The 288,358-nt window shown below is 32.6% G+C and overlaps 13 protein-coding genes, 3 long non-coding RNA genes and 2 other non-coding genes across 21 annotated transcripts in view; 2 read left to right on the top strand and 16 right to left on the bottom strand.

Moving 5' to 3' along the window:
- Positions 1–4,853, bottom strand: part of LOC134692174 (uncharacterized) — a 5,979-nt gene extending 1,126 nt beyond the window's left edge. Inside the window, exons 1-2 of the mRNA XM_063552624.1 lie at positions 4,717–4,853; positions 1–2,589 (exon numbers count right to left, since the gene is read on the bottom strand). The exon at positions 1–2,589 is cut by the window's left edge and continues 1,126 nt beyond it. Of these exons, the coding sequence (XP_063408694.1) occupies positions 602–2,589; positions 4,717–4,732 (2,004 nt within the window). The 5' untranslated portion in view covers positions 4,733–4,853 and the 3' untranslated portion in view covers positions 1–601. The remainder of the gene's footprint in view (positions 2,590–4,716) is intronic.
- A 5,443-nt stretch (positions 4,854–10,296) lies between these two features.
- LOC134692173 (cathepsin L-like) lies at positions 10,297–29,303 on the bottom strand. The gene is made up of 11 exons (XM_063552623.1): positions 29,206–29,303; positions 24,020–24,064; positions 22,937–23,050; positions 21,605–21,712; positions 19,087–19,172; positions 18,529–18,556; positions 17,990–18,094; positions 15,141–15,207; positions 13,840–14,061; positions 12,903–13,035; positions 10,297–11,220 (listed from the first exon to the last, which is right to left on the bottom strand). The coding sequence occupies exons 1-11, from the start codon at positions 29,259–29,261 to the stop codon at positions 11,045–11,047; spliced, it is 1,140 nt and encodes a 379-aa protein (XP_063408693.1). The 5' UTR covers positions 29,262–29,303; the 3' UTR covers positions 10,297–11,044.
- An 825-nt stretch (positions 29,304–30,128) lies between these two features.
- Positions 30,129–40,023, bottom strand: LOC134693472 (procathepsin L-like). Its single transcript, XM_063554306.1, has 11 exons — positions 39,922–40,023; positions 37,487–37,528; positions 36,374–36,487; positions 35,092–35,199; positions 34,350–34,435; positions 33,736–33,763; positions 32,861–32,965; positions 32,332–32,398; positions 31,733–31,957; positions 30,968–31,100; positions 30,129–30,394 (listed from the first exon to the last, which is right to left on the bottom strand). The coding sequence occupies exons 1-11, from the start codon at positions 39,972–39,974 to the stop codon at positions 30,210–30,212; spliced, it is 1,146 nt and encodes a 381-aa protein (XP_063410376.1). The 5' UTR covers positions 39,975–40,023; the 3' UTR covers positions 30,129–30,209.
- Positions 40,024–128,070: 88,047 nt separating this feature from the next.
- LOC134693663 (uncharacterized) lies at positions 128,071–132,003 on the bottom strand. The gene is made up of 5 exons (XR_010102430.1): positions 131,992–132,003; positions 131,446–131,550; positions 130,155–130,307; positions 129,349–129,450; positions 128,071–128,242 (listed from the first exon to the last, which is right to left on the bottom strand). It is a non-coding gene; the product is annotated as an uncharacterized LOC134693663 (long non-coding RNA).
- A 2,864-nt stretch (positions 132,004–134,867) lies between these two features.
- Positions 134,868–140,331, bottom strand: LOC134692006 (uncharacterized). The gene is made up of 3 exons (XR_010102201.1): positions 140,230–140,331; positions 136,691–136,795; positions 134,868–134,991 (listed from the first exon to the last, which is right to left on the bottom strand). It is a non-coding gene; the product is annotated as an uncharacterized LOC134692006 (long non-coding RNA).
- Positions 140,332–147,413: 7,082 nt separating this feature from the next.
- On the bottom strand, positions 147,414–153,965 carry LOC134692065 (uncharacterized). 2 transcript variants are annotated; one of them, XR_010102217.1, is made up of 4 exons: positions 153,854–153,965; positions 153,106–153,185; positions 148,405–148,419; positions 147,414–147,515 (listed from the first exon to the last, which is right to left on the bottom strand). It is a non-coding gene; the product is annotated as an uncharacterized LOC134692065 (long non-coding RNA). The 2 variants fall into 2 exon arrangements; XR_010102216.1 differs by lacking the exon at positions 147,414–147,515 and adding an exon at positions 150,995–151,012 and having other exon boundaries at positions 148,403–148,419.
- Positions 153,966–155,520: 1,555 nt separating this feature from the next.
- Positions 155,521–155,647, top strand: LOC134693903 (U11 spliceosomal RNA). The gene has a single exon (XR_010102513.1). It is a non-coding gene; the product is annotated as a U11 spliceosomal RNA (small nuclear RNA).
- A 9,401-nt stretch (positions 155,648–165,048) lies between these two features.
- LOC134692172 (uncharacterized) lies at positions 165,049–199,731 on the bottom strand. Of its 3 annotated transcripts, XM_063552621.1 has the most exons (5): positions 199,345–199,731; positions 183,365–183,496; positions 181,817–182,369; positions 171,156–171,311; positions 165,049–167,300 (listed from the first exon to the last, which is right to left on the bottom strand). In XM_063552621.1, exons 3-5 carry the CDS (start codon positions 182,106–182,108, stop codon positions 166,954–166,956), a joined length of 795 nt encoding a protein of 264 aa, XP_063408691.1. In that variant the 5' UTR covers positions 182,109–182,369; positions 183,365–183,496; positions 199,345–199,731; the 3' UTR covers positions 165,049–166,953. The 3 variants fall into 3 exon arrangements, with proteins under 3 accessions (XP_063408691.1, XP_063408690.1, XP_063408692.1); XM_063552620.1 differs by lacking the exon at positions 183,365–183,496; XM_063552622.1 differs by lacking the exons at positions 183,365–183,496; positions 199,345–199,731 and adding an exon at positions 197,315–197,336.
- Positions 185,736–189,354, top strand: LOC134692492 (uncharacterized). Its single transcript, XM_063552947.1, has 2 exons — positions 185,736–185,762; positions 188,797–189,354. The coding sequence occupies exons 1-2, from the start codon at positions 185,736–185,738 to the stop codon at positions 189,352–189,354; spliced, it is 585 nt and encodes a 194-aa protein (XP_063409017.1).
- A 2,743-nt stretch (positions 199,732–202,474) lies between the features above and the next one.
- Positions 202,475–202,608, bottom strand: LOC134693905 (U11 spliceosomal RNA). Its single transcript, XR_010102515.1, has one exon. It is a non-coding gene; the product is annotated as a U11 spliceosomal RNA (small nuclear RNA).
- A 10,233-nt stretch (positions 202,609–212,841) lies between these two features.
- LOC134692491 (major royal jelly protein 1-like) lies at positions 212,842–214,520 on the bottom strand. Its single transcript, XM_063552946.1, has 2 exons — positions 214,448–214,520; positions 212,842–214,010 (listed from the first exon to the last, which is right to left on the bottom strand). The coding sequence occupies exons 1-2, from the start codon at positions 214,518–214,520 to the stop codon at positions 212,842–212,844; spliced, it is 1,242 nt and encodes a 413-aa protein (XP_063409016.1).
- A 9,677-nt stretch (positions 214,521–224,197) lies between these two features.
- Positions 224,198–226,428, bottom strand: LOC134692490 (E3 ubiquitin-protein ligase Midline-1-like). Its single transcript, XM_063552945.1, has one exon. It carries the CDS (start codon positions 226,426–226,428, stop codon positions 224,500–224,502), a length of 1,929 nt encoding a protein of 642 aa, XP_063409015.1. The 3' UTR covers positions 224,198–224,499.
- Positions 226,429–231,735: 5,307 nt separating this feature from the next.
- Positions 231,736–232,802, bottom strand: LOC134692489 (protein yellow-like). The gene is made up of 2 exons (XM_063552943.1): positions 232,017–232,802; positions 231,736–231,921 (listed from the first exon to the last, which is right to left on the bottom strand). Exons 1-2 carry the CDS (start codon positions 232,800–232,802, stop codon positions 231,736–231,738), a joined length of 972 nt encoding a protein of 323 aa, XP_063409013.1.
- Positions 232,803–245,896: 13,094 nt separating this feature from the next.
- LOC134692488 (major royal jelly protein 1-like) lies at positions 245,897–247,643 on the bottom strand. The gene is made up of 2 exons (XM_063552942.1): positions 247,525–247,643; positions 245,897–247,074 (listed from the first exon to the last, which is right to left on the bottom strand). The coding sequence occupies exons 1-2, from the start codon at positions 247,616–247,618 to the stop codon at positions 245,897–245,899; spliced, it is 1,272 nt and encodes a 423-aa protein (XP_063409012.1). The 5' UTR covers positions 247,619–247,643.
- Positions 247,644–255,852: 8,209 nt separating this feature from the next.
- Positions 255,853–257,773, bottom strand: LOC134692487 (major royal jelly protein 1-like). Its single transcript, XM_063552941.1, has 2 exons — positions 257,614–257,773; positions 255,853–257,006 (listed from the first exon to the last, which is right to left on the bottom strand). Exons 1-2 carry the CDS (start codon positions 257,705–257,707, stop codon positions 255,853–255,855), a joined length of 1,248 nt encoding a protein of 415 aa, XP_063409011.1. The 5' UTR covers positions 257,708–257,773.
- A 7,079-nt stretch (positions 257,774–264,852) lies between these two features.
- LOC134692486 (L-dopachrome tautomerase yellow-f2-like) lies at positions 264,853–265,845 on the bottom strand. The gene has a single exon (XM_063552940.1). The coding sequence runs from the start codon at positions 265,843–265,845 to the stop codon at positions 264,853–264,855; it is 993 nt and encodes a 330-aa protein (XP_063409010.1).
- Positions 265,846–268,709: 2,864 nt separating this feature from the next.
- LOC134693469 (E3 ubiquitin-protein ligase TRIM45-like) lies at positions 268,710–270,658 on the bottom strand. The gene has a single exon (XM_063554301.1). The coding sequence runs from the start codon at positions 270,633–270,635 to the stop codon at positions 269,100–269,102; it is 1,536 nt and encodes a 511-aa protein (XP_063410371.1). The 5' UTR covers positions 270,636–270,658; the 3' UTR covers positions 268,710–269,099.
- A 5,942-nt stretch (positions 270,659–276,600) lies between these two features.
- Positions 276,601–277,587, bottom strand: LOC134692485 (E3 ubiquitin-protein ligase TRIM45-like). Its single transcript, XM_063552939.1, has one exon. The coding sequence runs from the start codon at positions 277,585–277,587 to the stop codon at positions 276,601–276,603; it is 987 nt and encodes a 328-aa protein (XP_063409009.1).
- Positions 277,588–288,358: the final 10,771 nt, after the last annotated feature.

Here is a 288,358-nt window from a genome sequence, read left to right as displayed (position 1 = left end):
TAATAGCAAGTGTGTTGTCCCTTCGCATACCAACTATTGCTCTCGGCTTTGCCTCGAGCAATAGTTGGTACCTCAGGGACAACAAACTTGCTATTACCCTCACACCCAGTCAATAGGTGTATATTATTGAACCTGAACATTACTGTGTAAAATGTCATATAAAAGTATTTGAAATATTGCACACGTGACAAAAGAGATAAATGATTTTCTTAAAATATACCAAAAAAAATAATTATGAGAACATTATACACACACACACACACACACACACACACACACAAACAAAACGTTTAAAAAGAACATAAACAAAATTAATGTGTAACATTGTACTTAAAATTTAATCCAGGAATCAGTTCAATCAAACATACCAGCACATGTACCTTTATAAATTGTTTATGGTCGTCTTTTCTTCACATTGAGTTATCATAAAGTATCTGAATCAAATGTAGCTCTGATTCATTTTACAAAAACTAGTCACGTAATAACGTTAAGTTTGTGATGTACATTTGCCATTCGTAACAACTCGACCGATTCCGTACCTCAAGGAGAGTACCAGAGTCATCCAGGGATGCCGATTGGTATATTTGCATGAGAAATAATTTCATAATTTGTATATGTTAATGAATTTGTGATCGTCATTTATGATCATAAGTTCTTGCGTTGATTTGTTGTAATCTAAATCATACGGTTGTATAATTCCATCATCTTCACGGAGTACAACATGATGGCTTTTGCCGTCTGGGCTAATTTTGACAACAGTGTTCGATTCGTATCCACATACATAAGCATTACCGATGCTGTCTACTGTTAAACCTTGTGCATTTCTTAAGTCAGAATGTTGGAATCTGTAAATAGTAGTTCCATCTAGGTCGTATGCCAACACATTGTCGCTTGTTTTACTAGTTTGAAATATGTTGCCTCGTGCATCACAGTCGAAATGTTCGGGTGGATCGGACACTGTTACTTTCTTGCACTGCAATATACCACAAGTTTCTCTACAATCTAAAATGTGTATTGCCTTTTTACCGATCCGAACTGCTAATTTATCGCCATAAGAAGCTATATCTGATACCTTGTTGTGTTCAAAATATTTACTGAAATGATATCCATCCGTTCCACAATCCAATTGTAAAATGCCTTTGTCTTTAATAGAAACAAATATAAAAGAATCCGATATTGACGAATTAGCCATGTCCTGTACTTTTATTGATTCGAAAGATTTTAAAAGTTTGCCTGACCGATCAGATATGATGATTCTTTGACTTCTTGAATCTCCAAGCACAAGTTTGTCCTTTCCGAAAAAACAACATAGATCGGGAAAAATAAAATCTTCCTTAAACATTAGCTTGATTTGTAAACTTTGTTTTAAATGAAAAAACTTCTTTCTTTTAGCGTTAGGATTGTCTACCATTTCGTTTTGATCTAAATGTGCAATATTTTCTAATGTTTGCCCATTTTGTATCCTTTTAGCGACAAAACGATTACTTGGTCCGGGTATATTGTCTGTATCTAGAACGGAGTCTATTGATTCCTCTAAGTATAGAACAGTTTCGTTACCATCTGACATGCAATCAGTATCTAAGCTATCATTAAAATCGCACATACCTGTTTCAACTGTAGTTTGACTATATGCAGTATCTGTCGTAAGTGTGATCCTAGAGTCCACTGGTATTATATTTGTTGCCAAATTGTCTTCACTTTGCAGCCTACGATCTGTATGTGCGACAAACCCAACACTACGAACTTGGTTTGAGGAAGAAGATGGAGATACAACCGTTGACAATATGGTACCAAGGTGTGTAATCAAATTAAGTACGTTTGACTTTTGGAAACGAAGCTGAATTCTGTCCTGGTCGGAAGGCAGACAAGAAAGGGCATTCGTCTTTTTTTGCAATTCATGTTCCAATGCGACTAGAATTACAAAATGTTGTTTCTTTGTTAAATGATCTCTGACATTTTTAATATCGTGTTCTATGGATTTCACACTTGATTGTATCTTCAGAAGTGTTTCAATATTATCGTCTACTGTTTGAATTCTTTTTGAATGATGATCTGATAAATCCTCTACTAGCCCAATCTGTAATTCATCAATCTTGATTTTAATTTCTTGACAGAAATGTCTTATCTCATCATGTATGCTATTATGTTCAGCTTGTATTAGGTTTTTGTTTTCAGTGCTCTCATCAATACGTTTATAAAGACTTTCCATGACTTGTTCTGCTTTGCTCTTGAAATGTCCAATAAAATTGTCACTATCTGTTTTATCTGTTATTTCCTCTAACTCCCTACATCTCTCGTGGTGTTCCTGTTTGCATAGATTGCAGAGAACAGATTTATGTCCAGGACAATAAAACAATAGAGACTGATTTGAATGCTTTTTGCAAGTAACTGGAATATTTAGAATTTGTGAGCTGACGATGTTTTTGATATAAAGAGGCAGCACATAATGTTCAGATGTTATTTTCAATTTTTGATGGACAACTACACATGGTGTGCACAAGTTTTCTGCGCATTCTCGACACCAAAATTCAGCACACTCTGTGCATTTGTCTCTTACGCATGCATCACACAATGGCGTCTCTATCTTTACTGAAGAAGAAAAACAACAATATCATATAAAGTTTACTTGTTTTTTGTAGTTTTTTAAGTGTATGTCAAAGGTATGTTTTGCATAATTGGACAAAAAAACTTATAAATTGTTTCTTTTTTTTTCGTGATAGTATGCAGAGCAATACACACTATATTTTGGCTATTTGATAAAAGAATCACAAAGCTGTGAACTATTTTGTCTCGTTACTCGATTGGCAAGTATTTTTAATCAAAGCTCTAGACAAATAAAAAAAAAAATCAGAAAAGCAAAAAAGTCATCATAACTAAACAAGAGTGCACGCGCAGAAATGTCCCACCTCCTTGACTTATCATATCAATTGAATTATTAACTTACATCGTAGTTCGCCTATTGCTTAAAGTATCTGAGAAACAAATATTATTTTGAAATTGAACATTGACTATAAAGAATTTTAATATGGACAAGGTGAGATGAATCATGCAAGTCAACAAAAACAATTAACAATTAAAAACCAATTGTTTAGAAAGTTTTTCCATCAACAATGTGTTTTAATATGAAAGTTTAAAATTAAGTTTAAAATGTCATTATGATTTTTTGTAAAATGATAGCTTATAGAACGCTGATTCCAAAAATATATGGTTTCTATACTTTTTTTTTTTAATAAGGGAGATGATTTGTTATTTCCAGTTTGAAAAATGTTACTTCCGATAATATTTAAATATTTATTTCACACTGATTCCAAAAATATATGGTTCTATATACTTTTATAAAAATAAAGTACCATAAATAGCTACTTTCGGTTTAAAAAAGGTCACTTCCGGTTGTTTTTTTCAAGGTTAAATGCTTTGATACCTTTTGTCAAAAGTCTCATGGCTTTATCATGTATACATGTGAGGTAAAAGTAAAGGTCAAAATCTAGAACGTCAAATTAAGCTATGACCTTGAGATCAATTTCAAGGTCATAAATCAAGGACCTCACATCAAAAGACCATAGGTATCAATTATATTTGGTTAATCAGTTATATCACCATACGCGTATTTTCAAATACAAGAGGGGTGAAAACTCTCTTTTACGTTCAACGTACTCTTGCAATCAAAATTTACGTGTTACGACATGTCGCAACTAACAATTTAGAAAATCATATTTGTTGAAATCTTATACGGTTTTTGGAGTGAGTGGAAATAAGACGAATTCGAAAATTAGAATATGACCTTGACCTTTGACCTTCATTTTTTTTTACCAAGGACCTCAAATCGAAAAATCCTAGGTCTCTATCACTTATGGTTTACAAGATAGAAATGCATATCACTTACATCAAATGCATAAGGGGAAATCAATTCCATATGGAACATTCATATTGCTTCGGTCAAAATAGGACAAATCATGCGAAGGCTATTGCGAGAAATTTTGTAAAATAGATTTGTCGTAATCTTTTACGGTTGCGAAAGAGTTGTGGACACAAGGAAAACAGTGTTTGGGGAGATAACTCCTACAAAGATAAGTATTCGGTTACGCAGGGTAAATTTCAAAAGCGCATATACTGTTCGATATCATATACCAAATATCTAAGAAAATAAACAATCAGAAGAAAAACAATAGGTCTTTCCACAGAAAAGTGAAAGTAAAATCAAGGACAAATGACAGATAGAAGCTATTTAAACTATTTTCTTATCAAATGTTAAAATTATATGAACCGGATTTATTTCGTTTTAGAATGAAGATAAGAGAGCAAATATGCGTCGCAAAATGGTGAAAGATAAGAAATTACCTAGATACGAATTGTTAACCAAAGCATTTATCATAAAATTATGTTAATGGTAAAGCGACACTACACAATTTATTTACTACTGTTTGTAAGGAAAGCTTAAATAATATACACGCATACATGGTATACTCTTATCATTAAGATCAACCTCTTGACATTGCTTTGTATCGTAAAATGTAGTTCATTTTCCAAACATAAATAGTTCATCAATTGTATCTAAAAACATCAATCAGGAAATGTAAAAATAATTGGCACTCTTATAGATCCTTATGCATTCATTAAAAGTATGCCCTATGACAGATCAGACGTATGTATTTTCTGAGACTTGAAGAATAATTCATTCTATTCAAACGATAACATGATTAACAAAACAAAACTCACATAAACAATCCGCCATGCCTCCTCTTGACTCATAACACCGGGTATTATTAATATGTTTTCCGAAAATAGAGTGACCTATATAAAATTATATTATACAAGATTTCAATAACAACATTACCGAGTCAATCTATTTATAACAACAAAGGTAAATATGAATAGGTTTATCCCCGACGAAGACTTAAACAATTTAAGTCTGATTCAAATTTAAATTTAATCTATGTTTAGATTCTTTAAACTCGAAATGTATTTAGATTTAAAAATATCTTTAAACTATTTTGAAACTTGGGAATTTATTTGCAATAGTAAAGTTAGTTTACATTTATATTAAATACGAAATTTTCCAGTGAAGTAGTTTTTAATTTATATTTTTTTTTTTTGGTAACTTGAAATTTAATTATATAATAGTTCTTGAATAACTGGTCATTATCGTTATATATGGACTGCCAACAGAACAGTGGTATTGACTAAGATAGTGATAATGACTGAGCCGAAGGCGAGGTCATTATTGCTGTCACAGTCAATACTACTATCCTACGGGCAGTTCATTTTTCACGATAATGACCAGTTATTCAGAAACTATTATGTTTATTTCATTGAGAAACCATGTTTCAGAAAATTCTCATAGATTTAAATGTCCAAAGCAAACTCAAAAGTTAAAACCAGTTGTAGCATTAATGACATTCATTTTAGTGCAATTTTTCAGTATATGAATACTAAATCAAATTCTCTATTTTATATTTTACCAAAACATACGGTAAACAATTCAACAACTTTCAATATAATATTGAAAACAGGAAAATATTTTATTGAAGGGACATCTCTCTAAACAGAGAATTAACGCCCCACCGATCATTAAAAGAGAAACCACGCCCCAGCGGTCATTAACAGATGGAAACCACGCCCAACGGTCATTAACAGACGGAAACCACGCCCCATCAGTCACAATCATGTGAAAATCCGGTAACGACCGGTTTTCTGGTCCGTTTCGTTCTATTAATGACCGATTGAATTTATTACTGAAGAATAATGAATGTCATGTGATCCCTTTTTATCCAATAAGAGAAGCTTATTCTCAACCGATATGAAATAATATGCATTACTGTACATCTGCATTTAGTTGATATCAAATGCATCATTTCATGCAGTGTTGAAGTATAATTTATCTTATTCACACGATAAGCTATATATTACAAAACAAAACTCATCTTAATCTTCCTCCATGCCTTCTCTTGACTCTTATAAGCGGTATTATTAAGATATTTTCAGAAAATATAAAATGACCTATATGTATAATACAAGATTTCAATAACAACAGTTCTCGAATCAACCGATGTAAATATGAATACAAAGTAAAAATGGTACGTTAACCTGACGGAGACTTAAATTAAGTGCTTGTCCAAAGTCAATTGCTTCTTATAATGTGGTTGTGTTTACGCTAGTTTAATTCTGATCAATTTTTCGTCAAATTCAACATGTTCAATTATAATTAAATTAGGCAATTTAAATTTTATGTTTCATTGGTCGCATGTTCTTGTCGGGGCTTTTTTTAGACGACTATGTGGTATGTTTTTTCTTTAATTGTGGATGTATGGTAACCTATAATTGTCTACTTCAACGTCCTATGAAATCTGTTGAAATGTGAATAGTTATCTCAACAGAAATCTTAGATGAACATGTACCAATTAAAAATTTTGTATATGTAAATTTTGTAAACGAACGGTGACATACAATGTATAGTTGCTTTTTATCCGCTTCATTTTGGACTAAGTCAAATATTTGTTTCATTTGAGACAGTACTAGTGTGATTATTAAAGTCCTTAAATTATGGATAATTTAATATGCAAACAAACAATGATACATCAATCTATTTTGCATATTGTAATGTGATTTCGGTTATTCAATTTGATTTTTTAAAGCTTTCAGTTTACTGTTTTCCTATGTACATATATTATAATTTAAAAAAAAATCAAATTAGTTTTGAATAGATGTTAGAAAATATAAAAAGAGATGGGGTGGGTGATTCAGAATGATATACTTAATGTGGAAAAACTGGTTCATTCGTATTATCTTAAACGCTCAGAGACAAATCCATGTTTTATCTTAAGTTAATCTATTATTCACATTGTAGTTCTAACAGTCATGGCCGTATTTTTGGAAAGTTACAGGTTTTAAAAACAAGACAGCCAGAAGCCCTATAAGTGTAAAAGCTATGATAGTTGAAATGTTTGACATAATTTGATAGCATTAAAAGAAGGGCAGTGGCTATTTGACCGGCACCGGAAAAATAGCAAATTTGCTATTTGACCGGCACCGGCAAAATAGCATATTTGCTATTTAGCCGGCACTGAATAAAACTGTTCATTGTGATTAGTAGTCTAAGAGAATAAAAAAAACTTGATAATAATTTAAAATCATTTTATCACATATTGAGCATTAAAAATACAGTAACGTTACAATCAAAATTAAATATTGAAGATGTTTATAAATAAATAATTTATAATTTTATAATATTAATTAAAAGCATGAAAACACATTTGTATATATACATTATTAAATATACTTTTTTCTAAAATATTTATAAAAAAGTTGATGTCCAAATCTGTGTAAAATCTATGGTTTAGATATCCAGCCATGGATTAAATAAACTCATCATAGATATTTAAAAATAGTGTTATGTAAAACTACGTACATCACAAAAAAGACGATATTAAAAGTTGTTTGCTACAAATGTCAAAAGGACACATGATTTAACGTTTGCAATTGTTAAAAAACAATTCTTTGCCTTTGAAAGTTGTTTTAATGTAGCACAAGATATATAAATGTTACAACTCCAAACTGGAACTACACATAATTTGACATTAATACACTGGCTTCTTTGAATCTGCATCATGTGCATGTGCATATGTTGCATATATGTAGATAGGGTTCTTTTTCTTTCCTTTATCATGTTTATATACGCTCTTAATAGCTTCCCATATGTATCTTTTTGACAATACTTTTTAATTAAATCAATGTTTGCAATTGAGTCCAAACAAGAGGCAGTTAAAAGTTGAGGTCTTGCTTCAACTTGTTCCTCGGTTATAAAAATGTTGTTAGCATTTCTTACCAAATCGCTTCCAACAAGCCTTTTTGGAAAAAAATTTGGTTGCCTATAACAAAAGTTTTTATATATAAAATTTTGATATTTAATCATTATTCTTACATTTAAATTCCAGTGATGTAGAATTTAATCAGAGCCGGCTAAATAGCAAATTTGCTATTTTGCCGGTGCCGGTCAAATAGCAAATTTGCTATTTAGCCGGTGCCAGTCAAATAGCCACTGCCTAAAAGAAGAATATGAACGTAAAATGCTATGTGAAGATCTATATGACATTTAAAAAAGAGAATAATGGACAACAATGGACAAGACTACCAAAAAAAGTATAAGAAAATTCGACAGTTAAAATATGAAGAGTTATAGGGAAACAGTGTTTAAAAGTCAGATAAATATTTATTATATCAAGTGATTAAAAATTTCAAATGTAACGTATGATAGTTGACCTCGGATATTTTTTCTTAATTATTTTAATGAAACTTTATCATTTCTATCTTAATGCAAGAGTAAATGCACTTTCTGCTAAACGAAATCAGTTTCACAAGACTTGTGCATGCAGTCGATTGCAAAATGTTGGATATCAATGATGTTCATTAATCTTTTTTCGTGGAATGCGTAAAACCTGCCTTTTCATGGATATGTGATTTCGTTAATTTGTTGAACATTTCAATTCGTGTTTCATATATGTTTCCACGAAAACCTGGGAAATTCGTATCTATCGAATAATAATGAGTCCATAGTACTTGAGGTCTACAAATAAACTCGGACTTCTGGACGGACGGTTTCCATGGAGATATTTAATCGATCAGCAAAGCTCTTTCTACTTCCATTGATTCTTCCTAGATACTTAAATTCCGGCAGCCGAAAACAAACTATTGGCGATGTTATAACTACTGGACGGATGAAAAATCTGTAAACATGTGGTTCATCAGGAAATCACTGACCAGATATTGGGTGAAGTCATTGGTGACCATGAAGTTACCCAAAAAAGTACCGAATGTTGGACGGATGTCACTTGTGACTAAGTCTGTAGCACAGAATACTTGTCAGATGATGCAAATGAAGACTTGAAATCAACCAACTAGGCATTTATTACTGGTCGGTTGAGGTTTAGTAGCTCTCATCACATCAATGGCTACTTCGTCAGTGATGTGGACAAGTTAAGTTCACCACAATAACACTGACTATTGAACGGAATAAGCCTTCTGAGAATACAATTCCATACTATTTTTGCACTGCCTATTTGACATGTTTGACATACATAAGGCCGTTAGTTTTCTCGTTTTAATTGTTTTACATTGTATTATCGGGGCCTTTTATAGCTGACTTTGGGGTATGGGCGTTGCTCATTGTTGAAGGCCGTACGGTGACCTATAGTTGTTAATGTCTGTGTCATTTTGGTCTTTTGTGGATAGTTGTCTCATTGGCAATCATACCGCATCTTCTTTTTGTATTGACATTTGTTACTCCTAAAGAGACTTACATTCACATGTAAAGATAGAATTGAGAATGCCAAAGTGGAATGTTTGAAAGAAATATCAAGCCAACCAAATCGCTGAAAACAGTCAAGTCCACCAATTGGTCCATAATGTAGCCAGAACAACTCTCAAGATGCGGACTTCAGTTGGCACATTAACAATTATGATCATTTAGTGAAATGGACGCTACACTAAACAGGTCATGAATATGACATTTGTTATCCATTCGATTGATGTGTTTGAACTTTTGATTTTAGCATTTGATTAGGGACTTTCTTATTGAATTTTTCTCTGAGTTCAGAATTTTTATGATTTTACCTTTCTCCGAAACATATACTAGTACATGAACTTAAACTATAAACATACAAGACTAACACAGACTGGATCGGAGGGTTTTAACTTTGCACAGGTGCATGAATGCGACATGTTTAACATTATTTGTGAGCTATCGACCTCCCCTTTACCTCAAGCCAATGTAAAAAGAAGATATATGTTGCTTAACTTATTTTCACTTTTTATATTATATTTTAAATCCATATGTCATTTTATTTCTTTCATGTTTGTAAAAAAAATAATCGATAAATATGATTCAGATATTTTAACTACGAAAAAACGAACACATAAACACACACAAAATTGTCGAAATAATTACAAAAAAGATCCAACAAAACAAATATTTTTAACTACAATGAAATTAACATTCGAATAGAAAACTACAAACTGGTTTTTAATTCATACTTTTTTTTTTTTTTTTTTTATCTTTTTAAGGTAAACCATAGCCTTGGCGTTAAAGCTGACCATTGTAATCACTATTAACAACAATGCAACTATCTAATACGAATATGTACATGTATGTGGAAGACATTGAAAATTTAAATTTCTTTCTACAGAAGTAATCTATACTAGTTACTTTTCATGTTATTTGAGATATTAATGAGAAACAGTTATAAAAATTATAACAAGTTATCGATGCATGTTATTGATGTTTCAAAACATTTTTTTTCTTCAAATTTATGTCTTGCATTTAAACTGAAAAGCATTTGTTTACTAAAAAAAAATAATGAGATTATAAAAGAAACTCCAAAGGACAAAAACAAACCGTGGATAACAAAAAATCCGGGGAATTGTCCTTGACAAAATTACATTAAGTGTGTTATAATGTTGGAGTTTTATATGAAATACAACTATAAACATATGAATAAAAAGAACTGAAATAAAGTGTTGTCTATAAGGACTAGAAAAAACAATGTGTCTATCCATTATAATCCTCAGAAATTAAGGCAGAGAACTAATCTGCCGTACGAACTAGTCTCAAACACGTTTGTTCAAACAATATCTTTATGATTCAAAAAACAATTGTAAAACTACAAATGATGACCCATTTGTCCTTTACAGATAGGTACACATATATATCATAACTCATATTTAAGGAACTCAAAGGTGAATTAAGGAGGTACCCAACACTTTCGCTAAAATTAACTTGGCTCGTTTAATTTTCATAAAAAAATTTCAAAGTATTTACTTTGACACTTAAACAAAAATATATAAAGTTAAAAAAAAAATTGAACCAACCGTTTTATCAGATGAATTACACTGGTTATATAGCAATTTGACAGCCATCAGTTTTGATGATTGAGAAGCTTAATATTCCTTTTACAACACAACGTAATTAAAACGTTTAACTGACTTTACAGAGTTATCTCCCTGTAGTGTTAGGTACCACCTTGAAAGAAAAACAACGATCTTTCTGCCCATATCACTTCATCAACATAGCAGTAGTCACCTGTGTGTTTATCCCACACGTGCCTGCATTTCGTTTAATCCTGAAATATCCTTTTTCACCCCATGATGACCCCCATGAGTTTTTCACTTTCCAATAAAGCGTTTCTCCAAACAGGGTCTTTTCTTTGCCAAAGCCAACTAACAACACAGCTGAAAATAAAAATTATAATCATGGTGTTTATATGCGTTTTGTTATTTGATTTTGCCATGTGATTATGGCAAATTGATTTTCCTCTAAGTTCGGTATTTTTGTGATTTTACCTTTTATCTATTACTAGATAGGAATAGAAAAGCTATTTTGGTTAAGGTATGTAATATTTTGTTAATATTATGTTCTAAAATTAAAATTACAATTATATAATACACTTTTCAACATTTTTAATTTTTTACTACTAGTAATTTATACAAAATGTTTTCAAGTGACTATATAATTGTTCTAAATGAGGGAGACCCTGGTTTAAACGAAAGAGAATGAGGTAGGTGTAATTTTTCATAATTTATTTTAATAAAGTGCCATTTCCAAACGATGTTTTAAAATGTGCCAAAAACATAGTAAAACAGCTTTTTGCGCTCTTCAAAATTCTAAAAATACATTTAAGTCTGTAACTAGGGATCATCAAATCGTAAACAGCTGAAGATATTCCGAGACTACAATTCAATTTTCAGTGCTTATCCAAAACTAATACATCAAGGAGACCGATTAATATTAGCAAAATTGTGTCGGAGAAAAGTTAAATTGTATGGCCTTTTGATTATAAATTCAGTCAATGTGATAAGAGTGGTATTTCGATACAAAATTTATACCAAAAAAAATAATTGTACTTTTGTAATTTTGAATTAAAATACCTAGGCCTTGATCAGCAACATGAATCAACGATTTATTTATCATTTGAGAAAATTATATTAATTTGTAGAAAAGTGTTTAATATTACATCTTTTATATTCAAATTATTGAGAGACATTTGAACGAACTTGACTTTAGAGTGAAACTAATATTGGGCATTCTTTTGTCAGCTTAGTATTTTGAAAAATCAGCTAAACTAACATGAACAATCAATATCAAGAAAAAAATAAAACAAATCTGGCAACATCAAACATGAGATTAAATGCAACTGTCAGATTTATGACTTGGAACAGGAATTTGTCGATTACACTTGATTTTATAGCTAGCAAAAACTTCAACTGAAGTGATTGGCAGTTGTTCATAATTCCGTTATAGACAAAAATGAGTGAGCGTCAAATTGAAAACAGACATAACTTGTTTATGTTACAATAACTGATATAATGCCGCCAAAACTGTGTAAACAATAAGCACATTCAGGAATAGATTCTTTTATATGAATCTGGCAAAACTTTTAGGAATGTTTGGTCCTCAATGCTTTTCAACCTCGTACTTTTTTGCCTTTTAAACAATTTCTATTCTGGAATCTATGATGATTTTATTCAAACATAAAACACATTAGAAATGTTCGTGAAGTACGATGTGGTATACATAAAAAAAAATGTGCTTTTTTACAACAATTCCTTCGATTTCGAAAATATGTAGTTTTCTGAACTGTTATGGTCAACAGTCGAGAGGCATAATAGTATTTTCTAAGTCAATCAAACTATTAATATTAACTGAAACAAAAGATAGTCCTTCATTTAGTTCATTATTGAGTTAGAATTATGACCTAGTTAGTAATACAGGAGCAACATGACGGGCGCAACCTGTGGAGCAGCAAAATCTGCTTTTTTTTAAATCCTATTCTAAAACCAGTGGACCAAACTTACATGTATTTCGTAAATTTTAGAAAACTTTTCCTGTTCATCATTTAAAAAAATAATCTTACCGTGATTAATACTCTTTGGGTTGCAGAAGTAAGGTGAAGATATTCCACTATGATAAAACATCAACCAATCAGCATTCATTGCAATGGATAGTGGTCCAATTTTCATCAACTGCTCAGCAATATTCGTCTCATTCTGAATAATGTAAAACAAGGTCAATTTTTTATGTACCATTTATCAAATCCAGGGGCCTCGGTGCCAAGTGGTCTACTGTAATCACTAGCCAGTCAACACTGAGGTTGTGAGTTTGAACCCAGCTTGTGTGGGTGCACTCAACTTCAATCTTAATTGACTTGGAATGTCGTTTTTCATATCAAAGGTCGGTGTTTTTCTCCGGGCAATCCGGCTTCTTTCGCCAGATAGCCTAAATGCGGTGCTTTAAAGTGGCGTTAAAACAAAAAAAAACGTCAAATCAAATCAATTAAACTCCAGTTGTGTTGATCATTTTAATAGATGGAAACAAACATATAGTTTATTTTACACAACCTAAGAATGAATTTTAATCAACGAAAATATAATGTAATAAATTTAAAAAAATACTTTTATGAAAATGGTAGAAAGTTCACAACATAATTTTCTTTAATTTAGTATGATACTTGCTTTTTTGTCAATTTCTTTTTACTTTGATGAGTCTTTTGTAGACCAAAATTTGAATTCAAATTTACAATCCTGTTATCAATGATGATATAAAAAGAAGATGTGGTATGATTGCCAATGAGACAACTTTCCACAAAAGACCAAAATGAAACAAACATTAACAATTATAGGTCACCGTACGGCCTTCAACAATGAGCAAAGCCCATACCGCATATAGTCAGCTATAAAAGGCCCCGATAAGACAATGTAAAACAATTCAAGCGAGAAAACTAACGGCCTCATTTATGTTAAAAAAATGAGTTTATTTATTACATTGTAAATATTTTATTTTTAGTACAATACCTTATCAATGGCTTTCCAATCCGTTATTTTCAAACCCTTCACAAATTTGGTTTTATCAAGTTTTGCCACACAGCTTTGAGACATGTTACAATATGGAACTGCTGGACCACACAATGTACTATTAAAACCAGGTGGTGGACATGGTAAACAATTGTTTTCTTGGTGTTTGGTGTCTGTATCACCACTACAGTAACCATAGTCACGTGACGACTCTATGCCTCCCTACAAAACAAATACAAATCCATGGAGATTCTTACATTTGACATGTTACTAATACTGTTTATGAGTTGTACCAACAAAACAATAGCTTTGTCGATGTAAAAAGGACAGTGCATGCATAGAAAGACAATTATATTCATAAATTTAATGGTTTTAAAACCAGATTTTGACAATTTATAGTCATATGAAACTTTAGTGTAAAATAAAAGTATGCATGTTTTTATAACTTATTGCCTAGTTTTTATTATAAAACTTATTGCACTTACATATTTTTCGGGAGAAAATTCTTTGATTTGTCCAAATTTAGAAGATATTTTACTTTTTCTGTAATTGTTCACAGATATGATGTCCGTATCCAGTTACCTCAACATGACATTTTTTGTAAAAATACGGTGATCACAATGCGCTAGTAAGAAACGGAAAACCAAATTGTCTGTGAGAGTCAATAAACGTTAACATCGCTCCTTTATTGAAATACATCATATGTTATGGTACATGTTATACATGCTTACCTGAATATTCATGCTTATTTGTTGAGTGTATACAAACAATTCGGCTTCGAAACACGGGCATTAATTACCTGCTATATTTTAACAGCAATACTGACCGAGTGAAATGATCTTTGACGATTTCACGAAACGGGTGCGTAAAATATGATAAAACCGTGTACATGAGACTAAGTTTTTGATATATTCATGCATTGGTGCAAGAATTTGATTAACATTATTTTTCACAAGTCATTGGTTCCATATGAATTAAGGTAAACCGAGTTCTTATACCTCAACACTGAGACAGAGGTCAGAAAATTTCGTTCAATCTTGTTATGGTTAAATCAATTTGAAATGTTTCATGTGTGAGTTGGAATTTTTACATAGATACCAAAAGGTGGAAAGAATGTATATGTATGTGTTGCTTTCTACAAATAAAAACAAGAATGCTCACTTTACCAAGTTGAGCAAATCCTCACTCGTAATTTCTCGTAAATGTTCATACAGATCCAAAAACATATGATAATCAGTCATCTGCTGGCAAGTATGAAGTCATACTATTGACAATTGGCCTTATATATATGAAATACATACTGTTTTCATAATATATTGATAAGCAAGATAAGGCCACCCACCAAACACTCCACAATCAGCATTCTTTCTACAATGCAATGAATTTAATAAGTTATAAGGATACGATTGGTTATTTGGAATAGGAATGATGTTGACATTGTCTTAAAGATCACTTTACCATAATTAAATTAAACCATTACAGTCAAAGTACCTGTGACATTTGCATAACCCTATCATTTGCAAATCAGATCAATTGATACGTTTTAAAAACCAGGTTAAACTCTCCATTTGTTCTCCTTAAATGTCCTGTATCAAGTCAGGAATATAGCCGTTGTTATCAAAAAGCCCGTTTCTATGCATGTTTGCATTTGTTATTGTAGCAGTGCAGTGTTTCTGTTGTTCCGTTTTCTTTTCATAGTTGATGTATTTCCCTCAGTTTTCATGTGTGACCCGGATAATTTTCTTGCTTAATCGATTCATGTTTTTTTTTACAGCTGTACACTAATGTTGCTAATGGGCAGTATTTTGACTATAGTAGGTGACCCCATCGGTGACGAAACTTTAAGTTGCAGATAAGGTATAGTTATTGAAATATACACTATCTAATAATTATAAATTACTTGTTCTATCTTAAATAATCAATAATAAAGGCGCAACTCTTGTTTTGATAGAAAACATGCAATGACTTTTATAAATTATTCATTATTTACCCAGAAATATCTTCAAAAACATGCAATGACTTTTATAAATTATTCATTATTTCCCTAGAAATATCTTCAAAAACATGCAATGACTTTTATAAATTATTCATTATTTCCCTAGAAATATCTTCAAAAACATGCAATGACTTTTATAAATTATTCATTATTTCCCTAGAAATATCTTCAAAAACATGCAATGACTTTTATAAATTATTCATTATTTCCCTGGAAATATCTTCAAAAACATGCAATGACTTTAATAAATTATTCATTATTTCCCTGGAAATATCTTCAAAAACATGCAATGACTTTTATAAATTATTCATTATTTCCCTAGAAATATCTTCAAAAACATGCAATGACTTTTATAAATTATTCATTATTTCCCTAGAAATATCTTCAAAAACATGCAATGACTTTTATAAATTATTCATTATTTCCCTAGAAATATCTTCAAAAACATGCAATGACTTTTATAAATTATTCATTATTTCCCTAGAAATATCTTCAAAAACATGCAATGACTTTTATAAATTATTCATTATTTCCCTAGAAATATCTTCAAAAACATGCAATGACTTTTATAAATTATTCATTATTTACCTGGAAATATCTTCAAAAACATGCAATGACTTTTATAAATTATTCATTATTTCCCTAGAAATATCTTCAAAAACATGCAATGACTTTTATAAATTATTCATTATTTCCCTAGAAATATCTTCAAAAACATGCAATGACTTTTATAAATTATTCATTATTTCCCTAGAAATATCTTCAAAAACATGCAATGACTTTTATAAATTATTCATTATTTCCCTAGAAATATCTTCAAAAACATGCAATGACTTTTATAAATTATTCATTATTTCCCTAGAAATATCTTCAAAAACATGCAATGACTTTTATAAATTATTCATTATTTCCCTAGAAATATCTTCAAAAACATGCAATGACTTTTATAAATTATTCATTATTTACCTGGAAATATCTTCAAAAACATGCAATGACTTTAATAAATTATTCATTATTTCCCTAGAAATATCTTCAAAAACATGCAATGACTTTAATAAATTATTCATTATTTCCCTAGAAATATCTTCAAAAACATGCAATGACTTTTATAAATTATTCATTATTTCCCTAGAAATATCTTCAAAAACATGCAATGACTTTTATAAATTATTCATTATTTCCCTAGAAATATCTTCAAAAACATGCAATGACTTTTATAAATTATTCATTATTTCCCTAGAAATATCTTCAAAAACATGCAATGACTTTTATAAATTATTCATTATTTCCCTAGAAATATCTTCAAAAACATGCAATGACTTTTATAAATTATTCATTATTTCCCTAGAAATATCTTCAAAAACATGCAATGACTTTTATAAATTATTCATTATTTACCTGGAAATATCTTCAAAAACATGCAATGACTTTTATAAATTATTCATTATTTCCCTAGAAATATCTTCAAAAACATGCAATGACTTTTATAAATTATTCATTATTTCCCTAGAAATATCTTCAAAAACATGCAATGACTTTTATAAATTATTCATTATTTCCCTAGAAATATCTTCAAAAACATGCAATGACTTTTATAAATTATTCATTATTTCCCTAGAAATATCTTCAAAAACATGCAATGACTTTTATAAATTATTCATTATTTACCTGGAAATATCTTCAAAAACATGCAATGACTTTTATAAATTATTCATTATTTACCTAGAAATATCTTCAAAATTATGCAATGACTTTTATAAATTATTCATTATTTACCTGGAAATATCTTCAAAAACATGCAATGACTTTTATAAATTATTCATTATTTACCTGGAAATATCTTCAAAAACATGCAATGACTTTTATAAATTATTCATTATTTCCCTAGAAATATCTTCAAAAACATGCAATGACTTTTATAAATTATTCATTATTTACCTGGAAATATCTTCAAAAACATGCAATGACTTTTATAAATTATTCATTATTTACCTGGAAATATCTTCAAAAACATGCAATGACTTTTATAAATTATTCATTATTTACCTGGAAATATCTTCAAAAACATGCAATGACTTTTATAAATTATTCATTATTTACCTGGAAATATCTTCAAAAACATGCAATGACTTTTATAAATTATTCATTATTTACCTGGAAATATCTTCAAATCCGTCACAATCAACCACTTGCTCGACAGATAAATTCAGTAGTGGCTGTCCTGACAAAGCCCACTGTCCCTCTACGTTTTCAATTGTGCTATAATTGAAATTTAAGCATACCAATATGATAAATACTGAAAGTTATGCTCCATTTTATAGACTGTTTATATATTACTTTACATATATATATGTCTAACTTTGTAAATGTAAATAATTATATATCTTCTGCACTTCTCATACATTAGATCAAAACTCATAACCAAACATTATGTTTGAAAGAATTCATTTTTATATGTTAACTATTAAGCTCTCTCATTTAAAGCTCGGATTCATTGTCCGACTTAGGCAAAACTATATTTTCGTCCTTTTTGTTGGATAACATTAAAACTATGCTTTTTTTAAGCTTTGGATTTTCATATACATGTATGTTGGCCTTGAGCATCACCGAAGAGACATATATTTTTGAAAGTCTCTTCTGATCTTGTAAAATTGGTATCATTGATGTAACTATGGTACATATAGCAAACGTACCTAAAAGCCCAACAGGAACCAGCTGCCCCTAAAATATATAGCAAAATATTTGTGTTTCATATAAAATTTTCTTCTGTAAAAAAGAGAATATATATTTTAGCTTGATTGATTAATTTGTGACAGGCTAAAATATGCATTTCCCTGCATGCTATATTTGCACTTTTAAAAGTTAAAAGCAATAATCATCAGTACTCATTTATTTTACATAGCATGTGCATGTAAACACAATACATAATATAGGAGATATGTATGTAATTATTGTACTCACAGGTGACAAAGAAGCTCAGAGTTAATTTGTATACTGGTCTTCGTACGAGTAAATTGTAAAATTGATTTTTTGTTTTAGTAGACAGAACGTGCGTCTGCTATACATAATATTAATTCTATTATCTATGACAAGTTTAACATCTTAACTTTCTGGCAAGTAACGAAAGATAGCCATTATCTTTTTGTTAAGATGAATGATCAACAAAAGCTTGCACCTTTTACAATAAGGATGACACACCAAATACTTGTTAGTTAGCAACATTATATTTAGCTTACTAAATATACTCTTACCTTGGTTCTTGACGGATGTTACCACATTTTTCGGAACCCAGTCAAATGAGTCAGGAAGATGAAATCCCTTTTCACCTTTGATATATCTAGATTAGGATTATAAAGTTGAATTATGACTATTAATGTTAAAAATTCGTAAGGGTTCCGCAGAATCCAGTGTCTAGCCTTCTTTTGCTGTAAATCGCAAGCCCTGCTTAAGAAAAATAAGAGGGAAAATCAATAAAAAATATTCCTATTGATACTATCTTTTGATTGTAAGGAGCTTCTGTCCAAGTTTGTTAAAAAATCCAGGATAGTTTATGAATAAAATAAATGTTTTAAAAACTTTAACAGCAAACTATATGAAATGTTTACTGGAAGAAAAACTCAGTTCATTTATAAGTAAAATACAGATACACAGGAACAAAATGTTAACAAAGTTTCCTTCTAGATACTAGCTTTTGATCATAAACAAGCTTCAGAATCTGTCCAAGTTTGGTACAAATAGAAAATAGTGTAGGAAAGTTAGCAAAATTCTAAAAGCTTTAATCACAGAGTGAATGTGTTGTTTCCTGGCAGAAAATCTAAGTCCATTTAAAGAAAAATACGGAAAAAATGAATTTATCTTTTAAAAAAAATTGCTTTTGGATACTATCTTCTGTTCATAAACAAGTTACTGTCCAAGTTTGGTAAAAACCCAAGATAGTTTAAGAAAGTTGTTAAAAAAATTTAAAACTTTAACCCCAAAGTGAATGTAATGTTTTCCGGCAGAAAAACTAATTCCATTTATAAAAAAAAATATGGAAAAAATGGATTGTATTTACAAAATTAAATTCTGGATACTATCTTATGATCATAAACAAGCTACTGTCCAAGTATAGTACAAACCCAGAATAGTTTAAGAAAGTTATTAAAATTTAAAAAAAAACTTTAACCACAAAGTGAATGTTATGTTTTCCGGCAGAATAAATAATTCCATTTATAAGTAAAATACGGAAAAAATGGATTTTTTTTACCAAATTAAATTCTGGATACTATCATATGATCATAAATAAGTTCCTGTCCACATTTGAGAGAAATCCAGGATAGTTTAAAAAAGTAATTAAAGTTTCAAAAACTTTAACCACAGAGTGAATATTTGTGGACATCGCCGACGACGACGACGGCGACGGGATGTAGGATCGCTATGTCTCGCTTTTTTTACTACAGCCGAAGGCTCGAATAAATGATACACAATATTTAGTGTATTTAAACATTTTTATGAAATGCGTTAAATTACCATTGTGTTAGCTAAAACAAAGTTCGAATCATTTCCTTTTCGTTGATTTGAATTAATAATTAAAAAAGCAGAAGATTCACCTTTAATACTAGTATTCTAGATGACTATTTCGTGCTTATAATATCTAAGAGCAGAAAATATCGGCCAATGTATAATTATAAAACATTTACAATTTATGTATCTCGTTTATATTGTTTATGTCCCATCTGTGCGTCCATTTGTTCGTCCGTTCGTCCGTCTGTTCCGCCCCTTGTTAAAGTTTTTGGTCAAGGTCGTTTTAATGAAGTTCAAGTTTAATCAACTTGAAACTTAATACACATGTTTCCTATTATTTGATCTTACTAATTTCAAAGCCAAATTAGAGTTCTGATCTAATTTCACGGTCCATTAAACATAGAAAATGATAGTGCATGTAGGGCATTCGTGTACTATGGACACATTCTTGTTTTATTCTATTTTAGATATGCATATACGACTTAGTCATTGCTTATATAGAATAACGGTGTGAGCGGTCGTTTTGAACTTACAGTGAGGATGCAGGTTTTTCTCCGTGTTTAATGCCTCACTATGATTGAGATAAAGAAAAGCAATACAAACTTTGGAGGTGTTGTTCCCTTGCATGTACTGTTTATATGTCAAATCCAGCCTTTTCAATTTTACAAAAGATATTGTCCATCCATGACAAGAAAATCACTACATGCACGGAAAAGACACAGCACAAGAGTCAAAGGAACAGCGCTTTATCGCTCTACTTCATCCAAAAGTCACAGTGAGGCTTTCATCACCAAGCCGGAAAATACTCTCACCTCACTGCAAGTTTAAGACGGCCGCTACCACCGGCTGTGCGGAATTCTTGGTAAAAATAATTTGGATAGACTTTGTTAGATGTAACACAACTTAATCGGACCTAGTCAGAAAAGACAAGAATGTGTCCCCAGTACACAGATGCCCCATCTGCATTTTCATTTTAATGTTCAATAGACCGTGAAAATGGAATGAAATCTCTTATTTAGCATTAAAATTAGAAAGATCATATCATAGGAAACATATTTACTAAGTTTCAAGTTAATTGGACTTCAACTTCACCAAAAACTACCTCGACCAAAAACTTTAACCTAAAGCGGGACGCACGGACGAACGGACGAACAGACGAACAAACAAACGGACGGACAAATGGACGCACAGACCAGAAAACATAATGTCCATAAATGGGGCATACAAAATTACTGTCTAAAAGTTTATTTATCTTCACGTGTTTACCTGTCGTTTTCAAACGTTGGAGGTTCACGGTCGGACATCAGGATTTTACTCTGAAAATCGGATGGCGACATGTCAGCAAACTTATTTAAGGCAAAAATTGTTTCTGGCCTACAAATGAATCAAATAGCTTAATTTTAGTAATAAAAATTTAAATATATGCAATTTTAATATTCCACGAAAGTAGTCTACATGTATAAATACTCTTTTAGAGAGTTCGATTCATTAAATCTAGTTTAAAATCACATATCATTAGATGTATATATTTTCAAAACATGTATACATTTGCAACATTGCCTCAACATCAATATGTGACACTGATAAGAAGTTTTAATATTATGGGAATAAGTGAATGCATTATGTTTATTATATTGATGATGATGATGGTGGGTGACTGCTTAACTTCCAGCGCCAAACTTTAATATACAATCATATTCAAGTAAAGACGAAAACATGTAATATGATTTTTTTATATACCCTCCTTTGTAGTAGACCGACACATGGAGCCGGATATTTAACGTGCTAGCTAACAAGGTAACTGTCCACAGAAAAACATATCACCTTATTAGGACACATTATTCTGAGTCAGTCAGACCAACCATTCTGCTCTTACTGCACATGATTAAAGCTGCGAGCTTGGTAGAGAGGCATCCAATTACCAATTTTAGAGTCTTTGGTTTAGATCCAGCCTTAGTTCGAACCCCCCGCACTCGAGACGAACACGCTTCCACAAGACCAGCGAGGCGGTTAGTTTATAAAATAGACTTATAAATAATCGATTTCAATAAGTTAAAAAAAAACAACGTTTACAGCTCTTCTATAAAAACATGCAAAGCAAACCGTTGGAAAACATGCTGGTTTTATTTGTTTCCATGTTTGTACAGGTAGGTAGTCTGTTTCAGTCTGTTTACTATATACTGGAATTTGATTTGACACTAACATTAACTTCATTTCAAGTCAATTTATATTGTCCAATCAAATCCCAGTATATAGTAAACAGACTTAAACTCCGCCCGCCTATTGTTTGCAAACATCCAAGCAAACATAGCAAGCAAGATGATCAAAAGTTTGTTTTGCATGCTTTTATAGAAGAGCTGTAATTCTGACCCTGCATTGTGTCACAATTACCAAGGCAAAAACAAATGTGTTGGCTCGATACTAACTCCCAGAATGGTTGACAACCATCAAAACGCAACAAAAGTATGGAGAAAATCATGAAAATGTCCCAGTTGTTTTGACACATTGAGTTCAAATTGAAACGAATACAAATCACTTTGTCTTCATATTTCTCAAAGCAAAAGGAGACTAATTATTAAAAATATTTAAAATACTTACTGGTACATTTTGTTATATTTATTGATGGTCTTTATGTTATCATAAAATACATCAAATCTCGTCTGCTCTTCGTCGACTCCATTATATTCTTTCCCGTTTTCCAGTTTCCATGTCCTTAAAAATCATCATTATTATTCATCTTCAAAAATTTATTTTCAATCATATTTATGTGTAGATTACTTACTCTACAATTGCTGGTGGAATTTTAATTCCCCTAGAGGTACATGTATCACCAGCCCAGACAGAACTATTGTGCTGACATGAATTATCATTGATATGGTCATATTTATAAATTAACTGTTTACAAATCTTTGAATTTGTTAAATAATAAGGCTTTCCTATCTCAGGAATAGATTACCTTAGTTGTATTTGGGAAACCTTTTAGGAATGTTGGTCCTCAATGCTCTTCAACTTCGTACTGTATTTGGCCTTTTAATTTTTTTTGTATCCGACCGTCACTGATGAGTGTTTTGTAGACGAAACGCGCGTCTGGCGTAAATACAAAATTTAATCCTGCCAGTGGTACATATATCTATGATGAGTTTATTTATATTTAACTGAAGCGGACTAAGGGTAGAAGAGGAATGCGGCTTATGTAGCTCCATATATTATATATATAAGAAGATGTGGTATGAGTGCCAATGAGACATCTCTCCATCTAAACCATAATGTTAACAAAGTTTGAAATCCAAAGCAAATGTAAATATTCTATAAGTGTAACTGTTCAGGGATGCTGAAGAAACTCGAAGGACAAGACAAGGCTCCATTTGCATCATTTAGGGTACTGTTGAATGTCCGATTGGTAGTCCCACCACATCTCTTTGTTCTATATTTAGTAGATATATGACGAAAACAGATTGAATTTGTTTCTTCAAACAAATTTGTGAAAATAGCTTGAACTACAGAATCGTTCCTAAGTCCCTCCCCAAAACAATAAGTTTGACGTAACCAATGGCGTATTATAAAGGCATTGATGGTATTGGACACTTACGTGTAAAACATTTTAATGAAAATACAAAGTCATGATACATTTCAGCGAAATTTCGTCGCCGGTGTCACTAAACTGTATAAAATTAAACTTACTGAAATAATTGCTTTGCTAAATCTGGGTCTGCGGTGTAAAGAAAGCTGGAAAAAAAATTAAAATCGTCACGAAAGGGAAAACAAAATAATGTCTTTTTTCTACATGATGTGTAAATACTTAATTTTATTTCATATGAATGTAACATACCTATAGTTTCTTAAAATCCAATGTCAATGTTCACAACTTTTGTTGGTTGCAAAAAAGTCAGATATTACACTGCGTATCAATACTAGTAAACGGAAATTATTTAACGTTTAATGAGATATGGTCACTGTAAGTAGCGTAGGCCGTGTGCTAATGCAATATATATTTGAAAAAAAGGTGATCAACAGGGTTGCATTGACTTGACTCATAAATTAGGCACTGACGATTTATTCACGTTACTTTTGTAGACCGCTGATCGAGGATGTAGACTCCAACTTTTTGTAAATGCGTCCATTTTATGCGTTCAATTATAACAATGTTAAAGAGGTAGGGCCAATTTGTCGTGATTTTTTTTTCACAGAAGGGCCAATTTCAAAAAGTGCCGACAGAATGAAATTTACTATTATACAAACAAAAAATAAAAATGTATTTTAATCAATATCTCGATTTACATATATTATGATATGTGTGATAAATATTTAATTTAACCCTAAAAAAGGAAGAAAGTCCAATATACGGGATTTAAGGTGTTTTTAGGGGGGAAAAACAGGGAATCCCCCAAGAAGGACATTTCAACCCCCCCCCCCCCCCCTCCACAAAAAAAAATATGTTTTTCGTGACTGTGGCAATCTATACTACCTCTTTCCTCTAAAATGAAATTGGTTTAGTGTGTCCTTATTATATAAAATAACATCGCTAAATTGTACCGATATAGCTCCTTAAAGTCATAAGAAACGAGTGACCAGTAAAAAATAGTGAAGGAAGGAAGCAATTAAAATAAAGTAAACTTCTTCTAACTATGAATAAATTAAAGAATTTTCTACAGAAAAAAGTATATGTAAACAAGTTATATAATGAAAACTATTCATTGAGTTATACTAATATGCATTACTATTAATAAGAACGTTGATGTCAAACATCGCCGTGGCTCAATCAGTCGAGCAATCAGTCGAGCATATGAAAGAATGTTTTCAAGATAGGGTTCGAATCTCGCCGAGTCTTTTTGCATTTTTGTGTTTTTATCTTAAATTTTAATGTGTCTATGCATATTTTTTTCGAATGTTTGCTTAATTCAGAGTCATTCTGGTTCATTTTGACTATATAGTAAAACTCATATGAAAAAAAATACTGTATCGCTAATTGTGTGCATTCCTATGACTGTACATTTGACTTAATTTCTATTCATGGGTTTACATTTATTACATATACAGTATGCAAGGAACAACTGCCGTCAAACTGAAGAAGGTGCCTGTACATAACCAATAACATGAGAATTGATTATATAGCAATAAATCCTAACTTATGCGTGTATTATATACACATAACATAAAATAAGGCCATTAAACTTTTTTTGAACATGATTTAATATGTAACAAATGCAGTCAGCAGCAATCAGATTTGTCGCCAATTCCGTGTAGATACTAGTACTGAATGTTTTACCACCGTCCCTGCACCGGTATCTAAGTCATCAGAAAATAAGACAACACCACAGAATAATTGAGTTACTGTTAACACTACAAATCGTGATTGTATGTAAAACATCAAGAAGCTGTTGTATCTGTATCACAACTAAGGGACGATTTGTTAAAATTCCAGAAAAGGCCATATAACATGACTGTGTTAGTAACACAAGGTGATCTATGACCAACTGATGCAAGATGTTCTCCGGTTAAAATATATATTATCTTATCATGGTTATCTTATCTTAAAGACGATAAAACCTTAAAAGACAAGGACAAATACAGATATACATGTTTTAGAATGAGAAAAGCAACATCCCATTTGAATTTGTTCGATATTGTTTTGCTTCTTGACAAGTTACGTGGTATGGTCCCTTATGCGCATAAAGGGTGTTAACAATTGAACAAAATCAATAGTCTTGGCCTTGTTTTTCGTAGGAATACCTGTTCAAGGTATGAAAATAGATAATGTGACGAATTTCCATGTACTATAATTAGAATCTATCGTGCTATTTAAAACATGATTAGCCTATCTTATCGAATTAAAAGAATCCAGGGGAAAATGGCCATGGCTCTTTTTTTAATAAAATTGAGAATGGAAAAGTAAAATGTGCCAAAGAGACAACAAACCGACTTAAGAGCAGAAACAAAGCCAAAGTCAACCAATATGTCTTCAACACAGCGAGAAATAATGCAATTCATGTCATTTTTTTTCATTTCATCATTCAGATCTTACTTTCTCAATATACGTTAAAACTTCATTTACAAGGTGTAAAAATTAACCGTCACTTTAAATCATATACCACCCTCTAGTAAAGAGCAGCTAATGTACTAGTTCTGCAAAGCGTTGAATAAAACACGGTTTATGAATTTATCTAATAGTAACCCATACATCCGTATATCCGTAAGCGTAAAAACAAATACCTATCAGCTGTTTTCCTCAATAGTATATAGTAGCTTACCATTGTGTGTCCTCTAAGGTGCCTATGTCTAATGTACTTATCATTTTCTGTCTAGTCGTATGGAGAATGGAGAGAAAACTAGCTTAAAGACCGTTGAATGAAGCTAAAATTGAGATTTCAAACTGGCTTAATTTGGACTGCTGGTAAAAGTATAATTCCTGAGGGTATCACCAATCCCATATAATCAGCTCCTTTTGAAGATATGATTATAGTGTATCGTAGCCATGTCAACCCTCGGGCAATGGGTTCGGCTTCTTAGGTGAATCATGTAGTGGACACCAATGGTCCTCATGACAACTGAGGATAAGCAGAGAGTTGCGCACTGGTAGCGCCCCCTTCGAATGGTCATCGTCTAACACAGAAATACAGAGGTAAAAAATGAACAGTCTCTACAACCCATCTACCCCATATCCTCCGTTTGAGGTAGGAGAACATTCAATTTTGGCTTTAGCACGAGACGAACATCAAATTAATCAAAATATTCCGAATTATATTTTTTTCTTTTCTTGTAACACTCATTGCCTACCCCATGCCTTCAAACTTCAGTACTATTTCTACAAACACGTGTCTAGCATAATTAAACATAATAAAATGCTGAGCGCAGCCTGATACGACAGCAGATGTCGAACCCTGAGTAGTTTGCGCAAATTTAGACGCAATATTTAAGATTGATACTGTTTGAATTTGACTTTTGATTCCATTTTTGACAAAATATAGGTTGCTGACACAACATAAATTTATGGTGCAACCGAAAAATTGAAAAAAAAATATGATTCCCTTAAAACAATAACAACAATTCCCGCATCCCCCAACTTATTGAAACCCCCATGGAGCAATCAACCCCAAAACTCAATCCAAGCGTCCCTTTGTAGTATGGAACCTTGTGGTACAATTTCAGAGAGATCCATACACTTACACACAAGTTTTTGTCTGGAAACTAGAAAAATGCTTTACTTGTGGTATCTATTTGTGGTACAATTTCAGAGCAATAGAAATATTTATACACAATTTATAATTATCCTAAAACTAGAAAAATGCTTGTTTTTGGCCCCTTTTGGACCCCTAATTCCTAAACGGTTTTGACCATCATCCCCCAAAACCCTAACTTTTCTTTTGTGGCATTAAACCTTTTGAGAAAAAAATCATAATGATCTAGTTACTTAAACTAAAGTCATTGTCCGGAAACCAATGTGTCTTCAGACAATGACTCAGACTACGAAGAAGACGACGACGACGACATCATAACATTATACGATACCTAAAATTTGTTTGTGGTCGTATAAACGGTACTTTAACTAATGATGAGTTTTTTTCTTCGGAAAATATCTGTCTCCATTTTTCCACGAAAAAAAAGTTTTCAAAACTATAAACCATAACCGATCATACATCGGAGGGGTCTACTGATGCGGATCCTCTAGATCTGCATTACAAACTTTATTTCCTTTTCTCGATCTATTCTTTCTCAGGTTGGGAACAAACCCTCTATATGGTTATTATACCTGTATAGAGGGATAATCCTTCTATATGGTTATTATACCTGTATAGAGGGATAATCCTTCTATAGAGGGGTAAAAGTATCCCTCTATAGAGGGGTAAAAGTATCCCTCTATAGAGGGGTATTTTTGTTTAGACTGGATTTAAATCAAAAGAGGGCAGAATGGCATTCTCTACTTATTATGGCAGTATCCTAGAACAGTTGATGCACCAATTGATGTACTTGATTTAATATGCACATGTCCAGTTTGATGCTTATCTGACTAAACATAAAATCTATTGTTCACCATGATTGAAAGCTGTGATGATCAGGTAAATTCTACTCACTTATGCCTCACTGAACAGAATTTTTATTGTTAGATTTAACATGAAATTTAAAGGTCAACTATTCCTTTTGTTGTTCATCAGGTGTTCAGATAGGTATACAATATATTGCAAGTTTTGTCACTTTAGCAGAAAACTGGTTATCCCAATGGTAAAGTGCATATGTTGATTCATATAATGCTAGAGATTATAGCCAATATAACTCGAAAATGCCATTCTGGCCTAATTTGCTTTAAATCCAGTACAAATAAAAATACCCTTCTATAGAGGGATAAACTTATCCCTCTAAAGAAGGATTATCCCTCTACTGATATAGGTAAAATCACCATACAGGGGGTTTGTTCCCAACCTGTTTATACCAATTAATGAAAGCACTCAGTTGATGTCTATTCGTCAATTATTTTCATGTTCTACATATTGTTAACCTATTATTCTACACTGTTTGCATTATTTAAACCCCATAGCCCCCCCCCTTTTTTTTTGTACATGTCACTGGCATCATGATACATGTTCTTGAAATGATAATTGATATCTTACAAATATCATCTTGAAAAACCCAAAACGGTTCCATTTTCTGATTTAAATTACACACTTTTTTTTAATTCATTAATTGAAAAAGAGATATAATTCGTGATGCTTATGGCCTGTCGTACATATCACCATTTCTTTGTTGACAAAGTTCACAAATCAAAACAAAGTCGACATTAGTCCATAACGAATGGATTTTGAAAATATAACATTTACATTGAAAACAAGTGATAACTTAGGAATATAAATTAATAAACTTAAAGCATATCTTACCCGACAGTTATATTTACAAGCCATAGCAGAATGAATATCTCATGTGATCTCTCCATTTCAAAACAATGTCGATAAAAATAGATGTCAAAATACGGAGGCCTTGGGGTGACAGAATATGTAAAGGTTGAATGATTTACATATTATGTATTTATCTGTAGCTGAATAAGAATGAATACATTTGCTACCAGTTGGTTTATATTTTCTAAAAAAAACCAGTAGCAATTAAAAAGTTTTATAGAATTAATGAACTCCACATGCTCCATAATAAATATTCCCGTGTGCATTTGTGTGTGTTACATTAATAAAACATTGATCCATGACTTTAACCATGCTATTGCTACATGTATCTATTGATTTACTCAAAAAGTATCATGGATATTGATGTGTTAAAAAAGAGGGGCGAAAGATACCAGAGGGACATTTAAACCCATAGATCGAAAATAAACTGACAACGCCATGTCTAAAAGGGAAAAAGACAAACAAATGATAGAAAACAAGACGAATCAGAAAAAAACAAAGACTAAGCTAAACGAACACAACCAAACACTGGATGGGATCTCAGGTGCTCCGGAAGGGTAAACAGATCTGATCCTGCACCACATGTGGCACCCATAATGTAACGTTGCTCATGTTATCAAAAACCCGGTAAATAGTCTTACTAGGTAGACCACCTTTGCGGAAAGGGAACGGGGTTTATAGTTACGACAAACGGAACATATCCGATAAAAAAAAACTTCAATATTATTTAATTTATTAATATTCATATTTTTTTTTAGCATACTTCGTTAGTTAAATACACACAGAAAGGAGACAGTTTTTAAATTATGTATCACTATTAGAATAGTGTCACACACATGTAATGGAAATTAAACCGTAAAAAACTTATATAAGTCTTTTTTTTTTTAATTATGCATAATTTGAAAATATATTAGTAAAGAACAGTGTAAAATAGATTTAATATTCATTGTTAGCAATTCATATATCCCAATAACCAGAACATTGTATTATTTGTTGGGCTGACTAAGAACAGCCGTCGTAACTTGTGTGTTTATTCCACACATGCCAACATCTCTTTTTATCTGGAAATATCCATTTAGTCCCCATTTTGGTCCCCATGAATTCTTTACTTTCCAAAATGATTTCTCTCCAAACAAAGTTTTTTCTTTGCCAAAGCCAACCAATAAAACGGCTGAAAATAAATAAATATATACATGTATAGACAGAACCATTATTTTTTTTCAATCGTAATTTTTTATACTAAATAGGTTTATTTTAAAAGGTTTTTTTTCACTTTTAATCATCTTCGCTAGCCAAGGGTTCCGATCCACTCCCGCTCTCTTCACGTGAAGAGAGCGGGAGTGGATCGTAACCCTTGGCTAGCGAAGATGACTTTTAATATAATTGCATTTGATGCGACTGTCACACAAGTGAGAGGGTTAGCTAGCTTTTTAACCAGGTGCAATCCACCATTTTCTATATAAGATTCAGGTCACTTACGTTTCAAAGAGAATAATATCCTTTGAGGGTCTGGCTTGGGTATACCGAAGAAAGAACCCATGGGGCAATACTACAGAAAAAACTACACAACAAAGAAGAAAGAAAACTGATGTGCTAAAATATAATAGCAATGTAGAATAGGAAAAATTTATAAAGAATAAAGCAAAATGGCGTAAAAAATTAAAGAATACAGAATTGAAGGACCCTCATCAAAACCCTCAAAAATTTGAAATTCTTAAACGTTTCAAACAGTTAAATAAATTACCATGATCAAGATTCTTTGGATCACAGTGGTGCGGTTCGAATACACCTTTGTGATATAATTGTAACAATTCAGCATTTATTGCAATAGACAGAGGCCCTATCTTCATTAGCTGTTCTGCTACAACTGTCTCATTCTAAAAAGTAAACACACACATATACATTTTATGCATTAAATATTGTATTATTTAACTAAAGAAGTGTTAACCCGTTACAGTATCTTAAAATAATAAACAAAAATCCACGATCAGCAGAATATATAAACTTGGCCTTTGGAATTATAGTCTTCAAGTTTTGGTTTTTCCTAATTTTAGTTTATGTATTTGTTTTGAGTTAACAATATTAATGTAGTATGACGTTAAATTTCGCTGAACTTGATTTAGTACACATTTTTGTTTAGGGACCAGCTGAGGCTATATTTTTTGCTGTGCTTAAGACTCATTTGTGGCTGTCGGATGCTATCTGCTCTTTGGTCGGGTTGTTGTCTCTTTGACAAATTCCCAATTTCCATTCTCTTTTTTAATACATGGATTAATTTAGAAAGAACGTGATCTTTATCTTTTTACAAGTCGATTTCAGTTTTTAATTTCAGCCATTTGATTTTTGTTGTATTGCCTGTTTTATTTTTTTCTAAATAAGTTACCGTGACGTAGTAGTTTCATTTTGTGTTTTTTCTAAATAAGTTACCGTGACGTAGTAGTTTCATTTTGTGATACACATATTTGAATGTGGCTTTTCATGCCATTTTGATAATGAAATAACATCACACCTGATCAATAGCATTCCAGGATGACAGCTGTAGTCCATTTACAAGTTTAGATTTGTCAAGTTTAGCTACACAACTCTGTGACATGTTACAGTATGGTACTGGAGGCCCACATAACGAGGCGTTAAATCCCGGTGCAGGGCATGGCATACAGTTATCTTCGGGGTGGTGTTTATCAGCTGTGTCACCACTGCAATATGGATAGTCGCTCCAGGTAGACAGACCACCCTTAAATTTTAAATTGTAATATAATGAGGAAATAAAAAAGAAGATTTAAATCAATGCTAATACTTCCAGCACACTTCCGAAAAATCAACAATCAAGCGAAAACTGTCGAGGTTTGCCGGTTTAAGAACAATATAGTAGCCCACCCGTTAAAGATGAATTGAGTAAATAGGAGTAAATAAGGAAAACAATAAATATGACAGTAACAATGCAAACAATAAAAGTTTATCCTGACTTTTTTCTTATACAAATTGTCACTTGCCTTTATTTTTTTTGAACTCAAAACTCCTGTCCTGCCTTTTTCAAATATCATTTTAGGCACACACCCCTATAAAAATCAAATGGAACCTCCCTAAAACCGATAAAACAATACTTACTGTCTTTATGATATACTGATAGGCTAGATATGGCCAACCACCAAATACACCACAATCTGCATTCTTTCTGAGAAAAGGAATGAATTCAAGATTCACAATTTGTTAAAAGCTTTCTCGATTTACATAATTATAAATAAGAAGATGTGGTATGAGTGTCAATTGGACAACTCTCCATTCAAGTCACATTTTGGAAAAGTAAACCATTAAAGGTCAAAGAAAGGCCTTCAAAATGGAGCATACACACAAATTTTCAATTTACACAGCTGACAAAGACCGTCTTTTACTGCATGTAGATGTGACCCTTTGTCTGATCGTTGTTGTTTTCGTCATGTTTGTGTACCTTTCATGTCTTATTTAATCTGACTATCTGTTATTCCATAATGAAGGATTGAACTATTGTCTAAATTTATTGCCATTGACTTTTTGTCCACTTTCTTTTTTTAATCATTCTATATTATCTTAAACATGTTCCCTTAGTATTCCTTTGACTAGCTTATAAATTTTCTTGCTCGTAGAATAATACACCTACCCCGGAATGTCTTCCATTCCATCACAGTCGACGACTTGTTCAACAGACAGGTTTGTCAATGGTTTTCCCGCCATAGCCCACTGACCTTCTATATTCTCCACAGTACTAAAATATTATTATTATACTTATATCAAAAGCCTTATATCTTTACAGTAGCTGTTTGACCAATTACTTCATAACACGAGAATACATGTATGTCACGTATATATGAATATATTTTGAAATGAGGTCATTAAAAGAGTAACGTCACCTAAAAATATACTTTGTCAATCTTGTGTGTGTTTTTTTCAAATTTTAGTTCATTTATACGTTTCAGGATTTAGTGTAGCGTTCATTTCGCCTAAGGCAGCAACCATTTGATTTTCGGAAGGGGGGGGGGGGGGGGGGGGGGGGGCGGGTATGGATTTTTTTGGAAAAAAAAGTTTGTTTCTAGTTTTTTGAGAAAAAATAATCAGCTGCCACTATATGTAACGCTAGAAAAAATTGTTAGGTATTCGCCAAAGGCGAAAAATAAGTCCAGAAAAAAAATCATAGGTCCCCCAGAAAATTAAATGGTTGCTGCCTAACTAGAATATATTGTTACTAAGGAGCTAACAGGTGTTTGAATCTGGGTGCGGGATTTTATCCCTACGTTGAAGACTAAATTGGTGGCCTTGGGAAGTTGTCTGTTCTTTAGTTGGTGTTAATGTGTCTTTGGTATATAATTCCACGTTTCTATTCGCAATCCTATCAAAGATGGGAATGTTGACGAAAAGATTAAAAAGAAAAGTAACTTCCCATTTGCATATGCTTTTTAATTACTCTTTATATCGAGTTCGTACAAAGTTATCTTGCAAAAAAAGAGAAGAAATAAATAAAATGAATTGTATGTCTACCTGAATGCCCAGCAAGAGCCGGCAGCTCCTGAAATACAATTTAAATAACATTCAGCTTGATTTTATTTGAAAAACAAAATGGCTGACTCTTCTTTTCTAAGTTGAAATGTCCTTTCCGATGTACAATGTATGTATTGGCTTTTTCCAAAATTAACACGTTCGCATTTAGAGTCTTAAATGCGGAAATCAGTTGAAATTGGATGAAAGTACGCATCAATTATGGTTATTGTCGAAGAAGTTAAGTATGAAAAGAGCGAATAATTATCGAAGAAACACATCTTCAAAGGGAAAGTGATATTAAATCTCAATGTGAAAATGCAAACGAGACGAAAGGAAAGAAATATATCTCTGAATCAATTAAAAATTTGTACAATGACAACTTATATTTTGTTAGACTATTCCAGGTGCATTTTATAGTTTCATAAGTTTTGTTTTGAGAGGAATGCGATATTAATCAATTGCGGTTTTCCATCTTCGAACGGAAATGAGTAGAGTGTCAAAGAGACAAAAACCCAAAGCAAACAAAATTCTGCACCTGGAATCGGGCTTCGGTTAGCCTCTGAACAAAAATGTTTACATGTAAATTTTAAAGTAAAAGTTTGATGATAAAATACCTTGATCCTTTACAGATGAGACCATATTTTTTGGAACCCAGTCAAATGAATCTGGAAGTGGATCGTTGACTGTTGATTTGATATATCTGCAAATATTATTAAAGACTTTGTGAGAAAGTATTCAGTTTTTTTTAAATGCATTGTGACTGTTAATTTGGATGTACTCCGAACTATTGCTTCTTTAGGACACTGAGTCTCCCGCTTATTGTTGGTTGATTTGTTTTTAAGTTCGACTGGCTACCTGTCTTTTATATGTTTGGCTCAACAAGGTTGTCATAGATACCCATTTGTTGTGAGGGAGAGAACCAGTCTATTTAGAAGTTGACAATATACGTTTTTGGCAAACAGGAATTATAACACCTATGGATCCAATAAAGTAAAACACGGCATGATGGCATAGTACACCATACATATAGAAGCTATATTTGTTTATACTTTGAAAATGAGACACACATGTATAACGGAGAGACGGACTGACAGCAAGTTAAATTAATAAGCAAACCCTTTCCTGCGAACTGTATATAATGATTAGTATAACCCCTCCCTTGTTTTAAAGTTTGATGTGTTTGAGCTTTTTTTTTTTTGCAATTTGATTACGGACTTTCCGTTTTGAAATATTCTCGGAGTTCGGTATTTTATCTTTTCCTATTGCTTTACCTCCCAGCAAGATAAATGCAACCGTAGAAACAATTATGTAAAGAACCAAACAGTTTCCACCTATATCAACAATTGTTTGTAGTACCTAGATGATTCAAATGTTGGTGCTCTTCGTTTTGGCATCAATATTTTACTTTGAAATTCTTTTGGATCCAAGTCTGCAAATTTGTTTGCAGCAAATTCCATCCTCCCTCTGAAATAAAGTTTAAATGCTATATTAGTTTATGTTGTAAAAATCATAAACTATTTGCTTCTTCTGGTTTTTTTTTTTTATCAATTTCTATCACATGCTGTGGCCCAAGAACACAGTCATTTCTTTTAGACAATAAAAATCGAAACAATCCCACTGCTCTTTCTCAATAATATTTTAAAAGTGTGGAGTACTACTTTTGGGACAAATTATAGAAAAAATCATCAGCTTTTACTCAAAATACGGACCTTTTCTTTGTTAAAGGGGTCTTGAATTCTTTTGACAGCTTTAACTTTCATTTTTCAACTTTTTATATGGTCCAAATCATTACTTCAGAAGTTTCGTCCCTTACTTGCCATTTGAGGCATAAACGATGAAGAAATTAATTTGGAAAGGGTATAAAAAACATGGCAAGTTACGCACTGTCCACACTAAAAACTATATAAGGTGTTCCCGCACCTAAATTGAATATTCAGACAGTGGGAGTAATTATAGGAGAGTGTCTGATATTTGGCTGGATACTTTGTGCCAAATTGAACATCTGAGCTGCCTTCAATTAAAATACTAGTATACTAATTATAATTCATAGATATATTTGAGATGTATGGTTTACTTCTATAAGACAGTATTATATTTTAATTTGTGTTTTGCTCTGATTGTGGTCGCAGTTGAGGCAACATATTAAGGTTAACAGGATTTTTTTTTTCATACAACCACTCAGTCTGCATGTTTTTGGTCCTAAAAACCAAAGGAAATTAGACTGTGTTATCGTATTTATCAGACAAATGAATATAAAAAATAAAAAACACGGATCGTGTATAAAATGTGAAAAAAAATACATTTAAAAAAAACAATAACAACTGTTGCAATACCTGCCGTAGAAAATTGTCATACTTCTAAACTTTCAGTTAAAATCATTAGATATAGGAAGATGTGGTGTGAGTGCCAATGAGACAACTCTCCATCCAAATAACAATTTAAAAATTAAACCATTATAGGTTAAAGTACGGCCTTCAACACGGAGCCTTGGCTCACACCGAACAACAAGCTATAAAGGGCCCCAAAATTACTAGTGTAAAACCATTCAAACGGGAAAACCAACGGTCTAATGTGTGAACTATGTAACACTCATAGTGTCTCGATAATAAAAAGGCACTTTTATCTGGCACTTGCTTACTTGTACATTCCATTTAATTTGTTGATTAGCTTTAAATTATCTTTGAATATCTGGAATCGTCCAAAGTCTTCACCCAACAATTTGTACTCTTTTCCGTGTTCCTGCTTCCAAGATCTAAATTATTTATCAATAAAGCGACTTAATTCATAAGAAACATTAATTATTAAACAACCAATATATACTGTTGAAATATTTTTCAAACCATTTAATTTGCCAACTCAATTTCATAAACAAATATTCTACAGAAAATCACGAACACGAAACAATGACATTTTGGTTTTTAAAACCGACTTCATCAGCAAGAATGTTAAGCAAGCCAGCAATCTATGTTTGATGTAAAGTCCGATATGATGAGGTCAGTATCAGGAAACGGATCAAATGACATAATGCTTTTTATAGAAAATTCGTCTTTAAAATTTGTTTTCACTAGAATATTATAAGAAATAACATGACAAAGTTGATGAAATTTGTTTAAGATTACACAATTCTACGATAGTTGTTCGGTTGTATGAATCAATTCACGTGCGTGTCATTGATAAATTGACACCGAGGTACTAAACTGGTCCACCATTCCATCTAAATCGCCGCACAGTGTAGCGATAACAGAACACACAAGGATTGATGAATGCGTGAACTGTTATTACATGAAGTCATTGCCTCGTATTTCTGAGTATCATGAATGTTCTGTCCTTGAATTAAACAATATCAAGCAATGATCAAAAGGAAAATATACAAATGGTATATAAATGCATATACTGGACTAAGGGCCATTTTCCGTAGTGTTTCAAAATGATAATGCGTTTCTTTTAATTATCACATAGACTGAGAACAAAACCTTGGCTTGCGTGTTGATTTATATATAATTAAATGTTGGATCCTTATTTTGTTTTCTCGTGTACCTGCATGTACTTTATTCTTTTCCAGTTTAATCTAAATCCTAACTGGAAGGCCTCTGACAGGCTGAGTGAGTGTAAAACCACTGTATTCGATAGCCGATGACACATAGGTTAAGGGTAACTAATTCAGTATTATTTATATTACCAAGTAAAGTATTGCGGTTGTCCATGCTGTTATGAAAATGATTCTATGCATTTAACTTTTATTTTTACTTACTGAAAGAGATTGTTTGAGCCTTCTTCATCTTCTGGGTATGAACTAAGAAAAATATGTACACATAATTAAAAATACATGCAGAAATATACATGGTAATTGTTGACAATAATTATAAGAACAGTTTTAGTAGATAATACACATGTGCGTATCAATGTGCCTGTCAGGAACCTGTTATATAACTTGGACTCGATGGCAGAAAAGTCTTAGTTAGAATAAAGTAGTCCATTTAACCTGTCAAAACTAAAGTTTTGTGTTCGAACTCTGCTCGTAGCATGTGCGCTTGACATCTATCTTAATTAAATAGAATTTTCCGTTTACCTGTTGGCGAACTGGTGGTGTTTAACGACCTTGACCAGCTGGTGGGCCCTCGATTAGTAAGAAAGTCTGTGTTATAACGGGTTTTCTAGTTTCTTCAACCGATGAAAACTGGCCGCCTTAATATATATATATATATGTAAAGAAGATGTGGTATGATTGCCAATGAGACAACTCTCCACAGGGGACCAAAATGACACAGATATTATCAATTATAGGTCACCGTACCGCCTTCAACAATGAGCAAAGCCCATACCGCACAGTCAGCTTTAAAAGACCCCGATAAGACAATGTAACATTCCAAACGAGAAAAGTATCGGCCTCATTTATGTACAAAAAATATATAGACGAGAAGGTCGAAAATTGTATTAAACGCCTACAATCTATCAATCGCAATATTCTGGAAATTTTGCTTTATTAAGTGTATTTTATATTTTCCTATAATTGTGATTAGCCACGACATATCCAGGCTTATGGAGTTAGAAAAACATTGTGAGAAAAACACCGTTAACTAAATTTGCCTAACCACTTCAAGGCTCAGGAGGGTGCATTGTCTAAAATTTGCTTTTAGTAGATCTAGTCATGTTATTATGACATAGTTGTTGCAAAAGCAACGAGTTATTTCGAATAGTTATACCGGTATGAAAATGAGACTGTTCTATGACGACTTTTCTTTATTAAAGGCACTAATTTATAAAACACAAAATTGATGTATTTATTGTCTCTAAATGATGTTCAATAGCGTACAGGTATTTTTTTTTCGTTCAAAGACTTCAATTTACTACAATACAAACAATTCATAACTCTATTTTAGAACATGTAATTGAAACTTTTTGAAATGAAGTTAGTTTAAAATTTGTCAAAGTAAACTTTAAGAATTCCTTTTTTTTAATTTAGATTTATTATGTCTCTAATATAAAAAAAAGAATATGTGGTACTATTGCCAATGAGAAAACTATCTACAAAAGACCAAAATGACACAATACTTAAAACTATTGGTAACCGTACGGCCTTCAACAATGAGCAAAACCCATACCGTATAGTCAGCTATAAAAGGCCCCGATAAGACAATGTAAAACAATTCAAACGAGAAAACTAACAGCCGTATTTATGAAAAAAAAATGAACGAAAAACCAATATGTAACACATAAACAAACGACAACCACAGAATTACAGGCTCCTGACTTGGTACAGGCACGCACATAAATAAAGTGGGGGGTAGGGGGTTAAACATGTTAGCGGGATCCCAACATAGTTTGCGTACTTTATGAGGTGTTCGCATATATGCATTTAATACGGTGAATTTATTATTGATTTATTTCAGACTTCATTTATGAAAGAAAATCTTTAGAGCAGAGCATTTTTGTTTTGTTTGTAGCTCTATTTTAGAACATGTAATTTAAACTTGTTGAAATATGTTTTAAGTTTGTCAAAGTAAGCTTTAAGAATTCCTTTTTTCAATTTAAATTTACTATGCAAGTCTTTTTACATAACAGTTAATAAGTAGGTGTTCTCTTATATGCATTTGATACGGTGCATTCATTATGGATATATTTGAGACTTCATTTATGACAGGAGATCTATGAAGCTGATTTTTTTTGTATCAATTCAAAATGTAGATTCAAATATTTTTTACTTCAAACGATAGACTAAAACTTCTTCAAAACTTATATACATGTGTATGATGTATAGTTCGGCTTCCGCAAAAAAGAAGCCAAGGAAAGTGTTTGTCTCTTCTTCACAAATACGTATTTCATTGAGTCTCGATATTTATCATGTTTATAATTTTTCTAACAATGACGTTCCACCTCCATAAGCCTGCAAATGTTATGGCTGGTCACAATTATTTGGAAGCGATATAGGTCATAATATTTTGTATGGACATACATGTACGTCGTTTGTTCAAGATCTTTAGTTGACCTCAAATGTCTTTTGTATAATATCATTGGGTTACTGTCTCTTTGACGTGAATCCCCTATATGTTCTTATTTCTTAGAAATAAAGTAATAAAACAGAAACAATAGCTCTTTTTATTTATTTTTTACTGCAGACATCACTAGAAAAACAGAAAGATGTTAAGTATATAATTATTTATAATTATTTGAAGAAAAAAAACATACCTTAGTACAGAATTAGCCAATACAAGGACTATTAATCCGCACAACGCCACCATGATAGCTATAACAGTTACACTACCGTAAATATTCTATGACGTATTATCTATGATATAATCAATTATTGTAATCAAATAGTGTGGACTTTGTTTAATTTGTTATCATAACACTTTTCGCGTCAGAACTAATGAAACTTATAATAAATTGTATATGTATATATGGAACGCCATCACTGCCTTATAATAAGAAAATACTATGACATGATGCAAATGTTGCTTACATGATGTGAATTCGTCTTTACATGATGTGAATTCTTCATTACATGATGTGAATTCTTCATTACATGATGTGAATTCTTCTTTACATGATGTGAATTCTTCTTTACATGATGTGAATTTTTCTTTACATGATGTGAAAACTTCTGTACATGATGTGAAAACTTCATTACATGATGTGAAAACTTCATTACATGATGTGAAATCTTCATTACATGATGTGAAAACTTCACTACGTGATGTAGTTGTTTCATTACCTAATCTGAAAGTTGTATTACATGATGGGAAAATTTCTTTACGTTATGTTAAAAAATCTTAATGTCGTATTTCTATTACATTATGCCAAAATATATACATCGTAATGTCAAATGGGTATTACGAGGTAAGAAACACATATGACGTTATGTGAACTCTTCATTATGTCAAAACGTCTTTATAAGAACACGGGACCTCTCGGACGTTATTATTATTATTCAGACTTCTTGGATTTTTTCCAAAGCTATAGGGTGAAATATTTTTCCCCATAACACTAATTTTTATTTTCATAAAAATCTTCAATAGCTAATTTGGAGATCCAATTAATACCAATGCAAATGCAAGGTAAAAGTTCAAGTCAGCCTTTTCTCGCCATTTTTTAAAACTGAAACATCTTAAAAAGGAGCTCCATGACCTATCAATATTTTTTTAGCTTATTTTGTTCCTTAGCTGATGCTCTTTCGACTTATAGTATCAATTTTAATTTCTGGATTTTTTAAAATTTCATCTTTAAATGCATTCAATGGGAGCTGAATATAAAATTTCTGTAAATTATGAGTGATGCTATACATTTAGAGCTTATTATAAGCATGGCCGTGACGGTGTCATATTTAAAATTTTCTTTTTAAGTATAAGTCATTTTTTTATATATATATTTATATATATTTAGGAACATAATTCATTTTTTTAGAGGCAATGTTGGCAAACCCCTTCCAAAAATATTCGAAAATACTTCTCCTATATCATGTATATCCAGAAGCTATACGGTACATGTACAATTGGCTCACTTACGTTACTTTGTTACATATCTCACTTATAAATTAATTGATCTATTAATTTATTTAAACTTCAAAAAATAAATCAATAAACAATGGCAAAGAAGTGATACACAAACATAAAAAGTGTGGACAGAGACCAGTATTGGTAGTACCCAGCATTCTGAAAGTATTGCATGACAATACATAGTCCCCTAACAGAAAATTTGAAATTGATGTGCAAATTGTAATGTTAAAAGTAGATATCAAATATCAAATCAATATAACGGTAGTAAGACAAGCATGACTTAAACATGTGCAGAACATTGTGTGATTTTTCTAAGTCTAAGGATTACATGAATTTTCAAAATATCATCAAATCAAAACTAAATTTAAACTAGATCTGTAACTTTTAATGGTCAAACTATAAACCAAATTTCAAATCTAGATCTGTAAGTTAATGACAAAAAAATAGTGGAAAATTCTTGCATTATTTTTCTAAGTTCGAGGACCATAACTTTGCAAACACAAATCGCACTTGATCTGTAACTTGTCATGGTTTTACAAATAATCTTTGTGTCAAATTTTAAGTCAAAATGTGGAAACCAATTATCTGAGTGAATTTTCTAAGTCCAAGGGCCATAACTCTGCAAAACCGTAACAAAATTAGAACTTGATCTGTAACTTTTCATGGTTATATTAAATATCAAATTAATATCTTCAAGCATGGCCAACAGCAGTGCCATATCTCTTGCACGTAAAAGACATCCTTGTAGATTTCGAAAACGAGTAGGCTAATGCCGCTACAAGGCAGCACTCCCATTCGCAAAGTGGAAAGGGATTTATATAAGTTGCAAAACGTGTTACCGAATCCACTATAGATAAATATGTTTAAAACTGAAAAATGCGGAAATCTAATTTTCTTGACGGACATTCTGACCGACCGACAAATTGCAAACCTAAAGTCCCCTTCAACTTCGTTGGTAAGTGACTCATAAACGTTTAGTATATAATACTGAGGTTTCCTAAGATATAAACCTTATAATAGTGTAATAAATGTGCCTAGTTAATTCCCCTTACTTTTGGATATATTAATTATTTGTTGATTAAATGTTTATTTTAAGTTTAATTTGATTTAAACTCCATAGTGAGATAAAAGTAAGGATTGTTAATTTAACTGTTTTAATGTTTAAATTTTGATGTTTCTGTAATGTTTTATGAATATTAGTTTATTCAATTTGTATTCAGTACCTTTAATGTAAAAGTTATCCGGTTTAATGACAATATAAGGATTTTAATTGTTTTTCAGTCGGAGTCGGCCTTGTACAGTCCTCCAAATACTCGCCGGACTGTATCAGTCCACTTGTGTTTAGAGTTATAGTCACTACTTCGGTGCAGTTCGCAAGAGTTAGTCACCTCTTCTTGGTGCAATTTTACTACATAAAACACAACGCGAAGCCAATTTTCTTTACTAAAGACTAACTCTTGGAACACTTTATTTTTCATTTTACATTTTAATTACTCTATTTTTGAACTTCATTTAAGAAAGTTTTTTTTACTCTCGTTTGTCTGCAATTATTGTACATTTGTGACTTAACATAGTTTCATTTGATTAATTGTCTGTTGTTTAGCCATAATCTGACATCAGGTGGTCGAATAGGAACAAAACACTGGCAACTACACGTCCCGGGAGGTGTCGTCACCGACCCCCTCCGTTACAATAACACTACCATGAAAATACACCACCAAGAACGTTTCTATAAAGTTTTGAACCCTTGAATGGCTTTAAATCCTATATATCCTTAACAAGCCTATGGACTGTACAACAACACGTTTATAGTGAATATAGGGCACATATTTGGATTAAGGAGTTATGGAGCTCAAGAATACCGAAAATGGCCAAACCTTATAATAAAAAAACACAAAGCACGCTTCTATCAAGTTTTGAACCCTTAAATGGTCTCGTTAAACAATTTACATGACGTATAATTATAAGGTGACGTTCTGTAATGTAATGAAGTTTTCACATAATGTAATGAAGTTTTCACATAATGTAATGAAGTTTTCACATAATGTAATGAAGTTTTCACATCATGTAATGTAATGAAGTTTTCACATAATGTAATGAAGTTTTCACATCATGTAATGAAGAGTTCACATTATGTAATGAAGAATTCACATCATTTTATGAAGAGTTCGCATCATGTAATGAAGAATTCACATCATGTAATGAAGAGTTCACATCATGTAATGAAGAATTCACATCATGTAATAAAGAATTCACATCATGTAATGAAAAGTTCACATCATGTAAAGAAGAGTTCACATCATGTAAAGAAGAATTCACATTATGTAACGAAGAATTCACATCATATAAAGGAGAATTCACTTCATGTAAGCAACATTTGCATCATGTCATAGTAGTTTCTTCTTATAAGGCAGTGATGGCGTTCCATATGTATATAACAGTTAATATGACAAAAGCCTTAAATACACTACACAAACATCATCATGTGTGTAATATATAGGTGATTGATGTGTGCATGAACAAACAAAAATATTGCAGTTTAATAATATTATTGCATTCAAACCAATAAGGAAACTGATGATAAGGGAGCTACCATTTGATTTTTATGGGGGGGGGGGGGGGGTGGGGGGGGGGGGGGGTGGGGGCTAGGATGAAAATTTTTTTTCAGTTGTAATCTCTATCCTGCCTTTTTATTTTTCACTCTATCCGGTCCTGCTTTTTTTTTTTAGTTGATCCTGACTTTTTTTTACCTAAATTGACGTCCTGACTTTTTTTTTTTGCAAGAGTCTCATCCTGCCTTTTTTTTTTACTCAAAACTCCTGTCCTGCCTATTTTTTTCAAATTTCATCCTAGCCTAGTTGAATATGGCCCCAAGCACCGACCGCAGCAGTATTCTTTGCAAAAAAAATTCGGATAGACTTTGCTTGATGTAACACCACCAAATAAGGCCCGGTTAAACATATTGTAATGGTACATCAAAATATAGATTACTTCTAGATGTAAACGGTAAACGTTATTTTGTGAGGACATAGACCTTGATAACCACACGTTTAATATTTACTCTATTAATGATAATGCACGTGATCACTTTTATCCAAAAATATAAAGTGTAATATTTGATACATATTTAGATCATAGATAATAAGAATATAAACAGTATCCTAAATGTATATTCAATAGCATAACATTGGTTTGAAAATTCAAAAACGTGAATTTCTATTGAATTTATTATCTCTATACATGTATATACATAAGTCACAAAATTTACAAAACACATAATGATGATCGCATGTTTATTTGAGATTAGTCTTAGAACTTTACAAAAACTTTAACAGATTTTTTATCATTCAGTGTTTGAAGTTTGCATAATTTGATTTATACTGCAACTTGTGGCGTTTATTTCCTAAGTATAGTAATACAGCTATATTTGTCATCATGGATCACTTTTCCTACATTCAGAGGTTCATTAAGGGATGAAAATAAGTTTAAAATTGTGTCTTCATGTATAATAAATTTAAGTTGCAGTATAAAAACAAAAATAGGTCAAATATCGGAAAAATATAAACTTTTTTGAACTCGGCTCAAAACTTAGTAAGTGCTCGGTAGAACCTCTCCCTTCCCCAGTTTCTCAGCCATATTTAAAAAAGTTTATACTTTTCTGACATTGACCTATTTTTTTTTATATATTTCCATCACTTCATATATTATTGGCGTTCAAATGAAATAGAGAATGGAAATGGGGAATGTGCACGTGTCAAAGAGACAAAGACCTGACTAAACAAAAAAACACCAGCCGAAGGCCACCAATATAGGTCTTGTTAATGACTTCAAGGCTAGGTGTTATTACTATTTTGTTGATGTTCATGCCCATTCTTTAATTTGTTGTGTAACTAGACTCATCATAGATACCAGGACTAAATTTTGTATATACGCCAGACGCGCGTTTCGTCTACAAAAGACTCATCAGTGACGCTCCAATTCAAAAAAGTTAAAAAGGCCAAATAAAATACAAAGGTAAAGAGCATTGAGGGCCAAAATTCTTAAAAGTTTGTCAAATTCAGCTTAGGTAATCTATGCATGAGGTAGGCAAGCCTTATTATTTCAAAAATAAAATTTGTTGTGACAAGTAAATTTATAAATATAACCATATCAATGATTATTCAAGTTATCTAAAAAGAGCTGACTGCTGGGCTAGTGATACCCTCAGAGAAATCCCCACCAGCAGTGGCATCGACCCAGTGGTAGTAAATAAAATCATAGATACATGTACCAGGACTAAATTTTGTATATACGCCAGACGCGCGTAACGTCTACAAAAGACTCATCAGTGACGCTCCAATCCAAAAAAGTTAAAAAGGCCAAATAAAGTACGAAGTTGAAGAGCATTGAGGACCAAAATGCGTAAAAAAATTGCCAAATTCAGCTTAGGTAATCTATGCCTGAGGTAGACAGGCCTTTAAGATTTTTTGGACAGTTCGTCTTTTTGTTATTTTCAGCGCATTGACTTCTCCTTCTCTTTCCGACTGATCATTTTTCCTCGTGTGATAATATCTTCTTAGTACTTTATAAGGACCATAGTGGCCGAGAGCTTAAAATAGTTTTCTGCTGTATCACTAGCCTGAGGATGTCAGTTTAAACACTACACATGGCACTGTGCTCGGCTCCTCTCAAATTGACTAGGGTTCTCTTGCGATTCTCTCTTGGCACCAAAGCTGCTTGTGCCGATACAAACTATTCTTAAAAAAAAAAGAATATTGGGTATCGAGGATCCATGACACAATTAGTTCATAAACAACAATAACATACAAATTCACAGTAAGGACTTCAAAACGGAGCAAAACACTTTCAACTCACTGCAAGTTTATGACGGCCCAAGCACCGGCAAAAGTAATTCGGATCGACTTTAACATGTAACACCGCAAACATTAGGTCCTGTGTGACATATTGCATTAACTCTGTACGCAACAATCAACAATATAGGTAACTTGAAGGTAAATACGGTAAAGTTTAACATAGATTATTTGTTCAGGACATAGACCTTGATAACCACTCATATAATATTTAATTTAATGATAATGCACATGATCCTTTTATCCAAAAATATAAAGTGTAATATTTGATACATATTTAGATTACAGATATTTAATATATTAACAATATCCTAAATGTACATTCAATAGCATAACATTGTTTTGAAAACTCAAAAACGTGAATTTTTATTAAATTTATTATCTATATACATAAATCACAAAATTAACAAAACACATAATGATGATCGCATGTTTATTTTAGATCAATCCGAGATCTTTGCAAAAAACTTAAAAGATTTTTGAACATTCAATGTTTGAAGTCTGCATAATTTGATGTTGTGTTTATTTCCTAAATATAGTAACACAGCTATATTTTGTGCGATGTCAATGTCATCATGGATCACTTTTCCTACATTCAGAGGTTCATTAAGGGATGATAATAAGTTTGAAATTGAATTAACAATTTAAATAGCTGTCAATTTATCAATTTAAGTTACAGTATAAAAACAAAAATAGGTCAAATGTCAGAAAAGTATAAACTTTTTTGAACTCGGCACACAACTGATGAAGTGCTCGGTAGAACCTCGCCCTTCTCCAATTTCTCAAGCTCACACAAAAAAGTATTTTTCTGACATTGACCTAATATTGTTTATATTGTTAATAACTTCACGTGGTTGTATCATACGTTATTGACGCTCAAATGAAATGGAGAATGGAAATGGGAAATGTGGACGTGTCAAAGAGACAACAACCTGACTAAACAAAATAAAAACAGTCGAATGCCATCAATATAGGTATTGTTTATGACTGCAAGGCTAGGTGTTCTTACTATTTTGTTGAGGCTCATGCCCATTTTCTGTGTAAGGTTTTGTGGACAGTTCGTCTTTTTGTCAATTTCGGCGCATTGACCTCTCCTCGACTCTAAGATGCCACCAAAATTAGGCACTGTGTGACATATTGCTTTAATTGTGTACGCAACAATCAACAGTATAGGTAACTTGAAGGTACATACGGTAGAGTTTAACATATTATATTATTTTATATTTAGATTGCATATAATATGTATTTTAACAATATCCTCAATGTATTTTTATAGTATTAGTAATACGTTTGAAAACTTAAAAATCACAAAATTAACAATACACATAATGTTAATCGCACGATTATTTTAGATCAGTCTGAGAACTTTACAAAAACCTCAAAAGATTATTGAACTTTCTATGTTTGAAGTTTGCATACTTTTATTTATACTGCAACTTTTTGTGTTTATTTCCTAATTATAGTAACATAGCTATATTTTGTGCGATGTCAATGTCATCATGGATCACTTTTCCTACATTCAGAGGTTCATTAAGGGATGATAATAAGTTTGAAATTGAATTAACAATTTAAATAGCTGTCAATTTATCAATTTAAGTTACAGTATAAAAACAAAAACAGGTCAAATGTCAGAAAAGTATAAACTTTTTTGAACTCGGCACAAAACAGGGGAAGTGCTCGGTAGAACCTATCCCTTCCCTAGTTTCTCAGCCTCATACATCAAATTTATATTTTTCTGACATTGACCTAATATTGTTTGTATCTTGTTCCTCACTTTACGTGGTGGTATCATGCGTTAATGGCGCTCAAATGAAACAGAGAATGGAAATGGGGAATGTGCACGTGCCAAAGAGACAAAAACCTGGCCAAAAAAAACCACACAACAGCCGAAGGCCACCAATATAGGCCTTGTTTATGACTGCAAGGCTAGGTGCTATTACTATTTTGTTGATGTTCATGCCCATTCTTTAATTTTCTGTGTAAATAAACTCATCATAGATACAAGGACTACTAAATTTTGTATATATGCCAGACACGCGTTTTGTCTACAAAAGACTCATCAGTGACGCTCCAATCCAAAAAAGTTAAAAAGACCAAATTAAGTACGAAGTTGAAAAGCATTGAGAACCAAAATTCCTAAAAGTTTTGCCAAATTCAGCTAAGGTAATCTGTGCCTGAGGTAGACAAGCCTTTAAGGTTTTGTGGACAATTCGTCTTTTTGTTATTTTCAGCGCATTGACTTCTCCTTCTCTTTCCGACTTATCATTTTTCCTTGTGTGATAATATCTTCTTAGTACTTTATAAGGACCACAGCGGCCGAGAGATTTAAATAGTTCTCTACTGTATCACTAGCCTGAGGATGTCAGTTCGAACACTACACGTGGCACTGCGCACGGCTCCTCTCAAATTGACTAGGGTTCTCTTGCAATTCTCTCTTGGCACTCAAGCTGCATGTGCCGATACAAACAGTTCGTCAAAACAAAGGAAATTAGGTATCCATGATCCATGACACACAATTAGTTCATAAACAACAATAGCATACAAAATCAAAAGAACAGCACTTTTATTGTTGTTTTTTTTTTTATCTCAAATTCACAGTAAGGACTTCAAAACGGAGCAAAACACTCTCAACTCACTGCAAGTTTATGACGGCCCAAGCACCGGCAAAAGTAATTCGGATCGACTTTAAGATGTAACACCGCCAACATTAGGTCCTGTGTGACATATTGCATTAAATCTGTACGCAACAATCAACAATATAGGTAACTTGAAGGTAAATACGGTAAGTTAAACATAGATTATTTGTTCAGGACATAGACCTTGATAACCACTCATATAATATTTAATTTAATGATAATGCACATGATCCTTTTATCCATAAATATAAAATGTAATATTTGATACATATTTAGATTACAGATATTTAATATATTAACAATATCCTAAATGTACATTCAATAGCATAACATTGTTTTGAAAACTCAAAAACGTGAATTTTTATTAAATTTATTATCTATATACATAAATCACAAAATTAACAAAACACATAATGATGATCGCATGTTTATTTTAGATCATTCCGAGATCTTTGCAAAAAAACTTAAAAGATTTTTGAACATTCAATGTTTGAAGTCTGCATAATTTGATGTTGTGTTTATTTCCTAAATATAGTAACACAGCTATATTTTGTGCGATGTCAATGTCATCATGGATCACTTTTCCTACATTCAGAGGTTCATTAAGGGATGATAATAAGTTTGAAATTGAATTAACAATTTAAATAGCTGTCAATTTATCAATTTAAGTTACAGTATAAAAACAAAAATAGGTCAAATGTCAGAAAAGTATAAACTTTTTTGAACTCGGCACACAACTGATGAAGTGCTCGGTAGAACCTCGCCCTTCTCCAATTTCTCAAGCTCACACAAAAAAGTATTTTTCTGACATTGACCTAATATTGTTTATATTGTTAATAACTTCACGTGGTTGTATCATACGTTATTGACGCTCAAATGAAATGGAGAATGGAAATGGGGAATGTGCACGTGTCAAAGAGACAAAGACCTGACTAAACAAAAAAACACCAGCCGAAGGCCACCAATATAGGTCTTGTTAATGACTTCAAGGCTAGGTGTTATTACTATTTTGTTGATGTTCATGCCCATTCTTTAATTTTCTGTGTAACTATACTCATCATAGATACCAGGACTAAATTTTGTATATACGCCAGACGCGCGTTTCGTCTACAAAAGACTCATCAGTGACGCTCCAATTCAAAAAAGTTAAAAAGGCCAAATAAAATACGAAGGTAAAGAGCATTGAGGGCCAAAATTCTTAAAAGTTTGCCAAATTCAGCTTAGGTAATCTATGCATGAGGTAGGCAAGCCTTATTATTTCAAAAATAAAATTTTTTGTGACAAGTAAATTTATAAATATAACCATATCAATGATTATTCAAGTTATCTAAAAAGAGCTGACTGCTGGGCTGGTGATACCCTCAGAGAAATCCCCACCAGCAGTGGCATCGACCCAGTGGTAGTAAATAAACTCATCATAGATACATGTACCAGGACTAAATTTTGTATATACGCCAGACGCGCGTAACGTCTACAAAAGACTCATCAGTGACGCTCCAATCCAAAAAAGTTAAAAAGGCCAAATAAAGTACGAAGTTGAAGAGCATTGATGACCAAAATTCGTAAAAAAATTGCCAAATTCAGCTAAGGTAATCTATGCCTGAGGTAGACAGGCCTTAAAGATTTTGGGGACAGTTCGTCTTTTTGTTATTTTCAGCTCATTGACTTCTCCTTCTCTTTCCGACTGATCATTTTTCCTTGTGTGATAATATCTTCTTAGTACTTTATAAGGACCACAGTGGCCGAGAGCTTAAAATAGTTTTCTGCTGTATCACTAGCCTGAGGATGTCAGTTTAAACACTACACATGGCACTGTGCTCGGCTCCTCTCAAATTGACTAGGGTTCTCTTGCGATTCTCTCTTGGCACCAAAGCTGCTTGTGCCGATACAAACTATTCTTAAAAAAAAGGATATTGGGTATCGAGGATCCATGACACACAATTAGTTCATAAACAACAATAACATACAAAATCAAAAGAACAGCTCTTTTATTGCTTTATCTCAAATTCACAGTAAGGACTTCAAAACGGAGCAAAACACTCTCAACTCACTGCAAGTTTATGACGGCCCAAGCACCGGCAAAAGTAATTCGGATCGACTTTAAGATGTAACACCGCCAACATTAGGTCCTGTGTGACATATTGCATTAACTCTGTACGCAACAATCAACAATATAGGTAACTTAAAGGTAAATACGGTAAAGTTTAACATAGATTATTTGTTCAGGACATAGACCTTGATAACCACTCATATAATATTTAATTTAATGATAATGCACATGATCCTTTTATCCAAAAATATAAAGTGTAATATTTGATACATATTTAGATTACAGATATTTAATATATTAACAATATCCTAAATGTACATTCAATAGCATAACATTGTTTTGAAAACTCAAAAACGTGAATTTTTATTAAATTTATTATCTATATACATAAATCACAAAATTAACAAAACACATAATGATGATTGCATGTTTATTTAAGATCAGTCTTAGAAATTTACAAAAACCTTAAAAGATTTTTGAACATTCAAACGAATGTTTGAAGTTTGAATAATTTGATTTATACTGTTTATTTCCTAATTATAATAACACAGCTATATTTTGTGCAATCATCATGATTATTATGTCAATGTCATCATGGATCACTTTTCCTAGGTTCATTAAGGGATGATAATAAGTTTGAAATTGTATCTACAATTACAATAGCTATCAATGTATTGATTAAAGTTACAGTATAAAAACAAAAATAGGTCAAATATCAGGAAAATATCAACTTTTTTGTACTCGGCACAAAACTGGGGAAGTGCTCGATAGAACCTCGCCCTTCCCCAGTTTCTCAGCCTCATACAAAAACAGTCTCTATTTTTCTAAAATTGACCTAATATTGTTTATATTGTTTATTGACTTCACGTGGTGGTATCATACGCTATTGGCGCTCAAATAAAATAGAGAATGGAAATTGGGAATATGTCAAAGAGACAACAACCTGAATAAACAACACAAAAAAAGCCGAAGGCCACCAATATAGGTCTTGAACACAGCGAGAAAATCAAGCACCCGGAGATTGGCATTATCTGGCTCCCTAATGAAAATGTATACTAGTTCAGTGAAAATGAACGTCACACTAAACTCCTTAACATTAAAAAAATAAACCAAACAAAAAAACATACAAGACTAACAAAGGCCGGAAGCTCCTGACTTGGGACAGACCCATAAATGCAACGGGGCTAATCATGTTTAGTTAGATCGCAAACCTTCCCCTATATCTTTACCAAATGTAGATTAAACAAACACACAACAATACTCGCAGTAAAACTAAGTATAAAAGAAGCCTGAGTCCGATGTCAGAATGGTAACACAAGACACTAAGCAAAATGACGATGATACATTTATTAACACAAATTAACAAAACACATCATGAGGATCGCATGTTTATCTTAGATCAGTCTTAGAACTTTACAAAAACCTTAAAATATTTTTAACATTCAGTGTTTGAAGTTAGCATAATTTGATTTTTACTGCAACTTGTGTTTATATCCTAAATATAGTAACACAGCTATATTTTGTGCCATCGTTATGTCAATGTCATCAAGGATCACTTTTACTACATGCAGAGGTTCATAAAGGGATGGTAATAAGATTGAAATTTAATTAACAATTTAAATAGCTATCAATGTATTCATTTAAGTTGCAGTATAAAAACAAAAATAGGTCAAATATCAGAAAAATATAAACTAAGTTGTACTCGGCACACAACTGGGAAAGCGCTCGGTAGAACCTCGCCCTTCCCCAGTTTCTCAGCCTCATACAAAAAAAAAGTTTATATTTTTCTGACATTGACCTAATATTGTTTATATTGTTAATCACTTCACGTGGTGGTATCATACGTTTTTGACGTTCAAATGAAAACGACAATGGAAATAGGGAATGTGCACGTGTCAAAGAGACAACAACCTGACAAAAGAAAAACAGCCGATTGTCACAAATATAGGTCTTGTTTATGACTGCAAGGCTAGGTATTATTACTATTTTGTTGAGGTTATTGCCCATTCTTTAATTTTCTGTGTAAGTTTTTTTTGGACAATTCGTCTTTTTGTCAATTTCGGCGTATTGACTTCTCCTTCTCTTTCCGACTTATCATTTTTCATTGTGTGCTAATATCTTCTTAGTACTTTATAAGGACCACAGTGGCCGACAGCTTAAAATAGTTTTCTACTGTATCACTAGCCTGAAGATGTCAGTTCGAACACTACACGTGGCACTGCGCACGGCTCCTCTCAAATTGACTAGGGTTCTCTTGCAATTCTCTCTTGGCACTCAAGCTGCATGTGCCGATACAAACAGTTCGTCAAAACAAAAGAAATTGGGTATCCATGATCCATGACACACAATTAGTTCATAAACGACAATAACATACAAAATCAAAAGAACAGCTCTTTTATTGCTGTTTTTTTATCTCAAATTCACAGTAAGGACTTCAAAACGGAGCAAAACACTCTCAACTCACTGCAAGTTTATGACGGCCCAAGCACCGGCAAAAGTAATTCGGATCGACTTTAAGATGTAACACCGCCAACATTAGGTCCTGTGTGACATATTGCATTAACTCTGTACGCAACAATCAACAATATAGGTAACTTGAAGGTAAATACGGTAAAGTTAAACATAGATTATTTGTTCAGGACATAGACCTTGATAACCACTCATATAATATTTAATTTAATGATAATGCACATGATCCTTTTATCCAAAAATATAAAGTGTAATATTTGATACATATTTAGATTACAGATATTTAATATATTAACAATATCCTAAATGTACATTCAATAGCATAACATTGTTTTGAAAACTCAAAAACGTGAATTTTTATTAAATTTATTATCTATATACATAAATCACAAAATTAACAAAACACATAATGATGATCGCATGTTTATTTTAGATCAATCCGAGATCTTTGCAAAAAACTTAAAAGATTTTTGAACATTCAATGTTTGAAGTCTGAATAATTTGATGTTGTGTTTATTTCCTAATTATAGTAACACAGCTATATTTTGTGCGATGTCAATGTCATCATGGATCACTTTTCCTAAATTCAGAGGTTCATTAAGGGATGGTAATAAGATTGAAATTTAATTAACATTTTAAATAGCTATCAATGTATTCATTTAAGTTGCAGTATAAAAACAAAAATAGGTCAAATATCAGAAAAATATAAACTAAGTTGTACTCGGCACACAACTGGGAAAGCGCTCGGTAGAACCTCGCCCTTCCCCAGTTTCTCAGCCTCATACAAAAAAAAAGTTTATATTTTTCTGACATTGACCTAATATTGTTTATATTGTTAATCACTTCACGTGGTGGTATCATACGTTTTTGACGTTCAAATGAAAACGACAATGGAAATAGGGAATGTGCACGTGTCAAAGAGACAACAACCTGACAAAAGAAAAACAGCCGATTGTCACAAATATAGGTCTTGTTTATGACTGCAAGGCTAGGTATTATTACTATTTTGTTGAGGTTATTGCCCATTCTTTAATTTTCTGTGTAAGTTTTTGTGGACAATTCGTCTTTTTGTCAATTTCGGCGTATTGACTTCTCCTTCTCTTTCCGACTTATCATTTTTCATTGTGTGCTAATATCTTCTTAGTACTTTATAAGGACCACAGTGGCCGACAGCTTAAAATAGTTTTCTACTGTATCACTAGCCTGAAGATGTCAGTTCGAACACTACACGTGGCACTGCGCACGGCTCCTCTCAAATTGACTAGGGTTCTCTTGCAATTCTCTCTTGGCACTCAAGCTGCATGTGCCGATACAAACAGTTCGTCAAAACAAAAGAAATTGGGTATCCATGATCCATGACACACAATTAGTTCATAAACGACAATAACATACAAAATCAAAAGAACAGCTCTTTTATTGCTGTTTTTTTTATCTCAAATTCACAGTAAGGACTTCAAAACGGAGCAAAACACTCTCAACTCACTGCAAGTTTATGACGGCCCAAGCACCGGCAAAAGTAATTCGGATCGACTTTAAGATGTAACACCGCCAACATTAGGTCCTGTGTGACATATTGCATTAACTCTGTACGCAACAATCAACAATATAGGTAACTTGAAGGTAAATACGGTAAAGTTAAACATAGATTATTTGTTCAGGACATAGACCTTGATAACCACTCATATAATATTTAATTTAATGATAATGCACATGATCCTTTTATCCAAAAATATAAAGTGTAATATTTGATACATATTTAGATTACAGATATTTAATATATTAACAATATCCTAAATGTACATTCAATAGCATAACATTGTTTTGAAAACTCAAAAACGTGAATTTTTATTAAATTTATTATCTATATACATAAATCACAAAATTAACAAAACACATAATGATGATCGCATGTTTATTTTAGATCAATCCGAGATCTTTGCAAAAAACTTAAAAGATTTTTGAACATTCAATGTTTGAAGTCTGAATAATTTGATGTTGTGTTTATTTCCTAATTATAGTAACACAGCTATATTTTGTGCGATGTCAATGTCATCATGGATCACTTTTCCTACATTCAGAGGTTCATTAAGGGCATACGATACAGTTTTGAACCTGTATTTACAAGTTGCTGAAAATTTGCATATAGGCTATTTTTGACCTGATTAAATCAAATATATAATAAAAAATATACCTTCATGTGCTACTTTTTGAATAAAATGAGGTCGAAATTTGGTATATTTGCTCAAAACTCAGATTTGTGTCCATATTTTCTTTTTCGAAAGAAAGGCATAACTTTTTTGTTACAAAAGATAAACACAAATTGTTTTTTTGTCAAATAATCGGTAATTTCAGTATTTTATAAGTATCATTACAAATTATGCATTTTTTATTCAGGAATTATTCATATTTACCTAATGTTCATGAATAGAGGAAAAAACGTCAATTTTTGCTGCATGTTTATCAAAATTATTTTTTTTTCGCTATTTACAGTTTTATAAAATTTGGCTCACATAATCTCCTTGCAAAATGAAACTAATTACTGTTTTAAAAAATAGGGGTCCATGAACTCGTTTTCAAATTAAATCAGTTTGAATGATAAAAACCGGTCGAAAAATGCATCTTTTCCCGATAAGTCGCCGTTTGACGTCGCGAAAATAACATTTTACGTTAGCAACGTCATTACCTCCCCCTGTAACTGTATCGTATGCCCTTAAGGGATGATAATAAGTTTGAAATTGAATTAACAATTTAAATAGCTGTCAATTTATCAATTTAAGTTACAGTATAAAAACAAAAATAGGTCAAATGTCAGAAAAGTATAAACTTTTTTTAACTCGGCAAAAAACTGAGGAAGTGCTCGGTAGAACCTCGCCCTTCTCCAATTTCTCAAGCTCACACAAAAAAGTCTTTTTCTGACATTGACCTTATATTGTTTATATTGTTAATAACTTCATTGCCTATGTAAATTTTAAAATTGTTTGTATGCACATTGAACGACAAATTTATGTGACGTATATAATTTTTCTGACGTCGGACACTCAAGTAGATCCATGTGTTCGTGGATAGGTTTTTGTGTCCTGTTAAATTGTTCCTTTTAAAAGCTTTGGATTCTCATAAATTCTATGTATAACTTTTGGACTAGTTCGATTTCTGTAATTTATTCTTACATACTTTTGATTTTTTAACCCTGTCTGCGCTCATTGCCTATGTAAAATTTAAAATTGTTTATAATCCAGGTACTTTTGATAACTATTGTATTCACATTGAACGACAAATTTATGTGACGTATATAATTTTTCTGACATCAGACACTCAAATCAATCCATGTGTTCGTAGATAGTAGATGTTGTTGTGTCCTGTTAATTGTTATACGATGATGACTGATGTTCCCATATTTTGACTATTTTATTGATTGTGACTGTTTATTTAACGCATCATGTAAATGTAACGGAATTTGATGAGACTGTTATTAAAGTGAGAGGGTTAGCGCTATAGAACCAGGTTTAATCCACCATTTTCTACATTTGAAAATGCCTGTACCAAGTCAGGAATATGACAGTTCTTGTCCATTCGTTTTTGATGCGTTTTGTTTTTTGATTTTGCCATGTGATTATGGACTTTCCAAATTGATTTTCCTCTGAGTTCAGTATTTTTGTGCTTTTACTTTTTTTCACGTGGTGGTATAATACGTTATTGACGCTAAAATGAAATAGAGAATGGAAATGGGGAATGTGCACGTGTCAAAGAGACAACAACCTGACTAAACAAAATAAAAACAGTCGAATGCCATCAATATAGGTATTGTTTATGACTGCAAAGCTAGGTGTTCTTACTATTTTGTTGAGGTTCATGCCCATTCTTTAAGTTTCTGTGTAAGGTTTTGTGGACAGTTCGCTCTTTGTCAATTTCGGCGCATTGACCTCTCCTCGACTCTAAGATGCCACCAAAATTAGGCACTGTGTGACATATTGCATTAATTGTGTACGCAACAATCAACAATATAGGTAACTTGAAGGTAAATACGGTAAAGTTTAACATATATTATTTTAAAATGTAATATTTGATACATATTTAGATTGCAGATAATAAGTATTCTAACAATATCCTCAATGTATTTTTTATAGTATTAGTAATACGTTTGAAAACTTAGAAATCACAAAATTAACAATACACATAATGTTAATCGCACGATTATTTTAGATCAGTCTGAGAACTTTACAAAAACCTCAAAAGATTTTTGAACTTTCTATGTTTGAAGTTTGCATACTTTTATTTATACTGCAACTTTTTGTGTTTATTTCCTAATTATAGTATCAAAGCTATATTCTGTGCAATGTCATAGTCATCATTGATCACTTTCCCTACATTCAGAGGTTCATTAAGGAATAACAATAAGTTTGAAATTGTATCTAAAATTTGAATAGCTATCAATGTATTTATCTAAGTTGCAGTATAAACACAAAAATGGGTCAAATATCGGAAAAATATAATTTTTTTACTCGGCACACAACTATGGAAGTGCTCGATAGAACCTCGCCCTTACCCTGTTTCTCAGTCTCATACAAAAAAGTTTATATTTTCTGACATTGTCCTTATCTATAATACTAAAATTACGAGGTCCAATTTGTCAGCCGTCATCACGTAAAAAAGACGAATCAAAGAAGTCAACCTTATATAACTAATAAATCACAAAGATGTATATTAAAAATTACACCACTCCAGACCCTTTTGTTTGCCACGTTATTAATATTGCCAATAATTAAGAAGTTCCGGGTCGAGTCCGATACCGATACCAATAGTATGTTCACCTGTTACAGTTACCTTCTACCTTATCTGTACGTTCCGCATCTGACAGGCGCACCACTAAACGGTGTATTCGGGATTAATATGCTATATACACGGGTCATAATCACAGGGTTGACACTACTAAATTGTCAAATTGTAACCTATTGTAGTATTTTAATCAGTAAGACTTTCTAAGATAACAATACGAATACTAAAAATCTGGACTAAAAATAAGGCGCATAGGTACAATTTTCAGTTTGTTAGCGGGCATGACGTAAAACAGCAAATCAAAGAATTCCAATTTATTTATAACTAATATAGGACAATGTTGTTGATAAAAAATACTCCATTGCAGGACCTTTTGTTTTCCAAATATTCAATATTACAAATAGTTGAAAAGTTCCAGTTCGACGGGTTCAAACAAAGATTTGAAAGCAGAGAAAACTGTGTATCTTATAAACGGCATAACTTTATCAGATGACAATACTTATACTAAAATAAGGCTTGCGCATATTTATATGCTTTAATTCAGTCACGGACCCGCGATATCACGAGTATGCTCTAGTATTCTTTATATTGTCAATCACTTTACGTGCTGGTGTCGTTATTGACGCTCTTGAAAATGAAATAGAATGGAAATGGGGACTGTGTCAACATGGTCAAAGAGGCAACAACCTGACTAAACAAAACAAAAAACAGCCGAAGTCAAACATTATAGGTATTAAACACAGCGAGAAAATCCAGCACTCGGAGATTGGCTCAGATGGCCCCATGAAAATGTATACTATTTCAGTGAAAATGAACGTCATACTAAACTCCTTAACATATTTTTTTTAAAACCAAACAAACACCATTCAAGACTAACAAAGGCCGAAGCTCCTGACTTGTGACAGACCAATAAATGCAGAGGGGTTAAACAGGTTTAGTTAGATAGCAACCCTTACCCTATACCTTTATCAAATGAAGATTGAACAAACACACAGCAATACGCGCAGTAAAACTAAGTATAAAAGAAGTCGTAGTCCGATGTCAGAATGGTAACAGAAGACACTAAGTAAAATGACGATGATTCATATATTAACAAAGGACTACTAGCAGTTACTGACATGCAAGACCTAAATTAAACTGATGTAAAGATTTTGTTTATATAAAACCAAGCACAATATCTCCCGTTAGAGATTTAGTATCATACCATCATAAAATGTTTGATAAGAACGTAACCCGTATCATGCTAACAACTAAAAAGTAGTATAACTAAAATAAATAAAACATATAAGGACACACGTTATATATTTCCAACATTTATTCACATATTTTCAGATTATGATAATGTCAATGGTTATATAGACCCTATTTGGTACAGTGGACGCGCAAAGTGCCCTATTGGCAAAAAGTACCATACCCTTTTTAAGTTCTTGATAAACCACCAATACCGTATCATTTGTTATTGTTTTACTTGTGCATGTCTTCACGTTTATGTACTATACTTTTAATGTTGGGTGTCAAAAAGGTCCTTATCGTACTTATCCCCCAACTCTTAACTTTCTGAATTGACATAATCTTTCGTTCTTGACTTGTCCAATCATAGTATTTACATGTTTATACTGTTTTTTTTATAGTTCTTGAAGAAAATATATAATTTAAACTTATTTTTTAAAATCGTCTTTGAGAATTGTTATTTTCATTTGTTTTTTAAAGTAATATCTAGTTTACTGTTTTGCTTATAAGGAGTATTCACAAATATTCTTTATAGATATAGGAAGATGTGGTGTGAGTGCCAATGAGACAACTCTCCATCCAAATAACAATTTAAAAATTAAACCATTATAGGTTAAAGTACGGCTTCAACACGGAGCTTCAGTTTCAGATTAGATATTTCATGAAAATCTCACTTGCATGACATTATAAATTCCAATACACATATATCATAGCCAGACTTGGGAAGATTAAACACTTTTTTTGTGATTGTTATGACATATTTATTGTAGAATACAATAGGTTGAACTTTAGAAGTACTCGCAACTTGTTTTGTTTGTTGTTTAATTTGGTTGCTGTCTAAATCAGTTACCGACACTTCATTTGACAACCATTTGACTTTTCTAATCTTTACACAAGTATTCCTCATTCCAAACTAAAAGACAAATTGAAATATTTGGTATTGCTTTGCTTCATAAAAAAGAATGGCCAACGTAGATACAAGTATCTTGTCTTGGGGACTAATAAATCCTACTTTGTAAAGGACCACTATGATTCAAATAAAAAATTCTCTGTAACTGATATTATCAAAATGTTTGATTTCTTGATTGACAACATATTTATTACGTTCGGAGGACGTGTTTTTTGACAGACTGTTGGCATCCAATGGGAACAAACTGTGTCCCTCTACTAGCCGACTTATTTCTTTATTACTATTAGGCTGACTTCATACAGGAACTTCTTAGGAATAAAGATATAGACAATAACTGTTTAGTGTCTTCAAATATCAGCTGTATTTGTACGAGGCTAGGAAACAAGGTGAATGCGAGCTTTTAAACAGTGATTGTCTTTATCCTGCAATTAATTCTGTAAATTGTGTGTGTTTTGAAAGACACAAAAACTAACATATTCAGCATTTTTTTCGATTTTTTATCCCTTGAGGCCCGCGGAGTGATATCAAAATAACACATAATTTATTCTAAAGACGGGTTTGCAAAAAAAGAATCTCGAATGGTCAACAATATTTCATCACTCAAGGTGCATAGTTATCTATTTCAACATAACAGCTAATTTCAACAGTAAAAACAAATAGCAAAACATTTTCAAATTTAAAACAGAAGTGTACAAGTTGGCCTACACTTCAGACTTGACATTCACTAAACATGCATGCTGAAATTGACATGGTTGATTTTGTAACACAATCATACAAATTCAAGTTTTGAAATCGACAATTGTCATCGTCATTGGAATTACCCTGGAATACACATTCTGAGGTCACATAGGTCAAACAATACTCAGTCCGGCAGTGGGCGGAGCTTTAAGTCGATATCTGTATAATATACCGATACAGCATAGCGATATCTGTAGGGCTGTATCTGTATAGTAGGACACCCAATTGCAGGATAAGAGAAGTTAGCAATATCCTTTAACTCTACTTTCCGCTATATATATAGATGACGTTCTTTCACTAAATAATTCAAAATTTGGTGACTATGTGGAACGGATCTATCCCATTGAATTAGAGATACAGGATACTACAAATACAGTCAAGTCGGCTTTATATCTTGACTTAGAAATTGACAATGAGGGTCGATTGAAAACAAAACTTTACGACAAAAGCGATGATTTCAGCTTCCCAATTGTGAACTTTTCATTCCCAAGTAGCAACATTCCAGCAGCACCTGCATACGAGGTAAATATCTCCTAATTGGTACGATATTCCCGTGCTTGCATTTTCTATCATAATTTTCTTGATAGAGGGTTGCTGCTCACAAGGAAGCTATGAATCCAAGAGTTCCAAACGGTGAAGTTTAAATCACCCCTTCGTCAATTTTACGGACGCCATCACGAGTTGGTTGACCGTTATGGAATAACCGTTACAAAAATGATATCGGATATGTTCCTTACGTCGTAACTACAATCCCCTTCCCTTTCATGAATGTGACCTACCGAGTTATACTATTTAACGGATTTGTTATCACATAAGAAACACGACAGGTGCCACATGTGGAGCAGGATCTGTTTTCCCTTCAGGAGCACCTGAGATCATCCCTTGTATTTGATGGGGTTCGTGTTGTTTATTCTTTAGTTTTCTAGGTTGTGTCATGTGTAGAATTGTTTTTCTTTTTGTCTTTTTCCTTTTTAGCAATGGCGTTGTCAGTTTGTTTTAGAATTATGAGTTTGACCGTCCCTTTGGTATCTTTCGTCCCTCTTTTAGGTAACCTATAGTTTTTATAACTTTTTTTTATCAAATTAGCTGTACTTAAACTAAACAAATGTAAAATTTAAGCGATTTCTGTAATTAAGTTATTATTTTTTAACCTATATTTCTCCTATTAGTTCTACTAAAAAAAGTACCTTAACACAAATGGATGCTTCTTTTGAAGGTAGATCATGAGCTTAAATGAACGATGACCCCATATTTGTATACTGTTTTCTATTAAGTATACATGTATGATAAAGTTCATTTATAAAAAAAAATAATTGAGAAATCCTTTATTTTTATAAAAAATACCAATTAAAAATTAATTATCCGCTTTTAAAAATATTTATTTTGTTATCAAATTTTTCACCACTTATAATTTACTGTGGTTTTATACATTAACGTTCAAGTAAAAGTAAATGTTCATTGAATTTTGTTTCGCTCGTTTCGATTTATTCGTTTCCCCCCTTTTCCTTTTTTATATCTTCATCAAAAAATGTAAAAATCAAACTTCAAAAAAGCAAAATAACAGTAACTGCACGTTTCGTCAAAGTTTGATCAAATATCCAAACTATCAAATCTAAAGACGATCTTTAGAATTTTAAAATTAAAATTTTAAAACTGTTTTAAAAATAAGGTATATTGGTATTTTTAAACTTTGACAAAAATTCCAAAAATCTATAGTTTCAAAACTTTTTTGACTTTTGAATTGATAAGTGGTACACGTTTTTTTTTTGTCAAATAAAAGTTTATAATAGGGCGCATATCCAACTCGTTTAAGTCAAATTTTCTTGGTCATGCTTCAAAGGAGTTTTCTCCCTTTGTGAATTTGAAATCAGTATTACTCATAAACGTAAATGACCTGGTTGCTTTCGATTTGAGATAAGGTCAGAGGTCAACTTGACGTTCTAGAGTTTGACCTTTGAAAACAATTATTACTGGTTCTTTATAAAACAATTAAGTCTTTTGGATTCGGTTGTTAACATTTCACAATCTATTAGGTCAACCAAATATGACCGTATTTAACCGGAAGTAGTCTTTTTCAGACAAATCATATGAAAAAGTGTCTAGAGCTCACCTTTTTTATATCAGTTTGAAATGACAAATTACATGAACTAAGAGTGAATGACATTAACTTACACCGTTTTTCTAAATTTCATTCATTTTTATCGAGGTGACCTTCAAGGTTTTCAATCTTTTCATATATTCTATCCACAGCTACAGAAAAAGTAAGAAATATAATATTAAAATATATTATCCTTATCTAAAAAAAAAGCCATTAAAACCAATAATAAAAACCAATGAGTATAAAATATGAGATACACTTCTTCAACCTCATTTGATGTAGTCATATTGATTTTAATCGTGAAAACTTCATTCAACTCTGTCAATGCTCATATATATCCAACCAGAGACATACCTGTAAAATACATTGCATTATATATGTCCCTGATCCAACTGAGAAGTGTTATTTCCAGTAAAGGTGTGTAGCCTTAAAGAGGTAAGCTTGTCAAATGATAAATTTAATCTTAATTTAAAAAAAATATTTTTATTGAGAATGAATTGAAATAATGAGACGTTAAAATCTTTCATGAGCAAAGTCTTGTTTTAGAGCTTATTTCCTAATGCCTGTAGAGTAAGAATTTGGTTGATTGCCTGGCTTTGTTTGTCTAAACGTTAGCTGAAGCATTGCACTTAATGATTGACATCTGCAAACAATATCGACAGCGTTATTATTTTTTCATATCTTTTAGATTGATTTGAGGTGTTTCGTAAATTATACTATAAAAGCTTTTGTTGAAAGTCTAGGTATAATACTCACGAGCCACGATTGAATTTTGTCAATGCATAATTAGACGTTGATAAGTTTGAAAAACAGATTTTGCTGAAAAAGTTTTTTTTCAAGGCCAAAAAGATATTTAAAAAAAATCTATGTTGTTGTGACATCATAAATCTATGTTATGATTGTGGTCAAGGTCAAATATAAAAAAGCACAGCTGCTAAAATATAAACCATGGTATAACTAGATTATACTATAGTTTGCTATGATTTAATTTTCGGTTATTGCAAATTATACTCAGTTCTGCCTTCATACATTTGATAACGTATAGTTTCAACATAATTTAACCTGCTTACATTTATATTTAGAATTGATTAAATGCTCTCCCAATAGACAACTTTCGAGTTCGATGCATTTCCGTCAAAAACTGGTTTCAGTGAACATCATTCGTGCGTTTTCGGGCGTCGTTACTTCCATTCCAATGTTGACCGAGTGGTTGGATGGAAAACAATGAAGCTATATTGATTGACATCTGCAAACAATATCGACAGCGTTATTATTTTTTCATATCTTTTAGATTGATTTGAGGTGTTTCGTAAATTATACTATAAAAGCTTTTGTTGAAAGTCTAGGTATAATACTCACGAGCCACGATTGAATTTTGTCAATGCATAATTAGACGTTGATAAGTTTGAAAAACAGATTTTGCTGAAAAAGTTTTTTTTCAAGGCCAAAAAGATATTTAAAAAAAATCTATGTTGTTGTGACATCATAAATCTATGTTATGATTGTGGTCAAGGTCAAATATAAAAAAGCACAGCTGCTAAAATATAAACCATGGTATAACTAGATTATACTATAGTTTGCTATGATTTAATTTTCGGTTATTGCAAATTATACTCAGTTCTGCCTTCATACATTTGATAACGTATAGTTTCAACATAATTTAACCTGCTTACATTTATATTTAGAATTGATTAAATGCTCTCCCAATAGACAACTTTCGAGTTCGATGCATTTCCGTCAAAAACTGGTTTCAGTGAACATCATTCGTGCGTTTTCGGGCGTCGTTACTTCCATTCCAATGTTGACCGAGTGGTTGGATGGAAAACAATGAAGCTATATTGCAAGAATCATTTGGCAAATTGAAATATCATAATTGTCTTTCAGCACTGCTGTCATTAGGGAATTGTGATTTAACAAATATTATTTCTATTTAATCCTGCACAATGACGATCACTAAGATGATTGCTGAACGTTTACAGTGTATAGGGGGATATAGGCGATCCCCTCTATCTGGCAAATGACGTCATAAAGGCGCGCATAATTTACGAGTTTTCTCCGGTGACGGTAAAACTTGAAAGTGGTCTATTTTATACAATACACATTTTACAAACAAACCAAAGTCTTACTTTACATGCATTAGGAAATTTGCTAAAACGTTTACATCAGATTAGACACGTTTTGAATTACTTTCAAAGTATATGTTTACCTTCTTGTGAAAATTATAAACTACAATTCATGATAACGTGGCTTCTAAAACATGCATGTACAACCATGTTAATTAGATATTTAAAGATAAAGAAAACGGAATAATCCCCGGAAAAAATTGGAGGGAAGTTATAAAAACCAAATATTACAAAAGCGCAAATGTCATATGTAAAAAGCGCAAACATCCTATGATTTGAAGCGCAAATATCCTATGAAAAGGCACAAACGTCCCGCGTCAGTTAACATTTATACAAAATGCAATACTCTTCATTACTGAAGCGGATTTTATTGTTTCTTAATGTTTTTTTCTTATATTTGAATTAATAAATAAAAGCTGTATCACATTACAGTATTTGTTTCAAACGAAATTATTAAAAATCGAAATATTGTAAAAGTGTATTTAAAATACCTGTTATAAGTACTTTTTTTATGATTTACATATATAGTTATTATTTACGGTAGATTTAACTTATTTATTCGTTAAAGAATAATACAATTTTGGATGTAACGTGTCTTCTGATTGGCTGACGGTGTTGCGTCTACCATTTCTTAGACATAATTGTGTCGTCATCTGACCGTGACGTAAAAAGGGTATTTTTAAAAATTTGGAATTATAAAAAACAATAATTTTAAACAGATCATGCTCCTCATGTGACAACCGTCGTGTTGCTTATGTGATAACAAATCTGGTAAAAAGTCTAATTCGGTAGTTCACATTCATGAAAGGAAAGGGATCGCCGTTGCAACATTAGGAACATATCCGATATCATTTGTGAAACGGTTATTCCATAACGGTCAACCAACTGGTAATGGCGTCCGTAAAATTTACGAAGTAACCCTCTATAAAAAAATCATGATACTAAATGCAAGCACGGGAATATCGTATCAATTCGGAAATACTTACCCCGTATGCAGGTTCTGCTGGAATGTTGCTACTTAGAAATGGAAAGTTCACAATTAGAAAGCCGAAACCATCTCTTTTGTCGTAAAGTTTTGTTTTCAACCGACCCTCATTGTCAATTTCTAAATGTAAGTCAAGATATGAAGCCGACTTAACTGTATCTGTAGTATCCTTTATCTCTAGTTTAAAGGGTTAGATGCGTTCCACATAGTCACCAAATATTGAATTATTTAGTGAAAGAACATCTATTTGGCGGAAAGTAGAGTTAAAGGATACTGCTAACTTCTTATATTTCCTCCTAAAAAGTTTCTGCATGAAGTCAGCCTCATAATAATAAAGAAATAAGTCGGCAAATAGAGGGGCACAATTTGCTCCCATTAGAATGCCACCAGTCTGTTGAAAACACGTCCTCCGAACGTAACAAATATGTTGTTAATCAAGAAATCAAGCATCTTGATAATACCAGTTTCAAATATTTTTTTGTTTAAATCAGATAGTAACAAAGCTATATACTGTATAATGTCAATTTCATCATGCAGAATTTTCTCCACAATCAGGGGACCATTAAGGGATGAAAATAAGTTTGACATTTGTGTTACGATTTCAAAAGTTATCAAAGTATTGATTTCAGTTGCAGTATAAAAACAATTATAGGTCAATGTCATTAAATATAAGCTGTTTTGTTTTCGGCTAAAAACTTGTAAAGGACTCGGTAGATCCTCGCCTTTTCCCAGTTTCGCAGCCTCATACAAAAATGTTTATATTTTCCTGACATTTACCTAATATTGTATATGCATATGAAGCTGCCTGCTTACCGACTTAAATAGTGAGATTTGTTTTAACACTAACGTTTGAACCTTACCAAAAAAAGGTAAACGGTATTTGTCTACTGTTTGGGAAGGTAAAGATACATAACATATAGTAGATATCGCGTTGGCGATTTTTTAGATATCAGTTTATGATTTGTTCCTAATGAAATCTAAAAATATGTCGTTATAAGGATCTATTATGTGTTTGAATTAGATTCGGATCCAATTCACTGTTTCAGGATCTAATGCATTATGGGTAATATTAAAACAAAAGTGTACACCGAAACGTCGTCAAGAATGGGAATTCAACCAATGACGTGACAATATTTTCATTGAGGTGTAAAACAATGAAATTACCCATAGTCCTTTAGATTCTGCAATGGCTAATTGATATTTGTGTCTATTTAAACATCTGTACAAGCGAAGGGCATTTAAGTCTCGAATGGTGTAATACAGTTTTAATTGATAACATATTTTACGTTATTTCTTAAGAAATATAAAAAAAAAGAATTTAGAAAAAAAAATGTGTGACTTGAAATATATATTTAATTAGATTTAAATCCAGCTGAGTACTTAAAAAGACAACTTGAGTGCTTTCAGAATATTTAAACGAATTGTGTCAGGGTCTTCACTTTGAAATGCTTGATTTAATTCAAAATATCATGTCATATATTTAATGGTATCACCTAATTACCTAATGTTCCAAGGTTCAAATATGGAAGCTACCGGGGAATATCTTCACACTAAATATGATTTATTAGAATTATTAACGAAGAAGTGTCTCCCCATAAAGATTTTATCATATTTTCTTTACAATATATTGATAATATGAGGCATGCATTACCTGTGAATTGGAACGTAGACTGTATGATTTTTTTTAAAATAAACATGTTAAAAGGAGAAACGGAAATATACCGTAACGTTTCCGATTTGGGTTCTGTTGTTAGGGATTTTAGTTGTGTCGTTTTTAAAGTTATGACGTCATATTCAATGTAAACAAAGAAACGCTGTCATCAGGCAAGGTTTTTTATTATAACAAAAAAAATATTTAAAAATGAATTAGTGTTAAGTTCCTTTTTTAGACTGATAAATATTCATTTTATTCAAAGTCTCATGCAAACAAGACCGGAAACGGAAGTAGATCATGTAGATATCCAAAAAGATCCGGACTTTTTTATTGAATTTTAAATTTTTACTGTAACAGGGGACCCATAACGGCTAAAAGATGATACATACCTTTTTTCAGGTAATATAGTTCTACATATTGTCCAGAAAAATAATACTTTGTTCGATACACCTTATTTACGAATTTGAAGTGGTGTCTTTCAAGCAAGATGGATAACAATATATAATGATTGAACGATAGACAGTATAAATCTGCTGCCATTTTTAAAACGGTAATAGACATTTCCGGAAACTAGGTTACTGGTATATACATGTATCTACGATTACACTTACACATAATAACAAGGAGCCCTTTCAAAATGATAAACAAATGAACCTCAATTGAAATGCTTAGTAAAATGAAATGATATTATTTTATTATGTAAATAAATCTATTTGGATGACACACAACTGTAGAAACTTATGGTAACCACATAAGTCCCAATAACTTTGTGTTGTATTTTTAATTATTCGATTGCGTGTTCAACTTCTACTCTTTCGTGTTTCTATGTCTACCTACCCAGACGAAGACACCACCAGATTTTACGGTATGAAAGATTTTTTTAACACTAACGTTTAAACCAGCTTTTTTTGTATGTAATTTGAACCTCTTTAACTTATATCCAACGACACAATCACGCTTGACACATCTGTTTCTTCCCTGCTATCGTTAACTAAAGCAACGCCATTTGACAATAAGTTGTTAATCAGGTTTGAGTAGACAAACCTACATATATCTACTGGATCAAATTCGTTAGTGTCAGATCTCTATCTGTCTATACTTCTACCCTTACCCATACGCATATTTTGTTTGCATGACTGCGTTGTTTTCGAGAAATTCTCCAATGTAAGAGCGTTGTGTGATCGCATTAGAAGCGTGGTTAGATCGTGTTGCAATCACATAAATCATCGTATGGTCGTTGTGAGGACGCGATGAGCGTAGAAAGATCGTGACAATCGTAATGAGGTCGCAGATAAAGAGTGGTTAGAACGTAGTATTATCGTAGCGGGATGGTAGAAGCATCGTGGAATCAAAGAAAAATCTGCATTTTCGTGCTGCTCATAGCGATACCTCATCACGATATTAGTTTAATCTAGATCGCGATGAGCGTGTTGTGAAAGAGGTCTAGTTGGACTGGGGCATAATATGACGTTATTCCCTTGCCAAGGATTAAATATGCATCCCGTGCAAAATTAAGTTGACATATCAAGGAAGATTACGTTCACATATGTATATATTTGATAAATGAAATTTGATGACACACTTATTGTTTTAGGTACATCATAAGTATAACGTGCAGAAGAGCAATTGGAAAATAAACTTATATCTAACACACATTTTTAGACCCGATGGGTAAGTCAAGAAATAATACGAAATAACTATACATCTTATCGCAATTTTGAGTTATTCACCATTACTAGACATCACACAGGTTCCCTTAAAAAAATTTGTCGTGATAATATAAAATATTTGACGCCACATGGAAAAGTTAATGTTGTATAACGGCAATGGTTTAAGCGGGAGAGATTCTTGGTTCAGCCGGGAAAAGCGATAAGACGTATTTACACATCAAAAATTTGTTCAGTTACTTGCCTTGCCTAAAGGGATACAGTTTGCGATTATAGTAAAAAAAAAACAAGTAATACATGAAGTTAAAAGGGCGGTGCGTCTTTTGTTTATTTATTTGTTTTTCTGGTAATAATGTTCCACGCATATATGTTTTTAAAACCAAAATATTTAATTTGAAAAAGTGAAATCAGAAGTTAACTTGATTGGAAACACTTATTTCTGGCAAGTTATGTTTACTTGTCCTGGAAATTCGTGTGGTGACAATTCTTTGAATTAGAGGCATCATTTCGTATACAAAGTTCATTCATTATAGATCTTTTGATTGTGTTGCTTCATTTCTTAAGCAATGAATTGTATTCATTATTTTAGTTCTCTATTTAGTTGTTGTGTCATTTATTTAGTAATGCTATTTTTGTACAGCTAACAACAGAAACTATGTATTTCATTGGACGGAAAAGGTTGACCGAAGAGAAATGTGGGGTATTTTTATTGATATTTTTTATTTTAAATTATTTAATTTTTGTTTATCTCAAGTATTGTTTTTTTTTTTGATACGCAAGAATTACATGACCAAGCGAGTTAGACTATTTTCCGGATTTGTATTAACATAAGCAACACGACGCGTGCTACATGTGAAGCAGTATCCTCTTACACTTCCGGAGCACCTGAGATCATCCACATTTTGTGGTGTGGTTTGTGTTGATTAGACTTTAGTTTTATATGTTGTGCTTATTATTTGCCTTTTTTTTTTTTTTTTTTTTTAGTCATGGCGTTGTCAGTTTATTTTTGAATTATGAGTTGATTGTCCCTCGGTATCTCTTGGCCCTCTTTTACACATTTTTTCTTAAAAAAAATAAAAAAAATATGTTCTAATAAGCTATAAACCTCACTGACGAATCATTAGTCAAAAGCTGCTTAGAAATAATATACTAGTAACAAAAAAGAGATTTGTTGAACTATCAACCAAAGTTCAATTGACAAGGATATATTAACAACTACATGGGTTTTAAGATTGCCCTCTAATGTGCAAAGGGTAATAAAGTTCAATGATTGTTATGGTTATGGGAGGGTGTAGTTGACGAAACAATTACAGGCGACCGTAAAGCTTTCAACAATAAGCTATCCCAATACTGCATAAAAGCGGCAGGTTTCTGAAATTGCTGAATATTCAAACGAAAAATAAAACGACTTCGTTTATTTCTTAAAAATAAACGGAGAAGATATAATACTGACAGTAAACAACGATGACCAATTGGACTTACTATACAGGTTCCTGATTTAAAACATGTACATATGGAATTTGGCAGTGTTAAACTAGTTGTGTGCTCTGCTCAATCTTTGTCCTGGACAAAGTGGTATAACAATTAAATATGGGTAACAACCAAACGGAAATGGCTTGACCTATCAGATTGGCGCTTTAGATGAAGTAAAATCACACAAAATACGGGGTTTCAGAGAGGTGTAGGTTTCCCCATAAATATCGGAGAGTCGGTTTACATCTAAAGCAAGCTAACCATTTAACGTTCATTGCTATGTCCAAAGTAGGTTTGTAATTTTAGTAAAGTAATATAAAGTAAGATAAAAAATAAAAGAGTCTCGAAATGATATATGTAGAATATCTTAATTGATAAAACGATCGGCTTCATTAATGCACAACAAAAGTTAAAACAAATATGATATATAAAAGATTGAAACAAAAACATGAAAAGTTATTTATTGTTTTCTAAGACAACTAGGAACCAGGAAATGTATCAGTTCTGTTAAATGTTTAAGACAATTTTCACTGTTTTTTAATGTAACTTCATTTGTATTACTTTCTTACAATTTCACACTGATCTGTGTCCACACTTTTTATTTAAAGAAAAACTATCTGCGCAGGAAGTTATTGGTTACTATGACGAATGGCCAAAACATGGGTTTGACGAGGTATATATATGTAGATATTTAGGGATAATTTAATTTATTGGAAAGAAATAATGGGCTTCGGCGGATTGAACAAAGGACGCACTGTAACAACACATAATAAGCATAAAATGATTTAATCAGTAAAGAAAACGACAAAATGTTAGCTGCCTTATTGATGACTATCGAATAGACCAGAAATCTTTTAAAATAATAAAAATAACAGATTAATACATAATTTGTTGCAAAATTTTGTTCACTGAAAGTTTTTTTTAAGTTTAATTTGAAATGATTGTTTTGTGACTTTGGATTTTTGACCGTTTTGGTGATGACAACTTAAAACGAAAATCACAATAAACCCCGAGGAAAAAAGAGAACAGAAGTTATGTATGAATCAAATTGAATCTAAATGTAGTTAACTTAAAGAAAAAGTTTAATTGTCCTGCATTGATAAAAACCTAGATATAAATTAATTGCTAATAAGAACATTGTTTTTCATTCTAAATAATGTAGGCAAATGTACGTGGAGCAAAAATAGCTGCTGACACCGTAATGTCTCTATACGACTCATCTGATAGATCTAAAGTCAAAGTATTGGATGTATGCGCTGGTACCGGTCTAGTTGGAAATCATGTACGTACGTTATCTAGGCTGTTAATTTCTCTTGTAAGATACGGGTATCTGAGACAACCATGTTGTTAAAAGTACTAAAACAAACAGTCAATAATATTTTATTCCGTTAGAAAAAAATGTTTACCGTTGGCTTATCTTCTTCTTAAAAGACAAAATATGTTAAAACTGAAAAACCTTTCGACAAAAATTGCACAACAGAAGCAAAAACAAAATAGAAAAAAAAAATTATTGAGAAAGGATTTGGGCTTTTTATTCTTTATTCAATACACTGTCATCTTCGCTAGCCAAGGGTTACGATCCACTCCCGCTCTCTTCACCCTTGGCGGATTGAGCCAACATTTGTGATAACAATGTTGCGCCATCTATCGGAAGATAAAAATACGCCAAATCCGAATACATTATTCTTGACCAATGGTAGCACTTAAACTCTTCAATTTAGAGGTAAAAACACGGTAGCGGCTAGATTCTACACACTTGGCAAAGCCGGAAATGAAAACATTTGTCAACATTCATGCATTTGTTTATGAAAAATTCACAGGAACTTCCATTTGTTGATTAAAAAAACATTCAAGTTTTTACTAAATATAGTCGTATGTTTAGGAATGTAAAGACTTATTGCACAAAAAACACGTGGCAATTGTTTACAAACAATTTCCACATTTACACGAGATCATGTTACAGGCGCATTTTGATTGGATGCAGCGAGTTTTGACTGCAACCAATAAAAATCCTTACCTTGTGTCTCCGAAATTTTATCTCAATCCGCCAAGGGTGAAGAGAGCGGGAGTGGATCGTAACCCTTGGCTAGCGAAGATGATGCACTGTAAATAGAAAGAAAATATGAATAAATCTGACATTGTCGATGTAATTGTTTTGTACGTTGGCAGTATATTGCACCAGACTTGAATTTATTAAAACAAGAAAAACGAGTCTTTTGTCGACAAATAGATAAATGCAACAGTAGTTTACCGTTGTTCGTTTGGCGTACATAATCAAAATCTGTTGTCTTCGATTAAGTTTTGTTTTTATACATAAAAAAATAACCCTATTACAATGTTTCTTTAGTACAAAAATAGCTCATATTTATATATAATCTTAATACTTTGAAAAACGAAAATTTAGCAATGTTACCTTTTTACAGTTAAAACGAAATGGCTTTGTTGAAATGGACGCTCTGGATGCTTCAGAAGGAATGTTGAATGAAGCCAGAAAAAAGAAAATATATCGGAACTGTTTTCAAGAGTTTTTTTCGGAGGATTCACTCATTCACCAAAACGGTAACGCCATCACATTTTAAACAAATTAATAATTTTATATAAGAACAACAATACGTTTTAAAATTGAATATAAGTTTACAATTAGTAACATAACCAAACTATTATTCATTACACTGCTAAAAAGGGACAAAAGTTTTTTGGCAAAGGACAGACGACGAAAAAACGAAACCTACAGGGTGAACAATACGACTACCCCATATATTCACATACAGATATGTGTCTTTTAGATAGTTGTGAAAGTCCAGGACGATAATACACTCCGTTTAAATCTTAATAGAAGGTAACAACTCATTTTAAAACCAATTTTCAAAAAAAACAAGGAAAAACAACTGTACATTATATTACTATTTTTTCTATTAATTTAAAAGCAGAATTGCTTGTTTGTCAAAGAAAAATGTAACATGCACCTAACAAAAGATGAATTATTGGTGCCTAGGTCTTAATAGACATAGTACACTTGAAATTACGATTACAGTTGACAAAAAACGATTGGTCCTCCCAAAAGTTAAAAAATTATCACAATTATGACGGGTATATATGTTTATTTTAGTTGGTTAAAATGTATGTGTTCATCTTTGGTTGTTGAATAATGAAGGCAATAGTTGTATACCGCTGTTCGAAAGTCATAAATCGATTGACAGGAAGAAAGTGCTGGTAACAAACTAAACCGGATAGAACAAAATCCCATGAAAAAAATCCGTCAATTTTAAAGTGTTTATGCAAAGGTATTGATAAAAATTTTAAATCAGTATAAGAGGAAAACAACGAAACAACAGACACAATAAAAAGCAACAAAAACCATACGACAATGTAAAACTCACAAAAACGAACTACAATATATCAATTGCTTTTTTTGTTTTGACTAGGTACAGGACATTTTAAGAACAATGGTGGGTTTAACCTGGTTTGGTGGCTAGCCAAGCCTAGCTTTAACACTTACTAGAACACACCCGTGATATCGCGGGTCCGTAACTGAATTAAAGTATATAACTGTACGCAAGCTTTATTTTAGTATTAGTATTGTCATCTGATAAAGTCATGCTGATTACACAGTTTTCTCTGCTTTCAAATCTTCCTGTTTGAAGCAGTCGAACTGGAACTTATCAATTATTGGTAATATTAATTATTTGGAAAACAAAAGGTTCTGGGATTGAGTATTTTTTAATCAACAGCATTGTCCTTTATGAGTTATAAATAAAGTAGAATCCTTTGATTCGCTGTTTTACGTCATGCCCGCTAACAAATTGAAAACTATACCTATACGCCTTATTTTTGGTCCAGATTTTTAGTATTCGTATTGTTATCTTAGAATGTCTTACTGATTAAAATACTACAATAGGTAACAATTTGACAATTATAAGTGTCAACCCTGTGATAATGACACACCTGAATACACCGTTTGGTGGTGCGCCTCTCAGATGAGGAACGTTAAGATTAGGTAATCGGTAACAGATGAATATACTATTGGTATCGGTATCGGACTCGACCTGGACTTTCTTAATTATTGGCATTATTAATTACGTGGAAAACAAAAGGGCCTGGAGTGGTGTAATTTTTAATCTACACCTTTGTACTATATTGGTTATATATAAAGTTGAATTCTTTGATTCGTCGTTTTTACGTGATGACGGCTGACAAATTGGACCTCGTAATTTTAGTATTATAGATATAACCATTTCAGATATCATATAACGAAACGGGTACGATTGTTACCAAAACATGATAGAAAACTAATATTTCCTCGAGGAAAGCAATGACCCATACCGGTTCCCTGTCTGAAAAGACTGTTTACATCGGTTAAAGTACATTGTAGAATTTATACTTTTGTATACAATTATACTTTTGTATTCGCAACTGCTCCTTAACCAACATAAATATTGTGTGATTTTTTTATCATTAACGTTAAAATCTTGACAAATAATGTAAATGATATTTTTCTACTGGTTATGAGGTTAACGATTCATGTAGTATACTTCGCGTTGGCATTTTTTTAAATATCATTTTATAATTCATTCCTAATAAAATGTAAAAATAATTCGTTTACTATGCATATGATGTGCCATGTGTTTTATTTAGATCCCATTAATATTCGTGTGCATTCAAATATCTAAACAGGCAACGTGCATTTTAATCTAAAATGATGTTTTTTTTATTACATATAAAAAGAAATATTAAGAAAAGTTCATCGTTTAACCAAATTGTGTGACTTGCATTAAATCGAAAATTAGGTTCACAGACAACCGTGTAAAAAAACCCAACCTAACCGCTTGAAGAATATTTAAATACAGATCTTGGGGTTATACATTCAAATGCTTGATTTAATTCAAATGTAAATTAATGCTTGTATATGTTGAATGCAACTTAAGTTACTTTTATTTTTTCTTAACGAGGAAACAATGGAAAAAGGGCATTAAACATCCATAAGTCGGACTCTACTGTGTTAAAAGGGAATAAAATAAAAACAAAACTCCACAATGAAACATTGAGTTCATTTCGCCATGAAGATTAAATGGTCGACTGATTTTGACGAATCATTGTATGTTTTTTCCTATTAAAGCGGTAACATTTAAATAATTGAGACCTCAGACAAATAAAGATAATTTGACAAACCACAATATAAAATCGAATCAATTTTTTTTTACTGTGGTAGAAAATTACCATTTGGCGTGTGACGGTTAAAACGTAAAAGCTAAAATGGTTAATTGGGGGAGTCAGAAGAAAATAATCTAGACAAAAACAAACAAAAATAATATTAACGAAAGAGTTACTGGTCTGACAAGCTAGTTGTATTTCAAACTGGTCCGAGCTGTATATAAAAGAGGACCGAGTTGGCCTTAAATTGGCCGAGGTTGTCTAAGTCCGATTTGAATTTTAAGCAAGTTGTCCTGATCCCACCTCAAGCTGTCAAATTCTATTTTATTAGCAATATTTCTTTCAAATCCCTTCGTTTAACTTAAGAAACTTCAAAATAGAAGCACCTGATTTCACTCACGGTTTTTAGTGAAGTTCGTACTGTTTCTTATTTCTTATTTATAACTGTTGAAGTAAATGTCCTTTGGTTTTGTGAGTCTTTGTTTACTCATTGGTTTTGATTGTTATTGTTTTCAAAATAGGAGTTAGCCTTTGTTTTGAGCCTAGGATTTATCTTTACACTTTGAAACGACCCAATAAAATGCTACCTTAGAATGAAATTGTAATATTAATCGTAGGTGTCTGACAGTTTCCGCAAATGCCTAAAATTAATGAACATTAATTAGAAGATATTTAATGCATTTACAGGATTTTATGACTGTATTGTCGCTGCTGGAGCATTTCTAGCAGGTCATCTTGAACCGGAGAGTTCGTCCCATTTTATTCGATTAACGAAGAAAGGTATGATAAACTTTTTTAAAAATGTCAAAATTGATTAATTTATCAACGCATGTATAGATATTTACTGTTAAATGCAACCTACCTTTCAGCGGGTTTGTACTGTCATGCAAATTATGACAGGTACCATATTTGGAGCAGATCTGCATACAATACCCTTCTGTCGAACCTGCGATCACCTCCGATTATCCGTGAGGTACATTTTGCTCAGTCTATTTGTTGCTGTGTTGTGTTTTATGAACTGTCATTTATCATTTATAAGTCAATGAAGTTGTCCGTTGTGTTTTATTTGATGGGTTGGAATATCTGATTTGGTATAATTCATTTCTCTTTCTAATCCTTTTATCTTTATTATATAATTTTCTCATTTATGTTAAAGACAAGCGAAAAAAAAATTACCAAAGGGACATGAAAACTAAGAAAAGCATTAACTGACAACGCCATAATTAGTTTAGACGTAAGGAACATATCCGATATCATTTTTGAAATGGTTATTCCTTAACGGTCAACCAACTCGTGATGGCGTCCGTAAAATTTACGAAGGGACGATTTCAACTTCACCGTTTGGAACTCTTGGTTTAATAGCTTTCTTATGAACAGCAACCCTCTATCAAGAAAATCATAATAGGAAATGCTAAACTGCTTTGTTGCTAAATTATTGACCGACTTGCTATTAACCCGCAAATGTCCAAAAGACAACAACTAGACGAAAGACTTCAATTCCAAATATTATTAATAAAAGTTATATACCTTTATGGAGTTATTTTCCTTCAGAACGACAGGTCATTCCTATACAGAATCAACCCGGACGATAGCATGTTTCAATAATATATGCTCCAAGGCATAGAATAATGACCTGTGTGAGGTCATTATATTCCTTGATAAACACGCAATGTATGATTTACTTCAAAACTTTATTCGTCTTAAAGTTTTTCTGTTGCCGATTTGGAAATTTATTGGTTCAATCGATGATAGGTGTAAAAGAAACTGTCATTGTAGTCGTGCATTATAATTTTAGAAACAAATAACGTGAAGTTTTGTTAATTAATCGCTACAATAAATAAACATTATCAAATAATTTTATTTCAGATGCATTTTAATGAAGACTTTCATATAAGAAATCCAGATTTAACATATGCATGTGTAAGATTTTAAATCTTATTGAGTCAAACTGAATAGATTGATTGATTTTTGGTTGCTTGCTTAACGTCTAATGGCAAATGCAGATGTCATGCATGTTCAGAACGATACACACTGAATAGGAAATCATACTCTGACCTACATGTATTTATATTCGTCTTCGTGTCAGTTCTTAACTTTTTAAAATTTATGTATTATACCTTTTACTCTATCAAATGATCAACTAAGAAGATAATCTTATATTCTCTCACTACGAACCAATATAAGCCTGAAATGGCCTATATCTGTACTTGACTGTACTGGTATTTACTCGACCAGTCTGAATTGGTCTGAAATTTACTTGATAATACTTGACTGTAGTCTGAACCATACTTAACAGTCTGAATTTGTACTTGACCGGTAGTTAACCATTTTCTGTGAGTCTGAACCATACTCGACCTAGTCTGAACCGTACTCGACCTAGTCTCAACTGTACTCGACCTTGTCTGAACCGTACTCGACATAGTCTGAACCGTACTTGACCAAGTCTTTACCAACCTAGACATATTCTTTGTATCTATCTACTGAATTTTATCAGTCCAGGAAATATTTTTAATAAAAATGAAATTAAAAATGTATTCAATATAGTATTTAAATTTCACAATAATCAATCAAAATATAACTTTAACACAATATTAATTAACACTTACATAATAATATATATCAACTTTAAAATATAAAGAAAACAAGCTGATCAAATAATCTAAAAACTTAATTGTGACTAATATGTTCAATATTATTCAAAATTTTTAGAATATTTCGGAAGAATTTTATGGTAACTAGACTATTTTCATCATTAACTTAAGTCTAGTATAGTTTTTTGGTGTCAGTTGAATTAAGTTAATAATTCAGTGAATGTTTTTTTTATTAATATATATATGTATAGTAGTATATGAAACAACTTAATAATTCTAAAAGAAATAAGACCTTAATTGTTTTGTTTATTAAACTAAGAATTTAATATAATCATGATCATAGAATTTCCATAACAACAGTAAAAAAATATTTAAATTAGTTTACGTAACTTTTGTCAAATTAAAGACATGGCATACACAAAGCACTTTAATATGGTCTTATTACCTCAGTACATGTGTGTTTTTCAGGTAAAAAGAAAGACCTATTTTCTTAAACTTGTGTATTACTTATCTAGAATATTCGAAAGGCCTTGTTATTTAAGTTAAACAATTTTGAATAAATGTTATTTAGAATTTAATACCTCTGACCAGGTGTGATATTATTTATGAGTTTGCCCAAAGCAGAGGTAATACTTTATATTTCACTACAAATCAATTTTGTTTATTTATTTATTTAATTTTATTTATCTATTTATTTATTTTATTTTATCCCTTTTTGATATAAATTATATATAATATTTTTTTTTATCCTAAATATAATATAGATATAATTCTAATATAAGGTTTAACAATCTATAAATTTTGTTGGCTGTTGTTATATATGTAAGTTAAGAAGAAATTTATTTTAACAGTTAAAAAAGTAGAGGTTATTTGGTCTAGTATGGTTCAGACTGGTCGAGTATTGTTCAGACCTTTGGTTAAGTATGGTTTAGACTGGAAAAATAGGTAGAGTACAGGTCAAGCTTGGGTTAAGACTGTTTCAGACTGGTCGAGTAATAGTTCAGACTATTTTCAACAGCAAAGATAAGGGTCAAGTACGATTCAGTACGGTCGAGTATGGTTCAGACTGGGGTCGAGTAATATTCAGTAAAAGTCAGACCAATTCAGACTGGTCGAGTAAAAATCAGTACAGTCGAGTACATATATAGTCCATTTCAGACTTTAATGGTTTGTAGTGTATTGAATAACAATAAAACGAAACTCACGAAAAGGTTGGATGCGGAGAGTATATAATTATATATCGATTATCCTTTAATAAAATATATTGCTATTCAAAAGACAATATTTCTGAATTTTTCATTCGATTCAAGTAAAATTGTTAAAAAAAATAACCACTTTTCCGAGATAGAAATAACATAACAAATATAAAAAAAAAACATACCCCTCCCCCTTTGCATAAGCTAAGTGGTACAATAAATTACTTACAATGTGTCTTGTATTTGTCTTACATCGTTATCGGATGGTAACAATACATTTGTGTCTTACTTCATGCAGTAACAGTAATATTTTTATTGTGTATAAATAATAATTTTTAAAAGGTTTATATTTAAATCATTTAGTGAGTTTTATTTCACATTCTAAATGAGCCGCAGGGCGAATTAAAAAATGAACGCATTAGAAAGGAATAACCCACTTTAGTGTTGTCGGTAAAATAGGATACTGAATTTTAAAAATCTTTATATATTTGTATTCTTTGACGGTATATAAGTCAGATAATGCATATTTTAATGTTTTTCTTCTCGTACCACACCAGGGTGTCAGAATTGTTCAACGAAAGACCTCCCCCGGTCGGTCTTTCATTTGATCAATCCTGTCACCCCGAGGTGTGTTCTACGACAATAAAAACCTTCAAATTTGCATTATCTATAACTAACTAAGTACTTTTGAGATACATTCATAATTTATAATGTTAAATTTATAATTTTCGAAAATGTATACAAAAAGGGTACTTTCAGTGTTTATTCTCATCACCTTGTTATAGGTTTTCTTACTACTGAGAATGTGTTCATATACACGTTTTCACCACTCGCATTATCATTTCGATGCTCAGTGGACCATGAAACTTATTTAAAAACTTGTATTTAGCATTACAATTAGAAGATATCATAGTAAACATGTGTACTAAGTTTCAAGGTAATTGGACTTCAACTTCATCAAAAATTACCTTGAAAACACTTTAACCTAAAGCGGGACTGACGGGCAAAGGGATGAACGAACAGAGGAACGGACCCCCATACCCGAAAAAATAATGCCCCTCTTTCATCGTACACAGCTATTTTTGCATACTAGGAACTATTTCTGTACTGAAAATATGTAGTCCTGGAAATTTACTTTTAATATTTAGTACTATTTCTTTACTTTAAAATTATTGTAATATTTAGGTACTTGTACTTTACAGTACTTGATAAAGTGTCTTGATAGATTTAAAGAATAGAGAATATTGAAAAAGAGTGCATAATATAGGGCAAACAAATAAAGAATAGAGAAAATAGGCAAACAAAAAGAGAAAATTAGGGTGTTTAATAATAAAAAAAATAGAGAATAGGTTGCAAAATAAATAAAGAATTGATAAAAATAGTGTGATATAAAACAACATTAAGTACTAGTTAAAACAAACTACCCTCATCGACACCTTCATAATAATTTTCACATACTTATTTGGCGTACTAAATTATAATCCTGGTCCCTTTGCTAACTATTATCCATGTGCATTTTTCTGTTTTAATTATCCTTTTACGTAGGTGCACAAATAATTCAAAATATAGAGCTTACATTGTCTGCATTCTTTTGTTTTGTTTTATCAATCGTTTCAGATGGTCATGTCGTTGTTGTTATGCGTGGACAAGGTGCAGATGGAGATGGTTATGTGGACTCTGTTCTTGAAAACATGGACAAGTTGGAAAAGGGAGGACAGTGGAAAAAAGTTTCACATAGTGTGAGCAACAAGTTCAGCTATATGAAAGATATCACTGGACTTGTGTTAATATTTCAAGTTCTATAAGCAATTATAATAAAAAAAAACATAACACTAACATACTTCTTTTCTTCATTGAAATATGTAATTTTTGGTAAAACTACAAAATATTAATAAATATTTGATATCGAAGTCAGATAACTAATTTAGACTGATATATCAAAACACAATTAAAGCTTATAATTGTCGGTTACATTTAAAGTTGCGTACATAGATATGAAGGGGGAAAATATAAGATTTATTCTTCTATAGGCAACAGTACTAATGATTTCTAAATGTTCAACTTTTTGTAATAAAACCTTGACAAAGTAGTTATGTGTGATATTGGTGCTTTGTGATTCTATTTAGAAATTGAAGTCAAATGGTATCATAACCATCTTTGAACAAAGCTAGTTTATGATATTCATGTCCAACTTTATCTTGCACACATTAATCAAAACAATGACAGCCTTTTCGACATTCTCAGGAAAATATTTCAATGTATTTCAAAATTGATATTGTGATGTAAACAGTGAAATTTTTCATAAATAAATTTGAAACATTATGTTTACCCTAATATTCATTCACATTGCTCAAACGTGATTTCCTTCACCTGCCAGCTGGGCACATAAAAGGTCAATCGAAAGGATTTTTTTTCAAACTCATTAATAAATCAGTTGCCGCAAATTCAGGACAACTTATAACTCGACATCAACGTCATTTTGTTTCTTGTTGATTAGTTTTCATATTGGCGTTCATTCCAGTTAACTAGTATTTCAAATTTTGTCTTCATTTTATTTGAGGTATTAAACGCAGTTGTTTTCAGGGTTTATTCTGCTGTTTTAGGTTCTGATATGCATCATATAATCTCCAACAGCATTGGTCCTGCTACTTGTAAAACAATTTCTTGCTTTAATTTGATGTATACAATTATGTCGGAACTCAAATGAAGCAGACACTCCTTCTTAATTTATCTGCAGTACTAACCTAACAGATACTAATATACGCACAAACAGAAACCATATCACCATAGCCACCACTTTATTCCAAAAACTTTAAACTTATGCCAAGTGCTTTAGAGGGAAAAAAACCTTGGAGCTTAGTTTATAAAACGTTTTTAAATTTTGTGAAAAAGGCTATAAATAAGACCGAATTATATTATCTCACCATAATGATAGAATGATAGGGAAATTAACCAGAGTTATCTAACAATGTTTTAATTATAACGTAATCAACTCTAAGTTTTTACTTGAACGGCGAACATATAAATCGTTCCTTCATTGTATGTTTATTTTTTCCCTACTATATGGATCCATCTCGTTGGCATTGGTGTTGCTGTTTGTCCTGTTAAGAAAAAGATTATTTCAGATAAGAGGAAAACATAGTTCAGTCAAGCATTAAAATTTGATCTTTATACAATCTTTTCAAGTTAGTATTAATACTTTCAGAGGCACTTATATAAATCATTTTGAAAAAATTAAAAAAAGCATGAACTTAATACGTAGCTTATAGAAGTATTTTTTGTATTTATTAAAATGTCCTGTACCAAGTACTAGTAATGAAAATGGCCATTGTTATATCATATTTCGTTTCCGTGTGTGTTTTATTTTAATTTTACTGTTGTGTCGTAGTTCTTCTCTTATATAAGATGTGTTTCCCTCAGTTTTAGTTTGTAACTCGGACTCGGTTTTTTTCTCAATCGATTTATGAATTTCGATCAGCGGTATACTATTGCGCCTTTATTATTAGTGATCTACAGTGTCAGGCGACATATACAAGACATCAGACAGGAAATCAACAGGGGTGATACTAAATAAGTATTGACCTTAATTAATTTAGCCACATTATATTCTTGTCCTGGGTATAAACCATTTTGTTTTTAATATACTTATCGTATTTCTGAATATAATTCATTTTGATCCCCTAATCGTTTGTGCAAAGAATAAAGTTCCATTACTCTTTAATGCCATTTCAGAAATTAGTCGAAAAAAGTACTAGAGGTTGCATTTCTGTAAATATTGATAATGCAATTTCCCATAGGAACTCCTTTTACGGCTTAAACTGTACCTCTTCTACTACATTGTACTATGACGTTTTGAAAAAAAAACTTATCCTAGAATTGAAAGTTCATATGCACCACAATTGTTTTCAAAGGTCAAAATATAGGGATGTGCGGCATATTTTCAACGTTTATATGCCCTGAACTTCTCAGAGTTTAAACTTACACTAATTTTCTTAACTATCTCTACCTCGAATGAAAGGTTACCAAATATTTCAATGTAAAAAGCATGCACGTGTTTATTTACTGGTAACATTCCCAAGTTCTGTATCTGCGATATGGATCACAGAGAGCATAACTGGGAACCAATATGTAAACAAAATCAATGTTCTATGAATATTAAATATCTCCCCAAAAAAGGCGTGTTTTGAGCAACAGCTGTATGTACAAAGTGGAACCTATACAGACATTTATTCAAATAGAAAACTCTCTAAAATCAGTTTTTCCCACTTTAATACTCATTTATCAGAATTATAGTCTAAAAGAATTCACTGTGTATACTCTACGGTTTTCTTTACTACACATTTTATACCCCCTCCCCTGTTTAAATTTTTTTAATGAATTTGAAAACAAGACTTTTATTATTGCCAGCTTACCCTATTTGCATATTTTCTGATAAAAATGCCTAGACCCTGTTAAACCTGTTGTGATAACATATTGAAAGCATATTAGAATATTATAAATGTAATGTTTAGCAGTCAATCATTACAACATTCAAGATTATTTATAAAGTATCCAATCCAGCCTCTGTCTGCAGTCCACATCTTACTGTATGCCTATTTGTCAATTAAAGAACACATTTTCTTTCTCAAATGGTCAATTTAGAATTCTTGTCACAACAGTATCATCTGTAACCATATATCTGACACAATTTAGCTACTATACATACTAGAAGTGTTCGAACAACAGATACCAGTCTGAGCTATAAACTCACTTGAAATGTTAACATCTGATTTTTGCATAACTTCCAAGCATAGTTATTTTTTTCTATATCAAGAACTTTAAAATCATAAAATCATAGCATTTACAAGTAATTTTTTTTGTTTTATGTCCATAGGGAAGGCAATTTTCTATGTTTTTTGCCCCTGGGTCCTCAAATTTCCTAAATTATTCTGCTGTTTCTAGCAATTTTGAATATTAGTACATAATCAGGATAGAACACACTATTGTAAGTTTTCTTGAGATATTTTTGTTTTTCTAGCTTGTATTGACGTGGTGACAAAAAAGCAGATTTAGGTGTTGCGGCTTACTTTTGGGTTATCGAAAGGACACAAATACCTCATAAATAATATTTAGGAAGGATTTATGAGTTTCAATGACTGCGAAGAGTAAATATAAGCACTTCTTAACAATTTAACTTACAAATATGCAAATATTATGAATTAATTTTGTATCCAGGACTTTAAGTAAACTATGGAATGTGAAGGCGCATGCACAAGAGTATAGACACGAATTTCAAACCGGAGCGAAAGAAACAGAAAGAGTTAACTTATCTACGACATCTAGAGAGTACAAAGTAGGAAATTTCATACATACAAACACTGTGAACCCTCATCTTCACAAAAACAAACATTGATTGTGAAATTTGGAACTTTAACATCGTAAAATATCAAAGCAAAACAAACGGCCCGAGATCCGCCATCTTTGTTTTTCTGTCACCCTTCCATACTTACCAAATATTTAAATACAATACCAACTAATGATGATGTGTTGCTAAAAAGTCAGCAGGCTATCATTCCCAACTTATCATCTTGTACAATATATATTAAGTAGTCCAGAACGTAGAACAACAACTTATGTCAATCGCTAAACTTGTCAAATTTATCAACAAGACCACCAGTCCGCTAACAACAACCAAAAAGTATACACCTGTCATACTAACAGACAGCAAAGGTAATTGGCTTAAACAAAAAGTCAACCCAACAAACCAAGTTGAACATACAATTTAATTGGTGGAGCAAAAGTGGGGCAAATAGTAAAGACAGATACAAGTGGCTAGAAAATAACATACGCCAAAAAATAAATGACCTAGGACCAATCTGGTTATAAATATGGTTCGGCACCTGTGACCTTACCACATACAACAAAGGCTACATAGCCATCAATACACATGGACATAATGCAATAGACAACACCATTCAATACTACCATAAATGCATTGAATTAATCCAAAACTGCAGGGTAACCATACTAGAAACACCAGTCTACTCCATATACCATTGGAATAAGAGGAAACACCAAAAAAACGCAGACGACTCTATCTCACAAGACAAAGAACTAGCAGAACTAGTTGTGTCCAATTAAACAACAAAGTCAAGGAAATAAATAGTACAATTAACAGCCATACTCCAAAGTTTTCAAATGACTTACAAGTAAGATCAAAGTACAAAAAAGGAGCACACCGAACAGAAACAAACAGAAGCTACTACAATTTTCAACTATATGCCAATGAAATACACCCAACAAACCTATTAGCACGAACCTGGCTGAAAAAAAATAGCAATCCAAGCACAGACAGACTGTTGGTAACACGTGTCTTTCACATCCAGGTCAGCACGGGCTCTTCCGCGCTATACCTGGACTGAATACACAAAGAAACTTGAACACCACAAGCAAGACCAACCAACAGATTTAATACAGGAACTCTTCATCTGTAGACAAAACTGTTGATATATAGATAGTGTTCTAAATCACTGGTCAGCACCGGCTCTTCCGCGCTATACCAAGACGGAAAACACAAACATCATTACTATCAACACCAACACCAGAAGAGTAAAACAACACCATGAATATAATAAACATCTTATTTCTAACTAGCTTATTATACAACATTGGAACAAAGCTCACAACTAGTAAAACATGGGAAAATCAACAACTACTCACCTATTTATGTACTAAATAAAAACATGTCAACAGCAGGCAGGAAACCAATCACATTAATTAACAACAACTTCAAATGTGAAGCAACACCTCACACTATTATTGCTTATACTAGTAGGCGATATAGAACTAAACCCTGGACCGAGAAGGAAACAACAGAGCATATACCCATGTGGACTATGTGACCACCCAGTAACATGGCAGTGCGACGGGGTTTGTTGCGATGATTGTGATATATGGCTACATAGATCATGTATCGAACTATGTACAGTTGACTACGAGCTTCTCCAAAGATCAAACATACAATGGCTCTGCTGCAAGTGTGAAAGTATAAATGTCTCATCTTTTACATTCCACAGCTACGAAATGAACACATCAAACTACTACAAATCATTAACACATGAATAATCATTCGAATCTGTGTCATTAAGCATATTTAGCCCTCTAAAGAACAGCAGCCCAAGACTAAAAACACAATCCTCAACAATAAATTATTCCAAAAATTATAGCAACAAAAGTAGAACACAAAGCAATAATGCATTAAACCTTAACACCAAAAGGAACCTGAGAGTATTAACTGTCAACTTGCGAAGCATAAAAGACAAGACCTCAGAATTTAAAGCAGTCATCAATTACATCAAACCTGACATCGTCAGTGGAACAGAATCCTGGCTAATAGGAGAAAAACCAGGGAAAACCAGCCCTAAAGACGCTATCAAATCAAGCGAAGTATTTCCAGATGACTACAACGCATACAGAAACGAAAGGGGAACACTTGGTGGGGGAGTCTTCATCTTGGTCCACAAGGACATCATATCGGTTGAACAGTCCAGTCTAGTCACCAACTGTGAGATACAATGGGTAAAAATACACCTTAAAGGCAAAAACGAATTGCTAATTGGGTCATTCTACATACCACATAGAAACATGAAATGCCTAGACAAACTAGAGAAATCTTTACAAATGATGTCAAATACAAACACCAACATCACGCTAACTGGAGATTTTAACTGTCGAGATATAAACTGGGAATCAATGTCAGTCCCGAACAACTCAAGTGACAAGGAGATACAAACTAGACTCATGGAAATAACAGCATCCTTCCATCTTACTCAAATCCATGAGGAACCAACAAGAGAAGACAACCTCCTTGATATAGTACTTACTACAAATGCATCACTTGTCAAAACATAAAAAAAACACACCTGGTATATCAGACCACGAAATGATAGTTACATCTTTTATATAAGCTTTGGATTTCAAATATTTTGGCAACGAGCATCACCGAAGAGACATGTATTGTCGAAATGCGCATCTGGTGCAAGAAAATTGGTACTGTTAATCTTATTACTACCACTGGGTCGATGCCTCTGCTGGTGGACTATTAGTCCCCGAGGGTATCACCAGCCCAGTAGCCAGTACTTCGGTACTGGCATGAAAATACGGATTTTTTGTGTTTTTAAAATTTGCTGTTACAAAATGAAAGAAATTATTATAAATTAAGGAATGTATCTCCCTCGTGCAAAGCTCTGATTCCTTTCACGGATTTGGCTATACTTTTTGGACCTTTTGGATTATAGCTCTTCATCTTTTATATAAGCTTTGGATTTCAAATATTTTGGCAACGAGCATCACTGAAGAGACATGTATTGTCGAAATGCGCATCTGGTGCAAGAAAATTGGTACTGTTAATCTTATTACTACCACTGGGTCGATGCCTCTGCTGGTGGACTATTAGTCCCCGAGGGTATCACCAGCCCAGTAGCCAGTACTTCGGTACTGGCATGAAAATACGGATTTTTTGTGTTTTTAAAATTTGCTGTTACAAAATGAAAGAAATTATTATAAATTAAGGAATGTATCTCCCTCGTGCAAAGCTCTGATTCCTTTCACGGATTTGGCTATACTTTTTGGACCTTTTGGATTATAGCTCTTCATCTTTTATATACATTTTTGTAAGCTTTGGATTTCAAATATTTTGGCAACGAGCATCACTGAAGAGACATGTATTGTCGAAATGCGCATCTGGTGCAAGAAAATTGGTACTGTTAATCTTATTACTACCACTGGGTCGATGCCTCTGCTGGTGGACTATTAGTCCCCGAGGGTATCACCAGCCCAGTAGCCAGTACTTCGGTACTGGCATGAAAATACGGATTTTTTGTGTTTTTAAAATTTGCTGTTACAAAATGAAAGAAATTATTATAAATTAAGGAATGTATCTCCCTCGTGCAAAGCTCTGATTCCTTTCACGGATTTGGCTATACTTTTTGGACCTTTTAGATTATAGCTCTTCATCTGTTATATAAGCTTTGGATTTCAAATATTTTGGCAACGAGCATCACTGAAGAGACATGTACTGTCGAAATGCGCATCTGGTGCAAGAAAATTGGTACTGTTAATCTTATTACAGACTGTGACACCAAACCGTACTACCAATGTAGCAAGCCCAGGAAGTGCTATATTTACTCTAGGGCAAACTGGAGCAACAGTAAAGAGGAAATATCAAAAACATCAACAAAAATCTTAAAGATGCAGGACTGCGAAATAAACGCACAAGAGATGAGCGACACCTTCAAGAAAGAGATGTTTAAAAGCATGGACAAACATATCCCATCTAAAGAAATCCGCTCCAAAAAAAAAACTTACCCTGGATATACCACAAAATTAGGAAACTATTCAAAAAGAAACAACGGCTATACCACCAAGCTATAAAATCTAAAAAGTGGACAAACTACAGAAATTTTCAAAAAGAAGTAAAACGGCAAATCAGAAAAGCAGAATACTCATACATAAACGATACCATCATCAAATGCCTAGAAACAAACAACTCCAAGCCATTCTGGAAGTATATCAAATCCTGAAAAGAGATAACATCGGAGTATCACCGTTAAAAAACAAAGGGAAGCTGGTCAGTGACAGCAAAGGGAAGGCTGAAATACTAATTCAACAATTTAAATCCGTATTCACAATTGACAAATCAACATCAATACCTAAAACAACAAAATACATCAAAGCATCAATACCACAACTTATTATAACAACTAAAGGTCTCGAAAAACTACTTAAAGATGTAAACCCATCAAAAGCATCTGGACCAGATGGTATACCAAACAGAATACTAAAAGAATGTGCATCAGAAATAGCACCAGGACTTACTGACTTCTTCCAAAAATCAATAGACACTGGATTACTACCCGAAGACTGACTCAACGCAAACATCTCGTGCGTCTTCAAAAAGGGAGACAAACACGCCGCAGAAAATTATAGACCAGTCTCATTAACATCGGTACCTTGCAAACTACTAGAACACATCATCTGCAAGCACTTGATAAACACAGAGTCTTAACATCACTTAAACATGGATTTAGATCTGGCTATTTATGCGAAACACAACTGTTAGTCACCTTGCAAGACCTCATGAAAGCATTTGACGCCGCACTACAAACTGACATTGCAATCCTGGATTTTTCCAAAGCTTTTGACACTGTGCCACATAACAAGCTATTATCAAAAATGGAAGAATATGGAATCCGAGGACCACTTAACAACTGGCTAAATATGATTCTTACACAGATTAAGATGAAAGTTGTAGTAGAGGGGGAACAATCTGAAAAAGTAAAAGTGGACTCTGGATTCCACAGGGAACAGTACTTGGAACATTACTCTTCTTATTTCACATAAATGACCTCCCAGACACTGTCAAATCATCAGTACGGCTGTTCGCCGATGACTGCCTACTGTATAGAACCATCAAAACAGAAAAAGACCACAAACTGCTGCAAGAAGACTTAGCAAACCTAGAAGATTGGGCAAATAAATGGTGTATGCGATTTAACGCTAAAAAATGCTATATCCTGAGCATCAAAAACAAAAGCCAGAGATTCTACTCACTCAACGGCCAGATACTCCAGCAAGTTCAAAACAACCCATACCTAGGAGTGCAGATATCAGAAGACCTGAAGTGGAGCACACACATAACAAATGTTGCAAAAAAGGTAAGTTCAACCCTTGGCTTCCTCAGAAGGAGATTAAGATACTGCCCACAGGAATGTAAGAAAACGGCTAACATTGCCTTAGTTAGATCAACAATGGAATATGCGGCAACATTATGGGATCCCTACAATATAATAGATGCAAACAAACTGGAGCGTATACAACGACAAGCAGCACGCTTTATATCAGGCGACTACAAAACCAGAGAAGATGGCTGCGTAACAGACATGCTCGCCAAACTGGAACTTCAAGAACTAAAAGCCAGACGCACTAGCCAAAAACTAATATTTTTGTACAAGGTGGTTGAGGGATTGGTACCTGCTATCGATCCAGACGACTTTTTAAAATCAGCCAGACCAAGACGAACCATCACAGCGAAAATTTTGAAAATTACCAGGCAACAAACATAGTGGAAAACAAGTGAAGAACAATACTAGGCGCTTTGACATTCCCACCAGTAAAACTCAGCAATACTCAAACTAATTCTTTGTGTCCACATTAATTTACTGGAACCATCTTGAGGACACTATTGTGCGCAAAACGAGCGTTGAGAGCTTTAAATCTGCTCTCACGAGACGTCAGAATTGGTAGCTACGACGTAACCATACAGATACAGATGCATACTGTAAACTGTGAATATATTCTGATTCATCATATTTAAGGCCCAGGATTCTTTCAATCTTCATTAAATATTTATAAAACTGCATATTTGAGTTATTTTTTTTAAATCTGTGAAATAAAGCAAATTTGGTTAAATTCTGAATGTTCCCCTTTTACACCCTATATAGGTTGCATTTCTGTAAATATAAATAATGCAATTTCCCATAGGAACTCCTTTTACGGCTAAAACTGTACCTCTCCAGCTATGAAGTTTTAAGAAAAAAACTTATCCTAGAATTGAAAGTTCATATGCACCTCATTTTTTTTCAAAGGTCAAAATATAGGGTTGTGCGGCAAATATACGCTTATATGCCCTGAACTTCTTAGAGTTTAAACTTACACTAATTTTCTTAACTACCTCTACCTCGAATTAAAGGTTACTACAGATTTTAATGTAAACAATATGCACGTGTTTATTTACTGGTAACATTCCCAAATTTTGTCTTTGCAATATGGAACACAGAGAGCATAACTGGGAAGCAGTTTGTAAACAAAATTAATTTTCTATGAATATTCAATTTCTCCCCAAAAGAGACGTGTTTGAGCAACAGCTGTATTTACAAAGTGCAACCTATAAGGAGCTTATTATACTTGATATAAAGCAATCACCAAATTTTCATGAAAACTGCTGAAGCATTTTCCGGTTATTGTCAAAAACTTGAAAATTATCCCTTTTTATTAATGGAAACCAATAACAGTAACTACAATCCCTTTCCCTTTCATGAATTTGACCTACCGAATTAGACTATTTACCGGATTTGTAATCACATAAGCAACACGACGGGTGCCGCATGTGGAGCAGGATCTGCTTACCCTTCCGGAGCACCTGAGATCACCCCTAGTTTTTGGTGGGGTTCGTGTTGCTTATTCTTTAGTTTTCTATGTTGTGTCATGTGTACTATTGTTTTTCAGTTTGTCTTTTTCATTTTTAGCCATGGCGTTGTCAGTTTGTTTTAGATTTACGAGTTTGACTGTCCCTTTGGTGTCTTTCGTCCCTCTTTTATTACCACTGGGTCGATGTCTCTGCTGGTGGACATTTTCTCCCCGAGGACATCTTCCGCCCAGTAGCAAAACTACAATTGCATGAACTTACGAAGAACTAACAGGAAACTGGCTCGGACGTCGCCCAGTATAAAAAGGTCCGAAACAGACGTCACTATGGACACGGTGTCGTCTGATACGGCAGGTGTCCCCTCATCACCAGACATGACAAATAACCCAAACACGACTCATTCAGATCATCGTCCTAGTGACAACAGCAATATTACACATATACAGCCTTGTTAAGTTCTCCTTAAAGACATTTTGGTATTTGATGACACAGTACAACACTGTCGCATTTAAAAATGTGAGACCAAAGGCTGCAAAACTTGTGCAATTTTAATTACAGATGCTGAATTCACTAGCAATTTGACCAAGAAGTTACCAGAAGTTACGATGATCTGAATTGTAAATCGATAAATGTCGTCTACGGATTAGAGTGCAACCTTTGCGGCTTGGTATACGTCGGTGAAACGAAAGGAAGGCTAAACAAACGTATGTGCGGTCATAGATCAGACATTAACCTCAATGCTAACGACATTCTATACCAGCATTTCAATCAGCCCGATCATTCCTTCTTTCTATGACAGTTCGAATTATTGAAAAAATATACCACAGCTCGAACAATCCTAATCTTTCAACGACTCTCCGTAGACAAAAAGAAGACTACTGGATTAGACAATTGGGAACTGCAACACCGTATGGCTGCAATGACAAAATTGATGGTATAGGTATTCTATCTAGTCCTTCGTGTAACTCGGTGAATGTGATGAATATTTTCAACTCGACTCCTCGACGTAGACGTAGTCATGGCCATCGTCATTATACATCACCCTCTCTGCATGATGTCTCTATTAATGACTTGCTGCCATGCATACAAAAACCGTTAGGTATTCATCACATTCGCACGAAACTTTATTCATTACCCCTTTCAAAACTTCATTCTATGTTCAATTTATGTTTGGAATCCACTGTAACAAACCCCCATTCAAACCAATACAAACTACAAGCTATAATTTCGGATATTGCTAGTCACAGACTTTTCAAGCCAGTTCGCATTGGAAAAGATGAAAAAGAGAAAGATCTTTTCTAAATCTTTCCTTTGCCAACAAAGGTCTCGATGGCGTCAACCTAGGCAATATCCTTCATCATAAATTAGTTCAATCGAAAATACCTCCTTATTTCAAAGACCAGTCTGTACCAATAATTTCTTATACCTATACCAAACTTATTGCAACTAAAATTATCAACTACAAACGCGTTTTGCAGGATCTCGATATTGACGACTTCGGAAGTCTAAACCTCCTGATTGCACTTGTGCTAGTTCCCAATTCACATATAATCCTGCTGGCCACGTTATTACCGGTGACCTTAACATTGTTAATACCACTTCTCTACGAAACGTGTTATCGAAAGGTCCGAAATATCGTGAGCCTAAATCCATCAATTGGAAACACAACTTTAAAATTTTGATGGATTCAGTCGAGGATTATGCCAGGCAATGGGCTAAGCGCGAGAAGGAAGACGTAGACACTCTATCCGAATGGATTAAGGCAGTGAGGTCGTTAATACAAATCAGAATTAAGAAACTGAATGGGTCCATCAATGCCCATGCTACGTCAATCTTCAAAGATCCAAATGTTGCTAAACACCTATCTGACCTCCATGATGAATATGTTGTTGTCTCCGCAGACAAAGCCCCAAATAACATCGTTTTTATCTGTAAAAGTCATTACATTAATTGCTTGATAAACGAATTAGGTATAGACAATTCACTTGGAAACCCAACATATACCCTCACGACACTTACCAAAGAGGAAATCCTGGATAATCATAGGTCTGTTCTTTGTTCCTTTGGTATTTCAACCAAAGATGAAGAACTGGATCTTCCATCACTGTATTGGATACCTAAACTACATAAGTGTCCTTACAAACAACGGTATATTGCTGGGTCTTCCAAGTGCTCCACGAAACCCCTTTCTAAATTATTAACATCCATTTTATCAGCAATCAAAGACGGGCTTCAAAATTATTGTGAAACTGCCTATTCTAGAGATTGCGTGAATCAGATGTGGATACTTAAAAATTCCAAAGATCTTTTAGATTACATACAATCTAACTCTCTTTCATCTTGTAACAGTATTAAAACATTTGACTGTTCTACTCTTTACACAAGTATTCCACATTCCAAACTAAAAGACAAATTAAAAGAGTTGGTATTACTTTGCTTCATAAAAATGAATGGCCAACGTAGATACAAGTATCTTGTCTTAGGGAGGGATAACTCATACCTTGTAAAGAACCATTCTGATTCAAACAAAAAATCTCTGAAACCGATAATATCAAGATGCTTGATTTCTTGATTGACAACATATTTGTTACGTTCGGAGGACGTGTTTTTCAACAGACTGTCGGCATCCCAATGGGAACAAACTGTGCCCCTCTACTTGCGGACTTGTTTCTTTATTATTATGAGGCTGACTTCATACAGGAACTTCTTAGGAAGAAAGATAAGAAGTTAGCAATATCCTTTAACTCTACTTTCCGCTATATAGATGACGTTCTTTCACTAAACAATTCAAAATGTGGTGACTATGTGGATCGCATCTATCCCATCGAATTGGAGATAAAGGATACTACAGATACAGTTAAGTCGGCTTCATATCTTGACTTACATCTAGAAATTGACAATGAGGGTCGGTTGAAGACAAAACTTTACGACAAAAGAGATGATTTCAGCTTTCCAATTGTGAAATTTCCATTTCTAAGTAGCAACATTCCAGCAGCACCTGCATACGGGGTATATATCTCCCAATTGATACGATATTTCCGTGCTTGCATTTCCTATCATGATTTTCTTGATAGAGGGTAACTGCTCACAAGGAAGCTATTAAACCAAGAGTTCCAAATGGTGAAGTTGAAATCATCCCTTCGTAAATTTTACGGACGCCATCACGAGTTGGTTGACCGTTATGGAATAACCGTTTCACAAATGATATCAGATATGTTCCTTACGTCGTAACTACAATCCCCTTCCCTTTCATGAATTTGACCTACCGAATTAGACTATTTACCGGATTTGTAATCACATAAGCAACACGACGGGTGCCGCATGTGGAGCAGGATCTGCTTACCCCTCCGGAGCACCTGAGATCACCCCTAGTTTTTGGTGGGGTTCGTGTTGTTTATTCTTTAGTTTTCTATGTTGTGTCATGTGTACTATTGTTTTTCTGTTTGTCTTTTTCATTTTTAGCCATGGCGTTGTCAGTTTGTTTTAGATTTACGAGTTTGACTGTCCCTTTGGTGTCTTTCGTCCCTCTTCTTTTACTCGTAAAGTAAAACTTAAAAGTTATATGGATCAAAAGGGAGCTAACGTCAATGGATATAAACAATTCACCAAAGATTCATGAAATTGGTTAAAGAGTTTTAGAGTTATTATCCCACATGTTCAGGATATAACAAAGGAAATTTGTGTTTAGTTTAGTACATCTAAATCTTGAATTCTTAACTACCTGAATTCGGTTCACATATTTTCCAGAGAACATAGGTAAAAATTCAAACTAGGAATTTCCATCGTTGTCAATAAGATTTGGATGGAAATTATAATTGATATACAGTACTCAAATAAACATTTATCGTCTGATAAATAGAGTTTTTATATCCGAAAACAATGCAAAAGCGTTCAATTGGGTTGATGTTTTAAAGGGTAATATATTATGTAATGTTCCCTCACCTGAACATAGACCACATGTTGCTTTGCAGTAGATTCTCAACGTGGTGTCCTGGCAAACTGCTGTGTTTTTACAATCAACTATTTTGCTATCAAAACATGGTGCTAAATTGTAAAAAGAAAACCTGAAGAAATCTTAAATTAAAGATGAAGAATTTACTGATCTTAACATGTTTTACGTCGTCAGCTTTCAATTAAAAACTGATGGCTTACCCAAAATATTTAATGTTTAACAGTTCATTTATTTCACTCCGCTTCGCAACTGGAAATAGGTGGTATCTCGTTGGACAGTAAATCTGCTAATATCTTCATAACCAGTAAACTACTGTAAACCAACTTATTTTCGCGGCTATTTAATTTCGCGATTTTCTGATTTACTTGATGAATTCTAATAAGGAAATATCTAAGAATTACATATTCGCGACGATTTATATTCGCGTTATTTTCCTACTCGCGAAAGTCGAGAAAATTAATCGCTCGCAAAAATAAGTTGGTTTACAGTAGTTTAAAATTGCGCTATCCCCCAAATACCTTTTTTTTTTAAATAGGTATTCCATTTGTTGTATTTGGCACAGATGAAGCTTCGATATTCTTTCTCTATGATTTATGTGGTGCAGTGTGTGTTATTTGTCCACTTAGTGTTTTGATAGTCTATCATCTTATAACCTTTCGCCAGTATTGTCTGTAATACGCAGGCTAGCTCCAATCAACTGTGCAATCACTGATGTTTTGTCTGCTGTGTTGTTCCTAGAGAGATTGTATTTGCAATACAACCCACAGTCCATAATTATTGCAGTCATGTTGAAGAGTTCCATTTAGTTAAATTAAAGAAACTCGTTCCAATGTTTTACAGATGCCATCATGGATTCTCTTATGCATTTTTTCTCATGTTTTCATATTACCAACATAAATGTACAATGTTTCACTAATCTAACCATTAAGGCATCAGTAAAACTGTGTTACTTCAATTCAACTAATTGCGAATTATTATAAATTTTATACATGTCGAGAGTAACATGGCGGAAGTCAGTCACTTACGGAGAAGGGATTATTTATGTTTCTCTGTTATCCGACGTCTTAATTTTGATGGAGTTGGTGTCACTTCATGTAGATATATAATGATGTTTATCGTTTTTCCTTTACCAATGGCAATTATTTTTCATTTTTTTTTATATTACCAACATGAATTTTTGACAAATATAGTCTTCTGATCTGCTTTTCTACATGTTGTGTTATCTTTACGATTGCAACATTTTGATTCGCATGGAGTATGATGAAGTATGAGGGGCGCCTTCCATGTGGTCTTGCTCTCTTTGAAGTTCGTGCAAATCTTTTAATTTTTGTTTGTTAACTTTAAATAATTTATGAGTTTGAAAATACAGCCCTTGGATGGTGAAAACTTACAAAAAAAACGTGTATGGTGTATTTTTGGTGTATGGCATATGGTGTAATGGTGTAAGGTGTATGGTGCTATGGTGTATGATGTGAGGGGAATGGTGAAATGGAGTTTGGGTAATGGTGTGATTGTGTAACGTGTGATCGGGAATGTCGTGCATGATGGTGTACGACATTTCATTGGTTGAAATCGAAGTTCTTTTCATTTTATTTTTTCGAATTGTAAACATAAACAATAATAATAATCTTAATATTTGAAATTTAATTGCATTATATGTAATTTCAGATCATGTAGATATAATGGGGAATGGTGCATGGTTTAATGTGCAAGGTGTTTGGTGCAAAGGTGTAACGTGTATGGTGTAATGGTACAAGGTGTAGGTTTATTGGTGTATGGTGTAATGGTGAATGATGTATGGTGTATGGTGTAATGTTGTATGGTGTAATGTTGTATGGTGTAAGTAGGAAGGTTACACCATACAAGAACTGTAGATATACCTCTGTCGCCCTGAATAACATGAATAAGAAAAAATTACTTCTGCAGTATATAATTTGTTAATTAATTTAATTGATTTCCACTTACTGCACAGTTTGCATGTCAAAGGACAGAAAGGTTTTAAAGGAGCCTCACTGCACATGGATTGAGAACACAAAACACGGGGGTCATCCTTGCAGCTAGATAACGGCGTCCTTGTTGGGTTTTCAGTGGATGTCATGATTAATGCTTGTGTCGTTGTTATCGTTGGTGTAGTTTGGGCTGAAAGTCCAGGTAGCAAATTACTAGTAGTCATTTTTTCTATGTTTAAAATATAGAATATGTCTTTCTCCAAGACGTTATTTGGAACTTGTAGTTACATGAATAAATATAAAGGGTGACAAACACTCTCTCTCTCAATGCCTCTCTCGCATTCTCGCACTCTCTCTCTCACTGCCTCGGTCGCACTCTCGCACTCTCTACCCCGCACTCTAAAATAATAATAATAATAATAATAATAATAATAATAATAATAATAATAATAATAATAATAATAATAATAATAATAATAATAATAATAATAATAATAATAATAATAATAATAATAATAATAATAATAAATAATAATAATAATAATAATGATAATAATTATAATTATAATAATAATAATTATAATTATAATAAAAATAATTATAATAATAATAATTATAATTATAATAATAATAATTATAATAATATAGGGTTATTGCATGAATATTGGGGAATATTGTCCAGAGTAGAATTTTATATTGCACGAGCTTGCGAGTGCAATATATGTTCTACGAGGGACAATATTCCACAATATTCATGCAATAACCCGTTTATTGTATAGCAATATAATATTTGAAAGTAAAAACTAAGATTTTGTCGTTGATGACGTCATGCATTTTGAGATTTATTGCACTAGTGCAATATTAGAATTTATTGCACGCTAACTTTTGGTTACTTTCTGTGGGAAATATTATATTGCTATACAATAATAATAATAATAATTATAATTATATTATTAATAATATTAATAATAATAATAATAATAATAAATTTAATTTAGAGGGAGTAACTCATTTGGATTACATCAATTTTCAATAAGGCTCTCTTAATACAATAATAATTAGTTACATTCAAAAATAAACAATGCATCAATAATAATGATAAATAAAGATTATATACAATTTAGAATACAATAAACATTATGATATGGCATTACAGATTTTTAATTGAAATAGGAAGAGCATTCCACTTTTGGTCCAGTGTACGAGAAACTAGACTTATACAACTCTGTATTTCGTTTTGGCATTATAAAATTATCTGGTTTGCAGAAGCTGATAAAAAAAAGACAGGACATATATTCTGGAGCTATGCCATGTTTTGCCTGATACATTAGTAATGATTTGTGATGAAGTTTTCTTTGTGTGATTGGCAAAATATTACATTCGTGAAATAACTCTTTTGAAGGTTTGATGTAACCATTTTCGTCTAAAATTATTCTTGCTGCCCTTTTTTGCAGTTTGAGTAAACTATCTAAAGGATAGTTATAAACGTTTCCCCATATTGAACAACAATAATCTAAGTGAGGTAAAACTATGTTGTCGATTTAAAACAAGATTTTCATTTGATGTAACGGTAAGTTTTTGTTTAGATCCAAAGCAAATACATGTAGCTTCGTTTTAGATACATTTACAGCCTTTTTATTGTCATCACATCAGCGACAAATATGTTGTAAGACCGTATTAAGTTTTTGACTGATGCAACTTTTGTTTTGTCCAATGACTGATTATGTGCTATCATTTGAAAATAAATCGGTGTTATGATTAGGATGAGACAAAAGAAGATCATTTATAAAATTTATAACAACACCGATCGTAAAACGGATCAATAAGGGACACCCGTTTTTGTTTTTTTGTACGTCTGCTAATGTATTTGAAATAGATAATTTCTGATATCTGTCAGCCAAATATGATGTAAACCAGCGTAATGAGGTATAAGCAAACTTGTATTTGTTTAATCTTTTAATCAGCAGTTCATAATTGAGAGATCAGAGGCTTTTGCTAGATCTAGAAACACTGCTCCAACAAGATCGCCATCATCAATGGCTTTAAGCACTTATCTATTAAAGTTGTTAACACAGTTTGACAACAATGGTATCCACCAAAGCCTGACTGCATTCTATACAATAACTTGTATTTATTAAGATATTTCTTTAAGTGTGTGTTCACCTGTTTTCAAGGATTTTAGAAATGAGTGTTAAAATTACAATTGGTCTGTAAAAAAAACATCTTTGTTTTTGTTCTTATAAACTGGTATGACTTTTGCCAGTTCAAATGAAGATGGGAAAATACATTTTTTTAAACTTAAACTAAAAATGTGACAAAGTGGTAGTGAAATATTCGCTCCAACTCTCTCTCTCTCGCTCCCACTCTGATCTCTCTCGCTCGCACCCACTCTTCTTCTTTCTCTCGCTTCCACTCTCTCCCGCTCCAACTCCTCTAATCTCCCTCGCTCGCTCGCTCCCTCTCTCTCTCTCTCTCTCTCTCTCTCTCTCTCTCTCTCTCTCTCTCTCTCTCTCTCTCTCTCTCTCTCTCTCTCTCTCTCTCTCTCTCTCTCTCTCTCTCTCGCTCCCTCTCTTCAACTCTCGCCCACTCCCATTTACTCTCCCTCTCTCGCTGGATCACACTGTCTCTCCTTCCCACTGTCACGCGCTCACTATCAATCCCTTTCCACCTACAAAACCCCTTCCACTACAACAACAACCCCTTACAATAACCCATCAGCTATAATGTTTTTGTTATCTTTTGTCCTTCAAAATTATCCAACGAGATAAAATAAAGGGTGGTAACTGTGATTTCTTTATATCAAATTATAATTCAATAAGATAAATTAACAGATTAAAACCTTTAGGGAAATAACAAACAGAAAAAAATATCAACTTTAATTTTTGACTTTTCACATTGATAAATCCGCGAAGCGGATTATGCAAAATGTGAAGAGTCAAAAATTAAATTTATGGTTCAATAAATTCAAATTAAATTATTGCAATTCATTATAAATAAATTTCTATCAAAAGTAAGACTCAAAGAACTTTTTATGTTTTTTTATATTATCAATAACAATATTCACACATGTTGGCGTATGAATACACAACGCCAGAGTGGGCGTGTCGCCATTAAAATTGACAACATTGCAAAATAAAACTAATAATTTGAACCAATCAGAAGACATTACATACACCAAATGTATGTATTGTGTTGTATATCAAATGTGTTAAAGAGGTGAGACTCTAATACATTTTTTGTTGTTGTTGTTGTTGTTGTTGCTGCTGTTGTTGTTTATAAATAGTAGAAAATAATGAGCTGTGAAAATAAAATGAGAGATTAATGGGAAAAGTATGAAAAATTGAGCAAATAGCTTCAAAAATCAAAGAAATACAGAAAAGAAGGACCCCCTCCCCATACCTAATCCAGATCCTCATCCATACCCTCCGTTTATTGTGATTACCATGAAGTTTGTGAAAAAATTATCTTAAGGTTAGATGACTAAAATTGGGTTGTCTCACATTCAGCGTTTGTAATAGTAAAAACAAAAAATCAATAAAAATAAGAAGATTTGGTATGATTGTCAATGAGACAACTTTACACCGGCCTAAAGAGGTAGAACTAATTTCCTTTGAACTGTTTTCAGTAAAAAAACGAAAAATAAAAATGGTTAATACATATTTTTATATTTCAAGATAGGTGTGATAAATAGGTAATGTAAGCCCCAAAAGAGGATAAAAGTCCAATATGCGGAATTCAGGGTGTTTTTAGGATGGAAAATCAGGAAACCCCCGACAAGGACATTTCAAACCCCCAAAAAATGTATGGTTTTTGCTATTGTTGTAATTTGTACAACTAGTCCATGCAAGTATTGAACAATCTCGCAAATTGTACAAAATGTACCCATAACCCACGAAAATGCGGATTGGGGTTTTCAGAATAGAAAATAATGAACAAAAATATCAAGAAGAGAGAAATATGGACAAAAAAAAATAAAGAATAGAGAATAATGAGGTGCTTAAATATGACAAGTAGAGAATATTGCGCAAACAATATATATAGAATGGAGAAAATGCCGTAAAAAAGAATGGAGAAAATGCCGTAAAAAAGAATGGAGAAAATGCCGTAAAAAAAGAATAAAGAAATGATGAACCCCCTTTTCAGAACTTATTCACAACGTTGATAGTTTCAAAAATAAAAGTTGTTTAGTGTGTCCTTAAATATCTAATATACAACTCAATAAATAAAAAGTAGAACAAAAAACACTAAATTTAATCTACATATACAAAACTGCTTTATAGCAAAATTTGTTTCCAGAGTCGCCATGGCTTCATCGGTAGCGCATGCAAATGTTACAAATGTAAAAACACATTATTGTAAAGAATGGGTTCAAATTTCACGCAGATTCTTTGCATTTTTGTGTTGAAATATTAAATTGTCATGTTTCTATCATATTTATTTTTTGGATGTTGGTTTAATTCATAGAGTCATTATGGACCAATTTTACAAGTATAATTTATTTCATTATAGAAAGAAAACCTAATGTTTTGCTTATTGTGAAAGTTCCTCTCACAATTTATAGTGTGCATACGACATTTGTCTTGCTACCTTGATTGATGAATCCGTGAATGAAAACATAGAAGTATCCGTTCCATAAACCGTTTGTATATTGTATTAGAACGTTCTGTTTCAAAATGACATACTTTTTTTGAAGAGATATTTGAATTGATAGTAATTCAATAGTAAAACAAAACTAGCAGAAACAATTGAAGGGTCTGTGTTCTTTTTATCGAGATACAAATTCGGCGGGATATGATTATCCAAAGACGTTACGCTCGATCTTCTTACATGTAAGTGTAACACAACGTCGCGAATATTTCGTACCGTTCAGACCAAAACTTCGACTGAAACTTTGTTTTTAAGCCAGGGCGACAGTGTTGTAAGACTCCGCAAAATCGACGGTGCTTTTTAACTACTTATTGAAAAAAAATATGGTTGTATTTTAAATTTTTGAAAAATTTAGAAAAATAACATTTTAAAAAAATCATAAAAATCTACCATTAAAAGAGCTCTGATAAGCAAACAATTGACGTAAATTTGAGATGAATTCGTTTTTACGTCAAAAATGGCGGTGCGACAATCTTGTAAGCCTTTGAAAAATCGCTCATAAACTACCATATATCATTTTTCAGGATATTTGTCTTTAAATTCATAAAATTAAGCAGGTTAACATTGATGTAGTAAATACAAATACTAATCTTTTTCCATTTTAGATAGTGTTTTTTGAATCCCATTTTTTTCGCGTGGGACAGATTTGTCCTTGTAGTATGGAACATTTTTTTCTATGACGTCATCATAATATCATAAAATAAAATGCATGAAAGACTGAAGGAACCTTTCTGTTAAATCATGGAAAAAACGTTTTTCAAAATATTAAATATTTTAGACAAAAAGTGTAGTATATCAGTTACAATAAATTGAAAATGTTATGCGGGACAGCCTAAAAATAGCCTTCTTTTTCAAATAAAGCTTGTCGCATTCAGCATAAAACATAGTTTCAACATTTATTTTTTCATTTTTATTTTACAAAAACATGGTTTTTTTAAATACGCACAATCGCAATGAATATGATATCACAAAATTATATATTTTGGACTTTCATCTTGCCAACTACACCGATTATCCAATGAGGTTCGAACATCGCGCGTAACGTCATAGAACTTCCATGCAATGTGATTTTTTAATATGGTTTTTGAAACTATGCATGTTGTTACATTATGAAAAGAGGTCAATCTTTGCCTGCATTTTTTAACGGGAGTACATGGTAAGAACTTAATACCATTTTTTTCATCTTGATATCTGGATATGGTGTAAATATACTAAATAATAAAAAGAAGGGGAACGTATCAAAACAGAATAATTATACATTCAAGTCGAATTAAAACTGAAAATTCATGGCTAAAGAGTCGTTCTTCAGAAAACTGTTTACTCACTTTAGGTGAATCGAGATTGTTAGAAGTCTTTTAGAGATAACAATTTATTTTTGGTCCGTCTAGTATTAATAACTCACAATTAAGACCTCATTCATTAATCTTTTATCATTTTATATATTATAGAGACTGTGCCTTTTGACGCAAAAGCGACCCATTGCGATCCTACATTCTGTTCTTTGTCGTCGTTGTCGGCGCCGGCGTCCACAAATATTCACTCTGTGGTTTAAAAACTATTCCGGATTTGTACCAGACTTGGACAGAAGCTTGTTTTGTTTCTAGAAGGCTTTTTTGTTTTAAATATTTCCTGTTTTTCCCGTATATTATTTATAAATGGACTTTGATGTTCTTCATATTAACATAACCTCTATTCTGCAATTAAAGTTTTTAAAACATTTATTACATTCTTAAAGAAGGCGAGACACTTTGTTTCGCGGAACCCTTACGATTTTTTTTAATTCTGAGATATAAATCATACAGTGGCTATAATGTTAACAATACTTATAGAATATCGCTGCAACAGGAAAACGTTATATACCAACTGGTCTTTTCTTTTATATATTGCAAAAAAAAGAGAAAAGCAATTTAACACGATAGCGATTAATAAATTAAAGTAAATTAATTAGTGCAATATCCAAAATGTAATAATACTCATTTCCAGTATTGTTAAATCATTTGATAGGGTTGTACATCAGAAGCACCTAAGTTTTTTTTTGGTTTTCTGTTGCGTTATTGCATATTTTCTAGGTAGTCTTTTCTTTCAGAGTTGTTTTTGGTATACATTTTAACTTAATTTTTCACTGAAGTATACAGGGACCCTTTAAAATATAATTATAGTTCCAAAGTTATAATAACGTATTTTGAAAAGTTATTCAACGAGACAAAAATAGCATGTTGAAAATGCACAATAGAAATATATGGAACAATTTGTCAATAAACAATTAATTCTCAGGTTTCTGGAAGGCTTAGCAGATCCTGCTCTATATGTGGCACCGGTTTTACTTATGTTAACAAAATCCATTAAATGGTCTTATTTAGTAGATCACATTCGTGAAAAGAGAACAGGATTGTAGTTATGACATAAAGAACATATACGATTCCATCTGATTGTTATAGCAAATATTTTGGTGATTTGTAAATCGGTCCTATATATATGTGGAGACCAGTTTATGATAATGTAGAGTTTTGTCTAGATTTCAATAACTTACAGTACATCTAGTACTACTACTGTGAAATCGTACTTTCGTGTTAATGTGATCTGTTGGCACAATTTGTTATACATTTCTGTTATTCAATGTTGATTTATTTTTTGTCTCGTCTCACTATTTGTCATGTATTCCTTCTTTGCACAGTATTTTGTTTGACGGTAAGGTTTCAATTCTGTACTCGTTCTCTGAACAACGAGTTTATTAATTTTATAAGAAATGATTACTTCAGTACTCCTAGCAACACAATTATTATATTTAGATATACATGTGTACGTTGTTTTAATTCACGCAATTTTGTCCTAGGTGAGAGTTGTCTTTTGTACTCTATTCCTATACATTCTTATTTTAATTCCTGTATCGTCTATTTCATATCTCCACAAGTGGAGCAGTATCTGCTTACCCTTCCGTTGAACCCTAGATCAATCTCAGATTTTGATGGGGCTCGTGTTGCTTAGTCTTCAGTTTTCTATGTTGTGTACTATATTTGTCTGTTTATTCTTTTCGTTTTTAGCCATGGCGTTGTCAGTTTATTGTTAATTAATGAATTTAACTGTCCCTCTGGTGTCTTTAGCCGCTCTTTTATATAGGCACCTACCTTTTAGTAAAATATTCATATTGTGTAACGGATCAAACTTATTCGTTCAGTGTATGAAAATAAGGAGATGTGATATGATTGCCAATGAGACAATTATCCACCAAAGTTTTTTTTAAATGCAGTCAATGTAAGCAACTATCAGTTACCATAAGACCTTCAATAATGAGTAAAGTCCATAGCGTTTGGTCGGCTTCAAAAGGCCCCGACATGATACAATATGGAATAATATGATTACTTGGATTTGTATGATTGTCTTTTTGATAGTTTTTAGCCATTTATATGAACATTATTTTGTGTTTTTTCAAGTTTAAAACATGCAGCATTTTTATGAATATGTCATCTGCCATTAGCCTCTTGTTAATTGGTTGTCGTTTGTGGATGTGGTTCGTCGGTTTTTTCTCGATTCTCGCTTGTTTATAGATTATGTCGTTGGTTTTCCTTCCTGTATTCCTGTTTGAATTCTTTTACACTAGTATTTTTTGTAGCCCTTTGAAGCTTGCGGTTCCGCGTGAGCTAATGCTTCGTGTTGAAGACCACTCTGTGGCCTAGAATTTTTTATTTTGTTTTATACATTTTGACGTGGATGGAGTCGTCACATAGACACTAATACCGCATCTTCTGATTGATATTAAGCTGCAACATCGGTAATGGAAACAAATACTAAATACTAATAAATCATAAATATGGAACAATACCATTGACAATAGTCGTACCTGTTTGACACTGGGAACCTGTAAAACCGTGATGGCAACGACATATAGTTCCCTTGATAACATTAAAACATGACCCATGGCCATTGCAAGGGTCGGGATAGCAGTCTGCAGAGAAAGAAACAAATACATTACGTTTTTTTTGCTCACTTTTTCCCACTCTGTTATGACCTATTGCTATATAAGCGGAAGGTTTGATAGCTATTACACTAGAGTTAACCAACTATAACAAATTTAGGAATATGGCAGTTGTTAGCAAAATGTTCGTTTCTATTTACATGTATGATGGTGTTTGTTTGTGTTGCACTTAAGAATTTCTGTAGTTCTGTTATAATACTTTAATGGTTTATGTTTTTCTCTCGATTTAAGTTAATTACCAGGTTTTGTTTTCTGTCTATCAATTTGTATCTTTTAAACAGCAGTATACTACTTTTGCCTTTATTTTAGTGCCAATATTGACTTAAAACGACAGAGTATAATGAATAAGTGTTAATGTGAAAAACAAACGAATGAATAAATGAAAAATTATTAAATGGTTTGTCTGAGAGGCTTAGCCTTTTTTAATTTTTATTCGAACGCCCTACTTAAAAAAAACAGTAAACGTCAGGGATATGAGAATTCTATAACTTATATGGTTCGCCACTGACCCCCTAAGGATCGATAGAGGGTTAGTAAAATTCATATGGATTTTTTGCACCCTCTATGGTCCGTAAGGGGGGGGGGCAGTTAGTTAACCTATAACGAATTGATCGCACGCTGAACTTTCTCTGCTGCGTTATGTTGAAAAATAAATAATGAAACACAACAACATTAATAGATGACGTCAACAATGACGCTTCATGAACCCCCTATGCAATTTACTAACGCCCTACGGTCTAATAGAGATGACCAGGATATTGACGAACGAACCTATCTCGACTAACGAACGTATAAGGAGCGGTAATTGTATGTTTACAAACGTACCTTAAACCAAAAGGTGTTGTTATGTAATGATCTATATGTTTGAATTGTATTCGGATGCAATCAAGATAATAGAGAGAAATGCATTATATTTTCCAACTTTAAACGGTTTTCATGATTTGTCGATAAAAGACTTATAAAAGTGTTTTGTTTGTTACGATATCATATACATGAAGTTTTTAAAATTGGTGAACGCATGATGAAATAATCATCACGCTCTGGAGTATTCGAGTGCACCAACAAGTTTTACTATACTCGTACAGATATGAATGCATAATTTAGATTCTCTCAAACAATATGTAAATGTGATGCTGTGGGATCGTTTCTTTATCTGTGTTTTTAATTGGGTATTAAAGTTTTATATGTAATCTCATCGATCAGTTTATATATAAAAATATGTCGTTTTTTTAAGCCCGTTCAAATTTTTTTTTTAAATGAGGGGGGTGGGGGCAGTATATTAAATGTTTTATTGCACTTTTGGTGATCTAGCTGTCCTTTTCATTTTTCACCCTATTTGTTCCTGCCTTTTTATATAAGTTAATCCTGACTTTTTTATTACATAAATTGTCATCCGCCTTTTTTTACACCACATTCATGTCCTGCCTTTTCAAATTTCATCCTAGCCCCCCCCCCCCCCCCCCTTTTCGCCCCTAAAATTCATATGGTAGGTCTGGTATCATACATATCAACCTTTGACGGAGCAATCTTTTTAGTTTTTAACTGGTCATCAGATTTCATTCAAGGCTTACTTGGTCCATCAAAAATGCAAGTGACGACATTGGAACCTCACAACAAATTTATAGCATAAATTCAGATACTAATGTTTATAAAAACAATACCAATAGCGTTTGTGTAGTAGAACATAACCCCCCCCCCCCCCCCCCCCCAACCCAAGCTTATGAAAGAAGAAAAAAACATTATAGCCAAGGCTTCGTGTTGAAGGCCGTTCTTTGACCCATAATAAAAAGAGGGTAGTATACCCTTAAATATTATTGACTTCATTGTTTAGCTAACAAACAAGCTAACCAAAGATTATACCTTTACCTACACACTCAATGCAATTGGCTGTAATTCTGTTAAATTATCACAAAATAACAATACAAGGAATAACCAAATGTTCCCTTGAAATTGCAAGCCTTATAGTGATTTCCTGACATATTCTCCTTTCACCATTAGGCAAAAACCTGGATCGCTGTTACAAAATAAAATCAGCAAAAAATATTTCTAAATAAAATTTAGAATGGAAAAGGGGAATATGTCAATAAGATAACAACCCGACCAAAGAGCAGATAACAGGCGAAGGCTACCAAAGGTCTTCAACTCCGCGAAAAATCCCGCTTTCGGAGGTGAGCCTCAGCTGGCCCCTCAATAAAATTATGCACTAGTTTAGTAAAAATGGACGTCATACTAGACTCCAACACATATAAACGAACTAAAATTAAATAATACATACACGACTAACAAAGGTCAGAGACTTGGGATAGGCGCAAACATGCGGCTAGGTTAAACATGTTTTGTGAGACCTCAATCCTACCTTATACCTCTAGCAAATGCAGTTTTGGTCCTCATGGAAGGAAATTTCGTTTAAAAATTTAAGTGTTGATCCTGGACACCAATGGTAGAACTAACGGAAATGCAATAAACGATTCAAACCTAGAAAATGCTGTTGAGGCATGGTGTACAAATGTATGTCATTCGTAAATTGTAAACTTTGTTATCATTTTGGAGTTTCGGCGAGAAAATAATGTATTTCTCTTCTTCTTAATAATAATCCTTTCAAGTCTATAGGTCATTATTTTTGACGTTTGAAATGTGGAAGGATTTCGTTTAGTAATATACCCATTGATTTAGTGTAGAAAAATAGGTACAAAATAACTTTATTTACGGTTATTACATGTTAACTATAATCAAAATAAGAGCTTTGTCCTAAATTGTCGATTTTCACATGAAGACATATAGCATTCGGACAAATGTCACAAAAAAATGTATTTGTCTCAAGAATGTCTAAACCAACATTTCAAAATGATGTTTTAATTTTATTGTTTGATTTTTTTTATTATTTTTATGCCATAATGTGATACTCAGCCAGTTGAAATGTGTGCGTGAGTGGTGATCTGGTCTAATTTTTCTAGGGCTATATCCCTTAGTACTTGAAGATTGGACTCTCACCCGTATGCGCCTCCTATGACGTGGTAAATTGTACAATAGTATTCGTATAAATTTGCAATTATAATGAATAAGCTAATTGAATGAGCGGAAAATATAATAACCATAAGAGATGCAACTGCACTTTGATTCGCAAAAGTTCTCTGATTTGATCAGGGTTCCTTGTGATCAGCCTAATCTGGCTTGTCTGGGGGCATAAGCCAACGAAAATAGTTAAATTTCGGAAAAGAAAACAAGATTTGAAATTAAAAATAAATTATATCAATATGGTTAAATTTTATATCTATGCTTTCACCATTTTATACCCCCCAAAATCACTTTTGGGACCTCAACTTTTAAAACAGAGTCTTCAATATCGAGTGCACCTTTTTCTATTGCAGCAAACATTAAGCTATTTATGATCGGAGTAAGCTTATAAACAGGTAATATTTCTTTAAAGTTCATGTATAACCATGCAATTTCTTTCACTTGGACGATTTTATGTTGGATTAATTCATTAATATGTATAAACTACCGCTCCCGCTTCGTACGATTCGTCAAGTTACGCTTTCGTACGTTCGTTCGTCATTATCCTGGTCATCTCTATTAGGGAGTCAACACGTGACGGCGTTAAACCAATCACAACGTCATATTTTACCCTCTGTGCAATAATAATCAGAGGACAGGCAAAAGTTACCAAATGAATTTTCAAACTGGGAAGTCACCGTAAAACAGTCTACATAGTAAAGAACAGGACAGATTCAGCAACACGAATCAGACGAAAACCTAGTGAAGATCTTAGGTCGCAATACAGGTACTGTAAACCAACTTCTTTTCGCGAGCGATTTATTTTCGCGACATTCGGGAGAAGAAAATTAACGCGAATATAAATCGTTGCGAATATGTAAAAATTGGGTCTTTCCTTAATAAAGCAGAAAATCGCGAAATTATATAGCAGCAAAGTGGTCAAGAAAGGATGAAACGCGAAATCAAGATCCGCAATTTAGGTTGGTTTACAGTGTAAAACGACCCATTACAATAAACTAAATATCACAATTAAATTGTTGAAAAATACATATAAATTATACCACAACACGTCTGACCTTAAAGATCTTTATTCATTAGTGAAGTAACTATGTTTTTTGAGAATTCAAATAAATGTCATTTGTATAGATACATGTATAGTACACACACATTGCAATTTTATTTAGATAGACCTGTAAATTATATATACAATTACCATATATTTGTAAATATCGTATATCAGCTCATATATTAAGTATAGAAACAGGTAGATATTATAATGTTGATAAAAATAATAGACTATGTACAAATTGTGATACTAGCTCTATTGAAGATGAATACCATTTTATACTTGAATGTAAAAAATATAGTCAGATTCGAGAAAAGTATATAAAAAAGTATTATTGGAGAAATCCTTCTACATTCAAACTTATCCAGTTGTTATCTGTCAGAAATATCAAAGAATTGAATAACTTAGGTATATTTCTAAAATCTGCAGAAAAACTTAGAATTTAATTGCAGTAAATTATATTTTTGTTCTCACTTTATTTAAGTATTATATCATTCTCCGCTCGTATTTTGTATTTTGTATTATGTATTATGTATTATGTATTATATGTTCTTTCATGCACACCTTAAATTTATATATATTATATATTTCTTGTGAAATTCTTATATTGGTGTAAAATTGTGTATATGTATCCTATAAGCTGTATTGCTTTCGGAATAAAGTATTATTATGTTATCAGGCATCGGAATATTATTTGTTCTTACAAAATATAAGATGTATTCGAGGTTTCTATTTAAACTAAAAATGGCAATGAAGAATGTGTCAAGGGAACAACAACCCGACAAAGAAAATATATATTGCTGAGGAATTTTGCTAATTAACATTTGTAATCTTATGTAGTAAAACAGATGTAATCATATTACATTAATATATAAAACAAAAATGGACAAATATAATGTAATCATTTTTGTTTCAAACATATGGAATATCTAACACTAAATCTATAGTAAACGACCAAACTCGCTTTTATTACACAAAATATCCACAATAACATACATATTAAGAACAAAAAATGGAAAACTAGAGAATAGGGAAAACAAAGAGAATTCAAGGATTAGAACATAAACAGTCAAGTCCTTGTGTTTCACTCATTCAACTTAACCATGTTACCTCGTGGCTACCATTTCATACTATATATATAAGTACGTCTGAGTCAGTGACAACCCTACAACAGATGTATCCATCGGATCGCCATCAATGATGGTGATACATGGCTGTGTACATAATGTATATACAACTCGTCTAAACATCAACCCAACAATGTTAGATCTGCAAATTTTTGGTTCTTCCCTCGCCGGGATTCGAACCCATGCTATTGTGATATCGTGACACCAAATCGCCTGCACTGCAGCCGTCCCGCTAGACTCAGACGTACTTATGAATATAATTATTTTCTGTGACTGTATCTTACATTAATTTGTAGGATCCTTTACTATAGATAATTTAGCTGATCTGTAACAATAACATCTTCATGCCTTATATATCATGTACTGTAGTACGCCGCTAGATTAAAACTGACGTGGAAAGGTAACACATGCCCACCGAAGTCTCTTTTTGAGAGTCCAGGTGGTCGTGTGGTCTAGCGGTATATATATATATATATATATAGGCACAAGCCCTGTGTGTCCGTTGTGTCTATGTTTATAATACATGTATAATCATTTATATACATAAAATAGACATTCAAATCGTAACCGATTAGTAGCCGTCAGTTTTGTCGATAGGTTGATGTCAGTATCACCTAACATAATTCATGGACGGGTCCCAGTGAAGGCATATACAAATTACAAAAAATATAGGTCAGTTTTTACAATAATTCCATAATTGAACAGAAATTACTAAATTAGTCAATTCAAACATAATGAAATTAGGCACACAAAGAAAACAATAGAATATAATCTGGTGGGTACATTTCAGCGACGGATGTAGGAAGTGTTGATTCTATAAAAAAGAATCTACGGTAAATGAATAGGCTGACGTCACCACAATGGTTTAAATTAGAAGTTCAATTAGGTTCAGTTACGCACTGCCTTGCATCGTATGAATGTTTGGTTAAAATGCTACAAGGGTTTCAATGTATTCAAAACATGTTCTAATAAATACAGTGCTGATGAAATTGAATCACGATCCGATTTGTGTATACTGAGATTTTTTTAATATATTTAAGTATAGTTTTTGAAATTGACAAAAGAAATAATAACAAAATAACAAATGCCATACTCACGGTCAATAACTGAAGTAAATAGAAAATAAATTATCTATCAAAATCTGAAAAAATAAAAACCAATTCAACAATAACATTTAACAAAATATATATTTAAGATATGGTCAATTAAATAAAGCGCATGCAACATTTCAATGTACAATTCACAGTTGCATTAACACTATATAATCAATGCTTTGGAAATAGAATAAATCCATAAAAATAGAGTGAGAAATTTCAACCATTTTGCTATCATGCACATTTTTTTTGTCATCTTTATCTCCCCCGGTGAATCTTCATTATCTTGTCATGTGCCACGTAAGAAACGACTTCATGAATCCTACGAACTTGATTCAAAGCGGGGCCAGTATTTGAACTTTTAGATTAGGTTGATTAATATATAGACTTTTTCTTACCTGATATTATATATAAGAAAATTACAATAAAATACAATTCGTATGTTGTTGCCCACAAGAGAAGCGTAAAATACCAAAGGTCAAGATGAAAACACAAAGAAAAAACCAACAAGTGACAAAGTCAAAAAAGCCCTTAATAAAAAACAAAAGACATATCAATAAGATCCCCATTAGAAGAGGTTATTTCATATGTTTTGTAATCAGATCATGTTTCACATGTGGCACCTATCGTAATGCTAATGCATATCCATCTTCATTGTCATCTGTGATTTTAGATGACTTGTGATGGTGTCTGTGAATTTGTTCAAATGAATGGCTTCAATTTCACAAAATGAACTTCATACCTGCCAACTGTCACTATTTGTTGGGGATTTACCCCATGAAAGCTCCCAAATGAAAATTTTCAAACAGCAATTTTGTCCATAATTTTAAACATAAGAGATATTTTTACAATGGCAATAGATTTTAAAAGTATGAGCCAAATAACAACATAAAATTGCATTTAAAGGTCCCCTTAAAGGTATTTTAGAACTCCAAGAGTCATCTTGAACGTAAAAAAACCCATTGGCATTTTAAAAATTTGACAGGAATAGAACTTTACAGGTGAATATTGATATGTTCCATAAGTCGAAGTCAGCACCTGTTCTATGTTCCTCGATTTTTGTCGGGCCTTCGACCTTAGTCGAAAAAGCGAGACATAGCGATCCTACATTCCGTCGTCGTCGTCGTCGTTGTCGTCGGTGGCGTTCACAAATATTCACTGTGTGGCTGAAGTTTTTGAAATTTAAGTTACTTTCTTAAACTATACTGGATTTATACCAAACTTGGACAGAAGCTTGTTTATGATCATAAGATAGTATCCAGAAGTAAATTTTGTAAAAAAATAAATCCATTTTACTTTTAAATGGACTTAGATTTTTTCTGCCAGGAAACAACACATTCACTCTGTGGTTAAAGTTTTTAAAATTTTAATAACTTTCTTATACTTTTTTTAATTTGTACCGAACTTGGACAGAAGTTTGTTTATGATCAAAAGCTAGTATCTAGACGGAAATTTTGTTAAAAGTTTGTACCTGTGTATCTGTATTTTACTTATAAATGGACTTAGATTTTCTTCCAGCTATCATTACAAACAGTCATGACAGTCGGCAGTTTAAGTTTTCAAAACATTTAATAGATTCATAAACTACCCTGGATTTTTACCAAAGTTCGACAGAAGCTTCTTACAATCAAGAGTTAGTATCAAGAGGAATATTTTCATTGATTTATTTTCTCATTTTTGTTGAGCCTGCGATTTACAGCAAAAGTAGGCGAGACACTTACGAAATTTTGTATATTCAAGTGCAATTCGTTAACGAATTTATACTTTCTATGTGCAGCAAGGCGGATACCATTATATTAATTGGTTTACATTCACAAACACCTGATGTCCTCCCTAATCTTTGGTTTTAAATGAAATCGTATTAAATTTCACTGATCTAATGCTGTATTTTGCGCTATTTTATTTTGACAATCGGCCAAAATACTAATTAGTTATGTACTTTACCTTACTATGAAATCGATTATATCTTATGATTTAAAAAGAGACATAAACCAATCCTCCATTGCGTTATCCATAATCAGGGTATATATGGTGTAGAAACTTTTCACGCTTTTAGAAAGAGTTGAGTACATCGTCAATTTTTCTGTGTAGTTTATTTACGTAGAAATTCAAGCAATTTGATTTGACGAAAAGTTTTTAATTTGTGCTAAGATAAAACATATGACTATAGCTCAATAGAAAAATGACAACTACGTAATAAATCAAGCTAGTGTACAGTTTATTAACTGCATGTTTTATATATTCTTAATTACATTATATGAAAGGAGTTCGTATTGACGAAACGAGTATATGAAGTTTTATATGAATGAATATACTTTATTTTACTACTTTCAAATTCTACATACTATATATCATTATTATGAAACCATATCAATAAAACTAATGTACCTGTAAGACACTGTGGGCCTGTGTAACCCAAACCGCAATTACATTTATAACCTCTGACGGTATTTATACAATCACCAGGTCCATAACAGGGATCTGGAGCACAATCTGAGAAAAGCATTGAAATACATGTAATAACCTAAACATGATACACCCAGTGACTATAGTATTATAAATGCCAATTAATCTGTCCCTGTTCTTATACATCCCTGACATTCAAATGTTTTGATTTGTGCGTTTCTGGTAAAAAAAATATCTAGACAAGTGCCCAAGCATACAATTCTTATAAAGTCTTCTAATTAATCTTCGCTTGGTCGCTACAAATGCTGATGGGGTATTGTTCGCTCAAAAGCCAATGCATGAACATAATTTCAACTTCTAAAATCCTCTGTTTTTTTTTAATTTCCCTTTTATAAATAGTTAGTTAACTTACAAGTACACTCAGGCAAAACTAACCTGTTATCTTCTCTTTGGTCTGGTTGGTGTCTCTTTGACACCTTCCCCATTTCCATTCTCAATTTTATTATGATATTCTTTCATATAAAAAAGATGTGATTTGATTGCCAATGAGACAACTCTCCACAAGAGACAAAAATAACACAGAAATGAACAACAACTATAGGCCACCGTACGACCCTCAACAATGAGCAAAGCCCATACATGTCATTTTTTTGGTAAAACAACTCCTTACATTTCTATGTATCGATACATTCATGGCATTCAAATGTCAAGGTTAAGGACAATGAATGCATAAAGTGTGGTTTTCGTTAATTATACTAGATGTGAATTAAGCTAATGTTAAAGAATAAAACAATTGAATATCAATAATCTCATTCCCTAATAAATTCCTGTATTGTTATGGATACATATTGTATTCGAGGGTAGAGGGTAAAAATGGGATTTTAAGTTCAATATCATCATTCGTTTAACTATCGTTAAATGGAACAAAGACGAATACACTAAAAAAAACTAATTTATTTGATAAAAAGATTGGAGCAGGAAATTTTTGCAATACTTTGAATAAGTATTTTTTCATATCATTTAATTAAAGTACTTTTTAAATATGTATACTTCACCTTTGACATATCAATTCAAATCAAATCTTCTAAGAATGTTTTGTTTGTCTATACTTACGGTTTATTTCTGTAACGAAATAAAGTTCATTTGTTAATACACAACTGCCCAAAAGCGATAAAAAAAAATATATATACAATACACATTGAATACATTGAAAAATAAACCATTCAATTGTAATCAAAAATCATTGTTAAATTGCATTACCCATTTATAATTTATAATCGAGTTTTTCTTGGTGTGGTTTTTTTTAAAGGTGAATTTGACATTAAACTCATTAAAGATTCCAGGATTGAATTTCGTAGTTGAGGTAGACGCGCATTTTGTCTACAAAAGACTCATCATCTACGCTCGAATCAGAAACAGGTTGTAAAGGCTAAAAATAATTGCGTTATATCAAATTTGTACATGAATTTTGTCCGAACGATCGTCACAGAATGCAACAGACCACCGACGAAACTTGCACAGGGTTGCTGCAAGTGGTAAAAACGTGCAAAGAGCACGCCACTTTCTTAACATGGAGCATTTCGGACTTAATGTACCCTTTCTGAGCGGACATGGTTGCAAATTAATATTTCCCACACAGAATCAAAGGGACGTCTATTATCTGAATGAGTTTGCGTAAAGACTCGTTCACACTTTACCGGATAGCACGAACGGACGCCTAACTATTGAAATAAAAGTTGTCCGTTGACAAAATTGTTATCCGTCGGGAGTCCGTTTGAGTACTGACCGAATAAAAGGGACGTGTAACGGATGCATAACGGACACACACCGGATATGCAATGTACAAGAAATGGACAAGAACCGGACAGAACGGATGTCGAAAGTACATCTAACGGACAAGTACCTCATAAAATGGACACCTAACGGAAGCGTACCGGATAAAACGGATGAACAAGATATACGGAGAAATCAAAAGCAACAATAATAATACATGTAAATCGAAATATTCAAAATGTTTCTGTATAACTGGTTTTGGTTTGTTCTTCAAAATTCGTCAAATGGTAGTGTCTGGCCTGAATAAGAACTGATTGATTGTGAAGACGTGCCTATACTCTAAGATCGATTATGAATAATAAAAAGTCATGAACCTTAAGAAATCTGACATACCAATAATTGGCATTTCTGACACGAAATTTTCAATTGGCCTTGGCCTATTATGTGAGTTTAAAAATCCAATCGTTTTTTATCAAGGCTTTTTTTTATTATACTGTTTCGCTATAATTTTAGTGAATACTCGACATATTGTTTCATCTTGATTTTACGTATGTAAAGAAAGAAATCAATCAATATTAAATACTAATCTTGATAGCAACCACTTAAATCATTATAATCAGTATTTACCTGTTTCACATCTTAAACCAATGTACCCTTCATTACATTTACATGTAAAACCAACCAGACCGTTGTGACAAATTCCCTGCCCATAACACGGATCCGGATCGCAAGCTTATTTAAAAAAAAGAGTATCCATTAGATTTATATCATTGATTAGTAGAAGACAAAAAAGCTTGGTAATGCAATAAAGTATGTAGCATTTGTATCTGTAATCTACATACCACGTCGGGGTAGAAAAACACATATTGGTTTTCAAATAAAAATAACTTCTTTTAGCAATTATATTATTCTCATTTAGGCCGACGACCAATTTACAAATGCTTAGGTTCTTGAGGGTGGAAATTGGCGATATTCTGATCACCACTGAAATATTAGTAGAAATGCTACCCTCAAACAATACGATCATGGACACATACCATGCCATGTAAAACAATATCCTACCTTTGGTTAGTACATTATTTTGTTAAAAACTAAAAATTTAAGAAGTGTTGACGTATAATTATATCTTGGTGTCAATTTGTATTTTATTTTCGCTTTCTATCTACAACAGGTTTCAAATGAAAGTCAAACACGCCATCATAGTTAGAATTATCATTAAAGGGCAATAATTCGAATTAGTAGTCGACTTTAAATTTCTACTACATGGCTAGTTTGTAGATCATTGTTCTTTATTTAATAATTTTTATCTTTCTTGACCGATTTTCAAGATATAAAATTTTGATCTTAGATAAAGTAACATTTTACGTTTAAAAACAATGACCGGAGAAAAAGACAGACACAAACATGTGGCGATGTTGAAAATGTTTTACACATAGCAATACGCACAGTAAAACTCAGTCAAAAAGTATTCCAAGTCCGATGTAAGAAGAGGTGACAAAAGAAACTAAAAAAATGATATTTATACATAAATTAACTAAGGATTAATAACTGTTACTGCAAAGGCAGATCCGAACCTAAACTAAACTGATTGAAATAGTATGTATTCAAATTATGAATCTCAAACACAATCCCTCCAGATGGGGGTTACGTATCATATCATCATTAGACATGTTAGGTATAGAGAAGTACATAACCCGTATCATGCCAACAACTGGTTTTAAAACTATTTTTTTTATTTCGGATGCATAAGTAAATCAATGTTTAGGCTAAAATATGCTATCTTTAATGACCTGGCAACAGTATCGTAACTATATTCCTTCTTAATAAGTCTGTTTAAATGTTTCGATAGCTTTTGTGGTGAATGCCAATATTTTTGTGCTTTGTTAAGAATATTAACACACAAGATTGAATGTGGAATACCTGGCACTTAAGACAAAGTGACAAACCATACTCAACTAAGCAGAATGGCAAAAAAGAAATATTCCCAATCTCTATTCTTTTGTCACCAGAAAGAGGAAAAAAATCTTAATACTTACTTGTTTGGAAAGTTCGTTTCTTTTTAAGACCAGCTGCAATACATAGAATATTTACACTATACAATCGCAACAAGTGTAAGGTATACGACAAAACTTACAAATAAACACAAACAAAATAGGTCAATGAACGGTCTGTGTAAGTGACAAGGTACAAGATAAATGTCTCATTTCAATGGTCGACCTATATGTCAACTACACATTTAAAATTGTTAAAATATTCAATTTTGACGCATGTTAACAAATCAACTAAATACGTACACTCATTTTCTCAGACCGTTTTTGGTATTTTCACACTGAACAAGGAGGATGTGTAATTATTTACATTAAATCATGGAAAACTCTATATCTATAACATTCCTAAATGTGTGTTCATCTCGCTAAAAATGTCCAGTTTAATCAAACATTTCCTCTATATCAAATATTGTCAAAACATGCTCAATTACATTCCTCATTAAAAAGGTCCGATTATTTCTTTCTCTCTGGTGACTCTGATTAATGACCTTGTAGAACACTTATTTCACCCAAGCAAGATGTTATACTTACTCATGTTACCACAGCAGTTTCCTTCACAATACCCATCTGATGTCCGAATCCACACATGTGTCTTGTTCTACAATTAGTAATTTACATACATCTAGTTCATGTAAGTTGGGTTCTATATTGAATAATGATATAATCGTATCGTGCTTCCTTATTATAGTTTCAATTAAAATAAACTCGTCATGGATACCAGTATTAAAGTGTGTAAGCAAGACGCGTGTTTCGTCTAACATAAACGTATAAAGAAATAGTAGTAAACCATTGCTCAAAAGTCATAAATCTCATTGATGACGCTCGAACAAAAAAAAAGCCAAAGAAAGAACGAAGTTGAATAGCATTGAGAACTGAAGTTATTAAAGTTTGTTCATTATTATGACCATATCAATGACAATTCATGTTAACCCAGTGTTCGAAATAAACTCATTATAGATACCAAGGGTACCCATCTGATGTCCGAATCCACACATATGTCTTGTTCTACAATAAGTAATTTACATACATATAGTTCATGTAATTTGGGTTCTACATTGAATAATTATATAATCGTATCGTGCTTCCTTATTATAGTTTCAATTAGAATAAACTCGTCATGGATACCAGTATTAAAGTGTGTAAGCAAAACGCGTGTTTCGTCTTACATAAACGTATTAAGACAATAGTAGTAAACCATTGCTCAAAAGTCATAAATCTCATTGATGACGCTCGAACAAAAAAAAACCAAAGAAAGAACGAAGTTGAATAGCATTGAGAACAGAAATTACCAAAGTTTGTTCATTATTATGACCATATCAATGACAATTCATGTTAACCCAGTGTTCGAAATAAACTCATTATAGATACCAAGGGGATGAATGCCTGTTTTAGTGACCTTGAACACATTTAAGATTGCTTGAAAACTATTTGATAATTTGAACTCATCGGTAAAAAAGGGGTTTTAAATTCACTGTGGCAAAGTTGATCAGAAATAAATCTGGCTTACATTTCAGGTCCTTTTCGGTCATATATTTCAACTTTGTAATTTCCTGGTTTAGTTAAATCTAGAAAAGCCCCAAGGAAGCATGGAATTCATAAAGTGATTGTGTTTAAACATCTCGTAAATTCAAATCCAATCAATGTTTTATATCATCGATCAGTGCAGTTCATCAATTCTAGAAAGTTATTACAAAATCGGCTTTTGAGTATAGTTTTATATAGGATTAAACACATTTTTTCTAGAGGTTATTGATGTGTTAACCGGGGCGATTAACTCACAAACTGAATAAAAGTCATTTTTTCTAGAGGTTAATGATGTGTAAACCGGGGCGAATAACTCACAAACAGAATAAAAGTTTCGGACTTTTATGTTGAGTTTGTGAGTAAGAGCCCCGGTTTACACATTAATAACCTCTAGAAAAAATGTGTTTAATCGTTATAATTCTTCAGCCAAACATTAAAACATTTAATAAACATGTTTTTGTTGTTGACGGCAACTATATATTTACCATCAAAAACACAATGACAAGTCGTAACTAAGGAGTAGGACGCCATCTTGACTTTCTGAAAACCATAAATGTCCGATATATACAACGGAATCTTAAATGAAATAGCACCTACCTACCTCAAAAATTGCAATTGCAATTGTTTTAAAATCTCAATTTGCTGAAAATATCGGCATCAATGCAAGCTTGTGTATCGCGCATGAATAGATTTCAAAAGTAGTTTCGGAAACATGGTTTATCGAAGGGTAAACTTGGAGAAAAATTCTAATTGACCAATCCAATTCAAGAATTTATATATAGGCAAATCATGTAAGAATTATTAGTTAATAATGTTGATTTTGTTATATACATGACAGCAAAAGGTAAAAGTAGTAAACTGCTGTTCAACAGTGATAACTCAGTTAAGTAAACAAAAATCCGGGTCAAACACTGAAACAGGATGGAAACACACGAACTATGTTAGAGAAAGAACGGAGCAACAAAAAACGCTGAACTACAACAAAAGCAAACGCCAACACTAATTGAAACGGTATGTAGAAAACAATGACTTGGTACAGGACCTTATATGATTAATTGTTAGGTTGCACCTGTTTTATTGCAAGCTAAACATCACGCGTATATGGTAATGTTAAAACAACCGGAGGGAAAATGTGCAATAGAAAAAGAATACGGTCACGTTTGTAATTGTTGGATGACAGTCAGTACCTGCATTGAATATGACATATTATAAAACACTGCGCACTATGTTATGATAATATGAATAACTTTCTTCCATTGGTCTAGTAACTTAGAGAACTCTTAGATTTGTTCTTTGTGTTTATTCAAGGTAAAAGTTATAAATGCTATTTTTTGGACCTTTTGGATTATAGCTCTTCATCTTTTATATAAGCTTTGGATTTCAAATATTTTGGCCACGAGCATCACTGAAGAGACATATATTGTCGAAATGCGCATCTGGTGCAAGAAAATTGGTACCGTTAATTTTATTATAAACAAATACGATATAAATGCATTGGGTCCAAAGCGCTTTTTTTCTGAACGCTCAAAGACAAATAGTTGACAGACCAAGATGAATCAAATCGAAACATTTGATTAGCTAGATTTATATCTAAAAAGGGCCTAAAAATTAAGGGAGAGGATTTAGCAGTAGTAATCATTCTTTACTGTGCAACAGTCTGTATGATCCTGTCCCAAATAACAAGCCTGTACTCTAGATGTTGTTGATGGTTTTTGTCTACCATATTTGTTTTTCGTATATCATTTGATGCATAAATCAGGCCGTTTATTTTTATCATTTTGTCATGTCGAAGCCTTGTGTAGCTACCTGTAAGGTATGGGTTTTGTTCTTTGTTTATCTATATGTGCTTACATCTGCGACATTTATTGATATTTGGCTCCTGAACATTCACGTCTTCCTAATTCAGTGTGGGGGAACTGCAACCTTGAGAACATTGAATTATTCTACTGACAAATTACGTTGTTAAGAATAATTAACCAACTTGCTGCTTTATTCTCACATTTTACCGTATATTTTCCATAAAACAAAGTTATAAACAAAGCAGACTAAAACTTCTTGTAGCATTTCCACAGTCAAAGAAGAGGGACGAAAGATACCAAAGGGATAGTCAAACTCATAAATCTAAAACAAACTGACAACGCCATGGTTAAAAATGAAAACGACAAACAGAAAAACAATAGTACGCATGACACAACATAGAAAACTAAAGAATAAACAACACGAACCCCACCAAAAACTAGGGGTGATCTCAGGTGCGCCGGAAGGGTAAGCAGATCCTGCTCCACATGTGGCACCCGTCGTGTTGCTTATGTGATTATAAATCCGGTAAATAGTGTTATTCGGTAGGTCACATTCATGAAAGGGAAGGGGATTGTAGTTACGAGGTTTTAATCATTATAAAATTGCAATGAACATTCTATTTCTTTTATTTCTAGAGTTAGAAAGTTAAATTGATCTGCTATCTATCAAATTTAAAAAAAAACAGACATCTAGTCCACTTATGTCATTCAAATGTTTTTTTTTCGCAATTTATTCATACGCAATTGAAAACGCCAATAAAAAAGAAACATACCGAAGAACCTCAAGAACGGATAAAAAATTAACTAAAGCGAAGGAATACCACGACGTTTGTAATTGATGTGTTACATACCGTATAGCGGGTTATTTTCGCGGGTGTAAAATTTCGCGATTTTCATTGAATAAGGTATACGAAAAATTTTGGCGGTAATTATATTGGCGGATTCGACATTTTTAGCATTACCTTTGCATGTACACTTTTAAATTGGCGGAATTTATTTTGGCGATTTTGTTCTATCCGCGAAAATAAGCGAAAATTTACACCCCGCGAAAATAACCCACTATACGGTACCCTGAAACAGTACATAAACACATAATAAAGATGTTCGTTTGTTAAAACGTGCAAGTTTTGTTTTAACTAAAATTTCATCAAAGTAGAACTTTGTACTATCAGTGGTATGATATATATAGCCTTATTCAATCGTGTATTTGAAATCCATAACAGAAAACTCCATAAAACATGACAAAACCAGACGTTCGTCTATATTAAACCTTGTTCCTTCATTTCACCATAGCAATACACATTCACATTTTGGCTAAATTTTCATACAATAGTGCTTCATTTCATATGGTCAATCGAAGTTATATTTCTGTAAATTAAAAAAATGTATCAAAAATTTAAGAAAGATACTGAGAAATGTTCAATCAAATCGTTGGGTTGGTTTTTCCGTTTGAATGGTTTCACACTTGTTATGTTTTGGGGTCCTTGAGCCTAGACTGCGTGTTGAAAACCGTTCCTTGACCTATTATGGTTTATTTTCATAAATTGTGACTTGGATGGAGAGTTGTATCATCGGCACTCACGCCACATCTTCCAATATCGATACATACTGTATTACTTACTTTTTTATCAATGTTTGTAGCATTTACACTTATGAGTTGTTTTCCATCTACTATTTTTGTCTCTCCAGAAAACTGCAAGTCGTCTGTTAAATTAAGGCAACCATATTCCATGCCAGCAAAAGTCCAAGAGTCAAGACATATTTCTGATACAGTGGGTACGAATAAACAAGTAGGATGTCCTGTTCTGATTAATCCGAATATTGATACAAAGAATATTAACACTTCGCACATCTTACTCCCAATCCTAATTGTATTAAAGTAATATTATATCAATTCATAAAATTCTTCTATCTGTAAATAAAAGCATATTTTAATTGTTTTTAGGGGGGAGGGTAGGATAAATTCTTTTTAATTATCTAGAAGTCATTTTGAAATTCTTATTAACTGTGTAGATTTGACATTTATAGAAAATTGTAATAATAAACCATAAGAATTGTTTTAGGTAGCACAACATGTTCGCGCGGGGTAATCTTCTTTATTCATTAAATCCAGGAACATAGGTCAACACTTTAAATGAAAATAGCAAAACCATTACTTTATGAAAAAAAAACGCGTTTGTGATTATTATCATACAGTCATTATTTTTAAGGAATAGACTACTTCAGTCAATCATCCTTTATTTAATATATACTAGTATCGAAAAATATAATGTTTCTGGTTAGTTACTTTGTAAAAATTTGAAGGGAAATGTATATGATACAATGTACTTTGTACTAGTTCAGTAGTTATCGTTATGTCAAGTCTGTCATATTTGTTTTCGTAAATTGTTTTGTAATGAATTAGGCTATTCGTTTTTTTCAAATGAATTGTTACATGTTTTTCATGTACGGGCTTTTTATAACCGACCATAAGTTATTAGCTTTTCTCATAGTTGAAGGCTGTACGTTTGTCTATAACTGATAACATCTACTTCATTTGAACTACTTTGGTGGATAGTTGTCTCATTGGCAGACATACCACATATCTTTGTTTCTATACAGTACGTTTATGAAAACATCATTGAAAATATGCTCTTTAAAGAAAAACTAAATTAAAATATGCTCTTCATATTTGTAAATGATCTTGGAAAGTTATCAAAACTCTTTGAACTTGGTATCTATAGTTGTATATATTATGTAGTAATATGAATGAACTGTTTCAGTGCTATATAGTACGATGTGTTTACTATGTAATTTTGGTCTTCAGATATTTACGACCAATCTTATACTAGTAGCATGTCATGTTCAACTGATCGAGTGCTGCTATGCACATGTTTTGAACTCATATATTCTGGGTTGATTCCCCTTGCTTTATATTTTGTTTTCTATGTTTGAAGGATTTTTTCGTCGTTTTTCGTGTATCTATAATAGTATCAGTATCAGGTTTTTTTATACGTATGGTTTTCGGAAAACTTCTCGACATCCTTGTCTCCCTTCAAATGTTTATGATGGTATTCAATAATTGTTTTACGATGTTTTTAAAGACTCGGTTTACGTTCATACATATATAAAAATAGCCTACCTTGTATTTTTACTTCTTTAAATATTCATATGCATACTTTTATTATTGTTATCTGAATGGTATGCCTTATCTTCATGACAGTGTAAGGGTAAAGGTGTAACGTTCATATACATAAGCACTACAGTGTTATTAGGAATTTTAAATTTAAGATATGATCGATCGCAGCATCGTTCAACAAGTATTGACAGAGACGTTTTCACAACACGTTTGAAAAACTACAGTCTTAAAAAACTATATCTATTTCTCAGTTAGTCATAGCCGTGTATAATGGAATGGACCATTCTTTATCATTGACACTACAATGTATAATATTCATAAAAATTAGTGATGTTATAATGTCCCCGATTACTCTCACCTTGGCAAGGATCTTGTAGCATTTCTGTTGTTATTTGTAACAAAACATTCTCGTTGAGAATGAATATTGGCATTTGGATTCACGGTAAATCATATGTGTCAGCACTATATCAAGAAATAGTACAAGATTACTAAGGAATTGTGCGATTCAATGCAATTAAGTTCATTGATGACTACTGATTAACCAATCGACATTTGCATTATTTTTTATTCATCAATTTGAAACATTTGGCTTCCAAACAATGACCTAAACCAGTCTATTTATTTATCAATATCATGTGTCAAGCGTTTGCAAGTTTTTGCACGAAATTAAAACAAGGACCATAACTCGGATTGAAGGTCACAAGAGCCATATCAGTCATTACTCAATCAACCAAGGTCAATTACGCCTACACAACTAATGTGAAAATCATTTATATTCTAAAATGTAAAATCCAAAAAATTCTGAACACCGAGGAAATTTCAATCGGAAAGTCCCTAATCAAATGGCAAAATCAAATGACAAAACACATCAAACAAATGGACAACAACTGTCATATTCCTGACTTGGTAAAATGGAGAAAATATCGTAACAGCTATTGCATGGACACAACTGGGGTCACCACTCCGTTTGTGTTTTCGTCATGTTATCCTAAATCAAATACCAGATATCCGTCTTTAAACCAATTTAAAATGATCTTAAATCATTTTTAATCATTTTACAAGTAAACCAAAACAAATTAAATCGCAAACATATGCTACATATATTTTTATATTTACAACTCGTCAACCCAACAATGTTAGATCTGTAAGTTTGCTTTCGAAAACCTTGGCTCTGGGTGGTCGTGTGGTCTAGCGGGACGGCTGCAGTGCAGGCGATTTGCTGTCACGATATCACAGTAGCATGGGTTCGAATCCCGCCGAGGGAAGAACCAAAAATTTGCGAAAGCATATCTATTGCATTGTGTTGTGTTCCTCAGCAATTTTACACTTTGGCTGTTTTAATACAAGATTATCACCCTCTGATCATACGTAAATTTAAGCAATCTGTTATACCATTTGCACGTTTATCTTTATATATTCAAAAATTTGTTTTGCACAGCCATGTTAAAAACAATATGTAAATGCTTGTCAGGTATTTATTATTTATTAATTTGAAATTATTTAAATAACACTTGCTCGTCTAGGGTGTTGATGGAAAACAAATCACTTGAAGCCTAAAGGTCACGATAGCTTCTGATGATGAAACATGCTATAAATCAATTTTCGATATTAAAATCAATGATGGATGTTTTTCTCATCTCTAGATTTTACAAATACCAGTTTACTAAAAAAAAAGTATCAATGAAAAATCCAATTGTACAATTTATCAGTAATTTGTGCTTCTCTTCACATGATAAGAAAAAAAAGCACAGTGTATTTGTTGAAGCTTATCCCCATTTGTATCCCACAGTAACATTCTACAGTCCTGCAAATAGTTCTGATGGAATGTTTATATAAAACACTAAACTAGACCAATTAGGTGTCCTTATTTGTATTTTTATGACACAAATGACAGTGCTTAATGTTAAATTGAAGAATAACAATTTCTGAATAAAAAAACGAACTTGATAGTAATAGCAGATAAAACTGTATTATATGGTGAAAAAAGGTGTGTGTGATAACTTGTAAAAAAACTCTGTACAAATTATAATTGATACGAATTACAACTTGTACACATCAATCATATACATAATTTCATGCACACTGCTGATTGGTGAGGTAAAAACAAAAAATACTTTGAAATCCACAGTACTATGCAAATGCTTTCCTTAGTGATTTTGTGAATTAGATATGGATACTTATTAATTTCAAAATTATGTAACATTACAAATAATTTAAATTCATTGATACGTCCTAACAATACGTTATTAAACATTTGACATTGCTATTCTTTTAACAGATTTTCGTCATTTTATACATTATTTAATTTATCGTGGTATACGAGATGACTATTATTCATGTAGTTGTTTACAGATTTAATAGCTTTCTATTGATCATTATCATTCCTCTTATTAATTAAAAATGTAAGGTAACATTTTAAGCCACAACATGCGAATCATTAAAAAATATGAGTTTTTCAATGATATCGTAAAAATTGAAAGCATCTTTTCGAGACAACAAGTTTAACGTGTTTTTTTTAATTGCACGAGATCGTTCTTAGTTACTGGACATATATATTATAAATGATGAAAATGTTCGTCATATAAAAAACCCAATACATTTGCGATATATAATTTAATTTTAAATATAATGAGGTAGATATTGCTTTGTTTGACAGATTCTCTGCATAATTATTGTGTTATTTTCCTCCTACATGTAACCATCGTGTTGGTGTTGGTGTTGGCCTTATTTGAATCCAAGATGTCGGTATTGTTAACGGATTTTGTCCTGAAAAGTAAACGTTTTGTAATAAATCAACTCATCAGAGATACCATGATTGAAATTTTGTATTTACGCCAGACGAACGTTTCGTCTACAAAAAAAATATCAGTGACTCATCAACCAACAAAGGTATAAAGGACCAAATAAAGGACGAAGTTGGAGAGATTGTAAACCAAATGATTTCTTAAAGTTTTGACAAATACAGCCAATGTATTCTAAATTTTAGGAACAAAAGCCTAAGTATTTAAAAAATTACTTTTTTTATAAACAGCTGATTTATAACTTTGACCATTTCAATCACAGTTCAAGTCAACACGGAAGTTCTGCAGTGATAAAAGCATAAAATACTACCTTGGTTAACTATTGGTTTTTTTTCCAGTGAATACAATAGAGTACATGTGATATCTGTAAATTTAATTTAATTATTTTTTCAGTGGCTTTCATATGCGTTAAGTATAAATTTTACTCTTCAACTACTTTCGGGCATTTTGCTAAAAATGTGCATTTTAGAATTGAATGGTTCGTTTTGAAAATTTATTGGGGTTTAAAATCGTTGACAGAAGTACATTTTGTATGAAGCGCGGGAGCGCTTCGTTTTAAAAATGTGCACATGGCCTTTCATGAATACTATACGACATATACTCAGTTTTAATACAGCACTCAGTCTGTTAATATCGCGGATGGCAGTTAATAGACCCTGCGGTTTTTTTTTATGTTGGCTGTATTTTTATGTTCCCAAATATTCATTAAGAGTTATGCACTAGTGTGGTTCTTTAAATTGCCATTAATTTTTAAAGTAATGTGATATTCGATTTAACTGAAATATGGTGATTAAAATTATTTCTGTTAAGTTTAATCTGTTTTTGTACATGTTTTTAATTTGGTGAATAAAACATTAGATGTGGCAAGTAGTAATCTTTAAAAATAGTATTTCTTTGTTTTTGTGGGATACATAATTTAGATAGTTGGATATTCACATACAATATCCTTTGTAACGTTCATTTTGATTGGATAACGCGTCGCCGATATTCTTAATTTGCGACCATCAAATCACCAATTGATGCTGTTGGAGCTTACAGTACAATACAGTTATCGCTTCAATGTTATCTTACTTGAACACAGACCACATGTTGCTTTACAGTAATTCTTCAATGTAGTATCATTGCAAACAGCTGTGATTTTACAATTAACTAGATTACTATCAGAACATGGCGCTACAAAAGATAAAATAACGTTGCGAATATCCTAATTAAAACAAACAACGATGGTTCCGACAACAATATGACTTTAAGGATTGTAATTTGTCAAAATGTGATCGTTTAATTTTACCTGAAGAATATATTCATTTTTAATTTTGTATTAGTCTAGTCGACATGACAAGTCTGACTTGTATCAATATTACATGATAATATTTTTGATAAATCCAACAATGATGTATTTTCAGTAGTCGTCTCTCATTTGTTAATATATTTTTCTATATCACGAACCATCACGAGTTGGTTGACCGTTATGGAATAACCGTTTCACAAATGATATCGGATATGTTCCTTACGTCGTAACTACAATCTCCTTCCCTTTCCTGAATTTGACCTACCGAATTAGACTATTTCCCGGATTTGTAATCACATAAGCAACACGACGGGTGCCACATGTGGAGCAGGATCTGCTTACCCTGCCGGAGCACCTGAGATTACTCCTAGTTTTTGGTGGGGTTCGTGTTATTTATTCTTTAGTTTTCTATGTTTTGTCATGTGTACTATTGTATTTCTGTTTGTGTTTTTCATTTTTAGCCATGGCGTTGTCAGTTTGTTTTAGATTTATGAGTTTGACTGTCCCTTTGGTATCTTTCGTCCCTCTTATAATTTTCATAGGAATATATGCTTTTTGTTAATAATATATATTATATGTTTTGACTTACTACAAACTTTACATGTCAATGGACAGTATGTATTCAAAGCACCCACGCTACATATGGAAGGAGAACACTTGACACGTGGGTCATCCCTGCAGCTAGATAACTGTGTCTGGCTTGGTGTTACAGTAGTTGTAGGTGCTGCAGTTGTAGTTTTAACTGAAAGTGACCATAATAACATTATGCTCTCTTGTTTTATGACAATATCTCTGCTTGAATCTCTTTAGTTTAAACTTTCGCGATTCTACTTTTGATAGTGTTTATTAGGTGAAATCCTATGAAAGACACTCGACTTATAACATATAACAATAGACAAGCGATCTTGTTAGTTGCGCTAGAATCAGAACAGTTAAAAATTCTAAATAAAATACGGTGTTGAGGATAATTTCATAATACCTATAGTACTAGTATATAGTGTTAATGCTAAGACACTCATGTCTGAGTGTATAAAATCATAAGTCTTTCGTATAATTCAACTAACTAATATTAACAGTAAATTTAGAGAAAATGAACACATCCGACAGCAGTAGCATTCTATCTGTGTTCGAACAACTCTCATCAGAGTAGCCTTGATGATAATCAAGTTCGCAAGACTATAAACTAAAATATATTGAAATAAAAAGGAGCGTGATACTTAGTAAACATCCAAAGGAGTGGGTCCAGTAAGGGATAGTATATGCCTCAAATTTCAAGTTCATCCGACGAAAGATTTTTGAAACTTTTTAAACATTTAAATGTCTATTTCAATTAATTCAATTATTTTTTGTGAAATATTTTAACTGATTCACTCATAAAAGAGATCCGTTTCAAGCTTAAATATGAAAAATCTATCAAATATGTCAAAGACTGTCAGTTTTCATATTGGTTTTTATGTAAAAAAAATAAAGTGGCCGCATCCGTGTTCATCCCCGACCTTTATATATGTTATGTATTATCAATAAACACAACTTACATTTCAATATCAAGAATGAACACGAATACGGCCACTCTCATGTAAGACGGAAACCGTCTAAAATCTAACTAAAATGCTGCAATTGTGACGATTTCAGTAATTTAGCATGACTTAATGATGCAAAAACCCGTTAAATGTGCATTATAATGCCAAAAACAGTCCGTATCTATGAAGTAGAGGCATTATACCCTCCACAAAATAAGTGAATGTTTACATTTAAACAATTTTGTAAAACTGCTATATTTTGGAGCCGAAAAGGGGTCTTACTGAACCTACTCCTTTATTGCAGACATCATAAAAACATTTATAAAAGATACCAATATACATTTACCCTCTTGCATATACCTGTTTGACATCTTGAGCCTGTATATGCTGCATTACATGTACATGTAAATCCAGTCAAACTGTTATGACATATTCCACGTCCAGAACACGGATTTGTGTTACAATCTGTATTAAGAGTATAAAACGGTCATATTCAAAAACAATATTGATGAGGAAATAACATAAAGGATTTCCTTTTTTCCGCAGATGCTCAATTCGATGATAAATATCTCTTCACCAATGCTGGATACCAAATAATTTGAAAATCCAACGCTTATTAAAAATATGATGAACTTATAAAAAAAAGACAAATGATCTTTGAGTAATGAAGTTCCGGAATAATGGTCATTTTAAAGTTTTGCAATTCAACCTATGTATTGCATAATGAATTAAAACATACTAGTTATGAAGAATGAGAATAATTAAAAGAATCTTTATATTTCATATCGAGTGAATAAAGAAAAAAAATAACTCTGAGTTATTTTTTTCAATAAAGTAAATATATTTAACTGATAATAGTCTATTTGATTTAAACTGAATTAAAATTCAAAGTTTTTTTATACTCACGATTAATAACTGCAAAAAAATAAAGCATTGTATTAAAAAAAAGTGCTCATTTAAATAAAACATTATGATGAAGAGTAACACTGACCAAAAACGGAGAATCGTTGCATGTCACTTAAATGGAATATAAAAGAAGGCAATAGTAACAAATATAAATCCGGATACCGAGCTAAAACAGAGGGTTTACAGAATATAATGACAACTTTGCGCGATGTATCAGTAACATTATTGTTATAAATTTCTTTTTCAATAGACGAAAACATATCTGTGATTCTTATGTTTGAACTTTTGTAGAAAATCTCTCATATAATACGCACATAAAACCGTTTGTAAGTGAGCATGTAATTTCATATCTTACTAGGAGCCCTTAACCCTGACAATTCATTGACAGTAAACTACATTTATTTTAACAATTAATGTACCTGTTTGACACTGGGAACCTGTATAACCCTGAATGCATTTACATGTATATCCAGTATTACTATTCTGACATGCACCATGTCCATTACAGGGATTTGGGCTGCAGTCTGAGAATATATAAATAAATGGTGTATTACTGAAAAATTATTACACCAGGGTTTTCGATATCACAAACTAGTCAAAACATTTACTAAATTTTATCATCGGTATAAAGACATCATTCGTAAATATAGCATAACATGCAGACTTCTTATACGTTCAGGTATTTCACATCCAATTTTTTATGGAAATATTCTTTATAAAGCACAAAGGTGTCAGTATTCACCTCAGAAACTTACAAAACCTTTGAATAGACTTATTAAGAAGGGATTTATTACAATACTGTTGTCAAGTCATTAAAGATTGCATATTTTGGCGTTAATATTGAGTCACTGATAAGGTCTTTGCGTCTGAACTTAACACATTTATTCTAAAAACAGTTGTTGGCATGACACGGGTTATGTTCTTCTCATATATGTTATGATGGTATGATACTAAACCCCTAACGGGAAGGATTGTGCCTGATGTTCATATGATGAAATCATAATCTTTCAGTCAGTTTAATTGAAGCCTGGAGCTGGCATGTCAGTTAACTGCTAGTAGTCTGTTGTTATTTATGTATTATTGTCATTTTGTTTATTTTCCTGGTTATATCTTCTGACATCAGAATCGGACTTCTCTTGAACTGAATTTTAGTGTGCGTATTGTTATGCGTTTGCTTTTCTACATTGGTTAGAGGTATAGGAGAGGGTTGAGATCTCACAAACATGTTTAACCCCGCCGCATTTTTGCGCCTGTCCCAAGTCAGGAGCCTCTGGCCTTTGTTAGTATTGTATTATTTTAATTTTAGTTTCTTGTGTACAATTTGGAAATTAGTATGGCGTTCATTTTCACTGAACTAGTATATATTTGTTTAGGGGCCAGCTGAAGGACGCCTCCGGGTGCGGGACTTTTTGGCTACATTGAAGACCTGTTGGTGACCGTCTGCTGTTGTTTTTTTATTTGGTAGGGTTGTTGTCTCTTTGACGCATTCACCATTTCCATTCTCCATTTTATTAGTTCAAGATTTCTCAGCACTTGTAGTCATTTCTTGCGTTTCACTACGGATATTAACACTACATTTATGACAATATCTCTCATTGTATCTCTTTAGTTTAAATTTTTGCGATCTTACTTTTGGAAGTGTTGTTCAAGTGAAGACTTATGAAGAACACCAGATGTTTAACATATTACAACAGACGAGAGATCTCGTCACATATGACTCATTAGTGTCGCTAGAATGAAAGCAGTTGAAAGGTCAAAAGAATATTCGTATGTCATACCAGTGAGAGTTTTTTCTAGTTATGAATCCCGGTCGATTTATCAACCATTTTCTAATTACGGAAATGCCTGTAGCAAGTCAGAAATATGACAATTGATTTCAATTCAACTGATGCGTTTGAGCTTTTGATTTTGCCATCTGTTAAAGGAGTTCCTATTTTTATATTTATTTGGGGTTCATTACTACATTATAAGAAGAGTATAAACATATATGAATGACTTTCTTTACATGCAGATAAAATCATGTTTGTTTCGCCGTACAATTGTAAAATGCTATCAAAAAGGTTATTACTTACGATTGATCACTGTAATAAAATTGAAAATGCGTGTAATAAAAAACAGAGTTAAAAATTCGTTAAACCATGTAAAATGTTAAAATAAATGTACAAAACTATATGTTATACATAGCATTTATAAACGTTACATTCATCTAAAACAAGTATTTATGTGAAAAAAATCAAATATGAAAATAAGCTTATTATGTGAAAAAGAAAAACATACTAGTAACACAATTAGAAACATCGATTAGTTTCAACATTGTAATCTACCATCATGCATCTCTAACCATTATATCAGGTATCAAATAAACATGTCAAAAAAAAATTCACTCCAACAGACCTACATGTAACCATATCAAATCACTTACAATACTCACTCTACGTACATATAAAAATAAATAAAAAGATTTTTGAACAAATAATTTATATAGAACTACATGCAATTCTTGAACTTTACAGCTCTGAACATTTTAAAGTTTAAAGTATTTGAGCTGAGATAGAGGATTTTATAAAACGTGTCATTCAATCATCCATTAAAAGAAGAATGAGTCTCCAGTACACGGATGCCCCATCCGCATTATCATTTTCTTTGTTCAGTGGACCGTGAAAATGGAGTCAAACCTCTAAATTTGACATTGAAATTAGAAAGAGGATATCATAGGGAACATTTATAATAAGTTTTAAGTTGATTGGACTTCAACTTCATCAAAAACTACATCGACCAAAACTTTAACCTGAAGAGGGACAGACGGACAGACGAACGAACGAACAGACGCACAGACCAAAAAACATAATGCTCATAAATGGGGCATAAAAATGATTGCATTAAAATTGTCCTAACCCTTCTGACATCCTGATCCTATATAGCCTGTGTTACATGTACATGTATAACCAGTCAGACTGTTTTTGCAGACGCCATGGCCATGACAAGGGTCTGGTTGACAGTCTAAATTCAAATCGTAATTATTTGGATAAGACGTACTTTAATTTTTATTTCATTTTTCAAATGAAATATAAGGATCGATACTGATGCCCATTCACTATGTAGATTTGTTAAAAAAAAAATTAACTTCAACATAGACGATAAATATTTTGTGGAGTACATCCGACACTCTCATGTTCAATGTATGTTTTAAATTTATTTATGAGATTAAAACATCGTTGACTCACACCGCTAATGTATATTTCAAAGTTTTGTCCTTATAGATATAGCTGGTGCTTTCTGGGTTTTTTTCAGTGAAAAACATCTTCAAAGATACCAGACTTATGATTTATAACGCCATACTCTTCTTCATTACAAAAAATAATAAACACAATTTGGAGGCGAAATTCAATTACGAATATGAGAAGTATTGTTAGACACCAAAACAAAAAATAGTTGAAGAAACAGGATCTGTGTACCCTTGCGGGGCACTTGAAATCACCCCCAGTTTGTGGTGGGGTTGGTGTTGCTTAGTCTTTAGTTTTCTATGTTTGTATTGTGTCTTATTGTTTTAATGTTTGTCTTTTTCTTTTTTAGCCTTTGCGTTGTCAATTTATTTTTTTATCTATGAGTTTGAACGTCCATCTGGTATCTTTGTCCCTCTTATAAAGAACTTCCTCAAAATTCTTATATTATTAATCTGATAATGATATATTTTTTCAATGTCTAGATTAATATTAAAATATTTAAGAACTATGTCATACTTACGATTAATTGCTTCATAGAGAAATTAAATACAAAATATATGTTAAAAGTGCTAATATATATGCTACTGCTGTCATACCAGTGAGAGGCTTATCTAACTATAAAATCCACCATTTTCTTAATACAGAAATGGCTGTAGCAATTAATCAAGAATATGGCAGTTATTTTCTATTACATTGATGTTTCGAGCTTTTGATTTGCCATTTGATAAGGAACTTTTTGTTTTTGATTTGCCATTTGATAAGGAACTTTTTGTTTTTGATTTAATTAGAGGTTTTGTATTTTTGTTTTTCACCTTTTATATATAAGTTCTTATTTGTTAAAAGCGTTTCTACGTATGGGACTATATACTAAAAGACCTTTGTATGGCAGTTACAACAGACGATAACACAATAAGAGCAAAATAATGCATGTAGTATAACGTGAATATAATTTTCACACATGAAATGCAAAAACAAATACGCTTATAATATCAAACAAACGTTGCCAATATGGTGAACTATTGTGCGACTGTCAAATAGGTGATAGGTTTGGAGAGCTATATAAACCGATTTAATCAAATATTCACTACATAAATGACTGTACCAAGTCAGGAATATGACAGTTGTTGTCCATTAGTTTGATGTGATGTGTTCCAGTTTTTTTTATGGTGTCATTTGATTAGGACTTCCCATTTTGAGTTTTCCTCGGGTTAAGTACTTTCGTGATTTTACATTTTTATAGCAGTTTCAACATATGTGAACACAAATAGAGCAACTTCATGCAAGTCTTATAAAGTATATTTAATGTTCCCACATACAATTCCAAAATAAATACGCTTTCAAGCATAACTTAAACTTTAAATCATTGAAACAGTTATCAAAGGTACTTACCAGGATTATAATTTAGTACGCCAGACGCGCGTGTAATCAGTAAATTGCATCCTTCCCGAACGTAAAGAAGCATACATAATATTTACCTGTCTGACATCTTGAACCTGTGTACCCTGTATAACATGCACACGTGAAACCAGTTAGACTGTTTTTACAAACGCCATTTCTACCGCAAGTATGCCGACTACAGTCTACAATGAAATAAAATATATTGTATCTTTTGAAATAGGATGAAATCAAAATTTAAATTCAAATCAATATTATTATTGTTATTTACAATTAATGTTATTTGACCAAAAAAATCATCTCGTTGAAATATTGATATTCCATCGAACACTGTTGGTCAACTATAAAATTCACTTCTAAAACTTACATAAGCAAAACGATGGGTGCATGTATAGAACAAGATCTACTAATCCATTCGGAGCACGTGACATTATCTCTAATTTTTGGTTGGATTCGTGTTGCTCTTCTTGTTTTGAGTTTTCTATGTTGTGTTTTGTAAACTGTTATTTGTTCGTTTTTGCCATGGAGTTGACAAGTATTTTCAACTTATAACTTTGAATGTCCCTTTGGTATATTTTGCTCTCTTTTAAAAACGTCTGAAGGTTCGTGGATATTGATATTCACTTTTGTTGTTTGTGCATAATTAGAAAAATATATATAAATATATATTAGTAATAGGCTTCAATTAAAACTAATTCTTCCATCCATACCTATTTCTATGTTTCTATGTTTAACTTTAACGGACACAATTATGATATGTTAAATGTTGATGAAATGTTTATGGTACTAAAATAAAACCGCATTAGTTCTTCTGTCCTGTTTTGCCTCCTTGGTATTTTTGAAAGTATTTTGAGTCTCTTCATTATCAATGAGTTATTATATTGATGTATGGATTTAACATGTCATAACTAACGAATTCCTTTATAAAAAAGACATGCTTAATCTTTTTGGGAACTGTATCAAAGACCAAGATATGTTTTATTAAATATTTGCTGCGATCTATAAAGTATTGCATACTTTTTTATATCATGGTGCAGTCTAGTATTCCTTGACTAAGGAGTGTAATAGCGCTCTAGTGTTGATCTTTTTTTATATTATGGTGCAGTGTAGTATTCCTTGACTAAGGATTGTAATAGCGCTCTAGTGTTGACCTTTTTTATATCATGGTGCAGTGTAGTATTCCTTGACCAAGGATTGTAATAGCGCTCTAGTGTTGATCTTTTTTATATCATGGTGCAGTGTAGTATTCCGTGACTAAGGATTGTAATAGCGCTCTAGTGTTGATGTCTTTTATATCATGGTGCAGTGTAGTATTCCTTGACTAAGGATTGTAATAGCGCTCTAGTGTTGATCTTTTTTATATCATGGTGCAGTCTAGTATTCCTTGACTAAGGATTGTTATAGCGCTCTGGTGTTGATCTCTTTTATATCATGGTGCAGTGTAGTATTTCTTGACTAAGGATTGTAATAGCGCTCTAGTGTTGATCTTTTTAATATCATGGTGCAGTCTAGTATTCCTTGACTAAGGATTGTAATAGCGCTCTGGTGTTGATCTCTTTTATATCATGGTGCAGTGTAGTATTTCTTGACTAAGGATTGTAATAGTGCTCTAGTGTTGATCTTTTTTATATCATGGTGCAGTCTAGTATTCCTTGACTAAGGATTGTAATAGCGCTCTAGTGTTGATCTCTTTTATATCATGGTGCAGTCTAGAATTCCTTGACTCAGGATTGTAATAGCGCTCTAGTGTTGATCTTTTTTATATCATGGTGCAGTCTAGTATTCCTTGACTACGGATTGTAATAGCGCTCTAGTGTTGATCTCTTTTATATCATGGTGCAGTCTAATATTCGTTGACTAAGGATTGTAATAGCGCTCTAGTGTTGATCTCTTTTATATCATGGTGCATTCTAGTATCCTTTACTAAGGATTGTAATAGCGCTCTAGTGTTGATCTTTTTTATATCATGGTGTAGTCTAGAATTCCTTGACTAAGGATTGTAATAGCGCTCTAGTGTTGATCTCATTTATATCATGGTGCAGTCTATTATTCCTTGACTAAGGATTGTAATAGCGCTCTAGTGTTGATCTTTTTATATCATGGTGCAGTCTAGTATTCCTTGATTAAGGATTGTAATAGCGCTCTAGTGTTGATCATTTTTATATCATGATGCAGTCTAGAATTCCTTGACTAAGGATTGTAATAGCGCTCTAGTGTTGATCTTTTGTATATCATGGTGCATTCTAGTATCCTTTACTAAGGATTGTAATAGCGCTCTGGTGTTGATCTCTTTTATATCATGGTGCAGTGTAGTATTCCTTGACTAAGGATTGGAATAGCGCTCTTGTGTTGATTTTTTTTATATCATGGTGCAGTGTAGTATTCCTTGACTAAAGATTGGAATAGCGCTCTAGTGTTGATCTTTTTATATCATGGTGCAGTGTAGCATTCCTAGACTTAGGATTGTAATATTGCTCTAATGTTGATATTTTTATATCATGATGCATTCTAGTATTCCGTGACTAAGGATTGTAATAGCGCTCTAATGTTGATATTTTTATATCATGGTGCATTCGAGTATTCCTTGACTAAGGATTGTAATAGCGCTCTAGTGTGGATCTTTTTTATATCATGTTGCAGTGTAATATTCCGTGACTGAGGATTGTAATAGCGTTCTAGTGTTGATCTTTTTCATATCATGATGCATTCTAGTATTCCTTGACTAAGGATTGTAATAGCGCTCTAGTGTTGATCTTTTTAATAAAGAAGGTTTTGTGACAATTATTATAATGAAAACAAATCAGGAAAAAAAGCATTCGAACATTATTTGCCATTAACCTATGTCCTTTTCCGAATATTTGTATTTTGATGAACAAATGATTTAAATCAAACTTACGATTAGTAACTACAATAGAAATACACAAATGTAAGACATGAGACAAATTATATTACAATAGTTAAAAGAAAAGTCTATAAAATAAGAAAACGAATAGTACTCAAGAATGATTGATAGATGTTTGTTCAATGTCCAGTGGCAAATATTGAATGTTTTGTCATGTGTAAATAAGATTATAATAAAAACATGATCGTTATAGGCCTTATGATAAAAAAAACTGTACCACTTTTACTATTCAAAATGTCAATTAAGTGTAGAACCATGGAAACATATTTCAATTCAAAAAGCGTATATACATGTTAATAAGCTGAAATTATGTATCATACATGATAAAAAAAAACATCTTTAATCAAACAACAGAACGTACAACATTGCAACTTTTTAGACTTGAAAATTTAGTTTGGTCAAATAAATCAAATAAAAATGCGCTACAGTCGACATTTGCACATAAACAAAACATGAAACGAGTTGAAGGAGATACATCATCATCAGTCTAAAATTGATATAAACCGATTGAAAAACCATTTATATCTTGACTGATTGAATTTTTTAATAATGTTTCAAATTTTCTATATATACAGCTATCGAAAAAAAGATTGATTTTTTTTTTTTTAATCACTCTTTTACTTGCTTATGTATTTAATTTTAACTTGCTTGATAGTCATAACTATCTACCATCGAATCAAAATGGTGGAATAGAAAGCTAGTTGCAATACTACCTACCCGTTTGACATGCTGTACCAGTGTATCCTGAATAACATTTGCACGTGAATCCAGTATGGCTGTTTCTACAGTTTCCATGTTTACACGGATTAGGTAAACAATCTAAATTTGAAAATTAAAAGCACGTTATCAATATGATAAAACTTGTCAGTTACCAGTATAATGATTTACTACATTAGTTAACACAGTTCAAATGGTGCTAGTAGTTCTAACTAAGCTTTATTCATTTACTTAAGTCACAAAAATTTTGTATCAATTTAATTTTAATCAGAATTGGCACAATATGAAATATTCTTGTACATTATGCAGTTGTGGTTTATGTTTATTTATGCATTCGTCCGTTTTAAATAGATAAATCAACCACGCTATGAATGGATCATGTCTCGTTCCTTTTGGAGTTCATGCAAAGTCCTCATATTTTTGGTGTTGTTTTGATGGGTCTCTATCTGAACAATTTTATAATGATAATTAAAATTGAAGTAGACATATTACCGATTTTTTACTAACAATTAAAGCAACACGACGGGTTCCACATGTGGAAAATGAACTGCTGACCTGTCCGGAGCACCTGATATCACCCCCGGTTTTTGGTGGCATTGTGTCTTTATTTTACTATGCTGTGCTTTGTGTATTATTGTTTGTCTGTTTCTTTTTTTAAGCCATGATGTTATAAGTATATTTCTGATTAATGTGTTTGAATGTCCCTCTTGTATTTTTCTTTCCAGTTTTTGGTTGGGTAGCATTTGTGTTGTTTAGTCTTAAGTTTTGTATGTTGTGTCATGTGTACTATCATTTGTATGTTTGTCTTTTTCATTTTTAGCCATAGTGTTGTCAGTTTATTTTCGATTTATGAGTTTGACTGACCCTTTGGTATTTTTCGCCCCTCTTTGCCCCTCTTTTAGATAATAAATAGTCTTATTAATCCTATACTTACGATCAATGACTGTAATGATAATTAAAACGCATAGATATTAAAGGAATTTCAAACGAAGCAGAATACTAGAAAAAATAATATTAAAAAAAATGAACGCACATACGCAATATGTGCTGTGTCTATATGCTTGTTTGTGCTTCTTTGTTAAATTTTTGTTCGTTTTTACAATGATTAAACGACTATGACACAATATTGGCTGATGTACCACTCTTTATGACATGACTCTCATTATGTCCGTTTGTTTTGATCACAAATCGTTGTTTCGACTGACATACAAGTGAGAGGTTAAGCTTCCTATTAAACCAGGTTTAATTCACAATTTTTCTACATAAGAAAATAAGGTAATATTTCAGGAATGTGACAGTTATTATCAGTTCGTTTTTTGTGCTTGAGCTTTTAATTTTGCAATTTGATTAGAGACTTTCCGTTCAGAATTTTCCTCGTAGTTTAGTATTTTTGTGATTTTTCTTTTCCTACTAAAGTTTTTAAAACATTTTCATGGTGCCAAAACATATCTAACGCAAACAAACAGATGAAAATCATTGAACGAAATACAAATCGTAAAATCATTAAAATATTTCATGGTTCCCGAATATAAAGTAGGAGGCAAAATGTTGGTTACCTGTGTTACATGTTGGTCCTGTGAACCCTGCATGACAACTGCACCTGAAACCAGTCGGGCTGTTGTTACAGACGCCGTGTCTGCTGCAAGTATTTTTACTGCAGTCTGGATTTAAATTAAATGATTTTTTTTGTTATTAGAAATTTCAATTTTTTTTCTTCTAGAAATTAGTTAAATAAACAGAATTTACCTCTGTTTAGTAATATTCTCCCCTTCAAACTTTTAATGAAAATATTTTAAACTGTACTTTTATATTTTAAAGCTTGTAAAGCAGAAATTTTACTTTTTTCTAACGAGGTCTTAAAAAGTTGAATGATATTTTAAAACATATAAATTGTGTATGCTTAATTTCTATTTATTTGTATTTTCAATTCTATATCGAGCTACAATTCTAAATTATGTTTATGTATGCGTAATGTTGCATTTCTCTTTTAAAATTACCACCCAATTTGAGCTCATTTGTGTTCACGGAAAACATTTTTGGAAAGATACGTTAAGGTCAATATCGTTTTATGTGAAAAACAACATTGAATTCATCAACAAGAATGTGTCCATAGTACATGTATGCCCTACCATTTTCTATGTTCAGTGGACCGTGAAAATGGGGTAAAATATCTAAGTTGGCATTGAAATTAGAAAGATCATCTCATAGGGAACATGTGTACAAAGTTTCAAGTTGATTTAACGAACAGACAAACAAACAAACGAACGGACAAACAGACCAGAAAACATAATGACCATAAATGGGACATAACTATAGTTTGTAAGTTTCTTGGTTATAGTCATGTCTCTTTGTCTTCAATTTCTCGCCGTAACAGTTGTTCATTTAAACCTTTAGAGGAGAAGGTTCAGTAAGACCACTTTTTTGCCACTTCATAAATTGCTAAAATATAAACTTTAAGCTATTTATTGGAGAGTAGAATACTTCTGTTCAAATGGGCTGTTTTTACAATACAATGCATATGAATCGGGTTTTAGCATCATTAAGTCATGCAAACTTACTAAAACTTCATAATTTTAGCATAGGAGTTAATTTTTAAACATTTTTCGGCTTAAATAGATGTGGCCGCATTTGTGTTCATTCTTAATATTTAAATGTCAGTTGTATTTGATGATGATACATAACATAAATAAAGGTTGAAGATGAGCACGGATGCGGCCACGTTCATTTTTGACAAAAAACATCATATTTTTTTTTACATAATATGGCATATTTGATAGATTTATAACATTCAAGCTTGAATTTAAGAGTCTGTCATGACTAAATCAGTTTCAATTTTTCATAACCAAGGAGTAAAGTAGACACTTGAGTGTTTAAAAAGTGTCCAAAATCTTTCATCAGATGAACCTGAAATTTGGGACCAAATCGGCCCTTACCGGACTTACGATTGTAACCATTATGTAAAAGTAAAACACCCATTGACACGGAAAGTGTTACAAGCAAAATTTGAATTCAATTTGCAAATATGAAATGTTGTATTATAATGATATTGAAATATATATATATATATCAAACTTACGATTAACAACTACAATGAAGATAAACATTAATTAAAATGACAATAAACAGTACCAACTGCCCCTAAGAGCTTATCAAAGATGAATGTCTCTTCAATGATGTTCGAGGCCAAAATATTCGAAAATACAAACGTTATTTAAATAGTGTAGAGCTGGTTAAACAAAACAAATATATAATTCTACTAATGTAAAAAAAACAGCACTTCTGATTAGAGAATTATTGATTGTTGCTATTTATGTATTTTTTAGTTCAAGAGCAATACAGCTAAAAGAGAACACTACTAGAAATCAATAGTTGGCACATGTACACCAACATTATGAAAATGAATTGAAGGTTCTACATAGTTCTAAATCAATACATTTCATTAAAGAAAACAATTTATATCTTCCCTGATAAGCTTTTCACTTGTTTTTTTATTATGTAAATCGAGATCTAAAATGATACCATAGTTTTGTTTATTTATATTAATACTTTTGCTTGTCATGACAATCTATTCTTGAGAAGAAAAAAAACATTGTTGAATACCATATAGTGACATAATTGTTGTAAGCTTCGACGTCGTTTGGTCTCTTTTGGAGAGTTGTCTTATTGACAAACATACCACATCTTTTTCCTTTCATAGAAGTTACTACACTACATACCAGCTTGACATTTTGAACCAGTGTATCCTGCATTACATTTGCACGTAAAACCAGTATGGCTGCTTGTGCATGTTCCATGTCCATTACACGGATTTGATGAACAATCTAAATTTTAACATAAAAAATTAGAAATGTAATTGTTGTATTATATCGCATTATTATTATTACTAAATAAAACGGCAAAAGGAGTAAGCGTTTGAGAAAACGTAACTAAGTTACAAATCTTGTGTATAATCAATTCATTAGTCCTTTTTGAAAACTAAAATATATATTTAAACTAATATAACTAATAACGGTAATTAAAAAAAGCATTGACCAAAAGAACACAGAAACAAACACCAACGAGTTTTTACACATTGTATGTAAACGTACTTACAGTCTATAGCTGAAAAATAAAATCTTCATAATTACGAGAAGTCGTTTAAACATTAAATATAACAATCTTAAAGGGACCAGTCCTGCTCATCTTGCATAAAACTCTGATACCTTAGATTAAATAATACTGATTCGGCCTAGATGCTTAAAAGTCGTATAAGCTGCAAATTCACGTATAAATTAAAAAGACGTGGTATGAGACAACTCTTTTTTCAATTCACAGTTTGCAAAGGTAAACCATTATAGGTCGAGATACTGTCTTCAACACGGAGCCTTGGTTAACACCGAACAACAAGCTATAAAGAGCTCCAAAGAGCTCGAAAAACCCATGTTCGCTTTCCCCCTAAACTCGTGAATTTGGTTGATGACATATTTAAATGTATTTGCAAAGGTTCCATATGAAACAATAAAACAACTTAAAAGTGCTAAATAATTGCATAAACTGAAAAATATCAAAATAGTCAACAGATACCAAAAAGAGGCTTAATTTTGCATTGTACTAACTGAATGTATATGTTATTTACACCAATCTCGTTTATCTTAACTTGAACACTAAATAATTATTGTGAAATATAACTGAAAAATTCAATGCTACGTAAACTTACATCAATTACTTATAGCTTATTTGAGAAAATAAGTATTAAACAAGAAAAGAAATGTCGTTTCATCTGCGTATTGACAATACATACCTCTATCACACTGTGTTCCGGTGTAGCCTCTGTGACATTTACATGAGTACCCGGATGTACTACTTTTACAACTTCCATATTTACAGGGACTGCTTTTACAATCTGTAAAACAAGATTGGAAGTAACTTGAAATATTTTAATTACCAACATGACGGAGGATACTAGTTGAGTTCAGCTAAAACATGTTAAACTGACTTCTCCTCTGCACCTGGATTGATCATAGATTTGTTTTACAAAAATGACGTGGTTAGTTGCAGAACTGAAACTGCCTACATGTACCTCTTCAATGTACCTAGGTAAATATGATACATAAAGTTAAGATTTTATCACGTTATATATTGAGATTGAAATATTTAGCTACTCTATAATCTGAATCAGTGTTTGTCAAAAAGCTATATATCTAATGAACATTCTTTATAATCGAAAGCTGTATATGCGTAGCTCTATCCTTTGTGAAGCACTAATGTGTACTGCACCATTGTGTTTTTAAACCTTTGGTATTCTATTCCCGGTTTTTTGGAGTTTTCAATGACTGAATGTATTGCGCACTTCACATGTTTATGATTCTCATTTAAAATGGAAATTTTGTTTGAATAAAAACCTTGTTTATCATTATTATATGTCAGCTATGTGACTGTGTGTTTGCTTTACAAAGCTACTAGACTAGCATATTGGATATCCTTAATACTGTTTGACTTTCCTATTCTGTAATAGAACATTACACTGGAAATATTTCTCAGAAAAAGTTAAACAAATTCTTATGTACATTAAAATCAGAATAATCAAGATATCATTGACTGAGGAAATAGAATGCTAGACGTATACTTATAGAAAAACAGAAAACTGTTTATATTGTTTATAACACACTGTTCAAGTGAAGGTAGAGACTCAGGGTTTCAAAATACTTAAACAAGAAATAAATAAAATAATGTAACTTACAGTTAATCTCTGAAAAGATAAAACAAAAATACATTTACAAATTTTAAACATTTTGTCTCAACATTTAAACAAACAAAGGTTCTGAATGTAGTATAAACTTTATATATTAACATAAACCGTATACCTTGTAGCAAAAACGACACAAATTAATACAATATGCTGACTGGTGTTTCAACGTTCGTATTAACGGAAGATGGTTTAGGATACATTGTAACTAAAACTTTATATATACTAATGGAAGAAACTTGACTTGAATGAAGGGCAACTGAACGTTCGCTTTAACGATATCATTTAAAGTCAGAAGTTTAAACGGTACATATTACCGGAAGCTGTGTTAGAGTATCATGTAAAGTTTGCAGCGGCCATGTTCAAATTGAAGCCGAATTCTGACTATAGATCCACATAAACGGTAATCAGTTTTGAACAGTAAGGTCTCTTGATAAGTACAAGGCCTCTACTTTGGATAACTTGATATTAGAAATTGATTGGATTAACGTCATTACATCTGGAATATCTAGTCGATATCATGTACTACTCAAAACCAAGGTTCCTTGTGTTTAAATGGCGCCAAAATTATACAATCATAACAGGTGTTACATAAGACATTGGCAATATTATCTACTCTAACGTTCAATTCGAACTTGGCAAGAATGATACCTTAATAAGTAAGTGTTATGTCGTCGTATTAAAATGACCAGTCCCATAATAATTGTAAACAAAATCTTTAACATACAATACACACTTTTTTGTATCATTTCAAGCTTATAAACAAGGGAAGGACAAGGATTATCGACCACCTTTACAGTTTCAAAGCGTGCTGAATCCAAAAAAAAAAAATTTTTGTCTGACTTCACCTGATATTGTTAATATATATAGTAACCCGAATTTAATATACAGCAGCTAGAATTTGATACAACCATGTTTATGAAAATGGCTAATACAAAAATAATAATTCTTTCCATCACTAAAAGAGTCATAGATTGTGAAGAGAAATGACGTGATATAAAATATACAGTGCATTAAATATCACTTTGTTACTATATTTGGTAGATAAAGACAACAGAAAGTGTTCCATCAGCAGAATAATTACTTTACATTACCATTATATTTATTATGATTTAAGAATTGAATGCTTCTTTTTGTAACTTTATTTGGGTGTAAAAGGGTTGACCGAAGTACATTTTGTATGAAGCGCGGAAGCATTCAATACTTATGATTACATTTTTTTAGCTAGAATCGAGAAAACACAATTTTTATCAAGTTTTTATTTGATTCACATGTACACTTTTTTGCGGGACCACGTGTCATCATGAATGATAAATTTTATTGTGAAATGCAATTGCTTAAGGATTAACGCGAGATAAGCAGTTAGTCAATCAGAATAAAGTATTATATTGAAACATACATCTTAATATGTAATTATATTGTGGTACAATAACATAATCTTGATATAAATACGATTTACCATATTGGCAAAGGTGTCCTTCATAACCTTTGTGACATGTACATCCAAACCATAAAAAGAAGTTGTGACAAACCCCATGTTTACACGGATTGTACTTGCAAACTGTGAAAAAATACAAATAAATGAAACAAGATACCTTCATTTAGTATCAATATAAAGCTGATATCTCAATATATATTAAACTGTATTTATGAGTTATCGTTGAATATCTCAACAGATTGTGTCGCTTGAGTCGGTACGGCAAAAGTAAGAAAAACAATCGAGTTGAGATAATCAAGGACGTATAACTAAGTGACTAACATAGTATATATACGTTCCTGAGATAATCAATGATAATCTGTTTATCGTTATTTTAATATGACGACATTACAATACTGTTATATTTGTTCCAGTGGAAATAATATTACAAATTATGTTTTCCACTTAAAAATTATGTTATGAAGGAACTGCTATTTCGTGACATTTTAACACACAACATTTAAAAAAGGGAGTGACACTGATGAAGTATATTGCTGTGCCTTAATGAGGGGGAGGACAGGGGGTACCCTTCTTCCTTCTCCCATCCCTCTTCTCTTTTCTCCTACCCCCTTTCTCCCTGTCTCCCTTACCCCTGTCCTCCCCCGCCTTAATATATGTCAATACAATTTCATTTTATCTTGTTCGTATATTTTATTTTCAGTATCTTCTGAAAAATTTCAGGACTGCTGTAATTTTTTGTTTGTTAGTGCTGCATCGTCGTTAGCGTATCAGACATGTATTGAATTATCATGGCCAAATAAATGTTCGTGGTTCAGTATTATCACATGATTATTTCGATGAATTTGCGTCTTCATGTTCTAAATTTTTATCTCGTTTACTTAGAAGTCTTTTTTCTGTATCTCTAACAATAAAATAACTAGACAGCTAGCCTAAAAAATTAGTACAAGAACAAGTATTTAAAAATAACAGCTTGACATTAATTATGAAATTATTTAATAAAAAAAATACTTACAACTGCAAAATCGTGCTGTAAATTGTAACAATGATAATACTAATATGTCATTGAATTTCATACAAAAGTCATTTGCAATACAATGGATTTTACAATCCTGTACATTACCAGAATATTTTAATCAGTGTTAGCTATTAGGGAGCAACCATTTAATTTCAAGGGGGTATGGTTTTTTGTTTGAGTCAGAATAATTTTATTTGTGTCGTCTGCTTGAACAGAATACTTTTTTCAATCAATTAGGGAATCAGAATATATGTTTAGGAAAAAACCATGCACCCCTTGTGAAATTGAATGGTCGATCCCTTACATCTGCTGTATTTGAAAGGGTTCGACTATTTGATATTCTGGGGGAGAAGTATTTCTTGCGGATTGACTGTTCCTTTTTATCTGTTTCTACGCCTGTTTTTTTCTCCTTAGCGAAAACTTTTGCACACCATTGTTCCTGCATTTTGTGTTTAAGAATAGACATTTTCATCCTGTTTTAAGTGCAAAATCTTTCTTTTTACAATCTTGCTATACCAAGGGATTCGTTTTCAAAATACTCCTACAAATGGTCTGGGCTTAACCGGTATTAGGGTGTGTTTCATGCATGCTTGAACCCAAGGACTGGTCGCGGGACTGATAGAACCATACGAATACACATTATAGTTCTTTATTCCTATCTGGGCAAGTTCAAAATTTACAAATCATTTCAAACTAGTTGAAGCTATCTGGGGCCTTGTTTAAACAATATTCCTTGCATAAATCTTTTCATAAATACATGTTTATACCATCATGAACAAAGCATTTTCAAATACCTTAATCGGTCTTATAAAAATTACCTCTAAAAGTATCAAAATTAAGGAATGTCCACTTTCTAAACTTTTTCATTCCTTAGTGCATTGCTAATGACCTTTAAACATTACTCTACTTGACCTAAACAAGAAGTTCTCTGAGTAACTGTTTTCCTTGATTGGTCATAATGGCGATAAGGTGTTTTATTTTTGTTTTACCTCTGCTATTTACTCGATATAAATATATATATGGTGTGATTGCCTATGAAAAAATTAGCCATCAGTGAATAAAGAAAGAGATCTTCACTGTGTTTAAGCAAAACAAACGTCACCGGATTATATTAGCAAATGTGAAACTCAAGCAAGAGATTTGTTGATAAACTTATTTAGATGTACTCGATAATGCTTGAGTATGGTCGATACTTTGTACTATACTCGATCAAGCTAGAGTATGGTCGATACTTTGTACTATACTCGATCAAGCTAGAGTATGGTCGATAAATTTGTACTATACTCTATCAAGCTATAGTATGTTCGATACGTTGTACTATACTCGATCAAGCTAGAGTATGTTCGATACGTTGTACTATATTCGTTCAAGCTAGAGTATGGTCGATACTTTGTACTATACTCGATCAAGCTAGAGTATATTCGATACGTTGTACTATATTCGTTCAAGCTAGAGTATGGTCGATACTTTGTACTATACTCGACCAAGCTAGAGAATGGTCGATACTTTGTACTATACTTGATCAAGCTAGAATATGGTCGATACTTTGTACTATACTCGATCAAGCTAGAATATGGTCGATACATTTGTAATATACTCGATCAAGCTAGAGTCTGGAAGATACTTTGTACTATACTCGATCAAGCTAGATTATGGTCGATACTTTGAACTATACTCGATCAAGCTAGAATATGGTCGATATATTTGTACTATACTCGATCAAGGTAGAGTCTGGTCGATACTTTGAACTATACTCGATCAAGCTAGAAGATGGGTTATACATGTGTACACTCGATCAAGCTAGTCAAAGAGTATGGTCAATACCTTGTACTATACTCGATCAAGCTAGAATATGGTCGATACTTTGTACTATACTCGATCAAGCTAGAGTATGGTCCATACTTTGAACTATACTCGATCAAGCTCGAATATGGTCGATACATTTGTAATATACTCGATCACGCTAGAGTGTGGTCGATACTTTGTACTATACTCGCTCAAGCTAGAGTATTGTCGATACTTTGTACTATACTCGATCAAGCTAGAGTATGGTCGATACTTTGAACTATACTCGATCAAGCTAGAATATGGTCGATACATTTGTACTATACTCGATCCAGCTAGAGTCTGATCAATATTTTGAACTATACTCGATCAAGCTAGAATATGGTCGATACATTTATACTATACTCGATCAAGCTAGAGTATGGTCGATACTTCGAACTATACTCGATCAAGCTAGCTAGAATTTGATCAATACTCTGAATTTTACTCAACAAAAGCTATTGTCTCGATCGTCCCTGAATTGAATTTGAGAACGTTTGATCGTACTCTTGTTGAAAATACATTCGATCTGTTTAGTACGGTTCTCGCTCTGTTAGATATGGCCGTTGCATGATATTGTTAATTCAGATATTAAAAGAAGAAATATAGAAAAAGAAAAAAAAAGAAAAATCATAAACCCGCAATGACCATAGAAAACTTGACATGCTTAATACCTTTCACCCACAATTGTTCATACAAATGTAAATATGGTTTAAATATCAATTTGTTTGCAAAAATATCATAATAATTAAGATTTACTTACATGACCTCTTTACCTGGTCTGTAATAAAATTGACACATTGTATAATTCCATCAAAATTATTTGATATAATACATAATAATATGAAGCGTGAAATATTGACTACGTACTGTTGTAAAGTGCGTTACCATTTGAGTCTATTTTGTTTATGCCTCCATGATTATATAGGTCAGTAGTACTTTAAGATATTCTAACCGGATAATTTAGGAATCTGATTGGGTCATTGTGTCTGCTTTGTTTAATTCTTTATGTCGGTTTTCTCTGCAGTAGTTTTTATTTTGTACCCATTTTTCTCATTTTTTCCTATTTAAGCATTCAATGTTTCTCTGTTCTTTATTTCTTTTTCTTTTGCGGTCCACAGTGGTCCACATTTCTGTAAACCGCTACCATACCCTCTTTTACAGGTTAGTTGTACTTAACGATAATTCACGGGCTTATCTAACCACTATATGCTGTTGTAATATTGCATACATGTATGTTGTATTTTCTCTCGTTTATAGTGTAACACATCAGAGTGTTCATTAAAACTTGTGGCTCCAACATGGTCAATTCATATCTGTGACCTCAGGAGCTTACGCAGTCTACCTTGCGATCCGCCGTCTCATTTTGAAAGAACGTGTGAACTATACAAATGTTCAAAACTTTGTTATTCAAATATTTTATTTGCTCAGAAGATACTTGGTGTATCTTCAAAGGTGGATTTACAACCTCAGACTTAAATCTTTGTAAGACATTGTATTCCCTTTTTAAATCTTTGTAAGACATTGTATTCCCTTTTTAAATCTTTGTAAGACGTATTCCCTTTTTAAATCTTTGTAAGACATTGCATTCCCTTTTTAAATCTTTGTAAGACATTGTATTCCCTTTGTAAGACATTGTAATCCCTTTGTAAGACATTGTATTCCCTTTTTAAGACATTGTATTTCCTTTTTAAGACATTGTATTCCCTTTGTAAGACATTGTATTCCCTTTGTAAGACATTGTATTTCCTTTTTAAGACATTGTATTCCCTTTGTAAGACATTGTATTCCCTTTGTAAGACATTGTATTCCCTTTGTAAGACATTGTATTTCCTTTTTAAGACATTGTATTCCCTTTGTAAGACATTGTATTCCCTTTGTAAGACATTGTATTCCCTTTGTAAGACATTGTATTTCCTTTTTAAGACATTGTATTCCCTTTGTAAGACATTGTATTCCCTTTGTAAGACATTGTATTCCCTTTGTAAGACATTGTATTCCCTTTGTAAGACATTGTATTTCCTTTTTAAGACATTGTATTCCCTTTGTAAGACATTGTATTCCCTTTGTAAGACATTGTATTCCCTTTGTAAGACATTGTATTCCCTTTGTAAGACACTGTATTCCCTTTTTAAGACACACCATGTCCTTTGCAACTAATTTAAAAATTATGGTGCAAAATATGTGTATATAAATATTATTTCTTAAAATCACCATCATTTAATTAGTGCCCAATTGGACCCGGAATTTTAAGTCCAAGATAAAAAGTGATCAATTTTATGAAGTGAAATAACATTTGACTCTATCCTTTATTTTTGTATATGTTGTCCATTATACTTTTCTTATCTATAGATTTTAAAATACCATATTTCTCTATTCTGCATTTGATTAGTCTATAATTCTGTGGTATTGGTACAATATTCTCTGAACCAGCCCCTCATAATTAAAGTGTCATGACCATTCTTTATTTTCTACATATTAAGTAACTACACAAAAGGGAAGTAAAATATCTTTTATATCATTAAATTATCTCCCCTTTTAACAATTTGTCTCTCGCATCTCGTTTGCACGCACTGACTGTTAATCATTCTATAATGCTGTGTACTTTTTTGTCTTTAAAAAAATGGAAATCCGTATGAACAGAGGCGAATTTAGGGGGGCAGGGGGTCTGCCCCCCCCCCCCTCCTTTTTGGGAAAAAATGTGGTTGCTTATATAGGGAATCACTGAAGCGTGACTGGAGAGGGCCCCCTCTTAGGTCAGTCAGTGGCCCCACTTATGAAAAATTCTGGATCCGCCTCTGATGAATTTTCAATTCCGCAAGGGTCCATTATTGCTCAAAAAGCATTTTTATTTCTATTTCTATACATACATACCTGTACTAGTTTCAGCTTCAATAAAACCATGAAGAGTACAAATGATTAATAGTATTAATGGAAGCATGTCTGTACTTAATCTGAAAAAAATTATATGTGATGTATACATTGAATATTATCTATGAATTCATGAACTCTCTGAATGCCGATGAATTTTCTTGAATCACAGCTAGTTATTTGTATTTGCTTACGGAGGCTTCCGGGGGTTTTTTTTTGTGTTGTTTTTGGGGGGTGAGGCTAGGATGAAATTTTCAAAAAAAGACATGAGAGGAGTTACGAGTAAAGCGGATGACAATTTATGTATAAAAAGCAGGACCGAAGAGAGTGAAAAATATAAAAGTCAAGACAGGAATTTCAACTTTAAAAAAATCAGGACAACATTAAAAATTTTCTCATTCAAGCCCCTCCCCCCAAAAAAATAAATAAATAAAGGGTAGCTAACGGAATCGATTTGTACTTTTAAGACACAACTTTGCATTGCAATTACTTCATTATACTCTGTATTAATTGTGCGATATTTGAGCTGTAATAATTTTGTAATATATAAAGATAAGGAGACGAGGTACATGTATGATTGCAAATATAAGACAATCATCCACCAAAGTCATGTTTAAAATCCGACACAATCTTATCTAGACAAAAATTAAAATACATATATGAATCAGTCATAGTATATATTAAAGATTGAATAAAGAGCAGGCTGTCATTATATAAAGAATAAATAAAATACAAGTGAAATTAATCCTACCTCTTCATATATACACGTATTGTCTTGAAAGGAGGTTCTATCACATAGTTATCTGAGATCGTTGACCAAGGCACTCGTTATCTTGTTTATCACACTTGTTCTTAATGAACCAAAAGGACAGGTCAGAAATAATGACCACATATACACCATGGAACCAATTCTTGACCATTAGAATTACGTAATGGAACTGCTTTCCTTTTATACGTTCATTTAGTACAGATCTGTATACAGTAGTGTGAGGGTCTGTGGATGAACTTGTTTTGATTTTTGTCTTGTTTTCTATACTTTTTTTTCATTACCCGCATGGGTAGTCATGTAAAAACTAATGACCACATACATATTTGTTCATCGCGGAAAACATTTTTTTCAGTTGAAATTACGTAATAATGGAACTTTTTTCCTTTCCTACGTTCCGTTAGTGTTAAGAAGAAAGACCGTCTGTAGGAGGACTAGTGTTGACCTCGTGAACCTCAAGAACGGGTCAGAAACAAATACCACATATACGTAGTGGAACAAATTCCATACATTTAGAATTACGTAATGGAACTGCTTTTCTTGTATATATACGTTCATTTAGTACAACTCTGTATACAGTAGCAATGGATTCGAAGAACTTGTTTTGAGTTTTGTCTTGTCTTCTATATTTTTTCCTCGTGAATCACAAGAGATTAAACTTTAAAAAGGTACAGAAGCAACCCTTTTCTCCCTTTAATTTATCTTCTATGTTATTTCGGGGAAAGGTCTAAAACCATCTTTGCCTGGAATAATTTTGGATTCACGTATGTCAGTTTTTTTTCAGCTGGAGGTCCAGCTTAGCTCGTCTTGTACCTGTGTCCGTCTTCACAGCTGGTGCAGATCCCGGATGTTAAAAGGGAGACCCATGTACTTCTACTAGGTGGATCCAGCCATTATAAAAAGAGGGTTCCAACCAAGGATAAAGGGGGATGCTTCCAATAATATGTACGCTTTCAAAATCATTGACTGTCAAAGCCAAAGTGGGTTCTCACCCCGGGACCCCACCCCCTTTTATGGATTCGCCCCTGGGTCATAAGGACGGCCTTACATGCCAAAGTTTGAGTTAGACTTGTAAAAAGTCTGTGTATTTATTATATTATAAAGCTCCATAATCATTAGGCATTGGGCACCATTCTCCTTCTCTTGCATCCATAAATTCGCACTAGTTATAACAATCAGTCATTTAGACAAACAAGCCGCGTCTGGTATCTCTCTATATTATATTTATATCGTCAAGAACTTTGCATTTGTTTATTTTGTAAATGTTACACATTTGTATTTTTAATTGTTTCTTTGTGTATGAATTTGGTAACAAACCGATTGTTTGGAATTTATACTGATAAAATATCTTATCTGTCATAATTTGTTTGCGTTAAATAACTATCCGTAATAAAACGAGGAAAAGTATGTTTGAGTGATGTCCCTTTAAAGTTCACTGATGACACAAATTCATTTGTTTTAAAGCACAATATGTTAAATCTTATATTATATATATTAACACTCATAGAATAAGATATTTTACTTAGTAAGAACATTGTTTATTGCTTTAACTGAATTTTTAAGAGAAAAATTGTAATTTGAATTTCAGTAACAAACCTTAGATTCATTGTCTTGTCAGCGACTATTTATATAGAATTTTACATAACATTAATAAAAAGGGCCTTTACCATGTGTGGTACTCAAAATCTAACGATTTTGGGCGGAATCACTATCAGGAGATTTCGGAGGCATAATTTCTTTACTTGGTGGCAGTTGGTACTCATTAGGTCCGGCGCCCCATCAAATTAACTAATAATATATGATGCTACCCCCAAAACAAAACGTGTGTCTCTGTACTTTCTGTCCATCAGATACAGATACCGCCCGCACAAATTATGATTTCTTGTGACTGGATATAACAGAAGCAATCGTACGGACAATGAACATTAAGAGATGACTAAAATCATGATTGGACAGATGGCAATAAAGTTAGAAACCTTCGTCAATTCATAACTTCCAGATTCGCCTTTTAAATAGTATTTGTTATATAATGCAAACCCTGACAAATAAACTTAAATACAGTGAAAAAAAAAATTGTCTATCGAAAGAAGGTGCATTTTTTTTTAATCAAAGGGACTAGTACGGGTTCCTAACCATTCCTAAACTTAATATATATATGCACTCAGTGAAAAGTTTGGCAATATTTATAGAAGATTTTAAAACCGATAAAATTTGTTTACATAAACTATACAAGTATAAACAAGCCGTTACGATATACACGAGAATGTATGTATCAAATTATTAAATTAAAGTATTCACGTAAAATTTCAATCGAAGTAACAGTATAATGAATGAATGATGCTATCATCAATGATCAGCAATTACATATTTTATTTTAAAACATAATTCCAGGTGAGAAGATTTTTATGAACTCGAGTTATCTCTCTTTATCTGTAAAATTGAGAATGGTAATGGAAAACGTATCAAAGAAACAACAACGGTGAACCCGTCCAAAGAGCAGAATGTTTTTCCTCCAGAACGATTTTAAGAGTATTTCGTTACAAGATGATAGCAATTAAAAGTAAATATATAATTAGTCATAGCCTGGTTATGCGTCTTTTATGAATCTTTCCCTTTGAGTCTTGGTCGTAATCAAAGACTGTCATTCCAAACCTGAGAAAAAGGAGCACTTCTTACATTTTCAGTCAGTGCGCCGGAATACCAACTTCATTCATGTATAGGTGCAAAAAAGTTAACAGAATTGCTTTTACAAACTTAAGGCTGTTATAAGAATTCACGGTTTATCAGATGTTGATTTTTGAAGTAAATAATTTTGCAAACGGCCAAATTTATTAATATTTGATAATCTGATAAACCTATTCAGTTATGCACTATGTAAACGGTATCTCCTGTTATATAGGGGGGGGGGGATACAGTTTTTTTTCTTTACTCTTAAAAAATGAAAACTAGAACACAATGTAAGTTTTCGGTATCAGCTTTTCCTAAGCAATGATCAAAGCTATTGTGCACATCTAATATTGGATTCGAGCGTCACAGATGACCCTTTGTAGACGAAACGTGCGTCTGGCGTTTATACAAAATTTAATTCTGGTATCTATGATGAGTTAATTCATCTTTATAATGAATTAAAGAGAGCAAGAGAACGAAAACTAGATAACTGTCAAACACATATTACAAGTGCACTTGTACATGTCAAGTGCATAAATGTAAATATCATGTAGCCCTCTCATTGTTTTACTACGTTTTCACATTTTATCTCCTTCGTTTTAAGTTATTCTACTTTTTTCATATATTTCGAAATTATCCTTGTTTTATTTGGGACCGATATATGTATCAAATTGAATCCTATGTTTTATGGGGGGAAATGTCAAGATTTACACAAAAAAGTCACATGTAGATAGAAGTTATGGGACGTTTTTGGTCGTAGAAGGACACTCATCATTCACTAAAAATGAAAAACAGTTTCTTTGAAGGATTCATCTCCTTTTCAATTTTGAATTCATATATGAAACTAACATTTCATTTTTAATCGATGAATTAAAGTATTACTGAAAGTTCGAGGAATTATGAAGATCAAAACTAATCATCCGTTAACCTTATCTTTCAGCGAAGGCAGATTCATTATATTCGTATTTTAACCTTTAGCTTTCAAAGGATTAAAAATAGAAGATATCATTTTAAATTTTACCATATTAAGATGAAACAAAGAAGAAAAATGTATTCTCTATTTCAATAATTGCATTAGAGCATTTATCGATTCCTTAAAATCAAAGCCATGTTAGGGGAAATACCAAAGGAAGCGGTGCATTTACTCATTAGAGTAAGAAGAAAACATAATTAGCAAAGGAAGTCCGTTTTCCTGAAAAACATTTAGTTTGAATTTATAAAAAGGTTTTTGGCAAATGAAGCGGTTCTGTTCATGCACTTAAGCAGCACTTTACAATTTATAAAATATTTATTTGAAAAAAGCTTTTACAAAGCTAAATGAATAAATCTCATCTAAGGAAAATTTCTCTTTTTATCGCTTCGTTTTCAGTTGTTCGAATTTTACAGCATTTAATTTGAAGGACCAGGCGGACAACTCTTACTGAAAATAAGTATCTACATTTTTTTGCATTTTTACATGTATTTACTTTAAGATTTCTTTCGGTTTAGTCTAGTACATTTTCCCCAAGAATGGCATTCTTTCAAAAAATTATAATCGAATTCGAGTGTGACAGGTTTTGTTTGGAGTAAACATCATATCTTGATGTTTAAATCTTATATTTTTTAATTAAGTTGAATTCAGACGAATATCGAGTATTAAAAAGTATACATTAAATTAAACAAATATGTACATGTCAGAGATAATACCACAATTTCTACATGTGTAGTTGTATTGTCAAAAATCAGAAAAATGTATTTCAGCTAGTAATATTACTAAGTATTGTATTAATTGCAAATGTTGTTGCAAGATTGTTTTTTACATGAATGTAATATTTTTTCCTATTTCCCCAAAGTTGGCTCGAAGATGGAAAAGATAGTAATTAAGATTTTTGCTTTATGGTTTCATTTACAAGGATTTGTGAACTCCTTTCAATTGCCAATGATCTTTGAAGGTTACATGTACCTGTCACATTGCGGATAGCTCTACCTTTGTCCATTATATACATTTTTTCAAGTCAAAGCTAAATGAACCACGAATCCTTATATAGCATATCTATTGTTTTGTAGTAGTTGTATAAGCATTTTTAATAAAAAAAAAAAAAAAAAAAGTAAACATAACAACATGCGAATCACAATTTCAGCATGGGCTTTACTACTCAAACCAAAAAATACGACGCACACAAGTAAATATCTTCAATTCATTTCAAGTAGCGGAACCAGAAAGTAAAATTGAGAGTTGAAATGGGGAATATGTCAAAAGACAACAACCCTACCGAAGAGCAGAAACAGCTGAAGGCCACCAATGGGTCTTAAACACAGCGAGAAAACTCGCACCCGAAGGTAGTCTTCATCTGGCCCCTTAACAAAAATGTGTACTAAGTCATGTCACGATATAGAAGTTCCTTCAAGACACAAGTTCCAAAAGGAAACAGTATTCTGGAATATTATTTCCACAGGAATAAATATTGCAGTATATGTTCCTAACGGAATAAATGGTATAGAATATTTGTTCCAACAGGAATAGGTATTGATATGACAATGCTTATAACAAAGTTTTCATTGGAACTTCTGTTAGGCGGAACAAATATACGGTTACAGTCATACTAAACTCCCAAACATGTAAATGAACTATAAGCATTCTATTTCGCCAATGGTTTTATATGAAACAGAGATTGCTACAGATCTTTTTAACGCAATGTGACCCCTTTTGAGTCAGTTTTAGTTTATCTTAACATCGCTAACTGCTTTCCTCTTATTACTCTTCCCACTTTTAATTCTTTAACCAGAAAAAAAGAACAATTTTAAAACACATTTAATGGACTTAAACAGTTAGAATTACAAGAAATCCTGAAAGGTGTCATTTGAGAACTGTCACTTTTACCAGCATAATTCATCCCTAATTTAATCAAAATCTCGTATTATCTTGAACAACTTGTAATCTTTTCTCGCATATCAAACTGCTAATGTATTTCTCTCTCGTAAATGCGTTAAATTAGTCTTGAATTGCTTCACATGGTATTGTTTCGATTTTCATCACACTGATAATTATGTTGGAGACAAAAAATAACAGATTTATATTTCGTTATGAGCTGAAAATATCGATATTATTTCAATATAAGGTGGGTGAAATGATATCATTAACAGGAACATACTTTGTCAATTCTCTTTATTAATAAACGGTGTCTAACCAACGTTTTAGATACTCCGAATATGGACAGAAAAATGTCATGCGCTGGAAAATTCGCAGTAGCTTATTCACGATTTTCAAGATTAGATTGCAACATGTACAGTCGGTGCCTGGTTTCAACTTACGCGCTTACTCGAGTCGTATTTGGTTATTATTTGTTTTTTTGCCATGGCATTGTCAGTCTGTTTTCAACTTTCCAGTTTAAATATCTCTTTGGAATCTTTTGCATTTCTGTTACTTGTCATTACCATGAAATGAGATTAAATTCTCTGAAGTTTCATTATATTCTTCAAAAAACGTATTGACCATTATTATTTTTGGGGAAACATGGATTTTTTTCTAACAATTGTAGCAATTTGTTAACCTAATTCCAAAGCATTTTGTTTCTATATGCTTGTTTTTGCCAAAAACACAAAAATAATAAACAAATCGTCTCTTAAGGGCGATAACTCCTCAAGGATTAAACAGTGAATTTCGTAATTCGCGATCTCTTACAAAAAGAAAGATATCGTGACATTAGTAAACGTCCTACTAAGAGCATCTAAAATGTTACCAAGATACAAAGATCTGCCATACGAAGAAAGATTGAAAACTCTGAAAATTCCTACATTGAAAACATTGAAATAACGAAGGGTAAAGGCAATCACGTGATAGAGACCTTCACGCTAACAACAGGAGAATTTAACCCAATGCAAGAGTAACATGCAGAAGGCTTATTTACGCGTTACACATGAGAGCTCGACACCTAGTTAGAGAAGTAACTCGATGAAGATGGTATGAAACAGTACCAGAATAGATATAAAAACTACTTTTTTAATTATATACCTTACAACATAGTGACGACAAAGAACGTTTTTCATCGTTTATACAAGCATTAGAAAGACCGTACATTACAATAAGACTTTAACATATAACAGCGGAAGAAGCACAAGTGTAGTTTGTATATAAAAGAGAGCCAAATATAGAGGACTAAAATAACCCCATATAGATAGAATTAGGTAGGTAAAATGAGTAGATCGATAATTTAAGCATTTTCGATCTAATTCAAGATATTATTTTGCTGTTTACACTTTTTTAAATCCTCTAATAATAAAAAAGGTGAAATTGGCAGTACTATCGGACACATTGTGTAAAACCTCCCCTGTCACGAATGTGACCTACCGAATTAGACTATTTACCGAATTTGTTATAACATAAGCAACACGACGGGTGCCACATGTGGAACCGGATCTGCTTACCCTTCCAGAACACGTGAGATTAACCTCCCCCCCCCCCCCCCCCCGTTTTTGTGTTGGGTTCCTGTTGCTTAGTCTTTAGTTTTCTACGTTGAGTCCTCTGTATTACTATTTGTTTGTTTTTATCTTTATTTTTTAGCCATGACGTTGTCAGTTTATTTTCAATCTATGAGTTTGACTGTTCCTCTGGTATCATTCGACTCTTTTGTTAAATAGACCAAAGGATGTTTGAATCTATGCTGGGTTTTATCCTTAATAGGAGTTTCCGATGAGAAGATTTTTGTAATAGTTAAATGATGACCGGTGACGTCGACGACGGATGACAGCTTCAGACGACAGATGACAACATTTTCATGTAAGCAAAAGCTTATATTGGCCTTTTTGGCTGGGTGTGCATAAAATGAAACTTTCATAAATTTCATAAACAAATGTTTTGTTAAAATTGCTTCGCCCTGCTTTGTCCGCCAATCAATTCACACATTTTTTTAATACACGTGACTTTCTGTCAATGGTAACGAAGATGTCAGTTGAACTAACAACACCGAATTATTTGCATAAACATACATTGAAAGACTGTCATGACCTACTTTTTGAACTTTGACAGTTAATAGCTAATATTAAAATGTAGGTAAATGTTCTGTTTTATCATACTGTCCTCGATATTGTATGTCAAATGTTATCATGAAAGATATAGCTGAAAATTGATGAAAACTTTACAAAACCGATGCATGATTTTGAATTTTTTCTCTTGTCAATTAGGGCAAATTATAGTTTTATTCCCAACAACTTTCAGATCAAGACTTTCAATGTCTAATGATTAATGAGAAACAATTCCCTTTTGTCTTTTCATTCAATGCGTAATTTCAGATATTTTATAAAATAATTGGCAGCAGGGAAACATTTATTTGACAGTTTTCTAAATTAATGTCATTTTTTTTTACCTCAAATAATTCTATAGAAGAAAGGATGATATTTCTTAAAGATGCTCTAACTTCCCCTAATTTTGTGAATTGAAACTAATGGTTTGATTTATGATATAATGCTGTCTTGTAATATCTTGGTATCCTCCATTTTGTAGATTTCACGTCATCAATCAATTTGGTTATTTCTCATACATTTTCATAATTTACAAAATCCTCATTTAGTATGGGAAAAATGCAAAAAAAAATAACGAATACATTTAATTCAAGAAAACAAATATTCATTGTACTAGAATAACACAAGAAGTGATATATAAAATGCCAATGAAACAACACTCGATCAGAGATTAAAGTGATATAAACATTAACAACTATAGGTAACCGTACGGCCTTCAACAATAAGCAAATCTAATACCGCATAGTCCGTTATAAAAAATCCCAAATGACAAATGTAAACCAATTCAAACGAGAAAACAAACAGCCTAATTTATGTACAAAACAATGAACGATAACGTGCAAAACACAATACAACGTTCCACAGAACGGCATGCTACTCTAACCGGGCACTTTATTCCGACTCCCGAATCGACCATGCTTAGCGGAGAAGCAGAAAGTTTTCAAGTCCGAGAGGCGGTTCCAGTTCGTTCCAGTCTTGGTATGACCAAATGTGAATTTGGCTGGATAATTAGTCTTTTGGACACTTGTTCTTCCTCCCTTATGTACGCCGTCAATAAAAGATCATGATGATATACAACACGAATAAAGATTGTGTGCCAGTGTGTTCGTAATGGACTTAATTCATGATGGCAGATATTGGAATATTCAATACTTTAGATATTCTACGCAATTGTATATTATGATTATAATAGCAAAAAAATGTAACCTTTCCAAAACACATAGAATTTTTTGCCTGCTGAGATCTTTTTTTGATCATGTTCTCCGTTCATTTTCAAATGTGTTAATCTACTCTTTATAATCTAAATTGTTTAACCTAACTGTTACCTACAAACAAGTTGGTACACTGTATGTACTGTAACAAGTTCCTGTTTTAGACAGAATGAACTAGCCCTCTATATACATGTGGTACTGATTGAAATTTTATAAATAGCTGCAAACGATTCACAGACTCCACCATGATTAAGTGTTTTGGGTTATGTGCATCCCTTGTACATTTGTGTAGCACAAACATGTTCCACAAGCCGTAGCCACAATCCCGTCACCTTTCCCTTGATTGTGCCATTACCGATAACGACTCATTATTTTATTGTTTAAAAAATGGCAAATGAATTATACACAAGTTTTTTAACTTTGTAACATTCTCTCCAAAATGGATGTGTTCTTGCTTGGGCCAGACGACGGATGCCACATGCCCAACGAAAACACCTATAAACCCTTCCGTAGAAGACGAATGTACCCTTGTTTTGGGGGCTATGTGTTACTCAGTCTTCAGATTTATATTTGTAATGTCGGTTTTTTTTTATTGTGGTTTGTTCTTCCGTCGTTTTTATTATTCGCCCATGCTGTTGCAAGTTTCTACTGACATTAAGATTTCCCAGAATGCACCCTTGACATCTTAATTGTCGGTTTCAGGTTGCTAAAGTTGGGCGTCCATTTGACCGTATGTGTGATGTTTGAATGCGGAAGCTACAATGTACGCCCGGTATGAATGGGAACGTAAAATCTGCTGCCACGCTCTCTGTTTGTTAAAACTTCCTTGAAATAACTAAATGAGGTTTCTATATAGGTGGCCTGTTGTAAGGTTTAATTTCTCCCTCTGTCTAAAAACCTTTCTATAGCAGTTCGCACTCGCTATTCTGATCGACATTCCTATCGTACTAACTATGAATGTGTTCTGATCGACATTCCTATCGTACTAACTATGAATTTGTTCTCATCTTGAATATGCATAAACATTTTGCGACTGGTCGTTTAAGAAATCAAACTTTAATCTATCATTCAATCAACATTAAATATAGTCAGAAAAAGTAGCCATAGACAAAACTTCTAATGGTAACTTGAAAATGAAAACGCTAAATAAATATTCTGTGCTGTATCCAGAATCATATATTCCTTATACTGCATGTAAAATACGTAGAACCAGTGTAGAGTTCTGAAACATTTGCAAGCTCTGTAATAAATTTCACAATTGTGTCACTTAAAACATTTTAAAAAAATGTTGTTTTAAATCTTTTATTACATATATAATTGGAACACAAAATAATTTGGATAATCGTGGAAAAGGCAAGGAATGTTGTTTATGTATTTTACAAATTGCAAAAAAAACCATGATTCATGAAAATACAGATTGTTTAAAAATACCACTGAAAGTTCACAATTTGTCATTTATGTTTAACGTCGTTGAATTGACCCAGCTTGTGATGAAACCAATGAGCTCAGCAAAAAGAAACTGCAGACTGAAAATAGGAAGATTTTAAAACAATAAATCACAGACAATAAACAAGAATCTTGCAATTGCATTGTATTAATGCATTGTGGCATTTTCTATAATCTATTTAGCTGCCAAATTCCAACCATGGTTGACAAAACCAATAGCTGTCATTGTACACCACTGATAGCCAGTGGTTTTTTTTATTCTAAAAGCTTTGATCACCAAGTGTTTGACACCATGATGACCAGAGCTGTCCAGTTTCATAAATCAGACCATGTTTGACTATCTGTATTGTAATTTCAGTGGCTGAGCACCAGTCATGATTTTTCCAAGAGACGCATTCAAATGAACGTTCAATGGTGTATTCATACAGTTTGTAAATAGGAAGCTTTTTATGGATCTTAACATGAACAATTGAAAAGCATATAAAATGGCAGCATGTTTCAAAACTAGCCACACACATAAGTCAATATATCCAAAACATTGTGTTACTTAGAAAATAATACAAGAAATCTCCCAATATTTCTTTAAAAAAAAAACAAGTAGAAAAAATATAGCATAACAATGTTAATAAAGGAGATTCACTCAAAACAAATAAAATCAAGTCTTTTCATATACATGAACAAACATATATAAAAAATAAATGCCTCTTGTATTTCAATCATTTATAGAAAATAATAATAATAAAAGGATGTAGAGAAAAAATGAAATAACATCAAATTGTTTTTCATGTGATAATTAAGCATCTATGCATTTCTGTATACTGAGATTTGAAAAAAAAAAACATACCTTATAACAATTCCGAATTAAGATATAATATTGATATTGTATATGCTAGAAAAGGTTCGCTTCAACATTTCGGGAAAAAGTCGACATGTTCCAAAGCTTCTTACTGTTATTAGGTCCAGCCATAAAAATTTCACAGGCAACAATTGTACATATATATATATATATAACATACATAAAAAAAAATCCTACTGCACTCATAGCACTTTTAGCAATTATAGCACTTGTTATAACAAATAGAATATAAATAACATGCCAATCTAGTTGCTCGCTAAATATTAAACATTTAAATCATCAATCAAAACAAATCCTATTAAAAGTGTTGTACAATACCAGTCATACATGTTCATTAAAATTTTGTACCTGCAGTTTATACTGACTTACATCATGTCTAACCCATAAAAAAATAAAGCAATTATTACAAAAAATACCATTCTTTTTTTAACTAACTTATATGGTTGATTTCCGGTAAATATTTCTAAAACTTTTTTCCCACCAAATTTTGTATCAAATATAGGAAAAAATCACTGCTTAAGTTGTCTTTGACACGTGTAAGCCTATTCGTAATAAATTTCTAGTATAGGCCTTTAACAAACAATTTTATTTAGCATATTTCTAGAATTACATTTAATCCCCTTTTTAAATAAAAATAAGTTGCTTTCTGATTCTTATATATAACAACAAAGAGTCCCCCCTCCATATTTCATTAAATTCTGCTATTAAAAATGTGATCATTTATACTTTCATTGTCAAAATTTATCATCAAAGATATATATGTATTACATATTTTTTTGTAAACACATTTCTTTCTTGATTTATATATTATTTGTATATGCATTTGAATCACGATTTGTGACATACAAGTTTTAACATTATTTGATATTAAACCACATCAAATCTGTACCCCATAAATCAAATCAAATCGCATGCTAAAGCGGCCTCTCTGGCATTATAAATCTTCTTGAAGAGTATTTAAACAAATTGTAGCATGTTAAACAAATGATTATATTATCATATAATTAGTATACATCTTTTGTAAAAATCAAGCAAACCAAGTTATACCAATTTACAAAAACTGAACCCCAAAACAACATTTTTTGCAATTATTTTGTCATTGTCAACAAACAAAACAAAAACTTTGATCAATGTAGAATTCGTAAGACTTATCAATTGAACCCACCTGGTCAACGGAATAAGCAAAATACCAAAAAAGTCATGTAAGAGGGGTTCAGATGGAAGTCGGAAAAGTAAAAAAAACTTGAGACTTTTAACTATTTTGTAATAAGACCAAATGATAAATTGTCAATATTCAACAACCAGTCTCTTTTTAAATATATTACTACTTTGTCAAAGGCTACGTCATACACATCTTTGCTAGCCTATGGTCATGGTCCACTCCCCTCCTGTAGAGAGGAGTGGAATGGATAGTAACCCATGCCAGTAAAGATGTGTCATTCAAAGCCTCTAATATCTGCTGAGGATGGTTTGGGTTAAAACAGACACACTCCAAAGTATGTTTAAGATTGAGGCCAACAAAAGAAAAATTCATGTATGTTGTTATCATATAAAAATATCCTTTAATAAGATGACCATCAATATGATATCCAATGGTCATTATGTTCGATTTCTTGTTTTTATGAGTTAAGTACAAAAAAGTCATCTTTTTATATGATATTCAAATAGTTCACTCAGATGACAAGGCAAGCGATGTCAACGAAGGCAAAATTGTGTATCAGCCATTGGGAAGTTTTGTTTTTTCCAGCTCGCCCAGTTAAAATCAAATTTGGTGCACATTTTAAACATTTGCATTTATGGCACTTGCGTTTTCGGACGGTGCACTCGATTAATGTTTAATGGGTTTTTTTACTTCTTTCATTTTAAATCGTTTCACACCATGCTTTGATCAGACTTCTCGTCCTCTTCTAGGTATCTTCTACGTCATTATAATCTTCTACGTCATTATAATCTTCTACGTCATTATAATCTGGAGGGTCGTAGTCTACACACTGAAGCGGCTCGGAATTGGGAATGTTTTCTTTCGTTGTCACAATCAAGTAACTTTCAGTACGTCTTCGTCTGGGTATAGTTTTTCTAAGACATGTGAACATGGTTACCAGTAAACCGTTTACTAATATAATAAAAGCGCCGGAAGCGGAAACCGCTAGTCCCCATGGATAAAAGAATGTGGTCTGAAGTTTATTTTCTTGAACACGCATAGAAGCAGAAAGCTCGCCATAGAAATACCCAACAGCAGACAGCAATAGCAAACCTGAAACAAAAAGGTACATGTTCTAAAAAAATAATTGGTATGGAAGCTACTTTGAATGAGAAGAAGCAACGTAAATAAATGTAAGAAGTACATATATAACTGCACATCATTGTATACGAGCTTTAAACTGCTAAATGCAGTATACATGTAAGAAGTACACATATAAATGAAGTAAATGAACATCACTGTATGCGAGCTTTTAAAGTGCACATGCAATGTGCACGTATGAAGTACTGCATGCACAACCACTTGAGACAACTAGCAAAGGATTTATGGGAAAAACAAACTGGGAAAACTAAATAAATATATGTCACAACAGTTGGACTGACTGTAAACATTAAATTTGACCTTGTCACAAGTCGCCGAGACCCCTTGAGAACTGTTGCAAACACAAAATGTAAATGTCACAACTTTTGCATACTGAGAACATATAATGTGATCTTTATGTTGCTATAATTCAATGCAGATAAATTCTTTGACCTTATCACGCGCCCAGCGTATAATGAAAATGAAAAATCTCATAACACATTAAAAGCGACGGATTTGTTGTTTGTTTGACGTCCAGTTGCAAATATTTCAAGCATAGTCAGGAGATGATAACAAAATACCTAGGAAATGCAATAGGTGGTTATTTCTGTAAACTGAGCCAAACGGAATAAAAGGGTAGAATGTTGGCTAAATTGAATATGAGGAACTGTTGTGGATTGAAGGGTATTACAATTTCCCTTGCCATACGCTATCTACGGGCCGGACCCAAAGACCCGGGCGGATCTTCAAAGAGATGTATAAAGTCTTCTCTGCCGTTCACGAACTAGAGGCCCTAAAGAGCCCGTGTCGCTCACCTTGGTCTATGTTAATATTAAACATTGTACACAAATGAATTCATGACAAAATTGTGTTTTGGTGATGGTGATGAGTTTGAAGATCTTACTTTACTAAACATTTTTGCTGCTTACAATTATCTCTATCTATAACAGTAGTTTCTGTGGAAAATGTTAGTGAAAATCTACAAATTTTGTGAAAATTGTTAAAAAATGACTATGAAGGGCAATAACTCCTCAGGGGGTCAATTGACTATTTTGGTCATGTTGACTCATTTTTAGTTCTTACTTTACTGTACATTATTGCTGTTTACAGTTTATCTCTATCTATAATAATATTCAAGATAATAACAAAAAAACAGCAAAATTTCCTCAAAATTACCAATTTAGGGGCAGCAACCTAACAACTGATGATCCAATTCATCTGAAAATTCCTGGGCAGATAGATCTTGACCTGATCAACAATTTCAACTCTGTCAGATTTGCTCTTAATGCTTTGTTTTTTGGGTTATAAGCCAAAAACTGCATTTTACTCCCATGTTCTATTTTTAGCCATGGCCGCCATCTTGGTTGGTTGGCCAAGTTACCGGACACAATTTTTATACTAGATACCCCAAAGATGATTGTGGCCAAGTTTCAATTAATTTGGCCCAGTAGTTTCAGAGGAGAAGATTTTTCTAAAAGATAACTAAGATTTACGTAAAATGGTTAAAAAAAACTATAAAGGGCAATAACTCCTACAGTGGTCAACTGACCATTTTGGTCATGTTGACTTATTTGTAGATCTTTCTTTGCTGAACATTATTGCTGTTTACAGTTTTTCTCTTATCTATAATAATATTCAAGATAATAACCAAAAACAGCAAAATTTCCTTAAAATTACTGATTCAGGGGCAGCAACCTAACAACAGAATGTAAGATTCATCTGAAAATTTCAAGGCAGATAGATCTAAACCTGATAAACAATTTTACCCCATGTCAGATTTGCTCTAAATGCTTTGGTTTTTGAGTTATAAGCCAAAAACTGCATTTTACCCCTATGTTCTATTTTAAGCCGTGGCGGCCATCTTGGTTGGTTGGCAAGGTCACCGGACACAATTTTCAAACTAGATACCTCAATGATGATTGTGGCCAAGTTTGGTTAAATTTGGCCCAGTAGTTTCAGAGGAGAAGATTTTTGTAAAAGTTAACGCCGTACGCAGGACGACGACGGACGACGACGACGGACGACGACGGACGACGGACGCCAAGTGATGAGAAAAGCTCACTTGGCCCTTCGGGCCAGGTGGGCTAAAAAGAGACGGTCTCTCTGTACAAGTCCCCGGATTAAACTAGACTTGTTCCCTGTCCTTTATCAGTTGGTCTCATATACCTGTATATTTCAAGGGAAGAGAACCAGCTTAATATGGATTTCACTTTCAATTCCGAACGAACGTGATTGATTGCGTAGTTTATTATACATCCCGCACCTTTTATAAGAGTTTTAATTATTTTTTTCCAAATAACTGTTTCCACATCTTTTCTTTGATGTATTGTTAAAAATATTTCCTGTTGTGATTTTTGACAAGTTTTACGAAAAAATAGTTCATGTTTAAAAAACCATTTTGTTGGGAATAAAAACTGAGGTGCTTCTTACATTAATTTATATTTGACAAGTGAAATGGAAGATATAATCTCTTTTTGAATTGATTTTTCATTAATGCTGAAAAGTATTAGATTTTATGAACAAAATAACCTTTTTTTCTACTTGTAAATCAAAAACTACCATGTTTTAGAAAACGGTTGTAAATTGAATTTTGCATGTGAAAATTGGTATGCTGATCGATCTAACCACCATGCAGTGTTAAAAACGGATCGTTTTTTAAGGAAATTCCTCTGTGTGTTCATGTAATCTTCCACTCCAAAGCTGCTAATGTTCCACAGTGACACTCTCGACGATTTATTAAACATGTTCAATGATGAAATGGGAATTTATCTATTTCTGTTGACATAAAAGACATTGTGCTAAAATCTAAATTTTCACTTGATTTGATTTTGATATCCAACTTCCATTAACGGTTACTTTGTTATGTTTACTCAAGAGAGAAGCTCTTCAAGACCAACAGATCCACTGGCTGTCAAACGTATCAAAGAACACGATTTCAACTTCAAAAAAACAATTCCCTAAAGAACGAGATTACTGCGAGATTAAATGCAGCAGAGTCATTCAAAAACGATTTTATCCAGGAAAACAGTGTCTCGATTGTTTAAACAGAAGAAAAGATTAAAATAAGGCAAAATCAATCCAAAGCAATAAACCGTACGAAATTTTGTTTGCCAAGCACTTAAAATAAAGATGTGTTACGGAATGACAATGATTGGATTCCGACTTATTGTTAAGTATGGAGGAATCAAGAATACACGGACAGCTTAATGATGTCTTTTGAGAGAGTTAAACAAATACAGCTTTTATTATTATTGTCTCTGTATTGTCTCAGATGACACTAAAAGAATGAATTACATTTCCGTGACATTTACAAATGTTCAATAAACACGATTGAATTGTTATAATCTAGTTATTGTGAGAAATATTCGCCTTACAAATGTATTTCGAGATTTTTGGTTGGTTCTATTTTTTCTAAAACTTAATATTACCAGCTTCAGAGCACATGGACACTCGTATTTTCTGTAATTTGTCATTTTCACAATAACTATGTACATGTGTCCCCGAAGCAATCTTAGTTTTAGGACGTGTCATATAAGACCATCTTATGACACGTCCTGTCCTAAGCCCTGTTCTCGAAGCTCTCTTAATTATAAAGACATATCGTATTTTCGTCCTAATTATGTGTCTCGAGATCGTCTTATCTATACCTAACTTAGGACTAGTCTCAGACAAAATTTGTAAACAAATGCTGTGCTTACTGAATAAAATGCCAGTATAACATTTCACATGTTTAAATACGCCAACGTAAAATTTAATTTCGCTTTTTGCTCATAATTTCACCAACTCCGACTTCTATTTGGCAATTGTTTTCTCCCATTCATAACTTACCAGATATTAACGAAGTAACTACCATTCCTATTTCAAGCTGTCGTTTTCCACATTTACAGAAATTGTATATGATTGCGAGAATAAAGCAAAGTGCAGCAAATATCAAGGCAAGTGTTGTTGTAACTTCATGTCCGAGCTGCAGCGAGTACATAACCTCTGAAAAAATAAGAAATTTTTATTCATCACAATTATTTGTGTGTTTTAAATCTAATTTCTTCGTCTGTTTTGAAGCGACAAGTGAGAGGTTAAGCGCTATAAAACCAGGTTCAATTCACCATTGTTCTACATTTGTAAATGTCCATACCAAGTCTGGAATATGACAGTTGTTGTCCATTCGTTTGATTTGTTTTTGACTTTTTTGTTTTTGCCATTTAATTAGGAACTTTCAGTTTTGAATTTTCCTCGGAGTTCAGTATTTTTGTGATCTTACTTAAAATTTGTCTTTGTTTTCAAGAGCTATCTGAATTGTTTGACTATTTTTTTCTATTTCAATAAGTGTGTCAAAAAGGTTTATAAGAGAAAAAAAACACAATTTTTTGGCAAACCATGCATGAATGATCGGTTTTCCAGCAAGTTATATACCAAATCGTCATTCAAATTATATAAAAACGAGAATCAATTAATGGTGTTACAGATCCAACAAGGAGCACAATTCATCACTATTAAACTGACCGTGCCAAAAAAGGAAGTAAATTTGAATTATTACTACTTGAGAGAGTTGTGACGAAAAAGTTTGAGTTTAATTGCCACATTATGAAATTAAAATTATCGGCAACCATTAGGTTTTTGATAGATCAAGTCAAGCTGCTGACGACCTAAATTGAAGTAATTCTACAACACATGTACTCAGTAATATGCCTAAATTTTACCGGGAGCCTTTGGCATACGTTTAATAATCTGGTATGATATTTTTATATTTTTAAATTTTGGTCCTTTAATATGTTAACAAGTTTAGTGTGACGTCTTTTCTTTCGCTAAAAGAACTATATATATAGAATATATAAGTGTTATGCGGGGCCAGCCGAAACCCGCCTCCGGGTGCGGGATTTTCTCGTTCGCTGTCTTGAAGACCAACTGGTATACTTCGGCCGTTTTCTGCTCGTTGATTTGGTTGTTCAACTTGTCTCTTTGACACATTCCCTGTTCCATTCTCAATCATAATTATTTTTTTGTTTGTCTTAATTTTTCACATTAATTTAGGGATTTGAATAAAAATAAAACAAGTATTTGAATAAATGACTATCACGTGACTCACTTGAAAATCCACCACAAAAAACCGACACTTTCAAAAGAACTTGCAGTAGAAGCAAAATACTATTTTTGAATTTTCTACCAGAAAAATCAATGTTAATGTCATGTTAGATGAGAATGAAAGAAGAAACAGGAAACTGTGTTTTAGAAATTGAAGACTATTATTTTTCACCGGAAATTACTTAGTTTCAACCGGTCACGATCGGATATTATATTCCTAGTTATGAAAACGGTATGATGAATACCTCAAAGGCGAAATTTTATCTTTTAATCGGAAGGACACGAAACTAAGGCAATAACAGCGGCAAACATTTAATTAGAAATACAATAGCTGATAAAGTATCGTATAATTTCACAAATTGCTGTTTTAAAGGCGATGTTTTTCTGAAATAGTTGACACCACACTCGAATCGATTCGAAAGATTCATGGACAAAAGTTTCGTCTTTGTAGAAAATCTTTGTAAAATTTGTAGGAGAACCAATTTTGTCATCTGAGAACTATAGTATTGGACCCTTAATTTATACTGACTATAAACTTGTATTTGCCAGCCGGTCTTAAAATTAAAGATCTAGTATTACTTTTATATGGAAATTTAAGTAATATATTATCAATAAAATATTATAATGCAGCACTTTAAAAAACAAAATGTATTTTATATGTTAAAAATCTGTTTATAGCAAAACGATTCTAAATTGTTTCGGGTTTTTTTCCCACTTTTGGTTCGTACTAATTTTAAAATGCATTTTCTTTACAAAATAATCAATACTAAGTTCCTGATTTATTATAATTTGTATATTTAGTTGTAGTGGTGGTAGAAGTAGCACAATATTAAAAGAAGAAGCAATAGTATAAGCAACAATAGGTATTTATGGCTGTAGTTATAATAGTGAAAGTGGTATACGTGCTAAATGTATCAGAGCAGTAACAGTGACAACTTTGAGTGCTCAGGACTGAAGCAGTAGTGGATGAAGTAGTTCGAGGAGAATTAGTAGCAGAATCAAAGAGTATAATAACAACAAAAAAACGTACTCCCAGGAAAATTCAAAACGAAAAGTCCTTAATCCAAGCAAATCTAAAGCCGAAACACATCAAACGAATGCATGGATAACAATATCATATTTTGGCATTATTTAGAAAATGGTGGATTAAATCTGGTCTTAAATCTATTATCAGAAGTACCTTGGACTGTCTGGACACCTACATGTACTTTCATTGTTTCCTTACGTAAATATCTCCAAGCTATAATTTTATTTATATTCCAAAAGGCTGATTTCCAGCAGGAACAAAACAAAACATTTTTTCAAAAACCTATGAGGCAAGAATGGACATTCGTGTAAGATAACACGTTTCCAAAAAGATTACAGACACCCGATTTTTTCAAAAGGCTGTAATTCAATAGATTTTCGAAAGCTTGCTATATAAAAAGATTTCTAAAAGACGAAGGTGAGCGTTGAAAAAAAGTCTTCGATCACAACGCATCATTCAAAATGTCTATAGCATTAAAATTCTAAAATTTCCATCTAACCGACATCAAATATTGTACAAGAAAAGAGATTTTCTAAAAGGAAAATTCTTCCTTTTTTTTCCTTCTACGTTGCATGATAAATAAGGGAATAATACTATTTTTCCGCGATTAATCTTTGTTCTTTATTGAATAATAGAAACTTTTTGATTGAAATCTTGCGTGTGATTCGATAACAATTAGCATATACACCGGAATTAAAATGTTTATTTTTCTATTGCATCTTTTTTCAAATCAGCTTTCCACATCGCATCATTTGTGTAATGGAAATCGTAATCAATTTCAACATCTATTTTTCGTGATGGTCGAATGACAAAAGGAAGCAACCTTTCTGATATGGGTTGATGATAATAATGGGTTGCCAAGGTAAACATGCATAATTTAGGCTGTAAAACTATCTTTTTACGATCTAAATTGATCCTGATGTTATTTGAGGAAATGTGGTTTGTTTTTCCAGGTGAAATTTCCAGTTTCGACAAATAGGAATCTGAGATTGGAATGATAAAGTTTTGGTATCAATACCTGATTTGTGTCTTTGCATACGCTAAACAGTCTAGTGTGACCTCAGAAGCATGCATACTTTCAAACTTAACCATCTTTTCCGGTCTTAGCTGATAATGATTTTATTTGAGGGAAAGTGGTTTGTGTTTACATATAAAATTTGCACAGGCACTTGTCTCTGAATTTCCCCCCTATATACCTTAATATATACTTAATATATATATTAAGGTATATAGGGGAAATGTGGAAATTTCCAGTTTTTTGACAGTTTTATGATATGATAGGGTTTTTTGGTACATAAGCAGGTAAAAGTACTGCTAGTTGCGACTTTCTTTTTATTTGCCTTTAATTTATATCAGAACAGTGCTGGATGACATAAAAATAAAGCTTGGTGTCCCCCCCCCCCCCCAAAAAAAAATATGTGTTTGATGTTTCAAATCATACGATTTTGTCTTCATGCGTCTCATTTTGAATTTTTAGTTTTCTATTCATCAAATCCAAGAATTCTGACATGTAAATTTCAAATCAATTTCTTTAAAGATGTCTATATTAACAGCAAGAACCAGGATATATGTCCCATATATGGAAAAAAATCTGTGACACCCACTATGGTAAATAATATTAAAATTCATATATTCTCATCATCGAGGTTAAAGTAAACAATCTATGCGATAAAATCTAAATTCCACGAGGGAAAAGTAAATAAATATTTAAATTGTGATGCCATAATGATAATCCAATAGCTTTAATGTCGTTGTTCATTGATGAGTGAGTTTGGATTTATAGAATTGTTGTTGATTTAACATGACCTCATCTAGGCCTGAAGGTCTAGTTACATATTTGTACTTTTATAAAGCATGTATTGTTCAGCATGTATGGTTGTCTTAAGGATGGATCTAGATTGGGGGTCCTTTATTTCTGTTTTCTTAAATTGATTTTGCCAATTTTCTTTCTTTTTTTCTTTTTTTTGTGTCTATTTAACTCTTTTCTCTACCTTTTTAGTTCATTTTTCTGTACATGATTTTTTTTAAGTAATGTTTTGCCTCTATTCTTTGTGTGTTTGTCCCTGATATTGCTCGTTGTGTCAATTATTCCTTATTCTGCAAACCGTGTCCCCATTAGACAGACCCTCATAGAGGATCGTCCGTAATTTTAAATAGTTCATTGTTAGGGACGACATCAAAAGTTCAATGAAGGATGAAAAACTAAATTCACATAGCTTTTTCACTGCTTCAAGAACCATAACTCCTGAACGGTAAAAGTCAAAATCGTCATTATTGAACTTGACCTCCATTTTGTCACCAGTAACAACATATTAAAATTTGGGAAGCTTTGGTAGAACTGTTCATGCGTAAATGCACGGACACGACTGGAAACGCCATTTTTCAATCTTTCAAGAACCATAACTCCAGAACGGTATAAGTCAAAATAGCCATTATTGAACTTGACCTTCATTTAGTTTTCAGTAACAACATATTAAAATTTTAAAAGCTTTGGTTGAACGGTTCTTGAGTTAATGCACGGACAACATTTGATTGCCGCCCGCCCGACCGACCGCCCGCCCGCCGAGCATCCCCAATTTAATAAACGACATTTTTGTCACAAAAATCCGGTTAAACAGGGTTTTATTCTTTAAAGTTTCAAATCTTACAGATTATGACAGGTTTTGTGAACTTAATAAAAATAGAACAATAAGCTAAATAGAAATTCTCAACTTAAACCCAAATCCATTCCTAAAATATTTTTTTTAAATGGTCACAAAAAATGTTAAAAAAACAGGAGGTTGTGTTTTAGAAAAAGAACTGAAATGGTAAAAAAATACTTATATCTGAAAAAAGAAGTTGTCGAATATAATTATTTTAATCCAACTCATCAATCACACATTTGCTTCAGATGCTATGACGTCAACTTTAGAGAATTATCAGTTAAAAGAATCTTCGGTCCGGAATGGAAATCCTATATTTCTAGTCCATACTTTGCTTTGGGCCTTTTGTACCCGAGTTTAAAGTTATCAAATATAGAGTTTTGACGTGGTCCAAATTTTGTTGCTGAAGGTACTTTTTAACCCAGTTTCAGTATTAATCTGATATAACAAAAGATGGTGAGTCAACATTGAAATTGTTTGTTGATTTTTCATAAATTGAACCTATTTAACCATACTCGCCATTAAATGACTAGTTCAATCCTACCGAATTTTTTTTTAAATAGCAAAAAGACAAAATTATCATAACTATCTGATTTAATTGGTAATTTAAAAACACATATTTTTAACAAACAGGTGCTACATGTTCAGGTTAACACGAAAGTGTCATCAATTTAAAGGTCCTTTAAACATCAAACCATAAAATCCAGCGTTTGAACAAAAAATGAAATGACAAACTGCTTGGGTGCCCTGCATCCTGTTGAATAGAGGTCAAACAGTATTAAATGCGGGAGGTCTCTCAAATCTTTGGGTGAAGGCAACTACAATACTTTTATTCGAAAGCAAACAGCTAAATGGGCATCCTGTATATATAGTCCAAACTTAGCTTTGAGGGTCCTTGAACCCCAGTTTAATGTATCCAAGTTGTCGTTGTGGGTTCTTTTAAACCCAGAGCAAATACCAGTCGAATCCGGAGTCAGAATATGTGTGAGTATTATGTTATATGTTCTTGTAAACTGTTTGCTTGTGAACTAAACATATTAAAAATTCAGACTCAGTGTGTGAGTCTTATATAAAGAATTGATAATTTTCATCATCGTCGTTACCGTCAATATCGTCGTCGTCATCGATAGTATTATCATAATTGACTAAGACTGCCCAGTTATCGTATTTATAAGTATGTATATCTTTTAAGTTAATCAACACACGAGCATCATTATACACGTTTCTCCGAATTCCTCTCCTGTACCATTAAAACATAATAGTTGATATATGATTAGCTGTTTCTTTTGTGATATTATTAATAATAACATTTAATAGATCCATATTACTGAATCATAAAAGATTCTGGCCAAACAATGTCTCTACTGTGATGCCAGAGGAACCAATATTTTCAAAGACATCATCTAAAACGATCGTATTGAGGGCTAATAAATGGTACAATACTAGCTTCAAAATATAAAAATCTTTTTGATGTTATTCAATTAGGCTTGTTTTTATTGTCTATGGACATCACGAGATTTATTAATATTTGAGCCGTTACTGGTATATTTAGAACATTGTCATTTCGAATGAAAAAAAAAACCTTGAGGTTCTTTATAAGTAGACTTATATCAATATTTCTCCCAAAATATGGGACCAATTTCCCCCTGTTTTTTTCAGCAGCAGGGTCGACCTTATAACTGTCATACCTAAATCTATTGCATTTTAAAGATAATTTATATTCATACTTGCATTATAAAAATCTTAAAAATGCTACGTTGACAGATTTTTCTAATTGATTGTTGGTTGCTTAACGTCCAGTGGCAAATATCACATGCATGATCAGAACGATTGCTTTTCGAATTGTTCAATATCAATAGAAAAAAATATATTTATTTATTTTATTTCATCTTTTCAGAGGGGGGAAGCTTTTAAATTTACGCCTCCATTTAGAAATATGATGCTTTGCACATGTACCATCCTAATTTATGAACAAAATTTTGAAGAATACTTGTGAACGAGTTCAATCTTTTCAAGTTAACGTTTTACGGAAAGGGGATGACAATATAGTCTTTATCTGCAATTATATTTGAGAAATGACAAACAGTTTAAATAATACAGTAGACTTTACCAATAGCACATACAGCATCTACCACAAACATAAAACTGGATTTTATCAACGCACCAGAGAAAGGGGTTACTTTACAGGACTTGAAAGTTTCCTAAACTTCCTACTGGTAAAATGACTTGAGCAGAATTGTACTTGCTACTTAAACTTAGAATTGTAATTTCAGATTTATTCAATAAAACTACATATTTGTTATCTGTGATGTACAATTAGATCAGAGATACTTTTCCCAATAAAACGAATGTACGCCTTTTATTAGTTCGCCTTTTTGAATAAACACAATTATGAAATATTTTGACGTTCATTTAACCATAACATTTCTTCAGAAAATGTATTATTAAAGGAAAAATATCACCTTGGAAATGTCTCGACAAAACAAATATTAATATATTCAATCAAACTATTGAGGTCAGAACATTATCATGTTTGTGTATTGGCTTAAGCCCTGGGGTTAAATGTGACAATTTATACATTAATACAAATATGCGGTGAAAAATGAGAAATATTATTTTTGTCAGTAAACAATGCATTTTATTCAGATTATTTACCATGCACAGCTGGTGAATTTTGCATGCCTCATTTTCTACATTATGTGTAAAATGTTAACAAATACGATTTAAATAAGGTGACAAAATGCATTAAGAACGTCTGCATTTTTTGTAAAAGTAGGGCGTCTATTAAGCTGAGAATAACCAACACAAAGAGCTTTTAACAGGTTGGAAAAGTAAAGTTGGTCGGAAGTAAAAAATGTAGGTCATATATATGCCCATTTTAAAAATGAATGGCTTTTTGTTGTGGCGAATTTGTAAAAAAATAGCAATAAAGGAAGACAATTTGAAAGGTTTTTTTTAACAATATATCTCAGGATGTGTATTCGTTTATTTTTTTGGATCTCAAATTTCGTGTAAATTAAATATTTCCTGTTTTTGCCATGTTGAGCTGTCTGTAGTCAAACTTCAAAAAAATACCAATACACAAGAAAAAGACAAAGCTGTCATATGATGCGATTTTCGAGTTGATAATTTTAGTACTGAATAATAGCGACAAATTCCTTTAATACACAACAAAACTGTCTGAATGTCTAATGACTAAGCTACATGAAATTTGACCACAATGGCCATGTATTGACCATTTAAGATCAATGCTATATTGTTTCCTGTCTTTATAAAGGGTGGACAGATGGCTTATACGTGTTAAAGCTCTCAGTCCAGTTCATTTAACATTTAAAAAAGAAAAACAGTTTCAAAAGACAGGATGTTTAAATTAAAATTTTAAATTAAATTAATGATGGTAAACTTCAGAGATATAAGGTTACTAATTCAAATATATAGATGATTTCAAACCTAGAATTTTATACCAATTTGGCAAATTAATTTGAAGAATTGGAGAAACAATACACGTATCTGCATCTGTTATGAAATATGATGCATTAGATAGTATAATTGTTCAGTGAAGCTAGAGCATGTAGGTTAAAGTAGCTGGAACTATTTTTATATTGACGAATTTAAAAACAATGAATCAAGACTAAATACTTCTCCACGATTGATGTGACGGTTGACGGTCTTTTCTGGGGTCGGGGTGGGGAGGGGGACTAGCGACGACCCACACAGCAGGTCTAAAAGACCACGAGAATTTACAGACTTAATAATAGCAGGTATAATGGTTTTTTTATAGCAAAAATATGTATTACACTGAAGTGGCAGAAAACCGGTTGCTTGATGATCTAAACGTCTGCTACAAAAAAGTATCATGAAAAATATTCAAGGCAGGAACTGAAATGTAAAAAATCTATTAAGTAGGATCTGAGCCAAAGGACGACTTAAATACACTAGAAAAATCTATATATATATATGTGTCCAAGGGAAAAGCGGATAAGGGTAGGTTTCAAATGGGTATAGGCAGTCAGCCTTGTATCAGACAATTCATAGAACCCAAAAGACAAGAGTTATTGCAAGGGTACACTAAAATGCAGGGGGCGTGACACTCTCCATGTACGAGAGGTTTATAATTTTGTGTACGCTGACTATGATTTTGTTTTCAGATGCAATAAATCTTCCAATTTCCTTTCATTCTGAAACAAACTATTTTCTTCACGAAATTTGGAATCAAACAACTTAACTCGCCCACACCTTCTCGACCGTTGAAAAGATTAATGGTCGTTGCCTTTTCTAAAGCTTTCCAGATTAGCGAAAGCTAATTGAGTCACCCTCTTTAAATAAAGTCATTACTTACTTACTTACTTTCTTACAGGGGTGCATTTTAACGTTTGGATATCAAATTTCATAGTTCTGTAAAAATGTCTCCTAACGGAGCCACTATCTATAAAATTTGTTGAAAAAATATTGAGTGGTGTTTGACCTTCAACCAGAATAAAACATGAAAAGGAGAATGCTGCAAAAATTGTTAATCATACGGAAAATACACGCACGTGTATAGGTTTTTTTTGGTGATTAATGTGCGGCTAATTTCTAAATTCAAAACTCTTCAATCAATTTGAAGTTGACATCCCATTAAACAAATTCTTCGCTATATGTTTTCCCACGAACGTGTTGGAGCTTTGTACATACCACCCCTTATCATGACCATATTCAATTAACCAGGAACGGGTTATGAAATATACATGATGGGGCAGTGTATATTATATAAACAACGTCAAAACTTTGTCAAAACTTTGTCAAAACAGCAGTCATCTCATTGTTTGATTCACAGAAATTTGTCAACATTTACTAATTTCTTCCCGTTTTGAAATTGATACAAACAATATTTATATGTCACTGCTAATGGTATTTTTATAGAAAAAAAAACATTTAAAACGGTATAGTATATTAAATAAAAAAGGTTTTTCATTATATATGTTTGAAAATCATCAGTGTAAAAATTGTTTTTTTTGGGGGGGTTTGTGATTCAACATTTTTTGTCGAGCTAAGGTAAAATATTAAGGGTGCATGTCTTGTCTTATAATCTTTCGTCATGAAATAATGTATTTATGAGCCACGGGAGTCGGTTTCACACCCCAAAAAAATCGACTAAGATTGATTACAAGTCATGAACAATTCAATATACTTGCGATAAATCTTGGTCGATTTTTTTGTTGTAAAACCGACTCCCCTGCACCAACAATTTGGGACGTTACTTCAATTAGGATATTTTTTTATATCAAACTTGGACATAGTACGTCCTCGTTTTACATAAAATATTACTCTATAAGATAAAGATAAAGATAAAGATATTTTTTTTATTTCCTTTCCTAATCATAAGGCTCATAACAAGCATGTAGTCACATAATAAAAATAAAAAAGCCTTTCTCTCCCACTCGCATACACTCACACATACAACTATCGTTCTGATTAAGGACGATTAATTTAACAGTACAACATGTAAACTCTATATATTTTTTAACTTTAATATAAGAGTTTACAAAAAAAATGAAATAAGGTATAAAATCGTGCATGCATTATTTAAATAGTTGCGAATGTGTAAATATATATAAACACTAATGTCTTCTTAATGAATATTTACTTACCTCTATCCAACCATGCAATGAAATTATTAACTTGAAATCTCTCTAGAAAATATCTGTCTCCCCCCTTTTTTCTAAAAATACGAAAGTATCATATACAATTGTTATACATACCTCTGTGAGAAAAGCCTTTTGCGATATTATCTTTATATTCGTCATAATGGCTCCTTGTTATACAGTCCAATTCATAGCAAATTGTCGTGGACCAGAGTCCAAACGCTGTTAGTCTATTGTTAGAGTTGTTTTTGTGTATGGCCCAGGCATTTGTAGAGAATCCAACAGTCTGTAGTACAGTAGCGGTCAGACACACAAAGGGTTGCACATAAAAGAATATCCTTGAAATTCTTCCTAAAATTCGTGTAATCTTCCCCATAGTTTTATTCTTGGGTTTTTCACATTCAGCCATTTTCGTATTAAATATGAAAATAAAATAGAGATAAAAAGTTAATCTCTCGTAGATTTAAATTTCATATTTTACATCTTTTAAAGTCCACATTGTTTAATAATTCACACACAAATATTGAGATCCTCGTTTATCTGCCAATGTTTACCAAATATTTAAACGGACTCGTTTATCGCCAAATTTGTCATCTGTATGATGAAGTCACGTGACCTGTCAATACACACACTTTTCTCTCAGCTGTCGTGATGCCCTTAGAGTGAAATACTGTCAAAAGAGAAAATAGCAATTTAATGATGTTAAAACATTTATTATAGGCGACACTATAATGGATTTATAAAATATAGATAACTTAGTTACTGAGCTACAATAAGTAGCCTATCGAGCTAAAATCTGAGGCTATATTAAAACGTTTTTACCTCAGGTAGGTGGCATGACGGTGATAAAACAAAGGAGATAAAAAAAAGAGTGTAAAAGTACTTATACTAAAGGCTTAAGTGTAGTACACTATATCGGTAGTCGTGTTTTATATTGTAGTACATTTCTATTTGTGGGTAAGCACATTCACCATGCATGAGAATACATAATTCAAAATGAAATAGGTGTATTCATTAAGTTGGTTTTTTACTAATAAACAAACGTCAAGAGTTGTTATCTCGTCTATTTACAAATATTATTATGTATCAATTCATTGGTGCATTATAAAAAAAATATATATTATAACCCTTTTATTACAAGTCTACGTATGAAATTCACCCAAGTATTATATGTTCCAAATAAATATTGAATAAATGAATATAATTATTAGCAGTAGCCATGTAACTTTTCAACCTCACTCAAACTCACCCAAAATTGAGCGCACGAACAATATGCATGTAACATAGAAAAACGGGAAAATTCAGCCTATTTTAAACCTAGTTTAAACTTGACTTAATAATTTTGCCAATGCCACCTCAAAAGCATTCTTTGCATGGAAGATAAATATAGTGAGATTTATAAACATACTAGTATACATAGTATGTATAGATAAAATTAATGATATATTTTTTACGTAGTCACCATTTTCATCAATTTCCCTTTTGTTAAGGACAGACTTAACCCATTTAACCCACTGTCCTCGAATGACATATGGATCTCGTAATAGTTACAAAATACAGAATAGAATTTCAGTTTAATAACATGCCTTTGACTCGAGATAAAATTTATGACTTTTTTGTTCGCTCGAACGTTACAAGTTAGATGTAATTTCGGTTAAAAATTACCTGTGTACCCGGGGTACGAGATTTGGAAATTCCTTGTATAAACGTAAACTGTTTGGAATGAACATTAAGAACATTACACATAGAATGACTCCATTGTTAAATCTAGTGGGTGTAGAGATAAAGTGGTTGCACCTGAAAAGATGTGATTTTAATTAAAGAATTGCTTGAAGCGTTCCCCTTTTTTATTATCTTTTATGTGATGATGTTTACCAACTAGTTTATAATTCAATTCAGTTACAGTGTGGTAATTACAATTTTATAGAAAACCCTCACTTCCTCCGGTCCATTACTCATGCATTATGTTCGATTATGCAAAATAAGTCGTTTGTACCCGATATCAATTAAGAAATTTGTAATTCATTTCATAATACAGTAATAAATAAACCGTGACTTGTCACCTGCGTGAATTTGACAACAACAACAAAATAGGCAGATCCATGGGGGCCTTAGTGCCCGGGCCGGCCCGACCCCCCTTTCGTAGGAACAATTTGGTTGATTAAATAGGGAATCACTGATGCATGACTGGAGCCCCTCTTTTTAGTCAGTCAGCATCCCTCCCTCCTTTTTATGAAAAGTTCTGGATCCGCCACTGAACAACTCTCTCTCCAACATACGAAACTGTATAATTATTCTCCATTGTAACTCAATGTTTTAACTTCTTGGTGTTTTTACACCCCAAAACCCCCACCCTCACCCCGGTCCCCCCTTATATATATATACATTTATCATATACTTGTATAAAATATTACTGAAATTTTACAGTTCAATAAGATTTGAAAATATCAAAAGGCTATGAAAGGATTACTAGGTTTATTAACCAGATTCCTATTAGAATTTCCATAGCGGGCTGATAAAGGTACCTTTATTGACTGCTTCCAGAATGTTATCACATGCCCTCTCGTTAATTTCCGTGACGTTTATCACATGCAACTTCGTGCATTTCCGGAAATTTGTTTGAAAACGACAACAGAACGCAGGAAACGGCAAGTGATAAGACTTTTCACAAAATGGTTGCGGAGCAAAAATTAATTAAGTAAAATTTGCTTTGAAAGACTTAAAAAGGGTTACAATATTATTAAGGAAACTTGATAATTGTTGTGACAAGATTGCTTGTAATATCAATAAAAACAATTAAAGTTAACATATTTTTTGGTTGCTTGTAAATGTTATCTAAAAGTGCAAAGGCAAACAAAACAATTAAAGTTAACATTTTTGTTGGTTGCTTGGAAATATTATCTGAAAGTGCAAAGGCAAACAAAATTAAATTTAAATAGTTCTTGTCTGTATTTCTTCTGCTGAAGTATAATAATTTTATGATCAAAAGATAATTACATGTCATTTTTCATATCAGACCCTTTATCGGCCCTCGTTCATGATATTAGCCCTCGAGCCTGGGTCTGATATGAAAAATGCCATGTAATAATCTATACGTATCACACGGAAAAGGGCCTGAATTATTTTCTTCCTTTTTCTGACATGTATAAAAACAATTCTGCAAGTTTTGACATCGTTAATGGTTTCATACGTCCATCCTATTTAAATATGCCCAGATATCAAACGCCTGTTTACCTTTGTAGAAATGTCAATTAAATATTGGGTACTTCATCTTAGTTTTTGTGAATATATCAAAGGTACAGAACATAGTTTGGTACAGTAGCTTGTCAAAGGCAGACCAGACATGATTGGAAGCAGTCCTCTAATAAGACCTCGTATTGCACGAGAGTGTAGACTGAGAACACGACCTGGGCGATATTTAGAGGATCAATCAGTGTAGATACATTTTAGACCTATAGCTAGTTTTTGTTTTGTTTTGGTATTATTATTTTTTTTTTTTTTGGGGGGGGGTGGTACTGGTGAAGTCGTGTATTTGTTTCTTCGACATATCCTTTTCTACAGATAAGGTCTCTTTCACGGTATTCTGATATATCTTATTGCAATGATATATAAGTAAATTTATGTCTTTAACATTGTTTTGTCTCTCCTCGTGTTTTATGTTCGTACCAGTGTTAGTTTATAGAAAGAATTAACTTTTAAGACAGATAGAGCGAAAGGACGAGTCAAAGGTTAACTTTTCTTCATCACTTCGTTTTAATGAGATAAATTTTCCGATTGAAATACATATGATGTGCTTAAGATTTGCTGACAATGATCTGACAGCACTCCGTTTTACTTCCTGTTCGAATAATTAATACATCAGCCAATGAAATTTCAGCTTTCATCTTTTTGAAGGTTGTTTTTTAAATCGACAAAACAAGAGGGTCACGAAAGTTATATACACAGAAAGTAGACCAGAGTGTTATTAGATCTGTGACAGCAAAACTGAGACACAGGAGCTGTTCTTTAATCAAATTGGTGTTAACCTATGTTAACAATGCAACTGGAAGCCAGACTCACAGGCGTAAAACTAATCTACGATTAATTAACTCTGTATTCAATCATTTTAACAGGTTTTAACTCTGCATTTATTGTATTGAATCACTGCTTGAAATCGTTAACACTGTCGTATAGTCTCTTGGTTTTTCGTACATAATCCATCAATAGATTAAGCATTGATAAGAAATTATTGCATCTGTTTCCACTTCAATACTTGGATTACACGGAACAATAGTCCTTTTAATAAATGCAACAAATCTATTAATATAACTTGTATCAATGAAACACTATAGAAACCACTTAGGAATCAGGCGGACGCCATAGAAAAGATATTAAACAATTCCATAACATAGTTTAAGACTCTCAAATTGAAACAAATTGTATTCTGATAAAAAGAAAGATTTCATTCCAAAGAATCGATGGACAGGCTTTTACAAAATGAAATCATCAACTTATTCACGGTTTCAGTAGCACCGATAAAAGGAACATTTATTTCGTTATAACTCTGGTAATGATTTAATGCAGTGATTCTGACAGATTTAATCTGTTGTCGTGAAATAGCGTTATTTGTTCATCAAATTATCGGCTTCGGTTCAAAATTCAATCATCGTGTAAAACCCATAGTTATTGTCAACGTTACAAGATATTACCACAGCTTGATTGAAAACAGCGGTGGTTGGCGTGTCTCTAATTACATGAAAAATTGCATAATGGAACGGCGAAATTGGCACCAAGTTCCGTTGCGTGTGACGAACAAAAATTAGTTTCCAAATAAACGAAGGAAAATTTGAAAAGTGTCAAATTTAAAACGTAATTTCCTTCTGATATTGAAATAATGAGACGATCATTAAAGTTGTGATTATTTCTCTGCGGAGAAACAGTCTAAGATCGTGGTAAGATATACGACAGCAGGTCACGTGTCAATTCTGATCAAAACTATAAATGAAAGGTTCATGTTGCGATTTTTATTTTATCTCTTTCTATCAACGAACGTTTACACCTTACTTGACATCGCACACTTTACCCGACATTCAATCGCACATCCGAGGGGAGTTCATTGAAAATGACACAGTTATCAGGGACTATTCTAAAATGCCACACACAAATTATGTTAGAGTACCTTATGTGTTCAAGGTTTAAACCATGAACACCTGTCTTTTAATGTTTGCTCTACTCGTTATTCCCTGCAGTATGCCTAATTTTAATGTCTTTTAGTTATACAAAGAAGCTTTGGACAAAACAACAAACTTCGAAACCGGATTGGATACAAGGAAAAGCAACCAAGTGTCCCTAGTCCCGTGCGCGATTCCAAGTTTCAAGGTTAATTTAAGGAAAGTGGTCATGGTGGTGTTATCCACCCTTTTACCGGTTTAATCTACAGTGATTTCCTCAGCCGCTTGAAGATTGTTTTATAAGAACCCTGTTCTTTTCACTTGGTATATAAATTTGATATATATACCAATGTCACCATCGTTTGTATTCAATAAACACCCATAATGCAGCCACTAATTACCGGCATCTAAATGAAGCTAGATCGAGCGAAATTTAATAAAACTATAATAATCGTGGAGAAAATTACTGAAGACATTTTCCTGACAAAACCAGCATTAAAGAAAATCAAATTTAGATATTTCGGAAGTAATCTTCTAGACTAATGTTCGGAAGCTTAAAGCGTTTTAGAGACCAAGAAAACTTTTATTTTCCATTACCGGACCTGTCAGGAAAACGGAAGTTTGAAAATTGATTTTGGACTTATTTTTGTTTACCCCCTAGGTATCTACAGAATTTAAACTCCATACTAATTACTTAATAGCACTGCGTCTCTCAGATGAAATAGATTATCATTTCCATTTCAGAATATTCGTAATCAATCGATGCAGTGTAATTAAAGAATACAATTTTAGTTCTGTTATTAATGCATACAATAGTAGAATACCTCGGGTTAATAAGGCCAAGCAAAAGTAAAATTGGTATATATTTCAACTGCGTCGAGGCAAATGTTGAATAAAAGACGAGAGTGTAACTAAGTACCAAACACCAACGACCCTTTTTGTGTTATTAGATGGAACAGCCAAAGTAATATCCCTGTATCTCGGGATACTCCCCCATGCCCATCATGATGTTTGGTGATTAATTAAAGGTTGTAAATGATAACTTAAATGACATCTTGTAAGTTCATAAGAGAATAGCGAAAACTATTGACGGTCATTTTTGTTAAACATATTCGCCCATATACAACTTTTTAAACAGCATCTATTCAAAAATTAAAAAAAAAAATATACAAATTCAAAATTCAAAAATTGCTTACTTCTACGTCATTTGGTTTTACAGTACAAAGTGGTCTCATTTATTTTGCAATCATACCACCTCTTCTAAAACAAATCTTGTATTTTTGTTATATTTTGTAGAATACATTTTGAAGTTTTTACGACGCAGAGACGGCATGCAATATTTAGATCAACTATTTTGTTATTAACGTCCAGTGGCACATAGTTCATACATGTTAAAGACGAAATGTATATTAAGAAATTCAGATCGGACCATTTTTCAAAAAAGTATCTGATTTTATTTTAGATAAGGATTAGAGTTAGGGCAAAGTATGAAAAAGTAGAGAAACAAGAATGACTTTTTTTGTGTCCAAAGTATACCGATGCCCCACTCGCACTATCATTTTACATTCTTAATGGACCGTAAATTAGGTAAAAAAAAATCTAATTTGGCACTAAGATTAGAAGGATAATACCATAGGGAACATGTGTACTAAGTTTCAAGTTGATTGGATTTCAACTTCATCAAAAATTACCTGACCAAAACATTTAACCTGAAACTCGCACTTTCTACAGTGGTAGTAAGAACTGGGAGACATATAGGCGGCAACGCAACTATGTTACAAAACTAAAAAATAAATCCATCAACCAATATTTTGTAGAGAGGTGTGCTGGAGGCCCGAAGTCGAAAGATTTCTGGCCAACAGTGAAACCTTTTCTTACAAATAAGGGAAATGTATGTACCAAAAGGAAACTGTCCTCTAAGAAAATAATGTTTTAATTACAAAACAGGAGGAGGTGTGTGAGATATTTAATGATTATTTTGTAAATGTTGCAAAGAATATAGGAAGCAGTCAAATAAAGGTTAATGATGATCACCCGAGTATTTTGGCCATTAAAGATAATATTCCTGATCTTGATCAAAACAATTTTACCTTTTCCCCTATTGATCTAGACTTTGTTGAGAAACGTATACGTAAAATTAATGTTAAAAAAGCCACTGGTATAGATGGCATCTCACCTAAATTACTGCATTTTGCTAAACCTGCTATTGTAAAACCTCTTACTGATATTGTTAATTTGTCATTATCATCACCGACCTTATCTGACCGTCTTAAGGAAGCTCAAGTTGCACCTATTCACAAAAAGAATAGTGTTTTAGAAAAAGGAAATTATAGACCGGTAAGTGTTTTACCGGCTATTTCTAAAAATGCCATAGAAGTACAATTAGTACAGTACTTTGATAAAATCTTCAGTCCTTTTTTGACAGCTTTTAGATCTGGTTTTGGATGTCTGTCAACTTTATTAAGAGTGATTGAAGATTGGAAATTAGCCTTAGATCAAAATTAATACCTTGCAGCTATCCTTATGGACTTGTCAAAAGCATTTGACTGTCTCCCCCATGACTTACTGCTACTGAAGCTAAATGCTTATGGTCTATCCAAATCCTCACTTGATATGTTATATAGTCATTTAACAAAAAGAAAACAATGTGTGAAAGTAAACCAAAATTTAAGTGGTATGCTTGACATATTTAAAGGAGTACCACAAGGTTCTATCCTTGGACCCATCCTATTTAAATTTTTATTAACGATTTGTTCCTTTTTGTAAAAAAATGTTCTTTATATAACTATGCTGTTGACAATACTTTGTCAAAGTCTGGAAATTCCTTACAAGATGTAATTTCTGCTCTTGAGGAAGACAGCAATTATTTAATACAGTGGTTTTCTTTCAATAAAATGCAGGCCAACCCAGAGAAATTTCAAGCTATCTCTCTTGGCAGAAAAACACATGATAAAAAGATTGTGTTTGATTTAAATGGTATTTCTATATCATGTGAGGATGAGGTTAAACTACTCGGAGTTACGATTGATTTTAAATTAAACTTTAATTTACACATTTCAAATATTTGTAAAAAGGCTGCAAGGCAATAGTAAATGTTTTGAAAAGAATTGGGAAACATCTAAACAAACTGAGTAAGCTTACAATTTACTACTCTTTTATTATGTCTAATTTTAGTTACTGCCCTTTGACTTGGCATTTCTGTGGGGAACAAAATACTAGAAAAATAGAAAAAATACAAGAACGAGCGCTTCGATTTATTTATGAAGACTATCTGAGCTCATACGAAACACTCCTGCAGATTTCGAACCTTCCATCATTAAAAACTCGTAGAATGCGCTCAATTGCCTTGGAGACCTTTAAAATAATTAATAAAAAATGTCCTTTATTTATTCAAGATTTAGCTGTAATATAAAACAATTCATATAATTTCAGGTATGTAAACACTGCTGAGGTACCTAGACCTAGAACCTCCAGTTATGGTAAAAGATCTTTTAGATTTGAGGCAGAACAAGTATGGAACTCACTTCCTAATGAGGCTAGACTCATGACTTCTTTTGACCAGTTTAGGAATTACATAAATTCCTGGTGTGGGGGGCAAAAATGCTTCTGCAGTTCATGTCGTTTCCACCCAGTGCTGTCTCAAAGCAGAAATTTCTTTCTTTCTTTTTATAATGGCCTTTTGCTCTGCTTTTTATGCATTTTTGTTTTTAATATATCTGCCATTAAATGCTAGTGCTTATTTTTATTTATTTATTATTTGTATGCTTTTAGTTTGTTATATTTTATGATCATCAAATGATTTGCTGATTCCCCCGCTTCAATGCACATAGAGGCGCTTGCCACATCAGCTTTGACTCTGGAGGCTCACTAATCAAATAGAAGTTTGCTTTCATTATATTGCATGTTTTATTTGGTAGTATTTGCATGATGCTGCATGATTTTTTTATGTGATAGTCGGTTAAAGAGCTCACCAGAGCTCATGTTTTCTCTGTTATTATGTATATATATGCCGACTCTAAATAAAATGTAAATACTTACTTACTTACTTCCTATTCTATGTTCAGTGGATCGTTAAATTGGGGTCGAAGGTATAATTTGGCTTTGGATTTAGAAAGATCATAACATAGGGAACATTTGTACTTAGTTTCAAGTTGATTGGGCTTCAGCTTCATCAAAAACTGCCTTGACCAAAAGCTTTAACCTGAAGCGGGACAAGCGGACGAACGAACACCGAACAGACGCACAGACCAGAAAACATAATGCCCCTCTAGTATCGTAGGTGGGGCATAACAACTTCAAAATTCTTTACATAAGATAGATGAAAAAGACTTAAAGATAAAAATGGTCAGAAAATATGTGGAAAAGGGGGTGCATGGAAGAATTGAGTAATATGGCGAAGGAAAAATGAGGAGTAGACCGAAAAATTAGAAATAGCTATTCTGCGCCCCTCCCCTCATCAGTACTAGTTGCTTTGTTCCATTGTATATGCAGCTATTAATCATTCTTCTAATCGTTGAGCCGACTAAATGCCGAGGTATAATGCTTCTTTGTTTCCGTGTGACATTTGTAACAACACAAACTAAGAAATCGAATCAAATTCACCGTGATTTTATCATATATGTTCATGTAACATATTGCAGTTTAACTGAATTTTCCTTGATTATAACGAATTGGTTGCAAGGTTGTTGTCTTTTTGTTAGGATTTACTTTCATTTATTTTTTACTCAAATAGGACAGATACGAATGGTCACAAATGTTCACTTATTTTACTTTGGTATGATATTCTAAAAATACGAAACTAAAACTCCTCTCAACATCATGCAGGCGTGATAAAGAAGCTTGTTTATGGGACATTTAAAAAAATATCAGATACATTGCTACCAAATTAATTCGATGGAAAACTCTGTAAAAGCAAATGGATTTTTCAAATTGAATATCATTTCATGCAAAAATGTTTAATGCAAAACTCAATTGAATATTTGCACGTCCTCGTAATTACGTTTTGAATCATTGAACCATGTGGCATCTGCGATAATCTCGTTTTGAAATATAACAACAGTATATTATCCCATTAACTTCTATATTAATTTTCAATAAATAAAATGTAACATTTGTAAGTTATAATGGGAAATTTTCAACGAATACTTGATCGAATATTATCACATTGTATGTTTTCTATTAAAAGTTAAGCATTTATACATTGGTGTTGTCTTAGGAACGACATCAAAAGATCAATGAAGGATAAAAAACTTAATTCAAATAGTTTGGGGGTGGGGGGTTAAACTTACTGCAAGTTTTGTTTATCCTACATCGATTTTACATATATCCATATGGGTTAATCAATTTTTCCCAGGTTAAGTTAAGAGGGGGGTAGAGGGGTAATTAAAAAAACTATCTGAATTAAGTGTTTTATCCTACATTGAACTTTTGATGTTGTCCCTTGGGCTTTAGAAACGAGCACCAATCAATTTTAATGTAAACTTTCTAGGGAATAAAAGGGGGCTACTTATGAAGTTTTTGATCAGAAAATATTATATTTGAATGATTACGAGTTTCAATAAATACACCAAGCTTTTTAATATTGCAATTCAGTTATAGATATTCACGTATGCTGAAAAACTGTATTGTCTAACAATTCGATTTTGAACTATTTAAAGGCTGGCAACCATCAAAAATATTACATAAACATATGCAATATCTGCACAGGGATTAACTGTAAGTCTTTTATCAGATTATTTTTTCAGGAATTTTCAATTTCCAAATTGTAATCTATATATAAATGCTTAAAAATCTATTTAGGCGAGACAAGGTGATCCTATATTCTTTTGTCGACTATGTCGTCTGCCTATCCAAACATAATTTGTGTTCTTTCTGCGTGTCGCAATCGCAATCGCAGACGAGGCGCAAGCATATTAAGGTCAACAAACTTACCTTAAAATACATCTTGAAACACAGCTTAGAATATAGAAGAAACAAAATGTCAACCGAATATTACACTTACAGTGGCGGATTCACAGTAAGTGCATGGGGTCCGGGGGCTGGACCCCCATTTTTTTGGACGACTAATGCATTTGAAAGGGGACATGTCGTTGGAACCACCCCCCCTCTTTTGTCCTGGGTTAGAACCCCCCTTTTACAGTAAATGGCTGGATCCGCCCCCGACTTATATAAAACAAAACTCAAATGTTTCAGATATTAAGCTATACGTATACTATAGATCTTTATTGACTATGCATGCAGAAGACATAAATACGGCTTATACCTGTGCATTTAGTTATTACATATTGCATTTATTGTATTCCTGCATGTTTGGGCTTAATATTGTGTAAAGTGATTTCACACTCAAGGCTTATAACCTTTACAATTGTGAAATAAAAAAAATAATTATATGAACATACCTTTCTGACAATGTATTAAGTTGTGTCGACAATATTGCTTATGTCAAATTAAATGAATATGTAAAGGTGTATATAAAAACGTACTATACCTTAAGCGGATTTAATTGTATATTAGATTTATTAATAATATATATATTTAATTATTTGTTTGTGTACTACGTGTCGACATGACTAAATATTATATTGCAATCACACCTGTTAAATCCTATGACTGCATACTGCTTATATAGGTTTGGAGAATGTAAATTTTCGTCTTAAAGATGCTCGTAAGACATGCTATTTTCATGTTCCTTAAATCAAAATCAAAATTAATACTACATGTTTAAGATGCAATAATATATATACAGAAAAATTGAAATGGTATAGTTCTTGTCCATTTTGCCCTTTATATGATGTTATCTAAAATAGTTTAATAATTTGCTTTTCTTGAAGCATGATGTAAAGGTATATAAATTTGAAAAAATAAGGCTCTCCTGGTTCTCTTCCAAAAAAAAAATCATTGAAATAAGAGTTGTTATCGTATGTCTTTGCCATTTATGAAGCACACAGCTATTCAGACATTTCGCATAGAGAACAGTGGGGGATGTGAAAATTTCTTCAAATTGGAGTAATCGGTATACCGTTACAAGCATTTTTTTAAGTGACAGTTGGGTTGTATTTTAATCCATATCAGTTTATTATAATGTTCTTATATTATAGTTCCATCCGACATAAAGATGAACTTCAGTCTAAACATAGGAATATTTTATTTGATGTTTCTAAACATTCTGAATCGTTCAGCCAGTAGCTAGTTATAGCACCTCTGTATTGGCACGAATCATCATTGATATACTAAGGGAGCTACCATTTGATTTTTAGGGGGGGGGGGGGGGGGGGGGGGGGGCTAGGATGAAAAATTTTGTCCTGCTTTTTTTTTTTGAGTTGTAATCTCTGTCCTGCCTTTTTATTTTTTACTCTATTCGGTCCTGCCTTTTTTTTTACTAGTTTATCTGACTTTTTTTACCCAAATTGTCATCCTGCCTTTTTTTTTTTACCAAGATGCTCATCCTGCCTTTTTTTTTTACTCAAAACTCCTGTCCTGCCTTTTTTTTCAAATTTCATCCTAGCCCCCCCCCCCCCCCCCCCCCCCATAAAAATCAAATGGTAGGTCCCTAATAGTCATAATTATTAATTACAGCAGATTTCAGTCAGTATGTAGCTAATGGTAATATCTTTGGTTAGCTTGCTTGTTATCTGAACCGTGAAGTCATTGTTAGGTAAGGTAAACATCCCTCCTTTTAAAGTAGCTTAGTCCTAGATTGGTTATCTGTTGGGCTAGTCTACTATTAAAGGAGGATAGTTTACCTAACCTAACAATGACTTCACGGTTCAGCTAACAAGCAAGCTAACCAAAGATATTACTGTTATATTTCCTATTTTGCGAATTCGGAATTTCAAAATATATCTATAACATCTAGATGTTATAGATATATTTTGAAATTCCGAATTCGCAAAATAGGAAATATAACATTACCATTAGCTACATACTCACTGAAATCTGATGTAACTGTTTAGAAAACTTTGAAATGGTCAAAATACTAAGAATTTTCTACCCCCAAGAAAAGATATCCTTAGTTGTAGGGATTTCACAATGTTTAAGCATTGTTCTTTAATGAGGTTTTTAGGCAAGGGCGCGTACGTATGACTTTTTTTAATTTCTGGATAAAGTTGTAACACTTAGCTAACGTTTCATATTACATGAACAAGAGAAACACGACGGGTGTCACATGTGGAGCAGGCACTGTTCACCCTTGCGGAGCACCTTATAGATCACCCCCATTTTTTGGTGGGGTTCGTTACTGCTTAGTTTTTAGTTTTCTATGTTGTGTCTCGTTAATTATTATTTGTTTGTTAGTCTTTTTCTTTTTTAGCCATGCCGTCGTTGTCGGTTTATTTTCGATCTATGAGGTTGAATGTCCCTCTGGTATCTGTCTTCCTCTTTGACAAAGATGAGATAGGATATAACGTAGCTGATGAATTTCTAAAATGATCTCCGTTTTCCTCATCAAGTCCTTGTAATTCTATGAAGAGAACAACAGAGGATCGGATTCTTTGAACCTATAGATAAATTAAGTTTCTGTTTGTTTACTTTTCAGAACTGATGACTTGTGGAGACAATAATCATAGTGCAGTGAAACTAGAATTCTGTACTGAACACCAAAAGAAAAGAGCCACAACAATCAGTTTAATCTCTAAATATGGCCATTGTCAACCATAGAAATAACAGCATTAGGATGACTACTTGATCTATGATTTTACATACGTTTTGATCTTTCAAAAGGAAAACCTAGAGCTGCACCGCTGTAAAACGACTTGTCCAGGCTCTTTCCGCTTTAATGTTGTTCATATGATTATGTGTTTATTTTTCTTTCTTTCTTAATTTAAACATATTTATATTTATTTATAGTGGATTTGGAAACAAGTTATTGCAACTTATATTAATCCCTTTCCACTTTGCGAGTGCGAGTGCTGCCTTGTAGCGGCATTAGCCTGCTCTTTTTTGAGAATCTTTGATTTAAATTTTTATATATTGAAAATAGATCTTGCCAAGAAAAGAGTTTAGCGTGTCTTAAAATGCTCATGTTATACCGATTTCCAGATACTTAATAATTAGTCGGTGTCACCATTACCGACAAAGAACATTTATATAATACATCTGCAAGATGTTGATTAAGATGTCACTTTGGTGTTTATTTATATAAGTTGTCTCCATGGTGACAGAAAAAGTATCAACATCTTCATTTTCTTTACATCATATGCACATGACATTTTTGTTGTTTACAGCATTCTTGTCACTAATTTTTTTGGCAATAAGTGTTCACTTCATATATACGCATTACATAAAGATAGAACTTAGCGACTTTCTGTCATGACTAACATGCACTGGAGTGTCACGCTTTCTGAACGATAAATAACCCTTCATACAACTATGCTAAACTACTCTTTTTTGTCGTTTTACAAAAGAAATTAGAAGCAGAAATATACTCATAAGTCAACAAAACTTTAGATTAACTTTAGTTGTAAGACTTTTGAGAAAAGTGTCAAAAAGCGTTATTTCCTTGGGTTGCCTTTACTTGAGACTAGCTCTAAGTACTTAACCAAACTCCCCGACAGATAAAGCTGGATCTGCATACTGCTCTTCAATAATGGAGTAAAGGAAAATAATTCCGGAACGGAAACGATGACTGTACGGAGTTTGGTACTTAACTGCACTGGAATTAAACCGCAGTGGTTGTACTTAGGGAAAACGGTACTATTTATTCTGCCATAGGCGACAATACTAACATTTTCTAAATTTACCAGTTTTTATAATAAAAACCTGGATAAAACAGTTATGTGTGGTGTTAGTACTTTATTACTCTATTTTAAAAATTGAAGACAAATAGTATCATGACCAATTTCCAACGGCGCTTGTTTATGTTATCCATGCCCACCGTCATTTTGCACCAAATTTATGAAATTTTGGAAGCCTTTTCGAATATTTCTCCAGAAAATATCACAAATATTTTCAATAGGTTTTAAAATTTATATTGTAAATTTACACACTGCAGTTATTCATAGATGAATAAAAAAATATATTGTACCCTTACATCCAATCACATCCCCCCTAAGTTGACTTCCTTCACGTGTCTTGGGTACACAAAAGGCCTTTATTCTAAAAAAATTGTGCTTTACCTTGCGATTTTGATTTGGGTTTTTTTTTTTATTTGCGTCTATGTAGTTGTTTCTGATATCTTACGTCATCTCAGTAAGTCACAGTTCATTTTCCGTAAATGTTTTTCTTATATATTCATAGATTTCAGGGGCGGATCCAGCCATTTTAAAACGGGGGGTTCCAGCTACATGTCCCCATTCAAATGCATTGATCGACCCAAAAATCCCCCCCCCCCCCCCCTTGGATCCGCCACTGGATTTTAAATTTGCGACAATTTTTAAAAACCGTGGTTTGTCATTTGCTTGAACAGAAGTTTATACTTGATATTAATCCATAACTAATTATTTCGCAAACTGATATTTCACATGCTCACCCCGTACAGATGATTATAATCACTAATTATATATTATCTCCGTTTTCCTCCATTGTACATCTTTGTTATTGCATGTACATGTAATAGACATGCGTTTATGCTGTGTGTGAGTGTAAACAATGTCGTTGCTTTGATGCTGAATAGTAAGTTCTATGATTGACTATATGATGCATTTACCTTCCCTCTATCCGTCTAATTAGCATATCATACAGATGTAGATTACAAATGCCTTTATGTCAGTATTAATTTTAGACAGAATATATCTTACTTACCGGGTGCTGATTTTTGAAACAAATAGACTTTAAAGCTGAAATTATATTACGGCTATGCATAGCACATGTAACTGCATATCAGGATCGAACATACACACATATTTTGGTTTTGTTTTGGTGCTTCAACGGGTTTTTTTAAGTCCTAACGTTTGTCTATCTTTATAAAATTCATAACGACGTCAACGCGGACCGCGACGAAGACCCTTAAATTCAATGTAACAGTTATTTTGGCATCGAGCATCAACACAGGCACTTGTCTCAAAAAAAAAAAATCCTATATACCTTAATATAACACAAGGTACTTATCTAAATTTTTAGAAAGAGACACCCAGTCCCGAATTCACGTCATTTTTTTTATTTCTCGGTTTTCAAACCTACTTAAACATAATATGCCGTAAATCTAAATTGATTTATCTACACAATGGTATATGACACGACTATCACTGTTGTCGGGATCATTAGGAGCAGACCTCAGAAGTCGGTCAACGGGATGTTTTTTTGCATTCGTCTCAATTTTTGGCAACACCCGGTCCGCATGTAATTTTATACTGGTTTCTCATTGGTCAATCGTCTGGCTAAAAATAAATGTGGGAAATTTTGGTCAATTTATAACTCTACATTAGTGTCGTTGTGTACACGTGTGTTTCATAACAAAGTTATTTGGGTTTGTTTCACATAATCTGTAAAGAATTTACAATAAAGGTAATAATTCATAGTCAGAGGGAAGCTAACAGTTTTTATTTTAATATTTTTTTATAATAATTCAATCACTGCGGGCTGGGTGTTGCCAAAAATTGAGACGAATGCAAAAAACATCCCGTTGACCGACTTCTGAGGCCTGCTACCAATGATCCCGACAACAATGATAGTCGTGTCATATACCATTGTGTAGATAAATCAATTTAGATTTACGGCATATTAACTTTAAGTAGGTTTGACAACCGAGAAATAAAAAAATAACGTGAATTCGGGACTGGGTGTCATTTTTCAAAAAATTTAGTTAAGTACCTTGTGTTATATTAAGGTATATAGGAATTATTTTTTTTGAGACAAGTGCCTGTGAGCATCAATGTAAAAAAAAAAACAATTGTCGAAAAGAGCATCTGACGCAGAAAAAAATTATACCGAAAATGTTACTACGTAATACAAATTTTGATAAAAGCCGATTGCCCATCGAAGAAGCAGGGTAAAAGAAAACCCTGTTGTCTTTTTATAATTTAAACAATTGTTGGAAATAAATCTTTATACATGATAGCCAACAAGCAAAATAAATGATATAGTTATTATATAACTATGTATCCCTTTTAATAAAATCTTGCCATTCTTCGAATTTTTTCCCCTTTTTCCATTTAATTGTAAAAGTAAAAAATAATAAAAATAAAAAAAAACTTTTTTATATAAATTTGTCTTGTATTTACGATATATCAATAAACATAACTTCTTATTTACATTAATTTGTAACAACAGATCAATAAATTGAAATAAGTTATAAATTATACCAACGTATAGTTTTCTTAGAAGACAAATAATATACAGTAACGGAATATATACTCACAGCGTACTGCTAATCTTTAAATAACTAGTGCAAATTCAAGGAACACGATTAATATTTTGTTAATAAATTGGGATATACATTTCATTTGACAAATTGTATAACATTTTCTTTCTGATTGACAAAATATAACGTAGGTCAAGAGTTCTTAAAACCAAGGATTTGTATAGTTATAAATATATTTATAAATTTAGTAACGTACTCACCTATTTAGATTCAATAAGTACGGCAAGTAAAGACAGAAACTGATTATCATGTAGATTTCACTGAAAATGATTATGATGTAGATTTCACTGTTATCACTTCAATACACAAACGAATCTGATGAAGACGTCACGAGATTGATGTAATTAGGTAACATATGGCTTGTACAGTTCATATCGAATGTATTGGATCGTGTCATATCGAACAAATGTGTTGAATAAAATACTCAATAATCCATAACGATAAATTATATATTAGATTATGCTTTGTTTGTACATATGATATGTTTGGCACAAGTCAAGCGTGAACAGCACTAGAGACAAGATAATTAGTGGTTGATAATTGAGATGTATATAACGGTAAATATTTATAATACTCTGTTTGTGCAAGGTACAAATGTTATGCCGTGTTTTTCTTCTGTTCTTCTTGATGTTCTTTAAGACTAATTGTATAAGGAATGCTTTTGACATTCCCACGTGCATATAACGGCAGACAAAGACATAAAAAAATAAAGAGCACAATTAAGATTCTCCGTAGCAATCACTAGAAAGTACGTGTTTACTTCAATATTTATCTATTCATTTATTTAGTTATATTTATTCATTCATTCATTCTGTTTTGTTTGTTTTGTTAATTGAAAGTTCAGTCTCTTACAAGTGAAAACTCCCTAACTAAAATACCCCTTTCCTTGTTGCAGTGTAAATTTCAGCAGGGCCATATTTTCTGGTAATAATTAGCTCAATATAGCTACCGGATTTGCATACACAGCTACTTTTGCATGGGTACTATTTCTGTACTAAAAGATTGTAGTACTGGAAATCTACTTTTGATATTCAGTACTATTTTGTTACCCTAGAATTATTGTAATATTTAGGTACCTGTATTTTACAGTACTTTATTTGTACTTGAAATTTAGGTACTACAGATTTTTGGTTACTACCATTACATTTTCAGCATTTTAAAAGTTTATCTATTTCAAATCTCTTAAAGTTATGATTTTTATGCAAACTTGGAATATTGTATTATTTCTGTACCAAAATATTTAGTACAAATCAAGTACTGTAAAATACAAGTACCTAAATATTACAATACGTTTTAAAGTAAAGAAATAGTACTAAATATTAAAAGTAAATTTCCAGTACTTCATTTTTTCAGTACAGAAATAGTACCTATGCAAAAGTAGATGTGTATCATTAATTTTAGTTTTTGTTTTAATGTATACGTGAAGAACAAAAAACTTGATGTAAGTGATTTTTTTTTTTAAATTTCGATTGACACGTGTTATGGTTTTTCTACCCTTTGATTTTTTTTAAGGAATTTAGGATCGAAAATACGTCTGTCAACGTATATTTGTCCTGCCTAACAGAAGTTCCACTGGAAACTTTGTTATAAACAATGCTATAATAGTTGTTCCTGTTGGAACAAATACTCTGTACCATTTATTTCGTTAGGAACATTTACTGTAATATTTATTCCAGTGAAAATGATATTCCAGAATATATATTTACCATTTGGAACTTATATTATGAAGGAACTTTTATTTTGTGACACGGCCCCTACTTTACTGAAATTTTATTGAAATTTATAACAGAAGTAGTTCAAAAATATAAAAATTCTTTGAAATAACTGATTATTACTCTACAATGATATTAATAATAAAAATTATGTAAAGTTTCACCCATTCAAAAATATTTTCAAAAGGTTTTTTTCGATTGATTGACAATCATATATATAATTTGTGAAAAAAAGAAAGTATTCGTCGATGAACTGAAACAAAGCATAAACGCGCAACCGTAAAATTTATTTGAAATACAACTGCGAGTCATTTTCACATTGATACACCTTACCCATGTTCTTACAAACCTTACCCATATTCGTATAAGAGAAATATGGATTATGACACCCATATTGTGAGCACAAAGTGGGAACCTCATGTTGAAAACTGATTCACAAAAGACTTGCACTATAACATGACTATCAGATTTCATAATGTAAACCTTTATTTGGTTGGGGTTTTTTAAATATTTTTCACAGAAAAAATATTACGGAATATAATTTCAACTGGAAGAACAGTATTTACTTCGACGGAAAAAGAGCAAAGTTTTATTGCAATACTACTTCAATTTATAAATTCGTAGAAAGGGAAGTAACTAAAATTGTTTCGAGCTGCCTCATATATACCATCAAAAGTTATTTTCCCTTGTTGTATCTTGCATTTAAATTACATTTGGTCACATATGAGCAACAAACATTCCAAAATAACACGATAAGGCCAACAAATATGTATACAGCTGATAAAGAGTAACGTAGAAAAGAGGCGAAAGATACAAATGGGATATTCAAACTTCGACTACATACCTGCCAACTTTTCAAAATGCCCATGGGGGTTTTACATGCAAGATTGATCTTATAGTCCTATAAAACTTTCAAGGGGGCCTTCAAGTATATTTTAATGTTGTTTTTTGGCTTCTTCATACTATTATAAGCCGATAGCCATTGTAAAATTATTTGTTTTGTTTAAAATTGTGGACTAAATTTTTTTTTTCTTCAAAATTTTGTGTCTCCATGGGAGAAATCCCCCGCAAATAGTGACAGTTGGCATGTATGCGACTAGTAAACAATCGGACAAAGCAATGACAAAAAACGATCATAAGTCGAACATTAGTCCACAAATCACAAAACTAAATACTGAGCCTCTCGAACACAATCCCACTCAGGTGTGATCTCCTGTACTGCTGAAGGAAAAGTAAATCCTGCTCCACATGAAGGACTCGTCGTGTTGCAAATAAGCCTACTCTAAACGGATGTCAGTGGGCGGGTCTTATGGAACGCAACATCTGTCTTATGTGGAACTCTGATATAACTCTGTCCGCTAAAGTAACGTCGTAGTTTTACGACCTGCCTTCATACATAAAAAAATGTTTAGTTTTGTATTTTTTATCGCAATTACAAATAGAATAACTGTGTTGAGTTTGAAGTAAACTTGATGCAAGAATAAATGAACAGTTAACGAATTTTTACATGTTAAAATATTTATTGAAATAAAATAAATAATATTTGCGTCCTCTTGTAACGTGACTGAATGTCCAAAAGTAACCATCCGCAGGATATATCTGAATGATTTTGGTTTGATGGGGCGCCGGACCTAATGAGTACCAACTGCCACCAAGTAAAGAAATTATGCCTCCGAAATCTCCTGATAGTGATTCCGCCCAAACTCGTTAGACTTTGAGTTCCACACATGGTACATTGTAAAGGCCCTTTTTATTGATGTCCTGGACAATTCTATATAAAAGGTTCCAGACAAGATAATGATTCTTAGGTTTGTAACTGAAATTCTAACTACATTTTTTTTCTTAAAAATACAATTATAGCAATATGCAATTTTCTTATGAAGTAAAATATCTTATAATGTAGGTGTACATATATATAATTTAAGATTTAACACAATGTACTTTGAAAAAAAATTAGTTTTGTCATCCATGGATTTTAAAGGGATATCACTCCAAAAATATTTTTCCATAACAAGTAAATCAACAATTACGTACGTTTAGTTTTTTAAACGCAAAATTAGTACCATCCGCGGTTTGTTTGACTGTTTGTTAGTGTTTACGTCCCTTTCTAATATATCTGTAGCTCCTAGCTCAACAGACCCACTGGCTCACAATAATACTATCTCAAATAGTTCAGTCGCATGAAAAAATATAAAGCGTTCCCTTCTAAGGTTTCTATACGTACATAACGCGCAATCTTCTTTTCCAAGGGGTAGCCAATAAAGTATCAATTAATAACGGAACCAAATCTTTGTGTCAAAATGTCTATATTGGTTGCTAAGGACAATAAACAACAAAACTAACATATATTGTCATACTAAAGGTTGTTTCTCCCTTAGAATTGTACCTATAACATAAATATCAATAGTTTTGTGGTATTTATGTCTAAAAATAAAGTCAATTATTTACTTTTTCAAATGCCATAAGGTAGCAATACACAGTTAGGAAAAAAACTTAAAATTGACACTCATAATTTTTAAACACCCTCTTTCCCCTCCTGTCTAACAAAGAAGGCTTTATATGTGTGTTATGCATGTATATACTTGTAGAAAAAAAATCTTCCATATATTTGATTTCTAATGGTCATAAGGGTGAAATATGATCCCTTTTGGGTGTAACCATGGCAACAATCTGCATTTCTTAGATACAAAATATAGCAAAAAAGGGGGGTAAACATGTTACAAAAGTCTCCAAAATTTGATCTAAAGGAAAATTTCAATGAATTACAGTGATACCTTTCCTGAATCCATAGGTTCATATCTATCAAGTGGTCCAAAAAAAATCATATGCTTTCCTGCTCGTTTTTCCATAAAATTGAATTGAAAAGATCGAGCGCAAAATCTTTGTTGATAAACACTACAATAATTTAAGGACCTATGAACGGTACGGATAGATATTCACAGGGCCATAATGCGAAACTAAACTTCTAACTGTGTATTGCTACCTTAAGTAGTATGTCGTTGATCATCTAACTGTAAACCCTCATCGAAGATAGCAGGTAAGGGAGAGCTGGCCCAGCACGTCCGTTCAGCTGTAATCACTGAGACGTGACTGTTGAAGGATCCAGATTACAATGATGAATGTGACCCTGAAAACAACAAATGGAAGTTTTTAACGACCTTGACTGTCTATACAGCCCTTGCACGGTTATGACCCTGACAGACTGCTGACGGCGGGTTATATACCTCTCGATGATTGGGATATACCACTATTGGACAGTACCGTTACCATGTATTGCTTTGTAACGAGGGTGTTTCAACCCTGTACGAGTCCACCTTTATTAGACTGTGCCATATAGCGCATATCATAGAAACAAGGGATGTCAAGTTATTAAACAATAATACCTTTTCTCAAGGTTGATATTGTGGTACTCGATGACCATTAACATACCAATTATATTCTAAATGCAGCTCAAGCCGAGGATTCTTCATACACATTCACTCATTTGCCAGTTTATGAAATAGCCAGAGATTTCCATAAGCACTCGCATTAAAAAAGTAGAACATGGTCCGCAATAATTTTAATTATCGCTATTTTGTGCATTTTTCGTTTGATCTTTTTTTGTGATAATTTTCATATCATTATACTCGCTTGAGATGGAATAATTATCACTAGAAACTAAGGAGGCCACGAGGCGTTGCTAACGAAATTAACATGAACATGATGAAATTGACAACGTCGTCATAGGTAAAATAGCGATAAATAGATTATCATTGGTCATCTCAACTCGATTGTTTTTCTCACTTTCGCTGTACCAGCTCAAGCGAGAAAATCAATCTCGTTGAGATGATCAACGATAATCTATACGGAGTGGCTATTTGTCCGGCTAGCCGGACAAATAGTGCTGAGACTATTTGTCCGGCCATTTCAATGCGCATGTCACAAATTCATCATATACTTGCGCGTATGACGTAATATTATCTGCAGCAGCAGCAGGGGTCAGCGTGAAACCCGATCACCGAAATGCTGGGATAATGACTGAACACGGCGGAATTAATGTCGGGGATAAATTTTCCAGTTTTTCAGCTCTTAACACGCGAATTCGACAGTATGAAGTACAAAACAATATCGAATTCTATAAAAGGGATTCAAGAACAATTGAATCCGCAAGGAAAAGGGGAATTAAAAGGGAATTGAGCGAGGACCTCCAGTTTTATCAAATCCGATATAGCTGTATAAATGGAGGAAAAGAACACAACAGCAAAACTAATGGAGAAAGACCTAAACAAAGGTATGTTTATACAATTAAAAACATGAAAAAGTGAAGATTCATTTTCATAATCTATAACTATCAAATGATTACCTCGCTGTAACTTGTATGATGACTCTTGTGGTGGGGGAATAGTGTAGCGGGGTTGCTTCCCCTTAGTACAGGTAGAACATATATAGCCAGTCTTAATCAACTGAGCTAGGGAATCGATTCTTTGGCTTAGTGGATTAACGCACTGACTGTATCGTGAAAAATATTTCACGCATTTGAATTGTAAAAGTAGAATATTGAATGTTTCTTTTCAGAGAAAGGACAGTAATTGATAATATTGTTTTCATTGATGTGTAATTATGAACTGTGATATGTAAATACGAAGTTTGATTATAATAAAGATAAAAAAAAACGCACTGACTGTCACGCAGACGACCGGGGTTCGAATCCCGGTGGTGACGATAGGAATTTGTAGAGTAGATACGTGCTCTCCGGTTACAATATAATGAAGTTCAAGGATAGTATTAAATCAGATAAGGAAATTGTTACTGATCCTTTTAATTCCAATGTTTATCTGCTTTGAGTTCAAATACGAAAGGGTACAGTAACTCTTGAATTCTCCCTTTTTAATGCATAGTCCTTCAAAAGCCATTCGTCACATTAACCACGCCTCCGAGAAATGTGTCCTCGCATTTGTTTGTTAGTTGGAAAATTTACTCTTTCAAAGACAGAATCATTCCTATAACAGGAATTACCTACTGAACTCGCAGAATTACATTTTCCTACTTTAACAAGATAGCGACACATGTATTGCCCGACAAACTTAGGGATAATGATCAAATGATGATACAAAGACACAATAATTTTATTTACCACACGAAGTACTGATCTAACCAAATAACCGATTTGAAATGATTTTGCCTACAGACATTGCTGCTACAAAAGGGTCTTTAAGGTGCACAACTTGTGACATTTAATGTACACCAGCCTTGGAGTGAACGTTCCCAATCCGACCGGACACATACATATTTATAAAATAAAGTTAATATATATTTTGATATATTTATTCATTTTCCAAAAGTATCAAAATGATAAAGTCCTTCCTTATACAATATTATCTGCAAACTCCGTTATTTTATCCTATTTATTCAACACAACCGGGTCATTTCAGATTCCCGTTATTTGAATCATTTTGGTATATATTATACACATATCTAAAACTGTCTAGAAATTTCAATTTTAAGATTATCACAACTCTTTATCATTTAAGCATTCATTACTTCAATTAAGATTTGAGGATACCAGTGTCTTGGTCGCTTATAGGATCTGTTAAACTACCTCAATTATTTCAACATGTCTTGCACTTTCTTCGTATGTAGTGCAGTGGTTACTGTTCTTTTGACAGTTGTTAACGCAGATTCCTGTGTTCCAGTCTCTACTCTTTTTCTAATATCGCTAATCACTTTTGTAGGGGCTCTTGGTATGATAATATGTCTTAAATCCTTAGGACTCAGATCATGTGTTTAGGTAGATGTAATAGCATGAAAAGGCCTCTTCTTTGTTGCAATAATGATTGGCTTTCTTACCATTCTACCAATTTTTACATTCTTCCTAACTATAGGAGAAGACTTTACTTCCTTATTGTTTTTCTTGTACAGCTACACTGACATGCAGCCTGTTTAATTCCTTCTATTAACTGATCTACTTTATCATGCTTGATATCTTCCTTAACTTTCTGAGTTGCTTAAATAATATTATCAATCTTAATGGTCTCATCTTCATTGTTATTTTCATCGGAATTTGTTTCTTCCTCTGTACTAATGGGACCAATAATCTGTACCGGATCTTTCCTGAGGCATTTATCTGTGTCTGACGACAAGTCTATGTCAGGTATTATAACTTTACTTATTGGTTCATCTTTGACATGTACTTTCTTCTGTCTTTTAACATTACTCACTTTGTTGCTTATATATGAACACCCCATTTCTGTGCATGAATAACGTTTATTAACGACACTCATACCACATTCTACTAAATGCTCCTATAGGTAATCTGTATCCAGTGTTTTAAATTCTCCCTCGCCCTGCTCGTCCGAATTTAAAGTATTTAATCTCTAATTCAATAGGCTATAAACAAGACAAACACAGATACAGGATTAGTTGCTCGCGGTAACATCTTATTTTCTCTTGCGATACGATATTTTATTTTACTGAATTGTACATATTTCTTCAATCGAAACATTATATAAACACATGACATATAACATTGTTCCTCTTTCGCATCGTTTCTTTCCCCATCGGCTAATGCCTCCAACGCCTGTACGTACAATAAACATAGCAGCAACTGCACATATACCTATGTGACCAACTTCAATCCGACGTAACTGCGAGCACCTTCGATACTAATACATTTAAATCCCAAACTTTATATAGTACCTTTAAACACCACCCATAAAAACCGCCAAAACTTTCCTCGTGCCTCCTGCACCTAACATCAAATTTATAAATAGTACATACTGTTACAAAACCAGTATCCGAACTAGTTATACTAGTTCCCATCTGTAAATATTAACTACAAATAGCAAACGGGAAAAACCCTATTTCAAACGAAATTATAAAATACATTTATAAGGACACCACGGACACTTTTGATGTTGGCTCCTATAGGTGTAGTTTTTATTTTTGGCATATTTCGTTTTTTTTCTTCTCCCTTGTCTGAAAAAATAAAACAATAGGATAAAAGTTATGCTACACTTAATTTAAAACTATATATATAAACTTATACTATAACATATCTACAGCAATATACATTATACTAAAACATCTAGCTATGTTCCCTCTTTCACTCTGAAAGGTCTACTAGCTTGTCTACTATTTCACATAATCGTTCATCCATTGTGGCTTCCTTCTTAGCCTCCGTGAGACCGAACTTGGTACAGGATTTGAAAACTCTTCGGGTTTACTTAACTTTCTACTCATTGTATCTTTGTTCGATATTTAATCAATATTGTCTCCTATGTCATATAGATTATCATAAGTTTCAAACGGTAAATTTTCTAGTCCTACGTTTCTATAACCGGAATGTCTTCATGATTTTCACCCGTTAACACCTGTACTGATCGCTACGTATGCGATCCACATGTTTAACTTGTGGACGTTTTTGTCGCCCACAATTAACCTCGTATACATGTGACATCTCACATTTTTGATTAACCTTAAACTGTCCTCTCTATTAACTGGTTAATTTTGACGTTGTGCCAGTTTTTGTCGAGCCTACAACTTTTGTTGCAGAAAGCTCGACATAGGGATAGTGACCCGGCTATGGCGGCTACGGCGGCGGCGTTAGTTAACTTCTTAAAAGCTTTATATTTTAGAAGTTAGAAGACCTGTATGCTTCATACTTTGTATATAGATGCCTCATGTTACGAACTTTCCGTCAGTCACATGTCAAATGTCCTTGATCTCATTTTCATGGTTCAGTGACTACTTGAAAAAAGTTAAGATGTTTGTAATGTTAATTTCTCTCTTATTATAAGTGATTGGATAACTATATTTGGTATGTGCATACCTTGCAAGGTCCTCATGCCCGTCAGACGATTTTCACTTGACCTCGACCTCATTTCATAGATCAGTGAACAAGGTTAAGTTTTGGTGGTCAAGTCCATATCTCAGATACTATAAACAATAGGGCTAGTATATTCGGTGTATGGAAGGACTGTAAGGTGTACATGTCCAACTGGCAGGTGTCATTTGACCTTGACCCCATTTTCTTGGTTCAGTGGTTATAGTTAAGTTTTTGTGTTTTAGTCTGTTTTTCTTATATTTTTTGCAATAGGTCTTCTATATTTGGTGTATGGAATGATTGTAAAGTGTACATATCTAACTGACAGGTGTCATCTGACCTTGACCTCATTTTCATGGTTTAGTGGTCAAAGTTAAGTTTTTGAGTTTGGTCTATTTTTCAAATACTTTATACATTAGGTCAACTTTATTTGGTGTATGGAAATATTTTATGATCTATATGTCTGTTACGCAGGTTTTATTTGACCTTGACCTCATTTTCATGGTCCATTGCTTAGTGTTAAGTGTTTGTGTTTTGGTCTGTTTTTCTTAATTTATAAGCAATAAGACAACTATATTTTGTATTGAAGAATTGTTAGCTGTACATGTCTGCCTGGCATGGTTCATCTGACCTTGACCTCATTTTCATGGTTCATTGATCAATGTTTTGTTTTCTTGGTTTATTTTGAGTTTATGTGACAGATGTAATAAAGCTTTATATTTAGGTCTATCAACATACTATCAATGATTAGTAAAGAAGGCGAGACATTTCAGCGTGTGCACTCTTGTTACTTTTGTAAAAAACACAAAAACTTGATCCCCTTGTTTAAAGGTTTGCCATGATAACTTTGATCATGATATTTCTTTTGTCTCATCATATTCCCTTTGCTATTTTTCTCTTACTTCCGAATGTGCCTCTTCCATTCTCTCTTTTATCTCCCACGCCCATTTGTTCTGGGTAATAGTTGCAATATTTCTTAGCATTGTATACTGAATATCTAAAGGCGTTGTCTCCAACCTAACTGACATTAGATAATTTGGGGTATTGCCTGTAGTCTCCTGTTCTGAAGATCTGTACGCCTTGAGAACATAATGAAAATGTTCGTCCCAATCATTTTGGTATTTGTTAACATATAAGTTGAGCATAGTAAATCACGTTTTGTTAAATCTTCAACCATTCCGTCCGATTTTAGATGGAAGGGAGTGGTTCGTGTTTTATTGATTTGTAAGAGCTTACAGAGCTCTTGAAAATGGACACTTTTAAATTGCACTCCTTCATCAGAGTGTATTGAATATGGTGAACCGAATCGAGCAATTACTTCCTCGACAAGAATTTTGGCTACGGTTTGTGCATCCATGTTTGTCTTTGGATATTCATATGTTGTTGAGACAGCAATCCGACTAAATGATCACATAATCAAAATTAAAAACAATTTAATAGTACTATTTGAATAAATAACTTGAAATGGATTTCGGTGTTGTTCGGTGTGAGCCATAGCTCCGTGTTGAAGGCCGTACATTGACCTATAATGGTTTACCTTTTTTAATTGTTATTTGGATGGAGAGTTGTCTCATTGGCACTCACACCACATCTTCCTATATCTATTAACAATTTCTCAGTAGATTTGTTTATTTATGTTGTTGAATGATGCTGAAAGTATTTCATAGTGCAATATTATAATAGTTCATTTGACTTGAAAAAAAAAAGATTTTACAAAAAGTCTTAAGAGTAAAAAAAATAGTCATTACTCATTCACATTTCAGTATACCTTCATCAATACTAATATTATTATTTTTATTGTAAGATTTTTTTGTTAAAAAAGACATAGACAATGAGGCCAGAGGGTGATCTAACACTGACACACCAAGTCCTAATGGGATAACTATTTTACATTCCAGCTGGTTTTGCTTAGACGAAAAAACATTTACAATTCATAAAATTTAGTTTAGAACGCCACACAACCATTATAATATACTTAATATATTACTATAAAATGTATACCCTTTAAGACCCCAAAACACGATGATTAATTTATATGAAATAATGTCAACTCGCCCCACTTGCCAATCGGCCCACACTAGATCAACAAGTCAGACAACTCACTTATTTACGAAAAAGGATATAACCCAACTGAATAATGGTCTGCCATCTCGCCCCACCTATCAAAACTATGTTGCTTCCTTTAAGTGTGTTAAATTACTGAAATTGTTGTCCAGTCTTCCTGGTGTAGTGGTATGTGTCGTTGGTTGGTGTGCTGAAGGTCTTGAGTTCGAATCCCAGCATACACACTGAATTTTTTCTACGTAAATTTAAATAGATAGTCTTCTCTTTGCAATTAATTAAAAGTTTTATTGTGGATTTGATATTCCCGCCAAAATTTCACAGAACAAAGGAAAGCATGCAAAACAAAGATACTCAAGCTGGCGTGATCCGGTAGGGATGCTCCGGCTCAGATCACCACTGGTAGAACAAAGGAGCTGGGATGTAATCTACTAAGTCTTCATCTTAAAAAAACCATAAAATACCAAAAATAATGTGCTGTTATGATTTTGACCTATATTTACTTGAACTTACGTAATGATGTTTCAAAATTTGACAATTTTACACTACATGATATGTATGTTTCATTCTTTAGTGTGGTTTTGTCATTCTTTTATGTGGTCTTGTCATTCTTTGATATGGGTTAAAATGACATAAACATCAAACACGCATGATTTTCCCTAGCAGACAGCAGAACTTTGATTCTGCTTTCAGTAACTCTAACCATTGAATTTCTTTCAAAAAATTTATTTAGTTACGTATTTTATGTTTTGTTGCCTTTTTTTCAGTGTTATAACATATTATACAGTAAAATATGAGACAAGTGGGGTTTTATTGTCTGTATTGAATGTAATATCATGAAGTTTTCTGTTATTTAGAGAATTGTGTTTTAAAGACTGATTTTTTTATGCATTCAATTTCATGTTGCCCTACCTGTATTAGGGTCTTAAATAGGTTTACAGAAAAGAGAAAAAGTGCAGAATACAATCTAATTAAAAACCGATCTCTCATCGCTCCAGTTTTTTTATATGTCACGTGGGAGATCTAACGAAACCCGCTTTGATGTCGCATGTGAGTGACCTCGTAGGTGTGTCTTTTTAGATCAATGAAATTGAGTCTTCACGATCATGAAAGTTTATTGTAAGGTCAAGGGATGTAACTCATTTTATTTACGACGAAATCGTCAGTCAAATTAATTCATAAACTTTTTTGATTGGCTTATAAATAGGTCGTCAACTCATGTGCATATCGTTATAAATTCACAACTTCTAGTTCACTGACATGTGACATCAAAGCGGGTTTCGTTAGATCTCCCACGCGACATATCAGAAAACGGGAGCGATGAGAGATTGTGATTTTTATATCAGAAAACGGGAGCGATGAGAGATAGGTTTTTTAATTAGATTGTGCACAATATAGAAAGAAAAAGAATACACAAAATACACAAAAATAATGAATATATAATAATGGGGGCTTAAACAGTCAGAATAGTGTTCAATTGAAAAACATAAGAATAGAGAGAAATGGTATAAAAATTAAAGAATATAGAAATGAAGCCGCCCTCTCCAGATCTTCCTACATGAGTCATTTTTCTTTCGTCGTGTTGGTGTCTCATTGACGTATTCCCACATCTCCCTGCATTCATATCCAGTGTAATTAGTTTACTATCTTTGGGTTTAAACTAGGGATTTGAAATACTTTCCAGTTTTTAATCTATTGCATATATGTGCATTACTGTGTGGGATTCTTATTAACCTTGACCCGTATTTAGTTAAAAATTTATCAAATGAATGGCTATTATTATTTTGAATTTATCGAACATTAAAATAAATTTTTGAGTCTTCACATTGAATAATTTATGGTTCAATAAACTGAAAATAAATTATTGCCATTCATTATAAATAAATGTCTATCAAAACTAAGGCACAAAAACCTTTTAACATTATTTATATTAATAATAAAAACGTACACACATTTTGGCGTATGCTAATATACAACGTGTCGCCATAAAAAATGACACTGAAATAATACTTTTAACCAATCAGAAGGCAGTAAATACACGGCCAAATTTATGTATTATGTTATATCGTACACGTAATGTATATGTAATAAGTGAAACAATAACTTTGTTAATCGATTTAATTTTATTTCTTGTATGATTTCGGACGTGTACCTAGCAAGTAGCTTTCTTCTCCAACAAATATTTTTCCTATGGTAAAATTTGGCCCATCATCGCCAGAAAAATCCAAATTTTCTAAGCGGACTTTGTGGAATTTATTTGTAACAAAATATAGATATCCGTTATCTACATGCATTCCATCTGCAAAATTCAAGGCAGTGGTTGGTGATAGTCTCTGTATTGACCGAAGGTTTACTTTTTCTTCACTCCCGTCTATAAGAATGTCTTGTTTGCGATCCCATGTTGATATATCATTGATTTCCAGAGCAGGAAAAAAGAAGCTTCTTGTTCCGGAAGTCAGACTAACAGCATGGTGTTGACGAATACCAATCATTCTAACGTTTTCATCAAATGCGATACTGTCAGCGGAAGGGTTTCGTAGTATACTTGTAGGTATTTGCCACGTTTTGAAACTAGCAACACAGAAATAGTAAACAAATTTGAAAACTGATGTGGTTGAAATACCATTTATACCTCCCCTACTGAAGATCGTTTCTCCATTTACAGTTATATTACCCGCACTAGCTTCGCCTACCATTGACGGATGTGAAAACAACCAAGATGCGTTTGTAACTGCATCAACAACAATAAGCTTATTAGCTATAGAATCGGCAACATAGACATACCTAGTTATACCTTGATCTCTATCCAAAGTCAAATCAAACAGCATTGATGATTCAGACAAAACCGAGTCTGGAAATATATACCGGAACACTTCTTTTCCCGTTTTTATGCAATATACTACAAGTTTTCTACGACAGAATCTTATGTTATTTACTTTGCCTTCGTCCAGTACCCATTTATAATTCGTATTTGGATCTATCTTAATGCTTTGGGCACTTTGAATGCTATTGCAATCTCCAGCTCTATTCAATCTTAGGCTAGGGAATGGTTTTAACAGGGATTTTCCGTTTCTTTTAATAACTGTGGTCAGAGTTGCTGGAATTCCAGGCTTAGACGTCCTACCTATAGTTGTAAAGATGCGTCCTCTTATCACATCCATATTAACAAGCGCGAGGTTTTCAGAAATGAGCAACTTCTGGTCTATTAACGATCTTTTCATTGGCGAAGGAAAATCATACTCAAGTGTCACCCATTCATGTATAATTGTTGTTTTGCCATCAATGTTCTGTGCTGAAAAATAAAATAAACAACAATTCATTAAAGAGCTAAAACAAAATAATCATTGTAAATGCATTAACTGCATGCAATTAGGCTGATTGCAAGCACTTACCTTCTGCAATGATAACAATTTGAATTCATGCACATGTAAAATGATGTTATTGTTTTAATCAGAAGATATTTCCTATATTCTTAATCTATTTTCACCATTATTCTATATTCTTTATATTTCAGCACCTTATCAATTTATATCATATAAATAAAGAGCTGGGATTAATATTACTTTGCACCTAAGTTCAGAAGAAGGGGATCTTATTTTTATGTTTTTCCAATTTGACCCTTTTCCTTATTCATTTTCATTTCTTTGCACTTTTTGCCAATCAGTAATTAGATATTTTGAATAATTTGACAATGAAAAAAAATCCTTTAAATATTGTTTTAATACTTACTGTATCTGTTTGCATGTGCAATGGCTATTATAACACAGAAACCAAAGACGGATAGTACAATGTGTTCGGTCATCATCTTAGACATGTAAAACAACACGTCTTGTTAGTGCAACTCTAACTTCTTATATATGTAAAACAAATAAAAATAATGATGAATTTCACTAAATATATAAAAATAGCTCGTGAGTTTATGGACGTGGCGAACACTGAACAAGACAAACATCCAACAAAATGGCACAAGGGTCTTCATGGGGGATTCCTTCATTCCTTTATTCTTTCATTTTCAAATCATTATCTCTTCTTTATATATTTTTTCTCTTGTTTCCTTGTCTTCTAAATTAAAAGTCCCATGATATTTAATTTTCATTTTTCTTGCCTGTATTGCTTTATTATTATTATCATTTTTTACCGAATAATCTGCACTTTTTGTACTTTATTCTCTAATCTGTAAACCCGTTCTAGACCCTCCGAAATGACAGCTTTAGGAAAAGTCATTTTTTTCTCTCTTCTTAATTCTTCTAGTTTTAGCTTAGACTTTTAACAAGTCTTTGATGACAACATGTGTTTATTTCTATTCTAGACTTGAACAAAAGGAAAATATATAATTTGATTTTAATATCACTGATTTTTGTATTCGAAAATTATATAACAATCGTTAAAACCTTTTTTTTTCTAGTTTGATGAAAAGAACTGAAAATAACTTCTGCATGCAACTGTAAATAATTCCATAGTACTTTTATCGTTTGAATATGTTTTTGGTCTGCATATTTATAAAACAGACTTTTAATATTATGCTTGCGGTACATTGGGTAGAGGAAGAGGTACAGGTTAGTATTTATCAGTGGATCGATGACATATCGCCAGCCATTACATGAAATATAATTGATACATCATTTTATGAAAAAGTTGTGTTTAAGCTTTTTGATGTTGCCATTTGATTAAGGACTTTTCTTTTGGAATTTTCCTTGGAGTTTAGTATTTTTGTGATTTTACTTTTTATTAAACTTACTGTTTATAAAACTTCATTTTATTCGAAATGTTAAAGTTATTTGTTTTACTGTAGGCTTAGATGACCTAACTAACACCAGGCGTGTCTGGCATATTTAACCTAAAGTCTTATATTTTGATAATTTTAATAATTTAGAATACAAGATACCTGTTTCCTTAATATGATGTGTTTTTTTTTAACTTATTTCAATAGTTCAGAAATTAAGGAATACTTCCTTTATGTCAAGCTCTATGTTCATTTTAAAAAGGGTGTGTATAATAATCTATACTGAGCTCATGGGAGGTGTTAAACAATAATGCTTTGTGTCTTTTTATATTGATTTCTCGTTTGCTTCGTACCAATCTTTTGATATATATCATTTCCAATCAAATTTGTTTATGGTTTGTTTTTATATTGTTTGATTACCAGTGTCCCAGGTTGGAGGATGGATGAACGCTCACACATTTTTAAAGTCCATAACATTCTTTGTGCACCATTCCTTCGCATGGAACCTGGTGTCACAGGTTTACTGAGATTAAACAATGATATTAATCCGTCAAAAATTTAAGTATAAAAACGATTTTTTTTTCTTCAAGACAATATCCGCCTCTAAAAGCAAAAGCAACCATGGATTTCCTAACTCCAAACAACATCCATGTGTTGTCTAGTCCCTAAAAATCGCCAGATTTGTACCATCTATGATATCTTGATACTAATCTGATTCACAGGTCAAACACATCAAACCACAACCTCGTTTATTTGAACAACTCAGTCAAACGTTGTTATATATTTGACAAAGAATACCGCAGCTTCGAATACACAATTTGATTATATCCTTCTGGTTTTTTTTTTGGATAGAATGCTTTACCTATTTTTTTATCAGTGTCTACATTTTTGTTTATATGTGAATTGATAGAGTGTTCGTTTTTCATCGATTTATTTCCCAATGTTGACCAATTTGAAAGGATTTTATCTTTGTCGATTCTGTATACACTTGCGAACTCAGATTTGTTGCAGATTTACATAAATTTGTGTTTAATGCTGTGTTCATCCTATATAACGCTAGTTCTCCTTATTTGTGTTGTATGTTTATGAACTATTAAATTGGCCAAGTCCTAGAAGTAGATGGAAATCTGGGAAGAGTCTTCAATAACACTACCAAACATGTGAAGTTGGTTGTGTGGAGTAGTATCCTAATGAAAACCACATTGCTTAGAAACTTATAAAAAAAAAAAATGTCTTCGTACAATAAAAAACATTTCTATCTTTGAATGACAAATCAATTGTTCTTAAAAACTTCATGTAATTTATTTTGTGATAAAAAAATATATATTAAGATGCATTCCAAATACAACATGCAACGCAATTGTTGGTTATCGCGTCTGTCATGACGAAGGTTTAACTTTTCTTCTGCCCTTTTTATGACAGAAGATCACCTCCGTCTGATTTCGTTGAAAAATCTACAAAAGGGACTCCTATTTATTGGTTATGCTCTTAGCTGTATCATTTTTTCTACTAAGTAATATGACTTAATATGAGGCAGTCATTACTAGAACCTGTAAATGGGAACGAAGTCTGTATGCATTTTTTTTTAATTCAAACACGTTAATAAAAGAAACGGAAATACCGTTACGTTTCCAATGTTGGTTCTGTTGTTAGGGATTTAGTTGTGATGTTTATGTCGTTATGACGTCACATTCAATGAAAACAAAGAAACGCTTTCATCAGGTAACTTTGTTTTTTTTCAATTCAAACAATTATTAAAAATGATTTGGTATTGAGTTTCTTTCTTAGACTGATAAATATACATTTTATTCAAAGTCTCATGCAAACAAGACCGGAAACGGAAGTAGATTTCTGCGCAGATCCGGAAATTCAAAAGCGCGACAAAATTTTTTTTCAACGATTTTGAGTTCATGAGTACAATATAAAATTCAGGAAATTTTGCCGATTTAAAAAAAAAAAATATTGAATTTTCTACTGTAATAGGGACAAGTATCGTCCCCATATTAATAACCAATATAGAATTATTCAAACATTCCAGGCCTAATCACAACTTTAAAAAAATCGGATTATTAACACCTACGCTTTGGTTTTAAAACATTGCTTAACTACATTCTTCGTTTATATGTACATTTTATGGCTGCAACAACAGTTTTTATTTTTTATTTTATTTGCTTACAAACGCATATGGGATGATACACCAGTAAATCAAGCTTATGATGTCTTATATATTCAAAATCAAAACTAGTCAAATATTCATAAAATAGATACTTGTATATATCACTGAAAAATAACTAATTTCGCACACAACAATTTTCCCTATTACAAAACACAGGACCAAAAAATAGTTGCTATTTTTCAGGAAACGGTTAACCCGTGGTTTGTTTAATCCCGAAGCTTTACGCTGAAATACTTTTTACCAGCGTACAATCTTCTTTATTTGATGTATATCACGTGCAAATATACACATTCTCATTACGTCATCACTGTCTACATCTATACTTCTATGAGAAAGTTTTTTATATGTGTATGATCAATTTTGTTTCATTGACAGTTCTTGGCACTGCTTTTTTTTCACAGACGCACAATTTTAATCATTCAGGTCGTCTGCATATTGATAAAAGATGACCCCATTTGTTTTAGCATCTTCATTTTTTACTCTTGAGGTGGCGTTAATCAATGTAATAGTGTGGCTATGGATTAGAATAAATTCCCCTTCGACTATAACTGGATATGTGTTAGCAACTCTATGCCACAACGTCATATCATGGGTTGGATGACAAAAAATGTTTTTGAACTACTTAAAAACGACAGCTCTTGTGCATTATATTTTATCTTTATCGTTTGGTGATCTTGATATAGTAAGTATCCTGGTACCTTTGTACACCTTTTTTTCAACCTTTCTGCTATATCATATACTAGTCAACAGGAGAACGATACAAGACTTTATTCGAATTAAAGATAAAGTTTTCCGTTCATTAGACCAATATTGAAGGTAGTAAAACTTAATTATTATGGAAATATAAATCCGTAATTTTTTTTTTTTACAAAATTTACATAAAACGACAATTTTACAAACAGAAGTTCCAACTAATGATGCCAACCTCTCATTTAGAGGTAAAGACAGTGTTTGCCATCAAGTTGTTTTTAAAAATCCTACAGTTTCTTTGTTTATCTGTTAAGCAAAGTTCGGTCCGACGAGAAATCGTTAAAATGTATACATTTTCAACTGATTTACCACAGACAGTATGTGTAAAGTGATATTCAAAAAGTGGTAGAAATCTTAAAACTAATCCGAAATTTCCAAATTTTGTGTGTGTTGTTTTCATATCTAAAGCATTGATTTAAGACGAAAATAAAAAAAAATTTTTTTGCATTTTTTGAGATTTCAAAAAACACTTTTTTCCCTAAAATTTGAAAAATCAATATTTCAACCCATTAGTTACATCATGAACATAACTGGATTATCATATTGAATATTTTTTAAACACATTCGAAATTTAATTTTGTGCTTAAGAAATTATGTGTCGATTTTTTTCAACTTTCCGCAAAACTAATTTGCACCCTTTGATCATTTACACGGAATGTAGATACTTTGCAAATGAAAGCTCTTTAGAATTTTGTATCTCATTTTGTTTCATATTAAATAGTTTTTGATAAATTTTATTTCAAAGTCATGTATCGTTTCTTTTGTTGGCTAGTATATATATCTTTTCACTGATACAGTCCCCGGTGTGGCTGTATTTTAGGACTTTCAATAACTCGCCGGTCGTGAAAATAAGAACATCAATCATAAAAAGACCATTTAGATAGAAAACCTTTCGATTTAAGTCCATACTATTTATTACATTGATATTACCAGTGTGAAAATTAATGCTTTTTCCTATTGTGATATTACCAGTGTGAAAGTTAATGGCTTTTTTATCGTGATATTACCAGTGTAAAAGTTAATGTTTTTCCTATCGTGATATTACCAATGTGAACGTTAATGGTTTTTCATATAGTGATATTACCAGTGTGAAAGTTAATGGTTTTTCCTATCGTGATATTACCAGTATGAAAGTTAATGGTTTTTCCTATCGTGATATTAACAGACTGAGTGTAAATGTTAATGGTTTTCCCTATTTAAGGTTTCGAATAACTTGTGTTGGTTTCACCTAGTTTTACCTCTCCTATAATTGTGACTCGTTTTTCAAACTTTTTACCTATATAATAAGTCTCTAAACGCATGTAAATATTCTCAATTTCGCTCATACTTTTGAAAAATGCATCCCCAACATTTTGTTTTATATCGTTAATTCTTTTAATTTTCAGCAAACACTGCCGGTCGAATCCATTATGTAAGCAAGGTTCGTGTATAGCAATTAGGTAACCAATCGTACTCATCATACTTTCATGATCTGTTGAATTTTCGGAAAGTTCAGGACTCCCTCTTTCTTCGATTTGCTTATCTATACCTTGGACGTCATTTATCGTTTGTCGGTTTTCTAGACTTCTCTTTCTTCAAATTGCCTTGAAGTTCGGTATTTGCATTTATACTGTCTCTCGTCATTGGTCATTTTCGGGTTGAAATTATTGATATGAAGTCGGTCAATATTTGTTTTAAATTTTAAGGGGGCGATCATTTTGTACATAGTTATATGTGATGTGTTATAACACGCTGTCAATACTTTTTTTTTATCGTAAGAAACACTTTAAACAAATGATGCTTTTTTTCTAAAAATGAGGAAGAGCTGTGTTAGTAACAAAACACACTATAATAACCATGTTTCCTGATATGCAATTTAAGATGTGTTTTTATGTAAGAATCAGAAGACCTTATTAGCACTTCCTCGAAAAAAATTGTAAATCAGCTAAAAAAATCAACAGAATTATGGATTGTTCTTAAATTGACAACCTCTCAATACCGCGGTTTGTTTATCCTGAGATTATTAGTATTTGAAGGGCCAAAAAGTTTTACAAACATCGAAATAAAATTCGTCAGTGGTTGTGGAAGTATAACGAATATGAGACAAAATCAATCCGGTCAGTATTCAGTTTTTTTATATATATATTTGCCCTTTTTAGGATAAAGATCAGAGGGCCAAAATATCTCTGTGAGTTGGAACAAATCCCGATAACTATATGACAAACAAGCTCGAAATACACGTAAGCATTAATTTAAGGCAACATTAGTATACCGCTATTCAAAATTCATAAATCGATAGAGAAAAACATATCCGGGTTATAAACTAAAACTGAGGGAAATGTATCAAAAATAAGAGAACTATGACACAACAGAGACACAACACCGAAACGTAACACACACAGAAACGAACTATAATATAACAATGGCCATTTTCCTGACTTGGTACAGGGCATTTTATGATTGGTTGGTTGAACGTGGTTTTGTGGTATGCCTAACCTCCCGCTTTAATGGCAGTGTTAATTATAACATTTCAATGACAACATTACACGACAGGGTTACAATAAATAAACAGATAAATAGGAGAAAATATAGGAAAGAGAAACAAACGAATAATAGCCATCAAAAGGTATGTTAAAACAATAAGAGATAAATATACTGTTCATTGAAAACAAACTCATCATAGATACCAGGATTAAATTTTGTATGTGAATTACGCCAGGCGTGTGTTTAGTCTACAAAAGGCTCATCAGTGACTTGAATCCAAAAAAGGTTTAAAAGGCCGAAAAAAGTACGAAGTTGAAGAGCATTGAGGACCAAAATTCCTAAAAGTTTTCCTAAAAAAATCTATTCCTAAGGAAGATAATAGTTATCAAAGGTAACAGGATAATGATTTTATACGCCGATGTGCGTTTCGCCTACACTAGACTCATCAGTGACGTGCATATCAAAATAGTTATAAAGCCAAACAAGTACAAAGTAGACGAGCATTGAGTATCCAAAAACCCAAAATGTTGTATCAAATACGGGTAAGGAAATCTATGCTTGGGATAGAAAAATCCTTTGTTTTTTTGAAAAATTAAACGTTTTGTTAACAGAAAATTTGTAAAAATGACCACATTATTGATATTCATGTCAACACTGAAGTGTTGACTACTGGGCTGGTGATACCGTGGGGGACGAAACATCCACCAGCAGTGGTACGACCCAGTGGTGTAAATAGTTATAAAAGGTACCAGGATTATAATTTAGTACGCCAGACGCGCGTTTCGTCTACATAAGACTCATCAGTGACGCTCATATCAAAATAGTTATAAAGCCAAACACGTACAAAGTAGAAGAGCAATTAGGATTTAATTCCAAAAAGTGGTGCCAAATACGGCTAAGGAGATCTATGCTGAGATAAGCCTTAGTATAACAAAAAGTTTTGTGAATAACGGCTGCCTTGTATTTTTAAAATAATAAATCAAGGTATCACCTTCATAATGTACTTTTCGACATCTATGAGGTAAGTTGTGTAGTTGAATGTACGGTTTATAATGAATATTGATTACAATGGGTTAAAGGCATTTTATACTTGTCTTCCAACGGGTAATCTTATGTACAGCAGGGTTTATTCACAGTCCTTTAACATTTGTGAAATAAATAATTCACGTTCATCCACTAGTGTCAAACAATATATCAGTTTGATTTGTTTTAGCAATTAAAATTATTTGCAATTTTAATTTGTTGCTTTTATGTAAGAATAAGATAACCTAAAATAAAGATGTAAACTAACTACAAAAATTAAAAGTAAAACACCTTTCTGATTAATAGACACTCACACAATACCTCTGTGTGTTTACCGTAAGATTATTTGAAGGGTCAAGCAGTTTTACAAACTACGAAATAAAGTTCTCCAGTGGTTGTAGTTGTATATAACAAATATGAGTTAAAACAATCAGGTCAGTTTTCAGTATTGTGATATCTATTAGTTTATTTTTCAGTTAAAAGTTCAACATACATTTGTGAGGAGGGACAATTTCCCGACAACTATATCATAATCAGGTTCGGAATACAAATAAGTATTGAAATATTAGAAAAACAATGAAAAATAAATTAAATTATACTTAGACTAAATCACATATGATTTTTATCGTATCATAACAGCACAAAATTAAAGTAAATTCCATATTCGAATTGGTGCTAAGCGGGTTGATATGAAAAGTTTATCACATGCTTTGAAAATTATCACATGCCTTTCCGTAGCGTTATCGCATGGCATTTTTCATATCGCATGTATTCTCAGCCCTCTGACAATACCAGCCCTCGAGCCATGCGGTTCTTGGGCTGATATTGAACCAAGGGCTGATAATACATGAGATATAACAAATGCAATGCAATAATCTGATACTATTCTTTGAAAAAAACGGCTGCTTACTAGTATTCGAATCTTTTTACATTAAAAAAAACACCAAGGTCATTAATAACTTCACAATGTACATCTATAAAGTTCTTTTTGTAGTTGAATGTATGGTTTATAATCAATATTAATTAGATCAGGTTAAAGACATTGTGTTTACTTGTCTTTCACACCGAGAAAGTTGAAGTACAGCAAGAATTATTCACAGTTATTTGTGAAAAAATTAATTCAAGTTTATCCACTGGTGTCAAATAGTATATATAAGCTTGATATTTTTGTAGCAATTAAAAATATTGTTACAAAAAAGTAAAATCACAAGAATACTGAACTTAGAGGAAAATCAATTCGGAAAGTTCATAATCACATTCGAAAATCAAAAAATAAAACGCATAAAAAACGAATGGACAAGAACTGTCACATTCCTGACTTGATACAGGCATTTTCAAATGTAGAAAAAAGTAAAATCACAAAAATACTGAACTCAGAGGAAAATCAATTAGGAAAGTCCATAATCACATGGCAAAATCAAATAACAAAATATATCAAAAACGAATGGACAAGAACTGTCATATTCCTGACTTGGTACAGACATTTTCAAATGTAGAAAATGGTGGATTGAACCTTGTTTTAAAGCACTAACCCTCTCTCTCTTTGATGACAGTCTCATCAAATTCCGTTATATTTACATTGATGCGTTAACTAAACAGACACAATAAATAAAATTGTCAACATATGGTACATCAGTCATCATCGTATAACAATTTTAAAAGGAACAATTTAACAAAACACAAAAACATCTAACTACAAACACATACATTGATTTTTGAGTCTGACGTCAGAAAATTTTATACGTCAAATAGATTTGTCGTTCAATGAGCATTCAAACAGTTTTAAAATTAACATTGGCAATGTTAGCATACAGGGTTAAAAAAATCATAAGTATGTAAGAATAAATTGCAGAAAAAGACCGAGATTTAAACTTGTCCAAAAGTTATCTACAAATAGTTGATTCCACTACGCGATTGAAAAATTTTGACTTTTGTGGTTCAACGTATATTGTAATTCATAATAGAAGGAATACAATCGCGATCTGTATTTGATGTACATATACATAATATGTTCATTGTCAAAAAATGTAAAAATTATTTGTATAAGCTTTTGAAGCAAGACGACAAGCGAGACTCACCGAGCTTTTCTCCTGTTTCGTAGCGAGTACAAATTTGATTTATATTTTCACTCTGAGTCCTTTTTTCATCTGTTATACATGTAAACAAAAGATCTGGCATGACTTCCAATGAGAATCAATGTCTACCAGACACCAAATGATATAAACCAAAGCATTTATGACAGGTCACTTTATGATCACCAACAATGAGCAAAAAACCCATATACTCTACAAAAGACCCGTTATGACCCAATGTATTTAAATAAAATAAGTCAAACGAGAAAATATTCCAAACTATATTGCTTTATTTTTAGAATACTTCCGGCTCATGCATAACCAATAGCGTTATCATTTACCAATATGAGCTAATGAACAATTTCTTATTAAATAAATCATTTCTTAGGAAATTAGTCACATACAAATGTGTTCGGAGAGATGTACAAAATACCTGTCTTAATTACATTCTGTTACATTTGTAAATAGCTATTCACTTATTTGCTAACTTACTTATTTTTTCAAAATAAAATAAAAACATTGCACGATACTTCTTCATTCGAATAATGAGAGATAAAAATACAATACTAAAATTTCAAATTATTTCGCACACGACAACTTTTCCCGTTTGATAGCAAGTGACAAAGAATTGGTTGCTATTTTTCTTGAAACGTATAACCCACGGTTGTTTTATTCCAATACTTTCAGCTGGAATAATTCTTATCAGCTTACCATCTTTTGTTATTTGATGTATGTTTCCTGAATTGTATGCACAAATATAAAAATTTTCGTCGTAGTCTACGTATATACCTCTTGCGTGTGAAAGTTTCTCATTTGTGTAAGAAAACACTTTTGTATTATTTACTGTTCTAGACACCGTATTTGATCCATCACCACAAATGTAATCACTCCTGTTTTTAGCATATAGAAGAAAGCTGTCCCCGATTGTTGACGCCTGATCAGTTTGGACGCCAGTGGTTGCATTAATCCATGTCAAAGTTGAGCAACTTGCAAGAATAAATTCCCCGTTTACATGACAGAATCCATGAACTGGATATGTGGTAGCCACGATATGACACAGCGTCATATCCTGCGTGTTGATAATATATATTGTTTTCGAACTACTTGAAACTGCAGCTTTCGTGCCATTTATTAGATCTATATCACATGGTTCGTCTGATAGCTTAAGTTTTGCGAGAATGTCTCCGTTGTGACTAAATTTCAATACTTCATATGACTGACTGTTTGTAAAGATAAATTCATCTTTCATAAAAAGACCACTCAGAAATACAGAATTTGCGTTTAAGTCAATACATTTTATAACATTGATATTTCCATTGTGAAAGTTTATTGTTTTGTCCAGCGACAGTTTCGGACAACTTGTGTCGGTTTCAACTAGTTTAATCTGTCCCATAACTGGAACTCGTTTTGCAAAATTTTCTGCTATATCATTAGCTTCTAAATGCATCGAAATATTCTTTATTTTGCTCATACTTTTGATAAATGCATCACCAAATTTTTCCTTATTTTCGCTAATTCTATTAATTTCCAGTAAATATTGCAGTTCGGATCCATGATGTAAACAAGTATCATATATAGCAATCCAGTTATCAACCGTACTCTTCAGACTTTCAAGATCTGTTGACTCTTCGGAAAGTTTCAGGACTGTTTCTTTCTTCGATTTGATTATTTCGTCCTTGATTTGTCCTTCAATTTTGTTCAGATGCTCGATAATGTTATCCTTCATGGTACTGACCTTTGTTAGAATAGCGCCAACTTCACTTTCGAAATCTGTCAAATGGGTTTTTCTGTTTTGTATTAAATCGGACAGCTGTTTACTCGTATCTCTAAGTTCTGTAGACATTTCCATCGATTTCTGGGATTTTTTTATGCCTGAAACTGCCTTCTCGATTGTGGTTACGTCATCACATTTCCTGTGCGATAAAGTGGCACATAATGTACATATTGGTTTAGAATGGTCAACACAGTAGGCCTTGATGATCTCCCCTGAATGTTCTTCAGAAAATATCAACGAAGAAACAATCACTGTTTCTTTATTAGTTCCAACGTCCTCTAGAGATATAATCGGGTGTTTTGCAGAAATTTTAAATGATTTGTGGTATGTTTCGCAAGAACTGCAAAATGCCTCATCACATACTGTGCACAAAGACCTCGCTTTTTTAGATTTATTATTCACCTTACATGAATCACACATTTTTTCCCTTTTTCTTATTTCGTGTCTATCCATCATTGAAGCAACAAAATGATTTCCTGGTAATTTTTTAGCCCAGGTCTCTGTGTTACCTGGTGACTCTTCCATCAAAACATCCTGTCGACAAATCGGACACTTAAAAGTTGTTTCAGTTTTCCCCTTGTCCACGGTAGACAGAATGTAAGTGTTTATGCATGTCTGACAGAATGTATGGAGACAAGGTAAATATTTGGGTTCTGTAAATGTCTCTAAACAAATGGTACAAGTCAATAAATCCTCAAAATTATCAGTGCTGTCCTTTGTAGTCGCCATTTTAAAAACGTAGACTTTAAACTTCCGTGTCACCTGATAGATCGATATTTTTGTTGTCTGAGTTATATTTAAATACACTATATAAATAAGTGTACATAAATTAAAGTTTATAGTTTTTGTTGGAGTTCGTGTTGTTTATTCTTTAGTTTTCTATGTTGCCTCATGTGTACTATTGTCTGTCTGTTTGTCTTTTTCATTTTTTAGCTATGGCGTTGTCAGTTTATTTTAGATTTATGAGTTTGTCCCTTTGGTATCTTTCGTCCCTCTTTTAAACCTGTGTGTTGTATGAACCAAATGTCATGCAGTAATCTTGTATAGCTTACTGTACAATATATGGTGAGCTATGGATGCTTAACCTTTTGGAGAACCTGACTTGACAATGGGCTTTTATTTCCAAAGTATTTAGTCTCACAACCTTCCGTGCACTATTCTATTCACGGTTACTGTTCGTTAAATGTTCCCTTACGTTGTGATTTACTTTACTTTTAAACAAATAAAATATAAGATAAAACATATTTGTTCAAGACACAAAATTTCTAAATGAACTAATGATAAATCAAAGCAGATGTACAACACTTTTCTTGAACTCGTAGCAAAAATGCTGCAATAATGTTTGTAATGAACCTACAAATATAATCATGATAATCCTTTTAACAAGTCCGGAGTAGCTTTCACTGAATGATTTATGAAAAAGATTACATGCTAGTAACTATCAACGAGACAAACATCAAACTAACAAACAAGACAAGTTCAAATAAAAGCAACAGTAGGCGGTATCAAACTAAATCCACGGGAAACACACAAACAATAAGAAGAAAATATCAAAACAACAGAGACACTGAAGTGGACAAAAAACAAACGACAATGCAACACACCCAAACACGAACTATATAATAACCATGATAACAGCCGCCATTTTCATGACTTGGTACTAGAAATTTTAAGACAAAATGGTGAGTCAAACGTCACAGTTTTTTCACAAACGTCCTGAATGAAAATATACACATAAAAATGGTCGTGTATTGTTTTACATTGCTGTACATTTTTTGTTCTTGGTATTACAATTTTGACATAACAAACAAACAAAGTAACCTTTTTATCTTAAAAAATGTCATTTTCCTGACTAAACGAATGAAACCGTGTCTCAGATTTCCAAAAACACCCATAGAACAAATTTTATACCCAATTGAATTTAGTGATCTCTTATGAATTGATGTTGCACTTCATTGAAGATTTCAGGGAGAATGAAATACAATAAGAAAAATCTGAAACACAGTTTTGGAGGTCAAACTGTGTTGTACAAGAATCTATAAAATACTTTGGGATGCTATGAATAATAAAGAATAAGAAAGAAGCCTAATTCATTAAAGTATGGACATCACAATATAGCAACTTATTACATAACAATTAATTATGTCATAATGAAATTATCACAATTTGAAAAATTCTTCTTTCTTTTGGTACCTCATTTATAAAATTTACAGGTGAATGAATGGAACTACATCCGTTTAAAGATGTCTGATTGGGGATGAAAAATATTTGTAGTGTGCTACCTTAAACGCGCATCTAGTATTTTAAACTGAAAGCCATACACCTTTGATGAGTTGTTATAGTGAAACAACAAGATATATTTTGTTCCTCATGAATTTGAAATGTTCAGCAAGATTGAGGGAGAAAGCAAATAAATTCTATTAATACTTTGTTTCTTTTGATTTATAGCAAATGCTTTTTTTATGTTTCCAACAGATTATTACAGTTAATTCCTTATATTGTGCGTTTATATCTCTCTCGGGTTTGGGGATTGTTGCACGCTCACACACATGTTTAAGCCCACAACATCCGTTATGTACATGTCCCATGCCAGGATCCTATAATTTTTGTTGGTATCCTAGGTTTACGGATAATAACCAATGATATTTAACTGAAGAAACTTAAAGAAACGAATTTGTTTAGCCACACTTACTCAATATTTTTGGTCGACAGAAAGAATGTTTCTGTCAGGACAATATCCGACTCCATAAACCAAAAGTAACCCTGGATTTAGCACGTTTTTGATGGCATGAATTATAATTAATATGGTAATAGATGTAATGATGAATTAACTGTTAGAACCTTTTGAAATACTAAAGGGTTTCTACCTCATGTTTATATTACCTTAACTGTATTTGGCAAAATTTTGTCTTGCGCAAATATCTTTTTTTTATCCTGGTATCTAGTATGAGTGTATTCCTTAAATGTCGCTAGATTTCAATACCATAGAACATCCTTAGGACAAACTTGATATACGTAACAAACAACACCAAGTCGCCTCAGTCAATGGAACAACTCAATTAAACGTTGTAAAATAATTTTCAAATAATACTAGTACCACATATTCGAATACACAATTTGATTCGATCCATACCAAGAAGATTTGAACAATGTTAGCTGCGCATAGTGGTTACATCAAATGTAGACCTTTACCGGTACCTGCATGGTTTTGACAAAATTGTATTCTTTTTTTTTAATCTTTGTTTTGAATCATGCATATATTACATAAGTGTGTGAAGTTTTAGCTCAATATACCTTGAATGATCGATGTGAAGTACACATAAAAGAAGAAACATTTTGGCTTTCTTTTTTTTGGCAGAGTATTTTTGTATATTTGTTGAATCATTTTTTGTATTTGTCAATGTTGGTAAGGGTTTATTGTTTGTCGATTTGTTTCCTTGACGACTCTGCTGATATTTGCAAATTTCAACTATTTTTTTTTTAGAGTTACACCAATGTTTGTTCGATGTTATATGCACCCTCATCATAGCTTATTTCCTTTTTGGTGACTTGTATGTTAATGAACTGTTTATCTTTAACCTATAATGGTTTAATTTTTAAATTGTTATTTGGATGGAGAGTTGTCTCATTGGCACTCACACCACATCTTCCTATATCTGTTTATAGCGGTCAATATACATATGGACACCTAGCCTAGGTATGATTTTTAACGAGATCACCAAACTAATGTGTTTTTGATGGTTTCTGTCACCCATTTATGAGACATGTTATGGTATACCGTTGTCCGTCCGTCGTTAATGTCGAACAAAACTCAAAAAGGATTTCACTAATTTTCATGAATTTTAAGTACAAAAAAATTGTTTATATCTATTGATGTTAGCTTCCTTCAGATTTTTATATATTTGAGTGTTGGAATTTTGAACATTAAACAAGAATATGTCCCCAGTACAGGGATGCCCCATCAACACTATCATTTTCTATGTTCAGTGGACCGTGAAATGGGAGAAAATCTCTAATTTGGCATTAAAATTAGAAAGATTATATCATAGGGAAAATGTGTACTAAGTTTCAAGTCGATTGGACTTCATCAAAAACTACCTTGACCAAAACCTTTAACCTGAAATTCGCACTTTCATTTTCTATGTTCAGTGGACCGTGAAATTGTGGTCAAAAGTTTAATTTGGCTTTAAAACTAGAAAGATCATATAATAAGGCACATGTGTATTCAGTTTCAAGTTGATTTGACTGCAGCTTCCTCAAAAACTACCTTGACCAAACACTTTTACCTGAAGCGGGACAGACGAACGAATGAACGGACGGACGAACAGACGCACAGACAAGAAAACATAATGCCCCACTACAATCGTAGTTGGGGCATAAAAACGGGAAAGTTTTACAGTATTTTGGATTATAACTTAAAAAAGCTTTTTGCAGATATCATGAAACTGTACGGAGTTATGGAACTTCATTAGGTGAAATCTTTCCTTTTGGTGACGGGCGTCTCGTGCGCTCATGGTGGAGCTTTTATTTACATGAATTTTTTGCACTTTACATTTTGGTCGAGAAACATGTGTGGCTAGCAGGTCGAAAACACTAAAAAATTTGCTTTATCCTATGACAAATTTTGGGCGAGAAAATCGTTAATACGTGTAACAGAAAACAAATGGATAAAACATCAATATGTCATATGTGTCAGAATTTTTTAATATTTTGCAACCGTAGAAATTAGGAACTTTGGTTATTTTCTCAAAATTTGAGAACAAAGATCATCAATAAACAGTTGATCATATTAATACACAGAAACAAAATATACTGAGTGCCAATGAAAACGCAACACTTTTGTTTTTTCAAAAAATCTTATAATTTTTATTTTATCTATATTAGAACTTTGTATAGTTGGTTTAAAATGACTTTTAAGACAATTGACGACAACTTTACGGTTGAGTGATTTTTGGAACAAATGCGAAGTAAGGGTTATTTTGAACGGAAATAAACCGAGTTCACCGCTTTTCAACCTACGCACCATTTTCACGATTGTCATTTAAAGCTTGACTAATGTCATGAATTGTCCCGCCCTTATTGTAAGGAAACTGCAATAAACATTTGAGTAAATGCCAGGACTTTCTGACAACCAGCGACATGCAGTTTTGGCATGATCCAATGAAGCCTTTCACTGCATACAACTACGAGAAGACTGAAGTTGTAGCCTCTACAATAACCCAAATCATCCACAAATTCAACCAAAATGGATTATGTAATGATACGCGACATCCCGGGGTACACAAAGCAAGAAACGCTCAGCCAGACCGATACATTCGGTCTTAAACATATTCGATAATGATTCTGATGGGTGAACAAAGGTCACGAGAGTTTAATGGTGGTCATGGTAGATCCTTTGGAGCAATTTCAGTAAAGCACCATTTCCGCAGAAATTGTTAAAGAGCACCAAAGTCTTTCTTTAGTGACATCTAAACGGTCGTAAAGCGTAAATATCGAATTCTGTAGACCAAAAATCATTCATTGTGTACCAAAAACCGTCAGTGGTGGTAACATAGACATTTGGCACCCATCTTGGCCAAAAGTCATGTGTTTCGCCCGATTTTGGGCCGAACGAGCAAATTTTGCATCAGATTGGACATGGTTTAGACGATGAAAACCACCACCAATATCATAAAGTCAGCTTGAGTTTGATATGCGGGATTAGTGGAACAACATTCCTTGAGATCACATTAAACGTCCGATTTGATTAGTTCCACGGCGTTGTCGAGATTGCGCTGCACAACGGGGTTGTAACATGTTTTGTTAGGACTGTGAGTTGATTATTCGACATAGGATGTTTCGTTTACCTATAGCGTCTGAAAGATGTCAATGAAACATTTTTGTTTCATATCGATCTATTGTTACAATTGTTAATTTCCAAGAACAATTTATTCTGAAAGATTATCATTTCTAATATAAATTTTATTTTTGAAAAACCATGTGTTGAGTTTTCATTGGCACTCAGTATACTAGATATCACACACTTTGTTTTTCATATTATTTTCCTAGCAAATAGCTACCTTCCCCAACAAAGATCTTCTGAAGGGAAAAATTTGGTCCATCGTTGCCTGAAAAGTCCATGGTTTCGAGACGGATTTTATATAACTTATTTGTGATGAAGAATAAATATCCGTTATCTATATGCATCCCAAAAACCCAATTCAAGGCAGTGGTTGGAACAGCCTCTGTAATGATCGAAGGTTTACTCCTTTTTTGCTCCCGTAGTAATTGATGTCTTGTTCACGGTCCTATTTCAATATATCATCGATTTCTTGAGCAGGGAAAAAGAAGCTTCTTGTTCCGGAAGTCAAACTTACCGCATGGTGTTGACGAATACCAACCATTCTGACATTTGCAGCAAATGTGTTATTGTCGGATGAACAATCTCTCAGTATACTTGTAGGAATTTGCCATGTTTTGAAACTAGCAACAGAGAAATAATAAACGAATTTGAAGTCCGATGAAATAGAAATGCTGTTTATTCCTCCTCTGCTAAAGATAGTTTCACCGTTTATAGTAATATTTCCAGCACTTTCTTCGGCCTCCATTGAAGGATGTGAAAACCACCTAGATTTGTTTGTTATTGTATCTAAAACAATCAGTTTAAATGAAAGAGAATCAACAATATAGGCATACCTAGTTAAATCTTGCTCTCTATCCAAAGTTAGATCAAAGAGCTTTAATGATTCAGATATAACGGATTCGGGAAATATATGCCGAAATACTTCTCGTCTCGTTCTGATATCAAAAGTTATTAGTTTTCGACGCAAAAAACGGACCTTATTTACAACTCCTTCGTCTATAATCCATATTAGATTCGTATTAGGGTCAATGTTCACGCTGATTGCAGATTGAATGCTGTTACAATCGCCAATTCTATTCATGCGTAGGTTAGGAAATGGTTTAAGAAGGAAATTCCCGGTTTTCTTTATTACAGTATTAAGAGATGCTGGAATTCCAGGCTTAGATGTTCTATCTATAGGTATAAATATTTGTCCGTTTAATACATCAAGATTTGATATTGCAATATTTTCTGAAATAAGCAATTTTGAGTCTTTTAACATAGTTTTCATACGTGGTGGATAATATTAATCTAGAGTCACCCATTCATGAATAATCTCTCGCTTGTTGTCAACAGTCTGTGCTGAAACGAAATAAAATACAGCATCACTAGTATATTATATACACCTCTTAAAAAACCATTTGACACGTTAAAAAGCAAGTTTCAAATGTGAATGTTTAAAAACCGATCATTTGCTTCCTAAACAAGCTTGACCTAATCTTAATCTAATTAAGACTCTTATATATTCATGTGGCTTTTCCAAGTCAGAAAGTTGTCATCTTGTTTATTTAAAATAAACTCATCATAGATACCAGGATTAAATTGTGTATTTAAACCAGAAACTCGTTTCGTCTACAAAAAACTCATCAGTGTCGCTCGAATCCAAAATAATTTTTTTTAAAGCCAAATAAAGAACGAATTGGAAGAGCATTGAGGAGCAAAATTCCAAAATGTTTTGCCAAATACATATAAGGTAATCTATTCCTGAAGTAGACAAGCCTTAGTTTTTTCAAAAGTTAAAAAGTTTTGTAAACAGTTATTTTATAAATATGACCATATCAATGATAATTCATGTCAGCAGGGAAGTGCTGACTACTGGGCTGGTGATACCCTCGGGCAATTAAATTTCCACCAGTAAATGTGCCTCTATCTACTTAAGAAATTAAAGTTGATTTGCATATATCCTTCTCTTATTTTTTATAAATTTGTTGCATATTTTAAAGAAAGATGTATATTGTGTTATTCTATCATTACATTTGTTTTAATACAGTTAAACAAGTTATGGATAGTAAAGCTGGTCTATATCTCCAGGGAGTTACAAAATAAAGAGTGGGTCCGAAACAAATGGAACCAGGAAAAGGGGTGTGAGGTTTCTTTATGTTAGAAGAAGGCGTCATGATTTAGTGTTTTTAAAACTAAAAAAAAAAAATAACAAAAAAAAAATATAATACATAAAAGGGGGAGGCAATCAAAATACACCCTAAGTAGTGTTGGTTTATAAAATAAGACCATAATACAAGGATAAAAATCTCAAAACATAAACAAAGTATTGAAAATTGGTACATGAATCCGAAGATGAATTGGTTTTATTTACAGCCAGAAGCGGTATAAATACAAAAATATTTTGGTACTTATTTGATTAGCAATTTCAACCAAAAGATAAACTTATCATAACTACCAGGATTGAAATTTTATATTGGCGCCAAACGCACGTTTCGGCTACAAAAAACTCATCAGTGACGCTAAAATCAAAAACAGTTAAAAATGTCAAATGAAGTACGAAGTTGAAGAGCATTGAGGACCGAAAATTCCTAAACGTTTTGCCAATTATAACCAAGGTGAACTATTCCTGAAGTAGAAAAGCATTAATATTCAAAATATCAAAAGTTCATTTAAAATTATGACTATATCAATGATAATTCATCTCAACATAGAAGTGCTGACTACTAGGCTGGTGATACCCTCGGGGAATAAAAACTCCACCATCAGTCATCGACCCAGTTTTGTAAATAATAAGGCGAATCTGTGTAATCTTTATCATAAAGTTAACCAATAAAGATTGTGTTAATTTATTTAAACACCAAAAGCTACATCATTGTACATGATCTTGAATTTATCACATATGATAATAGAAATCTATTATCTGTCCTAAAGTCACATTCTAGATTTAGGACAAATTATGTTAGTATTCAAATACTATTTGAAATACTTGTATCTTTACGCATATGGCTAAGTTCTAAAGCCAAATTACAATAGTCATTTTTGAGGGGAAACAAAGAATCGGCCGATTACAACATGAACTGGGTAAGTTATAGTCTTTAATTCTAGACAAATGCAATTCTTTTATAACCAAAAAAAATATTGGACGTTGAAAATATTTTGAAGTGTTAAAATCCACGTTCTACCAGTCCGTAACAAAGAAAGCCCCAATTATGAATTCCGATTTTTTTGGGGGTTGCATTTCTCACAAAATAAACAAAAAAGTCACATTTTGAGTCTCATAATCTTCTTTTTAGTTAACAAGGTAAACTCAATTTGCGACAGTACTAAAAATAAAATAGTAAAAAATAAATAAAAGATAAACAGAGTGGATTTTTTTCATTCCCTCTTTATCCACTCAATCGGCCTGTTTTCCTTGTTAGAAAGGATCGAAACACCATTTAAGTCAATTATAGGAAGTTTAGTTTCAACATATTTATTGATAGTGGATTGGGAAATAATGCCGTTTGTTATAGTTTGTTAAACGTAACAAAAGAATAAACACATGCATCGTTAAATAATGGCATAATGACCATGTATGAACTATTAGAAATGCATGCACATGTTTTTGTATTCAAACTTATTACGCCGGAAAATAGCTTTTGTAGAACGAGTGTTTTAGACACACAGAACATGTTTTTCTGTGAATATATAATTTTATTGTCAGTTCATCATCGTCATCAGATGAATGTATGAAGATAGTGATGATAAAACCTTTTTATTGCTATATTACGAAATTTTACATTGATCTTACTGACTGATCATTTCTTTTTTCATCACAGTAGAGTGATATGAAAAATTACCGGTAGAAACTAAGAGCACGCGTGCTATTGTCAATGAAATTAATAACCGTCGTCATCGGTGAAATAGCGATAAACAGATTATCATTATTAATCTCAACTCGATCGCTTTTCTCACTTTCGCCGTACCCTCAAACGAGGAAATTAATCTCGTTGAGATGATCAACGATAATCTAGTATTATTGAAAATAGCAGCAATGAAAAAAGTAGTCCAATTCCTAAATTTGAGTAACTTTCGAAATTGTTTTGAATTATGACAATCAGATTATACCTCTTTTTCTTTCGTCAAAATAAAATATTTTGAATGCGGAAAATATGTGTAGATAGTTGATTCAAACAGTTAAATTTAAAACGAAATGCAGTGTTTGAACTAACAAAACGACGAACGACAAACTGTAGACGCATTTTCAGCGAACTTTTCAAACGTATGTTAGAAACGGAAGAAATGCACTAATAGCCCTTAACAAACTGATGGACCTATATAATGATATATTTTGCAGCCCTCCCCCTTTTTTATTTTTCATCCAGGTCGGACTTGACAATGTTGTAGCCATTTATAGGATGAATTCATCCAACTTGAACATTTGGATACTATAACCTAAAGTTCATTCAACTATAAAAAGAAGTTAAGTAAAAATAAGCAGTCCGATCTAAAATTACCATGAATATGTTTTATTTAGATTCAAATTAGATGATAAATTTTAAACTTACAATTTGCCATTGTTTGAACAATAACAATTGTCATAAACACACAAAACACGTGTATTCCAATGCAAGAATTCATCGTGAATTATTTTAAGTAAAACAATTCAAATTGATTACGCTGAAAAGAGCTTTTCATCAACAGTTTTTGATTCAATCATCTTAAAAAATAAGAAAGAAAAACAATAGCATATGTGACAGTTGTTGTTGACACAGAAGTTTTCCTTTTTTCTTCTCTTTTTTCGTTCCGCTGACTGGTTTCGATGTTTCAGACAGAAATATTTTCTTCGTGATTTCCTAGAAATTTATTGTCATTGAAATCAATGTTTTAATTTCGATTTTAAGCTCTCCGGGTCCGAAAGGCCCATGTCGGCTTATGCCATCACTGGGCGTCCGTTGTCGTCCGTCGTCTGTCGTCGTCGTCGTCTGTCGTTCTAAACTATTTCAAAAAACTTCTCCTCTGAAACTACTGAGCAAAATACCTTCAAGCTTTAACTTAATGTTCCTTAGTATCTAGTTTATAGATTGTATCCAAAGATGTGATCCATTGACAAAGATGGCCGCCATGGCTAAAAATAGAACATAGGGTCAAATGCAGTGTTAGGCTTATATCTCAAAAACTAAAGCTATAAGAGCAAATCGACATGGATAAAATTGTTTAATTGAATTGGTAAAGATCTATCAGCCCTGAAAATTGAATTGGTAGTTTTAACGAAATTTTGCAGTTTTTTTGTTATCATTTTGAATATCATTATACATAGATATAAACTGCGCTAAAATCTAATACGTTGTTACATACAGGAGCGAATCGTACAAGTACCGGATTTGATATCACATAAGCAACACGACGGGTGCCACATGTGGAGCAGGATCTGCTTACCCTTGCGGAGCACCTGTGATCATCCATAGTTTTTGGTGGGGTTCGTGAATAATGTTCAGCAAAAATCTACAAAAAAGTTAACATGATCAAAATTGTCAATTTACCCCTTAAGGAGTTATTGCCCTTGAAAGACAATTTTAAACAATTTATTCATCATGCAAGTTTTATCTCCTTAAAATGCAGGTGAGAGATTCAGGCTCTTGAGAGCCTCTTGTTTCATATTTGCACGAGTAACTACTGGACGAATTTTTCTTGAAAGGGTTCGATATATTATTATAGCTGGTGGAGAGTTATTAGTGGTATAAGTTCTTCCGAATGATACACTTGTCTTGTCAGTGATGTTGCTTTTGCGAGAATTTTGCTTTAGTATTGGTGATAAATATAGATATTTGTTATTTTAAGGGTATGTTCAGAAAAGCTGCACCCATCTACTACCACTTTGTAAAGATAAACATAGATTTCCTACGGGAATATTTTTTTTTCAGGATTTCACAATCAGGTTGTCCCGTGATTAAAAAGTAGTCGTACTTTAGAATGTCAAGCAAAAAAACCGAATTAATTAATATAGCAAAAAAGCATGGTTCATGCATTAACCAGATTTGCTCCCGTTTATGCGCGACAGTCAAGTCTATAAATCACGTAAATACTGAACATTTCATTCAAATACAGTCACTGTTTTTTTAACGGGCATTAATGATACAAGATGTCTACACAGATGCGGATTTAGAGGGGTTTTCAGGAGACCTGCCCCCCCCCTTTTTTTTTGGAAAAAACTTGGATAATTATATATGCAAGCACTGAACCATGACTTGAGCGGCTCCCTCTTAGACATTCACTGAGCCGAGCCAGCTCGCTCTCCCCCTTATGAAAATTTCTGAATCCGCCACTCCTACTCGACTTTGGAAGTTTGCCAAATCTACGGGTTTTTTTTTAGTTAAAATCCCAAAAAACATTTGTAAGATAAGATAAAAAAAATTGTATGCCCAAGGGCATTAATGTTAAAGATACACACAGAAATACAGGGACTATATATGTTTTGGGGAATTTTGTTGACAGCATTTAATGAACAGACAGATGGACAATAAAATGAATGAACGAAATAATGCAACTTTTTTCATAATCGCACAGCGGTGTTGGCAGTGAGAGGGTGTTTATGAATGTTATATAACAATTAACAAACTTGCATAGCCTTGTACATTGCACATAGCAATATAATAGTATATACACTACAGATTGATTAATTATCGCCTAAAATCCGAAAAAAAATCAGTTTATAAACCAAAATTCAAAATTTGTGACACTGTGTAACTTAAATCCGAAGCCTTATTTTTCAAATTTTTAAATGTTGTATTTTCATTGAGTATTTTGTTAATGGAAAACAATGCATATGATATATAGATTTTTCAAGTATGGCATAATACGCAGTATTATTGTTGTACACAACATGCATTTTTATCGTCTTTTGCTGTACTCGTACTCGTACACTGAAACTCAGAGATCAGGCTATATTTATTTGTTTAGTTTGAATTGACGCAGTTACTGTTCAAATTAGTATTGCCAGTTGTACAACGTCTTTGATTTGATATATACTTTTCTCCTGTAATTGTTTTTTCAATGTCACTTTTTGTTCTCCATGGGGGGGGGGGGTCTTTAAAAGTTTACCATTCGTCATAAATACAAATGTAGTTGTTTACATCCTTTAGATCAGTTCGTCCTGTTGTGGATAGTTGTCTTTTTTGCAAGCCGATGATACATGTACCACATTTCGTTATTGGTATATCTATATATACAAAAGTTTACAACGAAATCTTCAAAATAAACAAAAACTAGAAAAATATCAATCTATCTATTTTTCTAATAGTCGTACGACAGTCCCGTTTGAAATGCGCACTTGTTGTTTTGCTATCGACTGCTTCAAATTCTACGTATAAAGATGGTTGCATAAAAGAATGCTATTATATTTGCACACAACAAAAAACATCATAAAACAGTACTTATTTTGTATATATACATCTTGAAATACAAACACAATTAAAGATTTCATGGATGATATAATAGACGCAATTATTCACAGGCTAAACCTGTAAGATGTTTATCTATTAATATTGATTTAGTTTCCTAAAAATAACTGGGACATTTCTAGAAAAAAATCAACCGGCCACATATCGAGGGAAGATCCCCCCCCCCCATTTTTATTTCTTTATTTTATGAAATGCTACTTCAAATACTCCATTGCGTCTATCTAGTGTGGATTGAATCATTTTAATCTTACAGACATCAGTGGCGGACACAGACTTTTCATAAGAGTGGACGCGCTGACTGACATAAAGGAGAGGGCAGTCATGCTTCAGTGATTCCCAATATAATCAACCAAAACCCCCGTTGGAATCGCCTATGGACATGCTAATAAGATTAGTCTAACAATGCTTCACTAAGTGGTATGCATAAAAAATCTTAAACTAAGTATTTCCTCAGTAAAATCTTAGTTGTTTTTAGTCACGCCCACAAAACTTAAGTGGTATGCATAAAACTTATACTAAGGAATCGCCTAAGATAACACTTAAGTCTAAGGTACCTATAGAGCTTCCTTAAATTTTCAAAAATAGTTTAAAATCAATCGAAAGTATGCGTTTTTTTGGAAAACAATAATAGTTAATCTACAATCAAATTGATTAATAACTTTATCAGTAATAAAATATTAATCATTCGTTTATTTATTGCTTAATTAATATAAACAATCATCGTAATTTTCTTCAAATCTCGCATAATCAACAAACCAAGAGATAACAGTGGGTAGTTATATAGTATTCCCATATCTCGTGTGTATACCGAAAATTACTCAGTTTTTATACTCATGTTATTCATGGTTTTTTTTCTTTTTTTTAGCTCACCTGGTCCGAAGGGCCAAGTGAGCTTTTCTCATCACTTGGCGTCCGTTGTCCGTCGAAAGTAAGATCTACAAATAAGTCAACATGACCAAAATGGTCAGTTGACCCGTTTAGGAGTTATTGCCCTTTATAGTCAATTTTTAATCATTTTTCGTTAATTAAAGTAATCTTTTACAAAAATCTTCTCCTCTGAAACTACTTGGCCAAATTAATCCAAACTTGGCCACAATCATCTTTGGGGTATCTAGTTTAAAAAATGTGTGGCGTGACCTGGTCAACCAACCAAGATGGCCACCACGGCTAAAAATAGAACAAAGGGGTAAAATGCAGTTTTTGGCTTATAACTCAAAAACCAAAGCATTTTGAGGAAATTTGACATGGGATAAAAATGTTTATTAGGTCAAGATCTATCTGCCCTAAAATTTTCAGATGAATCGGTCAATCGGTTGTTGGGTTGCTGCCCCTGAATTGGTAATTTTGAGGAAATTTTGCTGTTTTTGGTTATAATCTTGAATATTATTATAGATAGAGATAAACTGTAAACAGCAATAATGTTCAGCAAAGTAAGATCTACAAATAAGTCAAACATGACCAAAATGGTCAGTCGACCCGTTTAGGAGTTATTGCCCTTTATAGTCAATTTTTAACCATTTTTCGTAAATAAAAGTAATCTTTTACAAAAATCTTCTCCTCTGAAACTACTTGGCCAAATTAATCCAAACTTGGCCACAATCATCTTTGGGGTATCTAGTTTAACTTTGAGGAAATTTTGCTGTTTTTGGTTATTATCTTGAATATTATTATAGATAGAGATAAATTGTAAACAGCAATAATGTTCAGCAAAGTAAGATCTACAAATAAGTCAACATGACCAAAATGGTCAGTTTACCCCTTTAGGAGTTATTGCCCTTTATAGGCAATCTTTAACCATTTTTCATAAATCTAAGTAATCTTTTACAAAATCTCCACTGAAACTACTAGGCCACAATCATCTTTGGGGTATCTAGTTTGAAAAATGTGTCCGATTACCTGGCCATTCAACCAAGATGGCCGCCACGGCTAAAAATAGAACATAGGGGTAAAATGCAGTTTTTTGCTTATAATTATGAAACCAAAGCATCTAGAGCAAATCTGACAAGAAGTTAAATTGTTAATCAAGTCAATATCTATCTGCCCTGAATTTTTCAGATGAATTGGACAACTGGTTGTTGGGTTGCTGCCCTCCAATTGGTAATTTTTAAAGAAATTTTGCCGTTTTTGGTTATCTTGAATACTATTATAGATAGCGATAAACTGTAAACAGCAATAATGTTCAGCAAAGTAAGATCTACAAATAAGTCAACATGACCTAAATGGTCAATTGACCCCTTAAGGAGTTATTGCCCTTTATAGTAAATTTTTAACAATTTTCATTAATTTGGTAAATTTATGTAAATTTTTACCAAATATAGTTCTCTGTTACTAATGGGCAAAGTTCATGATAGATATAATTGTACTTACTGAAATAAGATGTTTCGACGGATGAGCATTGGAGGAAAATATTTCGGTAATCCAAGACTTTCCTCTACTTAATCTTTAATCATGTTTTAATGGGTGTAATATTTTCTGGATTCAACCATATATTTAAAACTCCAACAAAACATGATCAAGGTTTCAGTGGCGTAGCACAAGACTAAGGGTAGCATTGTAGGCAAATCATTTTACAAAACACTTTTTTCAATAAAATGTTTACTAATAGTTCAGCTTATTATGCGCTGACATCTCCCTTACCAGACCCATTGCTTACATTTGAAAAAAATCTATTGTGATGTGAAATTAACATTTTTATCACTTCCCTTTTACAACAAAAAAAACAGGGGGAAGGGTAGAAATTTTCCCCATGAATCTATAAACAAACTAGGGCATTTTTCAAAAGTCAAACAATCAGTACTTAAACAAATTAATACAGGAAGCATATTCTCAACATCTTAAGGTACTTAGCATTTTTTTCGAAACCGCAAAATATCTCATTGAATATATCAGGAAATATGAAAAAAATATTGATACGAGTTAGGTATCATAAATACCTTTTATATATATATATATATGATCTTACATAAATAAAGAAATTCCATGAGGTGAAGCAGTGGGGACTTGGGACTGCCGTAACAGTGATTTCATAAACAATCAACTTATAATTGTTTCAACACAATGGAGGTCCATGTCCACACCCAACCCCTTTTATGAAAGAAATCCACCTCTGGGTAGGTCTTAAAAATAATTTGATTTTGCTCCTGTAAATGAAAAAAATGTAGGGTATGCCCTACATCTTTAAAATAAAACTAAATTGAAAATTCAAATGACACCCCCCCCCCCCCCCCCCCAAAAAAAAAACAAAAAAACCCCAAAACAAACCAAACAACAACAACAAAAATAAACCCACACACACATGATATAAAAAAAATGTGGCTGTTCATGCCCTCTCTTCATTCCTTGATTCTGTTTTAACCTACGGTTACAAATGATACCCGCACGGTGTATTTAAACAATTTAAAAAACGTGCACGAACAGAGTAAACGAAAGAAAAATAGAACCATGAATTACATGAGTATGAAAACTGAGTACTTTTCGGTATACACACGAGATATGGGAAATAGTATATAACTACCCACTGTCACTGTTATCTCTTGATTTGTTGCGTATACGTGATTTGAAGAAAATTACGATGATCGTTAATATTTAGCAATAAAATAAACGAATAATTAGTATTTTATTCCTTATATAGTTTTTAATGAATTTAATTGTAGGTTACCTATTAATGTTCTGCAAAAGACGCATACTCTCAATTGATTTTTAACTAATTTGGAAAATTTAAGGAAGCTCTATAGGTACCTTAGACTTAAGTGTTATCTTAGGCGTTTCCTTAGTATAAGGAGTTTTATGCATACCACTTAAGTTTTGTGGGCGTGACTTAAAGCAACTAAGATTTTACTTAGGAAATACTTAGTTTAAGATTTTTTATGCATACCACTTAGATAAAAAGGGCGGAGTTTCCTTAACTTAAGTGTTTACTAAGGAAAATCTTAACTTAAGTAGCTTTATGCATACGGGCCCTGCTCTTTTTCGAGAATCTTTTATCTAAATTTGTATAAATGTATAATAAATAAATCTTGCCAAGCAAAGAGTTTGCCGTTTTTTATACTGATGATGTTATACCGATTTCCAGATACTTATAATTAGTCGGTGTCACCGTTACTGACAAAGAACAATTATATATTACAGCTGCAAGATCTTGATAAAGATGTCACTTTGATGTTTATTTATACGAGTTGTCTCCATGGTGACAGTAATAATATCAGCATCTTCATTTTCTTTAATAAGTACTTCATATGAACATGACATTTTTGTTGTTTACAGCATACTTGTCATTATTTTTTTGGCAATAAGTGTTCACTTCAAATACGCATTATATAGGATACAGGCGAACCACGAATTTCAATGTTAAATGAATTGCAATTTTTCTATAGGCTTGTATGCAGACGTTGTCAAATCAACGAAATCAAATATACACTAAAATGCAACTTTACCTCAATTCACGAAAACTGATACCCACGAAAATATATAAATCCACGTGTATTTGCCCTTCTTTGCTGGACAAGGGACAGATGGATGCTACTTATTTATAATATAAAATAAAGAGATGTGATATGATTGCCAATAAGACAACTATCAACCAAATTTTAAGTGAAGTGGATGTAAGCAGTTATAGTCAACCGTACGACCTTCAACAATGAGGAAAATCCATTCCGTAAGGTCGGCTCAAAACGACCCGACATGAAAAATATGAATAATTCAATCATAAGAAAACTAACGGCCTAATGTATAACAAACAAATTTACGAAAACAAATATGACAGACATGAACTAACGACAACCACTGAAGTTCAGGCTCCTGACTTGGGACAGACACATAAGGAATGTGTCGGGGTAAAACATGTTTGTGAGCGCTCCCCTCCCCCAACCTGGGACAGTAATGTTACATGTACAGCATAGCAGATAGAAGAACAAACTATATAAATCAGTTTAAAAGAGCTTAAATCATAAGAACTGTTGATGAACAATCTAGAAGGCATGTCAGTCAACTTGCACATACTGCCGACTGGAATACGAGCCCCTGTGAAAATATGTTTTACCTCGACCTAAGTAGAATCATATATCAGTTTTTGATTAGTTCTTTTTTTTCATCATTAGCAACTATGTTTACATCTTGGATTTATTACAATGTATATCTAATTCTAACCATACTAGTTGGTTTTCTTTTGTCATGAGTACACATCCAGAGAATCACAGGTTTTGAGCATCGACTCACGTGGTTTTGGTTGGTGCCTAGGAAATTACTAAACTCTTCGCATGGAACAGACCGGTCAACTGTCATTCGTGTACAGTAGGCTCATTTGCAATACGACGAGTTCCACATGTGGAGCAGAATTTGCTTACCCTTCTGCGGCACATGAGTTTTTTTTTTATATAGGATAGCGATCGCCATTGACAGTAAAACCTCGTCTGACCCACTAAACAAGCCCTTGTAAGCAGGGTAAGAGCTTTGAGTTTGCTTTCAGTAACACGAGCATTGAATTTCTTTAATAAGGTATAATTAGTTACTCATTTTGTGTTTTTGTTACCTGTTCTACAGTTAGATAAGGGACGAGCGAGTTTTTATTGTTACAACAGTATGTATCGTATGTGATATCTTAAATGTTTTCGTTTTTTGATGAATTGTGTTTTAATGGCAGATTTCTTATTGTTTGATGAATTGACAACTTTAAGCCTGATAACTGTGTTATTTTTTTATTGTTTGAGATGATTACAGCTTGACATATTGTATAGACAATGATCTTTTGTAGACGATTGCATGTTGTCCTACATGAGGGTCTGGCAGGGGTTTACAGAATAGAGAATTATGGGTAAAAAGTGCAGAAAAAAGGGGGAAAAAAGAATAGACAAAAACATGTTTAACCCCGCCGCATTTTTGCGCCTGTCCCAAGTCAGGAGCCTCTGGCCTTTGTTAGTCTTGTATTATTTTAATTTTAGTTTCTTGTGTACAATTTGGAAATTATTATGGCATTAATTATAACTGAACTAGTATATATTTGTTTAGGGGCCGGCTGAAGGACGCCTCCGGGTGCGGGAATTTCTCGTTGCATTGAAGACCTGTTGGTGACCTTCTGCTGTTGTATTTTCTATGGTCGGGTTGTTGTCTCTTTGAGACATTCCCCATTTCCATTCTCAGTTTAAAAAAAAAAAGAATATAGAATAATGGGGTGCTAAAATATTAAGAATATAGGGTAACGGACAAAATAAATAAGAATAGAGAAAAATGGTATATAAAATTAAAGAATATAAAAGTGAAGGAATCCCATCCAGACCTTCCTACATGCGTCTTTTTGTTATTTTTTTTCGTTTGATTGCTGTATCATTGACGGATTCCCCCCATCTCCTTGTATTCATATCCAGTGTACGTTAGAGTCTTTGGGTTTAAAATGAGGGTTTTGAACACTTTCCCGTTTCTTATCTATTGCATATATTGCATATATTAGGGATAATCTCATAATATCTGTAGCTGGGTCTGAATGACCTACTCTTGATGACCTATGCATTGTGGAGATATTAAAGTTCCTCGCTGCTGTGGGTTGGTCATCAGGAGAACTACTACAAAATGAGAAACTATATTTCTGGTTCTGTTATTTTCTGTTAATAAAATCTATATCTACTTTTTTTATATAAAATCGACCTCATTACACTAAATGATTCATACTGTAATAATATCCTACATTGCTCATATTTTACTTTACTTTAATTCTTTGTGTATTGTGTATTTTCACTAATAACTTGCATGTTTTATAATAATCATTGTATTATGATGTTTATGTATCTTGCCTGACAAGGGCCCATGATTGGTAAATAAAATAATGTCTAATGTCTAATGTCTACATTATTTTGTGTGGATCCCTTTAAACCATACCAGCGTTTAGTTATGCAATTGATTATGTTATATCGTATTAAAGAAGTAAAACAATAACTTTGTTAATCTAAGTTACTTTATTCTTATATGATTTGGGATGTGTACCTAGCAAGTAGCTTTCTTCTCCAACAAATATTTTTCCTATGGTAAAATTAGGCCCATCATCGCCAGTAAAATCCAAATTGCCTAAACGAACTTTGTGGAGTTTATTTGTAACAAAATATAGATATCCGTTATCTACGTGGATTCCATCTGCGAAATTCAAGGCAGTAGTTTGTGACAGTCTCTGTAATGACCGCAGGTTAACTACTTCCTCACTCCCGTCTATGAGAATGTCTTGTTTGCGATCCCATTTTATCATATCATTGATTTCTAGAGCAGGAAAAAAGAAGCTTCTTGTTCCGGAAGTCAAACTAACAGCATGGTGTTGACGAATACCGATCATTCTAACATTTTCATCAAATTCGTTACTGTCAGCGGAAGGGTTTCTTAGTATACTTGTAGGTATTTGCCACGTTTTGAAACTGGCAACACAGAAATAGTAAACAAATTTGAAATCTGATGTGGTTGAAATACCATTTATACCTCCCCTACTGAAGATCGTTTCTCCATTTACAGTTATATTACCTGCATTAGCTTCGTTTACCATTGACGGATGTGAAAACAACCAAGATGCATTTTTAACCACATCAACAACAATAAGCTTATTTGCAAAAGAATCGACAACATAGACATACCTAGTTATACCTTGATCTCTATCCAAAGTCAGACCAAACAGCATTGATGATTCAGATAAAACCGAGTCTGGAAATATATGCCGAAACACTTCTTTTCTCGTTCTAATGCAATAACCAACAAGTTTTCTACGACAAAATCTTATATTATTCACTTTTCCTTCGTCGAGTACCCATATATAATTCGTATTTGGATCTATCTTAACGCTTTGGGCACTTTGAATGCTATTGCAATCTCCAGCTCTATTCAGTTTCAAGAAAGGAAATGGTTTTAAAAAAGATTTTCCGTTTCTTTTGACAACTGTGTTCAGAGTTGCTGGAATTCCAGGCTTAGATGTCCTACCTATGGTTGTAAAGATGCGTCCTCTTATCCCATCCATATTATAAAGCACGAGGTTTTCAGGAATGAGCAACTTCCGGTCTATTAACGATCTTTTCATTGGCGAAGGAAAATCATACTCAAGTGTCACCCATTCATGCATAATTTTTGTTTTGCCATCAATGTTCTGTGCTAAAAATAAAATAAACAGCAATTCATTAAAGCGCAAAAACAAAATACTAGTATTCACTGTAAAATCATTAACTGCTAGTAATTAGGCTGATTGCAAGCATTTTCTTTCTGCAGTGATAACCAATTTGAATTCATGCACATGTAAAATGATGTTATTGTTTTAATCAGAAAATATTTTCTATATTCTTTATTTATCTTCACCATTATTCTAAATTCTTTATATTTTAGCACGTTATCAATTTCTATCATAGAAATAAGGAGCTGGGATTAATTATACTTTGTACCCAAGTGCAGAAGAAGTGGATGTAACCTTATCTTTATGTTTTTCCAATTTGGCTCTTTTCCCTATCAATTTTTTTCCATTTTTTGCACTTTTTGCCAAACAGTAATTAGATATTTTAAATAATTTGACAACTAAAAAAATTCTTTAAATATTGTTTTCATACTTACTATATCTGTTTGCGTGAGCAATAGCTATCAAAACACAGAAACCAAAGACGAACAGCACAAAGTGTATTGTCATCATCGTAAACATGTAAAACATCACTTCTTGTTAATTCAAAACTAACTTCTTTTATATGTAAAACAAATAGAAATAATGATTAATTTCATTAAAACTATAAAAATAGCTCGATCGTTCACAGATGTGACCGTGTTGATGGACGTGTCGAACACTGAACAGGTCAAACATCAAATTATAGTACATGAGGGTCTTCATGGGGGATTCGTTCATTTCTTTATGCTTTCATTTTCAAACTATTCTCTATTCTTTATTTATTATCCCTATTGTTATTTCCTTTTCTTCAAAATTTAAAGTCCCATTACCTTTAATCTTTATTTTTCTTGCCAATATTCCTCTATTCTTTATTATTATGTTTAACCGAATAATCTACACTTTTTATACTTTATTCTCTTTAAACCCTTTCTATACCTCCGAAATGACAGCTGTAGGAAAAGGCATTTTTTCTCGTTTTTTTCTTCTTAGTTCTTCAAATTTTTAGCCTGGACTTTTAACAAGTCTTTGAAGACAACATTTATTTATTTCTATTTTAGACTTTAACAAAAGAAAAAAATAATTTGATTTTAATATCACTGATTTTTTTTATTCGAAAATTATATAACAATCGTTAAAACTTTTTTTTTCTAGTTTGATGAATGGAACTGAAAATAACTTCCGCATGCAAATGTCAATAATTCCATAGTACTTTTATCGTTTGAATATGCTTTTGATCTGCATATTGATAAACCAGACTTTTAATATTATGCTTGCGGTACATTGGGTAGAGGAAAAGGTACATCTTTAGTTTTTATCAGTGGATCGATGACAAATAACCAGCCATTACATGAAATATAAATGATACATCATTTTTTAGAAAACGTGTGTTTGAGCTTTTTGATTTTGCCATTTGATTAGGGACTTTCGGTTTGGAATTTTCCTTGGAGTTCAGTATTTTTGTGAATTTACCTTTTACTGAACTTATTGTTCATAAAACTTCATATTATTTGAAATATTAAAGTTATTTGTTTTAATGTCGGCTTAGATTACCTACTAGTAACTAATAGGCGTGTCTGGCATATTTAACTTTAAATCTTATATGTTGATAGTTTTAATAAAATACAAAATACGTATGTTTCCTTATTATGTTTTTTATTTTTATTTTTGAACTTATTTCAATACTTCCTTATGTCATGCTCTATGCTCATTTTAAAAAGGAAGGCCGTACCGTGACCTATAGTTGTTAATGTTATTGGTCTTTTGTGGATAGTTGTCTCATCGGCAATCATACCACATCTTCTTTTTTATAGGTACTATATTTGTCGATATTCTACACTGAGCTTATGAAATGTGTGAAAAAAAACAACAATGATTTGTGTCTTTTTTATATTGATTTCTCGTTTGCTTCGTACCAATCTTTTGATTTATTTCATTTCCAACCATTTTTTTTGATAGTTTGTTTTTATGTTGTGTGATTACCACAGTGTCACGGGTCGGAGGATGGTTGAACGCTCACAAAAATATTTAAGTCCACAATGTTACTTTCCCACGCTTGGAACCTGGTGATGCTGTTGGTACCAAGGTTTACTGAGAATTAACAGGGATATTTATCAGACAAACATGGCAGTAAAGAAATGATTTTGTCGCAATATTTACTCAATGTAATTGGAAGATAGAGGACAATGTCCACCTTGAAAAGCAAAAGTAACCATGGATTTCCTAACTCCAAACAACATTCATGTGTTGCCTAGTCCCTAAAAATCGCCAGATTTGTACCCCCTAGAACATCTTTCAGACTAATCTGATTCACACGTCAAACACATCAAACCCCAACCTCATTCACTTGAACAAGTCAGTCAAGTGTTGTTATATAATTGACAAAGAATACCACAGCTTCGAATACACAATTTGACTCTATCCGAAAAACATTTTTGGGGCAAAGAATGCTTTAAATATTTTGTATTGCTGGAAGAATTTTGTTTATCATGTGTAAGTTGGTAGCGTGTTCGTTGCGCGTCGATTTATTTCTCCATGTTACCCAATTATAAGAGATTTTTACTTTGTCGATTCTGCGGTTTCGTTGTTTTTCTCTTATAGTAGATGTGTTTCGATATGTTTTAGTTTGTAACCCGGATTGGTTTTCTCTCAATCGATTTTTTTACTTTGAACAGCGGTATACTACTGTTGCCTTTATTACTGCAGACACTGGCGAATTCAGATTTTTTTCAGATTTACATTCATTTGTGTTTAATGCTGTTCATCTTTATCAGCGCTAGTTCTCTTTTCTTTTTTGTGAATTGTATGTGTGTGAACCTTTTTATAATGGTCAAGTCCTAAATAGAGATAACAATCTGGGAAAAGTAGCACTATCAATTGTTTATAAAAAAATTGGCACTTAGGTCATTAAAATCCAAATGAATAAATACATGTACATTATATAGTATATCTGAAAGAATCAATTGGAAATGTCTTATTGCTGATATGGAATAGCATCCCAATGAAAACAAACTTTATAAATAAACAATAAACAGTTGATCTGATTGAAACAAAATAACAAGATACTATATTTGTAAATATGTGATAAACTTTTGCCTAGAAAAAAAGACTGTCTTTGTAAACAAATATCTTTTGTACATAACATTTCATTGAATGAAAAAACAATTCTTTCTAAACGGTTAAACAAAAAATAAATCCCTTTTAATCCTCTCACATTTATCAACTACTTATATAAATTATAAAAAGCCAATAGAACATTTTTCAAACACTACAGAGCTTATCACTGCTATAAAGGTGTCAGACCACCAATTACTCCGTCCAATTTAGAACGTGTAAAAGTAGACCTACTCTGACACAAAATAGTGCTTTTGATGTCCTTGTTTACTTAAACTAACAAACAAATTTGCAGAAATGAAACTTTTGGTGAAAGATAAATATATCTAAATCATTTTGAGCCAAAATTTACTTGTCTATGAGTTTACATTAAAAATTGAGGATTAATGCGCTCCATAGTATGCTAATTTTAGATTTCCAGAAAACCAGGTTTTTGTTTTGGAGTACTTCTATTTAAAGGTCAGTTATTTTGTTAGAAGGCTTTAAAGGTATGCTTAAAATTGACATGTAGAAAGCTGAAACATGTACAATTCAGGATATACCTGGTTTCTATGAAGTTAAACTTAAGAAAATTTTTTTAGAAAGCTGTGAAAATTGCAAAATTTGGTTGAATAGATAGGAATTTATAATTGGTGGTCTGACACCTAAAAGTTTTCGGATTACTTACGGCATACGTATTTGTTAAAAAACATTGCTCAACTTTATTCTTTGTGTACATGTTCCTTCTATTATTATTATTATTATGTATTTATTTATTACATAGCTTTTATATAGCGCCTATCTAATAAACATAATACTCTAAGCGCTTAACATATAAAATTGAAGGAAAATATATATCACAATGCATACAATAATAGCAATTATATATATATTATATATAAATATACTAAATAAATAATGATTTGGAAAATACGTTGAAGGTATAAAAAGTCATGAGAAGTCCGAATGCAATTAGGTAATATCCGGGCAATCTGGTTCTAAACCTTGGCTCCATCTAGGTTTTCTGGTTCAGAACCTTGGTTCTTTGGTTCGAAACCATGGTAACTGGTTCAACATCCGGGTTGTTTGGTTACGGCAGCCCAACTTCTTTGTTCCATTTGGGTTCTATTCTAGATCATTCCGATGTTCCCGTTGAACATAACAGAAGATAACCGCAAGTCTCCGAATAAAAAGATAAAGTAGGTCAAAGACGCTAAAATTGTTTTATAACATTAAACATTTTAGCATCGACGGTAATGGAAGCTATAAGGTATTTATCTTCTCATTTTATTTATTTTGATAAGGAAACTAGATAAAAAATAAAGCATCGTATAGATTTTTAAAACAAACCGAAGTATACAGTACATCGAACATCCTTTTATTAAATTCAGTCGTTTTGTTTTCATTTTTGTCCTTTACTCATCCCTTATTTATGTAAATATGTCTAGACAGTGGCAGATCCAGAACTTTCCCTAAGGGTGGGGCTACAGTCATGCTTCAATGATTCCCTTTATAATCAACCAAATTTTTCCCACGAAAGGGGAAACGCCCCCCTCTGAATCCGCCTATGCTAGAAGTTTTAATAAAACCACCCAATTAGGACATGTTGTTTATATGGCTAACGATATGTGCATCTAGCCACTTGACCAGTTGACGACTTGCATATATATTTGATTGCACATTTATTATCAAGTTCGACTGAATTTTATTTAATGGCTTTTTAATAATGTCAGATTTGAAAGAAATACATGTGAAGTATATGTAACAATTTTTTTTGTTCAAAACAGAATGTTAAAAAACATATAAAGGAAAGTGATGATCAATAAGTTGGTAAGCTTTAATTAGTTGGAAAAAAAGTTAAAAAATATAATAAAATGTATAATTATGTACAATAAATTTGTCAAATTTGATACTCATTCAGTCATTGTGAAGGGCATGCATATAATCATTCGGCCAAAAATAAAGAAATCAAAATTATGATTGAATATTTTTTATAATAAAATTATGTGTACATATGTTAATGACAGTGCTAGTGGGATGTGTATCACCAGCACAATAGTCAGAACTTCTGTGTTGGCGCCATGATTTAGGGGCATAAAGAGTTACACTAGTCCGTCTGTCCTGAACGTCCCACAAAAACGGGTTCCGCTCTCCTAACTTTAGTTTGCCGCAACCAAATACTACAAAACTTATGCACAATATATAAAAGAAGCTGGTGCATGAGTGCCAATGAGAACTCTCAACAAGAGACTAGATGACACAGAAATTAACAATTATACAATGTAGCCTAGGTCACCACACGGTCTTCAACAATGAGCAAGGTTCATACCGCAAAGTCAGCTATTAAAGGCACCGACATGACAATGTAAAACAATTCAAACGAGAAAATAAACGAACAAATTTATATACAAAAAATGAACGAAAAACAAGTATGTAACACATAAAAAACGACATTCATTGAATTACAGGCTCCTGACTTAACACAGGCACATACATACCGAATAAGGCGGGGTTGAACATGTAAGCGGGATCCCCACCTCAACACAAAATCAAATTTGAAATTTGAAATTGAAGTGGCACTTTTACCGTTCAAGAGTTATCTTGTCCCTTTAAAAACATAAGAAGTGCTGACTCTTTCGTTTCCTTTCTCTTAAATAAGTCTGACTCAATCAAATTTGAGGAACATAATACGATTCACATTACCCCATAACACAGATCTATTAAGTTCGATATTGGGTCCCGATGGCGTCACTGTTCATGAGTTTTTTTATGTAAAAAGTTGTGGTACGAGTACCAATGATACAAATGTCAACCCGGAGCCTTGAGATAGGAAAACTGCTGAATCTATTCGCTTCCGTTCTTTAACTTTAATTTGCCTCAGCCAAATGTTTTGAAACTTATTCGCAATGCTTATGGTCACAAAACGGTCAAAATTACGCGAATCCTGCATCTATATGTGGAAGTTTACTCATTTTTTTCACAAGCAGGGGCATTTGTGGTTAATAGACATATTCTACATTTATTTCAGTAATCAGCTTATTTACTTCCATTGAATTCTTCTTTTAATAGACATTTTTTTTTCAGGATCTCGGTACAGTTTGGTAACAGACAGTGATATTTCAAATTAAATGTGACCAACTTAACAAATTGTTTCACTAGATTGAGCTCTCTGTCTAAGTGTACTTTAAAGGTTCTTAGCATTGAGTTCAGATTATTGATATGCGTATACCTTCTGTGTATGAATTTTTATGATGTTAAAGCAGACTATCGATACCTACATGTCCATGAAATGAAATCTAAGGTAAAATGGTTGACACATTTTGCATTATCTATCAGAACTGGCAGCACACGATGCTACTGAAGCAGTAAATTTTTTTACTTGATATTCACGGAAATTAAAGGATATAGTTTCATCTGAAACAAACATTCTTAAAAATTGAGAATGGAAATTTGGAATGTGTAAAAGAGACAGTTACCATGTCAAAAGAGCATAAAGCAGTCAAAGGCCACTAATGGGTCCTCATAGCTGACTATGCGGTATGGGCTTTGCTCATTGTTGAAGGCCGTACGGTGACCTATAGGTGTTTATGTCTGTGTCATTTTGGTCTTTTGTGGATAGTTGTCTCATTGGCAATCATACCACATCTTCTTTTTTATATCTTCATCAAAGCGAGAAAATCCCGCGCCCAGAGGCGGGCTTCAGATGGCCCTTAACAAAATGTGTACCAGTTCAAACTACAAATCATAAAATAAACTTACAAGTAAAAACATACAAGACTAACAAAAAGTAGAGACTCCTGACTTGACGTCAAGGTAATCATACCAAAAGACACATCCAATATGCAAAGGTCAAGACTCAAAAAGTCATAGTCTGGTCAAGAGATCCTTGTCAACAAAAACCACAAAGCGGATTTTAAGAAAAGGGTCATCGTGGTACACAAAACTACCAATATATCTAGATATCTAATATATATAAGAAGTGCCATTCATACAGTTAATTCTCCATTTAATTCAAACAAAATATACAAGTTTTACATTGAGGACAAAGGTCAAGCTCACATGAAGTTTCTCGTGCTAATAGACTCATCATCTTATGACAATACATCTACATGCCACATATTCAGAAGCAAGGTCAATTGAAAATTATATTTTGAGGTCAAGGTAATATACCGAGGAACACACTGCAACATGATGACACACCCAACGTGCATACATGTAGGTCAGGAGTCAAAAAGTCAAAGTCTGATCAAATGTTCCATGTAAAAAATACACACAGCAGTACTAGTATTGCACGAAAGCTCATCATGGTACACGTAACAATGTCTTATGTCATGATGCACTACACATACAAAATATAGAAAACCTAGGGCAGAGACAGAAACACAAGACATATAACTAAACTCAATTGAATGGTACTTGTAGGTCACTACAATTGCCTTCAACAAAGAATATAAACTCTCGCAACAATGTAAAGTTAAACCCGTCTTTCACTAAAGTTTGAGCAGGATTCTTTGCAACGATTATTTTACCACATATAATTGAGAATCGAGTCGTGCAGTTATGTCAATAAATTAAAACGGTAAGATTAGACATTAAAACACTAAAAACTAGAGTTTACCATTAATTTTTAACCCAACCATATGCTAGTACTATGGTAAACTTATGGAAACACATGATACAGTCATGAAATTGAATAATTGAAATAGTACGACCAGAACAATACAAGACAGAGTTGTAAACAAAAGAAAGCAATGATACATATCGAATTTTTAATCCCAATGCACAAATTAGGAACCGTAGTTTTCATTCAATTTATTTATCTAAAATGTACGCTTGGGTTAAACAATGGAAATTAACACTGTATATTTATATAAACGATCAATCTTGTATAAATAATAATAAATAATAGAATAAAACAGAAATTAAGGTGTTAGACCTTGGTTCAGGGAGATAACTCTTTAAATCAGTTATGTGTTTGTAAAAGTCAAGTTTCATCAACGTATTTTAAGCTTTTACCTGAAACTGATTGAAAATAATCTATGTATCATAGAAGCTTAGAAGAGTTATTTCCCTTATCCTAGGTCTACCTCCTTAAATAGAATAATGATGTAAATTAAGAGCATTGAAAGGTGAACTATATCTACAAGGAATACCATAAAAACATATTAAATATAACAGTCAATCAAAAATTAAATAAAATAATGAGGAAAATTATAAGTATTTACTTTCCCTGCGGTATATACACAAGTAAAATCTATAAAAATTTGCATAAAGGATTTATTCACTTAGCTATGAGAAATATAAGGTAAAATTTAAACAGTAAACACAGAGAAAAAATAAATAAAACTGTCTCTTAGATAAAATCTTTAAAACTAAGAATTTGAATAAAATAAAAATAAAAAGGTCCCATCACTTAAACTTTTAGAATAATAAATAAATATCACAGATCTTACACATCACAGTACGCCAGTCTAAAAATATGTGTCTTCAAACATTTTTTAAAACGACTAAGCGATTGTTCTTTCTTTTTGTTGACAAGGGCCCATGATTGGTAAATAAAATAATGTCTTATGTCTAATATCTACATTATTTTTTGTGGATCCCTTTAAACTATACCAGCGTTTAGTTATAAAATTGATTATGTTATATCGTATTAAAGAAGTAAAACAATAACTTTGTTAATCTAAGTAACTTTATTTCTTATATGATTTGGGATGTGTACCTAGCAAGTAGCTTTCTTCTCCAACAAATATTTTTCCTATGGTATAATTTGGCCCATCGTCGCCAGAAAAATCCAGCGTTCCTAAGCGGAATTTGTGGAACTTATTTGTAACAAAATATAAAAAACCATTATCTATGTGCATTCCATCTGCGAAATTCAAGGCAGTGGTTGGTGACAGTCTTTGTAATGTCCGCAGTTTAACTTCTTCTTCCCTGCCGTCTATTTGTATGTCTTGTGTGCGATCCCATTTTAATATATCATTAATTTCTAGAGCAGGTAAAAAGAAGCTTCTTGTTCCGGAAGTCAGACTTACAGCATGGTGTTGGCGAATACCTATCATTCTAACATTTTCATCAAATGTGATATTAACAGCGAAACGGTTTCTCAGTAAACTTGTAGGTATTTGCCATGTTTTGAAACTAGCAATGGAAAAATAATAAACAAATTTGAAATCTGACGTTGTTGAAATACTATTTATTCCTCCCCTACTAAAGAGTGTTTCTCCATTTACAGTTATATTACCCGCATTAGCTTCGCCTTCCATTGACGGATGTGAAAACAACCAAGATGTGTTCACAACCACATCAACAACAATAAGCTTATTTGCAATAGAATCGACAACATAGGCATACCTAGTTAAATCTTGATCTCTATCCAAAGTCAGATCCAATAGCACGGAGGATTCAGATAAAACCGAGTCTGGAAATATATGCCGAAACACTTCTTGTTTCGTTCTTATGCAAAAAATCACAAGTTTTCTACGACACAATCTTATGTTATTCACTTGACCTTCGTCCAGTACCCATAGATAATTCGTATTTGGATCTATCTTAATGCTTGAGGCACTTTGAATGCTTTTGCAATCTCCAGCTCTATTCAGTCTTAAGTTAGGAAATGGTTTTAAAAAGGATTTTCCGTTTCTTTTGATAACTGTGTTCAGACTTGCTGGAATTCCGGGCTTAAATGTCCTAACTATAGTTGTGAAGATGCATCCTCTTATCACATCCATATTAATTAGGGCAAGATTTTCAGGAATAAGCATCTTCTGGTCTATTAGCGATCTTTTCATTGGCGAAGGAAAATCATAATCAAGTGTCACCCATTCGTGCATAATTTTTATTTTGCCTAAAACAAATAAAAAGCATTTCATTAAAGATCAAAACCAAAATAGTCATTGTAAATTCATTAACTGCATGCCATTATGCGGATTGTAGGCATTTTCTTTCTGCAATAATAACCAATTTGAATTCATGCACATGTAAAAATGTTTATGTGACGTTATACTAACTTGAAATAGAGAAATTAGTATTTTCTTTATCGCACTCCTTAATTTTGTTATTACCAAACACAAAATCGGCAGCCTATAAGTAAACGTAGAGTAAGAAAAAAAAATGTGTCTTTTTAAAATAAGAGGGTCTAGGATGGGGGGGGGGGGTTCTTCAATTCGGTATTTTTTTTTTAATTTTTTCAAACCATTTTTCTATATTCTTTATTTATTTTCCCCATTAAAAATTTTCTTTATATTGTAGCACCCTATTATTCTCTATTATAAAAATAAGGAGATGTGGTATAATTGCCAATGAGAATACTATCCACCAAAGTTCTTTATTTTTTTCAGTTAGCCTATTTTTGCCTATTTTTGCTTTTTTTCTGCACTTTTTGACGAATAACAAGTTATCTTAATTTTTTGGAACATGAAAAATGCATTTAATAAAAAAAATTTCATACTTACAATTTCCGTTTGCGTGAGCAATAGCTATCATAACACAGATGCCAAAGAATGACAGTACAATGTGTCTTGCCATCATCGTAGTCCTGCAGAACATCACGTCTTGTTAATATAAAACAAATAGAATTAATGATGAATTTCACTAAAATTATACAAAAACAACTTGTATAAACACATAAAAATATTTTTTCTGTTACAAATCATGATGTATTGTTTTATGTGTACATGTCATGCTGCCCATCAAGGGCCCTTGATTGGAATAATTTTTATTCTTATTCTTACTTGTTAACAGATGTGACAGATGTTTGTGAACAGAATAAACATAAAAAAGTACATGAGGGTCTTGATGGGGGGTTCCTTCGTTTATTTATTATTTAATTTTTAGACCATTCTCTCGTCTTTATTTATTTCCCTATTGTTCTCTTTTCTTCAAATTTTAACGCTCCATTACTCTCTGAACATTATTTTTCTCGTTTCTATACTATTTTCCCCCAATAATCTACTCTCTATTCTGTAAACCCTCGTAAATGATAGCTATACAACAAGTAACCTTTTTCTTTTCTACTTCTTAATCCTTCTAATTTCACGGCCGACACTCGGCTAACCGAGAGATAGGTCAGTTAATCTATATTGAGTATGCGGTGGGTCTGTTAATCGGGTTGGCTAAATTCTGCATTGTTTCATTGTATAACTTTTTAATTATATTTATATCATAAAAACTATTCATGTCTGACAAAATGATTTGGAGTACTGAATCCAGTGGTGTAATTATTTTTTTTCAAGCTTCAATAAACGATCTATAAAATGAAAAGGCGAGTTACTCATCAGTACATTTACACACATTTTACACACACAAAATGTACACAAAAATGACAAGTTGTAATCCAGCGGATATCACAATAATTGATCACTTTATGGTAAAAGCATGAAACTTGGCATAGTGAAAGATTAAGGGGTATAGACAAAATTCAGATATGGAGCCACGAAAAAAAATGCAATATGGCCGCCAAATTCAAGATGGCCGACATAAGTATAACATAATTCACTTGATGAAGTCTTCCAATTTTATTGAGTTCAGAAGATGTTACAAACTTAAGGAAATACAATTAAGATATGTCAATTATTATTTTTTTAAACCTTATAATTATACAGAAATCATCAAAATGGCGTCCAAATTCAAAATGGCGCGTCAAAATGTCTAAGTTTGACAGTATTCGTATGTATACACGATCATTGTTTGATAAAAAGTTACCAAATCCGTGAAACTGATCATTTGATATCGACAAAGGCATACAATGTTCTTTTTTTCACATTTAAAGGTCAATGACCTTAGAAAATTTCACAATTTTCCTGAAATGAAAAAAAAATCCAGTGCAAAGAGTATTTCTTTTTTAGAAATGAAATAAAAAATTTAAAAATAACCTCACAAGTAACTATATAACATAACAACAGATTAAAATTATAATCAAAATATGATAAAAATGCGGAAAAATCAAAAGAAAGCACAGTCTCAATCAGTTTCTCTTTCACAGTCCGGTGAGCAGTTGCATAATGTTGTGCATTTCAATACTGCTTTCAAGAATTTACATGCATGACATTGAAGCTTCAGCAAGCACAGACCAGAATGGTGCCATCAAGTTTTTGCCAACCAAATAAATCTGGTGATGGTTTACTTGGATTTGCAACTAAACAATTGCCCCAAATAACACTACCTTGGAAAGCTGCATGTTTCGTATGTTCCATGAAAAAGTGCATCTACTCGTGTCGGAGGAATATTGTCAATTGTTCTTGTCTTCTGCTTGAATAACTGTTTTCTTAACTCATACACCATATTAGCTGTACTAGACCGATCATACAAAAGCACAACATATCGTTCTATTACTTTTAACACTTTTAAAATTTCCACATTTGGATTTTCAATAACCTGCAGAAATGCTTCTGACAACTCCTCATATACGGACCATGTGTCCCAAGCTGAATTCTTAACTTTCCCAGAAAAGCTTAGATTGTGTCACAACCAATAAATGAATGGAACAGTGGAAAGACTTTTAATATCAATGGTACTAGAGCAAGGCATAATCCATGAATTGAAATATATGGGAAGTTCTTTCCAGTGCCAAATCCACAGCTGTTCAGCCATTTGAATTCTCCTTTTCATGCGGCTGGGAATAAGGACATATCAATTGAAAGTTCTCCTTCAACTAATGAGATATCTAGTTGCTGAATCTTAGTACAGCTAATTGAAGATTTGATTAACTCTTTGGTAAAAGAGACACTCTCTGTGACTAGCATTTCAACATAAAATCAGATTGGTCAAATGTTTGAACAACGCCTTGAACATCCTCTGAAAAATGTTGGAATAAAGATATACCTGTACCATGGAATGAATCTTTTAACAAGATACTTCTTGGATTGTGATCAATGTTGTCTACAGCAGATGAAGTAAATAATTTTTGTAGTAGATTGGTGGAGCAAACAATTAATACCTTCTTGTCGGAGATAACGACATCAAGAGTCATTAATTCGCCATGGAAGTAGAATTTACTAACACTCGGTCGTAGGAGACAGACAGTCCAAGTTTGAAGAAAGTATCTACTAGATCACGTTTTCTAGTCTTACAGTGGATCATGATTCCCAAATAAGGACAAACTGGAGGTTCGTGATCTTTCATGTGTCGGTTGGATAGTTTCTTTGTACAACGATACATCACATGCTGTGCTATTGTTAATATCGACTGAGAATATGAACGATCCTGAATGTTGGGTTCAAACTGAATCATACGGACCAAAGAAAGCAATGACTGGGATACAGAAACTTCCTGACATCCCTTTGGAAAGGTTCCTTTAAATTCTGAATTTGATGCGAAAATATCTTTACGAACAAACCTAGCTGCCTTTGATATGTTGACAAACTCATTATCAAAGTCTTCTAATCATACTCTCTTCAATGAAGGACCAATGTTATCTTTGAAAGCAAATATGTTTTCAATGCTTTGTTTGTAAGCATATAAGTTATGGAAATTAAATACAATTCTGTGTTTCAGTCGTGTACTATTAACTCGAGATGAAACATCTGCACCTATATTATATGACATTTGATCAAAAACTGTATCATCTTTTTTTCCCGATTTTTTTTATTTCACAACGTGCAACGTGTTTTGCCATTTTTATTTCACGTACAGCCGTGAAAAAGGTTCGTTTTTCACCGTGTTTCGTGAAATCGGTAATAAGATCAACGTGCAAGAAATTGTTCGTTCATCGTGAAATGGCAATTTTATTTCGCGTTCTTCCGTGCAGATACCCCGATTTACGCCCCTCGTTAAAAGCCGTTGTTTGATTTAACATCTTATAGATAACATTTCATATTGATTAAACAACACACGATGTCCGAATGTTAATGAAAGTGGAATAATTTTGAATATCATGTATTGCCATGACCCTAAAAATCGACACATTTATACCCCTAGAACTTCTTTGAGACGAACTTGATACACGCTTCATCCACCACCAACATCCAACCTCAGTCAATGGAACAACTCAGTCAAGTGTTGTAATATGACAAAGAATTCCACAGCTTCGAATACACAATTTGATTCGATCCATGCCAGAGAGATGCAGAACATTGTTAGCCTTCAGATCACTGGAAATTGACAAATTTATCGGATGTGACTGCTTTTTGCAAATTGTTGTTTTATTATTATGTACATATATGACGCTAGTGTGTGAAATGTTAGCTCAATATCAAAGCATCGATTTGAATACACATAATAAAAAAAAACATTTTGCGCTTCATTTTTTTGGCAGAGTATGCTTGAAATTTGTTTCATTGTTGGATCAAATTTATATTAATTATATGTGCATGTTGGTAGAGTGTTCATTGTTCATCGATTTTTTTTCATTGTTGTCCCATTTGAACCAAGATATTTTGACCTTGTAGACTCTTTACACACTAGCGAATTATAAAAAAAATATCAAAATTACATCCATTTCTATTAAATGCTTTGTCCATCCTTATCATCACAAGTTCTCTAAATGGTGAATTGTACCTTTATGAAATATTAATAGCGTTAATTCCTATATACAGATGGACACTTGGGTAGGATCTTCAACGACACACCAAATATATGACAACTCTAGGTAGAGAAAATGGTTAATACAAAGGAAATAAATGGATTGACTACCGTACCAGTATTGTATATAATTAGTGAGAACCTAATATTAATCACTTATTCATATACCACTAACAAAATGAATATGAGAGTTCATAATGTGAAATTATAACTCCTAACTATAGTTCCTCTGGAAACCTTGTCGTAACAAATGCTATAATAATATTTGTTTCTGTTGGAACAAATATGCTATGTTCTTTATTCCGTCAAAAATAAATACTGTTATACAGTAATATTTTTCCCTTTCGAACTAATATCATAAAGGATCTTTTATTCCATAAAAAAAGAAACAATATTCGTTTTATGTTGTTCTTGGTCTGAATTGATTCCACACACAACACCATGCACAAGTGTGATTTGGGGGAAATCTGAACGATTCAGATTAGTAGGTTAGTGTCGAGTGCCAAATTTCCCCAAGAACGCCTTTCCCCCTTTCGTATATGTTTTTGCTTATTTCACCTACATTGGGGAGGAGGAGGGAGCACAAAGAAATCGTTCTGCAATATAGATATTTTATAATGTAAGCGCGTATATTTTTTCATTCTTCTTTTCTCTCGAAAAGATCAGATCTGCAATGACTGAAAAGAGTTAGTTTCAATCCCAGAGCAATTCCCAAATGTATGCGGTTTAATTTGTTTCCGCGCAGAATTTTAAGAACCAATCCTTTCGAAACATTAATAATGATCACAAATTCCCTTTTTTTTCGTTTGTGATATAATTTCTTTTTATCAGAAGAATTCGAATTAAAATTTACTTTTATTAAGAAATTTAGCATTTTAATTCACAGAAAGGGAAATAACTCAAATTCTTTCGAGCTGCCTCAACTATACCATTTAGAGTTACTTTCCCTTGTCTTTATTTATCAATAAAATAACGTAAGAAACTTTCAAAATTGACACCAAAAGAACATAAAAGGGGAACAAGTTTTGAGTGCCACAAAAGTATTTGGATAGTTGATTATTAGAAGAAGTGAAGCGAAAGATACCAAAAGAATATTCAAACTCACAAGTCAAAAACAAACTGACAATGCCATGACAAAAAAAACACAGAACTAAAGACTGAGCAACACGAACCCCATCAAAACCAGGGTTGAACTCAGGTGCTCCAGGATGGTAAGCAGATCCTGCTTCACATGTGGTACCCGTCGTGTTTCAAATGAGCCTACTTTAAAAGAATGACAGTGGATGGTTCTGTTCCGTGCGAGGAGTGTGGTAATCTCATAGGGACCAATCACGACCACGTAAGTCGATTCCTAAGAAAACGTAATGCTCAAAACCTGTGATTCTCTCGATGTGTACTCACGATAAAAGAAAACCAACTAATATGGTTACAATTAGATATACATTGTAAAAAATCAAAGATATAAAGTAAGTTGCTAATGATAAAAAAAAGAACCAATCAAAAGCAAATATGATTCTCTAAGGTGGAAGTAAAAAATGTTTTATTACCTATGAAATTGGTTGTAGGGGGCTCGTATTCCAGTCGGCAGTATGTGCAAGTTGACTGACATGTATTCTAGTTTGTATAACATCAACAGTTCTTATGAGTTAAGCTCTTTTCAATTGATTTATTTAGTTTGTTCTTCTATTGTGCGGTACATATAATATCAATGTACAAGGTTAGGGGAGGGTTAAGCGCTCACAAACATGTTTAAACCCGCCACATTCTTTATGACCCTGTCCCAAGTCAGGAGCCTGTATTTCAGTGGTTGTCGTCGTCTCATGTCTGTCATATTTGTTTTCGTAAATGTGTTTCTTATTCTATAGGCTGTTAGTTTTCTGAATTGAATCGTTTCATAAATTTCATGCGAGCCGTTTATAGCCGACTTTACGGTATGGATTTTTCTCATAGTTGAAGATCGTACGGTTGCCTATAACTGCTTACATCCAATTCATATGAAATTTGGTTGATAGTTGTCTCAATGGCAATCATACCACATCTCTTTATTTTATTTTATGTTATAAATAAATAGCATCCATCTGTCCCTTGTCCAGCAAAGACGGGCAAATACACGTGGATTCATATATTTTCGTGGTTATCATTTTTTGTAGATTAAGGAAAAGTTACATTTACGTCGGATATTTGGTTTCATGGTTTTGACAAAGTCTGCATACAATGTTATAGACATTGTAATTACTTGAAAATTGAAATTCTTGGTTCACCTGTTCCCTGTAATTCTACTAAAATTGGTGTCCAACGAGTTGTAATTAATCCACAGTAGTCTAGTCCTTGCTGTGATCAGATAAGGCAGTATCAACTACTCTAACAACCAACAGGCATAATTTTCCAACTGGGTTGAGAGCTTTGAGTCTGCTTTCATTAAATGCGAGCATTGAGTTTCTTAAATAAGTTATAATTGGTTATTTGTTTTGTGTTTTTGTTACCTGTTAAACAGTTAAATTAAGTGACGAGTGTTACAACATGTTCTAAAGTAAAACATGGGCCGAGTGGGATTTTATTGTTTGTATCGTATCATAAAGGTTTTCGTTATTTGGAGAATTTTGTTTTAAAGGAAGATTTTTGTATTGTTTGAGATGATTACAGCTTGACATATTGTATAGAGACCGGGTTTTTTCAGACGAGTGCATGTTGTCCTACATGAGGGTCTGAAATAGGTGTACAGAAAAGGGAAGAAGTGCAGAATAAAGAAAATAAAAGAATAAATAAAAATATACAAAAAGTAAAGATTATAGAATAACGGGGTGCTAAGATATTCGGAGTAGAGAATACTTGACAAAAATAAATAAGAATAGAGAAAAGTCATAAAAATTAAAGAATATAAAAGTGAAGGAATCCCTTCCAGACCTTCCTACATGCGTCTTTTTGTTATTTTTTGGTTGGATTGCTGTATCATTGACGAATTCCCCACATCTACTTGTATTCATATCCAGTGTACGTTAGAGTTCCATATACGATCTCTGGATGCTCTTGGTTTGAGCGAGGGGTTTTGAACACTTTCTCGTTTATAATCTATTGCATTTATACATTATTTTGTGTGATGCCGTTAATTACACCCGATCAAATTGAAATTGCTTATGTTATATCATAAAAAGTTAAAAAATAACTTTGTTAATCTAAGTTACTTTAGTTCTTGTATGATTTTGGATGTGTACCTCGCCAGAAAAATCCAGCGTTCCTAAGCGAACTTTGTGGAACTTATTTGTAACAAAATATAAAAATCCATTATCTATGTGCATTCCATCTGCGAAATTCAAGGCAGTGGACGATGACAGCCTTTGAAATGTCCGCAAGTTAACTTTTTCTTCGCTGTCGTCTATAAAAATGTCTTGTTTGCGTTCCAATTTCAATATACCATTGATTTTTAGAGCAGGAAAAAAGAAGCTTCTTGTTCCAGGAGTCAGACTTACAACATGGTTTTGACGAATACCTATCATTCTAACATTTTCATCAAATGCGATACTGTCAGCGGAAGGGTTTCTTAGTATACTTGTAGATATTTTCCATGTTTTGAAACTAGCAACACAGAAATAGTAAACAAATTTGAAATCTGACGTGGTTGAAATACCATTTATACCTCCCCTACTGAAGATCGTTTCTCCATTTACAGTTATATTACCTGCATTAGCTTCACCTACCATTGACGGGTGTGAAAACAACCAAGATGCATTTGTAACCGCATTAACAACAATAAGTTTATTTGCAATAGAATCGGCAACATAGACATACCTAGTTATACCTTGATCTCTATCCAAAGTCAGATAAAAAAGCATTGATGATTCAGATAAAACCGAGTCTGGAAATATATGCCGAAACACTTCTTGTCTCGTTTTTATGCAATAAACAGCTAGTTTTCTACGACAGAATCTTATGTTGCCTTCGTCGAGTACCCATATATAATTCGTATTTGGATCTATCTTAATGCTTTGGGCACTTTGAATGTTATTACAATCTCCAGCTTTATTCAGTCTTAGGCTAGGAAATGGTTTTAAAAGGGATTTTCCGTTTCTTTTGATAACTGTGTTTAGTGTTGTTGGAATTCCAGGCTTAGACGTACTACCTATAGTTGTAAAGATGCGTCCTCTTAATGATAACCAATTTGAATTCATGCACATGTAAAATGATGCTATTGTTTTAATCAGAAGATATTTTCTATATTTTTATTTATTTTCACCCTTATTCTATATTCTTTATATTTTAGCACCTTATCAATTTCTATCATAGAAATAAGGAGCTGGGATTAATAATACTTTGCACCCAAGTTTAGAAGAAGTAGATGTAATCTTATCTTTATGTTTTTCCAATTTGGCTCTTTTCCCTATCAATTTTTTCCCTTTTTTGCACTTTTTGCCAAACAGTAATAACATATTTTAAATAATTTGACAACTAAAAAAAATCCTTTAAATATTGTTTTCATACTTACTATATCTGTTTTGCGTGAGCAATAGCTATCAAAAAACAGAAACCAAAGACGAACAGCGCAAAGTGTATGGTCATCATCTTAAACATGTAAAACATCACTTCTTGTTAATTCAAAACTAATTTCTTTTATATGTAAAACAAATAGAAATAATGATGAATTTCATAAAAACTATAAAAATAGATCGATCGTTCACAGATGTGACCGTGTTGATGCACGTGTCGAACACTGAACAGGTCAAACATCAAATTAAAGTACATGAGGATCTTCATAAGGGAATCCTTCATTTCTAAATGCTTTCATTTTTAAACTATTCTCTATTCTTTATTTATTATCCCTATTGCTTTTTTCGTATCTTTTAAATTAAAAGTCCCTTGATATCTAATTTTCATTTTTCTTGCCTGTATTGCTTTATTATTATTATCATTTTTTACCGAATAATCTGTACTTTTTGATGGGATGAAAGAATGACAAACAAACAAATATATAAGAATTGAAAACCGTCCATTTATTATTAAAATGACGAAGAAGCAAAACAATGAAAAACACGTATAATGAAATCAATAAATCATATTTATAAACAACATATATGGTTATAATGACAAAACCTGATTGACCCATCCCTTCAAAGATGGGGTTACATTCGCCCATCAGAGATGGTGTTACATTCAAATATAAACACTGGCATATTGTTTAACCAAATAAAACATGAATACTCAATACCCATTATTAAACAAAATTAAAATATTTAAATTCAAATTGGTTGAAAAATAATGAAAAATCCGAACTAGCTATCCAGGAAGGGATGGGGGTATATTTTTTAGTATCAAAATTTTCCTGCCACTTCTAACTGCAACTGAAGCTCCTTCTGAGATCATATAACATGATCAGGGGAAGGAATAACTTGGTATTTACGTTTCCCCCGAATAAAGACAAAGAAGTATGCCGGTTTTGATAATACCGCCTAGTTTGCCAAAAAATCATTTTTAATAAAAATTAGCATTTTCGACATCTATGAAGTACTTTTTGTAGTTGAAAGTACGGTTTATTATCAATATTGATTACATTGGGTTAAAGACATTTTATATTTGTCTTTCACACCGGGAAAGTTTATGTACAGCAGGATTTATTGTCAGTTCTCCAACATTTGTCAAAAAGAAAAAACATTTCCCGTTCATCAACAAGTGTCAAAAAGTATATAAGCTTGGTATTTCATTTAGCAAATAAAAGTATTGTTATACGGAAGATAATCGCGATCTGTATTTGATGTACATATATGATATATGTTCATTGTCAGAAAATGTTAAATTTATTTGTATCACCTTCAGAAACAAGACGTAGCGAGTACAATTTTTTTCTGATGATGCACATGTTTTGTTTTTGTCTAGAAATTTACATCAGATACTTAAACATTTAGGTGTTAAAATGTAAATTCTTGTCTCTAATTTTCAAGCGTCGTTGTCTAAACGCGGACTGCATAGATGACCCAAAATGAACTGTTACGCAAAATGAAATATTCACAGAACCACTTGCTTAATATGGAAGCGGGGTAACATGACACTTTATTTACCAATGAAGCAAAATCATAAGTGTGTACCTGTTATTTTTGCAATAGTTGTCTGATTGTAGGATAAACAAAATAAGGTAAATAGTAAATGATTATGTTGTTATAATTTGATTAATGTTTTTGTCATGTAGCATTACCTTTTACTCCTTGTTACAACTGGAAGACAGAGTAGAATTCTTTTTTGCATCCATCATATATGTAAACAAAAGATCTGGCAGGAAGTTCAATGAGATAAGTATCTACCAGAGACTAAATGATGAAAACGTATGCAACTATAAGAGGTCAACTAACGGCAACCAAAAATGAGCAAAAGTCATATAGTATTATAGTAAGCTAGAAAACGCCCAATATGACCAAATGAAGTTAAATAAAATAAGTCAATCTTAATAGGTTTTTTGGTGGGTTTTTTTTAAGAAAACTTCTGTTCCTTGCATAACTCATAGCGTTATCATTTACCGAAATGAGTTCTTGCTCACTGTCTTATAAGATAAAAAACATCGGATTGCTATTTACCTATTAACTGAAAATTCATATACTGTCAAAACACATTGCTACACTGTTCCCTTTGTAAACATGTACCTCTTTAAGGATGTACAAAATAACTAACTAAATTACATACTAACTTAAGGCCGTTCGTTTTCTCGTCTGAATTGTTTTACATTGTCTTATCGGGGCCTTTTATAGCTGACCATGCGCTCGGTATGTGCTTTGCTCATTGTTGAAGGCCGTACGGTGACCTATAGTTGTTAATGTTCGGGTAATTTTGGTCTTTTGTGGATAGTTGTCTCATTGGCAATCATACCAAATCTTCTTTTTTATATTATCTCGTTTGTGCCTACTTGCTTGCTAATCTGCTTGCTGACCTGCTTGCTGACTTCCTTCCATCCATCCTTCCTTACTTACTTACTAATTACTTACTTACTTACTTTTGAATAAAGTTTTGCAAAAACATTACATATTACTTCTTTATTAAAATGATGATATCAAATTATTTCGCACACGACAACTTTCCCCGTTTTATAGCATGTAACAAAGAACTGGTTGCTATTTTTCTTGAAACGTATAACCCATGGTTGATGTATTCCGATACTCTTAGCTGGAATAATTCTTACCAGCTTACCATTTTTTGTTATTTGATGAATATTACCAGAAAAGTATGCACAAATATAAAAATTCTCATCACAGTCTACGTCTATACCTCTCGCGTGTTTCATTTTATCATTTGTGTAAGAAAATACCTTTGTCTTATTTACAGTTCTGGACACTGTGCTTATCCCATCCGAACAAATATAATCACTCCGGTGTTTTGCAAATATAAAAATGCTGCCCCCGTTTGTTATAGCTTCTTCGTTTTTGACACCAGTCGAAGAGCAAATCTAGGTTATAGCAGGGCTACTTGCAAGAATAAATTCCCCGTTAACATGACAGAATCCATGAACTGGATATGTGAATGCAACTTTGTGGCACAGCGTCATATCCTGCGTGTTGATGATAAAAATTGTTTTCGAATTGCTCGAAACTCCAGCTCTTGTTCCTTTTATTAGAGCTATATCGTATGGTTTGGCTGATAGCTTCAGTTCGGAGAGAATGTCTCCATTGTGACTCAATTTCAATAATTTATACGAGTGACCGTTTGTAAAGATAAATACATCTTTCAAAAAAAGACCACTTAGATATACAGTCTGTGCATTTAAGTCAATACATTTTATTACATTAATATTTCCAGTGTGAAAGTTTATTGTTTTCCCCAACGATAGTTTTGGAAATTTTGTGCTGGTTTCAACTAGTTTAACCTCACCTATAATTGTGACTCGTTTTGCAAAATTTTCTGCTATATCATTAGCTTGTAAATGCATAGAAATATTCTTAATTTCGCTCATACCTTTGTTAAATGCTTCAACGAATTTTTCATTATTTTCGCTAATTCTATTGATTTCCAGTAAACATTGCAGTTCGGACCCATGATGTAAACACGTATCATATATAGCAATCCAGTTATCAACCGTACTCTTCAGACTTTCAAGATCTGTTGACTCTTCAGAAAGTTTCAGGACTGTTTCTTTCTTTGATTTGATTATTTCGTCATTGACTTGTTCTTCAATTTTGTTCAGATGCTCAATAATGTTATTTTTCATGGTACTGACCTTTGTAAGAATAGCTTCCACCTCTTTTTCAAAATCGGTCAAATGTTTTTTTCTGTCGCGTATCAAATTGGACATTTGTTTACTCGTATCATTAAGTTCTGTAGACAATTCCATCGCTTTATGAGATTTTTTTATGCCTGAAACTGCCTTCTCGATTGTGATTACGTCATCACATTTCCTGTGCGATAAAGTGGCACATAATGTACATATTGGTTTAGAATGGTCAACACAGTAGGCCTTTATTACCTCCCCTGAATGTTCTTCGCAAAATATCAACGAAGGCACGATTTCTATTCCGTTATTAGTTTCAATGTCCTTTAGTGATATGATCGGGTGTTTTGCAGAAATCTTAAATGATTTGTGGTATGTTTCGCAAGAACTGCAAAACGCCTCATCGCAAACTGTGCACAAAGACCTCGCCTTTTCTGATTGATTGTTAACCTTACACGAATCACACATTTTTTCGTTTTTTCGAATTTCCTGTCTATCCATCATTGATGTAACAAAATGGTTACCTGGTAGTTGTTCGGCCCACGTCTCCAGATTACCCGTTGACTCTTCCATCAAAACATCCTGTCGACATATCGGACACTTAAATGTGGATCCAGTTTTTCCCTTGTCCACGGAAGACAGAATGTAGGTATTTATGCATGTCTTGCAAAACGTATGGAGACAAGGTAAATATTTGGGTACTGCAAATGTCTCTAAACATATGGTACAAGTTAATAAATCCTCAAAATTATCATTGTTGTCCTTTGCAGTCGCCATTATAAAAACGTAGACTATAAACTTCCTTGCTACCTGATAGATCGATATATTGGCTGTCTGAGTTATATTTAGATACACTATATAAACAAGTGTACATAATTTTAGCTGTTGTTATGTATGAACCAGATGTAATACATTTGTGATGGCATTTTGTTAGTTTTGTGTGATTTTTTATTTTAGTTAAATTATATGTTTTGGAGTTTAGTATGACGTTCATTATCACTGAACTAGTACACATTTTTGTTAAGGGGTAATCACGTCTCCGGGTATGGGATTTTCACGCTGTGTTGAAGACCCATTTGTGGGTTTCGGCTGTTTTCTACTGTTTTGTCGGGTTGTTGTCTCTTTGACACATTCCCTATTTCCATTCTAAATTTTATTTGGTTGTTTGTTATTTCGAAAAACCAGACTTTGCACAAGGTCATGTTTTCTCTGAATGTTTATGACGTCTTTACACTAAATCCATTGGGTGTTGGATGTGTACGGATTGATTGTTTAGTTTTTGATGCATGATTTTTTTATTAGTTGTAAGTGGCTTTGAACTAGCTGTCATATAACTGCGAGTACTCTCAGATCTGTTCCTAGTATCTTTTTGTTGTCGGGATGTACATGTACCCGGCCACGTCCACTTGTATTTTTGTCCATCTGATGAGTTAAGCCTTTTTCAACTGATTTTTATAGTTCGTTTTTATGTTGTACTGTTATACCACTGTCTCAGGTTAGGGGAGGGTTTGGATCCCGCTAACATGTGTAACCCCGACACATTATTTATGTATATGCCTGACCCAAGTCAGGAGCCTGTAATTCAGTGGTTGTCGTGATGATGTGTTACATATTTGTTTTTCGTTCATTTTTTTTATATAAATAAGGCCATTAGTTTCCTCGTTTGAATTGTTTTACATTGTCATATCGGGGCCTTTTATAGCTGACTATGCGGTATGAGCTTTGCTCATTGTTGAAGGCCGTACGGTGACCTATAGTTGTTAATGTCTGTGTCATTTTGGTCTCTTGTGGACAGTTGTCTCATTGGCAATCATACCATATCTTCTTTTATATATTGACTATCGATTGCCAACTTATTTAGTCTTACATGTTTCCCTATACTATTGTATTCACAGTAACTGTCAGGAAGTGAAGTGTCTTCTTAATTGTAATTTGCATTACTTTTAAAATAAAAAGGTAAGACATGATTATATAAGTTCAGGACACATAATTTCTAAACGTACTAACAATAAACAAAGGGAAATTTATATCACCTGCCTCTGTAGTGACTGAAGGTTATCTTTAGCTTCGCTTCAACTTGTAAATATGTCTTGTTGTCGATCCAACTTGATCATATATAGTTGACTTCTAGCCTCGAAAAAAACTTCTTGTGTCGGAAGTCAGACTAACAGCATGGTGTGGACTAATACCGATCATTCTAACGTTTTCGTCAAATAAGATACTGGCAGCAGAAGGGCTTCTTACAGTATACGTGTAGAAGTTTGCCAAGTTGTTAAATTATCAGCGCTAGGTAGCTAGCGGAGAAATAATAAATAAATTTGAAATCTGACGTTATTGAAATATCCATTTATTCCTTCCCTACTGAAGATCGTTTCCGCATTTACATTTATATATCAAGCCTAAATACAAAGTTAAATTCTATGATGAGTTTCTTTACAACCAGTTGGTCGATGCCACTGCTTGTGGAGTTTTAATTTCCCGAGGGAATCACCAGCCCAGTTGTCAGCACTTCTGTGCTGCCATGAAATTGTCATTGATATGGTCATATATAAACATTAACTGTTTACAAAACTTTGAATTTCATATTGAGCATTCCAACCTGAGAATGACCAATGACGTAAAAAAACACAAAAATACCGAACTCCAAGGTTACTTGAGAGAACAAGAGAACAAGAGAACAAAGAGAAGTCTAGAAAACTGACAAACATTTAACGACGTTCAAGAAAAAAATAATCAAAGAAAAGAAAAAGTAAGTGCTTGAACTTTCCAAACATTCAACGAAATTTGAAAGTCTGAATAGTACTATTGATAAATGAATTACTATACTATTCTTGATACATGTTAACAAGATAATTCCGAGCATCAGTCAATGTGGTAGTATAACGAATATGAGACAAAAGTTATCAGGTCAGTATTCAGTTTTGCGATGTTTATTTGCTCTTTTTTTTAGGTTAAAGTACAGAGGGTCAACATACCTTTGTGAGGTGGGACTTATTCCCGTCAACTATATCATAATCAAGTTCGAAATACAAATAAGCATTAAAACATTAGAAGCAACGAAAGAAAAAACTTAACTTTTATTTGAAAACAACGGCTGCTTATTTGTATCTGTTTACAAAAAAAAAAAAAAACACCAAGGTCCTTATCAACTTCACAATGTACTTTTCGACATCTATGAAGTAGTTTGTGTAGTTTAATGTACGGTTTATAATCAATATTGATTAGATTAGGATAAATACATTTTATACTTGTCTTTCACATCGGAAAAGTTTACGTACAGCAGGGTTTATTGACAGTTCTCCAACATTTGTGAAATAATAATTCACGTTCATCCACTAGTGTCAAACAATATATATATAAGCTTGATATGTTTTATCAATTAAACGTATTTGCATTTTTAATTTGTTGCTTTTATGTAAGAATAAGATGACTTAAAATAAAGATGTAAACTAACTACAAAAATTAAAAGTAAAATAGCTGTGTGATTAATAGACACTCACACAATAACTCTGTGTGTTTACCTAAAGATTATTTGAAGGGTCAAACAGTTTTACAAACTACGAAATAAAATTCGCCAGTGGTTGTTGTTGTATATAACAAATATGAGATAAAAACAATCAGGTGAGTATTCAGTATTGTGATATTTATTGGTTTCTTTTTAAGTTTAAAGTTCAATATACATTTGTGAGGAGGGACAATTTCCCTACAACTATATCATAATCAAGTTCAAAATACAAATAAGCATTAAAATATTATAAACAATGAAAGAAAACTAAATTAGTATATACTTAGACTAATTGACATATAATTTTACCGTATGATAACAGCATGAAAATAACGTCAATTCCATATTTTTCGTATTGGTGCTAAGCGGGCTGATATGAAAAGTTTATCGCATGCTTTGAATATTATCACATGCCTTTCCGTAGCGTTATCGCATGGCATTTTTCATATCGCATGTATTCTCAGCCCTCTGCCAATATCGGCCCTCGAGCCGTGCGGTTCTTGGGCTGATATTGAAACTAGGGCTGATAATACATGCGATATGACAAATGCCATGCAACAATCTGATACTATTCATTGAAAACAACGGCTGCCTACTAGTATTCGTATCTTTTAACAGTGAAAAACCACCAAGGTCGTTATTAACTTCACAATGTACTTTTGTTTTTGACATCTATTAAGTTCTTTTTGTAGTTGAATGTATGGTTTATAATCAATATTGATAAGATCAGGTTAAAGACATTTTTTACTTGTCTTTCACAACGAGAAAGTTTAAGTACAGCATGAATTATTCACAGTTCTCAAATATTTGTCAAAAAATTTATTCAAGTGTTTCCACTAGTGTCAAACAGTATATATAAGCTTGTTATTTTTGTAGCAATTAAAAATATTGTTACAAAAAAGTAAAATCACAAGAATACTGAACTTAGAGGAAAATCAATTCGGAAAGTCCATAATCACATTCCAATATCAAATAACAAAACGCATAAAAATCGAATGGACAAGAACTGTCACATTCCTGACTTGATACAGGCATTTTCAAATGTAGAAAAAAGTAAAATCACAAAAATACTGAACTCAGAGGAAAATCAATTAGGAAAGTACATAATCACATGGCAAAATCAAATAACAAAACGCATCAAAAACGAATGGACAAGAACTGTCATATTCCTGACTATGTACAGGCATTTTCAAATGTAGAAAATGGTGGATTAAACCTTGTTTTAAAGCACTAACCCTCTCTCTTTGATGACAGTCTCATCAAATTCCGTTATATTTACATTGATGCGTTAACTAAACAGACACAATAAATAAAATAGTCAAAATATGGTACATCAGTCATCATCGTATAACAATTTTAAAAGGAACAATTTAACAAAACACAAAAACATCTAACTACAAACACATACATTGATTTGTGAGTCTGACGTCAGAAAATTTTATACGTCAAATAGATTTGTCGTTCAATGAGCATTCAAACAGTTTTAAAATTAACATTGACAATGTTAGCATACAGGGTTAAAAAATCATAAGTATGTAAGAATAAATTGCAGAAATAGACCGAGATTTAAACTTGTCCAAAAGTTATCTACAAATAGTTGATTCCACTACGCGATTGAAAAATTTTGACTTTTGTGGTTCAACGTATATTGTAATTCATAATAGAAGGAATACAATCGCGATCTGTATTTGATGTACATATACATAATACGTTCATTGTCAAAAAATATAAGATTTATGAGCCTTAGAAGCAAGACGACAAGCGAGTACACATTTGATTTATATTTTCACTCTGAGTCTTTTTTGCATCTGTTATATATGTAAACAAAAGATCTGGCATGATTTCCAATAAGAATCAGTGTCTCACCAGAGACCAAATCATATAAACCAAAGCAATTATGATAGGTCACTTTATGATCACCAACAATGAGCGAAAAACCCATATACTCTACAAAAGACCCGTTATGACCAAATGCATTTCAATAAAATAAGTCAAACGAGAAAATATTCCAAACTATATTGTTTTATTTTTAGAATACTACTGGTCCATGCATAAGCAATAGCTTTATCATTTACCAATATGAGTTAATGAACAATTTCTTATTAAATAAATCATTTCTTAGGAAATTAGTCCCATAAAATTGTTTTCGGATGGACGCACAAAATACATACTGTTACATTTGTAAATAGCTATTCACTTATTTACTAACTTACTTACTTCTTCAAAATAAAAAAATAAACATTGCACGTTACTTTTTCATTCGAATAATGAGAGATAAAAATACAATACTAAAATTTCAAACAATTTCGCACACGACAACTTTTCCCGTTTGATAGCAAGTGACAAAGAACTGATTGCTATTTTTCTTGAAACGTATAACCCACGGTTGTTTTATTCCAATACTTTCAGCTGGAATAATTCTTATCAGCTTACCATCTTTTGTTATTTGATGTATGTTTCCTGAATTGTATGCACAAATATAAAAATTCTCGTCGTAGTCTACATATATACCTCTTGCATGTGAAAGTTTCTCATTTGTGTAAGAAAACACTTTTGTATTATTTACAGTTCTAGACACCGTATTTGATCCATCACCACAAATGTAATCACTCCTGTTTTTAGCATATAGAAGAAAGCTGTCCCCGATTGTTGACGCTTGTTCAGTTTTGACGCCAGTGGTTGCATTAATCCATGTCAAAGTTGTGCTACTTGCAAGAATAAATTCCCCGTTAACATGACAGATTCCATGAACTGGATATGTGTGAGCAACTGTTTGACACAGTGTCATATTCTGGGTGTTGATAATAAAAATTGATTTCGAATTGCTTGAAACAGCAGCTCTTGTGCCATTTATTAGATCTATATCACATGGTTGGCCTGATAGCTTAAGTTCGGCAAGAACGTCTCCATTGGAACTATATTTCAATACTTGATATGACTGACTTTTTGTAAAGATAAATTCATCTTTCATAAAAAGACCACTAACATATACAGACCGTCCTTTTAGGTCAATACTTTTTACTACATTAATGTTTCCAGTGTGAAAGCTTATTGATTTATCCAAAGACAGTTTCGGACAACTTGTGTCGGTTTCAACTAGTTTGACCTCGCCTATAATGGTGACTCGTTTTGCAAAATTTTCTGCTATATCATTAGCTTCTAAATGCATGGAAATATTCTTAATTTCGCTTATACCTTCGTTAAATGCGATTTTTTGCTTATTTTGGTTAATTCTATTCATTTCCAGTAAATATTGCAGTTCGGACCCATGATGTAAACAAGTATCATATATAGAAATCCAGTTATCAATGCAACCGTACTCTTCAGACTTTCAAGATTTGTTGATTCTTGGGAAAGTTTCAGAACTGCTTTTTTCTTCGATTTGATTATTTCGTCCTTGACTTGTTCTTCAATTTTGTTCAGATGCTCAATAATGTTATCTTTCATGGTACTGACCTTTGTTAGAATAGCTTCCACCTCTTTTTCAAAATCGGTCAAATGTTTTTTTCTGTCCCGTATCAAATTGGACATTTGTTTACTCGTATCATTAAGTTCTGTAGACAATTCCATTGCTTTCTGAGATTTTTTTATGCCTGAAACTGCCTTCTCGATTGTGATTACGTCATCACATTTCCTGTGCGATAAAGTAGCACATAATGTACATATTGGTTTAGAATGGTCAACACAGTAGGCCTTTATTACCTCCCCTGAATGTTCTTCGCAAAATATCAACGAAGACACGATCACTGTTTCTTCATTGGTTCCAACGTCCTCTAGGGATATAATCGGGTGTTTTGCAGTCATTCTAAATGATTTGTGGTATGTTTCGCAAGAACTGCAAAATGCCTCATCGCATACTGTGCACAAAGACTTCGCTTTTTCAGATTTATTATTCACCTTACATGAATCACACATTTTTTCGCGTTTTCTTATTTCCTGCCTGTACATCATTGAAGCAACAAAATGATTTCCTGGTAATTTTTCAGCCCAGGTCTCTGTGTTACCTGGTGATTCTTCCATCATTACATCCTGTCGACAAATCGGACACTTAAAAGTTGTTCCAGTTTTTCCCATGTCCACGGTAGACAGAATGTAAGTGTTTATGCATGTCTTGCAGAATGTATGGAGACATGGTAAATATTTAGGTGCTGTAAATGTCTCTAAACAAATGGTACAAGTTAATAAATCCTCAAATTTATCAATGTTGTCCTCTGTAGTCGCCATTTTAAAAACGTCGACTTTAAACTTCCGTGTCACCTGATAGGTCGATATTTTTGTTGTCTGAGTTTATATATTAAGATACACTATTTAAACAAGTGTACATATTTAGAGCTGTTGTCATGTATGAACCAGATGTAATACTTGGGTCTTTTATAGCTTACTATACGGTATGGTATAAATTCGTATGGTGACCTATGGTTGCTTAACTTTGCAGAGAACCTGACTTGATTATGGACTTCAATTTTTCAAACAGCTTGGTCTCACATGTTTCCTTGTACTGTTGTATTTACGGTTACTGTCTGTTAACTTTTCCCTTACGTTGTTATTTGCTTTGCGTTTAAACACACAAAAGGTAAGATTATATATATTAATTCAGGACATAAAATTTCTAAATGAACAAATGATAAAATCAGATGTACAACACTTTTATTCAATTCGAACATAATGAACATACAAGTATACCCTTTTTGTAGTTTGGATAAGCTCGTTCAGTGAATCATTTTATCACATCTGTGCTAGTTTTCATTGAATTATGTATGATGAAGATGGCATGCGAGTAACTATCAACGAGACAGACAGCAAACTAACTAACAAGACGAGATAAAAAGCAACAGTAGTATACCACTGTTTGAAAGTCATAAATAGATTGAGACAACAATAAATACGCGTAACAAACTAAAACCAAATGAAACACATCAACTATAAGAGGAAAACAACAGAAACAACAGAAACACTGAAGTGGACAAAAAACAAAAGATGATGCAACATACACAAAAACGAACTCTAAGAAAACAACTGCCATTTTCCTGACTTGGTACATGACATTTTAAGAAAAATGGTCTGTTGAACCTGGGTTTGAGGCTAGTCAAACCTCGCACTTTTTACCAGAAACGGTCTTTATGAAGCCGGTATACAAATTAAAATGATCGTGTACTTTACATGTATACTACATTGTTGCATATTTTTGTTCTTGATATTACAATTTAAACATAAAGCTTAAAGAATGAATATATTACTTTTAAAACATTATGCATTCCATTTTCAAAATTCAAGGCAATAGACGGCGACAGCCTCTGAAGTGATTGAAGCAGGGTTTCCGCTGGCGGTCGCCATTTTCGCAATTTGCGAAAAAATAATAATTTTGGCGATTAAAATTCGTCATTGGCGAAAGAATTTGGCGAAAGAAATAAATAAAACGATTTATTTTCAGCCATCTTGTTTATTTACTTTTTTTCGGGTTTCTCTGACTTTACCAATCAGACAATACTCGGAATTCACCTTGAACTCGTTAAGATTTTGACAGAAAATCGATAATCAGCTGATTGCACTCATAGCTATCGACATCAAAGGACTAATTAATAAAGGTGTTGATTGTTATAATATGACAAAATGATATGATAAAATGGCTTCTGTCACATGTCACAAAAGGGAACTATTAACCACTTTGCGACGCACGTGTTTGAAGCAAAATTTTTACGCTGCCTCTTCTTCTTTTAATGATAGTCCAGAAAAGAAAATTGTTGTTATGACGGAAAATATTCAAAAGCAAGAAAGGTCTCTGATTTAAACTTTATCATTTAACTTTCATATACATAATTGATTTGAGTGGGTACTTCAAAGTCGTTTCAGTGACACACTTGTTTCAAGCATATAGTTTTACTTATTTACGATGGTCTAGAAAAGAAAACTGTCGTTATGACGAAATATATTCAAAAGGTTGGCATGAGAGTAACCCTTCAATGTAATGACTACACCTTACATGAGGGATCAATTTCAAGTGATAAGATGCTTCGTTCTGTTGTAAAAACCACTTCTTATTTAGGGGGGGGGGGCTGAAAAAAGGAAAATTTTAAAAGAAAAATATATTGTGTTACTTGGCGAAAAAAATAATAAAGTGGCGAAAAATATATTGTTTTGGCGAAAGAGGTGGCGAAAAAAATAATTGACCCAGGGGAAACCCTGGATTGAAGTATGACTTCTCTTTCACTTCCATTTGTCAAAATGTCTTGTCGTCGATTCCACTTCATTATAAAGGTGATTTATAGAGCAGAGACAATCTTCTTTTTTCAGGAGGTCAGACCAACAGCATGGTGTTGACGAATACCGAGCATTGCTACATTTTCATCAAATTGGATATTTTAGCTGATGGGTTTATAAATATACTGGTTGGTATTTGCCATGTTTTGAAACTAGAAATGACAATTTGAAGACGGAGGTCGCCAAAATAACATTTGTTCGTAACCACATAAACAACAAGGACTTTGCTGGTCTCTATCTAAATTGGATTATATGCGAAAAACTTCTTTCTTTCTGACGTGAAAAATAACTAGTTTTCTTCGACAAAAGTCGTGTTATCAACTCTAAAATTGTCCGAAACCCATAGATAATTCGTATTGGGATCTATCTTAATGCGTGAAGCACATTGAGTGATATTGCAATCTTCGGGTTTGTTCAGTCTTAGACAAGGTAATGGTTTGGATAATGATTTTTGTTTCTTTTTATAACGAAAAACTAAGGATTTTCTTATCCCAGGCATAGATTACCTTAGCCGTATTTGGTACAACTTTTTGGAATTTTGGATCATCAATGCTCTTCAACTTTGTATTTGTTTGGTTTATAACTTTTTCGATATGAGCGTCACTGGTGAGTCTTATGTAGACGAAACGCGAGTCTGGCGTACTAAATTATAATCCTGGTAACTTTGATAACTATTAAGAAACGCTTTGACCCAAAGACTTAAAGCTCTTCTTATTATAGTAAAAATGCACCAAATTATCAATTCATTATTCAAAATGACCCAAAAAGTATAGCCAAATCCTTGAAAGGAATCAGAGCTTTGCATGAGGGAGATTCATTCCATAATTTATAATAATTTCTAATATTTTGTAACAACAAATTTTAATAACACAAAAAAATCGTATTTTCATGCCAGTACCGAAGTACTGGCTACTGGGCTGGTGAAACCCTAGGGGACTAATAGTCCACCAGCAGAAGCATCGACCCAGTAGTATTAATAAAATTAACGGTACCAATTTTCTTGCACCAGATGCGCATTTCGACAATACATGGTTCTTCGGTGATGCTCGTGGCAAAAATATTTGAAATCAAAAGCTTATATAAAAGATGAAGAGCTATAATCCAAAAGGTCCAAAAAGTATATAGCCAAATCCTTGAAAGGAATCAGAGCTTTGCATGAGGGAGATACATTCCTTAATTTATAATAATTTCTAATATTTTGTGACAGCAAATTTTAATAACACAAAAAATACGTATTTTCATGCCAGTACCGAAGTACTGGCTACTGGGCTGGTGATACCCTCGGGGACTAATAGTCCACCAGCAGAGGCATCTACCCAGTGGTAGTAATAAAATTAACGGAACCAATTTTCTTGCACCAGATGCGCATTTCGACAATACATGTCACGCAACTTTAATAATTATTTATATCTATTGACGTAAGCTTCCTTTATAGATACTAGTGAATGATTTTACGTATTCGAGTTTTGGGATTTTAATAGTGTTGTCAAATCGGACACTTTTGCGTAACCGGTTACTCGGATAATCGTTCGACCGATTAACCGGTTAACCGATAGTTTAAGCTGTCGTTCCAAAGCCTTATCAATAGTACCCTACATGTACAAATAGTTATAAGATGTGGTATGAGTGTCAATTTGACAACCTTTTCATCCAAGTCATAATATAATGATTAAAGAATTGAAGTTTGTCCTTTGGCGTAATAAGGCTTGTCTGTGAGGATTCCTGGAGAAATTTGACTTTTAATAAACAAAAACACCGTATCAACTATAGCATTTGTACCAACTTCAGATAAAAAAAAAACATCTTGATCTCGTACAATTGAATTTGTCTGAAACCGATCATTGTTTAATTTTCTGTTTCTTTACTTTGTTTGCTTGTTTCTTTAAGCATGTTACTGTATCACGTATACATTGAGAACATTCACATTGGTTTGTATTTCACAACTTTTGAGTTAGCATTTCGTTTGAGTTATCATTTCGTTTAATTGCACTCCGGAAGTTACACATTTAGATGTTAGTTTACACAAATATAAGATCAAAAACAAAATAATGAACTAATTAGTAAAATTTAATCGCATTTCTGATTTAAAGTTATTGTTAAACAAACATGCTTACCAATCATGTTTCTTTAAGGTCCTACCCCGAGCTCTAATTAATTTTATGTATTTAGGATCAACAATAGCAATCAATGTACTGGACAATTGATCTGTCAAATTAAAAACCACAACGAAATTTTTAAATGAAATATAACTTTTTAATGATTTCCATGCAAAGTTATATGAAAACTATCAAAATTGAAAAAAGTCCGGTTAACCGGTTAGCGTTTTTGGTATTCGGTATTCCGTCGTTCGACCGGTTAACCGGTTAACCGGTTAACCGTTGACAACACTAGATTTTAATCATTAAAAATGCGGAATTTTCCAGTTTTCTGACTATAACATAAAAATGCTTAAAACTAATTTTCAATAAACTCTATTGTGAATTGTTAATACATAAATTGCCATAAGTTCCTTTTGATTTTTGAAAATTTCTGACTTTACGTATGAGAGTATTTGAACTTGAAAAGAGGGGATTTTTACAGCATTTCAGACAAAAACTGAAAAAGACTTTTTGCAGGTATCTTGAAACTGTAAAAGTTATGGAACTTTATTAATGGAAAACCGTCCAGTCGACGACGGGCGTCTCGTGCACTCATGATGTCACTCTTTTTGACATGATTTTTGGTCAGTTTGCATTTTGGTCGAGAAACATGACAAGTGTTTGGAGAAAAAAATCGTTAATACGTGTAACAGGAAATAAATGGATTAAACATCAATATGTCAAATTTGTCAGAACTGTTTAATATTTTGCTACTGTAGAAATAAGAAACTTTTGATATTTTGTAAAACAAAATTGAAGACAAAGAACCTGAATCAACAGTTTATTCGAAGAAATTGAAGCAAAATACTATTTATCACAAATTTCATTTCACATAGTGTTTTCCTATCAAATAGCTATCTTCCCCAACAAAGATCTTCTGTATAGAAAAATTTGGTCCATCGTTGCCTTAAAAATCCATGGTTCCGAAACGGATTTTATATAGCTTATTTGTGATGAAGAATAAATATCCGTTATCTATATGCATCCCAGAAACCCAATTCAAGGTAGTGGTTTGAAACAGCCTCTGTAATGACCGAAGGTTTACTCCTTTTTCGCTCCCGTAGTAATTGATGTCTTGTTCACGGTCCCATTTCAATATATCATCGATTTCTTGAGCAGGGAAAAAGAAGCTACTAGTTCCGGAAGTCAAACTTACCGCATGGTGTTGACGAATACCGACCATTCTGACATTTGCAGCAAATGTGTTATTGTCGGATGAACAATCTCTTAGTATACTTGTAGGAATTTGCCATGTTTTGAAACTAGCAACGGAGAAATAATAAACGAATTTGAAGTATGATGAAATAGAAATGCCGTTTATTCCTCCTCTGCTAACGATAGTTTCACCGTTTATAGTAATATTTCCCGCACTTTCTTCAGCCTCCATTGAAGGATGTGAAAACCACCTAGATTTGTTTCTTACGGTATCTAAAACAATCAGTTTAAATGCAAGAGAATCAACAATATAAGCATACCTAGTTAAATCTTGATCTCTATCCAAAGTTAGATCAAAGAGTTTCAATGATTCAGAAAGAACCGAGTCGGGAAATATATGCCGAAATACTTCTCGCCTCGTTCTGATATCAAAAATCATTAGTTTTCGACGACAAAATCGAACCTTATTTACAACTCCTTCGTCTATAATCCATATTAGATTCGTATTAGGATCAATGTTAACGCTGATTGCAGATTGAATGCTGTTACAATCACCAATTCTATTCATGCGTAGGTTAGGAAATGGTTTAAGAAGGGAATTACCGTTTCTTTTTATTACAGTGTTAAGTGATGCTGGAATTCCAGGCTTAGATGTTCTATCTATAGGTGAAATATTTGTCCGTTTAATACATCAAGATTTGATATAACAATATTTTCTGGAATAAGCAGGTTTGAGTCTTTTAACATAGTTTTCATACGAGTTGGAAAATCATAATCTAGAGTCACCCACTCATGAATAATCTCTCGCTTGCTGTCAACAGATTGTGCTGAAACGAAATAAAATACAGCATTGCTAGTATATTATATACACCTCTTAAAACCCCATTCGACACGTTGAAAAATAAGTTGTTTAAAAACTAATCATTTGCTAAAATAAGCTTCTTTTATTCCTAATCCAATTAAGACCCTTAAATATTCATGTGGCTGTTTGAATTCAAAACTCCTTCATATTGTTTACTAGTGCATGTGCCTCAGTCTATTTTATACGGACTTACAGACATCACGAGTCGGTAAATCGTTATGAAATAACCGTTTCACCGATGATATCGGATATGTTCCTTACGTAGTAACTACAATTACATTCCCTTTCATGAATGTGACCTACCGAATTAGATTTTTTACCGATTTGTTATAACATGAGCAACACGACAGGTGCCACATGTGGAGCAGGAGCACCTGAGATCAACCCTATTTTTTGGAGGGGTTCGTGTTGCTTATTCTTTAGTTTTCTATGTTGTGTCATGCATACTGATGTTTGTCTTTTCATTTTTAGCCATTGTGTTGTCAGTTTATTTTCGATTTATGAGTTTGGCTGCCCCTCTGGTATCTGTTTCCCTCTTTTAGAAGATATAGTTACGGTGCGCATATATCCTTGTCATACTGTGTATATTGTGTTATTCTATCAATACATCATTTTTTAATACAGTTAAAGAAGTTATGGATAGTAATAGCTGGTCATTGTATATCTGCAGGAAGTGGCAAATAAAAAGGGGTCCGAAAAAAATGGAACCTGGAAAAGGGATGTGAGGATTTTTAATGTTAGAGGAAGGGTTCATGATTTAAAAAAAAATAAATAACAAAAAACAAATAATACATAAAAGGGTGAGGCAATAATAATACATCCCAACTCGTGTTGATTTATAAAATAAGACCAAATTACAAGGATAAAAATCTCAAAACATACACCAAAAAAAAGTATTGTAATTTCTACATGTAGTGCTCAATCCGAGGATGAATTGGTTCCATTCACAACCAGAAGCGGTATAAACACAAAAAGATTTTTGATACTTATTTGATTAGCAATGTTAAACATCTGATAAACTCATCATAGATATCAGAATTAAAGTTATGTATTTGCACCAGGCGAGCGTTTCGGCGCTACAAAAAAACTCTATCAGTGACGCTAAAAATCAAACACAGTTAAAAAAAAAAAACAAAGGAAGTACGAAGTTGAAGAGCATTGAGGACCAAACATTTCTACGCATTATGCCAAATACAACTAACTTAAGGTAATCAATTTCCTAAGTTAAAAAAGCCAAAGTTTTTCAAATATTCAACAGTTAATTAATAATTATGACTTTATCAATACTAATTCATGTGAACACAGAAGTGCTGACTACTGGGCTGGTGATACCCTCGGGGAATAAAAACTTTCATCAGCAGTCATCGACCCAGTTTTGTAAATAAAAAGAGAATATGTGTAATCGTTATCATAGAGGCAAACAATAAAGGTTGTGTTTATTTATTCAAACACCAAATACTGCATTATTGTACATGATCTTGAATTTATCACATATGATAATAGTAATCTATTATCTGTCCTATAGTCATTTTCTAGATTAAGGACAAATTATGTTAGTGTTCAAATACTATTTGAAATACTTTTATCTTTGCGCAAATAGCTAAGTTCTGAAGCCAATCTAAAATAGTACTTCTCGATAGGAAACGAACAATACAACATGAACAGGGTAAGTTATATTCTTTCATTCTAATGCAATTCGTTTATAACAAAAATTTGAATTGGACTTTGAAAATATTTTGAAGGGTAAGAATCCACGTTCTAGAAATCTACAATGGTGTATTTTACGTGCAAGAGATATGGCCCTCTCTTTACACGGGCAGGAATTTATCGTCCCCTTCTGATGGACTATCATAGTTTTCTCAAGAAACTCGCAAAAGTTGTCCAGGATAGTCGTAAATTCAGTCCCTGAAATTTTCTCCCAGGAACGGTGATCGAACCAGGAACCCTTATGTTAGTAGTCCGAAGCACTAACCACGGATATCTAAATTATAGGGAGGTGAAGCTTATTTCCGATTATTTGTCGATTTTAATGTTGATGGAAACCTTTGGGTTTCAGTTTGGAACAGCTTACTGATATGCAACAACCGATTGTGTTTTATAGAGCGCGTAAATACAGATACAAGCTATGTAAAAGTATTGATCATTTGAACGATATTGTCATTAGATGTTAATAATAAATTCCCTCAACCTCTGTGACTTGCCTCAAAAAGTATATTTAATGTTATTCAAAGAATATTAAACTTAACTTTTTTACCCGTTTTAATGAACTACTTTATCAATATGCAACTGATTATATACAAAATGATATAATTTGATTTTGGATGTAACGCGTCTTCTGATTGGCTGACGTTATTTTTTTTATGAGCCCATAGACATAATTACGTCATATGACCGTGATGTCATCAACGGGTTTTCATGGTTTAAAATGGTTTAAAATGGAATTTAGAATTAAATTATAAGAAATGACTGTAATATTTTTTCTATCTATTCGAAATAACATAAAAAATGTGGTGCACACTTAGTCCAGTCGATTTGTGCAGATTTTTGACAAAATTGCTCAGAGTGTGGTCAAAGCATGAAATTTGGCATAGTAGTAGTATATATCATGGACAACATTTTCAGCTATGGACCCACTCTGAAAATCGAACTTTGTGGAAGAGTGGACATTTTAAAATGGCGGCTGTTTGATCTCTGTAGATTAATAAAAAAAAATCATGAAAATGATATTAGAGAAGATATTGACATGAAACCTTGTTAATAGAACTGTGCTGATTTCAATTGTTTAACAAAATTTTGGAAATATTACCCCAATTGAATGATTTTTTAAGCCAAAGTACGTAGTAATTTTTCGATAAAAAAAAATGCATTATCGAAGATATACAAATGACTTTTTTTTTAGCTATATAAACAGGGAAAAAAGTGAGCATACCCCTCCCCGAGTTATTCTTCTGTTTCGTATCGTGTATAACAACATAAAAAAGCGCACCACGAAGAGGATCATAAAATGAACTACAAATGTATTACTCTAAAAGCAATATTCGTTCCACCTCTTGTTCAACATAGAATAACAGGAAAATTTCGTTTTACAAGTACAAATAAAGCAAGAAAATATGTGTATATCTGTCGTTTGTAATAATTGTCTGATTACAGGATAATTCATTTTGTTGATATTGTTCATTTGAAACAACTTTCAAAAACCTTGATTGCAGACATAATGAATTTCATATCATGCAAGTAATGTTAAAAGATCACCAATAACTCAAGTGTTTTCAATTGACGTTAAAAATATCTATCAATAATTATCTATCAATAATTGAAATGTACATGTTTTGCCATACCACACTCTGTCTATCAAATTCGATCGCACTGTCATCAACATTTACATATCGTAGTACTACTTAATACTGCCTTTACACATTTCGCATTTCCTTAGTAACCGTGTTCACTTTGACTTATTACATGTATAAGTTGGGCTTACTGGAGGAAGTTAATATAAAGTCATATGGTATATTCATCACAGATGACAAGGCCTGTCATCTGAGAACTTCATATATATTGATTTTTTTGGGGTTAGCAATCTTGAATGATGGCCATTTTGAAAACATGATTTACCAATATATCATTATTTGCTAATCTTCTTAATTCACTGTTTGCATTCAAACATTTTTTACTAATCTATATTTGATATTCACAAATAAGTCAGATAAGGCATGCACATGTTTATAAAATAAAGATATCAGTATCCGAATTTTTGTTACTTACATGTTTGCCTAAGTAACTTTTTACGTATATATGATATAATAAAATTAACGGTACCAATTTTCTTGCACCAGATGCGCATTTCGACAATACATGTCTCTTCAGTGATGCTCGTGGCCGAAATATTTGAAATCCAAAACTTATATAAAAGATGAAGAGCTATAATCCAAAAGGTCCAAAAAGTATAATTTATGACCGAAAGTTTTTGTTGGAAAAGGTCAAAATTGTAGATTTTGAAAACTCTAGGGCTAGATATCAGAAGAACATTATGGGCAATTAGACTGGAGGGAGTGTGTGAAACAGCAAGAGATGACATGTGAGGGTTTGCAATGCCAAACAGATACAAATGGAACAGACATAGACATGTGAGCTGGCAATCACTCTTTTGATGCAAACTTTTGAAGATGTTGGGTTTAAAATGCTTCCTTTTTTGCTCAATTCGAAGCAGTTGAATGAGGGCTATGGAACTGCAGAAACACTTCAGAATCACAAGGCATAATGGCACAAATCCTGTTAAACAAATGTTCAAATCTCAAAAAAAAAAAAATGTCAACTCACCAATATCTTGCTTGATGATCGATAAAACTTGACAATATAGCAAATCAGAAAATACAAGACATAGAATACTTGGAGCTGTGCTTTCCAAAACAATAGAATACCTTGATGGCACACGGTCTGGAAGAGGTATTGTACTAATCTCCCAGCTTGCAGATCACTCTAAATAATACAGTTAATACCCAGAACAACTTGAAGTTATCATGGAAGGAAGAACTGAAACAACGCTGTTAACAAAAATGAAATGTAGCTGCCATAGCAAGCATAC

This window comes from Mytilus trossulus, chromosome 12 (assembly GCF_036588685.1).
Source record: "Mytilus trossulus isolate FHL-02 chromosome 12, PNRI_Mtr1.1.1.hap1, whole genome shotgun sequence".
NCBI classification, from domain to species: domain Eukaryota; kingdom Metazoa; phylum Mollusca; class Bivalvia; order Mytilida; family Mytilidae; genus Mytilus; species Mytilus trossulus.
This window is presented reverse-complemented; position numbering and strand designations above follow the sequence as displayed.

Bases quoted from the DNA above. Each gene is read 5' to 3' on its own strand.
- LOC134692173 (XM_063552623.1), bottom strand. From the start codon at position 29,261: ATGGAGAGATCACATGAGATATTCATTCTGCTATGGCTTGTAAATATA. The intron at 21,713-22,936 runs GTAAGTATTTTA...ATTCATTTGTAG, and splicing joins AAATATAACAAAATGTACCA to GCCAGAAACAATTTTTGCCT. The intron at 18,557-19,086 runs GTAAGAGTATAT...TATATATTTTAG, and splicing joins AACATCCGTCAAGAACCAAG to GGGCAGCTGGTTCCTGTTGG.
- LOC134693472 (XM_063554306.1), bottom strand. From the start codon at position 39,974: ATGGTGGCGTTGTGCGGATTAATAGTCCTTGTATTGGCTAATTCTGTA. The intron at 36,488-37,486 runs GTAAGTAAAAAT...TAAATAATTTAG, and splicing joins GGCTCAAACAATCTCTTTCA to ATCTTGGAAGCAGGAACACG. The intron at 32,966-33,735 runs GTAGACATACAA...ATAATATTTTAG, and splicing joins GGCTCTTGCTGGGCATTCAG to TACTGTGGAGAATATAGAAG.
- LOC134692172 (XM_063552621.1), bottom strand. From the start codon at position 182,108: ATGGCTGAATGTGAAAAACCCAAGAATAAAACTATGGGGAAGATTACA. The intron at 171,312-181,816 runs GTATGTATAACA...TTATTTTTTCAG, and splicing joins AAAAGGCTTTTCTCACAGAG to AGGTTATGTACTCGCTGCAG. The intron at 167,301-171,155 runs GTAAGTTATGAA...TTTTTGTTTCAG, and splicing joins AGTTACTTCGTTAATATCTG to GTTTGCTATTGCTGTCTGCT.
- LOC134692492 (XM_063552947.1), top strand. From the start codon at position 185,736: ATGCAACTGGAAGCCAGACTCACAGGC. The intron at 185,763-188,796 runs GTAAAACTAATC...ATTACAAAACAG, and splicing joins TGGAAGCCAGACTCACAGGC to GAGGAGGTGTGTGAGATATT.
- LOC134692491 (XM_063552946.1), bottom strand. From the start codon at position 214,520: ATGACCGAACACATTGTACTATCCGTCTTTGGTTTCTGTGTTATAATA. The intron at 214,011-214,447 runs GTAAGTATTAAA...TTTATTTTTCAG, and splicing joins TGCACATGCAAACAGATACA to CACAGAACATTGATGGCAAA.
- LOC134692490 (XM_063552945.1), bottom strand. From the start codon at position 226,428: ATGGCGACTACAAAGGACAGCACTGATAATTTTGAGGATTTATTGACT.
- LOC134692489 (XM_063552943.1), bottom strand. From the start codon at position 232,802: ATGTTAAAAGACTCAAAATTGCTTATTTCAGAAAATATTGCAATATCA. The intron at 231,922-232,016 runs GCTCAAGAAATC...ATCATTACAGAG, and splicing joins CAAGAAGCTTCTTTTTCCCT to GCTGTTCCAACCACTGCCTT.
- LOC134692488 (XM_063552942.1), bottom strand. From the start codon at position 247,618: ATGTTTTACATGTTTACGATGATGACAATACACTTTGTGCTGTTCGTC. The intron at 247,075-247,524 runs GTAAGTATGAAA...TTTTATTTTTAG, and splicing joins TGCTCACGCAAACAGATATA to CACAGAACATTGATGGCAAA.
- LOC134692487 (XM_063552941.1), bottom strand. From the start codon at position 257,707: ATGTTCTGCAGGACTACGATGATGGCAAGACACATTGTACTGTCATTC. The intron at 257,007-257,613 runs GTAAGTATGAAA...TATTTGTTTTAG, and splicing joins TGCTCACGCAAACGGAAATT to GCAAAATAAAAATTATGCAC.
- LOC134692486 (XM_063552940.1), bottom strand. From the start codon at position 265,845: ATGAATTCAAATTGGTTATCATTAAGAGGACGCATCTTTACAACTATA.
- LOC134693469 (XM_063554301.1), bottom strand. From the start codon at position 270,635: ATGGCGACTGCAAAGGACAACAATGATAATTTTGAGGATTTATTAACT.
- LOC134692485 (XM_063552939.1), bottom strand. From the start codon at position 277,587: ATGGCGACTACAGAGGACAACATTGATAAATTTGAGGATTTATTAACT.